The 226,523-nt window shown below is 45.0% G+C and overlaps 1 protein-coding gene, 2 long non-coding RNA genes and 2 pseudogenes across 6 annotated transcripts; 3 read left to right on the forward strand and 2 right to left on the reverse strand.

Annotated features, from left to right (window-relative positions):
• The first annotated feature begins 16,762 nt into the window (after window positions 1-16,762).
• On the forward strand, window positions 16,763-19,774 carry LOC125109089 (uncharacterized). Its single transcript, XR_007130108.1, has 3 exons — window positions 16,763-16,851; window positions 18,911-18,982; window positions 19,475-19,774. It is a non-coding gene; the product is annotated as an uncharacterized LOC125109089 (long non-coding RNA).
• Window positions 19,775-35,944: 16,170 nt separating this feature from the next.
• Window positions 35,945-141,064, forward strand: TGFA (transforming growth factor alpha). Its single transcript, XM_047746945.1, has 6 exons — window positions 35,945-36,755; window positions 73,599-73,652; window positions 123,422-123,539; window positions 134,516-134,665; window positions 137,503-137,612; window positions 139,501-141,064. Exons 1-6 carry the CDS (start codon window positions 35,945-35,947, stop codon window positions 139,506-139,508), a joined length of 1,251 nt encoding a protein of 416 aa, XP_047602901.1. The 3' UTR covers window positions 139,509-141,064.
• On the reverse strand, window positions 107,558-114,550 carry LOC125108802 (uncharacterized). 4 transcript variants are annotated; one of them, XR_007130017.1, is made up of 5 exons: window positions 114,482-114,550; window positions 114,094-114,162; window positions 112,317-112,450; window positions 111,529-111,786; window positions 107,558-109,610 (listed from the first exon to the last, which is right to left on the reverse strand). It is a non-coding gene; the product is annotated as an uncharacterized LOC125108802 (long non-coding RNA). The 4 variants fall into 4 exon arrangements; XR_007130016.1 differs by having other exon boundaries at window positions 111,529-111,917; XR_007130018.1 differs by lacking the exon at window positions 114,094-114,162 and having other exon boundaries at window positions 111,529-111,917.
• Window positions 141,065-155,085: 14,021 nt separating the features above from the next.
• LOC125109808 (ARL14 effector protein-like) lies at window positions 155,086-174,374 on the reverse strand (annotated as a pseudogene).
• Window positions 174,375-198,186: 23,812 nt separating this feature from the next.
• On the forward strand, window positions 198,187-198,970 carry LOC125109809 (U1 small nuclear ribonucleoprotein C-like; annotated as a pseudogene).
• The last annotated feature ends 27,553 nt before the right edge of the window (window positions 198,971-226,523 follow it).

Consider the following 226,523-nt stretch of genomic DNA (forward strand, 5'->3'; position numbering starts at 1 on the left):
TTCAGACTGTCCATTGGGATTGAGCATCCTGGAGCAGTAAGTCAATTTGATAACATATCTTTTTTCTGACTCTCCTTCTTTTCCTGATTCATTTCCTTATACTTCCCTCACTCCTATCCCAATCCCAGGTCTACACTCCCAGATGAACAATCATGTTTGAGCCTTGGTCTCAGGCTCTGCTTTTTTTTTTTCTTTTCCAATTTGCTTTTGATTTCATTTTCTGTTTGAAAATTTTAGTTTTTACTTAGCATATTTAATTCACTTACATTTAGTGTAATTATTAATACATTTGCATTTATATCAACTTAATATGTACATATTTATTCTTTTTAAAGATTTTATATTTTTTAGAGAAACTCTAGGTTTGCAATAAAATTGAGAGAAAGGCACAGAGATTCCCTGTATACCCCTACCCCCAGGTATACCTAGCATTCGTCTATTATTCGTGTCACTCACTAGAGTGTACATTCATTACAATTGATGCCCCTATATTGACACATTGTGATCACCTAAAGCCCTTTGTTCACCTTGGGGTTCATTCTACGGGTTTGGACAAATGTATATAATAATGTGATCCCATCCTTATAACATCATACAGAGTGTTTTCACTACCTTGAATATGTTCTGTGCTCCATCTATTCATCCCTCTCTTATCCACCCTCCCAACTTCTGACAACCACTTATCTTTTTATAGTCTCCATAGTTTTGCCTTTCCAGAATTTCTTAAAGTTGGAGTCATAAAATATGTAGCCTTTTCCAGTTGGTTTCTTTCACTTAGTAATATGCATTTAAGTTTTCTCTGTCTTTTCATGGCTTGGTAGCTCATTCTTTTTTAGCACTGAATATTCCATTGTCTGGATGTTCATTCACCTGCTGAGGGGCTTCTTGGTTGCTTCCAAGTTTTGGCAATTATGAATTAAGCTGCTATAAACGTCTGTGTGCAGGTTGTTGTGTGGACATAGGTTTTCAGAACCTCTAGGTAAATACTAAGGAGTGTGATTGCTGGATCATATGGTAAGACTATGTTTAGTTTTATAAGACACTGCCAAACTGTCTTTTACAGTTGCTGTGCTGCTTTGCATTCTCACCAGCAATATCTTAGAGTTTCTGTTGCTTCACATCCTTGCCAGCATTTGGGGTGGTCTGTGTTCCAGATATTGGTCATTCTACTAGATGTACTAGTATCTCATTGCTGTTTTGATTTTCATTTCCCTGAAGACATGCAATGTGGAGCATCTTGCCATATGCTTACTTGCCATCAGTATATCTTCTTGGAGGTGTCTGTTAAGGTCTTTGTCCCATTTTTAAAACTCGGGTTGTTATCTTATTCTTAAGTGTTAAGGGTTCTTTGTATATTTTAGATAACATTTCCTTATCAGATGTATGTTTTGCAAATACCTTCCCCAAGTTTGTGGTTTATCTTCTCATTCTCTCGGCATTGTCTTTAGCAGCACAGAAGTTTTTGATTTTAATAAAATCCCTTTTATCAACTGTTTATTTCAAGGACCAGGCCTTTGGTGTTATATCTAGAAGGTCCTCACCTGATCCAAGGTCAACCAGGTTTTCTTCCATCATCTTCTAAGAGTTTTATAGTTTTGAATTTTATGTGTAGGCCTATGATCCATTTTGAGTTAATTTTTGTGAAGGGTATAAGTTCTGTGTCTCAGGGGGTGTGGTTTGCATGTGGATGTTCAGTTGTTCCAGCACCAATTGTTGAAGACACTATCTTTGTTCCATTGTATTGCTTTTCCTTTTTTGTCAAAGATCAGTTGACTCTATTTATGGAAATCCATTTCTGGGCTCTCTATTCTATTCTCTTGGATTGCTGTAGCTGAATATTGGGTGGTGTCAGTCCTCCCACTTTGTTCTTCAATATTGTATTGGCTATCCTGGGTCTTTTACCTCTCCATAAAATTTTAGAATCAGTTTGTCAAAATCCACAAAATAACTTGCTGGGATTTTGATTGGGATTGCCTTGAATTTATAGATGAATTTTGGATGAACTAACCTCTTAACAATATTGAGTCTTCATACCTATGAACATGGAATATCTCTTCATTTATCTAGTTATTCTTTGATTTCATTCATCAGAGTTTTGTAGTTTTCCTCATGTAGATCATGTATGTATTTTGTTAGATTTATACCAAACCATTTAATCGGGGGGGGGTGCCAATGTAAATGGCATTGTGTTTTAAATTTCACATCCCACAATTCATTACTAATATCTAGGAATGTTATTGACTTTTATATATTTATTATGTTTGTGTTTTATACACTTGTATCATGCAACCTGGCTATCATCACTTATTAGTTCCAGGAGGGTTTTTTTTTTATCAATTCTTTTTGGATTTTCTATGTACAGAGTCATGTTATCTGTGAACAAAGATAATTTTTCTTCTTCCTTCCTAATATGTATACCTTTCATCTTATTTTGACTGTTGCATTAGCACGGACTTCCAGATGATGTTGAAAGGAGAAGTAAGAAGGGACATCCTTGTCTTTTTTTAATATATAAAAATTTTATTTTTTTATTTATTTGAGAGAGAGAGAGAGCACAAGCTGGGGGAGAGGCAGAGGGAGAGAGAAGCAGGCTTCCCGCTTAGCAGGGAGCCTGATGCAGGGTTCGATCCCAAGACCCCAAGATCATGACCTGAGTCAAAGGTAGATGCTTAACCAACTGAGACACCCAGCTGCCCCGGGACATCCTTGTCTTATATCCAGTCCTCGTAGGAAAGGTTACAAACTCCTAATACACATTGACATAAAAATTACTAAGTCTCTCACTTATGGTTGACAGATGAAAAGTGAAGTGTTGGGTTTTGAGGAGCAGTGCTTGAATTATGAGAGGCAATTGCAAGTATAAGGATTTTGAAGTTGTTTAATTTTTGTTAATTTCATTGAAAGTCTTGAAAAAAGAAATGATAGAATCAGGAGGGTCAATTCTCAGCACACAAAGCATGCTGTATAAGGCAGACTGCTTCTATAGAAGGCTTTAGTGAGACCCCCTCCCTCCCCCCCAATTCCAGCAGCTCTGGGACACACCATGTTAAAAACCTGGCCCAGGATCTAATTGTAAAGCTATCAGAATAGAAAAGGAAACAATACATATCCATAATAGGTGTCACATGTTAGAGTCAGGTCCTGATACGAAAAAGAATGAATTTGTGAGACAAGGCACAAGGACATTTAGATGTATGACTCTAATGATTTAAAACACCCAGATTCCCTTGAATTGTCTGCACCAGGAGAATAGCTGTCTCCCCCTTATCAAGGAGAGTAATTTCCCCTTGCCTGGAGACTCTGCAAAGACTTCAGCTGAAGCAGGTACCTTGCAATGTCGACCCTCATCACTCCTAATTATCCACAGGCTGATGACCTGCCTGTGACCAGCCTGAGGTTATAAATACGGTTCGTGCTCTGGGACAAATTATAGGACCTAACTCATAGGGTATTGGCAGGAACCAGGAAGCACATCTGGGTGTAGGCTTTGAAGATTTGAGATGTGGGGATGTAAAAATATAAGGCTGCATAGGGAGAATACATTGAGGAGGGACATTCATCAGTGAATGTAATGTTCCGAAAGGGGAGACTCAAACAGTCTGGTAGAGTTATGTTAAGCCTTTAAGAAAAAAATATTGAAGGAAAAAGGTTTTTTGTTTTTTGTTTTTTTTTAACTGCTCTAGAGAGGGATGCCTGGGTGGCTCAGTAGGTTAAACATCTGCCTTTGACTCAGGTTATGATCCCTGGGTCCTGAGATGGAGCCCCATGTAGGGCTCCCTGCTCAGCAGGGAGTCTGCTTCTCCCTCACCCTTTGCCCCCCTTCCCCCACTCATTCTCTCTCTCAAATCATAAGTAAAATCTTAAAAAATAAATGAATAAATTGCTCCAAGGAATACAAAGCTATAAAGGCTTTCTGATATAGAAACTAAACTCAACTTCTAAAATAAAGCTAACATAGCCCTAAAAGCAAAAGTGATAATAAAGAATACAAACCAATTTCCATTATCAGTACAAGGGGGGAGATTCTTAAATAAAATATTAGCAAATCTTCTTGAACAGTATATTTTTGAAAATATACCACACAGCATCCAGATAAGTGTTTATTCCAGAGTCCAGGGGAACAATCAGAAAGAGAATATATTGGGGCACCTGGGTGGCTCAGTGGGTTAAGCTGCTGCCTTCGGCTCAGGTCATGATCTCAGGGTCCTGGGATCGAGTCCCACATTGGGCTCTCTGCTCAGCAGGGAGCCTGCTTCCCTCTCTCTCTCTCTGCCTGCCTCTCCGTCTACTTGTGATCTCTCTCTGTCAAATAAATAAATAAAATCTTTAAAAAAAAAAGAGAGAAAGAGAATACATTCAGAAGGAGGTGTGTTCTTATGTGATGGTACTGTACCAAACTCTGTCCGCAGGATTCGTCTGTCATCTTTTGGAATAAATTCTTGTTCTGCTTTCTATGAAAGAATATTTGAACTGATAGGAGAGTGCTTAGATATGTTTTAAAACATATATTAAAAAGTCAATGGTTTTACTATGTATCAGTAATGACTAGCTCAAAATATCCATTGGAAAGAAAAGTTCCCAATGACCACAGTTACAGGAACTATAAAATATCTAAAAATAAATTTCATGTGAAATAAACAGCAAATAATTTACACTTAGACAATACAATATACAACTAAACAAAACATTACAATAAATAACATTAATTGAGCTAGCCATGGAACACCAAAGCTTGATAGAAAAAAAAGATTGAGGGAAAACATTAAAAAGTCCAGAAACAGACAAAAATATACATAGCACTCTAGTCTATGGTAAAGGTGATCCTTCAAACCAATTAAATAAAGGATAAAATTTTCAATAATTCGCAAAATGGCTAACCATTTATAAAAATATGAAGTTCCTACCTCACACAATAAATCAGTATCACAACCATAGATTAAAGATGTAAATGTAAAAAATGAAATTATAAAAACCCTTAAGGAAAATAAAGAAATAGTTATATAGATTTTGGCGTGGGGAAGTACTTTCTAAGACAGAAATTATGAAAGAACTAGATCACTAAATTTTGGCAACATAAAAAAATAAAAAAATTCTTAAGATTAACAAGCAAAAAACAATTTGGGGGAAATATTTGCAATTTGTAAAGGAAGCAAAGATTCAATATCCGTAATATATGTAATGCTTTTATAAATTAATAGGAAAATGATAAATGGTGAGAAAGAAAAATGAAAAAAAAAAAAAACAGGAGCATGAAATTCACAAAAGAAGACCAAAAAATGATACATGAAAAAAATGGTCAGGAACAATAATGACCAGGAGGTGTGGGGCGCCTGGGTGGCTCAGTCGGTTAAGCATCTGAATCTTGATTTTGGCTCAGGTCACGATCTCAGGGTCGTGAGATCAAGCCCTGCAGTAGGCTCTGTGCTCAGTGCTCAATCCACTTGATATTTTCTCCCTCTCCTGCCCCTACCCCTGCTTGTGTGCATGCGCACATGCTCTCTCTCTCAAAAAAATAAATAAATAAAAATAAATCTTTTTTAAAATGGCCAGGAAATTCAAATTTTAAAAAATGATATATTGTTGTATACCTACCAATTTGATAAATACTGAATAATGAAAATAATAACTACAATTACAGAAGATGTAGGAAATGAGTCTCCTGCTAGTTTGAGTATAATATGGAACAAAGTCTTTGAAGGAGAATTTGGAAATGGATATCAAAACTCCAAATAATGTTTATATATTTTTGAACCAGAAATTCAACATCTGGTGTCCATTCAAAAGCATTTATATTAAAAATATGCTCTTTGACCTCAAAAAAAGGCTTTGACCTCAAAAATCTCATTGCCAATAGCAAAAGCAATAGAAGCAATCTAAATCTACAACAATACAGAATAGATTAAATTTATTAATATACTGTTGTATGCAATCCTATGCAAGAATTAAGAATAATGTTTTACAGCCATCCTTGGTGACCTGGAAAGACTGAAATATATCATTAAATCAGAAATCAGTTTACTAAGCATGTGTACCACATTTTTGTTTTTATAAAATAAAATATAACAAGATACACGTCAGTAGTGGTTAACACTGGCTTATGGGATTCCCATTTAATTTATATGACCTTTCGTGACTCTCTGCCTTTTCTAATAGGCAACATAGCACTTTCATAATTTTTAAAGAAAACCATAAAGCCTGTAGTAAACAAACATAAGAACATAAGAACGATTACAAGGTCATACCCCAGATGTGGCTTGTTAGCTGCCCAGGACAAAAGTGGCAATAGGAAATTGAAAATGGAGATATTATTCTTGCATTAATTACTATTATTATGGAGGCACAATTGCAGTCTGTCGGTTGCCGAGTTCCTGTTATTACCTGAGTCTAAGTCTTCAGGGAGTCTCTGTGTCCTTCTGGTCTCTTTCATCAGCAAATCTCAGAGCGGTACACAAACATCCCCTTCCTGGTGAATGAAACATGTGGCAAAGACCATCCTGGCTTCTAGATGGACAAACGGAGCCCTGGAGGGGAAAGGGGGTTTTCTCATCACAACAGTGGAACCCCTGAGCCTCCCAGCTGGAAATTCCCCTAGGAGGCCTCTGTCACCCCAGTGCACTGCAAGTCTTGGTCCCCTTCCTCGGCAGAGTGCTGTGCCTGAAGCCAGGCCCAGGGAGCGCACCACCTCACAAAAAATGTTCTTTCTTTTATTGGCCTTGCTAACAGTCTGAAGGCCTTTCCTGATATCAAGGCAAAATCTGCATCCTTGGAATTTTCTTTTCTTTCCTTTTTTTTTTTTTTTTTTTTTTTTTTTTTTTTTTTTTTTGCATCCCCAGAATTTTCACCCACTCACTGTCTTGGTCAGAGAAAACAGGTTTTCTCGAGTTGTTCTATGTGGCTTTGGGCTTTGCTGGGCTTCCCAGCCATTGTCCATCCTGCAGGAGAAATTACTCTTGGCATCTCTAATAGCTTTCTGTGCTCTGCCTTTTTTTTTTTTTTTTAAATTTAACAGCTTTTGTGTTAAAAATTCACATGCTGTAATAGAGCAATTCAGTGACTTTGGGTAAATTTACCCAGTTTTACAACTATTACCACACTCTAATTTTAGAACATTCCCATCACCCCAAAAAGAAATCCTTATACCCCTTGGCTCGCTGCCCTGTGCTCTCCCCTGCCTATCTGTCCCTAGGTTTCTATTCACACAGGGACCTACAGCTAGGGCATTTCTTGATTATATTTGAGACTAGCATTTGCCTCCATAGCTTTTTTTTTTTTTTTTTTAAAACTATTTACCACAGTGTTCCCTATTTTTTTCAGGCCCCATTCTAAGGAATGCGAGCTAACCCAGGTTTAGAAACTGCAGAGGGCTTAAGGTTAAAAAAAAAAAAAAAAAAAGTGCTCTCGCGATGCCTAGATGCTACTGTGCTAGGCCATCTCCACCAACCCGCTTGGCAGGCATCTTTTGAGGAAGATGGCCAGCGCGCTCCTGATTGAGCACCGGGTGTGATGTAGTTCGGCTGAGCGTGCATCATCAACGCCCAGGAGAGGACAGGACCCACGGTCCACCTTTGAACGGTGCAGATACGATGGTTCGCAGAGCGCTTGCTTCACACTGACCTTGCAGTGGCCGGCACCGAGGATTCGAGAGTGATGTTAGTCCTCTGCGGCACCGACCTGGGAGGGTGCTGGACCTCCCAACTGGAAGCCCTTTATACAGCAACTGGAGGCCAAGAAAAGCCTCCCCACGTCCGGATCCTCGGTGTTTGGGGATGCCGTGGAGGCGGGGAGACTTTTGTGAAGATGCAACTGTCCATGTGGGTCCTGCAATGGAGATGCGTGCCCCGTTGCTGAGTGCGTAAGACAAAGCAAGGAGCCGCGGAAGGAATGACTCGGCCCCGAGGAGTTCTTTCCACATTGACTCTAACCAGGAATGGAAGTCTTCAACTGTGAACATACGTCTGTAGCGTATGTTCCAGCCATATGTTCCGAATTAATTCTGTCGTGCCCCCACCCCCACTTTCATGTTAATATCATCAAGCTAATCCCTTAATCAGCTCCCCACTCCGGTCTGCCCCCGCAAACAGTTTCGGGTCATGTTTCCTAATCCTCCTTCTTCAAGGGAGCCTGCAGCCATTATGTTTAAACTAAACCGAGATGTTCAAGGTCTCTTTCCCTCCCAGCTTGGAGAAATGTCCCTCCCAACTACCGACACCCAACCTATTTCTCCGAAAATGCTTCACTCCCTGAAGTCTCAAATCACTATTTCAGGGGATGTAGTGGAGTTGAGTGGTGAGGAAAACCTCTAAAAAGTGGAAATAAAGCCCCGGAAAGGAGTTAAATTTCCCTGGGGTTTACATCTGAATCTAAAGTTTCACGAGCCTCTCCGGCCAGCTCTAGCCATCCTCTTCCACCTAAGAGAAGAGAAAAAAAAATTTTAAACGTTTGTGAAGTTCACAGTCTAGAGGCCTAGGCTCACTAAAAGCCTAGGACCTAATCCCAGGATTACAGAACATTTCCCCTCCCCCAACACTTCATGACCACATTACGAAAGGCAGGTCTTTTTACCTGGTACATTGTGTCCTGCTATCAAGAAAAAATTACAAGGCATAACAAAAGGCACAAAAACACTATTTGAAGTGATAGAGCAAACATCAGAACCGGACTGGGAGGGATGTTGGAATTATCAGGCCAACAATTTAAAACAAATAAGATTAACATGCTAAGAACTCCAGTGGTTAAAGTAGACAGCATTCAAGAACTTAAGAATAATGTAAGCAAGAAGGTGGAAATCTTCCAAAAGAACCAAAAAGCAAAAAGAAAACTAGAAATAAAACACTGTATCGAAATGAGGACTGCCTTTGATAGGCTTAGGGGTGAGCCCTGGATACAGCTAAGGAGAGAATCTCGGAGCTGGGGACTATATCAATAGAATCCTTCAAACCTGAGAAGCAAAGGGAAGAAAGGCTGAAGAAACAGAGCAAAACACCCAAGAACATGGCTCCATCACAGAAGGTGTAACATACATGTCATGAGACCAGAAGGAGAAGACAGAGAGAAAGGAACAGAAGGAATATTTGAAACAATAATGACAGATTTTTCTCCCCAAATTGATGGCAGATTCAGAAAGCTTGGAGAACACCAAGTAAAATAAATGCCAAAAAGATTATACCTGGGAATATCATTTACAAATTACAGGAAAAGTGAAGATAAAGAAAAAATCATGGAAGAAGCTAGAGGTAAAAACCAAATCATCTTCTGTCTCTTCAGAAACCATGCAAGTGAAAAAAAAGTGAAGTGAAATATTCAAAGTGTTGCAGAATTCTGTACCGCGTGAGATTATCCCTCAGACATGAAGGAGAAATAAAGACTTTCTCAGACAAACAAAACTTGAGGGAATTTTTTGTCAGTAGACTTGCTTTGCAGTAAATGTTAAAAGAAGTTCTTTAGGGAGAAGGAAAAGAGTAAGTCAGAAACTCAGACCTCCATAAAGAAAGGAAGAGCTTCAAAGAAGAATTAAGTGAAGGTAAAAAGAATAAAACATAAGGATTCGAGGAAGATGAGTAGGTTGGTCAGCCATCTATGATTTGCAAAAGATACATCGAGTGTGGTTCTGTTTTCTAAGAGAAGCCAACTAGTGGGAAAGCAATTCGTTGCAGAGTTCAGTGTTTGGAAAATGTAAACAGTGAGAGGGAGGAGCAGGGAAAGGGGAAAAGAAGAGATAGAGGGAAAGAGGTTGGATCCCTGCTTAATGAAAACAGTTAGAAAATCCCCTTAGGGGGGCACCTGGGTGGCTCAGTGGGTTGAAGCCTCTGGTTTCAGCTCAGGTCATAATCTCAGGGTCCTGGGATAGAGTCCCACATCGGGTTCTCTGCTCAGCGGGGAGCCTGCTTCCCTCTCTCTCTCTGCCTGCCTCTCTGCCTACTTGTGATCTCTGTCAAATAAATAAATAAAATCTTTTTTTAAAAATTTTTAAGTAAACTTTTAATTTTAGAATAGTTTGTTTTACACAAGAATTGTACAGAGAGTCCAGAAAGTTCCATGTGTCCCTCACCCATTTTCTCCAACTATTGCCATCATAACATTGCTATAGTACATTTATCACAACAAAGAAACCAACATTGGTACATACTATTAACTAATTCCAGATACTATTTGGATTTTACCAGTTTTTCCATTTTTCCTTTTTTTGTTCCAGGATCCCACCTGGGACACCACATTACATCCAGTTGTCATGTCTCCTTAGGCTCCTTAGTCTCCTCTTGACTGCGATAATTTTCTAGTCTTTCCTTATTTTTCATGAGGTTGTGAGAAATCCTGGCCTGGCATTTTGTGGAATACCCCTCAATTCAGGATTTTCTGATGTTTTTTTCTCCTGGTAGGTTTGGGTTGTTGGATTTTTAGGAAGAATACTATAGAGTTGAAGTACCCTTCTCATCACTCTTATCAGGGGCTCATGCTAGCAACCTGACTTAACACTGATGGGTTCACCGTGACCACCTGGCCAAGATAGTGTTCCTCCAGTACTCCATTGTTAAATTACTTTTTTTCTTCTTCTTTCCATACACTGTTTGGAAGCAAGTCAGTAGGTGTGTCCTATATTCAAGTCGTGGGGTAGGGCATGGGATTAAGTTGTATCTCTTGAAAGGAGTGGTATTTACACAAATTATTTGGGATTCTTCAGAAAGGAAGATTGATTTATTCTCCCACATTTATTTATTTAGTCAGGCAGTCATTTTGTATGACTCTCAAACTTCCGGTTATAATCCAGTACTATGTTGTTTACTTTGTTGCTCAAATTGTTTTAACTTTGGCCATTGGCAGCTCTTTCCGGTTGGGTTTTGTTCCTGTGACATGCCTCTAATTTTTTTTAATTTTTTATAAACATATAATATATTTTTATCCCCAGGGGTACAGGTCTGTGAATCGCCAGGTTTACACACTTCACAGCACTCACCATAGCACATAGCACATAGAAGATACATCAAGTGTGGTTCTGCTTTCTAAGAGAAGCCAACTAGTGAGAAAGCAATTTGTTGCAGAGTTCAGTGTTTGGAAAATGTGAACAGTGAGAGAGAGGAGCAGGGAAAGGGGAAAAGAAGAGATAGAGGGAAAGAGGTTGGATCCCTGCTTAATGAAAACAGTTAGAAAATCCCCTTAGTGGGGGCGCCTGGGTGGCTCAGTGGGTTGAAGCCTCTGCTTTCAGCTCAGGTCATGATCTCAGGATCCTGGGATAGAGTCCCACATCGGGCTCTCTGCTCAGCAGGGAGCCTGCTTCCCTCTCTCTCTCTGCCTGCCTCTCTGCCTACTTGTGATCTCTGTCTGTCAAATAAATAAATAAAATCTTAAAAAAAAAAAGTCCCCTTAGGTGCCCCCATGTAACCGCTTATTATCATTTAGAGTCTTGCCACATTGTCTACAGGACAGTATAGCCCACCTTTAGAAAATCAAACCACTGGAGAACCTGGGTGTTGCAGTTGGTTGGGCGTCCAACTATTGGTTTCTGCTCAGGTCGTGATCTCAGGGTCCTGATCTCAGCATCATGAGATCAAGCCCCACGTCAGGCTCAGCATGGAGTCTGCTTGGGTCCTCCCATTTGTGCTCTCTCTCAAATAAATAATAAAATCTTTTTTTAAAAAATCTAACTATTTATGACTTCCCAGGGTTTCCAATACCTGGCTTGTTGCTCTGCTTTCCAAAGACAAATCTAAAGACGCACATAAACTCGGGAAGTTTTTAAGAAGCTGCAGCTCTGTCTTCTGATTTGGAGGCTTCAGATTCTCCTCTTCACCAAGAATTCTGCATCCGGCATTGCTGAATTGGCTTTGATTACAGGAAGGGACATTGTGAGGCTCAGTCTTCCCCTTGGATGGCTAGGCTTCATTTTAGAGATAAAACTATGCCGCAGGTTTTAAATATTGGCTTAAAGTTTGGCAGAAAACGTATTATTCTATAGGCTGGCTAAGAAGGGGAAATATATATATATATTTACAAGCATATATACAGTAAGCATATATATATTTACAAATATATATATACTATGCATATACTTTCTTTTGTTGGCATAGAAACAGAGATGGATAGTAAGAAATTTGTGTTCAAGTGTGACATGAGGATAAAGATCAACCTTATGGAGTTGAAGTAGACCCTTTAAGCAGGAGAATGGGTGACCTTGAGAGGGACCCCATCACGGGACTCACTGGATGGACATTCCCTGGTCCCCGCCGATGAATAAATGAATAAAATATTCAAAAGAAAGTACTAAACGTGTATTCAGAGACCATTTATAACAGGAAAGAACACACTGAAGCTCTTATAGAGTAGACTAATTCAATCCATGGTCTACTAGCAACAAAACCAATGGGCTATGCATATTGAGAATTGTGGTTGAAAGACGACCAGAGAGGGAGACAAACCAGACAAACCATGAGACTCTTAATCTCAGGAAACAAACTGAGGGTTGCTGGAGGGGAGGGGGTTGGAGGGATGGGTGGCTGGGCAATGGACATTGGGGAGGGCATGTGTAATGGTGAGCACTGTGAATGGTGTAAGACTGATGAATCACAGACCTGTACCCCTGAAACAAATAATACATTATATGTTAATAAAAGAAAAGAAAAAAGAATTGTGATTGAAAGTGACAGGATATAAAGGAGAAATAAGAACTGTCAATGAGGGGGCGCCTGGGTGGCTCAGTGAGTTAAGCCTCTGCCTTTAGCTCAGGTCATGATCTTGGGGTCCTGGGATCGAGCCCTGCATCGGGCTCTCTGCTCAACAGGAGCCTGCTTCCTCCTCTCTCTCTGCCTGCCTCTGCCTACTTGTGATCTCTGTCTGTCAAATAAATACAAATAAATAAATAAAATCTTAAAAAAAAAAAAAGAACTGTCAATGAGGACACCTGGGTGGCTCCATCAGTTAGGCTCTAAACTCTTGATTTCAGCTTGGGTCACAATCTCAGAGTTATGAGATCTGCCCAGATCAGGTTCATCAGGTTCTGCACTCAGAGGGGAGTTGGCTTGGGATTCTCTCCTTCTCTCTCTGCCCCACTTGTGCTCGCTCTCCCTTTTTCTCTCTCAAAAAAGAAGGAACTCCCAATGAATATATTAAGAAATGATCAACCTCACTAATATATGAAGAAATGCAAATTAAGAGTTGTCAAAGGTGAAAAAAATAGTGAAAAAGTTGTTTGCAGAGTGCTGATGACAATATGGAAAGTGATTATTCATGTTTCAGGTGGAAACACAACCTCCGTGGTGGCCAAATCATCATTTGGGTCATCCTTAATTATAAGCCACAGTCATACTCAGGAAATCCTAGCATTGCCCTTGGTACCCAAACCAGGCTTCCAAAGCCAGAGATGGCAAGGCTGAGACTGGAGAACACCCACAGACGTACCCATTCTGACCACCACAGGCTACTGGAGGTCCTCTAACCTTGACCTTGACCATCATGTTTTTTTCTTAAAAGGGAAGAAGTCTGAGAAAGGGAAAGAAATGTTTTAAAATAGACTAATAATACTATTTTTCCCAATTTGTTTATTTGATGAGCCCAGGTCTTATAACAAGGGTCTGTAGCCCCTATGGGTGACTTCCCAGAGGATATTTTTTAAGCTCAGATCTATTGCTCTGACCTAATTCACCAACATCACATTAGTTAAAAACTGGATACTGTTATTTTTCTAGATCACATTTCAATGTGCTACAGAGCAGTAGAGCAATTCCTGTGAAAGTTGAGGTTAACACAATTGTGGTCTGAAGCATGGGTGGAGACCCAGATGGATACAATCTGTTATTTACAGCTGCGTGATTGAAACGAAACCACCAAATCCTGAAAGCTTTAATTACGGAAATGGTAATTTGCCTTTTCCTGCTTGTTTTCAGTATAAGTAGGACAAAATCTCAGCTAATAAGCAGACCTCTTGTTTCATGAAGGTTTAAAATTCATACCTTCGGACAGACTGGTATATTCAGCTACTTATTTAACATCTTAGATATCGGCTCTTAAGCTTAGCTTGTCCAAAACTGACATTCGCCCCAAGAATCATGTTCTAGTTCCTGAGCAACTAGAACAATGCCTGGTACATAATTGTCATTGTCTTCTGCATGTCAGCAAATGGCTTTTCCAAACTCCCAGTTGCCCAGGCCAAAAATCTCTTTCTCTCACATGTTCCCCAGCTAATCTTGTCATTCCTCTCTATCATCAATATTTTTCCAAAATTCAAGCCCTTCTCACCAATTTGATGGGTATCACCCTGTTCCAAGGAAACTTCTTATACCTGCAGTATTGCAAGAGCCTTCTGCCTGATTTTCCTGTGTGTACTTCTGCACCCTCCTTGTTCTCAACCTCACAGCCAAAGTAACCAGGTGATGGGCATGAAGAAGGACACGTGTTGGGATGAGCACTGGGTGTTATACGAAAATGATGATTCATTGAACACTACAACAAAAACTTAGGATGTACTATATGCTGCCTAACTGAACATAATAATAATTTAAAAAGGGATCCTTTTCAAATATCAATCAGGTCATGTCACCCCTCTGCCTAACACCCCCAGCGGCTCCCATCAACTCATGTAAACAATGAGCAAAGTCCTTAAAATGGCCCACAGGGACCTATACACCCTGCCCCACAATCAGTTACATCTCTACTCCTCCCACTGCTTCCCTTTGCCTTCCTGTTGCTCCCCATAAAGGGTAACATCCTCTTGCATCAGGGCCTTTGCACTTACTTTCCCTTACCCCAGACCACTCTATCCCAAATGTCTGCAAATCTTACTCCCTCACCTCCTCTGGACCTTTGCTCATCTCTTAGTGAAATCTTCCCTGACTACACTTTTTAAAAGGGCTACTCACCCCCGCCCCCTTGTGCTCTCTTGTTCCTCTCTGTTTCATTTTAGCTCCATAGTACTTGTCACCCTCGCATATTTTCTATTTTATTAGTTTATCATGTATTTGCCCAATAGAATGTGAGCTACATGAGGCCAGAATTTTATGCAGGTTTTTTCTGGTGCTGTGTAGTGAACAACAGAAGAGTGTCTGGTGTATAAGTACTTGACACTGATGAACAAATAAATGAGTGCTAGAGATTTGTCATGTCCACGGAAGGAGGTGAGTTCAGGAGCCTCCTAGGTTGCCATCTTGGACTGGAACTTCCAGGAAAAACCTCCTTGACATGTGTCTTAGCAATGATTTTTTGGATATTACACCAGAATCATAGGCAACAAAAGCAAATAAAGAAGTGGGACAATATGAAAAACAAAACAAAACAAAAAACTCTGCACTGCAAAGGAAATCATTAGTAAAATGAAAAGACAACCTAAAGAATGGGAGAAAATATTTGCAACTGCATCTCTGATAAGGGGTTAATATCCAAAATACATAATGAACCCTTCAACTCAATAACAAAGAAGACAAATAATCAGATTTTTAAAATGGGCAATGGATCTGAATGGGCATTTCTCCAAAAAAGACACAAATGGTCCACAGGCACATAAAAAGGGGCTCAGCATCCCTGATCATCGGAGAAATGGACATCAAAACTATAATGACCTAACACCTTGCTCCTGCCAGGATGCCTTTTATTAATTTAAAAAAAAATGCTAAATATTTGTGAGGTTGTGGGAAATTGCAAAGTGGTACACAGCCGTTCTGGAATACAACATAGAGGTCCCTCAAAGAATTAAAAATAGAGCTGCCGTATGATGCGGCAATCTCACTTCTGGGAATAGAAATCACGACCTTGAGGGGGATCTCTGCCCTCCCGTGTTCCCTGCCGCAGCATTCAGAATTGCTAAAGTATGGAAACAGCCTGAAGTCTAGTGACAGATAGATAGGAAAGAAAATGTGGGAGATTCATACTGCTGTGGACGGAGTGTGCCCAGCCCACCACAAATTCATAGATTGAAATCCTAACCCCCAAGATGATGGCATCAGGACGTGCAGCCTTCTGGACATGAGCCCCCTTTTCCCTTCCGCCATGTGAGGACACAGTGAAAATAGACCAACTATGCATCAGGAAATGGATCCTAACCAGACACTGGGTCTGTCAGTACCTTGATCACAGACTTCCCAGTCTCCACAATGTGGAAAATAAATTTCTGTCATTTATAAACTCGCCGTCTCTGCTATTTTGTTATACCCGCCTAAGCGGACTAAGACACAGGCAGTGGAATATTACTCCGCCATAAAAAGAAGGAAAGCCTGCCTTTTGTGACAGCGTGGATAGACCTGGAAGACACTGAGTGAAATGAGCCGGACACAGAAAGATGAGCACGGTATGACTTCACTTACATGGGCAATAGGAAAACTCGTAGCAGCAGGGAGTAGAATGGCGATTTCCAGGGGCTTGGGGGAAGTCATAGTCCGAGAGCCCAAAGCTTCCCTTATGCAAGATAAATAAGAGATTAACTACACATCATTGTACCTATGATAACGATAATATATTTTATACTTGAAATTTGCTAAAAAAGTAGGTCTTCTATTAAGTGTTCTTACCACATACACACATCATCATCATCAATCACCATCACCATCACCATAAAGGACATGGGAGAAAACCTTAGGAGATGGTGGACATGTCTGTGGCCCTGATGATGACGATGGTCTTATGGTTTGTACTTATGCCCAAACTCAAGCTGTATACTTTAAATATGCACAGCTTTTTATGTGTCAATCATACCTCAATAAAATGTTTTTTTTTTAAATGTAGGACATAAAACAATTATTTTATTATTTCCTTTTACTCCTGGGGGCCAGGAACGCAGGAAGGACTTAGCTCTATGCTTCTGGGATTCCATGCAGTTGTAGTTGGATATGAGCTCAGACACCTGGGACCCGGAGCCACAGGGGAGCTGAGCAGGTAGTCACCCAGTCTTTGCTTCACATAATCAAAGGGCCTCTCTGTGTGATATCTTGACATAGGCTAGTTTGGGCCTCACAGCAGGGCACTCCTTGCCGCTGGAATGCTTACATGGCAACTGAAATCTGAAAGAGTAAGTATCCCAATAATCCAGGTCGAAGTTGCATTGCCACTTCTGATCTGCTTAGAGAGTCGTGCAGCCTACAAACCCATCTAGAGTCAAAGAAAGAGAAATTAGACTCCATGTACTCATGGGGCAGTAGCAAAGTCACACTGTAGGAGACTGTGTAAGATTTGCTTTGGGATTTTGCTTTGGAGAGAACTGATATCTAAACACTATTGTGTGTTTTGACCTGTGAACGTGGTATATTTCTCCATTAATTTTGGTCTTTAATTAATTAATTTATTTATTTATTTTTACTTTTCAGTATTTTGTAGTTTTCAGTGGAGAGATCTTGGACATCTTCTGTTACACTTATTTCTATCTAAGTGTTTGATAATTATGCTATTGTGCATATTAATTTTACTTCACTTTTGCAAGTGGGAGATGGTGTGGGAAAGGGCAGATGGAGAGGGAGAGAGGGAATCTTAAGCAGGCTCCACACTTAGGCTGAAGTCCAACACGGGACTTGACCTCATGACAATGAGATCATGACCTGAGCCAAAATCAAGAGTCTGACACTTAACCAACTGAACCACCCAGGCACCCAATTTTACTTCATTTTTTAAAAAATTTTACTTTATTTTTTCAGGGTTCCAAGGTTCATTTTAAATTATGTATTGTTAGTACCTAGAAATAAACTGATTTTTATATTAACTGATTTTTATATTGATCTTATATTCTGCATTCTTGTTGAAAGTCACTTATTAATTCTAATTGTACATTATATTGAATGTTATACATATGTAATCATGCCATCTACAAATAAATTTTGCTTTTTTCCAAGCTGTACACTCCACCCTTGCCCTCTAGACTTCAGGGACTATGTTGAATAGAAATGGTGACAGTGGACATCCCTGCCATGTTTTCAATTTCACAGGGAAAACATTTATTTCACCATTAGTTATAATAGAAGCTATAAGTTTTCTGAGATGCACTTTAACCAGATTAAAAACGTTCTCTTCTATTCTCAGTTTGCTGAGAATTTTATCATTAATCCATGTTCAATTTTACCAAGTTGTTTTTCTTCATCTGTCAAAACAATCATTTTTTTCTCTTTTCTGTTAATACATGTAATTCATGTAATTACATTGTTTTTTGCAATGCTAAATCAAACTTACATTCCTAGAATAAATCCCAATTTGTCATGATGTAATGTCTTTTAAAAATGCATTTTCTGGGTTCTGTATGCTAAAATTTTATTTAGAAGTTTTTATCTCTTTTTAAGAGAGTTGCTGTCCTGTAACTGATGTAATTATGAATAGTCCCCCACTTCCACTCTAAATAGGATAAACTAAAGTGATCACCCTAATAAATTCGACATCTTCTTGGATTTTATTGAAGTTGTAATCTTCCTGAAATTTTCTTCTGGTTCTACCAGAGATTGTTTCCAAGAATCTTCAGAATTCTATCTACTTTTCCTTAATCTGTAGGATTCTTTACGTATGCCCCATTTTCAGGTATAAACAGTTGGATTTTTTTTTCTCTCTCATGTTGAACCAAGACGGGCTTTCTGGACTCCATGTTGGTCATCAGTGAGCCCAAGTGTGTTGCCCTTGGCCACACACTCAGTACACTGTGCGATGAGCATCTCCTTTTCAGACTTGGAGTACAAGCTTCTGTGCACAGTGTCCAGACCCAATTTCAGCTTCTAGCAGGCAAGCAGCTAACACGGTTCCTTTCTCCTGAGGTAGCACCTTCCTCCACCCAACTCTCTATTCCTCTGGCCCAAGGAGTCATCTGCAAACTCACAGTGGATGGTGTATACTGCTATTAGTGATCTTCCTGCCCCACCCCTGCCCGTAGTGCTTCACTTGTAAATATTGCACCTCCCAGGATATAATACAAAATTGCTGTTTCTCCTTCCTCCCACCCCTCCCCCACACACTTCCTGACCAGTTACTTCCTGGGAGGAGCTACTTCCAAATATATGTGGTATCAGCATCTCAGAAAGCAGCCCTTCCATGGCACGTGAGTATCCACCTCATGTACTACTTGGTGTAGACTTTGGATCTCTGTGTCTCTAACAAAAAGTAGGGCAATTGGTTTCCTATCGACCTCTATTGCATGAGATTCTACCTGGATAGGTTTATACTGATCCAATGTCTTCCACTTTAGAATTAATAGAAATTCTTCCTAAATCTAGTTAAGCCATTGATTGGGTCCAAGTTTCTAGTATTTTTTTGAGTTCTTGCCTTCCTCTTTGTTTTCATAAACGTCACTAAAAAAATAAAAAAGTTGAGAGAGACTCATACACTGCTAGCTAAATGACATTTAAAGCTAGAAGTCATTTCTTTGTGGCTACCTATTTTTATATGTGTGTCATCAGGGAGAGAAGCAAGTTTCCAGGAATCTGTGAAATAAGACTGTTTGGTTTTGGTTGGCATGAATGGCGTGAAGAAATAGAGTCCAGACCTCAGAGAATGTTGTTATCATGTCACGTTTCCTGAGCTGTTTTTACAGGAACGGATTTTGTCTATACACATCAGATGTCGCTGCACTGATTACAGCATGAAGAGACCCCCCTTTCCTACCTCTCCTTTCCCAGGAGATACTTTTCTAACCACTGGACCATGGCCTTTCCCATCAGTTGAAACCTCATAGAATGGAGACCTCCACGCAGTATGTTTTCTGCAAAGTGAAAACTCCACTGTCTGTTGCTTGCTTCTCAAGTCTCCTTCTTGGGTTTATCCTTTTATAGACATCTGATCATGTGATAGAAAGCTGGAAGAACATAAGAGAAAGGGGTAGTCTGGCAGGACCCATCAGAGGTAGAAGGTGAGCCCTTGATAAACATACCGAATGCAAAGGGGCTGAGGCCCACTCTTAGTAAAATTGTCTTTATTCTTCTTACCTTAAAAAAAAATACCCAAACTCCAAAAAACCTCTTTTCAATATTTGTCATTTTAGACTTGCAGGGCTGAATGTAGACTTCTCAAAATCATGTTGGGTGGTGGAAACTTTATGATTTTGCCTTGGTAGAACTTTCCAATAAGAGTGTTTGTTATTATCAGAAGAGCAAGGAATTTTTCAAAGATTAATTCATTTTTCCGTGGAGTGAATATTTGTTGAGAGTCAACCACATTGCAGACTGTGCTAGGTATGTAAGTTTCCAACAGGGGAAGGGAGACATAAAACTGACAGTTTTGGAAGTCTTTATGTAATTATAATTATAATATGAGTATAATGGTTATGAATTTAGATAAAAGACCCCTTTACTTTTCCAAAGTCAGATTAAATATTGCTTAGGGTTCCTCTTGCCCGGGTTGATAAAGTTCACTCTGGTGAGTCCCGCTACCCTAGAGTGGATGCCATCCAGGAAAACGGGGTGGGGCCCCACTGCTCAGGCTGGATGGCTTCCCCTTTGGCTGCCCCTTATCCTGATTCATGTATCCCTGCAGCGGCAGCTCATTCTTCTGGAGGTTCCACTCTACCTAAGCGTGACCATGAAAGCCCACTGAGAGACCCATGTTGACAGACTTAGTGCCTCCAGCCCCAATTCCTCATGGTTCCAATGCCCACTTTGGCTCCCACTCACATCCGGGATGGCCATGGCCTCCACAATCTTCTGGAGATGCTTCTACTTAACAACCTAGGACACTTGCAAGCCCAAGAGAACATAGTTGAGGGGGAGGGGTTAGCACAGAAGGGCATCCATTTCTGCACTCTGGGGTCAGATAAAACACCCTGGGATGGGAACAAAGGAAATGTCAAGGGTGCCCTTGAGAAGCCTTCAGGGTATTATCAGAGTTCATGGGTGGCCCTGACCGTGTCTGAGGAATCAGAGGAGGTTGCCTGGAGGAAATGGCATTTAGGCTGAGCCAGGAAAGGGAGTAGGAGTGAACTAGGAAAGTTTTAGACTCAGTAGTTGGGAAGGGTGTGTGTGTGGGTGGGTGGGTGTGTGTGAGAAAGAGAGAGAGAGAGAGTGTGTGTGCGTGTTCTGAGAATATAGTTAAGGGTAAGAAGTTAATTATTGAATTTGAAGGATGACTTTTTGATCGTGATCATAGCTTGGTGAGTAGGACTAGTTCAACTAACCCTCATGTTTAGATATTTCTTACCTTCCTGGGACTTTTGGAGACATTCCCGAGGAAACCGGTGGTGGTTCTTACTTCCCAGCTGAGTTGTGCAAGAGGCAAGGAATTCAGAGATGTCTCCCAGATTTTAGGTTGTTCAGAATGCTCTACAGAGGTAAATCATTAGACATGCTCCAGACTTTTCTTTGTTCTGGCTTTGATTTCTTTCAAATCATTCACCACCACCATACATGTGAGAACGTGTTCGGTGGTAAGATTTCTGTGTGTGAAGCTCCGCGCAGGTAGAACCCCTCCCAGAGGGAGGCATGCTCCTCATTCCTCATGCCCTTAGTCACTTGTTTCTTGAGTAGCTTCTTTGGCTCTCATGTTTTAAAGGTTTTTTGTTGTTTTGTTTTTTTTTAATTGTTCCTCTCTCTCTCTCTTTTTTTTCTTTTTACAAGTTTTTAAAAATAAAAAATGGGGAAAGCCAGCTTTCTTTTTCAGAATCAAAATGTAAAACAAATGGAAAAATTGTGGCATTTAACCTTTCCCAGGTCGAGCCCCCACAAATAATGCAGCCAAGTCACATTTTCTTTCTTCTTTTTTCCTTTTTTCTAGTTTACACTCTGTCTTCTCTAACCGGATGCCAAGTTTTCTCTTCCTTCCCAGTTTTGCCAATCCCATTGTTATCTAAAAAGAAAAAAAGAAAAAGCTTTTCTAAAAAGAAAAAGCTTCCTCTGTCACCCAGAAAACCGTAGGGTGGACGAAGTGAGCTATGAGAGTCAAACACAATTCGTGCGGGTCACATGGTCCTCACGTGAATCTGGTTGCTAACATTTCTATTATTTTGTGACAGTGATGCCCAACTGATATCTGTGGAAAATGGGGGAATTCCTTTCTTTTTCACGCAGGTGTTACATAAAAGGGCAGTCTCATCAGCTGAAATGGCAGGGAAAATCCAAAGAGGCCAAGAAAGTTCTGAGATCTGAAAAATTGATGTCATAAGAGGACATTGTCTTTAATTCCTCTTTGCTGAGGGACCTGGGGCTGGTCACGCCCTCTCCTGGAGAGATGGCCTTCTCAGAGAGAAGCAGTGACTTCCGTTTAGCTGATGGTAAGTGTCACAGAGGGACAAATGTTTCGTGAGCCCACTCTATGCCACGTCCTGGACTTGGAGTTCAGGGGCCAGAGCTCAGAAGCTTGCCGTGTCCCTCCCTGGCTGTGTGACCCTAGACGAATCACTTGGGTCTCTCTGGGTCTCACAAGGCTGTATCAGTAGCTTCACCATTTGATTTTGAGGTAAAGATCAAATGAGATAATGATTCAGAAGTTCTTTGTAAGCAGTGCCACGAGAGAGAAGTGTTGGTTATCTACGTCGGTGTGATCCAACAGCAATATCATAGAACCTGTCCTTCCTAGGAGGTCCCGTCCAGGGGAATTCCAAGGTCTCATCCAACTGGAGAAGCAGGTCACTTGGCAGATCCCTGTCTGGCATGGGAAGCCTGTGATAGCCAGCAGGCCAGATCTTAGTGATACTTAAGTCAAGGATCAGGCAAGAGCACCGTAGGCAGCCATGCTCGCTTAGCTCGGGATGCCGTTTCAAGACACAGAGAAAAGTGGGGTCACCAGCAGGCACCCGCTTCCGCTGAGCTGTTTACTACTCTATCTGCAAACATGTGCCATGAAGTTTATATGAATGCTCACAAGAAAAAAGATATCAAAAACCAGAAGTCCAATTATATGAGAGTAAGAAATAAAATGACAGCCTAGAGAATCTTTTAGACCAGGATTGAGGTCCAAGGGTGGTGGTTGTCATTGTAGTTAATGAAGAATGATGTACACACTAAAAGAGGGGGAAAACGAAGTGTATCCCATCTGGACAAAGGCCAACTCAATGTAGATTAAAATGAATAAGTAAAATGTTAACACACTGTCCTAAAATTCAGGACGAAATCTCAAACCTTACTTGTTAGGATTAAATAAACCATCATTAGAATGCTTAGTTTCTCATGTTGCTGGTGAACAGAGAGAGACGGCGAGGGATGGTGGAGTGAGGGGAAGGAGGGAAAGGAGAGGCCGGCAGGAGGGTGGAGAGCTGGGCAGATAAGGGGCAGGCCAAGGCAGCAGGAAAACAAGCTGAAATAGGGGAGAGGGGAGAGGAAAGAGAAAGTTCTGGAGTTAGGCAGGAGACAGAGAAACTGTACTTGTCACTTTCCAGGTGGACCTCCAGATAACTTATTACTGACTTTGGCTTTCTGGTTATTTCTCAGAGCAGTCACCTCTGTTCTAGAAATAGCTCAGCTACCTATTTTAAGAAGAAATGCTTGTTTCCATTGGAACTCTGAAAAGCGTGTGATATGTGACGGAATGGCCTTAAGTATTAGGAGTTTTCTTTGTGTGATCTTAGTTAGGTCTTAAAGTCCATTATATCTTAGCTATATCTTAAATTCCTTATGTTATGCCTTACAAATCTTAGTTATATCTTAAAGTTTGCTTACCTTTCTTCCATGTCCCTGCTGGGGGCCAGTCACAACTCAGTAGCTAACGAGGAGTAGATTGTGCGTCTCACCGGATATCTAGCTCTTCCCCTGCTTCCAGTCAGGGCCTCAGGGGCTGATCTCTGACGAGCTTCCCCAGGAGAGCTGATTGAGGAAGTCTCTGGATCTGGAATGTGACAAGCAGCTGTCCCTTCAGATATTTGCCTCTGATGTTGGTAACCGGGCAAAGGAGGGTCACATGGATATCAGTTAGTGTCTCACCTTTCCTCTTCCCATACTGTTCATTTGCACACCACACACATCATGGTGGTATCACCTCTCATTGCAGGTGGCCCCTCTCCATCTCACGCCTCTGGAAGAGGACTCTGAGGGCAGGGTCGCATGTGGGGTGTGCAGAAGCCCCTCGGCTTGGGTTCTCATCCACCCCCCTTGACTATTACAGATATGATGGGAGTTACTCGAAACCAAGCCGACATCAGGCAGAACGCCACTGTCCCTTCAGGCTGGGCTCTGCTGGGGCTCCGAGGACTCTCTGTGCTGAGTATTATGATTATCCTTATCGGACAGGCAAGAAAATTGACAAGTAGAGAAGTCCAGAAAGTTGTCCCGTTAGTGCTGGAGCTGGGATCTGAACCTAGATCCTGCGAACGTCCATGAAATTTGGACTCTGTCACCGTGGCCTTCGAGAGCCCATTCCCTGTAGTCTCAGACAGTCTTTTGATGTAAAACCACCTCGGCTTTTATGATGGAAATACTCCTTTGCCTGGTAAAACTTCCATCTTTGGTAGGTCTAATTATCTAAGAGATGGGGATTTGAATGAGTATCTGAAAGGAAAAGAGTGTTCCAGCATGTGGGAGGTTAGGCAGAAGGAAGGGAAGACAAGGCGTGGCCGTGAATATGTGGGTGCTTCCAGCCTAGAATGGGCTTCTTGCAAAAGGTCAAAGGTCATCTGTGCCAGCCAACCGAGGTACTGGGAATGCCCCATTTCCTGGGAAATGAATGGACAATTCAGGGGCCTAGTCAGTCACTGATACTTCTTAGCTTTTAAGCCATAAATCTAAAACAAACAAGGGAAGCTCTTTAAGACTCCCTCAGCAATCTAGTCTGATTGATTTTTATTCAGGGAAGATGCCAAAAATCCCCAATCCACTACAATTTGTTTTTTTGTAAGAAACTGAAAAGAAGGAAAACTCAAATGTTTTTGCTGTCCTTCACTTGAACGTTTCTAATCCAAAGTAAACAGGGGACCTCTGTCCTTTGTGTCGGACGGTGGCAGACACAGAGCCCTTGTTCGGGGAGCAAGCGCGGTATGGGCCCATCACAGACCCAGCGCACACTGAGGCCTGTGTCCCCGAGGGAGAGATGGGGCCCCGTGCCTGCGGCTGCTAGTGCAGCAGCGCAAACAGTTGGTGTTCAGACTTCTCTCTCCCAACCCGGTGATCATCTTTTACTGTGACAAGAAAAGAGAGACCCTCTCATGGCTCTTTCTCCGTCACCCTGAATCCCACCAAACTGCCCTCACGGCCTTTCTCACGGAAGGAAATCAGTTTGCTCATTGTGGGATGTTTAAGTCAGTACGGAGAAGAACAGACAAAGAATCACTCCCTTTAACCACCAGCCCTAAGGCTTAGGCATGTAGTGTCTCAAGAGCCTCTATCTGTTTTTCTATGCACTTGTATTAACATGCTTACAGGAAGGGGTGGCATTCGGAGCATACTGGATATTAGTTAGGGATGTATTGTAAAGAGTCCCCCAAAACATGGCAATTGGATTAAAGAATTAAATGTAGAAGGTGGTGGAACAAATGTAGATGCATATTTATTTCAGCTCTTGTTAACTCGGGGTCCATGTGTAAGCTTCAGAGAGTCCATAAACACATATAATAATATGCAGTTTGGCATATGAATGTAGGTAGACGTGGGTGTGAATATAGTTATAAACAAGGCTGTATGGGAAGTGTGGGGAAGATGCTTCGTAGTTTCCATCAGACTCTCTGACGTCTATGTGACCCCCAAACCAAGGATTTATATTAACCTGGTTTGGGAGAAAATTCCTAATATAGGAGACTGCCTACCACACAAAGGGTGGGAGTGTTAATGTGTTAAACTTTTCTGTAGGGCAGTCTGGGTACCCTCGTGTGAGTGTGTGTGTGTGTGTGTGTGTGTGTTTTAAAATACACATAGCATATTATGAACCTAAAATAATGCAAAGCAGTGTAAATTGGGGGACAGAGATAGACCAATTAGTAATACAGAATATAAAGCCTGGGGTGGGCGGGGCCAAGAATAGAATGTTTCTGTGCAATGGTGAAGGAATTAGTGCAAACCAGTACAGAAAGAATGGGGAAAGTTAATGAGTACCCAAAACCTTAAGGTTCTTCACCACCAAATCAGACTGTATGGAGAATGTTAATTAATATCCTTGTTTGCTTCCTGCCTGCTAATAGGAATGCTTCTCAAGTTTTCAAATGAAGGATTTTATCCATGCCTATTTGGCACAGATATTCTTTATGCTCATGAAGTAGCCTATTTCTAGTTAACTAAGAACTTCTCCCACAACTATAATTATATTTTATCTTTGATTTTAAAATGTGAAAAATGTGTAATTGTATGTGGGATGTACATTAACTAGATTAACTGTGATCATTTTGGATTGTATACAAGTATTGCAGCATTATATATTATATATGAATATATAATATATTAAAATTAATATATGTCCATTATATCTCAATTTAAAATGTAATTAATTATTTACATTGATAAAATATTACCTGAATTACCAGAACAAATGCTACTTGGTCATAATAAATTGTTTTTGTTTTTAGGTAGGCTCCAAGCCCAACCTGGAGCCCAACACAGGGCTTGAGCTCACAACCCTGAGATCAAGAACCAGATGCTTAACTGACTGAGCCACCCAGGCGCTCTGGTCATGGCAAATTGTTGTAAGTAATGTTTTGGATTTGACTTGTTCGCATTTTATTTACCTTTTCTCATCTGTGCTCTCAAGTCAGATCTGTCTTTACTTTGTTGCCTTTTTTGTTTACTTTTACTACTTTTGTTAGTCTGAGGTATCAGGGTTTGGAAGTTTGGAAGACCGACTGGGGGGGATGCCTGGGTCGTGCAGTCGGTTAAGTGACCGGCTCTTGGTTTCAGTTCAGGTCCTGATATCAGGGTCTTTAAATCAAGTCCCATGTCAGGCTCTGCAATCAGCATGGAGTCAGGTTAAGATTGTCTCTCCCTCTCCCTTGGCCCCTGTCCCCATTTCTCTCTAAAATAAATAAATAAATTTTGGCAGCGGGGAGGAAAGAAAGAAAGGGGCACCTGGGTGGATTAGTCTTTAAGTGTCTGCTTTCAGCTCAGATCATGATCCCACGGTCCTGGGTTTGAGTGCCACATTGGGCTCCCTGCTCAGTGAGGAGCCTGCTTCTCCCTCTCTGCCACTCCCCCTGCTTGTGTTCCCTCTCTTGCTCTCTCCCTCTTAAATAAATAAATAAATAAAATCTTGAAAGAAAGAGAGAGGAAGAGAGGAAGGAAGGAACGGAGGGAGGGAGGGAGAAAGGAAGGAAGGAAGGAGGAAAGAAATAAAGACTAAATTGGGACACTTTCCATCCTCTTTTATGTTCTGGACCATTTTAAACAACAAGGACATTAAATTCCTTGAGGGCTAAAAGAAATATACTTTATAAATGGAACAGGCACCATTCATCGAGTAATTATTTAACAACTTTTCCCTTTCTTCCCTGATTATTAGTCTTTTCAAGTTTCTACTTCTTCTTAAGCCAATTTGGCATGTATATCTTCCTAGAAAAGTGACTCGTTTAAATGAGATCTTTCAAATTCATTGAGTTATACTCTATTCTTATAATTAAGAAATCTTTTCTGCATATGTTTTATCCCATTTCTAATTCCCAACTCTTCATGACTAGTCTTAACATGCGTTTACTGTTTTTCTCAAAAATGCTTTTGCATTTTGATTTTTGTTTTTCCTAATTTATTAATTTGTGCCTTAATTGTGACCCTGTATTCCTGCCTTCCTTAGGTTTTTCTTTTTTAAATTTCTATTTTAGTTAATTTGTTACTTCATTTAGTTTATTTCTTAATAGTAAAAGAAAATTTGTGGCTATAAATTTTTCTTTGCATAGCTTTGCCTGAATCCCAAACGTTTTGATTTTCTTTCATCACTTACTTTGTAACATAATTTTAATTTTCTCTTGGATCCAAGAGCAGTTTAGGAAAAAATTTCATTTCCAAGTGATTGTATGTAAAATGTCCTTTTGTTATTAACTTCTACTTTAACTGTATTACAGTTAATGATTGTAGTCTAAACAGTTTTTTCTTCTTGGAATTTATTAAGGTTTCATTTGAGGGTGAGCACACAATCAATTCTTAAATATCTTTGAAGAATAGTTGAAATCTTGAATAGGAAATCTTGATCTGTATACAGTAAATTAAATTTTTGGATAAAGTACTCAAATTCATCATGACCTCACCTCGTTTTTACCCTTTTGAGGTGTCACGGACAGAAAGAAATGTTCACGTTTCATAATGCGTATCCGTTATCTACGGCTGCATAAAAAAGCATCCCAACATTTATGGTTGAAAACAATGACATTTTATTATTTCTCCCGATTCTGTGAGTTGGCTGGTTTCCCTCTTATAGCTGAATTCAGATGGTGGACCAGATGGGGTTAGGTTAAGGAATGGTGGCTTGTTTCTCCATATGCTTTCCCATCCTCCAGTAGACTAGCTTGCCTGTCTTCTACCCACAATGGCAGAAAAATTCCAGGAAAGCAAACCCTAATGCACCAGCATTTTATTTTTTTTTTTTAAGTTTTATTTATTTATTTATTTATTTGAGAGAGAGAGAGAGAGAGAGCATGAGCGAGGAGAAGGTCAGAGGGAGAAGCAGACTCCTCGTGGAGCTGGGAGCCCGATGCGGGACTCGATCCCAGGACTCCAGGATCATGACCTGAGCTGAAGGCAGTCGCTTAACCAACTGAGCCACCCAGGCTCCCTGCACCAGCATTTTAAAATCTCTGCTTGTACCATCCTCTTTACTAAAGTCGCACTGAACCAAGCTAGACACATGGCCAAACCTGGGTTTGGTATGGAAGGGGACTACCCAAGGCCATGAGTAACGGGAAATGTGCTTCAGTGGGGGCCATTAATATCACAGTCTGCCACACACATGAATTGTAATTTGTCTTTGTAGTTCTCCTTATATTTCTAGTAGTGTTGATCAAAATAATTCTGTTTAGAGACTCCTATTTTTATTTTTTTGGCTGCAAATTTTCATTTTCTTATAATATTACCTCATTGGATTTCTTTTGGTTTGCATTTACCGGACAATTGTTTTTGCTTTTCACATCACTGTTGAGTAGGTTTCTTAAAAGCCTGTAGCTGGATTTTGTCTTTTAAAAGGTGAGTACAGGGGTGCCTGGGTGGCTCGGTGGGTTAAAGCCTCTGCCTTCAGCTCAGGTCATGATCCCAGGGTCCTGGGATCGAGCCCCCCCATTGGGATCTCTGCTCAGCAGGGAGCCTGCTTCCACCTCTCTCTCTGCCTGCCTCTCTGCCTACTTGTGATCTCTGCCTGTCAAATAAATACATAAAATCTTTAAAAAAAATAAAAGGTGTGTTAAAACTGTTAGTGTTTAATGGGAACACAGACACATGTATGCTTCCTTCTATCATCTGATCATATATAAGCTTTCTGGTTTTCACATTTCTTGCTAACTCAATCTTTCTCTCTCTCTCTCTCTCTCTCTCTCTCTACCTCTTCTCCCGTTTTTCCTCTAGAAGTTTGGATGCTATTTTTATTCTATTACTAGTTACCTTTAATTTTTTAATGAATCTATGTATCTATCAAAGAAGAATTTTACAGTAGCTCTTCAATGAAAGAGGACAAAATAAGCACATTTTTATTCCCTTCTCCTATGCCACCCTGTCCTCCCAGTTTCTATAATAACCTGGCCTTTAGATTTAGATGATTATTATGACTTAATCCCAACTCCTAACCAATGCATATATGTTTTCTTTCAAGAATTATCTTTGTGGGTGGTACAGTTGGTTGAGCCTCGAGTCTCGCTTTTGGCTTAGGTCACGATCTCAGGATTGTGAGATCGAGCCCCACAACTGGTTCAGCACAGAGTCTGCTTGAGACTCTCTATGCCCCCCCCCAATAAATAAATAAATATTTTTAAAAGAATTATTTTCAATAGTTTTATTAAATTTCCAACCATAACTTCAACTTCACATATCAGACTCCATTACAGTGGCTCGGACATTAAGGGCATTTAACTATATAGCACAAGAAGGAGGGATGTGGGAGACAGGTCCAGGTTGGTCCAGCAGCCCTTACATGTCAAGATGCTGTGTGTGCATCTCTCAGATTCTCTTGACCTTCTCCTTGTGGTCACAAGATGGATGTCATACTCCAGATACTTCATCTCTAAACAACCGTCTTCAAGGCAAGAAGAGAGGTCACTTCACTGCCTTTTTTTTTTAAGGTTTTTTTTTTTTTTAAGATTTTATTTATTTGACAGAGATCACAAGCAGGCAGAGAGGCAGGCAGAGAGAGAGGAGCAAGCAGGCTCCCTGCTGAGCAGAGAGCCCGATGCGGGGCTCGATCCCAGGAACCTGAAATCATGACCTGAGCCGAAGGCAGAGGCTTTAGCCCACTGAGCCACCCAGGCGCCCCCTCATTGCCTTTCTTTATCAGGAAGCAATTCTCCCCCAAGAAGACTGACAGGAGACTTTCCCTGACATTTCTTTTTTTTGGGGGGGCGGTTCTCCTACCCCCGAGAAAAGGAGCAGAGAGAGAAGGAGAGAGAATCTTGAGCAGGCTCCACACCTACCACAGAGCCTGATGTGGGGCTTGATCTCATGACCGAGATCATGACCTGAGCCAAAATCAAGAGTCAGGCACTTACCCAACTGAGCCATGCAGGCGCCTCATCTCTGACATATTACTGGTCAGAACTTGATCACATACCCAGCCCTAGGCCAGACATCAACAATGGACGGTGATTTGTCTTGCTTCATCCTCTGTGTCTGGGCATGTTGTCAATCACACAAAATTGGGATTCTGTTAGTAGGAAGAGAAGGAAAATGGGCATCCTCCTGGTATCCAACAGTGTGTGGCACAATGTATTAAAAATCAGGCATTAGGCTCATTCACTGCCATGTTTTTTATACTATTTCTTGTGCATTATTGAGTTTATTTGCTTTGCTGGAACACTTTCTGTGGAATCTTTTTTTTTTCCCCCTCAGTTGGGTGGCATCTGAATGGTTTATGTTTTTAGAGCTGCTTGTCTAAGATATCTTGGTAAGAAACAGAAATTTTTGTCACAGTCACTTCCTCCCCAAAATCCCATGCATATTGCTTTGTTGTCTTTGGCATTTATATAGCAAACAAAAGATTTTTTTTTTCTGAGGTAAGCTGAATTCTTCTGAGTGGCTTCACAAAGCAGAGAACACTTTACTTGTCCATTGTTGAATCCCTAGTGCCTAACTCAGTGCCTGGAACATAACAGGCTTGTCATGGAATGAATGGATGGAAGAAAACAATTAAGAGCCAGTTGTCTTTGGAGACTTTCAAAAGAGCAGTTTTGCCGTCATATTAAAGAGTTTCTTTCCCCTGGCATGTAACCACATCAAGCTAGCTGGGAGCCACTTTGGCTGGCCTCACCACTGCTCCCATGGCAATGTTCTTATCTGTGCCAGGCATCAAATCTGAAGCCCCTCAGTGGGCCCCCTGCCCTGGGTGCACCCCCATACCTGGGCCCTTTCTGGGTGCTTCAAGAAGAAGGAGATGGCCCCTTCCAACTTTCCTGGGATTAATTTTGCCCACACTCTTTGTCACAGCCAACTTTGGGAGCATTACTGGGCTCTGGTGGGAGTCTCTCCCAAGAGAGGGAATTCTTGTCTATGAAGGAATTGAAGGTTGTCAAACCCTTCTCTCAAACGGGTTTCACCTGCATTAAGTCTCATAGAAATTCCTTGAAGTGTCTGGTATGTGGGTGTATCCTTGTTCAGTTTTGAACAATGACAGATTTCCCCCATCATTGTTTTCCTTTGGCTGTTTCAATGGGAGTTGGGAAGAAAGGCAGGATGAGAAGTTCAATTTGAGGGTTTAAATGTCACAGAATGGCAGTCTTTCCTTGCACCTGTCGTAGGCTCTTTAGACAAAGTCCCCTCCACCTTACAGGCCTATGGGAGGTATATGCCCCTCCTATCATCACTAAGCACTCCCATCCAGGGTTCGAGAACAGGTTCTCCTCTATCAGCTCTAAGCTTCCTTGCTGGGCACCCTATGAAAAAGATTTTTAATATTTTGACTTTGTCTTTCTCAGTCTCAAATCTTCTCTCTCATATCTCTTCTGTCCTTTTCCTCTGAGCTTGGGGGGAATTTCTTGAGTTTATCAGGCAGATTGAGCCATCATTGAAAAATACATCACTTAGTCTCCTTTGTACGACTCTCCCTTGGATTCCTCCTTCCTCAGTTCCTTCTGTTTTCTTTTCCCTGTCTCCCTATTGCCTCTCTGGATCATCTCCACCCCATTTCCTCCAAAATTGTTTTACTTGCCTAAGGATTTCTAGGCGTATGATTTCGGACTTTCTCCTCCACACTCCTAAGAATTCTGGGGACCATCTTCTCAGAAAGGTATGGCTGCTGGGGGGACAGCAGCAAAGGCAAGATTCAAGGCATAGCTCTTCTGCCTCCAAGCGTGCTTGATGGGATAGTTTGACATCAGCTGAGCTGAATCCTCTGGGTACATCTACTGCTTCCTGGTCATCTAGGCAGTTCACAGGCTACATGAGAAAATGATGTCTTTAGTCACAGCCAGCCGGTAACTCCCAGTCTTAGATACCGACCAGTGCCTCGATGTCTTGGCCCTGCATGTACCACCCATGGAAGCATCAACCTCCAGGCTTCACTAGTGGGCATTAGAGCCATGCTGTGATATTCCTTGGGGAGGAAAGAGTCAAGCTTAGTACGCAATTTCAGTGTGCATTCCAAAGGTAGAGAGCTGGGGGGTGGGTGGGAAACATTAAGCAGAAGGTCAAACCACTCTTTGGACAACATTGGCCATGAAAATCACCCAGGTAGCTGAGGGACAAAGCCAATGCATGTCATAGCTTCATAATCCGCCCATTGTGTTGATGAAAACTGTAAAAATGGATTCAGCACAAGGTTTCCTATTTTTCTTTCGACTAAAGGTAAGGAATATATTAATAGCTGAGGTTGTAGACGGGCCTGATACTTGGACAATACCTTACATTGGCTTAGATTTCTGTTCCTAAATCCCTTGACACAGTAAAATTTCCTCACTCTGTCTAAAGAGTTCTCCAGAGTTCTTTATAAAAACTCTCTCTCTCTCTCTCTCTCTCTCTCTCTCACACACACACACACACACACACACACGCGCGCGCGACATCTGACCTTTGCCATCCTATTGGGCCAGGCACCCTTTTCTGGTTCCCCTCTGAGCACCCCATCTGCTGCTGCCACCAAGGAAGGTCCCAGAGCCATGTGAAGCCAACTCTGGTCATTGCTCCGGAAGCTTGTCTGCAGGGACTGCCGTCCCGTCAGTGCTGCGGCCCAGAGCTGTACTCCCTCCCTAAGAATGCCGGGGCCATTTACTCACTAATATCGTGGGCGATTGCCAAGCTCAACAGTAAGCTCAGCTGGCTTGAATCATTCAGGGAAGACTCTGGTGTTTGTGGGCCCACAATCTCTTCCCAGATGAATCAGGAAAGAGGGGGAGGCTGATTACAGTGAAGAAGGGGACTCTTTAAACATATGCTCTGTAATAAGTATGTAGAAGAAAGGAAAGGGAAAACTGACAGTGGGATTTTACCAGCCGCTGAGTAGAGCACAACACAGTTCTCTTGTTTGCATAGGGAGGAGAGACTGTCATTGGCTTAGGACAGAGGGGACGGTCCTTGAGCTCAAGGCCAGCTGAAGCAAGTGTGTGCAAAGGCAGCCCAGGCGTATTCCTAGAGGGAAGGCCACATATTCATCAGGCAGTACGTGGACACAGAATCAGGACCTTCGGCGGCCTGGCGAGACAGCTGCCATGCCTACAGGAGAAGAATGTTAGAACGTCACACGGCTCAGAGAGCGACTTATTCCATACTGCTAAAATACAAAAACATCACACCATCTTTTAGGAAAAAATGATTTCTTGACTTTAAATCACATCCTCCCCATTGCTCTTACATCACAGGTTGAAAAACCAAATTCAGAACTCCTGAGGAAACTGTGAAGCTAACCCCGTAGGAAGGCACACTCACACATGCACACGCACAGTAGACAAGAGCAAAAGAAGTGGTGCGGAAATGATAAACTATGGATCATGCTAGGAAATTGAGAGAGGGGCAAGGGGTGTCCACTGAGAGACTTTCCCTCAACAATGGCTGTAAGTTTTGATAACAAATACGGTGCTAAGCCTGCAGATAGGTTCCTATATCTAGTCCTCACGTCGACCCAGTGAGTTAGGTATTATCCTTATTAAAAATGTGGAAACTGGGGCGCCTGGGTGGCTCAGTGGGTTGGGCCGCTGCCTTCGGCTCGGGTCATGATCCCAGGTCCTGGGTTTGAGTCCCGCATCGGGCTTTCTGCTCGGCGGGGAGCCTGCTTCCTCCTCTCTCTCTGCCTGCCTCTCTGCCTACTTGTGATTTCTCTCTGTCAAATAAATAAAATCTTTAAAAAAAAAATAAAAAAAAATGTGGAAACTGAGGCAGCTTGGCAGAGAAGCCAACAGATGAGCCTGGGAACCAGCTCATTTTGCTTTCAGATTTGGGCTTTGCCACTTGCAAGCTTTGTGACTCTGGGTATTTACTAAATTCTCTCGGTCTCAATTATTTTCAAATAAAGGGAAGATGGACTCTATCTCATAAGGTTGTTGTGAGGATTGGATGAGACATGGAAGATGGCAAGGCAGAATATTCACGTTTTAGGATACTAGGTTTCCTCCCAGCTCTATAAATAAATGTTCAGAAATGATCTCAATTCAGTCTACAGAAAAATGTTTAAATGCTTTGTAAGAAAATGCTGATTATCTGTTTGACATGAATGAGTTGGAAGGTTTATAAAACCGTAGATGTGGATCTTGAACATGTTGGCGGAGAATTAAGAATTTCAAAGCATTAGATGTACTTTGATTGGAGTACTCTTTAGTTTACAAGATATCGAATTATCTCTTGATTAAAAAGATTTTACAGTCCTGAAGGGGACAAGCTCATTGGTTTGATTCCGCTGCTACTTCCCCCCACCCACAACTCTGTGTGTGTGCAGCAGGCAGAGAAGGGAAGACTGCTGAATCTGACTCTTGCCAGCCTGAGCAGCTAGCTCTCCACCATTGTGAACTTGATGAGTGCCTCCCGGCAACAAGAGGATGGGTCCATTTTCCAGTCCTAGCTGGAGGTCCTAAATAATGGGAGAAGGGCACTGAAAACTGATTTCTTCCCTATTGTGACCAAGGCAGGCCAGTCTAGGAAGGAGATTAAAGGGCCACCAGAACAGGTCAATACCAGCCTGAAGGAGGTGGGCACTGAAGGGAGTCGGGGACCACTTACTAAAGAGAGTATGTGTGTTTACTGTGTGCAGCCATGGTGTGGACACAGGAAAAGATGTACTCCAGAACTTACCACACAGCCCTCACTGCAGATGATTAAGGGTTGAAAGAACAGCAAAGTATCCTCTGACAAATGTATTGAAAGGAATGGTTTCCCAAAGTAAATTTAGGGTGTTTTCAAAATCCCTTTCTACACTGGTGTTTCCTGCCAAATGCTGAGGCCAACGGCCTGATGCCTCCTTTTCCAAACTAGGCCCCTCAGCTCCTATGAAACAAACTTAACAAAAGTCAACCCTGAAAGTCTGAGTTGTAGGCCAAGAAAACAGCAAGAGATTTCCCCCAACCTCGACTGCCCAGCCACCCACCCAAGGAAAGTGGGTCTAACCTAAGCAGCCAGGCGGGAGGGGTCAATAGAAAAGATTTAGTCCCTCAGCTTGGGACATCTGGAAAATAAGATGGGTTACTGCTTCTTGGGGGCATACTGTCCTCTAAGAACCATCCTCAGGGGACTTTGGGATGGTCCCCAAGAAACCTATGGGTCTTCCATTCTCCACCCAGAAGATCTTCCCTCCGTGCCCTCCACTTGCCCAAATTCCAGCACCAGGGGCCAGCTCCAAGCCACAAATCCTTAAAGAGCCACCCAGGTGGCTCCAGCCCATACATCCCTCTCTCTGGCCCCCTTGCAGCACGCTACCCAGTTCTTGGCCCCAGCTGCCTGTGGCGGGGTGCGGGGGGGTGGACTGGGGTGGTACTGATGGTGGATAACCAGGTACCCTTAGAGACCCATCATCATTATTCATCCCAGGCCGGATATATGAAAGCCCAGGGATCTTAACAATGTGCCCTGGAGGCCGGCATTCCTATCATCGAGATTTCTCTATCGGGATAAGGGTGCGGGTAGGAAACCTAGCTGAACAAATTCTCTTGATTCTGGAGAGCCCTCTCCTGGGGCCAAGTCCTGGCAGGCAGCGGGCGAAGCTCGCCGGTCCCGTTCCGGGCTGCGTCCTCAGTCCCCGGCCGGGAGAGCCCCCCGCAGCCGCCGTCCGCGCAGGTGCCGGACGCCCGCGCGGCTCCGCTCCCCCGCGCAGAGCCTGGAAGCGACCACCGCGCCCGCACTCTCGAGCTGCGCGGCGGCCGCACGGCGCGGCTAGTCTGAGGGTGGTGGCTGAAGTCGGGCGCTTCCTGCCTTCCCGGCCGCCCGGGTGCCAGGCTCGCGCGGCGGGGCTCCGAGATTCCCCCGCTCGCCCCGCCCCGCCCGCCGCCGCCCGCGCCCTGCACGGTGCGCGCAGCGTCCCCGCCCCCAGCCCCACGCCCCCACCCACTGTGGCCGTAGGGGGGCACCCCCACCGGGGCGGGAGGGTGGTCCGCGGTGGCCCGGTCGCCGAGTGGCGGAGAGGTGACGGTAACCGCCTTCCCATTTCCGCCCGGCCGGCCGCTCAGCGGAGTGAGTGCGGCAGAGAACGCTCGGTCCTGCCTCCGCCCGCCCGCGCCGGGGGCTGGCCTTGCCTCGCCGGCGCCTTTTTCCCCCGCAGCGCGGCGCCGCTTCGCCACTCGGGCACCGCAGGTAGGGGCAGGAGGCTGGAGCGCCTGCTGCCCGCCGCCCGTAAGATGGTCCCCTCGGCTGGACAGCTCTCCTTGTTCGCGCTGGGTACGTACGCTGCCTGCCGCGCGCCCCGAGCCACCTGCCCTCGGCGACACCCCGCTTTCCCCTGGCCCCTCCATTGCTCTTTTCCCGGGGGTTTTGTGCGCCCGCCTAGGAGAGTCGAGGGAGGCTCCTGCTTTTCAAGGGTTGGAGGCTGGGGGGTAAGGGGAGTCACGAGGGCTTCCTAGGGATTTGGGGAGCCCCTTCCGAAGGGGGGGACCGTGGAGCGCCCAGGCTTTCCCCGGGGAGTGGCCGCCCGGGCCGTGCGTGAGAACGCCGGCCGGGGAAGGGGAAGCGGTGTGTGAACGGGCTTGAACTTTAATCCGCCGCGGCTGTGTGTTCTTCCACTTGCTCACACCTACCTGCATACCTGGCTGTATCCCACCAAGCCCGTCTACGCGGACGGCGGTGAGCGTAGACGCGATGGGAGCGGCCGGCGTCAGCCCCTACGGCGGGACCCTGCCCGCTTCCCTGTCGTACCCCCTGCCTAGCCCTGAGCCCCAGTGACGGGCAGATGGTCACAATCAGCAGAGGCGCCCTCAATCATCTAACTTGAGGAGCTCTCGAGCTTTGGGGTAGGTTTTGGATTTTTGTGCGGATTAATTGTTCTTTTAATTAACTTCCCTGGGAGAAGTGGTTGAAGTGTCAGCCGAGGGCAGGAGCGAAACCCTAGACGGAGCGTTGCCAGTTTCCTTTGAGTTTGTTCTTGGAAGGGAACGAGAGATGGGGGAAGGGAGGGGAAGTTTAACCCGGCAAACCTGGGTCTTGTCTGTGGAGCCCTTGAGTTTTTCCGCGGTGAAGTTCACAGGTCTGCGTGTAAGTGGTGAAGGGTGCAGCGCCGTGCGCTGGCCGGCCGGCTCTCGCCCCTCGCGGCGCCCGGCCTCTGCGGTGTTGAGACAGCCGGTTAACAGCCCAGGTGTCCGGGTTTATTGGTGCAGCTCCCTGAAATGAATTGCTCAGTCGGTATCCTTTGAGTTTAACCCTGTAAAGCAAGTAGATCCTACCTGGAGAATTTATTGGAGCCTGAGAAGAGCTGTGGAACCCTCCCAACCCACCTGCACCCCTAATGCCCAGCCCCACAGCCTCAACCAGTTTCAGGGGGCTTGCAGAGCCGCCTGTAATCCTGCGCCTGAAACGCTGAGAAAGAGAAAACGGGGGTGGGGGGTGCAGTGGCAGTAGTGGAACCCAGTGCTCTGGGCTGTACCCTCCCTCACCTGAAACTCACCAACAGGTGGCATGATTCTGGGCGGCTCCCCCCCTCTCCCCCCGTTTTCCCAAAACCCTTTTAGGTTTTTTGTATTGATGGTTGTTCTGATTTTAGATTTTTTTTTTTTTGAAGCAACAAAACGTGACCAATACATCAGAAGCCTTCCGTCTGTGGGTGCCTCTGCGATGTGTTTTGCAAATTCTGGCAGTAATGGTCATAATAGCTAATGCTCTCTGAGCACTTATTCCATGCTCGGAACTGTTCTAAATGCTTTATATGATTTCATTAACTTTTCACACCAACCTGACGAAGAAGGTATTATCTTCATTTTACAGAGGAGGAAAAGGAAGCACACAGGCCCACCATTAGTAAGTAGTTGGGTCAGGATTATTAGAGTGTGGAAGGATTGAGGGTTTGAAATGTCACCTGTCGTCACCATAGTCTCCTTTCCCGATTTGGGGACTTTTCTTGAAGGAGAGATTATATGGAATACCCAAGAACTTGTTAAATTGGGTTTTTTGGTGGACTCCGAGGATCTCAAGGTGGCCTTAGGTCATTAGCTGAAAATTAGAGATGGGAAATGATGAAGGTGTGCAAATTTGAGAACACCTTTGAAAGTTGCCCTGCCCCCCCATACTGCGCTTGCCCATGAAGACTGCAAGCATTCATCATGTTATTTTTCCTTTTTGCCCAAGAGTTGAACCTGATCTTTGCTTCCTTCCTTGAGAAAAAGATGTATAAACCTAAAAAGATTGATCAGTGTGTAAAAAAGCTGCTCATACAATTCCAAAATAGAAGCAGTTGAAAAAAGAAAAAAGAGGAAAAGGCAGGATACCCGGTTTTTGTTCTGTATTTCTTAAAAAAAAAAAAAAAAAAAGGCCGTTCGTTCTGATCATTGACTACAACTTCTGCCTCCCACCTCATTTTCTGCTAGATTACTAAACAGCACTCATCAGTGCCACATGCATCTTTAATTTGCACATTTCCTCCAGGGCTGCTTCCCTCTCTAATTTTTCTTAAATTAGTTGAAGGCAGTTCTAGACAAATCAGCAAATCGAGAAAACCAAGATCTCTCCCCTCCCCAGCTTTTGTAGGGACAGTCTGAAAAGGAGTGGGTTGTTTGTAGTCTCAGCTGATGCTCCTGATTACTTGAACCTGAGCGTTGATTGATGTTTTGGCAGAGAGCAGGCGGAGACTGTTGCTTAAAAGGCAACATTGGAAACGTCATCCAGGTTCCTGTGGTGGCTGCCCTCCATGTTGGACTTCCGTCACTGGCCAGGCACACCTCACAGGAGCTTGGCACCTCCAGTCCCACATCCTCCTTTGTGAGCAGGGAGCAAGATGTGTGCTCTTGGGCAAGTTACTTAGCTTTTCTGTGCCTTGTTTTCCTCATCTGTAAAACGTTGCTGTGAATAGGGTGGTTAAATATATTTAATGAACATAGAATGGTGCCTGTCTTGTAGTAGGAGTTGAAAAAATCTTAGGGCCATTATTCATCACCATTGTCATTGTAAATTTGAACCCCATAGAGTTCCAGATGTCCTAGCAGGTTGTATCCATTCTGTAGCTGGGAGCTTTCAGCTCTCCACCCTTCCTAAGCCAGGAAATACCACCTAACCTAGAAACCTACTTAATGATTTTAGTGAGTCTCATTGGGCAGATACCAGTTCAAGCAAGTTTAGAATTTGGGGGGCGGGGACGTCATGAATTTTTAAATTTTTGATGCAAAACATTTGTCTTTCCTCCTTACTGTTCAGTGGTCAGTTTATTGAAGTCACCACTAAGTTTCAGTTTTCTCGGTGGGAATAATAAAACTACCTACCTCACAGGTTGTTATGAGAATCAGATGAGATAGTAAATACAAAAGCTTTTTATAAACTATACAAATAATGAATGACACAGAAAATGAAATTGATTTTATAATCCAGAAATAAACATTATTATGTTTATGGCAGCTCCCAGAAGTAGGACTGGGTGTAGCTTAAAAAATGGTCCTAGGACACTCAAGTGTCATTAAGGATGGGTAGAGATGAAGCCCCTTTCCCTGTGGATTTGGGGCCGAGGGACCAGTAGGGGGCAGGAGCTAAGACAATCTTCTTCTCCCTTACATGGAAATTATGTCTTTCAGAGTAGACCGCATAGGTTTGCCCAGGACACATGTTTTCCTTATTGGGCAGCCATAATTAGGGAAAGTTCACTTAGAACATAGGCTGTTAAGGTGTATATGGAAGCCTTAGAGGCTAAGTTTCCCATATTTGCTTTTCCAAAACTTGGTTTCCTAGGATAAAGAGATCTTTCTGTAAATATTCAATGTCCCCTGCAAAGGGGACCTTTCTTACAGGAGTAAATGATGCTTCCTGTTTCTATGGTAACATAGGAAAACTAGCTGACTTTTCCATTAGACCTATCTCTAAGGGCCTTTTGAAAATGTGTTTGAACAAAGTCCTACTCTTCGGGCTGCCCACCGAAAGGGATGGGCAGTGGGAAGTAGAACGTGGGTCAGCCAAGATAGGACGAGCCTGACACGCCAAACCGAGCATCTTGTGCTTGGTTTCACATGTAAAAACCACTGTAGTACCTTCCACAGCAGTGCCTTAGAACCACGGCCACCTGGAAGGCTTGGTACACCAGGTTGTCCTGCAGGAGGTGGGAGGGTTTGTGTGTCTGATAGGTGTCTAGGTGTCGCTTATGCCGCTGGTGGGGAGGGAAGAGAGGGACACTTGGAGGACCATCGCTCTTCAGCCAGTTGATGTTCGGACAGCTTCTGGCTTAGCCAACTGTGTTTCATCTAGTCTGTCCTGACATTTCTGAATGCTGCTGTGGGTTTATGAGCCATTATTTAAAAGTGCTTCTGCAGCCGTCTTGTTGACCAGAGCAGAGCAAGAACTCTTGCTGAGATCTCTTAATTGTCATTAAGTGTTCTTGACCTTTGGCCCTGGAAAACGTGACGGTCCTTTGTTATTAGACTTAAGTAGACCAACGCTAAGTATGTCACACTTTCTTTTGGGGGGGGTTGCCAAAAATTGACTGCTGTTTTGCTGCCATTTCAACAATTTTTAATGACCTCAATTTAAAGTATGAATTGAATTCTGTGCTAAAGGCTAACCTGGTTAAGATTGCATCTAGGGGCACCTGGATGGCTCAGTCGGTTAAAGGTCCGACTCCTGATTTGGGTGGGCTCAGGTGGTGATCCTTGGGGTCGTGAGATGGCGCCTCCATTGGGCTCTGTGCTCAGGGCAGAGCCGGCTTGAGATTCTCCCTCTCCCTCTACCCCTTTTCCCACTCACTCTCTCTTGCTCTCTAAATAAATAAAATATTTTTTTATTGCATCTAAATAGAGAATTCGAGTACTTTTACAGTGACTTCTGGTTTTGTTATGCTTTTTTTTTCTCCTTGTGAAATGTCAAGTATAAAAATTTTTCATGAAAATCAGGAAAGCCTAAAATCCAGGCTTCCAGAACCATCTCTTAGGAGCTCTTCAAGTACAAGGCACAGTCCTTTTAGATGAGCTCTAAAAATCTGGATAGTCTTGGGGCACCTAGTTGGCTCAGTTGGTTAAGCGACAGACTCTTGATTTTGGCTCAGGTCATGAGCTCAAGGTCCTGGGATCGAGCCCCACATAAAGATCCGGCTCTTTGCTCAGTAGGGGGGTCTGCTTTAAATAATTTCCCTCTGCCCCTCCCTTCCCACTCCCCACTCACCCGTGCTCACACTCTCTCTCATAAATAAATCTTTAAAGATATATATCTGGGTAGTCTTTTCACACATTATGAATTGGGTGTACTGAATATGACTTGAATATGGAAGTTTGTTGAAATAGAATTTTATGTCTTTACTAGTGCCTTTTGTGTTTTCCCCTTAAGTCAGAGGAAACACAATTTCGCATGGAGTCTTACCCCAGTCCAGGGAATTCTGTGCTCAGCATTTTTGCTTTTAATTTTTTTTTGTTGGGGGGGGGTCTCCTTCCCTACCTTGAAAAGCTTTCAGTTTCCCCCACCTTAGTGTTTATATTTCTCAAGTATTTGTAGAGAGATGGTTAAGGACTTCCTCAAGAAGGGATGTACATATAAACTACTTTTTTGTAACAAGCTTGTGTGATGCCTTGCCTTCTTTGGCTTTAATCTTTGAATATGTTAGCTTTTCTGGCTGGGAACCTTAGCAGTAGAGTTCGGGTCCCTCCAAGTCCTGCTTTGGATTGATATTGCTTGGTGCTTGTCCTCTCTACTAGGAGGAGGGTACCTTAGAGACAGAGATCCTAGGTCTTCGCCTCTGCCCTTGGCCTATTCAGAGAACAGGTAGAGCCTCAGAGGAGACCACTAAGCACTTGATGACCCCCTTGGGGTATCTGGTCCTGGATTCTCCCAACTGTAGACTCAGTTGGCAAACGTTTGGCCACATAGTTAACATTCATACTGGAAAAATCTTCATTGTGATAATCAAGGGTTGCAGGTAAATTCTAACAACACAGATGCAACTAGTCTTCAGAATAATTTTTTTAAATAGATTATGATTTAGTGTTTTTAATGATCACAAAAATATTTTTTTTCCTCTAGACCATTTGGAAAATTCTAGAAAGCATAAGAGAAAAAGTGTTGCGATGACCTATAGTTCTACCACCCAACGATAACCATGATTAACATTTTGTCATACAGCCTGTGGATGAATGTATAGGTAGATATTCTTTGAAAGCAGCTGTGATTTCTGATGGACTCACACCATTTAACTTATTCATTTTTGCAACTTGACAACTTTCATAATAAACATTTTTATGTTATTAAACATTCATTCTTAGTGTCATTACATCATTCTTAGTGGCTGACAAGTAATCTCTTGACTGTATTTACTACAACCCATTTTGAAACCCTTTTGGCCATATAAATTTTTCCCATTTTTCATCGTTATGAAGCATCCACACACTTTGTTGGGAATGTAAGTTGATACACCTTTTTGGGAAGTCTGTATGGCAGTAGCTATCCGTTTTAAGTGTGGGCATAACTTGGGTCATTAGTTCCACTGCTTGATATAGATCCTACCTAAATACTTGCCTGAATGTGCAAAGAAAAAATGTAAAGGATGGTGATTGTTGATTTTGTTTGGAACAGTAACAAGTTGCCAGTACCTACTGTTGTAATTATTTAAGGAGATTCCTTAAATAAGTTATATATAACAATACATTGGTTTACTATGTATCTATTTAAAAGAATAAAGGTTTCATGATATCTTATATTTAGAAAGGCATAAAACCATATGTATTATATAGTGCCTTGGTTTGAATCTGTTAACTTTTTTGTAACAAGCCTATATTAAATTTATAATGCCTGAAGTCAAGGAAGATAAACGGTTCAACAGACACTTTTGTGCATAAGTGTTTGGCACATCTTTATGATAAATTCCTAGCAATTGGCCTTTTCTCCCACAAGCAGTATATGAATGCCATTTTCTTGATTCTTCCCTAACACTCGAAGTTAGTTTTAAGACTTTGCCAAGTTGATTGGGGGGAAAAAAAGACCTCAGCATAATCTTCGTATTTAACATTTGTCAGGATGATTCGATGTGTTTGTTGGCCGTGTCCTCTTCTTTGCATCTTAACTTTTGTAATTTTTTTTTCTGATTATTCTTTTCTTAGAGCTTTATCAGACTTTATATAGAAAGGATATTAATATTTGGCAAGTATTTCCCTCCATTTGTTGTAAGTCTTCTACTGTTTTGTTTATGGTGTGTTTGACCTCCTGCACATTTTTATTTTTATGTAGCAGAAACTAGAAAAATCTTTCCCCACAAGTTTTCTACCTTCACTTATGCAGTTAGGACAGCCTTCCCCAGCCTAAGATAGGGCAAATACTTATTTTTTTTTTCTCCCAGTCTCCTGTATCATGTTGCACTATTCTACCCAGAACTTTTCTTGTGTATGGTGCGAGGTACAACTCACATTTCATTTAAAAATAAAAAGATGGTTTAATAGTTTCAATTGCTGTTTACGGAATAAACTGTTCTGTCTGTTGGGGCGTGAAATTCCATTTTTATCACATGCTAAATTCTTATCAGTAATTGAGACTGTAGAATTTTATTTTGGTTCTATTATTTTGTATTTTTGTGCTTATTGTGCATTTGTTCACTCATGTATCCTGCAAATATTTATTGAGCACTTACTCTGTGCAGAGTCTGCTTCTAGATGCCGGGGAATCAGCCAAGAATAAGACACAGAGCTTGTGTTTTAACGAATTCTACATTTCCCACTGCTCTCTATCCTAACTGGTTGGTGCTAGCATTTAAAGCTTTTTTAAATATACCTTTATTTTGTAACGGTTTTTGTTAATTCTAGTAGTCCTTCAGTTTATTCTCTTAGGTGCGCAGGTCCGTGACCATGAAATCTTGAATAATGATAGCTCTGCCTCCTTCCTTTTAATGTCTTTATCTTTTATTACATCTTCTTACCACTGACTAGAACTTCAGGAACATTTTTAAAAGGTGGTAGATATCCTTGTATTTTTCTTGACTTACTGATAGGGTTTGTAGCATTTAACAGTTAAGTAGGGGGATGACTTGGTTATATATACACGTGAGAATGTCTTTATATCTACATATCTACAAAGATGTATATATGTGTATCTACACACATGAACTATCATGTTAATAAAAGGTACTAGTCTTCATAACTTACTAAAGGATTTGGCATTTTTGCTTTGTTTTTTTTAACGCAGGGAAGATAATACAAGTTGTGGGTTTTGTTTTTTTCCAAATGTTTTGAGGACTTTGATCAAGTCAATGATGTTAATGCCATCCTTAAATTCCCGGAATGAACCCTTCATGGCTCTGTGGTATTATTCTCTGGGCACACTGCTAGATTGGATCCCTTCTGAAGTGTTTGAGGCCTTGGTTTCTTTTTTAGGATTTGATATCAGCATCATGTCTCCTTCATACAATACCTTTTAAAAGCTTCCATCTGTTTCATGCTCTTGAGTAGCTGAATATCATGGAATTAAGTGGCTCTGTGAAGGCTTGAAAGAAATTGCTAGTGGTCAGTTTAATTAAGTTCTCCTCCTCTTGAGTTTTGGTAATTTTTTGGTAATTATTTTCCTCACAATCTATTCATTTCAGATTTTGAAATTTTTAGCATGGATTTTATAAATAATCTTTCAACCTAAAGGCTTTTTGGTTTGGGGGGGTTAGTTTGTTTGTTTTGGTTTGGGTTTTTTTTACGCATCTGTGGCCCCAGTTCATGTGACTTTACCAAACAGGGAAGTGAGTAAGCACCTAGGCCCCCAAAATAAAATACATTTTTATCACATGCTAAATTCTTATAAGTTTGGGGGAAGTTTTGAGTCTTATAAGTTTTGGGGGAAAACAACAACAAACCCTTCTTTTTAATCTTAAGTCAAATTCAAATGAATTTGAATTTTAATAGTGTTCCCAGGAGCCCAGGGAAATTTCACCCATTTATTTGCCTAACTGTGTGTGCCAAAGCTGCCACAGTAATGCCATTTCTGGTTTGGGTGATGCACGGCATTGTAATTTCTAGCAAAGGCTACTGACTAACTTCCTGTTGGTTCCTTAAGCTTTAAGAAGTTTAAAAACCTCCGAATACACTATTGAGTCCATTAGATGTGACAAGAGCGTTCAAAGCAAGACAACCAGCGCTCCTGTGGGAGATTTTTGCTGTTGTTGGCTCATTTGCTTTGGGGTGATTTTTTTTTGTTTTGTTTTTAAGATCAGAACTTGGAGGTGGAAATATTGGATTCTTACAAAGAGACCGTATCTTCAGCTTGAGTTCTTTAGGGCCTTTGATCTGAGTCTGAATGAGGTCAGTAAACAATTCTCCTGGGCACATAAAGGATAGATGCGCCTTTACTGCTCTTTCGTCCTCTCTCGCCGGGTCAGAGGCGTTCACCGGGTAATTGCTGTACTTCCAAGACGTGCAGATTAACTGGCTAAATGGTACACGTCATGTGATACACAAGCAGCCGAAGCTGATAAATGAGAGGTTTGCAATCACGCACTCTGTTCCCCTCCCTCTGCCAGGCCTTGGGACCCAGCAGGGCAAAAACAAATGGAACATAACTTTTCACCGTGGAAAGAAGCAGCATAAGGCCTGTCACTGTTATGGTGGCAGGGGCGAGGAGGGACTGGCCTCTAAGCTGTGGAGGGGCCGAACCTGCTCACCTTCTAGGTCAGAGCTCAGCTGGCAACTCCGGGCTTGAACACTTCGCGCCTTGGAACAGTGTCTGGGTTATTTTGCATTGGAGGAGCGTACCATCAGGCTGGTTTATATGCTGTACACACTCCCTGCCAGTACATTTAAACAATGACAGATGTTTTATGCACATAGCAGACCTTGGGTGTTATAATTAGTGTTTAGGGGATGAATCATAGGCCCCTGAACTGGAATGAAAGCAAGCTTGGGGTCCAAGCATTGTTTAGGGAGGTGAGGTGAACTCCTCAGGCGCCCAGATGGGGAACCCTTCTGGATCTGGACTCCCTCTAAACCACAGCAGCCACTCCCCTGCCATGCACAGAAATCCCCAAACCAAACACACTTCTGGGGCAGACCACTTAGGGTTCACAGAACACAGGCACGTGCTGGTCCCCCACCTCCCCTCGTGGGCCATGCTAGAGACACGCCTTCTCTGCCAGCCTTGGTTAAATCCCACTCACTCCTTTTCCAAAGTCAAATCAAAATCAGAATTTACGAACAGAAGAATAGAAAAGCACCCCCAAGTTTGACTCCCAGAGACTTCACCTTACTAAGTGTAACTAGCAAGTATCCAACCAGGTCTCTTTCTCTGTATGAATATAGATATTCTTTTTTTTTTTTAGTAATTTTTTAATTTTTTATAAATATATAATGTATCATTAGCCCCAGGGGTACAGGTCTGTGAATCGCCAGGTTTGCACACTTCACAGCACTCACCATAGCACATACCTTCCCTAATGTCCATAATCCCACCACCCCCTCCCTACATCCCTCCCCCCAGCAACCCTTAGTTTGTTTTGTGAGATTAAGAGTCTCTTATGGTTTGTCTCCCTCCCAACCCCAACTTGTTTCATTTATTCTTTTCCTACCCCCAAACCCCCCCACATTGCATCTCCACTTCCTCATATCAGGGAGATAATATGATAGTTGCCTTTCTCTGATTGACTTATTTTGCTAAGCATGATACCCTCTAGTTCCATCCATGTCATCGCAAATGGCAGGATTTCATTTCTTTTGATGGCTGCATAAAATATTCCATTGTATATATATACCACATCTTCTTTATCCATTCATCTGTTGATGGACGTCTAGGTTCTTTCCATAGTTTGGCTATTGTGAACATTGCTGCTATAAACATTTGGGTGCACATGGCCCTTTGGACGAGGACCACTACGTTTGTATCTTTAGGGTAAATACCCAGTAGTGCAATTGCTGGGTCGTAGGGTAGCTCTATTTTCAACTTTTTGAGGAACCTCCATGCTGTTTTCCAGAGTGGTTGCACCAGCTTGCATTCCCACCAACAGTGTAGGAGGGTTCCCCTTTCTCCACATCCTCGCCAGCATCTGTCATGTCCTGACTTGTTGATTTTAGCCATTCTGACTGGTGTGAGGTGGTATCTCATTGTGGTTTTGATTTGTATTCCCCTGATGCCAAGTGATGTTGAGCACTTTTTCATGTGTCTGTTGGCCATCTGGATGTCTTCTTTGCAGAAATGTCTGTTCATGTCCTCTGCCCATTTCTTGATTGGATAATTTGTTCTTTGGGTGTTGAGTTTGATAAGCTCTTTATAGATTTTGAATACTAGTCCTTTATCTGATATGTCATTTGCAAAGGATATAGATATTCTTATACCCACCTTTTCCCTTCAAATAAAAAGGCGTTTTGTTTTTTTTTTTAAGATTTATTTATTTATTTGACAGAGATTACAAGTAGGCAGAGAGGCAGGCAGAGAGAGGAAGGGAAGCAGGCTCCCCATTGAGCAGAGAGCCTAACGGAGCTCGATCCCAGGACCCTGGGATCATGTCCTAAGTCGAAGCAGAGGCTTTAGCCCACTGAGCCACCCAGGCGTCCCAAGGCATTTGGTATTTTTAAATCTGCTTTTTACTTACTGTCTATAGGGAAAATATTTCTGTGGCAGAAATACAAATATATTAACCTATCTTTTTTTCTTTTTGATAAGTATAACACATTTCACCGTACAACTCTGCCATTGTTTATATACCTGTCCTTTATGGATAGAGATGTAGATTGTCCCAAACTTGAATATTGAAACCTGTACTGAAAATTCTTGCAGCTAAATCATTACAAATATCTTTTAATTATCTTCTACAGCCAAATCCTCAGAAATGGGCTAGTAGGTCAAGTGGTCCACATTTTTCAGCTCTTAATATGTTTTGATAATCTGCCCTCCAGAAAAGCTGTACAGATTTACAGTCCTGTCCCCTATATGTTGGCAAACTTGCCTATGATTAGTATTATAATCTTTTAGATTCTGTACATTGTGTTGACCAAATGGTATCTCATTGTTTTAATTTGTATTTGGTTAAAACCAAAATTTGGCACATTGAATGCTTTTTCATGTTTGAGTATTTGAATTTATTTTTTTTGTGAATTAAACCATGTTTGGGGTACGTTAGTTTTTTAAAGTTTTGTAAACGGTTTCTATGAAGATATAGTGAAAATATTTCCTTCCTTTTGCTGGTTAAATTTAGATGTCTTGTGTTTGGGCTTATAGAAGTATCATTTTTTTTTTTTAACTTTCAACGACTTAACATCTGTTCATTTTTCCTTTATGATTTCTATTTGGAATAGGAAGGGAGTTGCTGTGTCTCTTTGATAATCTTATTTCCCCTTCTATTTTTTTTAAAAGGGTTTTATTTATTTATTTGACAGAGAGATCACAAATAGGCAGAGAGGCAGGCAGAGAGATGGGGGGAAGCACTGAGCAGACAGCCTGATGCGGGGCTCGATCCCAGGACCCCAAGGTCATGACCTGAGACGAAGGCAGAGGCTTAACCCACTGAGCCACCCAGGCACCCTTCCCTTTCTACTTTTATGTTGTTACTTTTCCAAGTTGAATTTCAATTCTTGGGGAATGTATTTTGGTGTAAGATGTGAGGTAAGACTCTAACTTGCCTTTTTGCTAAATATGGGTCCAGTAGCTCCATGCTTGTTTGTTGAACAGTTTATTCTCTAATCACCAATAGCAAATCCTACTTTTGTCACTTGATACAACTTAAGGGTCCTTCAGTCTACCTGTGGAGGTTTTGTTCTGCTCCATTCATTTGAGGCTCATCCCATAGCGAACCATTCTTCTGAGCTGGGAAGCATCATTGCCCCAGGAAGTGGACACAGAAAACATTGAAACTGGGAAAGGAGACACTGGATTACAGTGGATGTCCCTTCATGTTCACATCTCCCTTTCATGACAAGACTTCTACTTCTGTCCCACTTAGAGTGTATTGGAAGAAAAACCTGGGTGGTAGTAGAGAGGATACTTACTGTGTTTGAATCCCAAGGAGAAAGGATGACGACCTCATTCCTCAGCTTGGCTGAAGACTGATGGACATTGGGTCTCACTGTCCTGAAAGGCATGGCGTGTGCTTGCTTCTGCAGCACATATACTGAAAGGCATGGCGAACCTGCCTGTGTGCTCCTATTGTTTCTGGAACTTTGTGCTTTTCATGAATTGGGGGTCATGAGGCAGGCCTGCAGTCCTCTCCATATGATGTTCTGGTTAACCAAAACTGTGTATTTGCATGTCTCCTTTTCAAATGGGAGTACTGTGGGATACGCAGTGATATGCTCAGAGCCTGGCGTATATGGGTGCATCTCCCTGGAATAAGGAATAATTAAAGAATCAAAAAGGAATTTAACTGGCAAGTCATGATATTATTTTATATATTAAAACAAATTCAGCTCTACTAGTTGATAAAATGCAAGATGGAAATAACAAAACTAATTTTTAGGATAGAATGATAAGTTGTGATGCTTTTCTTCCCTTTGGAATGTTTCAGAGTGTGCCCCAGACTCTAGAGGAATAGGTATGAGTTTCCTTCTCTTTGCCATTTGGGGGGGGTCCTAGTGAAAAAGTTTGAGGAGCACTGTCTCATGGGGAGGACTGATTTTCAGATACTTAAAGTAGGAAAAACAGTAACTAAAACTAATACCTTCATTAGTCTTCTGCTTGTTTTAGGTTTAATTTGCTTTTCTATGTTTTCCCAAGATGAAAACTTGGATTATTAGATGGAAATTTAGCTTTTTCTTCTTTTCTAATCTATTCATTCAACGATGTTAGCTTCTCTGTAAGTGCTGCCTTTTCCGCATCCCACAAATATTGATGAGTTGTATCACTGTTTTTATTTAGTTCAGAATGTTTTTTAACTGCCCTTGAGATCTCTTCTTTGACCCATGTGTTCTTTGGAAGCGTATTGTTTAATCCAGTATTTGGGGGATTTTCCAGCTGTATTTCTGCTAATCTATCTCAAGTTTATCTCCATTCTGGTCTGAGAGCAGATGCTGTATGATTTCTAGTCTTCTGTATTTTATGGTCCAGAATATGGTGTATCTTGGTGAATTTCATGTGAGCTTGAGAAGATAGTGTATTCTGTTGTTGGATGCAGTCTGTCTGTAGACGTCAATGACCTCAGGTTGCTTGATGGTACTGTTGAGTTTAACCACGTGCTTACTGATTTTCTGCTGGTGAATCTGTCCATTTCTGATAGGGGAGCATTGAAGTCTCTGACTATAATAGTGGATTCTTCTGTTTCTTCTTGTATCCTATAGCCTGACGTTCTGTTGTCAGGCACGTACTCATTAGCGTTAAGTCCCTTCACCATTCTTTAATGATTTAGAAGCTATTTCTGGGTCTCTCGGTGCCCGAAGGTCATTGCTAGGTCAAAGGGTCAACTCTTTAGCCCTGCGTGGTACCTGATGCAAAACTTCGCATTTTACCTGTGAATGAGGGGTTCACCGAATGGGGTTTTCTTCCTGACTGGGGTAGCAGAACTCTGATCTATTTTAACTTATCTAATGCAGAGAAAAGAATCTCTAGCAGTCATTAGTCCATGTTCCTGGACTAGTGCTCTGTTAGGATCAAGATAGTGGGATCTTCTTTGACAGAGGCCATCATTTCAAGTACGTTCTAATTTTGAATCCTCTGTAGGCTGTTGAAGTTTTTGGCAAATGGACCGGTTATGCCGGTGAACCACTTGGAAGTTAGAGATTTACACTTAGGAAAACAGCATCAACTCACTTTGTAATGTTTCTTTTCTTGTGAAGTGCCTCTTTCCTCTACTGCGGAAGAGAGGGAAAAATAAAACAAAACCGTCCTTTCAACTAAACTGGATTTTTTGGATTTCAGATAAAAGACTGGCCATTTTTCTTTTAACAGTAATGACAGAGGCGTTTGGAGTATCTCAGCTGTCATCCCATGTAGAATATATCCAAGTGATCAAACAGTAGTTGTGATTTTTGTGAATCAAGCCTAGTGTAACGTCCGGTTCTTAATTCACCCAAACTGGCTACTTCAGTCATTTAAGGCTATGCTATAGAGCCAATGGGATGAATTACCAAAAGAAGATCTATCAGGTTGAAATGAGGGATGCTATTTACTTATTCATTTGTTTTAGGTGATTTCTTTTCTACATGGATTGTTCATTACAGCGAGCACTTCATGTGTGTGAGATCTTCTGCTGGGTTTGGTGATAATAATGCAAAGAGGGCCATGCCCTAGCTTTTGCCCCCAGTCCCTGAATTCTTGGCAGAAGCAGACACTGTTTTTATTTTGTTTTGTTTTTTTACAATATAACACAAGGTACACGGTGGGTACCTTGCACTTAAGACCAGGGTTTTGGGCAGGGCATGACCTGAGGAGATGATGGCCATCACTTAAAACAGCGCATGGTAGGTGGTAATTTCTTTAAGAGTTTTATGTGTCCTACAAATCCCTTTAGCCCATCTAGCAGCTCTATGAGATAGGGTGATTATCCCCATTCTACAGATGGAGAAACTGAAGCACAAAAATGTTGACTTGTCCATGCTCCCACAGCCAGCAAGTAGCAGAGCAAGGATTCGAACCCAGGTGCCTTGCCTGCTGATCTAGTCATCCCGCTACTCCATGTCATTCACGGAAGCCTGTGGGTGCTGAGGTGCCTAGCTTCGTTCACGTGCGAAAGTGCCATATTGTAGCAGACTGTAGGCCAAGTGTAATTGGACTTTTCAAACAGCCACTCCCTTAAGGTTTTTCACCATAGTGAGAGTAATTGCCATACAGGTAATTGTCATGTTAGCCAACAAGAAATGTTGCCACTTCCCACTGCTGGGAAATAGAAACAAATGTGGCCCAGGTCTTTTTTTTTTCCTCTCCTTCAGGTCGGGAGTTAGCTGTTCGAGAGACAGATAATCACCTGAGGCATGCTACTTGCCCTATTTCGTTGTAATAAATTGCCCTATTTCTAGTAATAAATTCACTCATGGAGGCTGGTATGCATTTATGTCAAGCATTTTTTTCTTTTTTTTAATTTTATTTTATTTAAATTCAATTAGCATAGAGTATATCATTGGTTTCAGGGGTAGAATTCAGTTATTCATCACTAGCATATAACCCCCAGTGCTCATTCCATCAGGCACCTTCCTTAATGCCCATCACCCAGTTACCCCTCCCCCCCACCTACCATACATTGTTTAAAAGGTATTTGTTTTAAAGGGTAATTTCTTCCATTTATGTGGCAGCCTTTCCTCCAGTGAGTGACATGCCTGTAAGTCACATGCACATGAGCTCTAGCCCCTGAGGCTTCTGCTCGACTCCTGGCTTCTCCTCCTTACCTCCCTCCTACGCCCCACCAGTTGACATGTCCCCCAAATAATAGCGGAAGTTGGCAGAGTCTTTACCACTTTTGCTTTAACACCTTTAGTTCTTCACAGCCCCACTAAAGATAGAATCTGTGTTAGCACGTTTGCTGGTAGCTGGCTTCCTTTAACACCCTTCACCCTTAACCTGAGCCATGACATGGACCCACAAAACACACAGACATTTCCATTGACTTGCTAGAGCAGCAGGTCAGAACAGAAATGGGCTTTCCTGCTTCACTTGTATGTGGGAACTTCCTTCATTTGACTGGCAGCATTTTTTTAATGGCCTTTGCACCTCCAAATAGTTTAGTACCTGGATCCTCAGGTGTGAGCGGGGCCGTAGTGGGGACATTTTACTGAGGTTTATTAAAGGTGGCGATTTTTTCCATTAGGTAAAGGAGTCATACCCTTTGTCCCATAGTCCACAAGTACCCTCTTCCCCTTTATGAAAGTTCGTGTTAGGCTCAATTTTACCAAAGACCTACATCAGTGCCTTTTTTTGCTAACCAAAGGAAATCTAGAAAGAGAAATCGTAGGAGTGAAAATAGCTTCCAGCATCCGTTTTGCAGTGAGCTTTCATAGAGGCATCCTGCACCCAAGGTAGCAAGAGTGGCCCCACTAAGCTCGTTCCCCCCAACTACACTCAGCGTCTGCACCTCCAGCCACCATGCGTTTGAACTGTGTGAGCATCCGTGCTTGATCTGTCTGTGCATCTGTTAGCAAGAGGTGTCCTATCGAAGTTGAGAGGCAACGTGGGGTTCTGGGGGGTAGGGAAGGAAAAAATGAAACAAGATGGGATGGGGAGGGAGACAAATCATAAGAGACTCTTAATCTCACAAAACAAACTGAGGGTTGCGGGGGGGGGGGGGGAGAGGGTGGTTGGGTTATGGACATTGGGGAGGGTATGTGCTATGGTGAGCGCTGTGAAGTGTGTAAACCTGGCGATTCATAGACCTGTGCCCCTGGGGCTAAAAATACATTATGTTTATTAAAAAATTAAAAAATTAATTTAAAAAATCAGTGTCTTATTTAAAGGACCTTACTTGATAATCCTTTTCTAGAACACTCTCTCCCTAACTTGTAACTCCAGAGCATTCCCATCTCTAGTTGGCTTACAGACGATGGCCTTCCCTGAAGTAGCTTCCCTGGCCCCTCTAGAAAAAGGTTGAGTTGGTCATTTCTGTACAAGCCCATCCTGCTGGCCTGTCGGCGGAGGGAAAGCTGATGTTTTAGGCAGCCAGGAAACTCAACTATCGCCTGAGATTCAAACACCCAGATAACACCTCCTCATAAAAATTCTGTTGTTCTCCGAGCAGAAGGCCCCCTTGTATTTTCCGCGGGCCTGTTCCTCGCTGCCCTGGAGGCTCCCTTCAACTTCACTTGCGGCCCCTCCTCTCCAGCGACCCACTATCTAGCATTTCTTCCTCTAACTGATGCTCTTGCGTTGTGACATTCAGCAGGAGAAAAAGAAAGAAAGAAAGGTTTAACCTTTTGGAGCAGAACAGTGCATTCTGGGTTCAGATTACCTCATCCTTTCAGCTTGACCCTGAGACCCCAAGGAACCCCAGGAGCAGGGAGCTGCTGAGCTCCTGATAACTGGGACAAGACGGTGGAGGAATAGCCCACTGTTGTCCAGCAGAGAAAAGGAAATACACTTGCTTAATCATTCGTCCGCGTGCTTCACTTACTGATCAGGGAACAACCCTGTGCAGCTGCTTTCTCTTCCCCTGTGGGCAGTGGGGAGAGGGCTCCGCTCCAGGGGGCGACTGTTCCCGGGCCAAGCACGGAGCCGCTCTGTCTGGGAGCCATGACCGTACAGCCGGACAGCCAAGTCAAGCTCCCGGCCTGGAGAAGTGAACCGCGGGGCCGGGGTCATCCCACAAAATGGGATGATAAGGGTCTTCCCTGGAATACGCCTCATTAAATGAGCAGGTGCCAGCTGCCCTCGCAAATGGGGAAGAGGGTTGGGTGCAACATGGTAAGACCTTCCTGGGCCTGTGGTCTTCCTCCCCGTGGCTGGCCATGGATCCGCCAAGATACCCTCTGGGGGCCGTGATGTCATCTGACTCCACTGTGAGCGGAGAAGTGGGCGAAGGGCCTCACTGTTTGGCCTTAAAGATAAAGTCATTAACTTTTGTGTAAAAGCTTGCTTAGGCACCCAATGAGGTCATTAGAAAGCATTAAAAGACGTCTGAATTGTTCTAAACCACCTACCCGTGCACGTTCTTGGTTTTCCCCCACTTGAGCCTCCTTAGAAAGGGCTTCGTTGTTTGTACCTGGGCTGTTGATCACCTGGCGAGCTATCTTCAGAGGCTCCCTGGGCAGAAACTTTCTGAAAATCTAGGGCTTTGTTTACATAGAAACCTTCCATTTTAGGATATAGATAAATTGGTATGAACAGCTACTGATATTATCAGGTACTACCTTCCTTATGCTGGGGGAGAAGAATCTACTTTCATTTTGTGGTCCTAACACTGGGGTGTCTCCGGGTGACCTCTTGCTCTGTTGACTGTGAGCCTGTGTATGTGTGTGGGGGGCGGGGTTCATCTAAGAATTTCTGTTCCTACTTTTTGACTTTTTCTTTCCCCTTTCCCTTATTCTCAATTTCTGCAGTGCCTTGCATGATACCTGACATTTAACAGTTGACAGATACATTTTTATTGATGATGAATAATTTACTCCCAGAGTCTCTCTCTTCTCTCTCCTTTTCCTTCTTACCCTTTGCTCCCAAAATAGCATTGACATAGCAGATAGGAACGCTGACTTCTGCCTTCCTTAGAGGGAAGGACTCCTTTCCCAAGGTTATGTGGCCTGTCCTAGCGCTCCAGCCCCACACCCAACTCACCATTACACCCGCATCAGCGGGGCTGACCGTCTCTGTGTCTCTCTTACAGGCACTGGGAGGCGGGGGGGATATGAAGGACAGCAGTGAGCGAGGTTATGCTTGCACAGGGCGGGACGTTTAGGACAGAGAAACCCAGAGCAGAGAATAATCTCTTGGTCTGTAGATTTGCAGCTTGTGTGCTCTGGTCCCAGGTGAGTTCACTGGTTTTGTTCCTTGTGGGCCCTTCTCTCTCAAGCCTGGAATGCTTTAGTCCAGCCTGCAGGCAGGAGTGGGAAGGACAGGTGGTAAGCAGGGTCAGATACTGTGCAAGCTTCTGCAAAGCCTTGAGCCCAGCTGTCATCACCCAGAGGCTAGCTTCTCCTGGATGTTGGATGTGGGTCTCACACGTGAGCCTGCGGTTACATTGGACAGAGATTCCTGGGACCTGCCTGGGAATAACCAGGGGTAGAAACTTCATTCCAGTTTGTAGCATTCTGGGGGATCTCAGGGATTCTGGGCAGACTCTGCAAGGGAACTGTCAGTGAAAGCTCTATAGAAAAGTCTGAGAACATCAGGATCAAGAGAAAATTGGCTTGAGCCTGCTAGTGGGTTTCTCTAAGCCTGTGTTCTTGTTTGTTTGTTCATTTCTTCTTTTAATTTTTTGAGGGAGATGAGGTCCTCCATCTGAGGTGGGAAGGAAAGATTTTTGCAGACATTGATGTTTGAACTGGGCCTTGAAGGTTGACCATGGCCTAGGAAGGTGAAGAGAAAGTGGAGGATTAGTAGAGGCAGAGACAGGGTGAGGAGTGGGGGACCCTGCAGGAACTACACCAAAGCACACCTCCCAAGTTCAGTGAGTCTTGTTTCTGTTTTGTCATATACCTGACCACTTCTTGAGGCCTCCCCTGCCACCTCTCTCACCTTTTACCGGGACTCCTGCGGGGGTCTCATCCTGCTCCTCCAATTTCCAGTCTTGCCTCCATAAGGCTTCTTCCCTTCTCAGTCTCCTCGGTGATTGTCATAACACCTACATCAGGTGCCACTGTTCCTCTGCTCAAAACCTGCCTGTGCTGCCCAGCTTGAAAGGAAATCCAGACTCCCAGCTCTCCCCATGAGAGACCTCTGCCCTGGCATTTCCCCAGCCTTGTTTCCCTTCACCGTCCTACTCCAGCCTTCTTGATCTTCCTTGAACACGCTACAATGACTCCTACCTCAGTACCTTTGCACTTGCTGTTGTTTCAGCTCTGGATGCTCCTTCCTCAGTAGATATTTGCAGGACTGGTTCCCTCATTTTATTCAAGTCCCCTCATTTATTCAAGTCAGATGTCACCAGTTCAGACGATGACAACTCTGTTTATCTGCACGCACACACCTCCATGATGAAGAAAACGCTCCAGTGTCTGAATGATTTTTTTGGAGAACTGTCACCATAGAATAGTTCTAATGGTGTTGCCTTATACCAGAATGAAAGAACCTAGATTTTATAAAGTCCTATGAAGTGCTCCCGCTCAAATAGGAGTTCAAGTATTGTTCTTTGTGGTTCACGCTCCCTGACCGTCTCTGGAACTATCTGACAAGTTTGGCTTGAAAAGCAACTAAATTCATTCAGTGAGTGTTGTTGAGAGTGATCTCTGTCAGGCACTGTCCTTGGCACTGAGAATAGAGCCAACTGAAAAACCCCATCTCCCCCGCCCCACGTGGTCCCAAGGAGACCGAAAATAAACATGCAATAAAATGTCAGGTTATGACCATGTAGGGGCTGGGGAATAAGCCACTTGCTTCATTACCTTGTGTGTGGGTCTTCACAGAAGGATGATGTTGGACAGTTAAAAGGCCCCCGCCCTCTCTCGTTCCTTTCCTGCCTAATCATAAAAAAGGGCAGGAAGAGGGGGATGGAAGGCTTCTCTGTAACTGAACCTTCATTTTGGTATGACGAATGCTGTGCTTGACACACGCTTGGGAACCCACTCTTAGATGAAGCAAGAGGGTCAAGGAATTGAGTTGGATCAAACCACCCTTCTAGAAACTGCTCCCTCGGTCTCAGAGCCAACAGCCAGTTGACAACAGACTGAAAATTGTATTCATAACTTGTCCTCAGCTGAGTGATAGCATGTCTACAATGTGTTATCTATTTTATACTAAAAATCGCCAAAGCAAGGCCAGTTGCCCTGAAACCAAGATACTGGATTTCCGCGGTTATTTCGAAGGCCTCTGATTCCTGACTGTCCCTACCAGCCTCTCCCTGGAAGAGCCCTACCCCTCCCGCCCCTCCTCTGTCTCTGGCCTGTTTCTACAAGGAACATAATTCTCCTCTGTTTTCTCTCATCCGTCACACTCTCAGTTTGAGAGTGAGACTCAGGGTGTGCGGCAGCCCAGACCAGTCCGTGACCAGAGCTGCTCATTGCCTCTCCCTGGGAGCCACTATCAGGAAAGGTTTATCGAGCACACCCGTACAACACACTTCACGACGTAAGAGACCTAATTGTACTTCTTGTCCTCTGAGCTTTCAGCCAGCTGGAATTCATAGTGATGAATTCAAAGCCACACTTCAGCCAAGCTGACGGACAGGGAGGGAGGCTCAGATCCGGGGCCTCCATGGAAGGCTGAGCAGTGTCTACTCCACATTTCCAGAAAAGTCCAATTCAAGCTGCTTATGCCATGACCTTCCTAGGGTGACATTTGACTTGAACTTAGGGAAGCAGTGTGATGGGACAGTTTGGAACATAGAGTAAAATAATTCAGCTTCCTACTGTGGTAATTGTCTACAGCTGTTTTTTTAAATAGACTTTTTTTTGTAGTTTCAGGTTTAATAGAAAAATTGAGTATAAAGTACAGAGAATTCCCATATACTTCCTCACCCCTCCCCACATAATTTCCCCTACTATTAACGTCTTGCCTGTGTGGTACATTTGCTGCAGTTGATGAGCCAATATTAGTACATTATTATTAACCAAAGTTAATTTTTTTAAATAAAACAAATGAACAAGCAAATAGAATCAGACCCGTAAATATGGAGAACAAACCAATGGCTATCAGGGGAGGAGGCAGGGGAGATGGGGATGGACAAAGTGGGTGAAGGGGAGCGGGAGGTGCAGGCTTCCAGTCAGGGAATGACTAAGTCATGGGACGGAAGGCACAGCGGAGGGTAAATGCCATCAATGGTGTTGTAATAGCGCTGCGTGGTGATGGATGGGAGCTTACGTGTGGTAAGCAGAGCACAGCCTCCGGAGAAGCTGAATCACTGTGTTGTCCACCTGAAACTCACGTAACGTCATGTGCCACCCATACGCAAAAAAAAAATAATAAATCAGGGGAATAGCATCAAAAAGTAGCTGTAAGCTCAAAGATAGCAGCTATAGTGTTAATTAAAAATCATAAATATGATGGCCAACAGTTGGGAAAATGCTTAAGAAAGTAGGGTACCACCGCAGGGCAGACCCTTGGGTTCCAGGGTATGGACAGTACTTGCGGGGGTTGCGGGGGATCAAGATCTAAGCCTACAAGAAAATATTCAGAGGGAGAAACCCCAAACTGCTAATAAAAGTGGTATTCTCCTCCCCAAAACAATGTTGATGCTCTTTTCAACTAAATTTAAAGTCCCTAGTTCACACTAGAGCTGATTCCTGTGTTGTACATTCTCGGAGTTTTGACAAACGTATCGTGACCTGGGTCCCCCCCACCGTCCAACACACACACAGTAAGTTGTACTGCTGGAAGCCCCCTGTCTTCCCCTACTTCTCTCCGCCTCCCTCTCTTAAACCACTGGCAGCTGCCATAATTTTACCTTTTCTAAAATGTCCTGTAGTTGGACTCCTACAGTTTAAAACCTCTTTTGCTTGGCTTATTTGACTTAATACCATGCATTTAATATTCCCCTGTCTGGATATACCCCAGTTTATCCATTCATCTACGGAAGGACCTCCTGGTGACTTTAAAGTTTGGGCAATTGGGACGCCTGGGTGGCTCAGTTGGTTGGACGACTGCTTTCGGCTCAGTTCATGATCCCGGAGTCCCGGGATTGAGTCCCGCATCGGGCTCCCAGCTCCATGGGGAGTCTGCTTCTCCCTCTGACCTTCTCGCTCATGCTCTCTCTTACTGTCTCTCTCTCAAATAAATAAATAAAATCTTTTAAAAAAAAGTTTGGGCAATTATGAGGAAAGCCACTATAAACCTGTGTGCGCAGGTTTTTCTGTGGACTTGGGTTTTCAGTCACTTGGGTAAACACCAGGAAGCTCTGCTGCTGGACCGTATGGTTACATGATGTTTTATTTTGCCACAAACCATGCAGCTGTCCCCCAGAGGAGCTGTACCGTCTCACCAGCTGGTTTTGCTTCCTAGACCACCTTCATCTAGAGAAGTCTGATTTTTTTTTTTTTTTTTTTTTTTTTTTTTTTTTTTTTTTTTTTTGGTCTAGGCAATGCTTTGGAAATACACCAAATATTAAGCAAGACCCCCTTCTCACTGCACTCCTGTTTGGGACTGAAATGTACAGACTGCCACCCATGTCGTTCTGACGTTCTCCTGTTCTTGCCCGAGCTAAACCACCCTAGCAGAAAATGTCATCTTTTCCCTGTTCCCTCTTCCCTTTTGCTTCTCCTCTCCACCCTTTTCCCCCTCCAGAGGTTCAAAAGAGTAAACAGGGAAAGGGTCAGAGGCAGGTTGGTGTGAGAGATCCCATTTCCTGAGAGAAGGGCTACTATGTCTTCCCAGGTTTTTGGTCTTCCTTTAAATTGCATTAAGTTGACACAACTAAAAGGTACATGATGTTGTCTACCCCAAAACTGAGGGGACAGGCATGCCCTCTTCCTTACTGGTTTGTCTTCGCAGCAGAGCAGACTTTGCCCATATGACTAAGTGCTTTTGGGGCATTCATTGAACGGCGGTGCTCCCTGTGGCCAAAAGAATCTTCATTGGTAGAGGGAAATTTGTTGGGGGCCCTAAAATTAGGCAGTGGGCCAAGAGACGAGAACATATCCTTCCTCCTATCAGTTCCTCCCCCTAGGGCTTCTGGGAGTCTCTTTGGAACCCCATGACTATACAACACTGGGAGTGGGCTCTCTTTGTGCTTGGTCAATCTCATTACTTTATAGGTAAGGTTCATATTGTGCAACCCAAGCGCTCTGGGTTAATACAGAGAGACAGATGAACAGAGGAATAGAGGGAACCGCGAAGGGGGAAGAGAGCATCCCAGTTAAAGCAGGCAATCAGCAGAAGCCCTCCCCACCCCGCCATGAGCTTCCCAAAGACCATAAGTCTCTAATGAGTGCCACCATCCATTCATGAGACTTCTGGCTTACTCCATTTCCCCCAAGTTTGGAGGTACTTCTGCGCATGTGCAGTTGGAGGCTGAATGCCCTGTGCTTGAAGGGACTATCCTGGTGGGTGCAGGACTTCTCAACGGGGTGTACTATGAGCCTCTTACGCAAGACAAAATCCTGTGCATTACAACAAATTAGTGTCCCTGCTCTTACTGCCTAAATACCAGGAGTGCCCCCCAGTCATTGTGACCATCAGAAGCCACCCCCACTAGTTTTCAGACTCTCCCTAGGGAGCACTGCCAGCAATGAGAGCCCCAGGGTAAGCGTGCCCTGCCCAGGGATCTCCCAGTGCAAGGCTGGCAGTCTAGCGCCTCTTGCCCTCCTCTTGTCTGGATCCTTCTCAGCAGCTGGCACCTGCACTTGTCCCCAAGAAACTTTCTTACCCACTCTCTCCTCTTCTCCTCCTGGCCCTCACCTCCAGGGCCTAAGGAAAAGCACTTAACATTTTCCCAGTCAGCAGTGGGATGGGGGGTGAGAAATGTAGGGTTACAAGAACTTCAGTGTGTTTTCCCCTTAACTCTTAAAACTCTGTAGTTCCAGGAATCTGTTTCCTCTGTTTGGCCCCTGCTTCTCGATCAGTGGCCCTCATCTGATCAAGTGAGTTCTCCAAAGGGGCATTCTGTGGCCAGCCTTGAGAACATAGCACACGATGGAAGCCTGATGGTGGTGATTAGCATTGGTGCGGGGCTGTCTGTCCCCTCTGTCCATCACCCCCTTCCCAGGCTGATGCTACATCGATCTGAAATTCTTCCAAGTCACGCTGCTGTTTATCTTGGCCCAAGCGCTGCAATGCCTTTCGCAGAGTGTTTCTGAGGGTGTCCGAGTAGAGCAGTGGGAAGGGATGAGTCTGTCCCCACCAAGCCATTCACATGGAGGAAATGGGGCAGAGTTCAAGGATTGCGTATTTTTTATCTCCTCCCGGCGCCCAGCCTGCTTCCAAGCCACTTGCTGTGAGTGGTGTGTACTGATGGCCGTGACATAGCTGAGGGATTGGCTGGACTTTGTTGGGACTGCTGAGAGGCTAACTCTGCCAGTCGAAGGTCCAGCCTGAGCCACTGCTGACCCTGGGCCTGGCGGGTGGCCCTGGTGGGGCTGCAAGGCCAGGAGAAACTGAGCCATGGCCATGGGCCTCAGGGGAGGAGGCGGGGGGCGGATTATAAGGTCCCCGGGGGGCTCTTCCAGAGCCGGCATTTGATTTCTGAATTTCCTGGGAGCCAGGTCTCAGCTCATCTGTCCCCGTGCCGAGGGACCTAAACCCTGCAGGTAGGACCACTGCATCTACCACTTTGTCCTGGCCTGGTCTCTAGCCCATTCCCCTACTCCTTCTCTCCTCTGGGACTCTGAGAGTGTTCACTGTCGCCCTTTCCACGGACGCTCTGATGCCTCTGATCGGTGTCAGCTGGCTGGCATCAGGTTTCGGGGTGCCTCAGCCTGGCACAGCGGCTTGCCACCTCAGAGCTCGGCCCTGGTCGAGCCTGTTGGTGATTCAGCAGCCAGGGATCTCCAGCAGGCTTGAGGGCTCCATGATCCTCCCCTGCTGCCCCGCAGTTCCTGCATGGGGCCCCTCCGGCAGCCAGCACGGGAGCAGGCCTGCTGGAAAAGGAAGTTTGACTCAGTACCCAGCCCTTGGCACAGGCCTTTGCTAAGGTTTAAACTCTGTCCAAGAGATGACTGCTTCCTCCCCACAAAAAAGGGCATAGCATCGATCTGTGGGGGGTGGGAGAGGGCATAGGGCCATTCCTGCCCAGGGGAGACACTTGGTGCATCCTGGCTAGCCCATTTTTTGGTAAAGATATGTTGTCCCTGAATGTGATTTGCTTCAGCGGAGCGAGTCCTCTAAACCACCAAATCAGTGATGGCATTGTTCTAGAAGGTTCTGAGGGGGGAGGGGTGTTAGAAGAGGAAAGTGTCTGCATGGCAATGTGAGGTGTGACATCACCCACCAGATCTCAGAAACGAAGGTATCCCAATGGGCAGCCTCCACATCCAGCTGAGAGGGTCTCTCTGGCTTTTTATTTAGTCCTTTATATTTTTGGCACACCTTTCCTGAAGTCCAAGCACACATCACCCTTTGCCGTCGCATTCCTTCTCTCATGCCTGTGCAGGAGGCCTCAGTCCTAGGCATTAATAGAGATCTCGACTGCAAAGAGCTTAAAGCATTTTGTAAATATTCTCATTTGGCCCTTGAAGGTAGGGGAAGAAAGACCAAAATCATTCGTTCTTCTAAACCAGAGACAGTGGGAAATGAGGTCCTGGCCAAGAGAGGGAGAGCAAGAGGGCTGGCCCATGTGCGTGAGTACAGTGGGACCTGCAGAGCCCCCTACCCCCCAGTGCTGAAGGGGCCTACCCTGTCCAGGGCCGAAAGGAGAGGCATGCTTGCTGGAGAGGTCTAAAGGGTGCTGTGGAGGATGTAAGGGTCTAGTGGGCCCAGAAAGCTGGGTAGAAGGGGCTGGGACAGCAGGAAAGAATGAGGAAATTTAGGACACCTGAACCAGATAGACGCATTTGGGTGGAACAAAGGGCTTGAATAGAGATCATGAGAGATGCTTGTGGAAGGTGGGTAAGTGTGTTTGCTTCCGTTGTGTCTCCTCCTATAGATTGTAAACTCCTTTGGCAAGTCCTGCCTTGGCCTGAAGAGCCCCTGGGCGTGTAGCGCTCAGCAAACAGTCCTTGGGCTGGCCCTCCTGCTGCTCCAAGCCATTCACTCCGCTCTGGGCCCCTCTTGACTCTGTCTCTTCCTCCTTGGGGTCACCAGGTGCAGGTCTTCCTGTTTTCTCATAAAGTTTTCGGGGAAAGCCTACAAAAGAGTTAAGCATATGAACATAACCCCCTCTGGAGTCTGTCAGCAGGTGCCCAAACAAGTCAGGGTCATCTCAGCCTGCAGGTTCTGGAGACTCGCTCCAGGCTCCGGAGAAGGATGGCACTGCCCATTCCTCTTTTCTACGGAGGCCAGTTCACGTCATTATCGAAAGAGAAGACACAGGGGCACCTGGGTGGCTCAGTCGTTAAGCCTCTGCCTTTGGCTCAGGTCATGATCCCAGGGTCCTGGGATTAGCCCCACATCGGGCTCCCTGCTCAGTGGGGAGCCTACTTCTTCTCCCTCTGCCTGCCTCTCCCCCTGCTTGCGCTCTCTCTGTGTGTCAAATAGATACATAAGATTTAAGAAAAGAAGAAAAAGAAGTAGAAGACACATTTTAACTACCCTCCCCCCCAGCAGAATGATGGTGCCTCAGATGTTTATCATGGCGTTTAGTGTGAATTGTTGCCAAGAGTGGGAAGGATTGCTTCTCATAGGAAGGATCTGTTGCAGGCCCTGTAAGAAAGACAAGGAACTTTTAGTCCTTTTCTAGGTCTGCAGCCCCTGGAACGGTGCCTGCCATGTAGTGGTACTCAGCAAGTACTTCCTTTTTTTTTTTTTTTTTTTAAAGAATTTATTTATTTATTTGACAGAGAAATAGCAAGAGAGGGAACACAAGCCAGGGAAGAGGGAGGGGGAGAAGCAGGCTTCCTGCCGAGCAGGGAGCCTGATGTGGGGCTCGATCCTGGTGTCCTGGGATCATGACCTGAGCCGAAGGCAGACACTTAACACCTAAGCCACCCAGGTGCCCCCAGTAAGTACTTCTTGAATGAATGCATATGTGCATGCCAGGTTTCAAGAGTTGTTCATCTTGGCTGAAACCAGAATGAGAACCAAGATGTAGAGTTGTGTCTCTGGAGGGTCTACTGTAGAAGGGAGGAAGGAATTCTGAGGATCAGTTGGTTTTCCCATTCCCCGTCCACACACCCTCAACACTCACCCCTCCACTCTGTTTTCAAGCTGGTGACCTCTTAGAGGAACTCAACTCAGCATATGTGAGTCAAAGACCTATCTAGGTGTGAGACATGGTGCCCGGTGAGGGGTAGAGATGAGCGGTGCGTGGTTCCTGGCCACAGCAGAGAGGGAGACCGAGAAGATGGGAAAACTTCCAAACTGCAAGGCAGAATCAGATAAGGTCTGCTCTGAAGAAGAAATGATTATTTCTGGCATTTGGGTGGGGCTTTGAGAGGCAAATCTGACCTCCAAGGGCAAGGAAGAGGAAAGGGCGTGCCAGCCTGAGTGATCAGCCGAACATTCCCGGCAGCTCTAGGTGGGATCTCCATGTATTGCGTGTTTATTACATGCCACTGTGTGTACCCCATGTTTTCCATGGTGCCCTCCCCCCATTTAATCTTCATCACAATCCTGTGCAGGAAAGAGATATCTTTTTAGCTCTTTTTACAGCAAAGAAACCTAAGGCTCAGGCAGTTAAGCATTACAGAGCCAGAAGGGCTGGAATCTGGACCCTGGTAGCACGAGCCCATGGCCCCGAGCCAAGTGAGGGCAGGTTGGACACAGGGAAAAGGGAACCATGACAGGCAGCTGGAATCTGTGGGTCCGGCGGGAATAGCAGGTGGAAATGGGGTTTGGGACCAGGTTCTGCATGTTGCTTCTCTGCTCAGGACTTCAGACTGGGTTCTGTGAGCAGGAAGCCTGTGGGGAGTTTAGAGTAAAGAAGTGCTGTGGTCCAGCAAGTGTTTCAGGAAACTCACTCTGGCAGCAGGAGCAAAGGTTAAAAAAAAAAAAAAAACCCCTGTTGGCAGGCAAACCAGTCAGACGGCTATTGTGATAGCCCAGGAGAGATGATGAGGCCTGAACTGGGGCATTGGCAGTAGGGATGCGGGGATGGATGAGATAGACAATGTGGAGGCAGACTGGGGAGGAGGCCTGGGCTTGGATATGGGGTAAAAGGGAGGGAGGGGTAGCCGATGGCTGTGGGTTCCTCAGCCCCGCCTAGAAGCCAGGAGGAGGTGGAACAGGTCAGGGATGAGCCGAATTTATTTTTGAACACGTGGGTTGAGGTGCAGGCTACTGGAGAGTGGTCAGGGTGCCGGAGGCTTAGGAAGCAGGGTGTGGAAACCTGTGATTGGCATGACGCTTGGGCACCCCATCCTCATCTGCCTTTGCTGGCGTATGGAAGACTGTATTTTTCTCTGACTCTGTGTACTCCATTTTATTTTATTTAATACTTGCAGAAGCCCTGTGGGGGTCGTCCTCCATATTTGTGAATGAGGACGCTGAGGCTCTGCAAGGTTAGCTTAACACACCCAAGGCCTCGCAGGGAAGGATAGCAGAGCTGGGATTGGAACCCAGTTCTGAGGGCAGGGCTCCCTTCTGCTCTGCCGTAACAGACCCTGAGTCAGAATTAGAGAACGGTCAACCCTGCGGCTGAGACACCCTTCCGCTCATCTCTTCCTCCCTGATCCTGAAGGTTCTCCCTGAATACGCTGGCTTTTTCCCATGCACAGATATATTGAGATGGATATGGAAACTACCCATGAGCATTCAGCCAACACTGGCTTATTTTCCATGATGTCATAGTCCTGAGGTGTTGCTTAGACTCATCAAGCTGGACTTTGCCACTTAGGGCCACCCCGAGGGTCATCAGGAGGGAAAGCTGAGAGTCCCAAGCTAACTGACCCAAGCTCATTCCCTCGTGGACTGTGAGCTTGGAGTATATTTTCAAGATTGTGTTGAAAATGTAGAGATAGAAAGTGCTTGATTAGGATTAGAAATAGGGTCTCACCCATCTTCTGATATTTGATATAAACGCCCTGGAAAATTGAAGGACAAAATTACCATAAACTAAGCTTGCTCGCTGAGACAAGCACACAAAAGGTTATACTTGGTCTGGTCCTTCTTTGAGGCAGGGACCCACCTACAGCATGTTGGAATGAAGCCATTGTGTCCCCCTTCTCTGGCTGGATGGTTGGGGGAGATGTACAGTCCAGTATCTTCATAGATGCCTGGAATTTATGCACTGGCAGACATTTTGGCCCAACTCTGTCCTTTAAAGAGCCTAAGATTGAGAGAGGGGAAGTGCTTTGCTAAGGGTGACCCTGTTCATAGGGGACCATCATCTCTGGGCTCCCTGTTACCTGTGTTCCCCATGCCGCAGTGCATACCTGGCTTCTCCACAGGGGAGAGGAGGCGGCGGCAGACTTTTCTAGCATGCCTGTGTTCTTTGTACCTCACAGGTGAAGCAGAAGCCAAGTGAGGACAACTGGACCTGGTGACAGGAACTTGCGGTATAGGTCACTTATAAGCTAGGGGACCTTGGGCAGGTTACTTATCTCCTGCATCTCTACTTTCTCACTCCAAAATTCGAGCACCACAGTATCTACTTCCCAGCACTTGGTGTGACTCTCGAGGGAGACTGCAGGGCCCGTAGTCAGCTCTCAGGCCAGTGTTGCAGCTCTGACTCGTAGCAACACCGTCAGCCGCGGGGGTCATCCTGGGACAGAATTCCGGACAGACAGACAGAATTCCAGGAGAGCTCACAAGACCAACCAGACTCCAGTGGTTTTCCTGCCACCATCTGCCACTGGCGTGGAAATGTCTTCCTGCTTAACTTGTCCCATGTGACAGCTCTGTTGGGACCAGGGGGTCAGGACCTTAGCCTGTGTGGGTTTGTAACTAAAAGTTGTCCTCTCCCTGCTCGACTGGTCTCTTTGCTGTGCATGGCCACCTCCCACCTGCCACATGACACTAACACTTTGAGATAGTCTCTCTGGAAGGCTCTCTCCTTGGGTAGCAGGGTCCGGCCTGTGTTTTTAAAAGGGGTGTTCCAGATGCTGGGTTGGTGGAAGAAAGAGCCCTCTGTCCCATAAGCCCATCTGCTCAGGGTGATTCATTCCCATGTCACATATTTCTGAACTCTCCCTGCTATCCCCAGAGTATCCCTAATCCTGTCTGGCCAGTTCTTCCACAAATTCCTCTGCGGCTTTGCCTGCCACCCTCTGAAGCAAGTGTCCCTGATGTCTCTGTAAGCAGGGGCCAATGTGAATTGTCACCTCTTCCTTGGAGAGAAACCATCGACTCTCTGAAGGCCACTCTCCCTACACGGGAGTGATGGGGGTTGCATGTGTCTGCCTCCAGCCACAACATTTATGGGTACGCTCGCCAGGGGCAAGCTCTTCTCCTGGTCCTACCACACTTGCTCCTTGTCCGTCCCTGCAGTGTTCTCCTTCTCTCTTCCTAACCAGTTCTGACCCTGAAATCAGCCAGCATTGTCCTGTGGATCAAAACCTCTTGCATTTAAAAATACTGATAAAGCCCTACAATATTACAGGTTTTGCTATGCACTTAAAATCCTGCCATGCTGGGGTGCCTGGGTGGCTCAGTGGGTTAAGCCTCTGCCTTCAGCTCAGGTCATGATCTCAGGGTCCTGGGATCGAGCCCCACATTGGGCTCTCTGCTCAGCAGGGAGCCTGCTTCCACCTCTCTCTCTCTCTCTCTCTGTCTGCCTCTCTGCCTACTTGTGATCGCTGCCTGTCAAATAAACAAATAAAATCTTTAAAAAAAAAAATCCTGTCATGCTTACAGGTAAACCTTAAATGTTGGGATGCTGCTCATAAGGGAAGAGGCCTTAGAAGTCATACCAGCAGGCCCTGGGTCCTATGTGACCTGCTCACATGTGTTTTTGTGCCCACACAATTGCTCTGTGTGGGTCCCCTGCAGACCTCAGGCCCAACAGCAGGATTCTCCCTCTCTCGGTCCCACCCACCACTTCCTGAGCTCCTGGCTATGTCCCCGATGACCTTCCAGCCTTGAGTACAGCAGGAGAGGAAAGGCAGAGTGGGGGGGGGGGGGGTTCGGAATCCTGGCTGCCCTCCTTCTAGCACCCATACTCTCTTCTGCCCCTCTCTGCCCCTCTCCCCTGCCTGCATTGTTTCTTCATCCTTAGGCCTCTTTTCAGCACCTCCTTTAAATCCAGGGTATCCTTGATCGAGAAGGGTCTACAGCACTCTGTTGCCCTCCCCTCCTCATCTCCCTGATACCGCAACCTCTGCTTCCCTCTTTGACTCAGGCAGCCTGACTTATGAGATCTTAACATGGAGGAAATGTGCAACTCTTTTTTTTTTTATTTTTTATTTTTTATAAACATATAATATATTTTTATCCCCAGGGGTACAGGTCTGTGAATCGCCAGGTTTACACACTTCACAGCACTCATCATAGCACATACCCTCCCCAATGTCCATAACCCCACCCCCTTCTCCCAACCCCCCTTCCCCCAGCAACCCTCAGTTTGTTTTGTGAGATTAAGAGTCACTTATGAGTTGTCTCCCTCCCAATCCCATCTTGTTTCATTTATTCTTCTCCTACCCCCTTAACCCCCCATGTTGCATCTCCTCTCCCTCATATCAGGGAGATCATATGAGAGTTGTCTTTCTCCGATTGACTTATTTCGCTAAGCATGATACCCTCTAGTTCCATCCACATCATCGCAAATGGCAAGATTTCATTTCTTTTGATGGCTGCATAGTATTCCATTGTGTATATATACCACATTTTCTTTATCCATTCATCTGTGGATGGACATCTAGGTTCTTTCCATAGTTTGGCTATTGTGGGCATTGTTGCTATAAACATTGGGGTGCACATGCCCCTTTGGATCACTACGTTTGTATCTTTAGGGTAAATACCCAGTAGTGCGATTGCTGGGTCATAGGGTAGTTCTATTTTCAACATTTTGAGGAACCTCCATGCTGTTTTCCAGAGTGGTTGCACCAGCTTGCATTCCCACCAGCAGTGTAGGAGGGTTCCCCTTTCTCCGCATCCTCGCCAGCATCTGTCGAAATGTGCAACTCGATTTCTAGGGAGAACGGCTGATCCAAACAGTGGACTGGGTCAGAGCCGGGAAGTAAACACTAGCTGTCATAGATGCCAGAGCAAGGCAAGGTGAATGCCGCCAGGATTCCCAGGGAGCTGAGCATGCTTCCCCCAAATCTGGACACTAGAGCTGAGTGTCCACAGGGGGGGAGGTCACCAGGCTGATGGGTGGGAGAGGATAGAGGGTGTCCCAATCCCATGCATGAGTGAGGGGCTGCACTGAGGGACCAGGGGAGGGGGGTTTGCTGCTCTCTGGCCCAGGGGAGATAAGGGCCCAATACCTTTCAGTAGCAGTTAGGACTGCCCCACCAGTGGACTGGTTTCATGCTGGCTTTGGTCTGTGAACTCACCAGATAAATAGATCAGCCTCTTTATTGATGTTTTTTTCTGTTGGAAACTTTAAGTTCCAAGCAGCTGAATTAGAAGCACTACAACCCCTGCCCCACCCCCATCCCCGCCAAGGGCCCGTCTGGGTTTCCACTCTTCTCTGTGTTGGGGATCAGCTTTCATAGCTTTTTCCCCCCCTCACTACTAACCCTTTTTTCCTTTTTGAAGTCCATGAACCAGGGATTCCCGTCTTTAGAGCTATTTAAGCAGAAATGTCCTGGCAAGAGCAGCACAGAAGGGATTCCTGCCCCAGAAGGAGGTCATGGGGGTGGGGGGGGGGATGGTGGCCAGCGAAGAGAGCCTGTGCCTGCAGCCTCCAGGCCCCCATCTGAACTGTGTGTGGTCTTCCTGGGGCCACTGCAGGCGGCAGCCGGACCATCCCCACACAGGTGCCCCAGGGAAGGATTTCCTGTTTTGGATGAGCCTCCAAGCCTACTAGGGCCACAGGTTTCTAGAAGGCCCTCATACGGCTTTTCCAAGCACAGCCGTGGGGCTGGCAGTCTGGGCACCTAGCTATACGCAGATGAGGCAGCTGGGGGTCTGGATTGCTCACACTCTAGCTCCTCAGCAGACGTGGCTCCTAGTAGGGGGAGTTGGAGGCAGCAAGAAAGCCCCAACAAGCAACGCACACCTGCAGACCAGAGAGATGAGGCCTTGAGGCTAGGCTTCTGAATCTGTCTGTTGCTCAGACTTATTTGGAGGTTGTAGCTGGTGAGACACACCTGCCAGTGTCTCGTGACAGACTGTAGTTAGAGGACCGTGAGTGGTGTGATGATGAAACGCTGTCCTGGGCATGGACTTCGCACAGCCTTGAGCTTGAACTTGACTGCAGGCGCTCAGGCAAATTCTTCACCTCTGGAAGCCTCCTGTTTCCTTGCTTGTGAAACCACGTGTTTCCAGAAGCTGGACCCAAAGGCCGGGAAGCAGGAGCTGCCATATCATGGGTAATCAAGTCTGATGAACGCACAAACCTGGGCGCCGGGCTCGAAACTGGTACCTATCCAGTAAGGGGCACCCCCACATGGTGGGGATGGGGGGCAGTGAAAGAGGTCTGACCCCTGTCTTTTGACCTGGGACCCTCAGGAAAGCAGAGGCCTCTCCTCTCATCTACAGAATTTGTGCCTGAACCAAGACTGCAGGGCACTGGGTTGTTTAATTTTACGGGTGTAGAAAGGAACTATTCTCCATATGTTCAAAAAACCCAGTGACTTTCATCTGTGGAACGTGGTGATTTTGCAAACTCCGATGAGTTCCCAGAACACCTTCTTGAGCTCGGCCGCTGATGGCTTTATGGGTGAGGAAGAGAGCAGGCAAGGTAACCTGCCCCACAGCTCGGGGTGGGGGTGGAGCGGTGACCCCTCCCTGGACACTGGAGAGTGAGCGTCCCTCTCTGCCCTGTCCTGGCTGCAGTTGGACGGTATCTGCTTTCTTGTCCTGGCTTCGCTCAAGCAGCGGTTGATGCGGTGGCCAGGAACTGTATGGGCTCTGCTTTCGCTGACTGACAGGATATGGGGCCCAGGCGGGAGGGGGCAAGATAAGTCATTGGTTCGGGGACAGTTTGTGACAGGCCGGCAGCGCTTCCTCAGAGTTATGCAAAGAATCACCGTGTTCTTTATGTTACTACTGGTCACTGGCTGACTTGGGCCTAGAGTGCTTGGTGGCAGTCCCAGCAAAGTCAGGTCATGGCCGGTCCCCAGTGGGCAATGTGGACCTGGCTCTGGCAGGAGTCCTCACTTAGACGCTTGATGTGTGGATTCCAGACTTGGCTGTTTAAATATGGCCAGAGGAGGACACCTGGATGGCTCAGTTGGTTAAGCGACTGCGTTTGGCTCAGGTCATGATCCTGGAGTTCTGGGATAAGTCCCACATTAGGCTCCCTACTCAGCAGGGAGTCTGCTTCTCCCTCTGACCCTCTCCCTTCTATGTTCTCTCTCTCTCACTCTCTTTCTCAAGTAAATAAATATTTAAAAAGATAAAATAAATATGACCAGAAGAATCCCAAGAGCCATGCTTCCAAAATGATCAGCAAGAAGGAATTACATGGAGAAAGGCATTCAATTTTACTTACCTGCTTTTTCTCCTCGCCCCCTGCCCCTACTCTAGCCCCAGTATCTGGTTCCTGGGCTGTGTAAGGGTTTGGGAAATCCATGCCAGACCTCCAGGAAAAGTGGGCCACTGTTTTGTGATGTTTCTTATCTCAAAAGCCAAAAGGAAAGCCCTGAGCGTGATTGTTCTACCTGTGCCTAGTTAAGTTTCTCCCCCGAGAAGAATCAAGGCCTTCTGTGTCTGCACTTGAGAGGAAAGGGGAAGGGGCCCTCATGCAAGAGTGGGTGCTGGTGGAGCAGTACCAGCACCCACCTCTGCCTCTTTCCTGTGCTGACTTGATTCAGCTCTCTTCCAGGCTAACCTATAGGTGGCTCGGCCTGTGTGTGGCCACCGGGGTGTCTTTCTACATTTCAGTTTTAGGAAGTCATTTTAATTTAGTGCATGCTGATTGTGTAAATCCCAAGAGGTTCCTTCTTTATTGGAACTTTGCTGCTCTTTCCAAAAACCTCCAGTACTGTAATGGGAGGGCACAGAAAGTCCTCTGCTGGTAGGGGCATCTTCGTGGGCGTGCAGCCTGTGTCTTCTGACGGAGTCCCTATGCTCACATGCTGTGCAGTTGCAGTCTTGAAATTCCTAATGGTTTTTACCCTTGAATTTGTGTTTCAAAAGTGAAGTCCAGTGGGACAGTAGAGAGTGTCCTGGGGACTTGGAGCCTTGGCTCCCATAATCCTACTGACTGCCACCTCCCTGCCTCCCCTGAGTGGGTTCTCACCCCTGCCACATTCTGCCCCTGGAAGAGCCCAGACACAAGAAAAGTTGGTGTTAGCTCCATAGCCTGTTTGGTGAGAGACTAGACAGGGACAAGGCTGTCCCCTGCCCCTGTCCCTAGATACCCGATGCATCCAGACACAGACCTTGTAATACCCTTGGGGGTCAGTTGTTCGCCTCGGTTGGAGTCCCTGGGAAGAAGAAAGTCCTGTCCAGATGGCCCTGCCCTGGCTGGGTCACAACACATCATCCAGCTGCTGGTGGGAAGGGAAACCAGCTGTGGGGGTTTACCTGTGCATGTACACACTTGTCCCTGGGCGCCCTGGGCACTTGTGAGGTTCGGAGCTCAGCCTGCCAGGATCCTTACACCTGAAAGAGAGAGAGATGATGGACACAGCGAAACCACCCTCATGACACGCACAGCAGCCTGAATTACTTAATGCTACCGAACTGTACATGTAAAAATGGTGGACAACAGTAGATCTTATGTGTGTTTCATTGCAATAAGAAAGAACTACACAGTGTTTAAAAAAAAAACACTAGAACAGGTAGAGACCATGGAAGGAAGGAAAAAAAAAATATATTGAGTACCTTTAATGGCACACTTTTTTTTGCTGCTTTTTGAATAGGGGTCCAACATTTTCCTTTTGCAGTGAGCCCCCCAAGTTATGTGGCCAGGCCTGCCTTTTGGCCACTCTGTAGAACTGTCTGGTCTTTTCTTTTCAAGGGCCCAGCCCTCAAGTGCTGAAAGCCTCTTACCTTTCCTCTCTTCTCCCCACGCAGGTCTCCTGTTGGCTGTGTGCCAGGCCCTGGAGAACAGCACGTCTGCCCTGAGTGGTGAGTCCTGTCCCCTCTGGGGGATGGTGCGGGAGTACTGGATGGGAACAGACCTGGCTGGCAGGTGGAGCCTGCCCTCCAAGCTTCCTGTGGGCTCCTGCCCTTTCTGCTCTCGCAGGGCTGTCCCCTGCCCCCTTGGTGCCCTTCACACCAGGAGCCCGGTTGCACTCCTCAGGGGTCTTCGTTGCAGGAGCCGGGGTGCAGGGGACTTTCCCCTCCCCTAAGGCTTGCCATCTCCCAGCTCTGTTCAGATAGTCCTTGTGGGCAGGGGTGCTGGAGAGCTCCAGACCAGCCCGAGTGTTCAAGCTCACTTAGTAGTGGATCTATAGAGGAGCCCAGATTCCTAAAGCCTGTGTCTGCTTCTGCTTGGTGATCTTTGTTTTGTTATTTTATGTCGTCTTTTTTGACATTTAGTAATATTTCCCTTATTTGGAAGATCCTAGATCAACATATTGGGAGGTTTGGGAAATGCAGAAGGCAGACGTCTCCTGGTCAGAGTACTGCGGAAGCATCTACTTTCAAGCTCTTAGCTTTGTCCAGATGTGCTCCTATTTTTACACAGTTAGTCGTTGTGAGGAAACGATGTTGATTCTTGCTTTTTAAACTCAAGTTTTCAAGTTGTACATTTCTCCATGTTGCTGAAAGGTCTTGAAATTTATCCTTTTAAAATGTCATGTCTGGGGCACCCAGATGGCTCAGTCAGTCAAGAATCCTTCTCTTGGTTTTAGATCAGGTCGGGATCTCAGGGTTGTGAGATCAAGTCCCACTTCGGGCTCCACACTCAATGGGGAGTCTGCTCCAGATTCTCTCCCCCTCTCTCTCTGCCCTTCCCCCCAACCCCTGCTAAGCTTGGGTATGCTCACTTGCTCACGCTCACGGCCACAAATAAATAAATAAATCTTTTTAAAAAGGTCATGGATGTTCCACTAAAATGGACGTATGTAATTCAATTAAGCGTTCTCCACTGGATATTTATGTTGCCTACAGTTTTAGATTATGATGCTACCTCTTCGTGCCTAGAAGCTTTTCCCTTCCTTCGGATTCTCTCCTCAGGATATGTCTCTGGAAGCATGAATAAATATATTTATGATTCTTGTAACAAATTGCCAAATAGCTCTTCAAATGCAGTGAGCTAACTCTCATGCCAAAAGGTCATGAGTCTGCCAGTTTCACTATTCCCTTTTTATTCTGGGCGTGTGTTCCCATCTGTTTCTGTGGCGGACCCCTGCTGTATCTCCCTAGTTCTTTCAGGCAGGAAGATGTGTATGGCGAGGAGGCGTGTGGTTCTCACATATTCATAAACCCTCTAACCCTCTAACCAACCACACAGCGTCCCTGGTACTTTGCTCTTCTCCTCTTCCACACCTTTCACTCCAAACCCACTGGAGGGGATGTGGCTGCTCCTGCCAGCACTTCTGTGGCCCCCACGCTCTCCCCCTTGGAGCGGTTATCCTTGATGCTGTTGGACCCTGAAGGTATCCAAGCCACCTGGTGGCCCATGATGCCACAGATGGAAATAACTCCCTTCCTCCGTGTTATGCTCTGCTTAAGGGTGTGCCTGTCCCAGAGCACCGCTGCTGGGGTGCTTGGGCTCTGCCAGAGCTGCCGCTTGTTAATTACCTCCCCTGTCACAAAGGGCTCAGATGTAAATATACTAGGGGTAAAGTGGGGGCATTGGATCGTGACCCCACCACGCTGGTCCCAGAATTGTCGCGTCTCCCTTCCTAGGATGCGTTTGTCCCCAGGTGCATCCTTAGCCCCTCCCAGTCCTCACTGGAGGCAAAGGGCCAGGTTCTCTGCTGAGTCACTTGCAGGTGGTAAGTTGCAGTGAGACCAGATGCTGGCACCGCCATCCAGTGAGGGCCGATGCTGATGCGGCCAGGTGCCCTGGTCACTCTAACCTCTTCCCAAACTCCGTCCATTCATACAGACAAGAAAGGCCTCGGGGGGGTGTCCTCCCTGAGTATCTTTTGTCAGGTGTGGCTCCTGCCAGGGCCCTTTGGGGTTTCCCAGTCTCTCCTGAGCAAACATGGGAAGACCTGCTGTATTCATCCCAGAATGACTGTCCTTGCTGCGCTAGTGACCAGCTTGTGTTCCATCTTTCTGGACTTACTTCTATGAGAATATCTCTGACATCAACAAGTACGTGATGTTTGTTCTTCCTCTTTATGATAGACCCTCCCAAAACTCATCATGCCCTCCTGCATTGCACGTTACCCTGTAACAGGCTGAGGGCTGCTCTGTGGCCCAGCGTGGCAGGTGAGGGCAGGGGCAATGCCATGATATCAAGCGTCCGGGGGACCTTGAGATCCTAGAGCTGATTAGAGGTCTGTGGAGAAGGAAGTGGGCTGTCTGGCTGGCCTCTATTTGATAGGTCACTTAGCTATGGGACTTGGGCCCTAGAGAAGTTGATGGAATATCTCTCTCCCATTTTTACGTACTTTCTACCCTGCCCTATTGGATCCAGACAGGAGTCCAGAGAGGGCTGGGCGAGGAGGCGGGCCCACGTGGCAATGATGGTGTCAGAGCCACCTCTCCAGGCGCTAGGGCTTTGCGCCTGAATCAGGCTTGTTTGCCTAACTTCCTCTTCCTCTAGGGTGACCTTCCTCCTCCTCAAAGACTCCTTGGGCCCTGGGAGGCCTTGACCACCCCCACTCTGTCCCTGCCAGACATAACTGAGATCCTGCTGTGGGTGCAGTTCAAACTGGGGACCAGCCCACCAGACACTCATGACCCCCAAATATTGCGTATTGAACTCCTGCCTAGTTCAGTAAGTGAAACTATTTGCTACTGTGGACTAATGGGAATCTTCATACACAGAAGAGAAATAATAGTGAAATCAATCCCCATATAGCCATCACCCGGCTTCGGCAGTTAGCATCATCTGCCATTCTTCTTTCCTCTATTCTCAAACCATTTTGATTTTTCTCCCTTTGCTGGGATATTTTAAAGCAAAGTCCATTTCTCTTGAATGTTACTTATAGCTCACGGGTAAGGACTTTAAAAAACAAAACCATAGTCACACCAACAGAAGTAACAATAATCCTTTCTTGTTAGATCTTAAATTTGGAGGGTAGATGATGCTGCATTCACTGTTTTGTTGTACTTCACTTAATTTGCATTTCCTTTAGCGTTTTCATCTTTTGCTTTCTACTTACATTTCCTTTTGGGTGAACACTGTTTTTGTTAAGTGTGCTCCTTTGTAGATGGGGTGACTGACGTGCACATCTGAGTCCCTCCTAACCCCTTATTCTCTGGATGAGGGGGGGCTCCCTCACTAAATCCCAGAACTGTCCATTTAGGTATAAAGTTGGGTTGTTATAGGGGTGTCTAGGTGGCTCAGTTGGTTAAAGCCTCTGCCTTCAGCTCAGGTCATAATCCCAGGGGCCTGGGATCAAGTCCCACATCAGGCTTCCTGTTCAGCAGAAATCCTGCTTCTCCCTCTGTCTTTCCCCCTGCTCATGCTCCCTCTCTCTCTCTTTCTATCAAATAAATAAATAAAATCTTTAAAGAAAAAAAAAAGATGGGTTGTTGTAGGACAGAAGCTATACAAGGTTTTATCCATGACATGAATATGCAAGTCTTTTCACTCTAAAGGTTGACAGGAATGAGAAACAGTAATGGATATAAGAAGGTTTTGATACATTCTTAAATTCTAGTACTAGAGCACAGGCACACTCAGGATTCAGCTCTAATGTTTTGATGGAGTATTACGGAGAGAAAATTGTAAATTCTGTGTACCAGTCAAGGGTGGCATAGGAACTTGAGGGAACATGAGGCTGATTCCATGTGGTTTTCTTGTGCTTTTGGGAAAAAAAAAAATTCCATGATCTTATTACTTGAAAGTTGCCTTTGGCCTTTCTTGTTGAGGTTTCATTGTTTTCTTCCAGTCTTTCCCTCTCTCAGAGCTCCAAATATGAAGGGTAAGTTATGCCAGAGCCATAGGAAACTGGCATATTGTCGTCAGTAAATGCTTTTCAGAGATCCACTTTGAGTGGGACACTGGAAAGATACATGCCTTAGGCTGGAGGTCAGGAATCTGGGGATTGGGCCCAGCTGGTCTGTTTTTGCCGAGCCCCTGGGCAAGTTGTCCATCTGTCTCCTGTTTGGATCTGAGTTTCCTCATCTGTTGGACTAGAATCAGGAAGAGCCTATGAGGTTTTTCACATGACCACTCTGATAAATTGGTAGAGATTGCTTGGTAGGCTTTGTTGAGAAGGGTTATAAGGCTGCCTGCAGGCTCTTAGGATATATGGCCATGACCCATGGGTGATGCCTGCCATGGACCCTATGTAGGGAAGCACTAGTGTGATGGCCATGTATTTCATTCTCCTGGAATCAGATGCTTTTTTACACTTAGGTTCTAAAATTCTAGTTCCTGGACTTCTTTCAAGACACGTCTCCAAAGGCAAGGGAAACAAAAGCAAAAATGAACTTTTGGGACTTCATCAAGATAAAAAGCTTCTGCACAGCAAAGGAAACAGTCAACAAAACAAAGAGGCAACCCACAGGACGGGAGAAGATCTTTTCAAATGACACTGTAGACAGAGGGCTCACATCCAAGATCTATAAAGAACTCCTCAAACTCATCACTCAAAAAAACAGATAATCAAGTCCAAAAACTGGACAGAAGACATGAGCAGGCACTTCTCCAAAGAAGACATACAAACGGCTAACAGACACATGCAAAAGTGTTCATCATCATTAGCCATCAGGGAAATTCAAATCAAAATTACCTTATACCAGGTAGAATGGCAAAAATTGACAAGGCAAGAAACAACAAATATTAGAGAAGTTGTGGAGAAAGGGGAACACTCTTACACTGTTGGTGGGAATGCAAGTTGGTGCAGCCACTTTGGAAAACAGTGTGGAAGTTCCTCAAAAAATTAAAAATAGAGCTACCCTATGACCCAGCAATTGTACTACTGGGTATTTACCCCAAAGATACAGATGTAGGGAAAAGAAGGGCCATATGCACCCAAGTGTTCATAGCAGCAATGTCTACAATAGCCAAAATGTGGAAAGAGTTGAGGCGCCCTTCAACAGACGAATGGATAAAGAAGATGTGGTCCATATACACAATGGAATATTACTCAGCCATCAGAAGGAATGAATACCCAACTTTTGCATCAACATGGATGGGACTGGAAGGGATTATGCTAAGTGAGATAAGTCAAGCAGAGAAAGTCAATTATCATATGGTTTCGCTTATTTGTGGAACATAAGGAATAAAATGGAAGACATTAGGAGAAGGGAAAAATGAAGGGGAAGAAATTGGAGTGGGAGAAGAACCATGAGAGACTGTGGACTCTGGGAAACAAAGTGAGGGTTTCAGAGGGGAGGGGCATGGGGGGATGGGTGAGCCTGGTGATGGGTATTAAGGAGGGCACGGATCTCATGGAACACTGGGTGTTACACACAAACAATGAACTATGGAACACTACATCAAAAACGAATGACGTACTGTACGGTGACTAACACGACACAATAAAAAAAATTCTAGCTGCTAGGACTGTATAAAGAAACAGTCCTTCTCCATCCTGGTGCTCAGAAAGCCCACCACACAGATAAAAAGGTAGCTCGGGAGCTCATAATATGAGCCTCATGATGACCTAAGGCCGCCTCAGCCGACTGCTTGCTGGATGATTTGGGAAATAATTGCTGTGGGAGTCAAGTCAATAGTCTGGGGGTTAAGACAGAAAATTTTTATCTGGTTGGTTGTTAGTTTGTAAAACACGCAGAGAAACCTAGCTGGAGGCAGAAGGAGGGTGGCAGCACGTACAGATTAGAACATCTGTCACACCCTCCCAAGGAAGGAGTTATGACCTATCTTCAAAAGTCGCCTTTTAATGCCCCTTAAAAGGGACAGAACGCAGCCGGTTAAGTTGTTGGGTGGCTCCTTGCTTAACCCTCTGAAATGTTGTGCATTTCCCAGGCCACCCATCTGGTTCTCATGTTTTCATGAGGCTCACTGTAATGGCCGAGGGGTGTGGCGAGGCCCTTGCTCAGACACCTGGCAGCGGGCTCTGGGCTTCCCCCTGCCATCTGCCTCGCTGCATCTGCACGCCTCTTGAAACCCCTGAACTTCTCCTTCCTCTAGCCCGTGTCTGCCACCACCCAGCCGGAACCGGGGAGTGTTTGTGAGTGTCTGGGAGACTTTGCATCGGCGGCGGTGAAAGAACGTGGCGATGATGTTACGTGGTGGTGGTGTTCATGAGGAGGGTCACTCGCTGGCTTGGGGAGATGGTGGTCAGATCTGGGTGAGGACATTGGGCTTAACTATATAGAGAGGGTGAGCTCTGGCTCACCAGAGGGAGCACAGAGGGAGGGAATTCAGATCCCAGGGAGAAGTCTTTGAAGGCGTAACTTGTTTGGGAAACAGGTAGAACGTGGGTCAGCCAGCAAGTAAGAGATCTGTTTATTGCTCATCTCACCTAACAAAAGCTTTTCAGAACTGCAAACTGCTTCCCCGTTCCATTGTCTGGAGTTTTCCCACGTGGAGCTGAAGTCATTCTAAAATTAGAAGGCTCACGTGCTCTACGCAAGTACACGGTTCACTGTTCCAAATCTGTGTCGGTAGTGCAGGAGATGTGAGAATGTCCTGGTCCGGGAGGAAAGCGCATACACCTGTGTGTGCCAGGACTTGTTTGTTTCCGACGATGTTTGGAGGAACGCGGGGCCTCCAGAGAGAATGAGGGGACTCTTTGCTTTCCTCTTGTCATCCACTTCCTCACTTCACCTTCTACTTTTTTGCAAAGAAAGCTACGCTGGATGAGAGGGAAGGTTGCTCAGGGTAGCAGACAGGCCACAGGCTGTGGAATCCATGGTTATAATTCTGACTCACTTAGCTGTCTGACCTTGCTAGAGCTCTTCAACCCTCCTGAACCTCAGTTCCCCATCAATAAAATTAAGGAGTGGAATTAAGCAGCATCTTTTGAAACTGTGAGTCACAAAATCACTCTAGTGGGTCCAAGCCAACATTTTGTAAAAATGAGATTGGATAGCTTAGGACAGAGAATTTCAGCGTACAATTTACGAAGGAAGGTCAAGGCATGATTCATGATATTCTTGTTTTAGTTATCAGTGGACTCCTGCCAAGTGGCATTCTGCATCATTTACTTGTATGATCTGTACCCGTATTGCACCCTCTGTAATTTCCAGGTCTGATTTCTTCAGTGTAAGAGCTTACAGTGCCATAAATCTTTCTAGACCTATACACTCCCCCCACCCTCCATATACCTAATTTCTTACAGTTGTCTTGTTCACTGCTAATTTAAAGTAGTTCTTTGAATCTATTCCCCTTTAACAAGTCTTTCCAAAACAGTCAACTTATAATAGAAACAACAACTTGGGCACAGATATTTCATTAGTTTATGTAATATGTAATTACATTACGTAAATACGTGAGCAAGTACTACCAACACAAACAGGTTTGGGAACAAAACACATATGTCCTCCTGGTAAATAGACAGCTTAACTGGTCCAAACAGTAATGGGCTTGTAAACCAGAGTAGCCAACTAACTAACTTCTTGCATGCTGAGGGCACTGGCATTGATGTTTGTAGGAGAGGATGGGACTGGGCAAATGAGGCGTGTGGTTTAGGTTGAGCCCAGTTAAGAGACCACGTGCCATCTTTGAACGAAGCAAGGCCAGTGACGCAACTTGTGGATTTTTAACAAATCAAGGCTATTAGAAGCCTTACTGTTTTCCTGCTTTTTAGTTTTGGACATTTATTTAACACACACATTTATTAAATACACAGTTCACACAATCTATAGTCAGGTACAGAGCAGGATCAGGGGCATTACACTGGACGGCCATTGCAAAATGAGCCCCGTGTACGCTGACTTTCGTGCTGGGGTCATTATTCAGGAGAACGGTTCTCTTGTAGAAATCCAGTATCTGTTGGGTGAAACCTGCATCCACAGGGTTTAGACAGGGCCAAGAGAGGCTCATTTAGTGTCTCACGCCTGGAAAGATGAGTTCATTCTTACAGGAAACAATATTGAACTTGTATCAAATTCACTGTTTTGATTCAGCAAGCCATAACTGTTAAAAACAAAGATAGCAGAAAATTTCTGGATGGTGTCTGTGTTTCTGAAAAAGGAACCGTTCAGCAGGCCAGTGAATAAGATCTCGGTTATCCAGCTACAGAAACAGCAAGGTGCCTGATGATTCTTCAGACTTAGGATACTTCAAAGATGCAGTAAAAAGCCGTATATTTATTTGAGGAGGAAAAAATTGCATCTTGCTCCGTTTGGCCCAGGGTGCTGGGCTGGTTTTCCATGCGATTGGTCATTCTTCTGACTCTGCCAAGCCCCCCACGTTGCAAGAACAGAACCCGACTGCACATCAGCGTAGGTAAGAGGAGGTTGATTTTTTTAAGGAATTGGGCCTCACGGGATCCCTGGAAATGCTGCACAGACTGGCCCTGAGGCTGACAGGAGCCAGAGGGACTGGCGGGGGTCTCAGCTGCAGCCGTTTGTGTACCCTGTACCTACCACGAAGACAGTTCTGTACCAACTCATTCCATCTCTGTGCCTCGTCCCTCCGAGTCTCTAGAGAGAATCCAATCAGTCTGTCTTCCTAGGCCAACTGGTTACCCAGCTGCGGTGGTAAGGCTGGGAGGGGGATTATCTCTGGCAAATGGGAATATAGGGGATTTTCATTTCCTTCATACTTTCCTTTGTTTCTGCCATATCAGCAATAAGCATATTTTAATAATCAGGAAAAAAGGGGTGGGGGCTCTCTTTTTCAAAGGAAGTAAAAGGCAGTCACTGGTGTCTGCCCACAGGTCCGTCGGCCAGCATGGGTTGAACACAGGCACAGGCACTCCTGTCTTGTCCGGCGACTGTGGCGGTCCCCGAGGCTCAGGTGGCTGCTGTTCCTGGAACATCGGGACCTGCCCTCCTGCCCTGCTTGAGGGCTGCCTGGTCCCTGCAGCTTGAAGCCCACACCTTGCTCCCCTGCACTCAGGCCCTCCAGGGACCTTGCTGTCTGGAGAAATGGGTCCCAATCCAGCAATCCCCAGTTCACCTCCCAGCTCTGGGGATGCTTCTCCAGACTCTAATAGCCCTTTGTCTCTAGATCTGGATCTACTTTGCAGAAACCCAAAGTGCCCAACACCTCTGGGTTTCCACAGAGAAGCTGGGCCTTTCTGGGCTGTGGGACTGGTCTCTAGAATGTGAGTATTTTGAACTAGACAGGCTAAGTTCAAATTCCACCCCTGCCACTTAACTAGCTGTGAGACCTCAAGTAAACTACTTAACCTGTCCGTACCTCAGCTTCCCTACTTATAACACAAGAATCTAGTAGTACCTGCTTGTGGGGTTCTTCTGAGGATGAAGAGCTTCTGCACAGAGCACTTGGAGCTGTGTGCGTATACAGTAGGCGCTCCAAGTGCGAATGCTACTGCCTTGCTTACTAGGTTATCAGTGATATCATAGAGCGAAGCAAGACCTCTGTCTTCATGCTGCTTTGTCACCTCCGTTCTGTCCTGAGGCCATGTCAGTTGCAGAAGGGCCATCCTGAGGACTGCGGAGACTCAGGTTCCTGGGCCCCGCACTGGCCTGGCCCCGAAATCTGCACTTGTAGTCCTCTGCCACCTGTGCCAAGGCCCACGGGGAAGAAGCCGATTGCGCAGGACCCTGTGGGCTACGACACCCTCTCCTGAGGGCAAGGACACGTCCCTTCCCCGGAACGCTTGTCCCTCCTCAGCTAGACAGTGCTGGTTCTGAGAGTACGGGCTGCATTCCTGTTCCAGAACTGACTTTCTGGATTTTTGGTGTGTTGTGTTGTTTTTTTTTTTTCCTGAAGATTTTATTTATTTATTTGACAGAGATCACAAGTAGGCAGAGCGGCAGGCAGAGAGAGAGCGGGAAGCAGGCTCCTCACTGAGCAGAGAGCCTGACGCAGGGCCCAATCCCAGAACCCCGAGATCACAACCTGAGCCGAAGGCAGAGGCCCAACCCACTGAGCCACCCAGGTGCCCCTGGTGTGTTTTTTTTTTTTAATTTAAATTCAGTTAACATACAGTACATCATTATACAGTATATACATACAGTACATCATTAGTTCTTGATGTAGAGTTCGATAATTCATCAGTTGTATATAACACCCAGTGCTCAGCACATCACATGTCCTGCTTCATGCCCATCATTCCCTGGAGAGCTTGCGAAACAGAACAACAACAACAACAACAACAACAAAAAAAACCCTTAGAACTCAGATCATCACCTCAAAAGATCCTCGTTCTCATTAGCTTTGCTGGCGTGAAATTATGACCATGGCAGCTTGGGGTAAGGCGTCAGCTTTGCTTACTGAGGGCCCAAGCCCAAACCTCCAGCTTCGGAGTTTGGAAACCTCCCGGAGAGTCCGGTTATTTTCTATGGGAGGGCCCTCTCAATCTGCCAGTCCGGCCTGGCTCACACGTCCTCCTGAGCAGGCTCCATGGCCGTTTGGTTTGCAGGTCCCTCTGCATCCCTCTTCTTAGCTTCCTGACTTGAAAGTTTTGGCCCTACTCCTCTAACTGAATGTGGGGTGGGAGGTGATTTCTCACACCTGGACACTTTTTTCCACTAGGCTGCATGAATTAAAATGTTCCCTAAATACCAAAGCATGCTAGTGCTAAGCAAGGGGAAAACCGGGTAAGATTAAACAGAACACAGGCCCCGGTTCTGCTCGCACGGTCGCACCATGTAGCCCGGGGTTCAGAAGGAGGACATTTTTCTTCCCAGCTGTCACTTGGCAGCCTGGCTGGGAATCTCTTTTCTGGGCCTTTTTCCATCCTGACGACTTTGAGGGGCTTGGGATACAATGAACATCTCTGCTCACCTTACACCATAGGGCTCAGAAGGCATTCTTGGAGCCTTGAAAGTGGAAGATGTTAGATCTGACTGTGAAATCTTGCTGGTGTTCTGAAGCATGACAAGTGGAAACAATCGTGACTCACGCAACAAACACTCCAGGGGAGGCTCTCCCATTAGAGAAACACAGCCCGCCACAGTGAAAGGCTCTAGAAAGGCTCTAGGTGCACATCTAACCAAACTATAACCATATTGCATTTGTCACTGCAGACAATTTCCCAGGGATTTAACTCCAGCTCAGTACTTCCCAACCTTTTCCAGAATAGAGACCCAGTTTGACCATCAAAAGGCTGTGATACACCACAGAGAGCTATCATCTCATACCTGTAAGAATGGCTACTATCAAAAGACTAGAAATAAGACGTGCTGGTGAGGATGTGGAGAAAAGAAACTGCTGGTGGGAATGCAGACTGGTGCAGCCACTGTGGAAAACAGTAGGGAGGGTCCTCAAACAAACACAGCACTACCCTATGATCCAGCAGTTCCGCTTCTGTGTATTAACCTGGGGAAAGTGGAAACACTAATTCGAAAAGCTGGATGCACCTTTGTGTTCATTGCATTGTTACAAGAGCAGTGTTACAAGTGTAGCCAAGATATGGAAACAACCAAAGCGTCCATTGATGGAAGAATGGATAAAGGAGTGTGCATATGTGTGTGTGTACACACATAATGAAATACTACATAGCCATAAAAAAGAATGAACTCTTGCCATATGCAACCACATGGAGGGACCTTGAGGGTATTATGCTAAGTGAAAGAAGTCAGAGAAGGACAGTACTGTATGATTTGCTTATCTCTGGAATCTAAAAAACAAATGAATAAATGAAACTCTTAGGTGCAGAGAAGCAGATTGGTGGTGGCCCGAGGGGAGGGTATAGGCAAAATGGGAGAAGGGATTCAGAAGGTACAAACTTTCAGCCCTACATAAGTCACAGGGATGCAATGTACACATGGGGAATAGGAGCCATAACACTGTATTTCATTTTATGTGACTGTGTGGTGACAGGACACTAGACTTGCGTGGTGAGTGTTTCACGGTGTACACAAATATTTTGTCAGACAGGTGCTTCCTAAAGGAATCTTTGCAAAGATTTCTCTGAAATGACTGTTACTCGTCTTATGAAATGCAGAGAATTAAACCTGTAGACCCCTAGATCACAAAGGCCACGTGGCTGAAAACCCAGTCCTCCCCATCTTACGTGCAGTGTTCCCCATTTGCTAGCTGCCTAGGGTGTGTCTCCAGTGGGGGTGGTTTCTAGGTTAGAAATACATTATTCTCTGATCATGTGCTTCCCTTGATGTCAGCTTCTCATTGGCAGGTGAGAGAGTTACGCCTTTTTCATCCACTTCAGTTTGGCTTGACAGAAAGGGGCTTAAAAATGAAGGTCAAAGGAAACTTGGGTGGCTCAGTCTGTTACGTGTCTCCTTCAGCTCAGGTCATGGTCCTGGGATTGAGCCCCGCATCAGGCTCCTTGCTCAGTGGGGAGTCTGCTTCTCCCTCTCGCTCTGCCTGCTGTACCCCCTGCTTGTGTGTGCGCACGCTCTCTCTCTCAAATAAATTCAGTCTTTAAAAATGAGTATCAGATGGATCTGATTGCACGCTAATGGCAGTACGATCTAGAGCCAGCCAGCCAGGTTCAAGCCTGAACTGTGCCCCTTGGCCACTGTGAGCTCGGGCGAGTTCCTTAACCGCTCTTTGCCTCTGTTTCCCCACCTATAAGGTGGAGACAACCATCAAGCCTACCTCAGAGGGTCGTGATGAGGATTCAAGGAGGTGACGTGTGTAAAGCATTGGCGCTATGCCAGGAGTATCAGAAGTATCTGTTACCTAAATCTTTTTGTTTAGATTGACAGAGTGAGAAAGCAGTAAAGTCACGTGAGAAATGGTATCTGCAGTACCAAGATGGCCTAAGCCAGTTGATGGCAGGGACGTGATTAAAGTTTGAGGGACAGGACTTCCACCACGGCAGGGTCAGCCTCCTACTCAGTGCTCAGGGGCGTGCCCTTGACACTGAGTGGGTCAGGAAGCACCACCCTGCCGCCGGGAAGGGGTGTTATGAAACCTGCCTCCCCAGTAGATGCCCAGAAATGCAGCTTCGCTTTCAGAACCGCAGCACTCAGTGCGGAGGGAGTGGTCTACGCCTCTGGTGACAGGCGAGTGCGGACGGCGTGCTCTGCTCTGAGCTGGGAGATCAAGGAGGAGGAGCAGGGGGAAATGGGAGAGAGCCACCCCGCAGAAAGGCTGGAGGCTCGCCAAGGCAACCCAAGGACAAAAAAGGAAGGTCGAGAAGCCAAGACGGCTTCCTGTGTGAAGGGCTCAGCCCAGGTCACAGGACCCCAGAAGTGAACACGGTGTGGTCACTTGCTTGCGGAATTCACATTCTCACTTGCCACAGGGCAGCCCTTGGATGGTGTTGTTTGAAGGGCTAACCGTCTGCTCTCACTTCACCGGCAGGGTTCAGGGAGAAGCTGATGATCACATGTGGGGACTATTTATAGTGATTTATATGAGAACAGCGCACTCCTAATTCCCCTTTTACTCGAAATGATTTAAGAATCTTAAGTGGGAGCGCAGGTTCGAGATGCATAAAGAGAGGGAAATAATTAGACAGTTAGTCTGAGAGTGTTCCTAATTGAAGAGCCAGAGCTGTTGGGATTCAGCCGCTCTTAGGATTAACGATCCAGGTGAAAACATGGAAGAAAAGCGTATCTTTTCAAAAAAGAAAAAAATAGTTCTCTGGTACTCTTGAGAAAGGGGATATCACGCTGAAGGGATCTTTGGCCCAATTTGCGTTGAGTCCATCTTTCTGTGAGTATTCTTATGTTAGGAATATTTTTATATCCTGGTGATTGAATTTGAGGACTGACTGCAGAGGGCTATGCTGGGCAGCAGGGACAGGACACGGGACAGTCCCTGCCCGCAGGGCCCTTAAGTGTGGGGGTGAGCAATAGACTTGCAAAGGGTTACTTGAATTAAATGACTGCCCCCCGCCCCTAGAGTTGTAAATAGAGCAGTGTCAGGAAAGGCCAAGCATGAGCTGTGCTCTGCCTGAAGGAACTGAAGAAGGCGCCCTGGAGGGCATCTCTCATCTGAGCTCTACTGCCTGCAAGGTCTTCCCATTCTGGAACCGTTTCAGCAATGACAGGTGCTTAAGGATGTGTGTTTAGAAGATCCTGACTGGTTCAGAATCCAGGATCTCATGTCTGTGAACCATGGAAGAGTATGGCCTCCAGACCATTCATTTTTCAACAAGTTAGACTTAATATTTTTTTTTTAAGATTTTATTTTGAAAGAAACAGTAGAGCGCGCGCATGCGAGAGAGAGAGAGAGAGAATAAGCAGTGGGGAGGAGCAAAGGGGGCGGGGGAAGCAGATCCCCCACTGAGCAGGGAGCCCCACACTGGGCTTGACTCAGGACCCCTGGGATCCTGACCTGAGCCGAAGGCAGACATTTAACAGACTGAGCACCCAGGTGCCCCAAATTTAATATTGGTTAGGGATTCTGAAATGTGGTGAAACATCTAGACCTTCTATTAGCCACGTACACCTCGGTGTTGGCCTCCCTGAAAGGACCAAGGGCACTTGTGATTAGGACAGAGCAGAGGTTGCACCCGACAACCTGTTTCCACTTTGCTTGATGGAGGGAGCTCCTCTGAGCAGGTCTTGCTCCCTGCTGGTCACTCCTCTAGTTAAAATGATTAAACCTGGTAAAGAGTGTTGGGACCGCAGAGCTGTCCAAATACTTCCTCTTGTAAAAAGTCTTCAGAGGTGTCTTTTTGGCATTATTACCACAGATTGGCTTACTTTGTTGAACTTAGCTTAAGTAGTACAATTTGCAAGTAAGTAGAATCCCCTGAACCAGGATGTGGTTTCGGGAGAGGGCTGGGACAATGACAATATTTTTAAATATCACTGTATTTTTGTTGGTGTTCAAAGGCTTATATAGTTAAAAAAAAAAAAATCTGGCTCAAGGAGGATACTGAGTTCATGTTTTCTTTTTAGGTGAATGAGTGCCCAATGCTCAGTGTATCCTCCTTGAAACAAGTGTCTTTTTTTTTTTTTTTTTAAGTAAGCTCCACACCCAGTGTGGGGCTTGAACTCATGGCCCCGAGACCAAGAGTGGCATCCTCCATTACTGAGCCAGCCAGGTGCCCCAGAAAAGTAGGTCTTTCGTAGCCTCTGGCAGCTGCCTAGAACAACATCTTTCAGTACTTCCGCCACGAGTGACTGGAGCCCTTGCCATGCAGCTAGTCCAAATTGAGGTGTCACAAATATCAAAGACACACCAGACTTGGAAGACCACCTAGTCATTCTTCTTTTTAAGAACTCTTATTAGTGTTTATATTGGTGGTTTATTGAAATGACACTATCTTCACCCTACTGGGTTAAATGTTCAAATCAATCTCACTCCCCCGCCCCCCAAGGTGGCTTCCAGAAAAGTGTAGAATCACCTATTTGACTCGGATTTATTTCTGCTGGACAACACAGCTCTAGAGCTGTGTGGCACCTTGGTTCCCTCTCACTTCACTTCCCTCCATCCTGGAGCTTTCCCTGAATGCCAGCCCCTTGGGCCCTCCCTCTGTCTCATCCCAGTATTTTGCTGCAGCTCAGCCAGCTGTCTGATGCTTTCTGGTAGAGCTGTACCTGGGAAAACGCTCTGCCTGGGCAGTGTCAACCCATCCTTGAAGATGGAAGCCACAGTCTCCCTTTTCAGAAAGCTGCCCTGCCTATCTGTAGGCAGGATTAATTTATTCCTCTTCTGTCTCCATCCCTTTGTTTTTTAAAATCTTTCGTATTTCCCCCTGCTGCCTTCTCTTATGGTAAGCTCCTTGAGGACAGGGAAGCTCTGTCTTCTTCATCTGTTTATAAGGTAAACACTCAGTGCCTAACACAGGTCGGTGCACAGCAAAAGTTGAATGAATAATGAATGAATCCTCTCTCTCTGAGCTCACCAATCTCTGTATAAAGACGTGAAACAGGGCACCTGAGTGGCTCAGTTGGTTAAGCATCTGATTCTTGATTTCAGCTTAGGTCATGATCAGGGTCATGAGATGGAGCTCCAAGTTGGGCTCCATGCTCAGCAGGGAGTCTGTTCAAGAGTCTCTCTTCCTCTGCTCCTCCCCATACACACTCTCTCTCCCTTTCTCTCTCTAAAAATAAATCATTAAAACAAAAAAAGACATGAAACACATAGACACACAAAAGACATGAAACACATAAAGTTAACACAGCATTGGGCATACTTCTAGAAGTGGAGGCCATGGGCTGCCAGCATGAGAATCACTTAGGTGCTTATGAAAATTAATAACCCCAGACTTCACTCCAGATTGACACGTTCAGTCAGGAAATGTTAGGTTGTGCTGCAGTGGCAAATGTCATTGCCTTAATAGCAAAAGTTTAATTCTCATTCAAAGTCCACTGTGGGCCCAGGGTCACTCTCCAGGGAAACTGATGTTTCAGATTAGGTGTTTGTATCAGTGAGGGGGATGTAAGGTCTAGTGCCCATTGTTGATGCTCTTACCCAGATATGTGTCACTTTTCAGTGTTCACATTTCATTGCCTGAAGCACTTGTATGGCCATTCTAAACTTCCAGGGGGTGAGGAAGACCAAGATTTCTGTGTGTCTTCAAGTAGAGGTATGTGTATATTGCTGCAAAAGTTTAATGAGCATCTCAAAGGTGAGGTCCAGGAAGCTACATTTTTACCTCCCTTGGTAATCCCTATTCATGCTATAATTTGAAGACCTTTGAGAAGGACGGGAGTCCTCAACCTTACCTGCTCATGGGAATTACCTGGAGAATTGTAAAAATATTGATGCCCTGGCCCTACTCCCCAGAGATCCTAATTCACAGGTGCTGGGGGTGGGAGAGTCCAAGCATCAGTATTTTTTCAGTCTTCCTAGGGGATTCTAGTATGCATCCAGGGTGGAAAGCCACAGGTGTAAGAAAAAGAGTAGGGGCCTTTGAATCCTAACTGTGTTACTGATGGAGAGATCCTCAGTTTGCGTTATCTGTTAATAGTATTGAAGATCAAACAAGTGTGAAAATCTTTGTCAACTATAGTATTGAACAAATATTGGATATTATTATACACTGGGGTGTGTACATTTATATAAGCAGGATTTGTACACATGCCATTTACTATACACACACACACACACACACACACACAGCCAGGAGAAGAAGGAAAGTATCCTCCACACTTCTGCATTTGCCTCCTCCTACAGTCAGTGAATAGTTGGTCCCGTCTGCCAATCTTAGTGACAAAGATGAGAAAAGCAAGGAAAAAAATTCCTTCCCTGCCTCTGTTTTCCTCTCCCTGGCTTGTTACAAGCCCTTAGCCCTTAGGTTAGGGCTTTAGTTCCATCATAGCCTTTCCCAGGCCTCTTCCGTTTGCTCTCCTTTTTGATCTGAGACTTATAATCTGCTACAGCCCTATTTCCAACCTCTTCCTATAGCTCATTCCCCACTGACACCCCAATCCCATGCCAGGACAGAGAGCGAGCACACTGGCCCTGGGGGAGCCCCTTTCCTGCTCTCTGATGAGTTCAGCAGCATAGGAAATCCATATCCTCAGGAATTGGGTCTCCAGGGTATTGTCCTGGAGGATCACTGGGGCTGGCAGATTCAACAGCGCTCAGTGAAGTCAGTCCACTTTTGTGAGTAGGTGTAGCATTCTCACCTACTCTTTGTAGTATCTTGTTTCCTGTAGTTTCATACTCAGTGTTACATTAGATCCTGAGATCCAACCAACTGGTTTACAGCTTCTTGAAATGCTGCTGCTCCGTAACCTGGAAGTTGTCACAAAAGTCTCTTTTCTTTAGTCATAAAAATACCACATTGGCTCTCTTCCATTGACACAGCTAAGAGTTAATGCCAAAATAAGCTATTTTTCATTATTTGTCCTCTCAGATCCAACAGTTTTCAAGGCAGAACAATGCAAGAGTTCCTTGCAGGAAATAAATGCAATGGTGCTTATAAAAATACAGATTTGTGCATTTGATATGAATTGTGGGCTTATAAAGGGATCGAAAGAATCCCTTGGCCTACACAGCTATGATATAGATCCTTTGAAATGATTCTTCATGGTATGACTAATGCCACAGAGGTCCTTGGCTGTGAAGACTGTGTGTCCAACATTAGACTATACGCCACCCCAGCCTATCCAAAATCTGGAGCTCACTTCCTACCTACCCGCTGGCCTGAGCCTTCTCCCCACCATGGGCTCTTCAGAAGTCGGCAGGACCGGAATGCAATAGGCCCAAAGGGAAAGTTGCCCAAGGAGCTTAGCACCCCATTGGCAGGGACGCCCAGTGCAGCTTTTCTGTATGTCCAGTTCCCACATAGGAAGTGCAGTTCATGGTTGGTTGGTTGTTTTTTTTTTTTTTTCATTGATTCGTGCATGGCATTGGGTCCAGAAGCAATATTGGAGACTCACTGAATTTAACAGAAAGCTGAGCCACCTTAAAAGGAGGCTTTGTGGTATATTTTCTTGCAAATAAGATAGTGAACGTGTATTTGAGTTTCTGGTCTAAATGGCAACCCAATGCAGTATCTCCCATATCACCATCAGTTATAAGAACAGCAGCAGTAGAAGCAATGGGCTTTCAGAACAAGGCCCAGGCGCATCTTGCCCTGAAAGGCCCTGCCGCACACTGCTCCTGCCTCCCTCTCCAGCCACAGCTCACAGGTCTGTCCTCCCTCGCTCTGCTCCCACTCTCCGGCCTCTTCTCTTTCTCTGTCTCTAGGCTCAGCACTTGCTGTTCCTTCTGCCTGGGATGCTCTTTGCCCCTTTTCCCCTCTACCAGACTCCTCTGTGTCCTCCGGACCTCAGATCTGCTTCCCCTTCTCAGAGAATTCTTGCTGATTGATGACCTCCAACAGCAGCTCTCGGCCACACCTCTGTCCGTGTCCTTCATAGTGCTCACTGCTGTCTGTCATGATTTCGTGATTCCATTTGTTTGTTTACTCACTATTTGCCTACCTTCCCCAGTAGACCTAAGTTCCTTGAAGGCAGTGGCCTTATCTATCTGGTTCATTCATGTATCCCCAGTGCCCAGCACTGTACTTGGCACGCAGGAGGCACTTGATATTTGAGTGAGTGAGGGAATGAGTACCAAGCACGGCCCAGTGCTTTCCATCAAGTTTTTGTAACATTCACTATTGATAAATGAAGGAGCTATGGCCTAGAGGGTGTTGGTGGCTTGTCCAAGGTCAGAATTAGTAAAAAGAGCTGTGATTTTTTTTTATCTCCATCCACCTGCCTTACAAGAGTGTGTGCCAGAGTCGGGTCTGAGGTTACGGTTCAATCATAAATTTTTGCCTTATTTTGGACCTTGGTAGATTTTTTTTTTTTAAGATCTTATTTATTTGACAGAGATCGCAAATAGGCAGAGAAGTAGGCAGAGAGGAGGAAGCAGGCTCCCTGCTAAGCAGAGAGCCCAATTCAGGTCTCCATCCCAGGACCCTGGGATCATGATCTGAGCTGAAGGCAGAGGCTTTAACCCACCAAGCCACACAGGTGCCCCTGAACCTTGGTAGATTTTAGTAAGGAATATTTTGTGCTTATTCTTGTGGCTCAAAACTTTTTATCCACAACCTAGGAAAAGGGGTCATTTCCCACCATTTTGTGCAGAAGAACTTGCTAGTAATAAGGAAATACTCCGATGGAAGCATATTTTGGAGAGAGTTATAGACCTCTCCTTGAGTGTGGAGGTTTTAGACGATCCTTATTTTAGAAGTATGGCATGTCTTCAAGTCTAATTTTTTGGAAAACAATAAAAATAATTATGGCAGCAAACAGAGAGCGAGGCCAGGCTCCAGACAACACTATTGACACTCTGGTAGTAATACATCCCCAGCGGTGGGAGCTTGGGAGGTTTACACGCGTGGGTGTGGAGGCAGCTTGGCCATGTTGCTAACATCTGCATAGCCGTCAGACTTTTTAGACTAGAGGACTGACAAAGGGTGCTCAGCAAACTCTGGTTGGAAAGGAAATACATCGCTGCCTTTGCAAACTATGTAATTACATACCTGGGAAACACAAACTACCAGAATGCCTATTAGAAATATTTGGAGTATTTGTAGGGTCCAAATAAGAAAATAAGCAATCAGTGGTTTTCCTATAAACTATTAGTAACCAATTAAAAATATACAGGGGAAGAGCGCCTTTAAAATAGTGGTGAGATACAGGGGTGCCTGGGCGGTTCAGTCGGTTAACTGGCCGGCTCTTGATTTCGGCTCAGGTCATGATCTCAGGGTCCTGGGATTGAGCCCCACATCATCAGGCTCTGAGCCTAGCAAGGAGTCTGCTTGAGATTCTCCCTTCCTCTCCCTCTGCCCCTCCCCCACTCAAGTTCCTGCTCACTCTCACTCTCTCCGTCTAAAATAAATAAATCTTTTGAAAAGGTAGTTGTGAGATGGGGATTGTGTAGGATTAGACTTAAAAAGATGGTCAGGATCTATTTGAAGAATAGCACAAAACTTGCCCTTTTTGATAATTTGACTAAATGAAGATCAGTGGCTCTATAGAAAGGTGTAATATTATAAAATTGCCCGTTCTTCCCATTATTACTTTAGAAACTTAAGTGAGTTCTAGTCTTTTGGAATAAGTAAGAGGGAATTTGACAAAGGTTTCTAAAGTTTACTTGAATAAATTAGACATAAGAAATTGTTGCTTTGAAAGGTAGGAGGATTTGTACTATCAAATATTAAGACATAATATAAGACTGCTCTAATTAAAACTTTGAGACACCAGCACAAGAATAGACCGATTCAAGCTGGCATGGAAAGCTCCTGAAGAAAGCCAATTACACAAAACAGTTTGATGTGCTACAGAATGGCATTTCCTATCCCTAGGGAAACAAGGAGAAGACCTCACAAATGATTCTGGGGTCAGAGGCTAAACATTGAAAAAGAAATTAAGTTAAATAGGGAACCCTAATGATATCCTAAAATAAGTTCTAGTTTATTGAAATATCTTTTAGTGGAAGTGTAAAATTTCTCTAAAAAAAAAAAAACATAGATAAATATTTATATAACTTATTCTTTAAAAAGGGAACTAATCAAAACATTGAGAACTGAAACCAGGGACACCTGGGTGGCTCAGTTGGTAAGCGGCTGCCTTCAGCTCAGGTCACGTTCCCAGTGTCCTGGGATCACGTCCCACATCAGGCTCCTTTCTTGGCAGGGAGCCTACTTCCCCCTCTGCCTCTGCTGCTACTCTGCCTGCCTGTGCTCGCTCGCTCGCTCTCTCTCTCTCTCTCTCTCTGACAAATAAATAAATAAAATCTTTAAAAAAAGAAGAAGAAAAGAAAAGAAAACTAAAACCATAAAAGAAAATAGGTACTTAAAATTACAATCACCCCCCCCCAAAAAAAACCACTATAGAGAAAACCCATAGGCAATATTTGCCAGTATTTGAATCCTAAAGAGGAGTCCTTTTTTTCATAAGAAAGTGCTCTTACAAACCCATAACAAAACTTTTAACACACCAATAGGAGAACAAGCAAATTATCTGAATAGTTAAGTTACAAATGTGACCAACAGACATTGAAAAACATGTCTAGCCTCATTAGTCATCAAAGAAATGCAAATTAATGTGACATACCATTTTCATTAATCAAATTAGCAAAGATAAAAATAAGTGTTGGTGAACAAAGTAGATAAGGTTAGAGACTTGTATTGTTGGGTGTATAAATTGTTACAAATTGTATGAGAGCCATTTGGTAGTAAGCTTTAAAATGCCCTGCTTACCTGTTGACCCAGAAATACCACTTCTAAGAATTTATCCTAAGGAAATGAGCATGGGTAGATTTGGGTCATGTCTTAGCTCCAATGGTGTTCATTGCAGCAAGATATTAAGCAGGAAAACTCCAAGCATTGAGATGGTAAGAGGAGCTGAGGAAGGTTTAGAATTGCTTTGAAGCGGATGGACAGGCCCTGTGACCATATTACTGGACCACACCAAACATTTAGTACTCAGGTCACTGGCTGAGGGTCAGATGAGGCATACATGTAAAGTAAATGGCAGCGATGCATTTGATAGTCTTATTCTTTGGAGGTTTTTTTTTTTCTTTCCATATTTATGGATTTTTTCAAGTTTGTATCTTTCAAGTTGCTGTGAATTTGGGGCCAGATTTACAGTTTTACTATTGAACATCTGCTTAGGTTTGCATAGTACTAGTAGACGTGGTCATTTCCTCAATCTCTAACTTGTGTTGACTCTCTGAATGTACCTGTACAAACAGGACACCAGCTTCTTCTTCCTGCTGCTCTACCCAGTTTTACATTTTAGAAGGGCCGGCAAATTTGCAAGTATTCTTCTATGGACAGCAGATGACTGGGCAAACACAAAGTATTCTTTTCGTTTGGTGTGGTAGAAGGAATAACAATCCCCCAAAGATGTCCACATCCTGAGCCCCAGAATTTGTGACCATTACTTTACTTTACATGACAAAAGTTACTTTGCAGATTGATTAGGGTAAAAGACTTCGAAATGGAGAGGTTATCCCAGATTATCCAGGTAAATCTATTGTAATCAAAGGGCCCTTAAAAGAGAGGAGGAGAAAGATCTGAATCAGAGTGGGAAGGAAGATACAGAAATGGAAATCGGAAATCAGAGTCAAAGAACTCTGGCTAACCCTAGAAGCAGGAAAAGGCAAGGAAACGCATTCTCCCCAGAAATCTGTAGACAGAATCAGCCCTTGATGACACCTTGATTTTGGCCCATTCAGACTCCTGCCCTCCAAAACTGTAAAAAGGTATGTTTGTGTTCTTTTTAAGTTGCTTAATTTGTGGTACTTTGTTACAGCAACAAGGGAAAACTCATACATTTAGAAAAGATGGAAAGATCAAATTTATACTTGAGCTAGAGTTATACATCAGTTGGTCCCTGGTGAGAAGTTCCAAGACCTGGATTTGAGTCACAGCCTCTCTTGATCTCGTTTTCTTCATCCCAGAAGTTGGTTTCTTGCTGCAAAGTGCCGTTCCTCCTTGAGCATTTGTTTATCACCATTAGCTACATGGCTGTTATGACACTGATAAGTATGGCTGTGGCTGGTGAGTAGGTTTTAGTTTATTTGTTTTGGAAGCTGACAACACTGTTGTTAGCATTTTCCTTTTTGGGGTGTGCGCCTGGGTGTGTGGCATGTTCTTGTGTGGAGGATCCTGGAATATTGCAGTGAGCCGTGGAGGACACACACACAGGTTAGAAGTCCTTAGATCCACACAAAAGCATAGCAAAGTGAACCTGACATTTAGCACACAGGCCTCACAGGGTCTCCCACGATGATCCGAGACCCTCCTGAAGGATCTTCTGGAAGATCCCTCCTACTCAGACCCCTCCAAATGGTTGCAAAGTTTTACACACAGAGAATGAGAAATTTGAGGGGATAGTGGCACAGCAGGGCCCCGTATTAGAACGGGCCAGGTGTCCATCCCTTGCCCAGAAGACCCACAAGAGCCTCCCAGGAGAAGGAGTGGGCCTGGTTCAGTCTTCTCTGCTCACGCACCATCTGCCTTCTAGCCCACGGAAGGTGCCCATTTAGCGCTGCCGGAAAAAACTTGGAAACGTTAGCGGTGAGAATTATCACTTGATACCACAGAGTGTATGTATGTTTAATTATTTGGTATGTGGGCATTTGGGGGTTTTCTTACATATATTCTTTCCTCATTAGCACAGGAACCATAATCAGCACCCATTACTGTTTGAGTTGGAATATATGAAAGGTAAATCTCTACATGCCCTTTTCAAACTGGTGTTTGTGCCGACAAGGGATCAGGACTACGTTTAAAAATAAGAATGAATTAATCGTATCACCATTGGGAACAAACTGTAGAATTCAGCATTCACACTGAAAGTAAAGCTGTTTCTATTGGGGAATGACATGAAAGGCACCATTGTGTTGCGGCGCACACTTGAAGCACGGTTGGTGATTGAGAAACACGCAGGAGGGGGGTCGTAGTTATAACTTGTTATCCCAACGTGTAGCAAGGTTGTGAAATGGAACTGGGGTTTTGAAGTGAAACATGGGAATATGGAAAACCCCTTCTTCACACAGATGCAGTTCAGTAATCAAAAAGGATATCAAGGAACATCAACGTGAACAAGTCAGCCTAGCACAGTGAAAAATTGGGGGTGGGAATCCCCGACTTGATTAACCAGACAGGCTTGGGTCCATGGCTCTGTTACCAACCAGCAGCGTGACCTTGGGCTAATCACTTAACCTCTTGAGCCTGTCTCCTTGTCTGTAAGACAGGAAAGGTAATACCTGCTTGTCGGTAGTGGTGAGAGATAGGGGTTGATGGCTGTCACCAGCAGCTACTCATCTTGTCCGTACCTGACCCCAAGAGATGCACAAGCCAGATGAGAAGATCCCAGGGCCATGCTCCACTGACCAGGACCAAAGACAGAACTCATTAACTCCTACTCCAGAATCCTCTCCACTGGGCCCCACCTTGGCCAGGTGTGGAGAAGGACGGGCACGTCTGAGTACCTGCCAGGGCCATGGTAGGCTGTGGAAGGCTCTGGTCAGTATGAGACATACTCTATGGCTCTTGTTCCCCTTCTCAATCCTTTACTGTGTTGAGGCCAAGATTCTATCGACAAGTCTTCCCTCCTTTCCTTTAATCTTTCTTTGTATCTCTGTTCTTCTTGATATCATGGTTTTTCTCTTTTACAGTGAGTTTTCTTACACAGGTGATAGAACCCACTCGGTTAACATCTAGTGACAAGAAAAGTGTAGAGTGGCAGGTCTCACTTGTAAGACACTGGAGATGTACCTTTGTGCAACTCATTTCCCGAGCTTTGCGAACTCTTAACCCACACCATGTGGACTGGTGCCCCGGGAGTTCCCAAGGGATGAGGGTGGGAACCCGACAGAGTCATGGTATTCGCCACATGGCAGGGAAGCTGTATGAGAGACTTCCCTTAGGGGGGTCAGAGGACAGGAGAGAGAGACATTCACTCATCAGAGCAGAGCCCTTCCGAGAAGGAAGGTGACGCCAGCAGTCTTGTGCACAAGACCCTGTTATGCTGCTATTTCCAGAAAGGCCGGGCTGGCAGGGGACAGGGTGACAGGGAGACTTTCCACAGCATACACTTGTGTTCCCCCTGAATTTTCATGGAGATAAAGAGAATTAATGTCTTAAAAGCCACATGTTCACATAGACCAGTTCAGAATCCAGGGAGATGCATGGGAGCATAGGTGGGCTTTGGTGGAGGGCCCTGGGGCAGAGCGGAGCTCCTTTGCACATGTGGGGTGGTGTGACTTCTGGATCATGCCAAGCTGGAAGGTTTGGTTTGAATCTGTATGATTGTTGTCCCCTGCAGCCTATGGAACTGAAAGGCACTGGGCCTGGCCCACCTCCTGACACCTCACCATTGCCTCCCTCAACGTGGGGCTGTCCTGGGCGACTCCATTCCAACGCCATTCCTGACACCACACCCCTGGGAGCCCAACAGCCCACGAGAAGCACCATGCCGCAGCCCAGGTCCTGGCCCTCAGCCCGGCTCTCAGAGAACCTCCTGAGTTTGCGGCGGGGCCGTGGGAGTGAACAGCGCCTCCTGTAGGAGTTCAGTGAAAGCTGGGTGGGTGGGTGGGTGGGTGGGTGGATGGACCTATGAACTCTGCAATGCTCCTGGGCTGGGAATACTAAATAATGACAGTTTTCCCGATGCCGGGCTCCACTGCATATAGTCGGGTCACACGTAAAACCTGACATGACTGAGGAGACCCAAGCCAAGAGTCCCTTGATATTTTCTCAAGTGACTTTAATGAACAACTCAGTTGAAAGGAAGGCGCTCACTGGTACGAGGACGCGTCTGCACATGGTCCCGTGGGCTTGCTCCGTCACCAGATCATCATGCGACATGCAGGGAGGCCCAGAAACCTCTGCTTGGCTTCGGGGCCGACGTCCTGCCTCGTGGCTGGAACGTTAGGGCAGATGTCTTTTCATAGCTCACCCATGAGTTTAAAGCAAAATAAGGCAGGAAGTCAGTGAGAGACCGATTCATACCCCCTTGATTATTTACTCAACATGATGCTGAAAGACATTTGTGTTTTTTGGAAGTCCTGTCCCCTGGCAGTGAAATAAAACCTCCTTTTTAGGCTAGAAAGATTGATGTCCAACTACATTAAAGGAGTATGTGAGTAAAAGGAAACTCTGTATTCTGCGAGGAACACAAGAACTTCCACTGTACTTATGTAACCCTAAAGCAAAGCGCATTATCAGACCTGAAATGTGCAATGCAGAAATCACATCATTCCAGGAAGAGTAAAGCACAGAAATATCCCCCCCCCCCGCTTGCCATGGTTTGAATGTGTCATATGAGGAGTTGCTGGTGTTGTGGGTTTTTTTTTTAATTAGTCACAAGATGGGAAGAAGATAAGAGAGAGGAAGTGCTATCTTTCAAATTCACTGGAGTATGATTCAATCTTGTTTTACTTCTCTTCTTAAAGACATTTACCTGTGCTGTGTGGTAGAGACACATCAAATCAGTGGTGACGTGTTCAGTTTTTTCTCAATGAATTTCCTTAGTTGTTTGCAAAGCTTTCTGTGGATTTCCATCTCATAGTCCAAGGAGGAATTTCTTAATTTTTTTCTTTGAATCTGTTTATATGTGTACCAGACCAGGGGTTCTCAAATTTTGCTGCATATTCGAGTCACCTGGGGAGTCTTGTAAAAATCCCATTGTTTCAGCTGTACCCCAGAATAATTAAATTGTAATCTCTGGGGGTGGATCTAAACATGGGTACTTTTCCAAGGTGGTTCCCATGTGTAGCCAAGATTGAGAAAGGGGGAGTGGGGGGCGGTCTGGTTAAAATGCAGATTCTGATTCAGCAGTTCTGGGGTGGGGCCTGAGATTCTGCATTTCTAACAAGTTCCTCGGGCAGGGCCAACACTGCTGGTGCGTGGGCCACACTGAGCAGCAAGGTCCTACACTGTAGAGCTTGCAGCTAGACACCAGATTGTAGACACAGTGATTATAAAAGGCTGCACGGGTTCTCACTTGTCCCTTGACTGCTCACTCCTGCTTTGTAAACAAACAGCAAAGCCACCCAAGTTCTTTCTCTTCCTTTTCCTGCAAGTTTTCCCCCCTGCCCTTTTTGGTTATTTGCAAACCCCAAAGGAGAAGCCCCTCTTCCTCAGACATGGCCTGATGCTTTTCTTGTGCTAGAGGACATCAGCCATCCTCAAGATGATGAGTGGGGTCCCTCACCCTGGACTGGGTGGCCGGGTGCTGCAGGCTCCAGGGTGGCAACCTATGTTCTCTGCTCTGGCGGCTCGCCCAGTTGTGGGAACATTCCCCGGGCAGCCCAGGGAGCCCTGGTCCTGGGCTTCGTCTCGTGGGGAGCTGAGATTTTAGTAAACACTGCGTGGGAAGAGGAATGAAATGGCAGAGAATGAGGTTAAGGAATGGGTGTGTGAAACGCCAGGTTGAGCGAGGCCAGGGTGCCTGGGAGCAGCATTCCAACGCCCACCTGTCCCACAGCTGGTGGGAGAAGGCGCTCATCTGCCAAGGGAGGCGGGCAGTGCGGAGCACCGTGGCGCTTGTGCCCCGAGGGCTGACAGCCCGGCCACTCCAGGCCAGCTCTGCACGCATGGGTCTGGGGGTGGGATAAAGGGGCTGCTCCTGCCCGAGCCTCCCAGTCCAGGCAATCCACGACAGGTCTCTGTGCCCCGTCCTGTCTCCTGGGCCAGGAAAGCCCATCTTGCTCTGTCTCCCCAGGCTCTCTCAACTCCTGCAAAGGTCAGATTCAAGGCCGAGACCCCTAAGTTAATGTACCTGGATTCTGTGACCATCTTTGGACCAAGGAAATGTCAGGACTGGGCTGCACTTTCTGCACTGGGCACTTTCTGTGGGGAGTGGGCAGATGCGGTGGAGCTGCCTCCCAAGACTGAGCTCAGAGAAACAGACTGACGAACACTGGCTCGAACTCTGTCCCCCTCCATTGTTCCTCTCTGGTCAGGAGTCTGCCGTGGTCCCTCTCTCCCGTGTGTTCGATCTAATCTGCCTCACCCTACCCCCTACCCACCCCCCCAACTCCTACTGCCTTCGTCCTGGACCTGCGCACATGCGCTTCGCATCAGGGCTCCGGCTTCCTGCTTCCTGTATCTGCTGTGCCTCGCAAGCTCCCCCATCTAAGCTCATCTCCTCCAGCAAGCTTTCTCAGATTAAACTAGCTGCAAACAAATACCCCTCTATTCTTGGTGTGCCTCTAAGCATACCACTAATAACAGCCATCCTGTTTTAATTTCTAAGAGACTCCATCCTCTTCCAAAGGTTCTCCCATCCACAATCTCACTTTTGGTGGAATCATAACTTTAACACGAAGGGAACCTTGCCTATACAGGGAAACCCATTTCACAGAGGAGGAAACTGAGACTTAGGGAAGGGAACGATTGGGCCAAAGTCCCTCGGAGTGGGTGTCCTAGCCACCTCTGGGGCTCAGGCTGCCGATGTGGAGTGTTTTGCATTGTCTGTCTTACAGCAGCCAGTGCACACAACGATGGCAGTAGGCAGGGTGGCTGGGGGCCTTAGCAGATCCTTTCAGGGACACTTAGCGCTAAGCTGAGGGTATTACATAGAAATTTTGTGGATTGTGTGCTGGAGCTCCATGGAACCTTCCCGCAGGATGCACAAAGGAGATTTGAGTAAACGGACAAGGCTAGCATTTGTGATTAAGAAATCTTCCTGTTTGTATGAACCAGTCATCTCTAAGCCCATTTAAAATGTCTGTCTCCAAAAGATTTGGCTATGGGAGAGGGGACTTTTAAATGATCCAAATTTCATCAGGAAAAAAGTAAACCCGGGATTATCTGTTTTTAAAAAATGAGGGCTGGGGCAGAGACGAATGACAAATTTGTACCGCCAGCTAGTCAACCATGTTACAACATCACAATAAAGAAAACAGTTTGGTCCCCATGCAGAAATAGCCAGAATCTCACTGGAACCAAATAGACCACAAAAGGAGTACTTGGTGTATGATTAAGATAACATTTCAGATCAGTAGGGAAGTGAGGAAATGTATAAGTGGTATTGGGAAAATTAGTTGGATATTCAGAAAATAATAAAGTATACACTATACACTAAAATTATAGATGGTTTAGAATAAATGTAAACAATAAAATAGAAGAGTAGATAAATATCTTTGTAATCTTAAGGGAGGGCCTCTAGTCATAACGCAAGGTGACTTCTGCATAAATAAAATGAAGACACAACCACAAGTTATTTGCAGTATCTATAACAGGACACCAAGTTATTATTTTAAAGACCTCTTACAAATAAACAGGAGAGGACGTATCAGTAGGAAAATGAGCAAAAGGTATAAACAACTAATTAACTGGAGTTGAAATACAAATGCCAATAATCATATGAAAAAACAATGGGCATCATAGGTAATCAAGAAAATGCAATATGAGACTCCCATCTCCTGCATGACCTCGGTCAAGAGGGAAATGGAAGATAGTATCTAGTGTTGGGAAGGGTACGAAGAACCATTCGTCTCCCCCTAAGGGGAGTATAAGTTGTTAAAAATGTCCTGGAATGCAGCTTGACATTCTGAGAAGTCTTAGAAATAAATATTCCTTTGTCACGCCAATTCTGTACCCTAGAAAACCATCACAGATGTACATGAACAAATATCTATGTAGAAGGATATTCAGTTCTGCATTATCTATAAAACTGAGACATTGGGAAGCTATCACAGCGTCCAGTGAGAAGAGAGTGGCTGAAGAAAATGGATCAGTGGAAAACTTCAGCCATTGAAGGTTACCTGGCAGTGGGCACCAGAATACTTTCCTGAGTTAGGGAAATGTTAATGGTAGCACCATTTTATTCCCTCTTGGGGACAGAGTGAGAACACAGAATAAAGAAAAGACAAAGGTTATCCTTCAAAGTACTAATAGTGATTATCTATGTGAAATGGGCTTACAGCTGACGTAGGTTTTATCTTTCTTTGTGCTTTGCAGCTGTCTCAAGTTTTCTACCGTGAACACACGTGGCTTTGTCAATTTCAAAAGTACTAAAACAAGGAGGGGAAAGGAGCTGCAATAAGAATCTAGGTGTGAGGGGCGCCTGGGTGGCTCAGTCATGAAGCATCTGCCCTTGGCTCAGGTCATGATCCCAGGGTCCTGGGATTGAGCCCCACATCGGGCAACTTGCTTCTCCCTCTCCCACTCCCCCTGCTTGTGTTCCCTCTCTCACTGTGTCTCTCTCTGTCAAATAAATAAAATCTTAAAAAAAAAAAAATCCAGGTGGGATTTACAGATGTTTTTGAGAGACCACTGAGGTGCTTGTGATTGGGGTCTGATATGGGAAGAATGCACCCTAGAGGGAGGTACCCAAACAAAGGTCAAAGGAGGTGACATATCGTGCCCTTGTTCCCTGGGTCCTTTTCATAAGGATTGGTGTGGAGTAGATGTGTATGTTCATTGTTTTACCATCTAGGTCTACAGAGGGCATTTTTGCTATGTTGTCTGGAGGCAAAATATAGACTTTGCTCATTTTGATGAAATATCTCACAGGTTGGGCACATGCAGAAAAGATCCACTTCAGTGGGCAGTAGAAAGCAATGGCCTACTGACTTGGCAGGCTAGGAAAAATATATTCAGGACGCATGAATTAAGAGACTTGCTCTGTGAGCTTCTGCCTTTCAAATACCATCACCTCAAGACGTGGGAGAGTCGAAGATCCAAAGAGTCCTCAATTCCACGAGGAGACAATATGGTTGGGAATTGTGATTTCCTATTAAAGGGTGTGGTGTTGGCCCTGATGCAGCTAATTAGCAGGTATCTGGTTTTTCTTGACCATCTGACACATGATGTGGAAAGGCCAACACAGCCACCAAAGTGGTCCTGCTGCTGATATAAACATTGTATAGAACTATGACCATAGCCTATAAAGGTTCCATGAGGAGATGGACTATAGCACGTAAAGACAGGGAAAAAATACATGTTTGGCCAAAGAGCCACCCCACCTGATCTGTATGTCCCTAAACAGAAAAATCGGAGGAGAGAGAAAGACCCAAAACTGTAAAACCAGATGCTATGGGGGAGTGGGGGTAGCTGGTGTAGTTTGAAAATTAAGTCACACTCAGCCCTTTGAATTGATTGTCAATTTTCAGACACAATATGGAATCTACTTTTAAATTTCACAAGACATTAAAGGGGCTCATGAAGTTATGTTTATCAGCTTCGGGAGACCCTGAGTTAAAAAAGAACAGTAGTGATGTAGAACACAGCATTACCATAAACAGTACTTAAGATTTCTGGAAACTGTAGACTTCAAGCTCACTTTGGAGGCAGCTGATAGATTAAACTTGAAATTTTAATCCCCCTATGTCTTGTGGGCTTCTTGGGGAAATGTTTTTTGAAAATGAAAATCAGGGGCACCTGGGTGGCTCAGTGGGTTAAGCCTCTGCCTTCTGCTCAGGTCATGATCTCAGGGTCCTGGGATCGAGCCCCACATTGGGCTCTCTGCCCGGCAGGGAGCCTGCTTCCTCCTCTGTGTCTCTGCCTGCCTCTCTGCCTACTTGTGGTCTCTGTCAGTCAAATAAATAAATAAATAAATAAATAAAATCTTAAAAAAAAAAAAAAAAAGAAAATGAAAATCAGTGGATGACTCCAGTGAGTTGAGGAGGTGATTCCAAGATCCTATAGGTCAGAGACTTGGTGGGAAAGGAACAGTGGAATCAATCATTTGGAAGACTGTGCCTGGTTCTGGAGCATACCAACTGGGGTTCTTCAGTTGCTGCAATCAGGTCTAACTTGAATAAAAACAACCTTGTTGGAAGGCTGTTGGAAACCCACAAAAATCAGAAAAAAGCTGGAGAATCATAATTAGAAATGCACAAAACCAAGGTGGCTCCAGAGGGCCAGGAACTGGGAACTATAGAACCTATCTCCAAACAAAGGTGGGGCTCAGCACACCACAGCTACATGCACGAACTCCACTTGCGTTAATCTCTTTGTCTCCTCAAGATTCAAATTCTAGAGAGAGACCACATAAGGGAGGGTAGGTCATCCAATTGCAGCCTTAAACCTGTATAAAGCCATGATGGAAGAGATAATTCCCCCAAAGAAAATCTGTGCCATTAGGAAGTAGGAAAATATTTGTCAGGCAGCCCCAAACTGTTGGGCACACACTCAACAGAGACATGTATGTTTGAGTCAAGATTAATCCGTCAAGATTAAAAGGAGGGAAATCAAAAGTAGTATCATCATGTATCAATTCTGTGGATGATTTATCCAAGTAATTAATACTGGCTGGATGCTGATTCCAAAATAGTCATAAGGAGAGAATGTGGTTTGACAACAAACTGCAGATTGGTACATTTTCTGGAAATTTCAGTGTGCCACAAATCGAACACCTGAAAAATTCTTTACATGCCTGTTGGTTGTGGTGTTACTCGAAATACAGAGAAGACAATAGGGATACCTGCTTCTTTGAATTTGAATGCATCTTGGCCAGAAAGGATAGCAGGTTGATGTCCATGTCCTGTTAAAGTTTGTAACCACGAAAGAAGGAAACCCTGGGCATAGTTCAACTTCAGGATAGCAGAGTCTACAAAACTTCAGAAAAAAGCCAGATGCAACCCCATGTTTAGAATTCTAAAAAGGAATATGGCCTGGAGAGTTTTGGAAGGTTTGTAATGGTTCCAAGTTTATAGTCAGAGGGTGCATGAGAAAGTCAAGGAGTCCACATTTAAAGACCCATGTGCATCTGGGGTTCTCTGATGTAGTCCTCTGGTGCACCACTTAATAAGCTGTGCAGAGAAGATCAGAAGAAAGACATGTCCCAAGAGGTATGACAAAGAACGGGGACTGAATGACACTTTGTTGAGTGAACGAGGATGTTGGTGCTTCCTGGGTGGCAGGTGTTACTGTGGGTGCGGGCAGGTGTTTATGAGAATGTCAGGGGAACTGAAGGGGAAAAGAACCTGAGGATTGCACGCCCGGCTGTTGGCCACACACAAATAAGGGTATTTTAAAGTTCTCTTTGGATACTGACAGGCAAAAAAGGGAGGAATAAGTCTGTTCTTTGGGACGGGTAGCATAAGGTTAGTGCAAAACCAGGAAAAGACTACTGCTAACTATAATTTGTTTTCATCTTTTCTGTCAAGGAGAAGGATCTTTAAACTAGAGAAGATGAAAGTAAAGAGGAAAAAAAAAGAATGAGCAAGGATCTTGGTAAAAGACCACCTAATGCTATAAATGAATAAATTTTCAAGGTACAGATGAAGTACCCCTCAGTATACTGAGGAAAGTTGTAGCAAAGATCATACCAGCCCTGATGGTGATTTTTAAGAGATGGTAGCAACTGTGAAAACTGCTCAGAACTTAGAAAAAGGCAAATAGGTTTCTGACATTAAGTGAAAACACCTGAATAGTCTTTCGACTATAGATGATAAAACTTGATGATTCCTGGAAGAAAACTCTAGACCAAATTATTCCAGCAGACAGAGAATGAATACTTGGGCTCCTGAATGAACCCACCAAAAAGCAGAGCAGCCTAACCAACTTTCTTTTCAAGCATCATAGGACTGAAAAACGAAATGCTGCTGCTGAGGTCATGCTGTCAAGAAAATACAATCTGATTTCAGCAAGGCACATGACAAGATCAAAGTATTCAGTAGGACAGAATGGAGAAGTGGGAGTCAGAAGGGTGGCTTGTCAGCGAGGTGGAACAATGACAGGGACCTCGTTACGTGAGTGGATCCCCAGGTATATCATACCTGGGTTCACTCTGGAGCTTTTAGGAAGGGTAGGAAGTTTTGAGCCAGAACAGCCCCAGAAAATGTTCCCTGATATACTCATAATGATCTGGGATGTCTTGGGTGAGTCAACAGGATTCATCTCCCACTCCTGGTGAGAATTTAAGGCAAATTTATCACATTTAGAAATGATGGGTAGCCCACAAGGTTAGCTGGCGTTGTATGATAGAATAAAAAACAAAGGAGGAAAAAGTATTTTGCTAGAATGTTGGATCAAAGCCAGTCAACCACGTGAAATTGAACAGTGACACGTTTAACACTATTAGGTTGAGAATGATTTAATTGGGGGTAAAAAGAGTTATTTAATTAGGAGGGATAGGAGGCCAAGTTTGACAGCAGATTCTGTGGAAAAAAAGCTAGAGGCCTTAGTTGACCACAAGTTTATATAACCTGATAGCATTCCAGGGCTGCTGGCAAAATTGATGGAGAATTAAGTTATGTTAGTATAGAAAGGAGGTCATGGGATATGGTATTCCTACTGTACTCTGTTCCCCATAGCCCAGAGCTGTAGAGCATGGGCTCTGGGGTCACTCTGCCTGTTTTTAGATTTCCTCTCAGCGTCTTGGAGCTCCATGCCTTTGGACAAGGCCCTACATTTCTCTATACCTGTATTCCCCACCTATAAAATGGGTAGAATAATAGGACTATAAGTCACAGAGTTCTTCTAAGAATGAATCTAAATGGTCCATGTAAAACTCTTAGCACAGAGGCCAACCCCTAAAGCATTTGGTAAATGTTTTTGTTATTGGTGTTATTATCGTCATGATTACTCTGTAGTGGACTATTTTAAGATGGGTACCAAAAGTCAGAATCCATTCTGAGGTAAAGTGTTTACAGATTTTTTCGCCTGAAGAGAAGCTATAGGAACATAGAGTGTACATTAATCTATTGGTGTATAACAAATTACTCCAAAATTTAGCAGCCTGTATCGATAAACCTGTATCACACACAGGTTCTGAGAATCAGGAATTCAGAAACAGCTTAGCTGGAGGTTCTGATTCAGGGTCTTTCCTAACACTGGGGCTTCGCTGTCATCTGGAAGCTTGACTGAAAGCCAGATAATAGCTCATCCACGTAACTTTTGGCAGGAGGCCTCATTTTCTTGCCACAGGGACCTTCTTTGAGCGTCCTGATGACCTGGCAACCAGCTTCCCCCAGAGCAAGCCAGGAGAGAGAAGACAAGTGAGTGAGCATGTGCGAGAAAGAAGTTACAGTACCTTTTGTGACCTAACCTCTGAAGTCACACACCCCGAGACAGTGTGGGAGGGGACATCACAAGGCCATGGATACCAGGAGTTGGGGATCCCAGCAGCCATCTGGGAGGCTGGCCGTCACAGGGAGTTGAGCACCACAAAGACTCAGATTTGGTGGCTAAATGTTGATAAATGAAAGACCTGTTGTTTAGAGGAGGGATACTTACTCAGTATGGCTCCCAAGGACAGAATTCAAACCAACAGGCAGAGATATCTTTAGGGCTTACTCATATTCTTTTACTTTTGATGGAAAAGAAACGTTTTGTTGAAGTATAAGGTCTTTGTTCCCGAACCAGTATGGCTTGGAGAAACTATTGAGAAAATGACCTTGGTGTTTCTGGAATCATCGAGTGTTTCTTCTTTTAGGAACAAAGTGCAAACATGGTTGGTTTATACTTAGCCTGTGGGGTTTAAACCAGGAATTCCCAACTTTTTATGAGGCCAAGACTTTAGATTACAGAAGGGGCAGGAACATTGGCACGGAGTTTTTCTCACTGGGAATCTGGCAGACCTTGAAGAGAGGGATTGGGATGCTGCTCTGAGGGATACCGGCCAGGTAAGGCTCGGGCATCCAGCAGGAGAAACCAGTCTACTCTTTGAGCATGCGACAGTTCCTGCTGCCACTTTGCTGGGGATTCCCATAGGGAGAACGGACAATGCGCTCATTTTTTAAATAGCCCCCAGGAGAAACTTTTTAAGAAACTTTTGAACTTTTTTGGTAAGGGTGGCGAGGTACTGTTATATTGAAGTGAGTGATCACTGGAACATGAAACTATCAGTACTAGAAGCTCTGAAGAACTTCTGTCACCGGATGTACAGATGGGCCCCGTTCTGCCCCAATGCAACACCCACTCTTCCAGGAGGTGAGGGAACTGTCATGAGCAAAATCACACAACAGCCCAACCTTGGAAGGCCAAGGCCTGGGGATAAGGGCAGGCTGTATGGCCGTGGGGTTGGGGGAGGTCAGCCTGGATCTTACTGATGCCTCAAGAAAGGACACCAGTCAGGGCCGCAGCGCGTGATGAACTCAGTCAGCTCGCGTTTCTGGTCTGGCTTGGATGCCTGGCAAACAAGGGAAGAAAACAGTAAGAATCCTTCTTGCCCAAAGATGAAAGCCCCTGTTGTGCTTGCTCGGTCTCCTGCTTCTACCCAACAGACCCCTCAGAACTTTGAAGCAAATACATTTCAACTTCCCTTTTTCCACCTTTATTTGGACCTAAAACATTGAGCAGGACCACATAGTCTTTGATGCAACCAACCTTAACTCCTGATCATACTCAACAGTGTAGATTTGTATCTGTAGAGATGACAGTGAAAGAAACTACCAGCCCCATGAAAAGATTCATTATATGAGAAAAACCTTCTTGAGTTCCAGTGACTTCTGCACTCCTAACAGATGGGAGAAGATGTCGGGTAATCTCTAATTTGTGTCTCTAAGACTAAAGTTGGCACAATCTAAGAGAATAACAATTCCAAAAGAAGAAAAGAAAGCAAACTAGGGTTGACATAATCATCAAAGGAATAACTAAAGAGAACTTTCTTAAGCCAAAAAAGACTTGTTCTTAATGTCAAAACTATTAACGTTCAATGTAATTTAACAATTTTCATTACTAAAACAATGAAATGGTAGGAGACTTATGAAGTCTACATTTTGTGACTCAAGTTGCCATTCATTTGCAAAGCCGCAAGCCTGTATGAGAACACAGAAAAAGGTTCTTAGACACATCGTATTTCATCATGTGGACACACCCCTCGGTGGCCACCTCAAAAAGTGTTTGAAGATCCTCTCTGGCTAGATAAACAGCTATATCAAGATAAAAAGCCCCAAAATGGAAAAGACAGAAAAACAAGTGATAATGTGCATCCAAGTAACTTGTCAAGATAGTTATACCAAATGCAAAATTAACTATTAAAGTAGAAGTTACATATAAAAATAATATAGGGATATAAAGGGGCACCTGGGTGGCTCAGTGGGTTAAAGCCTCTGCCTTCGGCTCAGGTCATGATCCTGGGATCCAGGGTCCTGGGATTGAGCCCCACATCGGGCTCTCTGCTCAGCAGGGAGCCTGCTTCCCCCTCTCTCTCTGCCTGCCTCTCTGCCTACTTGTGATCTCTGTCTGTCAAATAAATAAATCTTTAAAAAATATATATATAGGGATATAAAATCAAGTTATAATAATTGGCAACTGGGGACAAGAGGAAGGAGGTAGGAAAAGTACACTGAATGTCTTAGGTAATGAAACATCAGATTTCACCCTTAAATTAATAATTAGAGTAAATAAGTTAAAAATTTTTAAATGTAAGGACCATCATCAGTAGATTGAGAAGAGAATACATCTATTCTAAATCATTACAAGAGAAAAGAAGTCAAAGAAACAGTCCCATATGCAAAGGACAAAACAAGGAAAATTACTAGAAATAATCACTTGTAAAATGTTACATAAAAATAGTGGTTATTCCTCTGTGATAAGACAGCAAGTAATTTTCTTAGGATTTTTGTGTTTTCTAAAATGTCTACAATGAACTTGTATTACTTTTTAAATAACCTATAAAAACTCTTGGTGGGGTTGTTATAAAAGTTGTTTCAGGGATGCCTGGGTGGCTCAGTTGGTTAAGCGGCTGCCTTTGGCTCAGGTCAGGATCCCAGCATCCTAGGATCAAGTCCCACATCGGGCTCTTTGCTCGGCAGGGAGCCTGCTTCTCCCTCTGTCTACCACTCTGTCCGCCTGTGCTTGCATGCTCTCTCTCTAACAAATAAATAATTTTTTAAGTTGTTTTATATAGGACACAATGCCAGTAACACTAAAGGGTGGATAAAAAGCCCCCAGTGATGATGAGATTTTATCAAGATATTCTGGGTCAGGTGGTCATGTATTTTTTTCCAGTTGTATTGATTTAAGATTTTGCATGATATGGCAATTTGGAGAAATTGGAGGACATTCACCTTCTGTCTGACAAAGACTGAAGTTGTAGTACTTACGGTGCTAGCCTGCCATGGTGATTTTCATCTAAAGCACTTTGATATCCCAGGAAATTGACATCAGCTGTGTCATTTCAGTCCAAACAGCTGGGTCCTGCCTGATGTTGACTGTGGCATCCCTGCCTTCTATTTTGTGGTGGTCTCAGACTTAAGATGCAACCTTTGCTCCATCCATGCTTTGTTCAGTTAAAAATGCTGATCTCATAAACATCCAGAGCCAGAATGGGTCACTCCTGGTCCCCAAAAGACCATCACCACCTGTGGAGGTTTGCGAGAGTCGTCCTGACCCCTCTAGGCTGGAGAATGGACAGGACATACATTCAGCTGAGGAGCAAGCAATGCCAAGTGGAGGCTTCCAAGCAGGGCCAGACTGACTTCAGATTCTGAGTCTAAGACATGTTGATATTTGAGTGAGGTTCCCAGAAGGGAGCAATGGGAGAAAGGGAGAAAGGATATGATTTTTTTTAAAGATTTTATTTGTTTATTTGACAGAGAGAGAGATCACAAGTAGGCAGAGAGGCAGGCAGAGAGAGAGAGGAGGAAGCAGGCCCCCCGCCAAGCAGAGAGCCCGATATGGGGCTCGATCCCAGGACCCTGGGATCATGACCTGAGCCGAAGGCAGAGGCTTTAACCCACTGAGCCACCCAGGCGCCCCAGGATATGATTTATTAAGAGGATTTCTCCCTCATCAGAAACCCCCCAGACCCTATGCAAGCTTCAGGCTGGGCGTGAGAATACTGCTCCTGCTATAACAGATAAGCCCTGAGTGCTGTTTCTTTCCCCCTTACGTCAAAGTCTGTGCAGGTGTTCCCCGCCTTGCAGACTTCTTTCCATGCCGTTAGTCAAGGTCCCAGGCTATTTCCATCTTGTGGTTCCTCCCTCCTCCATGCCCTAGGAAGAACTCTCTCCATTTCACCATGAGCTAGGGAAAGAAAAAGAGAGATCTCAGAGGTTTTTATGGACCAAACCTGGGAGGAGCACACATCACTTCTGCTCACAAACTTTGGCCACCATCTGGTCACATGGCCATACCTGCCTACAAGAGAGAGCCTGGGAAATGCAGTCTCTGCCCAGCAGGGAAAGCAACATGGTTTTGGGAAAATTCATGGGTGTCTCTACTCCATATATTTTTCTTTCTTCCATTCCCTGCTTCCTTCATAGAATGGTTTCACTGCCGTTGGCCTTTCAAGTGAAAAACAACAAAGATAGAGGTATATGGGTTGGAAATGTAGTGGAATCACGTAGGCCATGTTCTTTCGGGGGTTTGTTGTTTATGGTAGGGGTATTTAAGGTTTCTCTGCCTAGAGGCCAAGACTGAGCTCAACCTTTACTAGACATCCTGCATCTAAGTATCCTCCATATTTTCTAAATATTTATTTTGTGTCTCCTTCCACGTTATCCCCTTTTAATGATAAAACATGAGACAGTGGGGCACCTTGGTAGCTCAGAGGGTTAAGTCTCTGCCTGCTTCTCTGCTTACTTGTGATCTCTGTCAAGCAAATAAATAAAATCTTTAAAAAAAATGAGACAGTAACATGATTTATCTTACTCAGATTCAAATCTAGGTTCCTTTTTTTTTTCTTTTTTAAAGATTTTATTTATTTATTTGACAGACAGAGATCACAAGTAGGCAGAGAGGCAGGCAGAGAGAGAAGGGAAAGCAGGCTCCCCACTGAGCAGAAAGCCCGATGTGGGGCTCGATCCCAGGATCCTGAGATCATGACCTGAGCTGAAGGCAGAGTCTTAAACCACTGAGCCACCCAGGCTCCCCTCAAATCTAGGTTCCTTAAGGCCATTCTCCTATAGAACAACACTCCTGGGGGCATCTGGGGGGCTCAGTAGGTTGGGCATCTGCCTTTGGCTCAGGTCATGATCCTGAAGTGCTGGGATCAAGCCCCACCTCAGGCTCCCTGCTCAGTGGTGAATCTGCTTCTCCCTCCTCCCACTACTCCTCCCCGCTTGTGCATTCTCCCTCTCTCTCACTCACTCTCTCAAAATCTTAAAAAAAAAAAAAAACCCTGAGAGCAAAGCAGTAAAAAAATATAAGTTGTTTATATTTTAATTATCTTTATAGTGTTGTGGGTAGGGTTTTCATTTCTTTTAAGATTTCACTTATTTGACAGAGAATGAGAGAGCACAAGCAGGGGGAGCAGCAGGCAGAGAGAGAAGCAGGCTCCCCACTGAGTAAGGAGCCCAATGCAGGGTTCCATTCCAGGACTCTGGGATCATGACCTGAGCCGAAGACAGACACTTAACTGACTATGCCACCCAGATGCCCCACAGGGCTTTGATTTTAAATGTTTATTTTCAAACTCAAATGTTTATTTCATAAAATTTGGAAAATTATAAAAGAAAAAAATGATTGCCATAAATCCCACCCCTCTCTTAAAATCTAGGTGTCTTCACCCTGGAATATAATCTTGAAGGGCTTTTATCTAAGAGAAATCACAAGTCATTGCTATAACACCCAGAGAAAATAAAGAAGAGTCACATTTTTGTCATGGGACAAATTCCCAGCCACAAATTCACATCTGTGTTTTTAAGGCTGTTGAGCTTTGCCTTTACCTCTGGATGCCTCAATTTCCTCACTTGAAATGAAGAGTATCCTTCATCCGCCCAGACTACATCTGTAGACTGTAAATGAAAAAGACATCTATCAAAGGTTCTGAGGGAATAGAATGTTCTAGAAAGACAATCATCCCAGTAGTGCTTACATGTACTCAGTGTGGAAGGTTTGAAGGGATTACGGTTCAAAGACTCAACAAGAGGAAGCATTTTTTTCCTAAGGGTGGATTGAGGGTTTCTTGCCAACCACTTTACCTAACAATTTTGATATTAATAAAGAGGAGAACAGAGACACACACACAGATGGTAAAGCCAGGTAGCCCTGGGCTCCAACGGGGCTGTTCCTTCAACAAAGCCAAAACAGAATTCCCCATCCAGCAGAACTCACCAGAGCTGTTCACGTTTTGTTTCAAAGCCGGCTGATGAGAGCCAAACATAGATATCCCTGTTTGCTTTGTAAATGGAAATTTGAAATGAAGTTTCAGATGCTGGTTGACACCCAAGAGGATGTAATTAGAATAAGGGGCTTTCTGGTTTGAAGATACAAAAAAAAAAATGATCTGTCTCTTTGAAATCAAATTATTAAATAGTAAGAGAGAGGGGAGGTTTGGTTTTTAGTCTTCAAAGCAAAACCAGGACCTGCAATTTTCTTAATTGGTTTTTGTTTAAAATTACTAAGGCCAAGGTAGGGAGAGAAGGAGCAAGGTGGGGGCTGGAGAAACGGGGTCGTAAAGCAGAAGGCGGAAGAGGAGCTCAGTGGGAGAGAGAATCTTCTGGGTCCGATGTATCCCCTTCTAGTCCCATCTTTTTTTAACCCATATGGATCTAGAATGCAGTGTGGGGACCCCTTGGGCATCTCACACATGCCTCTTCCTTCCTCATGCCCTTTGGGGGAGGAGGTAGTGTTACTGGTGGAGCTGAATGCAAGTCAGAGGCCAAGTTGAAATATGTGTGCTGGACATCGCTAGAGGAGGATGCAGACACTGGTTTTAGCCTGTAGTTCACATGACTACACTGAGATTGTATTTTAGATTCCTGAAGCCTCTTTGCTAATTAAAACCATTTTGCCTTGGGACTCTTAGCTCTTTTACTTCTAAAATGGTCCCAAGGATTGCATGTTTCATGGTAATTCCTGATTTGTTTATTCTTCAAATGGAAGAGTTGTCTTAACTGCAGAAGGTACTCTTAAGGATTTCTTAACCCTCACCTTACTCATAGTCTCTCTCTTTCTCTCTCTCTTACACACACACACACACACCCTCTGAAGTGACAATGTGGTGTGCATTAGAAAGAGCAAGAGCTTTAGAGAGAGCCAACGCTGAGTTCTGCCATTCACTCCGCCATTCCCTAACCTGGCAGCACTGAACAAGCCTCGAACCCCTCGGCTTCATTTTCCTCATGATAAGATTGGGGTAGCAATGACTTACAGCCCAGGATTTTTGTGAGGATTAAATGGAACTCTCTGGGATACAGTGCTGGGCAATAGTACTTGCTGTTGGTAGACAATTCATTAATAGTGGCTGGTATTAATAAGTCATCACCATCATTAGCATCATCATAGTCTAACCTCAGAAAATCCACACTGGGTTAAAAGCTCTAAGCCCAGGTCCTTTAGGTAGGATGTGAACCTAGCGAAGTACTTCTGTGTTCATGTTGTCTATTCTCTTCTCCCTGTTGGACTAGGGAAAGGTGAGGCCTTCGGAATAAGCACAAACAGGATAAACCCCACTGGGGTCACATACCATCATGACTTTTGCTCTGAATGTGTATCTATTTTCCCACCACACACATACACACACACACACACACACACATTGTGTTCTTAAAACCCAGCATCTTTGTGGGAAAGTGGAAAATACGTTGTCCGGCTTCTTTATTCACACCTTTTCATGAATTCAGAAGTTCCATCACATCTGATGCTCCCCTTGGGTTTTACCCGAAGAGAGCCATGATCAGAGGGAATTGAATTAGGTTAAATGTTCCTTTAGGGATTCGACCCCCCATCACAAACACACACACACACACACACACGCACGCACGCGCACACACACACCATCTTGTTTAAAGCTACAAAAACAATTCAAGAGTCCATTTTAACTTGGCTCTGAGCCGGAAGCCCCTGGTCTTTGGGGGCCTGGGCACCACACAGCCGAGAGGCTGGGGCTGTGGTGGGAGTGTATCTTGTGAAGGGCTCAGTACCATCCGGTGAGTCAGCCCCCAGCCCACTTCCAGCTGCTCCTCAGTTAACCGTCCATGCCGTCCATGGACGTATAGAAATCTCTTCTGCATCCCTGCTTCTCAGCCGCTGCTCCCTTGTGGAAATAAGTTCCATATGTGGTGTTTCCCGGTTCTCCCTGAAATAAAGTAGTGCTTCCTCTTGTTTCTCCTAAGAGCGCCCCTTCCTGATTACTGGAAGCAGCCTAACAAGTGAAGCATTCTTCCTCTCTGCCCCGTGATTTGTCGACTTAGATTGGGCGCCTTCCCAGCGTTCTTCGTGGACTCGAATAGTATCCACGTTTTCTACAGCTCTGCATTCTCTTAAAATCAGAAAGAAGGGAGAAAAATTTATAATTCTAGTATTTTCTAAGACTTGCTAACTGTATGTCCATTGGCAGGGTTACCTAAACTAAACAGGGACTACTAATACTTACCCCACAGAGTGGCTGGACATTTAATGAGATGATGTGGTACCCATGTCCTTAAGTGGAGTTGGAGGGGTGGGTAGGGTCTAAAAGCCAGTTTAAGGAGGCCCAATGGGGTCAAAACGAGACAGTGTTGGAAAAGCTCACTGAAGAATTATTAAATCTGTGTTCGGGGCTTGTGTTATAGGGAAAATATGTATCTTTTACGTATAGGAGTTCCTCTCAGGAAGCTGAGAATCTTGGGGGTGGGATGATAGTCACAAAAATGGCCCTGCCTTCCCTCCCCCCACACACACACACCCCTCCTCAGGAGGAGGGAGGAACCCCAGCACTAGTGAAAGTGACCTTTTCCCTTCATTGCCTAACTAAAAGAAATGTCCCTTCTCTCTCAAGTGTTGGTACTCGGAAGCCAAACTCTTTCCAAATTGCTTTGTTATTTTTCAAGTATTTGTTGTTCTTGGTTTTACTAGTGAACGAGTTGGGTGATAACACTGATCTCTACACACCCATCTCCAGAAGAACAAAACTGATCCCCAACCTGGTCAGGAGCCCCAGGGAGTAAAGTGTGTTCTCCTCCTCCTGGAAATGTGGCAGGGATTACTTTTCCATGCTCTGCTGATTTCCTCTGCTGGCTTCAAAGTTGCCCACCCCCCTGTTCGGCCCACTCACACAACCTTAGGAAATGCCCACGCTCATTAATCTATCTTCATGGGCCATTCCTCTCTGTGGTAGAGGTCACCAGTGTCATCCCCCCCCCAATACGGACAGTGCTCTTTGTCCTCAGGATCACTTACAAATCTTCTACGAGTTCTTACTCTCACCCCTCAAACCTGCCAGGGCCAGAGTCTCTGCTCACCCCTCCGTATGTGGAGATGCATCTGTGTCCCACACCCCTGACTTCTCAAAACCCTGGCTTACCATTTCTTCCCCCTGCATGCCCGTCTTTGAGCCGGCCTTTCCTTCCCGCACAGGCTAATTCCGTCAGTTCCCGCATTGCCTCACATGTGCTTGGACTGCCAACCCTGTCAGATGGGCCTGAGGGTGGCCCACACCAAGCCACCTCCATCCCAGAACTGAGCCTGACACTGGAGCAGGATGGAGGCCCCCGGCCCCAGGGAGCATCAGAGTGTGGGTCTCCCTGCGTGCCCTCCCCCGGCTTCACCAGGGGCCGCTTGCTCGCTCCCGTCTTCATTAAAGTCATCTACTGCTTTTTCTCCTAGACATTCCAGAAGCATTAGTTGGTTTTGCCATTGTAGTGTCTGAAGAGAAACTATTTAGTCCCAGGTCAGAAACCTTGGCTGAAAGTTCCGGCTAAAAAGCCAGGAGTCGTTATTAAATTGTCACAAAGTTAGCCATGATATTTGAGGAAGTGATGAAATGGCTGTAAATGATGTAAGCTTTGCAACGGGCAAACGTGTCCGCAACTTCTGACATCTGGAGAAGAGAGCGAGGGGCCGCTGCTACGGCCGGCTCCCCTGACCCGCCCAGAAAGTCCCAATTAGGGCCGCTCTGCAAAGGGGCAATGGCCCTTGGTGGTGTGAATGCTGCTCCTCAGGGAACTGTCCAGATGGCTGCCTCCCTGGCCCTCCTGAGCTGGAGAGACCCCTCCTGTGATTGAATCCCCGGTTTTCATGTCCCGTGATTACAATCCCAGACCCTTTTCCCACAAGTGGAGCTGGGCTCTGTTAGTGGGTCTGTGGTCTCTGGGCAAAGCTTTCACAGCTTCCCTGGAGACCGTGGTGTCTGCAAGATGTCCGTTTGCTTAACAGTGTCGGAGAGGCCTCTTGTAAATTTCAGAGCAACAGAAACTGAGCGGCTTTGAAACTCCAGCTATGGATGGGCTCGGTATGAGGTCTGTTCCAAAAATGGGAGCATTTGGTTTTCCAATCAGCCCTGAAGACTAATCAGACTTGGGTCGGGGCCTGGAGGAGACAAATTCAGGGTCCAGAGCCCTGGGGAGGGTAGCCAGCTGTCTGTCCCCTCTGCCTGGACTTCTGCCGGGCCCTCCTTGGAGTTACCTGTTGACCTTCACTGCTGCCTTTTCCTACATGAGAGGATTTTTCCCATTTTAAGTAGCTAGGCCTTTCCTTTCTCTGCTTGATATTTCCTTGAGTTTTCAAGAAAAGACAGACAAATTGTGAGGGGGAGAGGACGAGAGAGCAGAGGAAGGTAGACAAAGAGTAGGAAGAGAGAGAGATAAGGAGGAAGGGAAAAGGAGAGACTTGTCCTCTGGGACAGTGCTGGGAATTCCAGGGTTGTCCTGTAAAGCTCATTTTGATTTAAGTTACTGAGCAAATCCTCCACGTGGCGTGACTGCCTGGCCTGCCCGCATCAGAGATGATACTCGAACAGCACAGGGACATAGCAGACATACAGGAGGTAGGAATCCCTCCTCTCCCCCTCCTGACCTTTCCCAGACTCCCCTTCTTCCAGAACCTTGCAAAAGCTTCTTATCTGTCTGGGCTGACCATGCTGAAGTGCTGGAGTTTTCCGTGCTGATTCTGGTGGTGTCTGAGGCATACATCTTTAAAAGCCTTAGAACCAGAACAGTCACTGCCCCACACCTGTGGCCTGCTTCCCACTTGGCACGGGACTTCTGGGCACCCTAGCTGGCCAGCACAGCAGCTCCAGGGGCCAGCGTGCCCATGGCCTCCTCTCAGTCTGTGGCTGGCTTGCCCTGAGGTGGCACAGGGTAAGCACCGGGCCACGGGGTGGCTCCCTCCTGGGACCGTGGTCTAGTTCCCTCCTTCCCCTCCATTTCTCAAGAGCAGATCACGTCCCCCAAAGCTGCCAAGTGTGCCGCTGAAAACAGGACCTGACCTGCACACTGCACACCTGGAACTTCCTGGGGTCAGGGGTCAGGGTGTCACCCTGCACCGATTCTTAAATGCTTGCTTTTAAGATGTTTGTGATTGTATCAAGGGGTGGGGGGAAATGCAAGTAACAGAGGAAGTAGTATGTTCACATGAGTGCACGTGTGCAGTATGTAGAGAAGTCTCTCTGTGGGGTACTTTTACTTTTTATACTCCACGGTGCTTTTGTTTAATCTTACACTGATATTTACAAAAGGTTTCTACAGCGAAGGATCACTTTTGTGGTCAGGAAAAAGGTTTTAAAAATAAACAGGGTTTTTGTGCTTATGATGGTCGACTGGCATCGAGCTCCCTTGGCACCTCGGTGCCTTGGGCTGCATCAGGCAATGGGGATTATGGAGCCTGAGTTCTACATCAGGTACCCATGCTCATCCTGGTCTCGGACGTGCGTGAACTGCTGTTGCCGTGACCATGGCAGGGCTTGCTGGCTTCCTAGCGAGCTGGGTGACACACAGAGGGTTACACTGGCGGATGCCTCGGCTTCGTCACCAGGAAATCGAGAAGGATATTGTCCACTGTAACACATGAGGTGCTCTTCAGAAGCAGACCCAGAAGAAGAGTTGCTCTGTGGCCATAGACCTGAGCCACGCTGAGACTGCCCCATGTGTGCAGAACGAGCGCATTTCCATCTAACAAGCCCCGTGCATCCTTGCGTTGGCAGCGCTGGGAGGCGTAGGGCTCCGTTCGCCGCTTGGCTTCAGCACATAGTCTGACTGTCCCTTGTGTGTCTTCATATGTGAGCCAGACACCCAACCTCTTTGCTCTTTCCCCCTCCTTATTCTTCTTTCCCTGCTCTCCCCTTCCCTTTCCCACTGCCTGTCTCTGTCTCCCTCTCTTCCTCTCTCCCCACTCCATTCTCCTTCTCTGCCTCTGTCTCTCTCACTTGACTTTCCCATTTGTAGCCCCTTTTGATGAGACCAATTTTTTTTTTCCTAATGCTGAAATTCACCTTTGAAATGTTGGCAAAACATATAATGCTATATCCAGGTCATTCAACTGTCCTTTCCTGGATAATGTAGGCAAAACCACTTATGTGTGTGTTTTTTTTTTATTTTAATTTATTTTATTTTATTTTATTTTTTTATAAACATATATTTTTATCCCCAGGGATACAGGTCTGTGAATCGCCAGGTTTACACTCTTCACAGCACTCACCATAGCACATACCCTCCCCAATGTCCATAACCCCACCCCCACAACCCCCCTCCCCCCATCAACCCTCAGTTTGTTTTGTGAGATTAAGAGTCACTTATGGTTTGTCTCCCTCCCCATCCCATCTTGTTTCATTTACTCTTCTCCTACCCCCTTAACCCCCCATGTTGCTTCTTCTCTCCCTCATATCAGGGAGATCATATGATAGTTGTCTTTCTCCGATTGACTTATTTCGCTAAGCATGATACCCTCTAGTTCCATCCATGTTGTCGCAAATGGCAAGATTTTCATTTCTTTTGATGGCTGCATAGTATTCCATTGTGTATATATACCACATCTTCTTTATCCATTCATCTGTTGATGGACATCTAGGTTCTTTCCATAGTTTGGCTATTGTAGACATTGCTGCTATAAACATTCGGGTGCACATGCCCCTTCGGATCACTACTTTTGTATCTTTAGGGTAAATACCCAGTAGTGCAATTGCTGGGTCATAGGGTGGTTCTATTTTCAACATTTTGGAGGAACCTCCATGCTGTTTTCCAGAGTGGTTGCACTAGCTTGCATTCCTACCAACAGTGTAGGAGGGTTCCCCTTTGATGAAACCAATTTTTATAAAGACTCTTTGAGTCACTTGTGAGACGAGGCAAAATAGCCATAAATACAGGCTAACTGAGAACATGGCATTGAGTCTACGCCTTACCGATCCGTCTTGGAGAGTAGTGTTCCCAAAGAACAGACCCCGAGTTTTCTTCCAGGGTGTATCTGGTGACCTGACACTTGACCACAAAGAATGTCAGCAGATTGCAGGCCTTGGGGTCACTTGGGTTTTGAAGACCTGGCAGAGGACCAGCTCCAAAAAGGGTCCCTTTGAAGACCCCTGTTGTTTGGCTTTTTTCTAAGAGGTCTTTTTTCTCTAAACAATGTGTCTTGTGTGTAATACAAGCCTGGGTCTTCACATCAGTGCACATCAGAATCACCTGGACAGCCCAGGTATGCCACATCAATTCTATCTCAATAAACCTGACTTCTTTCTAAAATTTAAAAAAAAAAAATCACCTGGAAATCTTATCACACAGATTCTTGGGCGCCATCCCAATGATCCTAATTCAGTAGGTCCAAGGGCAGGGCCTGTGAACTTGGCTTTCTGATCAGCTCCAGGGGTGTAAAGTTGCTGGCCCACAGACATTTGAGGAGCCCAACTCTGAACCCTGACCAGGGACTCTCACTAGCCACCTGGAGGAAGTTGTCTAAGTGGCCTTTTGTGGAGCTTATCAAAAGCCTTTTTCAGGTCTAAATCAAATTAGATCCACTAGTCTCCAGCCCATCGTCTCTCTGTATTTGCTCCTCAACAAGGTAATGAACACAGAGAAGCCAGTTAGGTGAACTGCAGCAGACCCGTCCTGCCCCAGCGTCTAAGTGTCCACGGTCAGCAAGCAAACAAGCCCATTCCTCAACCACCCAGGCCTGGGACTCGCAGGCCCACTGTTCCCCACTGAGGCTGTTGGACCGCATGTCCCATAGGCTGCCACTGGACAGGGATTTCTCAAAGAGCAAGAGCTCTAAGAACATTTTTTCCAAAAAAATAAGTAAGTGGGAAAGACCCACTCCCCAAAACACAAGCATCAGAGAACCTTTTGAAAAAGCATGGGAACTACATCTGTCATGCCATCTTGAAATAACTGCCTACAGGGTCTCAAGTGTTATTTGGACGAAACAAGGCTGTTGGAGTCCATTACAATAAATTCAGAGTGATGCCCTGTGGCCTGGTCAGGTCTGTTTATGTGTTGTTCCATACGGTGCTCCTGGTGGCTGTTTTTATTCCTGTGTGAAAGCCAAGGAATAAAAACCCAGAGAGGTTTGGTGACACCTCCAGGCTCTTGTGAGTGGTGGGAGCCAGGGCTGTGAGCAGGACCCATCTCTTTCCCTGCTGCCCTTCCTGCCCGCTCCCGGCTTTCCCAGCATACTGTGTGCTGCTCCCAGATGGACTTCTGGGCTTTAAGTCCTCTTCATGGCAGGATCACATCTCATCCCCTGCCCCAGAGAGCCTCTTGCTACCATTTTTAGGTATAGCTTTCCCAGACTTCTTTGTATCTGAATTTTTGTTTATTTCAGTAGAATTATATGATACAGAACAAATGGGAAATGTACCAGTTTCACTGACAATAACGTATCATGAGCATCTCTCTGTGTCATTAACTGTTCTTCCTCAGCGTCAATTTAATGGTCATTTAGTACTCCTCTGTAACTACCTTCTGGTTTCTTGGCTTTAAAACAGAGTTTTGTGAAGGCTCTCTTAAAAGAATGATCACTGTCACTTTGCAAAAGTAAAATGAGTTCGCGTGGAGAATAGGCTTTAAATGTTCTGGTAGCTAACATCGCCCCAGTATCTCTGAATTACACTGAATCTTTTGGAGAGATGGTTTTGTTTCCGACCAAGGTAAATACATAACACAGCCCTGCTGGGAAGCATGTGATGCAGGTGTCTCCGGTCCTGAACTGGCCATTAGAAAGTGAGGGCATGCTGAGGACGACAGGCAGGGAGGGACCAGAAATCCCAAGTAGGAGGGCACCCCTGCTCCTCAGTCGGTGAGGGACTGCATATGTGTCTTGCTAAGCCATTGGTCTGAGCCAAATGTCTTCTCTCTCTCTCTCCCGCAGAACCGCCTGTGGCTGCAGCTGTGGTGTCCCACTTTAATGACTGCCCAGATTCCCACAGTCAGTTCTGCTTCCATGGAACCTGCAGGTTTTTGGTGCAGGAAGACAAGCCAGCATGCGTGTAAGTGTTCCCTGGTGTCCTGAGATTCTGGGCTGGGGGCACCCCAGCAATCAATTACAAGAACATTTACCTTCACGAGACATGCCTGAGACCCCGGAAGCTGGACGTGGAGGATCAGAGCAGCAGGCTGAGGGACACCTGCTTCACACCCAGCTGGTGAAGAATCCAGGTTCCAGGGCCCCAGCCCAAACCCACTGAGGCAGAACCCCTGAGGGTTGGAGCCTGGGGGTCCGCATTTTTCACAAGCACCTCGGGTCACTCCTGGGTTATTGCAAAGTCTGTAAAGTTCTGGATCCAAGTTTAATTCACTCATTAGAATTCCTAGAGGGCAAGGTGTTGGGTTGGATCCCTCTGAGTAGGCAGTGTCTCCAGGAAGAGGTCTCTGCCCTCCAGCATCTTTACAGCACAGCTAATAAGCTGGAAGTGCATGCAAACAGTTAGTATACATAAGCCGTAACAGAACAAAAAACAGCTTGGAAATCAAGATGTGCACCAGCGCGTGGTGGTTTCCACGCCAGGCCGAGCGCAAGCCCCCTGGGGCTGCTGCTTAATGTAGAGCCGAGCCCCGCCCCACCCCACTGAATCATCATCTCCAGGAATGGGACCCAGGAGTCACATTACCTAAGAGCCACTAGGGAGTGCCATGGTCAGCCAGCCTGGGAAAGAAAGGCACTTGAGGAAAGCTTCCCAGAGCAGATGTTAGGGTATGCCTAGTGGGGAGAACAGAGAGGTTATTCCAGGCCTGGAACACTGGGGGGCCTGCTATTATGGACTACCTGTTATGTCTACAGCAGGAGGAGACAAGTTTGGAGACAAATTGGAGGCCAGAGCTTATTGGAAGTGGGCCTTTATTCTCTAGGCAGTGAGAGGCACGTTCGTTTGGGGAAGGGAAGTTTTAAGAAAAGGAATCTGTCTGTAATTGAATACTCTGAAGTGGCCCCATACACCACTTTGGTGCTATTGACATTCAGGGCTGGGTGGTCCTTTGCTGGGCAGGAGGATGTTAGCGGCAACCCTGGCCTCCACCCACCAGGTGCCAGGAGAATGAGCACCTTACAGTGGTGACCATCAGAATGTCTCCAGATTGCCAAACGTCCCCTGTGGGGGTGGGAAGAAACAAAATCCGCCCTCCACCCCCAACTGAAACCACCCATCTGTACGAAGTTGTCATTTCTATAGGTCACGACTGGTGGAAAGGTAGCAATTCCATACAGTCCAACTTAATAGTACCAGTAAGTGATACTAAAATGTTAATAAAAGCCGGCATTTATTGAATTTTGTTCCCTTCACGCTGGACACCGTCCCAGGCATGATCTGTGTGCTAACTCAGGTAATCCTCCCCACAACCCCACGAGTTAGGCACAGGCCCCAGGTTGCAGGGCAGAGCTTATGGTCAAACGTCCACGGTCTAGCTCCTGAAGCTGAGTGCTTACCCGTGATGCTAAGGGTGTCAGATGCATTAGCCCCGAGAGTTACTGCGGCTCTGGAGAGTCTGTGCAGATAAAGCGGGGGGGCAGGGTTTTCCTCTTCCCACGTGGTGCAAGCCTCACCTGGTGAAGCAGGCTGTCTCCCTTCCTCCTTGCAGGAGGACTGCCTGAGGCCCCCAGGTCAAGTCTACAGAACTTGAGCCCTCCCTACCCTGTAAAAGCGGAAGGCTTCTGAAAGCCAGTGGGGCAGAGACGGGGGTAGGGGAGAGGGGGAGCAGAGGTGCTGGTGTTTTCTTGTTCTCTTCACTGGGGATCCCAAGCCCTGCTCTTGGCCCAGGGGGCTAATCGTCCATCACACTTACACACCATTGCATTTGGAAAATCAGGATGACTGACTGTCTCTCCCCCCATTCACATTATAAATATTGCTATTAATAATAAGCTTTCCATAAAAGCTATAGCTAGGTGCCAGGCTTGGCTCCCAGCACTCTCTCCATATATGGTAACTCATTGAGTCCTCACAACTCCCTTCACCAGTGGGAATTCTTGTTCTTGTTGCACAAATGAGAAAACTGAGTCGGCTCACAGAAGCAATTTGCCGAGTCCCCGAGCTAGTAAATGGCAGAGTTTAGAATTCAGTCTGATTGACTCAAACTCCCAGACTTGTGTGCTCAGCTGCTGCCCCAGAGGGCATTCTGTTTTGGTCTAAAAAGTTCATCTCTGCTAAAAAAGAAACAACAGATCCAAAATGAAGTCACTTGTGCTAAGCCCATATCACCAAACCAAATCGTAGTATCTGACCCAATTGCAGTTTCAGCCTGCCCCAGAAACGTGCTTAGTCCATCCGTCTGGAATTTCCCTGGTCAGCTCTAGTGATTGATAGACCCCTTCTGTCCCCCAAAGAAAGATGAAGTCATTTACTCTTTCCCTGTCTCTGCCCCCTTCTGCTTACACAAGTCTCCCATCTTATACAGCTCCTTGGAACTCCTTTCCACTGACTAGATGGGATACAGTCTGATTCATAAATCACTGAATAAAACCAATTTGATCTTAAAATTTACTTAGTTGAATATTGCTTTTTAACATCTCAAATCACTAAGCTCTTTCGTTTGCAAGAAAGGTGTTGGCATCTTCCCCATGTAAAGAGAAACATCGAAGTCATTCCCAAGCTCTTTGCCCCGACCACACTCTTAAGGTCCTTTCCGTGGGCCGACTGCGGGATCTCCCAGAGACAGCTGGGCCATCCTTGTTTGGAGAAGCTGACCATTTGTGGGGATACATAGCCATGCAAGCAATTACCACCTCATTACCTCAGTTTCCCCACCGGATCTTGGCAGCCCAGGGGGTTCAGCCCACAGATGTGTTTTACGGGTCAGTGGATGATGATCTGCGTTGTTCTTTGGTAGTTTTAATTAGTTGTCAGCATTTTAGAAGCTGTGTTTCACTCTCCATGTGAATGTCCAGCCCGATGGAATAAACAGAAAGATGGTAGCATCAGGTCAGGCCTGAACTCCCAAGTGTGCCATTTGGCTGGAATACAGGTGTGCCAGCCCCACCATCCCCCAGACAGGGCTTGCCCTCTCTGGTCCTCATTCCCCCCTCTCCCCACTGCTCCCCAATGCCAAGCAGATGTCAGCCCCTGACTGTCCTGTTGCTGCTTCTGCTCGCCTCAATCATGCCAGCCCACTTTGCTCACTCCTGCCGTGTGAGCTCTTAAGCTCCATGAGGACAGGACCACGCCTTATACCCTTTGTAATTCCAGTACCTAGAAGAATGGCATAGTTAATTAATTCCCCACTAGACCAGAAACTGTGATCTGTGCAGAGAAAGCAGAACATTCTGTTCCCACTCGTATGAACTGCCCCAGCTTTGGGTTTGCTGACACAGACATTCTGGTCAATAAAACCAACATACCTTGAGGGAAGGCCATATATGTCACGGCCTTATAAAGAAAACCCACAGCAACCCAAACTGAGAGTCTAAAAAGAGGGTGCTCTTTCTAAAACACTGTCTCGTGTAAGCTTTGTTTTTTATAAGAACAATAGTCTTTAGGTTTCCAGAGAACCTAAATGACATCTCACACTAAAATATGAGGTAGAGAAAAAAAGTTAAAACAAATAACTGGTCAGAAGTAGCCAAAAGTAGTGAACAAAATCCTCAAACACATGTTTCAGTTGAACCCTGGCTGGTATTTTATGTCTTCCTTTAATAAATCCCCGCTAGCGCCCAACTACCTCAGGAAACAAATAGGAAAAGGATTTCCAGAGACATTAAAGCCATAGAAAGGCAAGGTTAGGACTTGCACACCATTTTCCCTTGAGGCAGATTCAGCGTGCTATTGGTCTGCTGCCGGCAGAAGCCTTCAAACAAAGGAAAACAGTTGAAGGAAGACACCCAGGTGACATTTTTTAAAAGTTCCAGTGTCCCCAGCCAGTGGCAACCAGTTTGAAGTTTCTCACCTGTCCAAAACGCTCTTCAGTGACTAAACTCCCTGACTTGACTTTCCCACAGCGAAGTGTGAAAACAAATTGCTGAGCCAAGGAAAACACTTCACATGGCCCTGGCCATAGTACATTCTAGTGGGATCTGAACAGAGTCAGACATCTGAAGAGACTGTCATCAGTCCAGAAGCAGGCCGCGATGTGACTGAGGTTGTACCCCCAAGAGCTTAAGACAGGGAGCAGTTTGGGGCTCGAGCCATTTTCTGTAGATCTTCTGTCATCCCAACAGCTGGCAGATGATGGGGTGTAGGGGTTAAATTATGACCTTGGGGCACCAGGCTGACCCAGTTGGTAGAGCATGTAACTCTAGACCTCGGGGTCATGAGGTCAAACCCCACGTTGGACATAGAGCTCACTTTATTTTTTTAAAAGATTTTTTTTGTGGGGCGCCTGAGTGGCTCAGTGGGTTAAGCCTCTGCCTTCAGCCCAGGTCATGATCTCAGGGTCCTGGAATCAAGCCCTGTATCAGGCTCTCTGCTCAGCGGGGAGCCTGCTTCCTCCTCTCTCTCTGCCTGCCTCTCTGCCTACTTGTGATCTCTCTCTCAAAAAAAAAAAAATAAAAAAAAATAAAAAAAATAAATAAAAGATTTTTTTTGTTTGTTTGTTAGAGAGCACAAGTAGGAGACGTGGCAGACCGAGGGAGAAGCAGGCTCCCCGCCGAGCAGAGAGCCCGATGTGGGACTCGATCTCAGGACCCTGGGATCATGACCTGAGCTGAAGGCAGATCTTAACTAAGCCACCCAGGTGTCCATAGAGCTTACTTTAAAAAAAAAAAAAAGCAGCAGCAGCTATGACATTCTTCCATGCATAAGTCTGGAGAACATACATAACCTCATTCCCTCTCTCCCCACACAGGAAGCAGACACTGAGTGTCCTACCCCCAGGCAGGATAACACAGCAGTGAATGGATTTGGAGGCCAGACTGGAGTCTCTCATACAAGTGGCTTAGCCCCATAAATGGGGATATTAATATTTCACAGGATAGTTATGAGGACCCAGTGACCATAAGCTTGCAAAGCTGTTGCTGTCCAAGATGAGAGCCACTGGACACACAGGGCTATTTTAATTAATTCACTTCATTATAATTTAGTTTCAGGGCCTCACCTGCCACAGTTCAAATACTCGGCCGCTCCAGGTGGCTGGTGGCTACAGTATGGGACAGCGCAGATATAGACTGTTTCCATCATCGTAATAGTTCTATTAGATAGCAGCAGAGAACATTCAAGCCCAGTTCCCCAGAGCAGGAGGGCTCAGTTACCAGACACTGTGACCATTGCCATGGCTGGAGGATGTTGTAAGGTCCTGCCAAAAGGAACAGTGGAAGTCGGGAAGACCGCCAAACCCATGGCTGTCCATGAGACTACAAGATCAGAGCTGCAGAGTGGAAGCCTGTTCCCCATCCAGCCCCCTCCTCCCCAGCCCTGGAAGTGGAGAGGTTATAGGGCTTGGTGAATCTACTTCTTAAGAGGCCGACAGCGGGTAAGCCCAGTATAGGTGTCCTTGGACTCAGTTTCCCCACTCCCACCACAGCCCTGTGGAATTTCTCCATGGCAAAGATAGGTTCATGTAAATATATTTCTAAAACTATGGTCCTGGGTCCTTAATCAATTCAGTCCTCGGCCCTCATATTGAAGACCATGTCTTGGGACCTGTGCCAAAAGACTTGGCTAAAAGAGGACTAGCCGCCTGCCAGAGAATACATCATTGTTTATAAAGACAACGTCTCTCAAGAGCCTTAAAACTGCTCCCATCCTTTTATTTACATTTTTAACACTTACACAGCATTTGAGTCAGACACTTCACAAGATATTAACTCAGTTCTCATAACAACTCTGTGAAGTAAGTTTTACTGTCATTTTTTAAAAGATTTTATTTGTTTATTTAACAGACAGAGATCACAGGTAGGCAGAGAGGCTGGCAGAGAGAGAGGAGGAAGCAGGCTACCCACCGAGCAGAGAGCCTGATGCGGGGCTCAATCCCAGGACCCTGAGATCATGACCTGAGCTGAAGGCAGACACCCAATGACTGAGCCACCCAGGCGCCCCATACCTGGTAGTTTTCCAATGACATAGTAACATGGGGAGGAGATGTGAAATGAAATATTGATGCAAAATTGTAAAAAAAAAGTTGTGTATATATATATATATAGATCTATATACACACACACAACAATATATATATATGTTATATATATATATGTTAAAAACTAGATAGAAATAGTTTAAAGAGAAACATGTCTGTTTGCCATTTGGGGAGGTAGAGTTGGCAACCATGTGCAATTTGCTTAGAAACATTCCTTTTTCAGTTAGAGAAGTTTTTAAAGGACACTTAAGAGCATAGCCCTATATGCATGATCATATTTCTTGAAAATTGGAAAAGGGCCCTGTGAACCAGGTGAAACAGGGACTTAAGGGAAAAACCGGAACAAGTCTATGGGACTGGAGGGCCCATAAGCCCTCGGCAGAGGGGAGAGAAAGGCACATTGTGGGTCATTTCATTCTTCCTGTACAGAGTGGCCTCCAGCCACAGTTTGCTCCTATGAAAAGCCCCAGAGCAATCTGGACTGAGTGACAAAAATGGAAAAGCCTCGGGGATCCACCTGCCTGGAGTACACGGCCTTCATCTCCAGCCATGACGGCTCGGGTGGCCACTCAGCTGGCCTCCTTTTGCCTTCTGTGCTACGCTCTTTCTTCCTTGTACGCTTCTTTCTTTTTGGTTCTTATTTGGGAGAAATGGCCTGAATGGGATTCCAGAGCCTCATTTCAGAACCCTGAAGACAAAACAGCATTCCAGGACCTTCGTGTTTGGTAAAACCCACTGCAGAAAGATGAAGGTGGTCAAACAATGTAAGAACATGTTCAGTCTTAACCCATTTTCCATTCCCTCTTTGTGATAAAACAACTGGGATTTTGTTCAGATTCCTTTCTGAAACAGGGGTGTGGCATCTCCCATTCCCTCCACCCCCCACCCCCCACCTCCCCCCACCAGAGCGCACAGGCCCCCCCCCACCCCCGCCTGACAGAAGGGGAACCATTTTATAGCCACCGGCCTGAGGAAATGCCCAGAGGGAGGGAGGGAGCGAAGGAAGGAGAAGGAGAATGGAGGTTTCAAATTGTTGGTTCTTAATTCTGTGCACTTAAACCATGGTTCTACCTCAGTGGTTCTCAGGCCTGGATGCACATTAGAATCACCTGGGGGCCCAGACCAACTAGATGAGCATCTCTGGGGGTGGGCCCTGGGTCCTGGCATTTTCTATATCTTCCTGGGCGATTCCACTATGCAGTCAGGTGGGAACCAGGGCCTAGCTGAGGTAAAAGAGAGAACAGCAGCTGAGTCAGGCCTGATTCATTTGCAACCAGGCGAGGTGACTCTTCCCCTCCTTATGGGACTTGTACCTAATATAATCGGCATAATGAAGTCTAGTATCAGTAGAAGCTTGGAAAGTTTTTGTTTGTTTCAAGAAAAGTTATGTCACCAAACTTTTTCTTTTTCCCCACCTTATAAAAAAGCAACTGGGAATCCTCTCCATTGTTACAGATGATTGGGGAGAAGAAGGGGCCTCCCTCCACCCCTAGGCCCAAAACTCTAAATTGTGGCTCTCGACTTTGGCTGCCCAGTGGAATCATCTGGGAGCTTTAGAAACACTCATAACAGGCCTTACTCCCACAGATAGTAACGTAGTTGGTCTAGGGTATGGTCTGGACCTCAGGATTTTTTCAAGCTCCCCAAGCAATTCCAGTGGACAGCCAAAGTGGATGTCACTAGGAAAACTTTCATGGTGGCTCTCAACTCTGGCTTCATCAGAATTCCTTTTGGCCTTTTCTTCAAAACACCCGTTTGCCAAGAGATTTTGATCTTGGGTAAGGCCCAAGTATATGGATCAAGGGTTATTCTGCCTCCTAGCTGCACCTGGGCTGCTTGGGGCAAAGATCCACTATTCTCAGTGCTCACCAAGGCCATGACCTGGAGTCTCGCCTGCTAGGCAGCAACCGTGTGCCTCGCTGGGCAAATTTTTGTTCATGAGCACATTGGGCTCCCTGATTCAGGGAGACTGAGATGTGAGTTTTTACAGCTGTGACACTGGGCGACAGAGACATTCTTGTTGACATGAAGACTTTCCCACCGGGCTAGGACCCCTGCCAATTTTGAGGCCACACTGGTCGTAAAGTGCCCAGCACACAAACGGGGAATGTTCCTCTGGAAGGAAGCATATGGAAAGTCAGCAGAAGGTGGTGACCCAGCCCAGAGGGTTTTCTTTCTTACTGAGTTAAGATGGCACTGTTTGGGGGAACCGTGGAGACTTGCCACGCCTACAGCAAGGATACCTCTTTACGGGGCAGTGAGCAATCCGACTTTCTTCTTGCAGCGAGGTTTGTGAGCTTGTCATGAAATCACTACCCCAGAGTGTCTTCCACACCGATCTGCATTACCCTAGAAAGGTAGCCTTCCTGGTTGAGATCGTTAGTTTTTAAACCCAGAAGCCCCCAGGCCCCCATTTCCTCATCTGTAAAGAAGGTAAACAGCCACCCTAGCTCACATGTGCCTGTGATTGTTGGAATTAAAAGAGATCAATTCATATACGAGTTTGGGAATAAATGGTATGTGCTATAATTAGAACTTGGATGCCACTCTTTTGTTTAAATAGAATTTCTTGGAATCCCCAGTGTTGATGGGTTAAGTCCATAAGATTCACAGAACCAAGTGCCTGGGGAGATGTTAGAACCCTCCTCTCCCAGGGCCTGCAGGTCAGGATAGGAACGCTTCAGAAATGGGAGTGCTTACCCTTCTATAGCCTAGACCTTTCACAAACAAGCACATGGACCCTCACCGCACTGCCCAGGGAGGAAGCAGCCCGGACACTGGGCTATGCAAGAACCCAGACTCTGGGCTGAGCAGACCTGAGTGTGAATTTCTCCTTTCCCTAGCAGGGCGGCACAGGTCAATGACTTGATTTTACTGGGCAAGGATTAAAAGGCAGAACGTATGTCAAATGTACAGTAACCCTTAACAGAAAAGCAAGGGCCTGAATTCAAACTAAAAAATACCTTTAAGTAAAGCATATAACAAGCGGGCTATGGGTTAAAAAGCCCCAGTGAAAGCCTCCCACTAAGCAGTGCTGAAGACAAGCCTGTGCGCTCTGGAATCCCAGGTGAAACCTTAAGCAACAATTTTTTTTTTTTTAAGATTTTATTTATTTGTCAGAGAGAGAGAGCGCGGGCGAGCACAGGCAGACAGAGCGGCAGGCAGAGGCAGAGGGAGAAGCAGGCTTCCTGCCAAGCTAGGAGCCCGATGTGGGACTCGATCCCAGGACACTGGGATCATGACCTGAGTCGAAGGCAGCTGCTTAACCAACTGAGCCACCCAGGAGTCCCTTAAGCAACAATTTTTGCAGCATCTCCTGTGTGTCTTAAATCTTAAACTATACTGTACCTGTTCCTTTCACATTAAAATGATTAATTTTTTTTAAGATCTTATTTATTTATTTATTTATTTGACAGAGATCACAAGCAGAGGCAGGCAGAGAGTGAGTGAGGAGGAAGCAGGCTCCCTGCTGAGCAGAGAGCCCAATGTGGGGCTCGATCCCAGGCCCCCGGGATCATGACCTGAGCCAAAGGCAGAGGCTTTAACCCACTGAACCACTCAGGAGCCCCTAAAATGATTAAATTTTTGTTAACATTGAGTGAAACCTATGCTCCAGAAAAATACACTGTGTTTATCCCGGGGCCCCAAGTTATCCCCCAAGTTATCCCTCTGGCATCTGGGGTCTGGCGGCCCAGGAGCGCAGGCTTAGGGCAACCACAAATGTAATGGCCCTGACACAGGAGCAGGCAACAGGGACCCTTAATCCCCTTTCCTTTCTCCTTGTTCTTCAAAGGCCTTTTAATCTAAATGTGAAGGTGACAGACTAGCTATTTCATCAAAAGGTAGACTCCTTAAAAAAAAAAAAAGTTTATCTAATCATTGCCGTGTCTTGGGGGAAAAAACAAGAACTTTAAATCTAGTGTGTGATGTTTGGTGCAAGGCTGCTCTTGGGGAAGTCCCTGTGGGAAGAGAGCTTCCCCACTTGAGAAGACAGTGGTGATCAAACATTTTCTTTACAATCACAAATTCATCCGGGCAGTGGGCCCTGTGCATAAGCGAAGTGTCTTCTGTTGCGCAAAATCATATGCTTGGAGGGGGGAGAATGCCTGCTTCAGAAAATGACCATCCCTTCCTTATGGCTGGAACCAGTCCTGGGGAACATCCTACAAGAACCACTTGTGGCGGCCCAGGATGGTGGGGGGAGGAGGGGTCTGTGAGTAGCATCAGCCTTCTGAGGGAAGAGGCTGTTAAGTGAAAGAGATTTTGGATATTAGTAATACCAGTAATATCACTTTGGTATAGGCAGTGACCTTCACAGGCCACAGGGCACGTTCAAGGGCATGACCTCTTTTGTGCCCTTACCGATCTCCAGTGGAACGAGGCCAAGTGTCACTGGAAATGAGAAGCTGACTGGTGGCTTCCCAGGTCCTGCATTTACCAGAAGGTGGCACCGGCCCCTACCTCAGGAGGAACACTGTGTGCTGCGTCCCTCCCCCGAGTAAATGCTCGTATAGCTAATTAAATTGGATGAAGGTGATCAAAAAGCAGACCACAGCCTGTGTCTGTTTTGGTGTGTTTTCTTTCTCTTATCATCTAATTCTGAATACATACACTTAGTTTAAAATAACCTGGGTTTTTATGAACTGCCAAAATGAACTTGGTGTCCTAAACACATGTGCTGCCTTCTTTGTCCCCAGCATCTGACCTAGTGCATTACAGTGAGGTGCTTCCTCACATCAGCAAGCTGATTAGTGGCCCCTTGTCCTCCTACCAAGAGGTGCCCACATGGGGAAGGAGGAGTGAGTTTTCAGACACCTTGGCCTTGAGTTGCAGAGGCTGGAGGGGCCCCTTGGGACTTTCCCTACAGCTTTGGGACCCTCTGGCCCAGCCTTCCCTGGGGGCGGGGGAAGGTTGGGGGAACGAGAGCACTGTCAGAAGAACAAGCTGACATTCCTTTCTTCCACAGCTGCCATTCTGGGTATGTGGGTGCGCGGTGTGAGCATGCTGACCTCCTGGCCGTGGTGGCCGCCAGCCAGAAGAAGCAGGCCATCACCGCCTTGGTGGTGGTCTCCATCGTGGCCCTGGCTGTCCTCATCATCGCATGTGTGCTGATACAGTAAGTGTTTGTCACCCCTAAAGTCCGGGCTTCCTCCCCGAGCCATCAGTCCCATGGCCAGACGACAAGGCCACCTGGGCATGGTTTATTGCTGTGGTGTCTGCCTGGTGTCAGCAGAGCCGAGAGGAATTTCGGTCATGGCCACCTGCGGTCAAGGGCACCCATCCTGGGAGGGTCCCCAGTGGGGGCTCTGTATGCTGTTGGAAGCCAGGGGGGAAGCAAAGGTTCATCTGCTCTCTGCCCGCTGTTGGGTTTGGAGCCTCCAGAGTGACGATGGGGATGTGCGGGCATTCCAGAGCGAACTAGAAGTGACTCCCAGTTTCCTGTGGCAAGCGGCAGAGGTGTTTCCTCTCTGCCAAAGGCATTTTGCAAATCCCAGGGCCATGTCGGAGGTCTTGGTTGCTCTTTGGACAGGTTGATGGCAGCCCTTCCCCCTTCTCCACTCCTGTGCCCTTTCTCGTCTTTCAAAACTCATCTTGCATCTTCCAGAAAGCCTTCCTGAGCCCTAGCCCAAGGGAGACCCTTTTCTTGGGCTTATTTGCTTGCCCGTATCTCCCGACTGGACTGCTCCACAGACAAAGACTTCCCTAGTGCTACAGTCACAGCATCTGGGCAGATGTGGTCCCTGGAAATGTCTAGAGACCTCTAATTCACAGAGCAGGCCCTCTGAGAATGTATACAGAGTCGGTGATGCGTAAGGCATTCCCAGAAGAGCTAAAGGCTCCCAGTCAGCTTGGTGTAGATTCACTCAGGATGGAGACGGGGGGGGGGATGGGCCATTCTGGTGAGGGCTGGAGGAAGCCGCTGTGTGTTAATGAAGGAGGCCAGACGGGAGCCCTCTGAGGCCGTCTGCAGTTTGGACAAATAATTAGGAGTCTCTGTCCTGTTTGGTTATTGGTTTGCCACTGTTGAGGCAACATACACACCTCTGGCTCTGGTGACAAACTGATGTCCCATAGAGCCCCACCCTGTTGACGGGAGCCGGACTAGCCAGCATTAAAGGGTGAGGGATGAGGTTGAACTGAGCCAGCCTTTCCTTCCTCTTCAAGCCGAACGTGCTCCACTCCCACCTGTCTTGGAAAAGGTGGTGGACGAGCAGCCCTGATTCTGGCTGGAACATAGCCCAGGTTCTGCCGTGCACGAGGTCAGTTTTATGGTCGTCAGGTTGTATGTGCTCACCTGTCATGTCCACTGTCCTCTATTTCTGTGGCCAGGAGGGTCCCAGAGCCTCAGGGTGCCTCTGTGAGCTTCTCCAGAGGGATTTAAAAGCGAATCTTGATGCCTGGATGGCCTCTCTCATTCCCAGGGAGGCAGCCAATCTCACCTCCCCTCTTTTTTTTTTTTTTTTAAAGATTTTATTTATTTATTTGACAGACAGAGACCACAAGTAGACAGAGAGGCAGGCAGAGAGAGAAGAGGAAGCAGGCTCCCCACTGAGTAGAGAGCCCAACATGGGGCTCAATCCCAGGATCCTGAGATCATGACCTGAGCTGAAGGCAGAGGCTTTAACCCACTGGGCCACCCAGGTGCCCCTCACTCCCCTCTGTCTTTTCCCAGCCCATCCTTGCTAGAGACCAGTCCAGAATCCCTGAGCCAGACACTAAGCCCTTACCCCAGCCAGGCCGCTGGGTGCCTGTGCCTGGGGCCCTCCTGAGTTGGAGAGTTGGTTGGAACCAGCTTATCCTGTGCCAGAGGTACTTGGAGGCCTTGGTCACACTGCCCTGGAATGCTCCTTGCTAGGAAGTGGCTGGGATAAGCCCACTCCTAGCCGACTGCAAAAGACAACCTCTAGTGATGGATGGATCTGGAATCGGGTCCTCTAGATCCCTCCAGATCTGGGACTCTGCAGCTCCGCAGGGCGCCATGCAGAGGCAGACTGCTCTGGCCACCAGGGACAGAAGTGTGTTGGGTAGGAAGGTCTCAGTCTCCTTCTTGGCTCTGCTGCCCAAAGGTTCGGGGGCCCTGGCGGCCTTCCCAGGATAGTGCCCAGAGAGAGGGGCTGGGGATCATGAAATGCCACCAGGCCCCAAGGGGGCAACACAGCAACAGGTTGGTTTTCTCTTTTGTTTCTGGGCCCATGTCCATGAGGAGACCCTGCCCAGCCCCAGGGAAGATGCACGGATTAGGCACAGGTCAAGGTTAGAATGAGGAGAAACAAAGTCCTCCGTGATATCCCATGCAAAAGAGCTCTAAGTGTCTCTGCATCATCAGTGTCTTCCTCAGTGCTTTCTTCTGCCCTTCTTTTGGGTTCCCTGGTTCTCTCTCCGTGCGAACTCTGCACGCTGTTCATTCCCGTGCACAGAGTGGGGCAGGAGCACTCAGAACCCTGGGGCTCCAGGGCTCCGGGTAACACACGTTCACCAAGAGGTTGGGTTTGCCACAGCTAGAGAATGGTAGTCCACGAAAAGATTCAAAGCTGTGGCGATTTGCAACTCATTCTTTCATTCTTCCCACGGGTCTGTTCAGCCCATCCTCGTTCCTTGCTTTGCTGCTGGCAAGGACCTGAGGGATGCTTCCCCCCACACACACCCTCACAGCCCCGCCAGCCCGAAGTGGCTGCCTTGTCCCAATGTTGACCACCCTTCTGAGGGCTTTCCCACCTGCTACATTGCCCCGAGAGCCAGGAGCAGAGCTGTGCTCGAAGAGCCGGTCCTTGAGGGCCGAACAGGTGCTGCAGGGTGCTCAGCCCCTGGCTATGTGCAGCTGGCCCTCTGGAGGCCCCAGTGGGAAGGTTGCTGCAGAGCCCAGAGCCACCCAGCGGGCTCTTCCCACGACCGCTGCACCAGCTGGGCCCGCCTGCCCCAGGCTCCTGCCCAGCCCGTGTTCTCTGTCCGCAGCTGCTGCCAGGTCCGAAAACACTGTGAGTGGTGCCAGGCTCTCATCTGCCGGCATGAGAAGCCCAGCGCCCTGCTGAAGGGAAGGACTGCTTGCTGCCACTCCGAAACAGGTAAGGGGCTGTCGCAACGAGGGGGCCTCTCTCCCTTGGGAGACACGAGTGGATGGAGAGGAGACCACCACCTTCTCCAGGGCAGGGCAGACGTTCTTAGAGGGTGATGCAGGAAGAGGGAGAAAAGGAAGAGGATGTTCATCCACCCCAAGTCAGGTTGAGTTTATCCTAAGGTACGTTTCACTCTTTTATCTTCATTGGTCTGTGTGGCCTCTGACAAGTTGGTTGGCCTCTCTGAGCCTCTGTTTTCTTATTTAAAAGTTGTGCAAATTGGATGAGTGCTGATGTAAAGGACTGAGCAGAGCGTATCACAAACTGTAGACACAACTGATGTTCGCTCTCTTTCCCTTGAGCAAGTCCCTTCCCCTTTCCCATCGGTGAAATGAGGGATTTGGCCTACAGCTCTCAGACCACTCTTTAGCTCTGGGCTCTTGTGATCTTTAAGCTTACCATTGCTTCGTGAGTATTTTCACTGACATCCACGAATAATACTGGGCATCTGGAAATGGGACCAAACCTGCTTCTCAGGAGTCCTCACCTGGGCATAACCAGCCTGGGGCTCATGGAGGCAAATGGCTCCTTTATCGAGACAAGCCCTGGAGAGTCACACATCAACAAGATTTTCTGAAATGCTCTTGTGACCAGTCAAGCCCATCAAAAACCTGAAGTTCCTTTTCGGGAAGTAGTGGGACAGGAGACCGTCACCGCAGGCTAATACCAAGGGTGACCTTCTCTAGTCAGCAGCTGCCATTCCAGAAGCTCACAGTTGCAGAGAGTAGGAAAAAGGCGGCTGGGAAGCTAGAGCACTGACATGTCCATTAAACCTCTTGGCGATCTGCCCTGGCAGGCATTGAAGGCCCAGGAGCACTTTATTTGTTCTTCAGGAGCCATAGTAATCGTGCATGAGCAGTTCTGGTCAGCTAGGAGGCCCACAGCTCTGAAGGATGCTAATCCATTCATCCTTCTAACGGCCTTAAGAGGAGGAGGATTTGTGAGTGGTGCAGGTACACTGAGTCTGCCGAAGGTCTGCTTGGGTCCAACCATCAGTCCACGAGGGAGCTAGGATGAGAACCAGGGCCTCTGAAGGCCCCTGCACCCCTCTCTCCTGCTGCCTCTAAGGACCATCCACTGAGCTAAGGAAGATTTTAGATTGTTGTTTGGCACCAATAGAAAAACAGTTTAAATCTTTTCAGAAAATTTATAGTAGATTTTGTGCCATTTGTGCTCACCTCAGGAGAGCTATTTAAGGTAGAGGAAGTTTCTTATTAATGTTCCTTCTCTGCCCGCATTTGGGAGGACATTAGCTTTGAGCCGCAGAGGGGTCTGGCCTTCCAGAGACGGCCACTGAGACTGAAGGCTGCTCCCGGAGATGACGTGTACCTCTCCAGCTCCCCAGGAGCCACGGGAGGGAAAAGGGCAGGAGGATGTCCAGGCTGAGCTGGACTCTAGAGCTGCCCCCCGTGAGCCATAGAGAATGCCTCAGAGCCCCGCCCATTGAGGAACAAATGGGTCCAATCTTAGACGGCCTGAAGGGAAGCCCTTCTGCCACCAGAGTCCTGGACCAGCTCACGAGCTGCCCGCCAGGCCACCCCTTCCAGGGGAGCTGTCCCCACGCTGGGCGGACTCGCCTCACAGCATGCTGTATCCCCATTCTCTGCTACCGTGACTCGCTTCACATTCAGTCAGCCTTGCCTTTGGCCCCAGAAGCACAGTTTCAGAAGCTGCTGCCCCTGAGGTTGAACCAGAGGAATCTGGGCTTGGGCCTGTCTGCCCAAGAGAACCTGGTGACCTTGGCTGATGCACTTCCAAGTTTCTGCCCCGAGCTTGTTTTCCTAGCACAGCTGGGGGGCTGGCCCGCAGCACTTAACTTGTTTCTCCTTCCTTCCAGTGGTCTGAAGAGCCCAGAGGGAGTTTGGCCTGATAGACTGTGGCAGCCTGAGGGAGAAAGGACTTCTTCAGGACCAGCTGGCTTCCTACTCTGCCAGCAATCACCTGTGCAGCCTTTTTGTCTTTTGTGGGCCTTCCTTCACAACTCTGTCAAGAACTCTGTCTGCTTGGGGTTATTTGGTGTGACCTAGAGAAGAAATCAGTGGATCACGGTTTCAAGACTGGTCAAAAAAGAATTGCAAAGGGGTGGACTTCCTGTTGACCTCATAAAGTGTGTGCGTCTGCCGGCCTCGGAGCCCAGAGACGTGTTGTCGTCTTCTGCCAGTCACCAAGGCCAGGCTGTGTTTCTTTTCCATGGGCCCATGTCCCCACAATAGTATCCATCCTCCCCAACCCCAGAGATTGCTGTCGTTGAGTTTTTTCTCATCCGTTTATTGGAGAAGAAGGTGGAAAAAGGGTAACTATTGGTTACGGGAAGATGTCAAATGTGAGAGGAGCCGTGTATGTCCTCTGCCCACGAGCCCCTCAGCCAAGCCTGACATCTTCCACAGACACACAACGCCGAGGACCTTCCCAAGTCGTTGGCAGCCTCGGAGATCATTTCTTATTTATGAGATGGATGATGGTTTCATTTTTAATCTCTTAAATCGGTATAAAAAGCATAAAACCTTTTCAGACTTCTACACGAATGATGTATGTAATGCTGGCTGAAAAGTTAGCTGACTGATTACAACCATCTGGCCCCTTTGCGACAGCTAAGGCTTGGGAAGAGCCCCCCGGGGGTGCAGAGTTGGAAACAGAGGAGGAGTTGCTGATGAGAGCAAAGACTGGGGCTCACAGGTCTTGCATTTAAGACACAAAGCAAGGAAAGACCCTCAGATACATTCCAGTAGAAAAGCTAGCCAGTCCAGCAGCAAAGATTTGTAGCTTTGTGGGGAGAGAGGAAGAGAGTGCCTGTGTGTGCATCTCCTCAGGACGAACACAGGACTACCCAGCTCCACGATTAGACAGATTAACTACATAGTGTTCCCTCCATATGTTTAGAAATAGAGCACAAGTGGAGAGCCACGGGCCTTCCGGGCCACATCCACAAAAAGGGGGCTGGTCATTTACTTTCCATGTTGTTGTTCGGTTGATTTGTGGATTTATTTTTAAAAGGAGAAATTTAACCTTCCTATTTATTTTCTAGCATTAGGAGAAATGTCCCCGTGATTTTTTTTTTCTCTTTTCCATTCAGGATGCTGGTTTTATTAACAAAAACTCTAACAAGTCACCTCTACAGGGTGGGTCTTGCTTTCCCCTTAGAGAAGGAGAAATGTTTTCATGGGCTTCTGGGTATGTTCCGACCCACTGGGCTTGCCTATGGGAAACACTGGTTCCCTCCAGGTAAACAGCAGAGAGCTCAGCCCTAGAAATTTTTGTTAAAAACTGTAAACAGAATAACAGTGAAATAGTACGTGAAGTCCTTATGAAAGGGAACTCTTTATTCACTAATATTTGAAAAATGAAAAATCTCTACCTATTAGTGTGTCTGGCCTCACCCGTCACGAAAGAGACCTTTAAAATATATCAAGTTGGCTTAAAATTTCTACCAGATTATTTTGTCCTCCCCTATTCTTCTTCCCCAATCTGTCCATTTCGATGAATTTACTTGTTACAACTGAGACCATTATGTGACGCGTGTCTTAGCTCTGGCACTCGGATTGGATGATGGAATGAAGCAGTGAAAGCAGAAACAGGCTCTGCTTGCCTGCTGGCCCGCTAATGAGGCATTTGACGCAGCTTCCAGGCTTAAGCTTCCTTTCTCCCGCCTGTCCTCCAGCCGCGGGTAGGCACATGGAGGCCCACTTATAGCATCTTGCTCAGAGACCTGTCCACTGACATGGGTTTGCAGACACCCCAATTTTCACTCCTTTCTCTCACCAGACCCTCCAGAAAGTCTGAGAGCCTGGCGAGAGAGACAAGTGGCATAGTGTGTCTTTAACTTCAGGTCACATTCTGACTCTAGGACAATCTTTCCTTGGTCTTTTAGAGACTCTTTGAGGTCTGATTGCCTTTAGAGAATAGGAACCCATGTGAGATGTTTTGTGGGGCTTTCGTCACTGGAGGGAGGGCAGGACCCATGTTTGGTCTCCAGGAGTCCAAGAGCCTTTGCGGAGGTGTGAGAAGAGAGGGATGAGAGCCTTCTGGGTTCCCTGCAGGGACTTCACCTCAGTGTCTGTGAAGGCTCTGGTCCTCGGCGCCCCTTTCCTTGCGCCCATGCAATCACTCCATGAACTGTGTGGGGAACGAGCAGCGTGCCTCCCTGTGCATGGCTCCCGAGGCAGTTCTCGGCAAACCAGCAGGTCTGAAAAGAGAAACAGAGGCTGGGTGAAGGCAGGCCTGGATGGACCTTTGTCCGTGCTCAGGAGAGGAGAACCTTGCTTCTTTGTGGTTTCTCTTTAAAAATCAGATGACCAGCAAGCATTGGATTCCTGGGCCATTTCTTGGTATTGGTACATTTTGAGCTAGCTGTAAAAATGTCCCCTTTTGAGGTTAAAAATGCATCTTCAAATCCATCTTTATGGGTTCCCTGTGTTTCCTTGGCCTCGAGAAAGCTGATGATATGACTAGGGATTCCTTCCTGAGGCCTTTCCTGGTCTGCAGCCGCACGCCTGGGAGTAGGAAGCAAAGCAGCTTCTGGTGTCCATCTCAGGAGAAGCGAAACACCCCCATTAAAAAAAAGAAGAGGGGGTGCTTGCAAATATTTTATGGAGCCTCGATTCTCCCACTGCTCTGCAGTCTGTGATGTGTCTAAGCATACCGGCCAGAAACCTTTTCTTCTAGATGCAAAGATAGACAGCAGTCCACACTGATCTGGAAGATGGTTCCGACACACCTGAAATCAAGCAAAATCCGAGCTTGGCCGTTGTGTTCCCACAGAGGAGGTGGGCACAGCATCCCAGAGTCTATTTTCCTAAGAAGCGAGGAGGTGGGACTGACACCTCAGCCACCCATGCATCGGGGACGTAGGAGGAGGTGTGGTTCTAGAGCTTTCTGGGAATCTGTGCTCTGCAGGTGGAGAATAAGGTGCCTCTTCAGCCCCATCTTCCAGGGCCGGGTTGTCTCACCGCGCCTGGAGTCGCTTCTCCAGGCAATATCGGCAGAAACGGATCGACAAGGTTCCAGCACTACTCAGGAGACCCTGCCTGCCCTGTAGGGTCTGGGCTTTGGTTTCTCTCAACCTGCTTGGCCAAGGAAGGGGGAGGATTCAAAAGCTCAGCACCCAAGGGGACATCACCGAAGGAAGACAAACCCATACGTTTGTTCTCAGTGTGGGAACATGAGACCTTTCCTCTCCAGCCTCTGATTTTACCAGGCTCTCGGAAAGATCTAGTGGTGAACAACACACAGTACTGAAAAGCAGCCCCTCTTCCTAGGGTAGTAACTTACTGAAGTATTCAACTTTCCATTATCTTTATGATAACAAACCTGAGGCTTTTTTTTTTTTTTTTTAGAACTTGTTACTCTGACTTCTGTATATGTTGCACTGAAAAGGTTAATATTTAATGTTTTAATTTATTTTGTGTGATAAGTTAATTTTGATTTCTGTAATGTGTTAATGTGATTAGCAGTTCTTTTCCTTAATATCAGAATTATACTTATTTAAAGAGTAGTGAGCAATATAAAATGTGGTTCTGTTTTTTTCAATCATGTGCATTATTGTCCAGTTGTACCGTACCTTGTTTGGAAGGATGAAGGAATGAACTCTTTTTTTTTCCCCCCTAAATCAAGACTGGAGCTTTTCTTTCATGAGAGTAGCATGTTACTGAAAAGCAAATTAAGAATTTTCTCCACGCATATGAGTGATGAGGAAAAATTAGATGCTCTTTCGCAAAATGTGGGAATCCTCAAATTCACCAGAGTTGATCCCTGCTCACTTGAAGAAACCAAACCCTCCACAAAGATCCCAATACATTAGCCTTTCATCCGCTAGGTGTCTGACAATATGCTAAATGATGCAGATGAAAATATAAAACAGACAGTCCCCACCCCTGAAGGAACTGAGATCTGGCTGAGAGACTGACATGCAAAAACTAATTCTGGAACAGTTGCAGACAACACGCAAAGGAAGCCTGAATTATAAGGTAGAGAGCATGTGTGCATAGCTGTGGTTCTCCAGGTGTGCTCCCCAGACCAGCAGCCCCGTCTCAGGAATGCAAATCTTCAGGCCCCTCCCCCAGACTATTAAACTCCAGAGGTGTCCTACGCCCCCTCCACCTTCTAGGTGCTTCCAATACATGCTCTAGTCAGAGAACCACTGTAATCTAGGACTCAGCAAAAGACACGTTAGTGGAGGGGGCGGAGACGCAGCTTTTAGGAAAAGCTTTATAGAGGCTTTGCAGAGGAAGTGAAACACTGCAGCTTGCCCCTTAAGTGTTCAGAGTTAATGGACATCAGGATGTATAAGGCCTGCATTTATTTGGAATTTCTCAGCTTAGCCTAGTGGAAGAGAAACAACAGACCTGTCCACACCCACCCCATCCCACCCCACCCTCAGTCATTCACCCCGCTCCCTGCTGCCCAGTTTCTCACTGTAGGGAACTTTCTACAGCTGTCAGCCCAGTTCTTACAAGCCTCGCTGCCCTTGAATCCCCATGGCTAAGCCCCCTGCCCTTCTAACCCATGTGCAGACCTCACATGTGCAACCTAGGAGGAGCTCATGCAGATGCAGCAGAGAGCAAAATAGTGGCAGGACAGCATGAGCTCTTGGTCCCCAGGGATGCTCAGCTTCCAGAGCAGGGCAAGCCCGTAGAACATGTTGTCCAAGCTCCAGAGGGCTTGGCATCTACCTGACCTGCAGGAAGATGAAAACCTAGGCAATTCCTTGTCCCAAGTGCACTGGCCTGGCAGCTGTCCCCCAGCAGAGCCTTTACCCACCTCTTGGGAGAAGGAGGGAGAGACCTGCTCCCCATACTTGGTGTTCCCTCCTGCCCCTTGACCCTATTCCTTCTCCAGGGACCTCTCCAGGCCTTGTTTCTAACCCATGGGATTTTTTTCTTGTCCTGCTCCTTCTCCTCCCTGAGTTCCAAGCCCTCCTACCAGGCCCCCCTCTGCCAGAGCCAGTATCAGGTGGCCGCTTCTGGATCTAGCCAGGTGCCTGGGGTTTTGCGGGCAGGACACTCCCTAGGAAAAAACGCCGATGAACTTTGAGTCAAGCCAGACCAATCTCCCCTCATTTATCCAGGCAACTTGTGGTTGCCAGCTTGATTCCATGATCTGGACAGACGGGGCTCGACTTGTTGGATGTTGTTGGCCCAAATTTCACACCCCAGTTCTACCTGGTCCCTGCATTGCCCTGCCTCCTGCCTCTCCCCATTTTGGGGGTGTGTGTGACCTCACCTTGCCTCCTGCCAACTCTGAGCTCTTTACCCAGCAGCCCCCCAGAATTCCAGCACCAGCGTTCCCTCCTCCATCTTCTAAAACTCCTTTTCCACATTTGCTCTCTGCACTTGCTACTTGGGCAGGCCCTGAGGTTTCTGTCCCAGCCTTCCACCTTCAAAAATAGACAGCAATGTGTCTGTGGACACGCAACTGGGGCTAGCCACGCCTTTTCCACCAAGCCAGTGTCTCCCACCCTAGATTAGTCAAACTGTAGAATCCGTCGTCGGGGTGGCACTTGGCATCTGTTCAAAATCTCTCCTGGAGATTCTGATCCAATCCCTACTGCCTTCTAAACACACTACGCCCCAGGGAGCAGACAGCACAGGCGAGGTCTGATGTCTGGAGCTGCCAGTGCCTGGTCCCTACCCGGGGCATCCCCCAGCCCCTGCCCCCAGCCATGCGTCCATATCCCATATATCCAGAAGGTGGGAGCCCCTGGGAAGCATGGCCCCTTGGACCTCCTTTCAGTCAGGATCATCTAGGGCAGAGAAGTAAGAAAACTCCCCCTATGGAAACTGGAGCCTGTAAGGAGCACCATGCGACTAGCACTTGCCCAAGTGGGCAATGGCTTTTCAGGAACCAAATTTTGCAACTGAGAATGAAAACATGGTGACATTTATGCCGGAAGGGAAACAGGAAAGAGAGAAGGGAAAAGCAAAAAAATTTTTTAAAAAGGGGGTGGGGAGCCTCTCTCCAGGGACATTTACTCCAATGGAAGCTTCAGGCCCTGATGGACAGCTGTACAGGTGCCTTGGGACCACAGGCTGCCCTGTGCCATGAAGTCCTCCGGTGCAAGTCCCCGTCCTGCAGGGGAGCCCCTCCCAGGAGGTCAGGGGAGTGGAGTTGAGAGCAGGACAAAGGAACAGCTCCACTACCTGGAGCTGGGCTGCCCTGCATGTTCCAGAAAGGGAATCCTCAGATCTGGAAATGTGACCTCCCCTAAGGGCTGTGCTGGGAGGAGCCAGCGTCATTTAAACCCTGCCCCATCAGAAGAGAGGAAGTGGCATGACTCTCCCACCTGTCTTTGGTCTCAAAGGAAACCCCTGCAACAGAGCGAACCAGAGTGCAAGGGTACCAGACCCCTGTGGTGGAAGGAGGCCCTGGGAGCAAAGACCCGGGTTGGTTGCAGGCCTGCTGCTTGCTGGCTGTGAGACCCTGGGGTGTTCCTGTGCCCCCAGTGCCCATCTGTCTGGCTCCTGCCTCTCTAGCTGAGGGAGTTGTTGAGATGAAGTTTACCCGTTCCCACTTGCTCAGCCCAATTTTTGGAATAAAAAAAAAAAAATCTAGTGTGATCCTAAATGCCACTAATATATCGTCCAGTTCAAAGGGGACTCTGCTCTCTGATCCTCTGCCGACCTTCAGTTCAAGGTAGAAGAAGGCACGGGGAGAGGGACACATCATGAGAAATATTTCCAGAGACCCACTGGCAAATGGGGCCCCAATTATAGTGTCGTGCTCCCTGTTTGCGACCTTTAGACATGGTGAAGGACCCAGAGGAGTGAGGAACCTGCCCTTGGACATAGGATGTTATGCAGTGTGGCTTCAAGAAGCAGAGCCAGAGGCAAAAGTGTTGATTTCTGCTCAGTAGAGGGTCTTTTTTCCAGAGCCGCCTCCTAGGCTAAGGGACTCTCTGACAACCAAAACCATTGAGGAGAGACCAGGTGACCGCCAGTGCACAGCAGGTCCCCTGGTGGACTAGACCTTGTGCTGCAAAACCTCTGGGGTTCAGTACCCCTCCAGCACTCTAACCACAGAGTCCTGTCCAAGGGTCTGTGGGCTACAAGCACTCCAAGGATCCACTTCCTTTAGTCTTCTTCTGGAAGAATCTGTGAGCCCAGACTTGAGCCTCCATCCTGCCCTTGTCCTGCTGTGGGTCCTGTGGCTTTCCAGGGCTTCCTGGTAATGGAGGGCCATCTCGGGCCCTGCCCAACCCATTCCACCCACCTGCTGGTGTTTGAGCCTGTGGCTTCACCATCCTTAGGAGGGGCCCCATAGAGGGGCCACAGCCCAAATGAGTCTCAGGAGAGGGCCTTTCCTGGCTCTCTATCCCTAAATGACTAGGTGTGCTGCTGACTTGCCCTCTCAGATCCACAGTCCACCCCGTGCCCCTGTGTACAGCCCACCCCGGGCCCCTCTCACCCCATGGTCTCCGGTCTGGCCACTGAGTGGCCCCAGGGGAGAGCTGAGATGTTTCATCCCCACTCACCCCTTGCTGCACAGGATTCACACCCCAGGGCTGGGCCCTGAGCACACACTTCATTTACACCACTACCTCCCCTCGTCCCTTCTGCGCAGGGGCTGATGATGGCTCTCCACGGACACTCTGCCAGTCTTTCCCCCTGCTCGCTCTTTAATTTCCAAGAATGCTTAACCAGAGGCAAGAATTTCAAATGCTTCCAGGAGTGATGCTGGGACTGCTTGGTGGCAGCATGAACGGCAGAGTCGGGGATCTGGGGTGGGAGGCGGCCCTTGTGAAGAGCAGGAGGGCCCAGAGCTCTGCAGAAGGGAACGCCACGCCTCCCCTCCAGCTCCTGGACATCCAGCGCGGTGGCCAGGTTTTCTTTTTCTTTTTCTTTTTCTTTTTTTTCCATAAAACAGCTCCACTTCTAAATGTGGTTCAAATGTCTAAACCACGCTGTGGCCCCACCAAAATCTGTCCGCAGGTCACCATCCGTCCGCAGCCTCCCCTCCCAAGCTGCCTGCTTGTCCCGGACTCTGCCCAGCTTTTTCCGGCTTCTCTGCCGGCACGGTTCTCCTTGCTGGAAATGCCTGTTTTCTGCTTCTCTGTCGGAGCACGCTTCTGTTCCTTCTAGAACAGAAGGCTCACACCTCACCTTCTCTCTGAGACCTGCCCAGAGGCCCCATACAGATGTCTGAGACATGGAAGGTAATGCAGTAACAATTTGGGTAACAAAATCATAAGCTATATTGATGGACCCAGGTGTGCTTCCTGAAGCCCAGGATTGATGTCATATGGGATTGCTGGGTCCTGCTGGGCAGGTGACTAAATGAAGGCACTTGGCGTTGACTGGTATAGTCAGACGCCTCACAGGTCAAAAGGTCCTTGTGACCCTTCCTGCTTCCCTCTCTACCCTGCGAAGCTTTGCTTCTTGACAAAAATGCATTACATGTTCTGACCAGTGGTTTACCATGAACTTTGTCACAGCCCTGGTGGGTTTGACAGGAATATTTTGTTTTCCTCTTTTTCCTTCCACAGCTTTATTAGGGTATAATTAACATATAATATTATGTAAGTTTAAGGTGTATGGTGTGATAATTTGATACACGTATTTATTGCAAAATGATTACCACAATGAAGTTAGTTAATACCTCCATCCCCTCACATAATGACCATTCTGTGTGTGTGTAGTAAGAACATTGAAGATCTCATCCATGAGTAACTTTCCAGTATACGATACCCTACTGTTAACTATAGTCACCATGTTGTCTATCAGACCCCCAGGACTTACTCCCCTTATAACTGGATGTTTGTACCTTTTGACCAACATATCCCCATCTCCGCCACCGCTGCTCTTTGCAACCACCACTCCACTCTCTGTTGCTCTGAGTTCAGCTTTTTTAGATTTCATATAGAAGAGAAATCGTATAATATTTACCTTTCCCTGTCTGACTTATTTCACTTAGCATAATTCTCTCAAGGCCCATCCACATTGTCTCAAATGTCTTTGGGCAACTTACCTGATAAGAGATAATCTGGCTCATTTGCCTACACAAAAATCAGTTTTCTAGTAACGAAAGTGATAATCTGAAGTTAACTCTGATTTGAGGAGGTGAAGACTGAATTCTGCGAATGAGCCCTCATCATGGAAGTTGTGAGAATGACATTACTCAGTTGTCTTTCTTAATTAACACTGATGGTGTAGATGAAGAACTATGAGGAGTTTTTAAGATCTGGCACTCTAAGACGTCGGAGCGCCAGAGCTCTATAAGTCTTCCTGTGATAGTCGCCCTCATTATTTTTTTTGTAACTGTGTGAACACTGTGTCTCTGTTTCAAAGTATCACAGTTGTTAACAGATACCTTTCATTATGAAAACTAAGTATCACCACCAGGTAAAAGATTCAAAACTAAATTCCGCCATCACATCATTAGAAGGAAAGTAAGACCTATCTTTGAATTCTTGGTACAGAAGGAAATAAAATTGGAATTCATGTTCTACAAAAAAGGGAGTGAGGCACTATGAGAAAACAAAAATGTATAATTTTAAAATTTTCTTCTATTCAGTTCATATAACTCAAAACCCAAAAAACATATACCCCAATTTTAAAAATGGGCACAAGACAAAAAGAACAGAGATTTCTCCCAAGAAGACATACAGATGGCTAACAGACACATGAAAGATACTCAACATCACTCACCGTCAGGGAAATGCAAATCAAAACCACAATGATATATAACCTCACACCTGTCAGAATGGCTAAAATCAAAAATACAAGAAACAACAGCGCTGGTGAGGATGGGGAGGGAAAGGAACCCTCCTGCACTGTTGGTGGGAATGCAAACTGGTGCAGCCACTCTGGAAAACAATCTGGAGGTTCCTCAAAAGTTTGAAACTAGAACTACCACGTGATCCAGTAATTCTACTACTGGGTATTTACCCAAAGAATACGAAAATGCTAATTTGAAAAGATATATGTGCCCCTGTGTTTATTGCAGCATTATTTACAGTAGCCAAATTATGGTAGCAACCCAAATGTCCCTTGATTGATGAATGGATAAAGAAGAGGCAGTCCACATATACAATGGAATAGTACTGAGCCATAAAAAGGAAGGAAATCTTGACATTTGCAACAACATGGATGGAGCTAGAGTGTATTATGCTAAGCAAAATAAGTCAGTCAGAGAAAGACAAATACCACATAATTGCACTTATATGTGGAATTTAAGAAACAAAACAAATGAATAAAGAAAAAGAGGCAAACCCAAAAACAGACTCTTAACTCTATAGAGAACAAACCGATGGTCGTCAGAGGAGTGGTGAGGGGATGGTTGAAATAGATGATGGAGATTAAGGAGTGTACTTATGATGAGCACTGAGTAATGTATGGAATTGTTGAATCACTATATTGTACACCTGGAATTAATATAACACTGTATGTTAACCAAACTGGAATTTAAAAAAAAAAAAAAAACCTTTGAAAAAGTGTAAAAAAAATAGTCTATTTATAAAAATTATTATATAATAAAATTTGTTTTGTGTGTCTAAAATTTTTTTCTTCTATTCAGTTCTGTATTTAAAACATAATTGCTAATACCACATATATTTATGCCGCATTAGATGCTTCTCAGTTCAATAAAAATAAAATTTGATGATATTTAAGGCAGATTGGGGTGTCTGGGTGGCTTAGTTGGTTGGGTGACCAACTCTGAATTTCTGCTCAGGTCATGATGTCAGGGTCGTGAGGTCCAGCCCCAGGTCAGGTTCCGTGCCTGAAACAGAATCTGCTTGAGATTCTCTCTCTCTGTCTCCCTCTCCCTCTACCCCTCCCCCTGCTCAGGCTCTTGTGCACAGAAGCAGGCACGTGTGCTCTCTCCCTCTTTCTCTCTCCCTCTCTCTCTCATAAATAAATAAATAAATCTTTAAAAAAAGTATTTAAGACAGATTCTTTTCTTCTTCAGGCTTGTTTCATTCAAATGTGTTTCTCCCCTCACTCCTGCAGGCATTTTTAATTCCTTTTTCCTATGCTTGTGTAGAAATATGCAAACATTTACATACGGAGATCTTTTCCACAAATGATTTACTATAAATATTAACTATCTAATTTGCCATTTTTACATAATAATTCATCATGAACATCCCTCAAGTTCAATAGACTTCCTTTTAAATCATTCTTTCTAATGGTTATATAACAATTTATTCTATGGATATACTACACTTTATTTAGCCATCTGGCTACTGATAGACATTCCATTTGTTCTCAGTTCTTTGCTTCTAAAAACAATGTTATACATAAATTATACATAAATCTCTACATACTGGTACTTTCATTTCTCTAGGATGGAGTCACATACAGAAATGGCTGAGTCAAAAGGAATGTATGCATCCAGTTATAGGCATATGTGGCGATCGGTAATGGAAACTAACAGAGGCTTAAACAAACAAGGGTTTGTTTTTCTCACATAACAAACGTCTGGAGGTAAGTAATAATGGATATTGGTTAAAGAACCCAAGCCCTCATATGTTTTTTCTGTTCTGCTATCCTTTTTTTTTAATTAAAGATTTTATTTATTTATTTGACAGAGAGATCACAAATAGGCAGAGAGGCAGGCAGAGAGAGAGGAGGAAGCAGGCTCCCTGCTGAGCAGAGAGCCCGACTCGAGTCTCGATTCCAAGACCCTGGGATCATGACCCGAGCGAGCTGAAGGCAGAGGCTTAACCTACCAAGCCACCCAGGTGCCCCTCTGTTCTGCTATCCTAACCATCTTAGCATTTTGTTCTCACATTTGCTTCCTCGTGGTTACAAAGTGGCTGCCAAACTCCAGGCATCAGGCATGTTTATATTCAAGGTAAAGGGGGAAAGGTAGCAACACTCACATTTGTATTTTATATAAGTAAAGCAAACCAAAAGCCTTTCCAGAGATTTATCAGCAGTCTTTCCTTTACATTTTCTTGACCAGAAGTGAGTTACATGACTACTGCTAGACTGGGAAATTAAGTAACTGGGGAAAAAAAAAAAACAATATTGTCCTGGTGGTTTAAATCAATTACAATTTATCATCTTGCTTCTATAAACAAAATTATGATTCTATTGGAAAGGAAGAAAAAAGCTGTGGCTATTGGGTAGGCAACTAACAGTGTCTACCATAGTGTATAATTTATTTTAATAAATATTTCCAGGACAGTTTCCAAATAAATTGTAATAATTCACACTTCTTTCACAGAGTGAGTGTTCATTTTCTGCATCCTTATCAACCCCATATATGAAAACTTTTTGCACTTTTACTGGTCTGATATATGAAAAAGTATATCAATGATGTTTTAATTTACATTTTCCTGACAATAAGATTGAGCATCTTGTCATATGATAATTGGTCATTTGGATTTCCTCATCTCTGAATTATTGTTCAACTCTTTATTTATTTTTAATTGGCTTTTCTTTTCCTTATAGCCCGTACAATTTTTTTTAAAGATTTTATTTATTTATTTGAGAGAGAATGAGTGAGAGAGAACATGAGAGAGGAGAAGGTCAGAGGGAGAAGCAGACTCCCCAAGGAGCTGGGAGCCCGATGCGGGACTTGATCCTGGAAGTCCGGGATCATGACCCGAGCTGAAGGCAGTCGCTCAACCAGCTGAGCCACCCAGGCACCCCACAATTTTTTTGTGTGATATTAACTATTTTTCTGTCATTTGTGTTACAAATACTTACCCAAAATATTTATTGTCTTAAATTTATTTATGGTGTCTTTTGCCATGTTTAAAAAACTGTTATATATGTAGTCGATTTTGTCTACTTTTTTCTTAATTGGTTCTGGATTTCCTGTCTTTTTTAAAAATATTTCCAAACTTTAATATTTCCAAAACTCAGCTTTTTTATGAAGTACTCTAAATTAGATATACTTTTCTCTGTTAACATTTTGCATGCTCACAAAAAGTCTGGTCTCCTAAATAGGCACAATGAACAAATACAATATTGATTTATAAATATTTATACAATATTAAATATTAATATTTAATATTATTTGTATAACATTTATACAATATAATATTTATACAATATTAAATTTTCTTTTTTTGAGGGAAAGTAGGGAGAAGAAGTATTTTAGTACTTAGATATGTCAATTATTACCAAAGTAGTTTAACACACAACCGCTTAGTTTTATCAAAATTAATTTTCCCTAAAATCACTGTCAATGTCATCAATATTTAACCATATTATTCTCTTTTTGTATTTTATAATTAAAGAGAGAGAAAGAGGGAGGGAGAGAAACTACTGTCTAACTAACTCAAATAAAAAGCTTAGACTGATCTGAGAAGGTGCCCCATTCCACATGGGGACATACAAGTCAGTAAGCAATTAATATACTTATGTTTATTATTAACAGGCTATTCAGGTATAGAACAAACACAAAACCAGTATTACTTGCATCTCAATGTGAAACATACAGAGGATAAAATAGAATGCATAGGAGAGAGAGTTATAATAAAAGTTTTGTTCTAATAAAAGTTCCTATTTAAGATGTGTATTTTCTTGTAAAAAATTTTTTAACTTTATGGAAATTCAGAGTACTTTTGTTTGATATTTTAGTGCATTATTTCATTAAATGTGGGCTTTGAACACACACAGAACAAAATTAATTTTCCCTTAAGTAGGCTCTGTCCCCAGGTGCAGACAGTCCTTGCCTTGTACAGTAATGTCGGTCCATTAAAAAAAAAAAAAAAGGATAAGGAAGATGTGGTCCATATACACTATGGAGTATTATGCCTCCATCAGAAAGGATGAATACCCAACTTTTGTAGCAACATGGACGGGACTGGAAGAGATTATGCTGAGTGAAATAAGTCAAGCAGAGAGAGTCAATTACCATATGGTTTCACTTATTTGTGGAGCATAACAAATAGCATGGAGGACATGGGGAGTTAGGAGAAGGGAGTTGGGGGAAATTGGAAGGGGAGGTGAACAATGAGAGACTATGGACTCTGAAAAACAATCTGAAGGGTTTGAAGAGGTGGGGGGGTGGGAGGTTGGGGGAACCAGGTGGTGGGTATTGTAGAGGGCACGGATTGCATGGAGCACTGGGTGTGGTTCAAAAACAATGAATACTGTTATGCTGAAAATAAATTTAAAAAATGATTTAAAAAACTGAAAAAAAATGGTCATTCAAAGTAATCTTAATAATTGATGGGGAAAAGTATTGTTCTGTGACCTTTAAAATCTGTCAAAATATTAAAAACTTTTACTGTCAGTTTTAAGTGTAAAATAAAATGAAAAATTGTAAAAAGCACTAGTACACTGTAATTTAAAACATTAAAAACATGGAGAATTTGTGTTATTTCATTGCAAACAACTAATCAAGAGTAGTTGGAACAGTACTTGCCTTTTCTGTTACTTTATGACACTGAGTAAGCATCTTTTCTATACGATTGCAAATTGTCCTACTCTTTTTACGTTTGGACCCGCTTCTGCCGTTTTATCAGCTGCACCTTCAATATTGTAAAATCACTCTGCAATTTCCTTTACCATGAATTTTTTTTACCATCATTTCCTTTGGGCCATGTTCATCCTTTTCATCACACCCATTTCCCCATTTACGTTAGGGGTGCCTTCAGAAGGTTCCTCTAGCGGCATATTTTGGCTCAGCAGCAGTGTCAACCTTCTCACCATTGATTTTTTCTACAACTCCATTTACGTTCAAGTCTCACTTCAAGTATTAATATTTTTTCATTTCTTCTCTACACTTTCATCTTTGTTGGCCAGTTCTTTTGGGGATCCATTTTTGTAAAATGTCACATGGGTAGGACGGAGACAACATACCCATGCTTTGCGGTCTATGAATGCACTGAGCGACGGATGTGCAGTAACGAATCATTAGCAGAATTTGAGAGAAGTACCATGATTGGTCACTGATCGTGAAGCAACTCTGTTACATAATGATATGTGGACCCAACATCTAGCAGGGGTGTTTGTAGTTCGGGTAGCAACTCGCAGTGTATACAATGGTAGCTGACACTTGAACTGTGCTCAACTAGGGCGGCCTTTACCTACTTGTTGATATTGACAGACTGCTGAATAATAGCCCATTAAAGTTACGTCAAGTAACGAATCTTAAAACACTTAAATGCAACATTAGTACACACAGAGTGCTTGCGGAGATGGGTTTCAATTTTTCATTATTCGGCAGTCAGCTTTAAAATGTACCTTAGGATGACAGTTTTAGAAATACAGAAAGGACCTTTGGGGCACCTGGGTGACTCTGTCGGTTGGGCGTCCGACTTTTGGTTTCAGCTCAGGTAGTGATCTTGAAGTGGTGGGATGGAGCCCTGCATTGGGCTTACAGTCAGTGGGGAGTCTGCATGAGATTTTCTCCCTCTCCCTTTGCCCCTCTCCTCGCTATCTCTCTCTCTCTAAGATAAATAAATAAAATCTTTTTTAAAAGAAATAGAGAAGATATCTTTAAAGATCCCATAATTTGATACCAGAAATTATCCAACAGTATGGATGATTTCTCCTCCTTCGGTTTCACTTTGCTCCTATAGTCTCTTGAGGTCTCAGCAGCACTGAGAACCCCATTTGGCTAGAAGCCCAGGCAGGACAAGCATAGAAACATCCTGAACAGTCTTCATTGAGGCAGTCTCCGAGTCCATTCCACTGAAAATGAGGAGACCCTGGCAATCGCAGGCCTTGCTCTTCTCTGGTGTCACTTACCAGTCAGAACCAGTTGTTGCCTTTTTTAGTGAGCCTACTTTTTTTCTCTTTTTCCAGCTTCTGGAGCAAATTCAGTTTGCTTTCATGGGTTTGAAAATTGTAATGACCACAAAGCTTTAGCAATTCTTCCAGCTGAATCAGGTTTTCTTCTCTGCGATTCTTAGAATCAACATCCATACTGTCATTGATTATCTATGTACATGTTGGACAAACTTTCCAGCCAAGTACAAGCTGTCTTCCAAATTTTGCACTCAGAAAAGGGTCATCATCTAAGTCAATTACACACAAAATTTGTTGGCTGTTTTCTTGTGTAGGTTGAATGAGTCACAAAGACGACTTTTGCAAATCCTCACATCTGCCAGCGTACTGGGTTTCCTGTCTTGCTCAGGAAAGTCTTCCTTTTCTCATTTAAGCTTAGAGCCTGAAAACGTATTATAAGACAGTGATAAAGCAATATAAGCAATGTAAGTTAAACATTTGCTCTACTTTGCAGTTAATTCCTATGAACATGCTTTCATGGTCAGGTAACTAGGCATGTGATTAAGTCCGGGTCCCACCACTCTGGACTTTGGGCAGATTACTCAGCTTCCCTGGGTCTCAGTTTCCTCATTATTAGGTTTAATACCCAATGCAGGTATTATAACTGGAAACTTGTGCCTCTTAATCCCCTTCACCTATTTTTGCACAAATTTCCAGTCATAAGTAAGTGACAGAGATGAAAAGTAGAGCATAGGGGACACAGTTAATAATATTGTAACAATGGTGTAGGGAGACAGATGGTAGCTACACTTACCTTGGTGAGGATTGCATAAGCCACAGAATGCTCCAGTCACTGTGTGTGCTCCGGAAACTAATTTAACATTGTATGTCAACATAATTCAACAATAAATTTTTTTAATTTAAAAATTTTAATTAAAAATCTCAGAACAATTTTTTAAGATGTATCTATTTGAGAGAGAGAAAGAGGAAAAATGTGAGGGATGGAAAGAGAGAGAGAGGAGGAGAGAAGCAGAGTCCCTGCTGAGCACAGAGCCCGATGCAGGGCTCGATCTCACTACCCTAAGATTATGACCTGAGCCAAAATCAAGAGTCAGGCACTTAACCTCCTGGTGCCACCCAGGACCCCCAGAACAATTTTTTTTAAAGAGGGTATTCATTGTACCTAACTCAGGAAGTTTTTGTGAGACTTAAATGTATAAGTTAATGCATAAAAGCTCTTAGCCGGAAGACCAGCATATAGCAAATACTCAATAAATAGCTATTGTATCAATTATTATTAGCAATACAAACAGACTACATTCCACGTGTTTGTTTTGCTGGTTTGACCCTCATTGATCCCTGGGAATCGTGCTCCGTACACACAAAGCAAAATCTCACTCAACACAGGTGTGGTGTGAATGCTCTCCAAGACCAGTTCCCACTACCATGTCAAGTGTCTGCTCAGGGAACACAGTAGAGAGGAGGGGAGCCAAGTGTTCACAGGGGAGCTGGGCCAGCCGGGTTTCATCATGCCAGCTGCCTGGGAAATGCATTCAGACATGTGCCCCGTGCCTCAGCAGTCATTGCACAAGACACCAGGAACACACCCTCGGGGAGACACACGTAGTCACAAAGCAGGTATAGTGTGTCTGCCAGGACCCGCCACCCCTAAAACAGAGGGCAGTGAGAGGTGACAGACACAAAGATGACACTCAGAGGGCATGTGACAATCTCATTCCTGAGGGACTCTGGCAGGCCCTCTTCCCTCAGCCCCCTCCCCTCCAGCGAGCCCCAGGGACACCTGCCCCAGGGGAGACAGCTGGGGGGTGACGCGCCTCGCAGTACTGACTAACTGTCAGAAATTGCTGCTCAGCCAGCACTTGGAATCGTCCTTCCAGGACTGGACATGGATTTGCCTGTAGCCTTTCTTCCACTCCAAACTCTGCCATCTGAGAGTGCTGTTAGCAGAGAAAATGTAAAAGCTTCTCACCCACTGTGGAGCCCAGGAGCACGTGTGGCTTATAATCACGTGGTTTAAGTCATTAACTGTCCCTAAAGGGATTCACACTAAGGGCATGATTTAAATTTGATTTTAGTTCCACTTAAAGATCTTCGATGACTGGCTCAGCCTTGCTCCCCTCCCAGCCTAGACTTCTCTCTCTGCCAGTTTGTAGCCCTCCCTACATGCCAACCACGGCTCAAGCACGGCCCGCAGACCTTCTTCTACCACTGTAGACAGCAGGTGACATTTCATTGAGCGAATGGAGCAACCAGCCAAGACTCGGGAAGGAGTTTTATTCTTACAGGATTTGAATGTGTAAAGTTACATGAGCCATTGCCCCCACGCTGCACTGAGATACCGCCTTTCAAAAATAAGTTTGCAGAGAGAATGTAATGATAAAGGGGAAATGATCATAATCTAACATCAGGAAAGATGACTATACGGTGGGGGGGAAAGACCATAAGGAAAGATGTTTAAAATTAGTGCTTTTTCTGTAGTTAAGTTTATACCTAGATATTTTATTGGTTTTGGTGCAACAATTGTAAATGGGATTTTGTTTTGTGTTTTAGAGAGAGAGAAAGAATGCATACGTTGAGGTGGGGAGCTAGGGGCAGAGGGAGAGAGAGAATCTCAGGCAGACTCTGCACTGAGTACAGAGCCCAACATGGGGCTTGATCCTATGACCCTGAGAGCATGACCTGAGCCAAAATCAAGAGCCCAACACGCCTTTTTTTTTTTGATTCATTTTTTTAAGATTTTATGCATTTATTTGAGAGCGAGAGAGAGTGCACGGGAGAGAGCACAAGCAGGGGCAGCAGCAGAGGGAGAGGGAGAAGCAGGCTCCCGGCTAAGCAAAGAGCACGATGTGGGTCTCGATCCCAGGCCCCTGGGACCATGATCTGAGCTGAAGGCAGACAAACTGAGCCACCCAGGCACCGCCAGGTTTTCTTAATTTCACCCACTTTCTTAATTTTTACATGGCAGGATTATGACTCATTTTCTTCTTTATGCTTTTCTGCATTTTCTGTAGTGTTCTTTTTTATCTCATTTGTCCATTTCTCACCTAGATCAGAATTCAGCTTCTGGGGGCGCCTGGGTGGCTCAGTAGGTTGAAGCCTCTGCCTTTGGCTCGGGTCATGGTCTCAGGGTCCTGGGATCAAGCCCCACATCGGGCTCTCTCCTCAGCAGGGAGCCTGCTTCCTCCTCTCTCTCTGCCTGCCTCTCTGCCTACTTCTAATCTCTGTCTATCAAATAAATAAATAAAATCTTTAAAAAAAGAAGAAGAATTCAGCTTCTGTCCCTCAAAAGCCCCTGCTCCTGACTCCATCTCCCTGAATCTTCACCCCACCCCACCCTCACTCCTAACCCCAAATGTCTCTATCTCCTGACTCTTCTTCCTATTATGTGTTCCTATAGGGCATACAGGCAGGAAACAATGGGAATTTTTTTTTAAATCATGTTCCCAGCTTCCCTTGAGAAATCAGAAGACCTATCAGTCTGCTCCAGGATTCCCATGTGGCAACGACCCCTCGGTGCCACCTACAGTCATTCCGTTTCCAGTTCACATTCCCAGTACAGCCTCTTGCCCTACAATCGGAAGCTGAGTATTAGGTGGTTTATTTTTCAATAGAACTATTTTTCTTTTTGCATTCCCATAAGAAAAAAGAGCAGTCAACCAAGAGGTCCATCTGCTTCAGGGAAAAATTCTAGAGAGCACCCTTCTTCGTTAAATGAAGGCTATTCCTACATGTTTATTATGCAAACGTGGGTCTGTTTCATTCATTTACATCACCTTCCTGACCTCTGACCTAGGTGATGGTCAAGATGCCTTCCCCCAGCTTGGGTGTTCATGATTTCTGGACTTGCTGGCGCTCTCTGGCTTAAGAATGAAAGAGAAGCTCCCTGACCCACGCACCAGCTCCTGACCCTCATCTTCTCCCTCCAGCCAGTCTGCAGGCTCAACCTTGGAGAAATCAGAGAAACAAATGGCACCTCTTGTGACCCCATTGAAGCAAGTCAGGAAGGAGCCATTCCCCCTGCCCTGGGCTACATCCCACCTGCACCATACTTTGGGCTCCTAATAACTAAATACCCAACTACAAGTGACCTAAATGAAGTCAGAAACAACCTCGCTGGGCATAGAGGTGAACAAATCACACCACCACAGCAAGAAGGAATGGGGACTGACTGGTAGGTGGATGACTCATGGAATTTTCCACATTACCTGCGCACACTCCAAGGCCCACCTCAAGTTCATCTGCCTGTGAAACCCCACCCCGGAAAGTCCCCCAACTCCTTTGAACCAAGATGGTTGATAGCCTGGATGTCTTCTTTGTAACTAATAACTCACAGCCTTGTGGCATTTCTTGAATGTGTTTGGCACAGGGACAAGTCAATTCTCACAGAACATCATATGAATGAATGAATGAATGAATGAATAAACGAATGATTAAATGGATAGGAGGGGGATAGGACAGGAGGAAGCTGGCAGACTGATGCATTCACTCAGGAAAGGAAGAAAGGCCTTAGATTAAACCAGGGATAAAAAAGATGAAGAAGATCACAGATCTTAGAGATTTGATAGGATCTAGCCACTGGGGAGACATGGGGGTGAGGGGTTGGAAGAAGCCGACAGTGCCTAGGTTTTCTACTTGGACTCGAAGTCTGTTCATAGGAGAGGGAAGTCAGGGGCCCCCACAAGCCTTGACAGCACCTGCCTCTTAATGCATTGTTCACTCCTGCTTTGGGCACAAGAGGATGCTCTCTCAGGAGTAAGAGTCCAGTAATGAGATCAGAGTCAAGATTGTGGCAGTGAAACAGAAACAGAGGACACACACAAGAAGGGCTGATGTTTGGGTTATAACATCACTGGAAACTCCCTGAATGCAAACCACTTGCTCAGGTCCTGTGGAGAGAGGGGACCTCTCAGCTGCTGGGCTGGGCAGCTGTCTTATTAACTCTGGTGCCAGAGTCAACATCCAGGCAAAGGACACAGCTCCATAAATGAGCCCTGAAAAGTACAGAGGCCACAGGCCACTGGCAAGGATGGAGGAACAGTTCCGAACAGTACAGTACAAAGAGCCCAAACTTTTCATTAAATGAAATCAGGCTGACCTGACCACTGTATTTTATATTTCTCTAGCTTTAAAAAAGAAAGAAAGAAAGAAAGAAAGAAAGAAAGAAAGAAAGAAAGAAAGAAAGAAAGAAAGAGAAAAAAGGAACCCAGAGGTCCTGGGAAGATCACACACCACGATTTGAAATGTAGGGGAGAACAGCATCAAAATCATCTCCCATTGAGTTGAAATGTCTCTGAGAATAGGAATGGAGACAAGGACTGGCCCTTATAATGAGAAAGAACCTCCTTAAACTGAAGAAAGCCCACCTGTGGAAATTCAGGTTGGCCCACGTTCTGGCAGAAAGGGTACATGTTACACATCAGCCACCCTTCTCAAAGACTCACCGCTCAGAAATTTAAGGCTTTTCTCCTTCTCACTGCCCCTTCAGGCGTCTTCTCTGGCCTAAACAATCTCTGTTCATTTTGTTCTTCTAAACTCCCTCATCTAATCAGGTTTGCTCATTTCTGTGGCTTGTTTCCTGTTTCTCTTTTTTTTTTTAACTGAATTTTATTTTTATTGAAGTACAAGTAACATCCAGTGGCAGATTCGTTTCAGGTGTACAACATGATTCAACAGCTCTGTGTGTGTGTTAGGACTCACCGCAGTAAGGATAGTCCCCGTGTGTCACCAAACAGCATTACAGTGTTATCCACGGGGTTTCCTATGCTGGACTTTTCATCGCTGTGACTTCTTTATTATGTAACTGGAATTTTGTGCCTCTTAATCCCTTTTATCTATTTCACCCTCCTCCCCACCCCCAGCTCCCCTCTGACAACCACCAGTTTCCTTTAAGATTCGGGTTTTTTTGTCTCTTTTTTTCCTTGTTTGTTTTGTTTCTTAAATTCCACGTGTGAGTGAAATCGCATGGTATTTGTCTTTCTCTGACTTATTTCACTTAACATTATACCTTCCAGATCCATCCATGATGTCACAAACAGCAATATCTCATTATTTTTATGGCTGAGTAATATTCCTCTGGGTGTGTGTGTGTGTGTGTGTGTGTGTGTGTGTGTGTACATATACCGCTTCTTCTTTATCCATTCATCTCTGATGGACGCGAGTTGCTTCCACATCTTGGCTGTTGTAAATAATGCTGCAATGAACATAGGGATGCAGATATCTTTTCAAATTAGTGTTTTCATTTTCGCTAGGCAAATACCTAGTAGTGGAATCGCTGGGTCATATGGTAATTCTATTTTCAATTTTTTGAGGAACCGCCATACCGTTTGCACTGTGGTTGCTCCAATTTGTATTCCCGCCAACAGTGAATGAGGATTCCTTTTTCTCCACATCCTCACCAATGCTTATTTCTTGTCTTTGTGACATTAGCCATTCTGACAGGTGTGAGGTTGTCTCTCGTGGTAGTTTGGGTTTGCATCTCCCTGATGATGAGAGATGCTGAGCATCGTTCATGTGCATGTTGGCCATTCGGTAGGTCTTCTTTGGCAAAATGTCCGTTCATGTCTTCCACCCATTTTTTAGTCGGACTATTTGGGGGTGTTTTTGGTGTGGCGTATTTGTCTCCTGTTTCTCTTCTTCCACCTCCAAAATACTTCAGCAAGATGTCAGGAGCCCAAGCCATACCCAATGCAGTGAAGAAATTGCCATGCATTTTTCTGCCATTCTGAATTCCCTTTCACTGAAAAACAGGCAAAGGATATAAGCAGGCATGTTACAGAAAAAGAAATATAACTGGCCAATAACATATGCCCAACTTTACTAATAGAGACATGCAGATAAAAGTAACAATACGGGAGGGTTCAGTCAGGAAGCATCAGACTCTTGATTTCAGCTCAGGTCTTGATCTCAGGGTCCAGTTCAAGACCTGCTTGGGCTCCACGCTGGGTGTAAAACTTACTTTAAAAAAAAAGAAATAAAATAACAATATAGCATTTTTCACCTAACAATAAGAAAAGATAAAAATCATACTGAATATTTGATGTTGATGAAGGATTCTTCAACTTCTATTGGTAGAAATATAATTTAGAATAGTCAAGTAATATCTGAAGACACGTAATCACTCTCAGCCATCTATTCCACTTTTGGGAATTTACCCTTCATCCTTGGTAGCACAAATGTGTAAAGATAGTTGAAAAGAGCTGTACTATTGTTTGTAGTAGGAAAGAAATGGAAACAATCGAAACATTCAGTAATAGAGACTAGTTAAATAAATAATGGTACAGACATACAATGGAAGTCTATGCAGCCCTTAAAAAGAATGATCTAGGGATGCCTGTGTGGCTCAGTTGGTTAAGCGTCTGCCTTTGGCTCATGTCATGATCCCTGGGTCCTGGAATCAAGCCCCACATCGGGGTCCCTGCTCGGTGAAGAGCCTGCTTTTCCCTCTCCCTCTGCCTTCTGCTCACCATGCTTATGCACTCTCTCTCTGTCAAATAAATGAATAAAATCTTTAAAAATAAATAACTAAAAAGAATGGTATAGATCCTAATGTTCGGAGTTGGAACAATGTCTAGGATGTTTTGTTAAATGAAAATGAACAAATTTCAGAAGTCTAAGTAAGTAGGTTCATTTTTTTTTAACATTGACCATTAATTTTTTTTTATTTCTTTTCAGTGTAACAGTATTCATTGTTTTTGCACCACACCCAGTGCTCCATGCAATACGTGCCCTCCCTAATACCCACCACCGTGTTCCCCCAACCTCCCACCCACCGCCCCTTCAAGACCCTCAGATTGTTTTTCAGAGTCCATAGTCTCTCATGGTTCACCTCCCCTTCCAATTTCCCTCAACTCCCTTCTCCTCTCCATCTCCCCATGTCCTCCATGTTATTTGTTATGCTCCACAAATAAGTGAAACCATATGATAATTGACTCTCTCTGCTTGACTTATTTCACTCAGCATAATCTCTTCCAGTCCCGTCCATGTTGCTACAAAAGTTGGGTATTCATCCTTTCTGATGGAGGCATGATACTCCATAGTGTATATGGACCACATCTTCCTTATCCATTCGTCCGTTGAAGGGCATCTTGGTTCTTTCCACAGTTTGGCAACCGTGGCCATTGCTGCTATAAACATTGGGGTACAGATGGCCCTTCTTTTCACTACATCTGTGTCTTTGGGGTAAATACCCAGTAGTGCAATTGCAGGTTCATTTTTAATAACTGTGTTTATATACATGCAGAGCTATAGGGATATGCATAGGAAAAATAAAAACACTATAAAACAGTGATTCTTAAAATGAGGTCCCTGTACCAGCAGCACCAGCATCATTAGGAAATTTATTAGAAACACAAATTCTCAGGCCCCACCCAGACCAGCTGAATGAGAATTTCTAGGGGTGAGGCCCAGCAATCTGGTTTACAAGCCCTCCAGGTTATCATGCTCCCTAAACTCTGAGAATCGCAATCTAGTGAGAGCATTTATCTGGAGGTAGAAAGAGAAGAGACCTAGCTGACAGGGGAAGTTCTACTTGTTTATCATTTCTGTGTTGTTGAAAAAATTAATCACATTAATAAAGAATGCTTTTCTAAGATGTACACATCTTAGGAGGTTTTGCTAACTTACCAGTTGAATCGACCTCGCACTCTCTTGAAGAATATCCAGCGTGTAAGAATTCAGATTTGTGAAGCCAATAACGTAGGGAAATACTTCCAATACTGAATGGTTTCTGACATCACTGGAGTCAAGTGAAACACACGCGTGGGGAGTTGAACTTGGCTGTGTTGTGGGAGCTCAGGCTCTCTGAGCTTCGGTGGTCTCCTCTGTCGCCGCAGATGACAACAGCCACCTTGTCCCCTCACAGGTCATGGGGAAAAGATGACACGTGGAAAGCACACTACTAATGGTCATATCTTTAGCGCTGAGGCACCTTAAAACACCAAAGTGTTCTCAGCAACTTGATCAACTCATTCCATTTTTCAGAAACATCATCACTGTATACAGCTGTCCCAAAATGACCCTCCCAGTAGCAAGACTCTGCCAGGGAACCTTGGCACGGGCCTGACGAGGTCACTTTTACTAGTGAAATGTGAGAAACCCTGATGAGCCAGGGAAGAGGTACAAATGATTTCTTCCCACCCATTCCCAAGCCCTCCGCCCAGGCGCCTCAAGCCTGTTTTGTGTTGTGTCTCTTTTATGGGCTGTGAAAGGCCTCCCTGGCTTTCTCACCTGCCTGTCCTCAGACAACAAAGCAGGCTTTTCTGTTCGCACAAAGTGCTTCTTGCTCTTTTGATGCATGAGAAAACGTGGAGCAGAAGAACAATAATGTGCTACTTCTTTTTGCTCCAATAAAAAAAAAAAGTTATGACACAGAAGCCTGGGGCCAAAGCAGGCTCACTGTTGTGTGTTTTGACAAAGAAATCTTTTCTGGAAGCACAGTCCAAGGGCAGATGGCAGTTAAGTGAGTCCATGCAGCATAGATCATGGGGTTGGGAGGCTCCTGTCCTGGCATTAGGACTTTGGTCTCTGGACCCAGCTAGGTGCTTAGAGTAGCAGGCAGGACCCTGGCCTTCCCAGCCCCAGGGAAGAGAATAGCAGAGGGCAGCTTGCAGGTGCACAGAATTGGAGGTCCTGGGTCTGGCCCCCCACTCCCAGCCCTGTCCCGCCAGCCCTTCCAGGGTCTCTGACTACAGGGAAGATGTTGGGACAAACACAGGTGGATTCTCAGTTTTCCCCCACTGAGACACTGACATGATGGGTTTTGGGAAGAGTCCAAGAATCAGCCTTTTTTTTTTTTTTTTTTTCTTTTAACTGCTCTGGGTGTTTCTGACAGGCAGCCAAATTTAAGAACATGTTTTAGAGCCATCTAAAACATTTTCCCTTCTGTGAAACTCTGACTGTCCTAGGCAAAACTGGTCTCACCACCCACCTTGGCCTTCTCCATTCTTCATGCAGGCCCCCTCTAAGGGAGACTGTACCAACATGAAGCTGATTACTCCCTTACACATCTCTCTCACCTGCTAAAATGAGCAGGGGTCAGGTCAGCATGGTCCGACTCCAAGCTTTGCCCCTTGTGAGGATTATTTTGAAATCCCTAAATACGGTCATGTTCATTGCAGTTTGTCTCAATATGCTAGAAATGAACAAATGAAAACCTGAGGATGCCACCATCAGCCTTCAGGGTGGTTGTAACCCCCATTCTGCCCTCAAGGTGCCTCACATGTCGGGCATAAAGGGGCTAGTTCCCATTAAATACAAGTGTTCTTAATCTCTTTCCTACTTTTTAGACTAGAAAATAAATATAAATGGAAGTTCTAGTATGTTCTTCCTGCTCCCCAATGGGTCCTCCTTAGGGATCTCACACCCTGCTTTGGAGAGCTTTAGTTTAAAACACATCATGGATGCCTCACATATAGTAGGTGCTTAGTTAATGCAAATTCTCTTCCCTGGGGGGAACATGCTTGGCAAAAGACACTTGGGATATCATCCAGTCCTTACCTCTCTGGTGAATCTTGGAAGTTTATCTCTGTAGGGAGGGGACTCAGGGAAGAGCAGTGAAGGGGCCCAAGTGAGGGGGGCACTTGAGGACTCTTGAGTCTAGCTTGTGTGAGGCCAGACCCTGACAGCAAGGCATGAGAGTCACTGAGTCACTCTCCTGGGGTCCTCACCAAGGCCATGAGCAGAAATAGCTCACCCAGATAGTCTTGAATGCAGACCCTCCAGAAAAGAAGGGAAACTGAGAAGGGAGCCCAGGTGCCCAACCAGGCAGTCTGGCCTGCCGAACAGCTGTCTTTGGCTGACACATCGGTCCCCGCAGACAGGAGCCTCTCTCAGACTCCCAGCAATACACAACATCCCTGACTCAAAAACGCAGTTCTCCTCTTTCCTAAGTGTCATCTTAACTACAAAGTAGATGGACACATTGCAGCCAAAGCCACCAGCTTCCACATCCCTAGGTGTGACCATGAATATTACATGTCTTGCCTGCTGCTTGTGGGACCTGGACAAACACCACAGGCCTCTTCCTCCTCCTTCATCTTCCTCCCTAGGTAGGGGTTGGAAACAGACCTCGTGGCTCCTCTGAGGGGCAGCCTGACAAGGAGTCTCTGTGCCCACACAGGAACAGCTCTGTGTGGCTAGCCGCCGGCCTGTGGCCTTTGATAAAGCCACACAGGGAAAAGCTCTCTCAGGCAACAGGCCTGGCGAACGGAGCATTTACTGGCCCTTAGCAGTCCTGTGATGGCAAGTCATGGCCCCTCCCTCCAGCCCACTTCAGAAACACAACTTAAATAACGGCTTTCATGTAAAGTTCTGAAGTGAGCCAAGGTTTGGGAAGCTCTGGGCTTTTAAGATGTGGCTTTCCTCCTGCTTTGAATGGTCTCCTTTGACTAACCCTAAACCAAGCTATCAATCAACAAAAATTTATTGAGCACTTACTATATTTCATTTCACTGCAACAAAACTTTTTTAAACGTGCTCTCATGTACCCAGCTATAAGCAAACTTCAAATAAAGAAAGACAAGGCAGAAAATAGAGGCACGGTCCTGGGGATGTCATAGACAGCATGGTGACTGTAGTTAACAGTAATGTAGTGTGCGTTTGAAAGCTGCTGAGAGAGTAGATCTTAAAAGCTTTCCTCACAAGAAGGAAAAATGTGCAATTGCGTGTGGTGACGGTGTTCACTGAGCTTATTCCAATAATCATCTCACGAGACACATATGTCAAATCATTACATTGTACACCTAAGACTTAAACTAAATTGACGTATGGTATATGTCAACTTGATCTCAATTTTTAAAATGAAAATTTTAATAAAATAAATGTTTTAGAAGAAAAGAGAGGCATGGGACTCCAGAGCTCAGAGAGACTATAGCTTAACTTTTGTTTTAGATGACAAAACAAGGACGCCTGGGTGGCTCTGTCAGTGAAGCATCTGACACTTGATTTTGGCTCAGGTCATGATCTCAGGGTTGTGAGATCAAACCCCGAGTCGGGCGCCCTGCTCAGAGGGGAGTCTGCTTCTCTCCCTCTGCCTCTGCCCCTCCCCCCACTCACCTGTGCTCACTCACACACACTCTCTCTCTCTCTCCCCCTTAAATAAATAAATAAATCTTTTTTAAAAATGACAAAACAGAGGCACAAATAGTTCACTAACATGCTCAAAGGCTTCCAGCTGGTCCCAGCTAATAAACTGCATTAGAAGGTGAATCATGGACCTCTAGAGCGGGGAGGGACATCTTATATGTTTTATGCAGTCAGGCTCCAACTGCAATTTGCTGATTCCTAGATCCTTCCTCAAGAAATGCTGACGTAGGCGGTCTGGGAAAGGCCCAGAGATCTGCATTTCTAACAGCCCCTCCACAAAGGCACCCTCCCCACACCTGTAGCTCATTTGGATGTGGACAGCACTCTTTGAGACACACTGGTCTAGTCCAAATTTCCAGGAAATGCAAATTGCCATTAGGAAATACACACTTGCTGAGAGGCCGGCATACTCCACTGCTGGATGGCTCTCAGCATTCAAGAATGTTCCCTCCTATTACAGTGTTTCAAGGGGGGGCCTTCAGGTCCCATAAAGACACATGCTCAGGTGACTCTAGGTGATAAGATCACGTGCAGAAGGAAGAAGGGAGAACTTCCAAGACTGGACTGGGGACAGGACTGTAGGAGTCCCCCGTGGGGAACTGAAACAAGAGCCAATTGTCCTCAGGTGCAAGAAGTGTTCCCAGGGACCCGGCAGGTGGTCTGCCCTCAGAAGTGGGCATTGGTTCTTCCCAAGAGAGAAACTTTGGGTTAACTTGTCAGCCATGATGACGATGCATGTAATTTGTAAATAAGGATGCATTTACTAGAAGGATGCTGAAAATATTTTACTGATACAGATGAACAATTTTTAAAATTTTCGAGCAACAATGAAGGAAACGAATCCCTCTTTCACACGATACTTCTTAGTATTTGAAGACAATAGGCTGTCCTTCCTAAGTCATCTTTTTTTCTGAAGATGCATCTCCAGTTACTTCAGTGAGATCGGGCTAACCCTTCACCAGCCCTGGCTATGTTTGCTGTTTGCCATGAGCTGATACTTGCCTCAAGAACCAGGGCCATTCACCTCTATCACAGGTTCTTAAAGAAGCTCTGCCCGGGAACATGCCAGGAATGATCATTCTCTTTAATTCAAGTATTCATTCAAAATAGGTTTATTGAGTACCTTCTATGGGCAGTCACTGCTTAAGTACTGAAAAGAAGAAAGAAAAATTTCCTGCTGTCTCCCATGAGCTCACATTCCAGTAGAGGAAACAGGCAAAAAACAACAAGTATATAATATAATGTTGTATACAATGTAAGTGCTCTGAGAAAAAAAAAAAATAAAGCAGGATCCGGGACTAAAAGGTCATGGGGATGGGCGGCCATCTTAGATCAGATAGTCAACGAAGGTCTCACTTGAAAATTAATTCTTAAGATCTGAATGCAGTGAGGGAGAGATATGACACTATATGAGGCAAGTGTATTACACATAGAAAAACAGCCCATGCAAAGACCCTAAGGAAGGAACTAGCTTGGTTTTGAAGAGAACAATGAGGCCAGTTGGTTAGAGGGCTGAAAGGGAAGGAAAGGAGAACAGATGGACTGCTCAAAGACACCAATAATGCTTAATGCGAGCAATAGCAGAGAGAGAGACAGTGAACCAGCCTCTAAAATCCTAGTGAAGAATGGGGAATGACTGAAGGTGGGTCAGGGACTTTAAGAAAGAACAACGGCCTGTGAGTAGAGTCTGATGGCATATGCTTCACCGAAACTGCAGGGTTTGGGGGTAGGAAGAGGGAGAAACTGCCTGGCAGTGGCATGAGGAACAAGAGGGATCCCTACTCAGCCTCAGCGTCCTGGTTGGCCTCAAGAAACATGAGTGAAAAACACTGTCCTCGGGAGATAGTCAGGTTTTCCTGAAGCAAGGTCAAGTTCCATTCAAAGCACAGGTTGAAATCACAAGCAGCTTTTCTGGTGACAGACCAAGAGTTCTAGAAGGCCTACTAGAAGGACTGGGGGCGGAGAGAAGGAGGAGATTGGTCAGATTGGGAATATACAAAGCCACCTTGCAGAGGTAGGTTTCCTGGGTGGTGATGCCCTGGGAGTCTCAGATTTCTGGTGGGGCCTTCATATGCTTGAGGGAAGGTGAATCTCCATCTCGAGACTGGTCTCTCAGACATTGTAGTAGTGAAACGGGATTCCTGTGGGGAGGGTGATCTTTCCACTTACCAGGAACACACCACTCTGTCAGCCTCCCTCAAATCACCTTATTCAATAATGCTCTTGCCCCAAGCTCTAGGTGGTCTCCTGGGGAGATGGACTGAAGTGTATGCAGATATGAGCCTCCAGCTGTGAGCCTAAGGCCCTGTCTTAAAACCAAATGGAAGCTGTCTCCCGGGCTGCTATTCCCAAGGCCCACACTTAAACTCAATCCTTTCCAGAGAGAAAGCGAGGGCTCAGAGGAAAGGTCGGAGTCAAACCAATCCACCTCAGGCTGTCCCAGCTTCCCCGGCTGGCAGAAGCTGCTGGAGCATCTTCTCACACAGGCCCCACAAGAGAAGAACAAGCTTCCTCTCTCCATAGAGAAGCCAGGCTTCAGCAAGAAGGTCTTGTGAGTTCTTTGCCCTGTGGCGGGAGGTGGGGGGGATGGGGGCGGGGGAAGCCGAGGTAGGGGAGGGCATCTTGGGCATGCCCTAGAGTAGGAAAGAACTGCCTTTGGCTTGTGTACTTAAAGCCCTGAAGTGAAATGCAGTGTCCCAGTGCACAGGACATGGATTATGTCATAGCTGCACTGCCACTGTCTGTTCAGCCCAAGATCATGAGCTGTGTGTATCTCTGTGGCCAAGCTTAACGGTGTAAGAAGTAGCCCGTCTTGGGCGCCTGGGTGGCTCAATCAGTTAAGTAGCTGCCTTCATCTCAGGGCATGATTCTGGGGTTCTGGGATCGAGCCCCATGTCAGGCTCCCAGCTCAGTGGGGAGTCTGCTTCTCCCTCTTCCTCTGCCTCTACCCCCCTGCTCATGCTCACACACTCTCTCTCTCAAATAAATAAATAAAATTTAAAGAAGAAGAAGAAGCAGAAGAAGATGAAGAAGAAGAAGTATAGTAGTAGTAGTAGTAGTAGTAGTAGTAGTAGTAGTAGTAGTATCCCCTCTTGATTTTTAATAACTTGGTTTCTGATTCCATGCCCCCTTCCCAACAGCATGACAGAAAATGTAACTTGGTTATCTTTGGTGTGTTCTCAGTGTGTTATGTCAGAGTTCCAGGATTCCAGCGCCACGGTATCACTGGGATAGGAGTGGAGGGACCCATTGGTCATCAGCTGTCTGTCCCCACAGGTTCCCCTGCAAGGCTCACTGCCTCCTGTTCCCATGGCTCTCTGGATCCAGGGACTCCTGCTGAGACTGTGCCACAACAAGGGTAAGTGATCCTTCTTTGAGGATCCACGTGCATGGACTCTGGCCCTTCTCTGGAGTCCAGCTGGTCTCTACCTCTTCCACTCCCATCAGTATGGAAAAATCTCTTGCTTGGGGGAAGATACCAATCTTCCATGACTCTGCCCTGAATTACCCTCCTCCCTCTGAGCTCCTCAAATTGAGTTCTCCGAAAAGACTAGGCTTTCTGAAAACTACTTGCTTAAGTGCAGAAATGGGGAAGGGGAATACACAGGGTAAAAATAATCAGTGTCTAAAAATGTTATCCAGCTGCTATCCACTACATTATACAACTCACGTTCAACCTGATGTCATCACAATCCTTCATGTATTTTTCAAGTGTACCGCCGTGAAGTTATCCCCCACATCGTACTGATTGTTTCTTAATACGCTGTGTGACTTAACCTCTCATCCTCTTGAACTGCCCCCTGTTAATTTCAGTCAATTATTATCAGGATGGAGTTCAGGTTTGATTCTGTGACCTGACATAAGTACATGTGTAGTACATAAACCATCATTCTGTTCTTCTGCCTCCATCCAACATACGGGTTTTTCACATTTCATTGTTGTGGAAATCTAGAGATCATCTTACTATCAATGTCAATAGAAACTTAACCAGCTACCACGTAGAGAAATAAATTAGAATGCTGCTGTTATTTGCCATGCATATGGGAAATTACCCAATGCTTAGAAGTATTTGTTCACGTGAATCTTACTTCAGTTGAACATTTGCATTTTTAGTTTCATTCTCTCTTTTAACTTAGGTCTGTATCCCTAACTACCAATCAAAATACCTTTGAAAAACAACCACATCACAAAATCTTTGTCATATAGGACTTTTCCTGCCACCTTTAAAGCAGCTCGGTTAAATAGTTCCTCAGAATAGACTAGAAGGCCCGAAGCTAGGAGAGATTGGGGTGATCAGGTCATACCTGTTGGGAAGAATTACCCAGGAGATGTTGAATATCCACCAATCGAAAGATATCGTTAACTTCCAATAATTTTAAGTCAGTGATCGGGAGGGAGACAAACCATAAGTGACTCTTAATCTCACAAAACAAACTGAGGGTGGTTGGGTTATGGGCATTGGGGAAGGTATGTGCTATGGTGAGTGCTGTGAAGTGTGTAAATCTGGTGATTCACAGACCTGTACCCCTAGGGCTAATAATACATTATATGTTAATTTAAAAATTTGTTTAATTTAAAAAAATTAAATCAGTGAAACTGAGAGTTTAATTAAATGAGGCAGCTTAATAGGCAGGTCTTCTCTGCTGCCCCCCACACTTATCTTCTTCAACCTCAAGATCCAAGATCTCTGTAGTGAACAACCAGCACCACAACCACCTCCAGGGTACATAGTGCTCAGCCTTAGACAATTATGGTGGCCTCCATCCCCCAACAGAGACTGGTTTCAGATGGGGCAGGTGACCCCACTCTTGCAATGAAAAGGGGGAAAAAAAAAAGCATGATTCTTCTCAGAAAATTCCTCCTTCCTAAGAAAAAGACTGAGAGACAGCCCCTTTCAGTCTGGACCTTGTTGAGTCTGAAGGCACCATTGGACATATTTCACCCGCCCTTGCCAGCAGCCTGAAGGGGGAGCCTTGATGACATTGTTGGGGGGCTGAATCAACAAGCCCTGGAGGGTGTTTGACCTCAGAACTTCCAAATAGTAAGATAATAGATTTCCTGATTGCTTACGCAGGGGAGCGCGGAGTGGGAGGGAGCCTGCCACTGGGATTACGGTCCACGGAGGAAAGAGACTTCAAAGAATCATTAAATTTGGAATGTAATGTACTATTTTGTTTGGGTTTTCAAAAAATCTGTTGCCAAATTAATTATGTGGCATCAATTCCTTTAAAATAATTTGTAAGTTTGTTTTTTTTAAAGATTTTATTTATTTATTTGACAGAGAGAGAGAGAGAGACAGTGAGAGAGGGAACACAAGCAGGGGTAGACGGAGAGGGAGAAGCAGGCTTCCCGCTGAGCAGGGAGCCCAATTCCGGGCTTGATCCCAGAACCTTGGGATCATGACCTGAGCGGAAGGCAGATGCTTAATGACTGAGCCAACCAGGTGCCCCGTAAGTTTGTTTTGATACCAGTTGAAATGCACATGGAATTTTCTTGAAACTTGACCTCATGATTTGGAAGTTCAGCGGGAAGATAACAGAGATAAAATAACAAAGAAATATTTGAAAATCCAATTCATTTAGTATTCACCTTATCAGATATTAAAATAGGCTACAAAAGTAAAAGATCGAACACCATGTGGTATGGTAGAGAAACAGACCAGCCAATCAGCCATGCAGGATAGAAAGTCCAGAAACAGGCCCAAGAACATACAAAAATTAGTCATGTGATTGTAAATCATCTCAAGTAAATGGTATGAGGCACTATAAACCTTCGGAGGAAGAGAGAAGAACTATACCCATACCTTCTACCATATGTCAACATAAATCACAGGCAAAGATTTAGATGTAGAAAATGAATTTATGAAATAAAAAGTAAAGGTACTTTATCTTGGTGAACAGTGAAGCTTTATTAACATGATACCAAGGCAAAGACCACAAGAAGAAAAAGACCAATTAAATATGACTAACATCTAAAATATTTAAATGCACCTGAGTGGCTCAGTGGGTTAAGCATCTGACTCTTGATTTCTGCTCAGATCATAATCTCTGGGATGCAGAATCAAGCCCCATACTGGGTTCCAGATTTTCTCCCTTTCTCTCCCCCTCTACTCCTGCCTCCTGCAACTCGTGTTCTCTCTCTCTCTCTCAAATAAATAATAAAATCTTTAAAATATTTAAAAATCTCAGGTGCCTGGGTGGCTCAGTCAGTTGAGCATCCAATTCTGTTACAGCTTCAGTCGTGATCTTGCAGTTGTGGGATCAAGCCCCACATAGGGCTCTGTGCTCAGTGCGGAGTTGGCTTCTGATTCTCTCCCCCTCTCCCTCTCACTCGATCTCTCTCTCTCAAATAAGTAAATAAAATCTTCTAAAAAAATAAAATATTTAGGGGTGCATGGGTGGCTCAGATGGCTAAGCGTCTGCCTTCGGTTCGGGTCATGATCCTGGAGTCCTGGGATCGAATCCCACTGAGCAGGGAGCCCGCTTCTCCCTCGGCCTCTGTCTTGCTCTCTCTCTGTCTCTCCTGAATAAATAAATAAAACCTTTTAAATAAATAAATAAAATATTTAAAAATCTCTTCATAGGGGAAAACACCCTTAACTAAAATTAAAAGTTACATAACAGACCAGAGAAAATATTTTCAATATATATGGCAATATATATGCATATATATATATATGCATGTATATATATATGCATATTTTTTTCAGTATATATGGCAATATATATGGTCCCTCTATAAAATGTTTAGACCAACCAATAAGAAAAAACTAGAAGGGGAGAAAAAATGTCATCAACAAAAGGAAAACATGCCAATGGTCAATAAACAACAAACATTCCACTTCATAAATAATGAGAGAGACGCACTCTAGAGCCATAAGCAGGATGGATATGCAGCTGGTGTTGCTGCTAGAGCTGTACTCTCTATTGGCGCAGCAAAATACCTCCAGACTGGTTAATGAGGAGCTGCTGCCCAGAGCCGCCATGTTCCCCCACCCCACTGGCTGCCCTGACACCCTGTTTCACACCCCCGTGGTTACCTAACTAAAGGGTAGATGTGGGACCTCCAGGTCCCTGCACCGTGCCATGGCTGACATCTGCTCGCTGATATCCCACCTCTGCTTCTGACATATTGCATAATGAAATTTGTAAATATATAATAGTAATAGCAGCAGTTATACCGGATGTTGGTTGGAGTGTGGGGAAATGAGCATTCCCCTACTCCACCTGAGGAAATGTAATTTGGCACAACCTTTTCAGAGGGTAATTTGGCACCAGAATAAAAGTCATAAAAATAGCTATTTCCTTTGACTCGGCAATTCCACTTCTAAGAATTTTCCTGAGGAAATAGTGTAGGGCGTATATGAAAATGTAACTGTAAAGTGAAGACCAACCCAAATGAAGATTAATCTCCAAAAATTGAAGAAATATATGTTAATATGACCGGGAGACACGGATTTTCCACCATCAAATTGTTGATTTTAGGCAGAAAGCCACCCATGGTGTGAGAGTGGGGAGCACAGATCCTCTTACATGAGCTGCTAATAGAAATGGAAATGGACACAACTTGCCTGAAGAGAGTAAGATGTTGTTTTAAATGCGTATTCAGCCATTCCTGTTCTAGAAAGTTATCCTGAGGAAAACAGGATGAATGCAGCAGAAATTTCCCCGATGAAGTTTTTAATCAGAGTGCTTCTAATAATAATAATTTAAAAAGTGTTTCTCATAAATGAAAGCTGGATACTACATTGAAAGAGAATTCGTTGAAAAAATTGTAACACATGCCTATTATGGCATTTTATGAAGTCATTAAAATTATGAGAGATAAGAATACTTAATGACATAGACAAAATGTGGCAGTTGAGGGCGCCTGGATGGCTCAGAGGGTTAAGCCTCTACCTTCGGCTTAGGTCATGATCTCAGGTTCTTGGGATCGAGCCCCACATCGGGCTCTCTGCTAAGCGGGGAGCCTGCTTCCCCCTCTCTCTCTGCCAGTCTCTCTGCCTACTTGTGATCTCTGTCAATAAATCAATTTTTTAAAAAATGTGGCAGTTGTTTTACTAAATGAAAAAACAGCTTACAAAGTAAAATGTACTGTACAATCTTACTTTCATACAATGAATATTTACATGTATACAGATTTTTTAAATGAGATCATCATGTAAAGGACTTAGAATAATAACTGGCCTGTGGTAAGAATTCAATGAATTCAACAAATGGTAGCCATTATTTTTTAATCCTCACATTCACCCTACAAGGGAGATAGGATTACTACACCCATTTTACAGATGCAGAAACAGAGGGGTGAAGAGATTAAGTCCTTGCTCAGAGTCACACAGCTTGCAAGTGGTGGAGAATTAACCTAGGTGATGTACTGAGAAGAATGACCAGAATATATTAAGTGCCTCATTATTTTATAAATATTATTGGAATCCTATTTTTAAAAAAACACTACATATATAACTGGGTATTATCTTTTTGTGGGAATTTATGAAAAAAAATTTTTTGGGGGGTTGTTCTTTCTTTGATTCTTTTTTTTTTTTTATTTTTTTTTTATTTTATAAACATGTATTTTTATCCCCAGGGGTACAGGTCTGCGAATCGCCAGGTTTACACACTTCACAGCACTCACCATAGCACATACCCTTCGCAATGTCCATAATCCTACCCCCCCCCCCCCCCCCCCTCCCCCCATCAACCCTCAGTTTGTTTTGTGAGATTAAGAGTCACTTATGGTTTCTCTTCCTCCCAATCCCATCTTGTTTCATTTATTCTTCTCCTACCCCCTCAACCCCCCATGTTGCATCTCCTCTCCCTCATATCAGGGAGATCATATGATAGTTGTCTTTCTCCGATTGACTTATTTCGCTAAGCATGATACCCTCTAGTTCCATCCACGTCGTCGCAAATGGCAAGATTTCATTTCTTTTGATGGCTGCATAGTATTCCATTGTGTATATATACCACATCTTCTTTATCCATTCGTCTGTTGATGGACATCTAGGTTCTTTCCATAGTTTGGCTATTGGAGACATTGCTGCTATAAACATTCGGGTGCACGTGCCCCTTCGGATCACTACGTTTGTATCTTTAGGGTAAATACCCAGCAGTGCATTGCTGGGTCATAGGGTAGTTCTATTTTCAACATTTTGGAGGAACCTCCATGCTGTTTTCCAGAGTGGTTGCACCAGCTTGCAGTCCCACCAACAGTGTAGGAGGGTTCCCCTTTCTCCGCATCCTCGCCAGCATCTGTCATTTCCTGACTTGTTAATTTTAGCCATTCTGACTGGTGTGAGGTGATATCTCACTGTGGTTTTGATTTGTATTTCCCTGATGCCGAGTGATGTGGAGCACTTTTTCATGTGACTGTTGGCCATCTGGATGTCTTCTTTGCAGAAATGTCTGTTCATGTCCTCTGCCCATTTCTTGATTGGATTATTTGTTCTTTGGGTGTTGAGTTTGCTAAGTTCTTTATAGATTTTGGACACTAGCCCTTTATCTGATATGTCATTTGCAAATATCTTCTCCCATTCTGTCAGTTGTCTTTTGTTTTGTTCACTGTTTCCTTTGCTGTGCAAAAGCTTTTGATCTTGATAAAATCCCAATAGTTCATTTTTGCCCTTGCTTCCCTTGCCTTTGGTGATGTTCCTAGGAAGATGTTGCTGCGGCTGACGTCGAAGAGGTTGCTGCCTGTGTTCTCCTCAAGGATTTTGATGGATTCCTTTCTCACATTGAGATCCTTCATCCATTTTGAGTCTATTTTCGTGTGTGGTGTAAGGAAATGATCCAATTTCATTTTTCTGCATGTGGCTGTCCAATTTTCCCAACACCATTTATTGAAGAGGCTGTCTTTTTTCCATTGGACATTCTTTCCTGCTTTGTCGAAGATGAGTTGACCATAGAGTTAAGGGTTTATTTCTGGGCTCTCTATTCTGTTCCATTGATCTATGTGTCTGTTTTTGTGCCAGTACCATGCTGTCTTGATGATGACAGCTTTGTAATAGAGCTTGAAGTCCGGAATTGTGATGCCACCAACTTGGCTTTCTTTTTCAATATTGCTTTGGCTATTCGAGGTCTTTTCTGGTTCCATATAAATTTTAGGATTATTTGTTCCATTTCTTTGAAAAAAATGGATGGTACTTTGATAGGAATTGCATTAAATGTGTAGATTGCTTTAGGTAGCATAGACATTTTCACAATATTTATTCTTCCAATCCAGGAGCATGGAACATTTTTCCATTTCTTTGTGTCTTCCTCAATTTCTTTCATGAGTACTTTATAGTTTTCTGTGTATAGATTCTTAGTCTCTTTGGTTAGGTTTATTCCTAGGTATCTTATAGATTTGGGTGCAATTGTAAATGGGATTGACTCCTTAATTTCTCTTTCTTCTGTCTTGTTGTTGGTGTAGAGAAATGCAACTGATTTCTGTGCATTGATTTTATATCCTGACACTTTACTTAATTCCTGTACAAGTTCTAGCAGTTTTGGAGTGGAGTCTTTTGGGTTTTCCACATATAGTATCATATCATCTGTGAAGAGTGATAGTTTGACTTCTTCTTTGCCAATTTGGATGCCTTTAATTTCCTTTTGTTGTCTGATTGCTGAGGCTAGGACTTCTAGTACTATGTTGAATAGCAGTGGTGATAACGGACATCCCTGCCATGTTCCTGACCTTAGCGGAAAAGCTTTCAGTTTTTCTCCATTGAGAATGATATTTGCGGTGGGTTTTTCATAGATGGCTTTGATAATATTGAGGTATGTGCCCTCTATCCCTACACTTTGAAGAGTTTTGATCAGGAAGGGATGCTGTACTTTGTCAAATGCTTTTTCAGCATCTATGGAGAGTATCATATGGTTCTTGTTCTTTCTTTTATTAATGTGTTGTATCACATTGATTGATTTGCGGATGTTGAACCAACCTTGCAGCCCTGGAATAAATCCCACTTGGTGATGGTGAATAATCCTTTTAATGTACTGTTGAATCCTACTGGCTAGTATTTTGGCGAGAATTTTTGCATCTGTGTTCATCAAGGATATTGGTCTGTAGTTCTCTTTTTTGATGGGATCCTTGTCTGGTTTTGGGATCAAGGTGATGCTGGCCTCATAAAATGAGTTTGGAAGTTTTCCTTCTATTTCTATTTTTTGGAACAGTTTCAGGAGAATAGGAATTAGTTCTTCTTTAAATGTTTGGTAGAATTCCCCCGGGAAGCCGTCTGGCCCTGGGCTTTTGTTTGTTTGGAGATTTTTGATGACTGTTTCAATCTCCTTACTGGTTATGGGTCTGTTCAGGCTTTCTATTTCTTCCTGGTTCAGTTGTGGTAGTTTATATGTCTCTAGGAATGCATCCATTTCTTCCAGATTGTCAAATTTGTTGGCGTAGAGTTGCTCATAGTATGTTCTTATAATTCTCTGTATTTCTTTGGTGTTCGTTGTGATCTCTCCTCTTTCATTCATGATTTTATTTATTTGGGTCCTTTCTCTCTTCTTTTTGATAAGTCTGGCCAGGGGTTTATCGATCTTATTAATTCTTTCAAAGAACCAGCTCCTAGTTTCATTGATTTGTTCTATTGTTTTTTTGGTTTCTATTTCATTGATTTCTGCTCTGATCTTTATGATTTCTCTTCTCCTGCTGGGTTTAGGGTTTCTTTCTTGTTCTTTCTCCAGCTCCTTTAGGTGTAGGGTTAGGTTGTGTACCTGAGACCTTTCTTGTTTCTTGAGAAAGGCTTGTACCGCTATATATTTTCCTCTCAGGGCTGCCTTTGTTGTGTCCCACAGATTCTGAACCGTTGTGTTTTCATTATCATTTGTTTCCATGAATTTTTTCAATTCTTCTTTAATTTCCTGGTTGACCCATTCATTCTTTAGAAGGATGCTGTTTAGTCTCCATGTATTTGGGTTCTTTCCAAATTTCCTCTTGTGATTGAGTTCTAGCTTCAGAGCATTGTGGTCTGAAAATATGCAGGGAATGATTCCAATCTTTTGATACCGGTTGAGACCTGATTTAGGACCGAGAATGTGATCTATTCTGGAGAATGTTCCATGTGCACTAGAGAAGAATGTGTATTCTGTTGCTTTGGGATGAAATGTTCTGAATATATCTGTGATGTCCATCTGGTCCAGTGTGTCGTTTAAGGCCTTTATTTCCTTGTTGATCTTTTGCTTGGATGATCTGTCCATTTCAGTGAGGGGAGTGTTAAAGTCCCCTACTATTACTGTATTATTGTCGGTGTGTTTCTTTGATTTTGTTATTAATTGGTTTATATAGTTGGCTGCTCCCACGTTAGGGGCATAGATATTTAAAATTGTTAGATCTTCTTGTTGGACAGTTCCTTTGAGTATGATATAGTGTCCTTCCTCATCTCTTATTATAGTCTTTGGCTTAAAATCTAATTGATCTGATATAAGGATTGCCACTCCTGCTTTCTTCTGATGTCCATTAGCATGGTAAATTCTTTTCCACCCCCTCACTTTAAACCTGGAGGTGTCTTCGGGTTTAAGATGAGTTTCTTGTAGGCAACATATAGATGGGTTTTGGTTTTTTATCCATTCTGATACCCGGTGTCTTTTGATTGGGGCATTTAGCCCATTAACATTCAGGGTAAGTATTGAGAGATATGAATTTAGTGCCATTGTATTGCCTGTAAGGTGACTGTTATTGTATACTGTCTCTGTTTCTTTCTGATCTACTACTTTGAGGGTCTCTCTTTGCTTAGAGGACCCCTTTCAATATTTCCTGTAGAGCTGGTTTGGTATTTGCAAATTCTTTCAGTTTTTGTTTGTCCTGGAAGCTTTTCATCTCTCCTTCTATTTTCAATGATAGCCTAGCTGGATATAGTATTCTTGGCTGCATGTTTTTCTCATTTAGTACTCTGAATATATCATGCCAGCTCTTTCTGGCCTGCCAGGTCTCTGTGGATAAGTCTGCTGCCAATCTAATATTTTTACCATTGTACGTTACAGACTTCTTTTCCCGGGCTGCTTTCAGGATCTTCTCTTTGTCACTAAGACTTGTAAATTTTACTATTAGGTGACGGGGTGTGGACCTATTCTTATTGATTTTGAGGGGGGTTCTCTGCACCTCCTGGATTTTGATGCTTGTTCCCTTTGCCATATTGGGGAAATTCTCTCCAATAATTCTCTCCAACATACCTTCTGCTCCCCTCTCTGTTTCCTCTTCTTCTGGAATCCCAATTATTCTAATGTTGTTTCATCTTATGGTGTCACTTATCTCTCGAATTCTCCCCTCGTGGTCCAGTAGCTGTTTGTCCCTCTTTTGCTCAACTTCTTTATTCTCTGTCATTTGGTCTTCTATATCGCTAATTCTTTCTTCTGCCTCATTTATCCTAGCAGTGAGAGCCTCCATTTTTGATTGCACCTCATTAATAGCTTTTTTGATTTCAACTTGGTTAGATTTTAGTTCTTTTATTTCTCCAGAAAGGGCTTTTATATCTCCTGAGAGCGTTTCTCTAATATCTTCCTTGCCTTTTTCGAGCCCGGCTAAAACTTTGAGAATCGTCATTCTGAACTCTAGATCTGACATATTACCAATGTCTGTATTGATTAGGTCCCTAGCCTTTGGTACTGCCTCTTGTTCTTTTTTTTGTTGTGAATTTTTTCGCCTTGTCATTTTGTCCAGATAAGAGTATATGAAGGAGCAAGTAAAACACTAAAAGGGTGGCAACAACCCCAGGAAAATGTGCTTTAGCCAAATCAGAAGAGATCCCAAATCGTGAGGGGGGAGAAAGGGGATAAAAAGAGGTTCATAAAGAAAAAAAAAAAGAAGAAAGAAAAAAGAAGCAATTAAAAAAAGAAAACCAATAAAGAAAAAATATAAAAAGAAAAAAATATATATATATATTAGATAAACTAGTTAAAAAACGTTAAAAAAGAAAATGGTAAAAGTTAAAAAAATTTAGCACAAGAAGAAAAAAAAATTGAAAAAGAAAAACAAATTAAATTAACTGCAAGGCTAAAGAATCATGGGGAGAAAGCCATGAGTTCCGTGCTTTGCTTCCTCCTCCTCTGGAATTCCGCTGCTCTCCTTGGTATTGAAACTGCGCTCCTTGGTAGGTGAACTTGGTCCTGGCTGGGTTTCTTGTTGATCTTCTGGGGGAGGGGCCTGTTGTAGTGATTCTCAAGCGTCTTTGCCCCAGGCGGAGTTGCACTGCCCTTACCCAGAGCCGGTCTGAGTAATCCGCTCGGGTTTGCTTTCGGGAGCTTTTGTTCCCTGAGCACTTTCCGTAGAGTTCCGGAGGGCGGGAATGAAGATGGTGGCCTCCCGGTCTCCAGCCCGGAGGAGCCGAGAGCCCGGGGCCCCACTCCTCAGTGCGCCCTCAGAGAACAGCGCCCAATTACTCCCGTCACCCTGGCCTCTGGCCGCACTCCGAGCTCACCGAGCCTGCGACCGGTTCAAGGTAACCCCGAGCTGAAAGTCATTCCTCGGCTCTGTCTCTGTAGCCGGCTCTCCCGTTCTAATACCTGTAAGCTCTGCGACACTCAGACATCCCCGATCCTTCTGTGACCCTGCGGGACCTGAGGCCGCGCTGACCCCGTGTGGGCTTCACCCCGGTTAAGCCTCTGGAGCAATGTCCCTCAGCGGAACAGACTTTTAAAAGTCCTGCTTTGTGCTCCGTTGCTCTGCCGCTTGCCGGGAGCAGGCCCCTCCCCCCGCGGTCTATTTTCCCGTCGCTTTGGATTCACTTCTCCGCCAGTCCTACCTTTCAGAAAGTGGTTGATTTTCTGTTTCTAGAGTTGCTGTTCTTCTCTTCGATCTCCTGTTGGATTTGTAGGTGTTTGCAATCTTTAGATGATCTCCCGCTACCTGAAGTAGTCTCAGCCTGCTACTTCTCCGACATCTTGACTCCTCCCCATAAGTGACTCTTAATCTCACAAAACAAAATGAGGGCTGATGGGGGGCGGGGAGGGAGAAAGGGGTGGCGTTAGGGACATTGGGGAGGGTATGTGCTATGGTAAGTGCTGTGAAGTGTGTAAACCTGGCGATTCACAGACCTGTACCCCTGGGGATAAAAATACATTATATGTTTATAAAGAAATAAAAATAAATAAAAAATAAAAAAATAAAAGAAATGGAGTCGTATTCCCTGCCCTTGAACTTGGGCAGATCTTTGAACTCCTTGAGCAATAGAATGGGGTGGATTGATGCTACATAACCTTGGAGGCTAGGTCGTAAAAGTCACCATGATTTCCATCTGGCTCGCTCTCTCTCCCCAGACCTATACCTTGGAGTCTTGAGCCGACGTGTAAGAAGTCCCGTTACCCTGACGCTGCCCTACTGGAGAGACCAGATAGAGAGACCATAAGGACAGAGAAGTTAGAGGAACCTCAGATCCTTGAATCTTCCCAGCAGCAACCACCAGGCCTGTGAGTGGGCATGCAAGCGATGTTTCAAATGATTCTAGCCCCAGGCTTAAAGGTCCCCGACCGAGGTGAGTCAGCCCCACTGTGCCCAGAGTTCCTGACTCTCAAAATCTGTGATGGTAATAAATGGTAGTTTACATCACTAAGTTTTGGACTAATTTGTTAGGCAGCCAAAGCAATGGGAATGCAACCGTATCTCAAACTGTAAGGTAGAACCTGCTGTTACCAAGGTGACTGCAAATATCCAACTGATCCATTGTGTGTTGCTTTTATCAGTCCTTCTCTGAGAGTCATGGGATTCTCAGAAGATGCTGCATTCACCAACAAATCCTTAGGTACCAGCCTGGGTCAGTTCATAGTCTATATGCTCTTCAGCTGAAATGGGCTTGGGGTCCCCTCATTATTATTATATGTCACTAAGACTTCAAGTAAAATAAACTGCAGATAGCTTTCCTGCCAGAGATGCTGGAAGAGGGCAACCCTTTTGGAGAGTGACTTCTATATAAAAAGTTGTTTTGCTAGATAATAATTGGATTGCATGCCTTGTAAGTGGTTCCCTTAATCAGTCAGCTAGGGACCCACTATGTGCCCAGTATTGGATGCTGGGGAGAATGTATCATTGCAGACCTCTCTATGAGTTTTAATGTTTTCAGCTGTAAGAAATAGAAAACCCTATTTAAAAAGACTTCAAACAATAGGAAAATTTAGCTTACACGACAAGGAGTCCAGCACAGGGAAGCTCCAGGGCTGATTCATTCAGTGGCACAACAATGTCATCGGAGATCCAGGTTGCTTCCACCTTTCTGCTCTATCATCCTTGGTGGGGGGGTCCTACTCAGACCAACCCCCCTCATGGTCCCAAAATAGCTGCCAGAGTTCCGGGCATCAACATGCAGGTATCAACAGGCATCCAAGACAACGACCAGAAGGAGAAAAGAGACTATTTCTTTGGTATCTATTTCTTGACTTAGGCTACTTCTGGTTTACCCTGTGGAGCTGGACATGGGGCCCCTGTGAAGACATGGAATGTGGACAGGAAGAAGTAGGACATAGGCATCACCCAACGGTATCTGCTGCAAACACTAAATCTGGTTGGGGAAAATAGGATTAACCAATGAGACAACGAGACTCTAGTTACTCTCTCTCACACACAGCACTTAAAACTTCTCTCTTGTTGCTTCCTCCTTCCTGTGAGGATTCCATAAGGAAGAGTGTCTGTTCAAAGTTCTTGCTACAATGTCCTCAGCTCTTTGGAGAAAATGCATGACTCAAAGAGCTAAAAACCTAAGCCTTATCTTTTCTAAAGATCACCTGCTTGAATACACTTGAGCTCTTATTCAGGATGAAATGCATAGGTAGATAAAATAGGATTCCTCTCTTGACTGACACTCCTAACAGGAAGAGCTGGTTTGCTGATCATTACCAATGGAGACATGGGAAAGCCCAGAGAGTCAAAGGGGGGAAAGAAGAAAGTGGGAAGGCATATTGCCATTTATCAAGCTGGGAAGAATGGCTGCCTCTCATCTCTCAGAGCAGAGAACTAGAAGGCTAAATCCAGGCCACCACTTTTTTGCATATAGGTGCACACACTAAGAATGGTTTTTACATTTTTTTAATGGCTGAAAAAGAAAAAACAAAAGAAGACTATTTCATGACATGCGAAAGTTGTACGAAATGCAAATTCCAGTGTCCATAAATGAAGTTTTATGGAACACAGCTGTGCTCACGCATTTATATATTGCATATGGCTGTTTTCCCACTACAATAGCAAAATTAAGTAGCTGTGACTCAGACCAAATGGCCCCTGAAACCTAACATATTTACTGTCTGGCCCTTGGCATGAAAAGTGTCCTGACCCCTGTCCTGGAGGAAAAGTCCTGATGGGGCCTCCAAGCACCAGAGGTGCGGGGAGGGGCGGGGGTTAGAGCACCATGCCTAAAACCTCCAGAGCAGCCAGCCCTCTGTCCCTTTGCACACAAGGCTCTTCCTTCCCCTCTGAGCAAGAAAGGAACATTCCATCTAATCCATTTAGAACAGGTTCTCAGACTGGCTGCACATTGGAATCACCTCAGAGCTTTTTAAAAATACCCATGACAGTCCCAAACCAGACCAGCTAAAGCAAAATCTCCGGGATGGGCCCAGGAGAGCTTTTTAAAAATACCCATGACAGTCCCAAACCAGACCAGCTAAAGCAAAATCTCCGGGATGGGCCTAGGTATCTGTGTCTTTCAAAAGCTCCCAGTTGATCGCAAAGTGTGGTCAAGTTTGAGAACCACCACTAGAGACTTGTTTGCCAAAATCAGGCCTGGTCTCTGGAGCTTTCTCCAAGCACACACCATCACCACCCTTAGGCAGGTATTTGGGGAACAGCACAGGAGCTCCACACGATGGTGAAGCCAGGCAGGAAGACATGGCGAAGCAAGCTGTGGTTAACCCATTTTTCCAGGTGCCCAGTCAAGTGACTTTACCTCTGTGCCAGTGCGTTCTACGGGTTTCCTGGCTGAGGAGCCCTTGCCACCAGAGATCTCCTCATGTAACAGAGTAAACACAGCGTCTCACCCTGACTGCCACTCACTCACTTACTTTCCTCCACCTCAGAGGGGACAAATGAGAGCCTGGTCTCTGCCTCACCCAGGGACAGTATGAATGAATATCCTTCTCATGACACCAGAGACCTGCCTTCTTCTTGGCATGGAGTTGAAGCTGAACCACATGCCTTCTTTCCTTCGTTCCCTCACTCAACAGATATGATACTGAGCACCAAAACTTACCATACACTGAGAATTTTTAAAATATAACGATGAAGAAGCACCCCAAAGGATCGCACAGACGAGGGGAAGACACAGCCAAATTAATCCAAAGTAGGAAATGTTGGAGAAGAACCAGTTTTAGGAGGAGTCCTCAGTTCTGTTCTAGAAGGGTAACATTTGCGATGGCTTATGGATATCATGGTGAAGACGTCTCGTGTGTGTTTATATATTCAAATCGAGTTCAATGAAGAAGAAGTCAAAGCTGAAGATATTAATTAGGGAGTCACCAGCATGTTGGTGACACTGGATAAGAGACAGATGAGACCAAGGGAACAGGGAAGAGGTTCCCAGAAGTTTTAAAAGCAAACCAGAAGAGGGCACATCAGGGAACCTAAACACCGTGGCTGTTTCCAGGAAGAGGAAGGAAGTAATCCTGTTGAATGCTGATAAACAGTCTGGTAAGAGGACGACAAAAGAGCACAGAGGTTACCGGTGACCCAGACAGAGCTGTTTCAGTGGAACACTGAGAAGAAGAATCCAGACAGGGGTGGCCTGAAGGGTGAATGTGAGGTGACCGAGTGAAGGCTTGGAGTGTAGACAGCTCTCTAGAAGGTTTTCACAGACAGGGACCAAAGAATTGGCATGGCAGGAGGATGAGGGTCAAAAGTGAACATATTCTGTTTTGTGTTAAGGTGGGAGATACTACGGCATGTTTATACGTGGGGAAATGGATCCAGGAGAGAGAAGACGGATGTGTGAAAGAAGGTGAATTAATCACGGGAGTGAAGTTGCTGAGAAGGGGAGGAATTCTGGGCAGATTTCCCTCCGTGATGAGAAGAAGACAGAGAATGTGAATACAGGCATGGAGAGGCTGGCAGATTGGATGGCAGAAAGATGTTGGGGTTTCTGTCCAAATCCTTCAGCTCTCTTTGAATTGGGGGTAAGATTCATCAGCAGTGGCAGGCAGGGGAAGACAGGAGTTTTAAGAAAGGAGAAGAGAGGGGTGCCTGGGTGGCTCAGTGGGTTAAGCCTCTGCCTTCGGCTCAGGTCATGGTCCCAGGGTCCTGGGATCGAGCCCCATATCAGGGTCTCTGCTCCGTGGGGAGCCTGCTTCCTCCTCTCCCTCTGCCTACTTGTGAGCATTGTCTGTCAAATAAATAAAATCTTTAAAAAAAAAAAAAAGGAGAAGAGAGTATAAAATGGGCACTTGGATGAATCTCAAAGCAACCTCACTAGGGAAACATAATGGGGTAGCTAGGCTGTGGTGAATGCTTATTTAAGGTAAGGGGTCGTGACATTTAAATGGGAAAAAAAAATAGCCTCATTGTGTGATTTTCCCCAACTAAGGTCAGCTGCAACAACGTGAATAGTTGGGTTCAACTATATCTCTGATTATGCCAAGAAAATGTAACAGGGAAAAGGGGGAGTGGTTACAATCAAGCACTGATTCCAGAGTGGACAAGAAAGGGAGTGAGGCCAAAGGGTGAGAGGAATGACAGCGGTGTAGGGGCAGGGGATGGGTGGCCGGAGGGGATCAGGGAATTCTTCAGTGTAGGTGCCAAGGAAGCAGAAGAAGACCAGATCATTCTCAGAGGAGGGAATCCTTGAAACCAAATTTTAGAGATAAGAGAAGTTGCTGGCGACAGTGACCTAGGGTGTAACCAAGAGAGTAGAAGGCTGAGCTGGGTTGCAGAAAGAGATTTTTGGAGGGTCAGGTCAAGAAACAAAGAAAGCAGGGTATTGGATGGATCATGCTAATAGATGCATTACCTTATCGTACCCCCAAGACAACTCTTGAATAATCCCACTTGACAGATGAGGAGACAGCCCCAGAGATATGCAGCAGTTTGACCAATGTAACATGACTGTTGTAACATGACTAATAACTTCCAGAAAACTTGGGCTCCCTTGACCTCTAGTTCAGGGCCTGCTCAGCTTCCTGTGTCATTGATCCAAAGTGCAGGAGAGCCAACTCCTTAATTTTCACTTTGGATGAAAATCCAACTTTAAAGGTTTGGCAGGTATTACTTTTCCTGACTCCCAGGCATTTGGCAATGGTTGGTATATGTTTCCAGAGATACTTTCTGTATGGAGGATTAAAAAGGGAACATATTTCTGTTTTACTCAGAAACATGTAATCCCGAGAACTCGACACATTTTTTTTAAACTTCCATATAACAGAGATCTGTGCAAATGGGAGAGACAGGAAAGTACTGAGTTGGTTGAAAACATGAATTTTATTGCAAAGGGACCTTTTAGGATGTAAGACCTATTAACATAATTCCAGGAGGAGAGAAGAAGGATTTTCCAAGGCTCCCCCACACTGAGTGGAGCTTTGTATTTCAGAGGACCTGGGGGCCCTTATGTCTCCCAAGTGAGAAGCTTTGCCCTCGAGTCCTAAGTGTGCATAGGTAGGCACAGTGGAATCAGCCTTGGTGGTCTTGAAAGCCACATTCAAGTCTTTGTTCTGTCAAAGCCTCTAACATATGCGTCTGGAGGAAACCATGTTCCCATAGCCCTTATTACTATCAGAAATGACCTTGTCAATTGCTTACATGTAGGTACATCTATGTATGTGCCATGGGGTCAAGGACATTGACAACTGCTAGATCCCCAGCTCTTACAACAGTCTCTAGCATGCAGCAGCAGATCAGTAAATATTCTTTGCATTGATATATTTAGTTTCCAACTCAGATCTATTATGTTAGCCACCGGCAAGACAAAGCGTCCTGTACTCTCATAGATCATGGGGCAGGGAAAGCCAGGTAGTCAGTCTCAGTCAGCTGCCCGGTGGTCAAAAGTTATTGCCATGTGGTCATAGAAGAGGTCAAGGGTATCTGTCCTATTTATATCTCTTCCCAGTGTCTTGGACATTTATTTGTTTGTTTTTAATTTTTTTTAAGCAGGCTTCATGCCCAGTGTGGAGCCCCTGACGGGCTTGAACTCATGGCCCTGAGATCAAGACCTGAGCTGAGATCAAGAGTCAGACACTTAACCGACTGAGCCACCCAGGTGACCCTATTTGTTTGTTTTTAATAACGAGTATTATAATGAACTTCCTTGCCAAATGGCCCATCTCACTGAATACACCAAATAGCTTTCCTATCCAAATCTTCTATAAGTAATAATCACTACCACTGGCTATCTTTTACCAGTTGTATCACCGTGTGCCACGCATATATTACTCAATGAGTTCTTAAACAACTTTTAGACCTGTTATTTAGATAGGATTATTGTCCCTGTTTTACTGATGAAGAAACTGAGGCTTGGAGAAGGTAAGGAACTTGGTCTAGGGCATATAGCTCTTAAGCAAGGGACGCAAGATATGAGTCAAGTGAATCCAAAGCCCATGATCTTAACCACCACAATATACTGCCTCCCACAAGGTAATAAAATCAGTGAATTGTCTGTTTTTTCCTCTTATATCAAAACTTCACAAGAAAGGACATCTAGCCCAAATTCTATCAGACCCAGATCGTTCAGTTATTTACTGGCAAGCAACAAAATGACCTTTCTGAGTTGCTTGGGCCACAAAGGTCATCTCTCTGTGGTGTGCTATCACAGTCAGACCAGAGCTAAAGGGGTAACCGGCCATGCCAACCCTTAACTGCCAAAGAATAATGCAGATTGAAGCAGCATAGTAGAAGGAAATTGTGTTTCCTGTCTACTTATGGTCTTCTCTCTATGTGAGTCTGCCATCCCCCTCTCTCACTTGCCTTGAGAGGAGATGGGGATATGAGAATTAATTTATAGGAATGTTCCTGCCCTCCAGGAAAGTACCATTTCCGAGGCCCCTGAAACAATGATACTAATCACCTTAAACCCTCATTAGGTCATATATCCATTCCTCCACCTAGGAAAGACCAAAGCCCACCCCAATTCTTCTTGATGATATTTTAAATAACAAAGTAACCTGTTACCAATGGCTCCTGGCCTGCTCCAAGAAAGTAGTTGACCTGTCAGGGTGAAAAAGAAAATCTGTTCTCTCGTGGTAGTTTTGTGTTTTCCTATAAGAGCTTGGAGGGAGCCCTTGCCTCATCCAGCATCTCCCTCTTCCCTGGAGCCCTCAGACCTTCCCGGGTAAACCATCCCATTAACTCCCACCACCATGCCATCCCTGTTCCACAGGATGGAAATGGACCCGGAACTCTATCTAAAAGGGGTCAGAGTCCAGACTGATTTAGAAAGGATGGAAGTCTCCCAGTGCCCATTTTTTAGAAAAGATTTTTTTTTAAGATTTTATTTATTTATTTGACAGAGATCACAAGTAGGCAGAGAGGCAGGCAGAGAGAGAGAGAGAGAGGAGGAAGCAGACTCCCCACCGAGCAGAGATCCCTATGCGGGGCTCGATCCCAGGACACCAGGATCATGACCTGAGCCGAAGGCAGAGGCTTTAACCCACTGAGCCACCCAGGTGCCCCTAGAAAAGATTTTTGCAAATTCCACCCTCTCAGAAGGCCCAGCCCACCCCATTTTTTAGTGGCCAACTCAGAGAAAGCCATGCAGTAGCCCTTAGCTTTCCATCACAGCTGATAGTCCAAAATCAATTTTTCATCTGTTCCATTGGCGATGCACTCCATTTTGGGTGCCAAGAAAGTGGTACTTTAGCTGAGGGGGTTTGGGCGGAAGGGAAAAGATACATAACTGCAGCTGTGCTGAGTCATGACATCAGGGTCTGGAAATCGAAGAAGGTAGGGGATGGAGAAAGGGGAGGGGTGTTTGCTTGGAAACCATCTCGCACAGTCCAAATTAAACAGGCTATTCCTTCAAATCCACTTTCCATCACTGGCCCTTCTCTTTACTAATTTTTACCTCTCCTAAGATCCCTCTCTCTTAACCCAACATCTCACTTCCATCAGTCTCAGGGATTCTTCTGATCCTCCAGGGCTTGAAATGCCCATATGAACTGGTATCACGCATATGAACTGGTCTCATTCCGAAAATGCCAAGAACAGATCAAGGCTCACATTTTCTCTTCCCTAAAATTGCAGCCATCTCCAGTTTCTCTCCTTTCTCACCAGTCCTGGAACTTATGACTCAGTTCTCCATTTGAGCACTCGAGCCTCTATTCAGCCCAACGGGGACAATAGCTATTTCCTCTCGACTATTCTCAGATTGTTTCATGTACATATCTTATCTTCCTGGGAAAATCGTAAGCTCCCTGGAGTCCAGGACTGGGTGGTGTAGTCCTTCTGTATGTGATACTGTGTATTCTTACGGTTCTGAATACATCAGGAAGTACTTAAATTTGTGAAGCTGCATTGAGCTAAACAGAATTAAAAAGGGGCACACAGCAAAACATGAAGCCACTGGGCACTCATTGGGAAAATGGTTAGCGGCCTCCAATTTCAGGTGAACAAATCCTAGGATGGGCTCCAGGAGTGCACCAGAATGACACATGAGCCCATACCCAGTACAGTGGGTAAGCTGACAAAGCGTTCAAGGCTGGATTGAGTGGCTGCAAATGGAATGGGAAAAGGAGAAAGATCCATACTCTGTTTGGACCCAGACTCAACACCCAACCATAGGCTGAGCCATACTGCCAAAAGATCAAGGCTTCCCGGGAATTGGTGCCAGCTTCACGGGACTGGCTGCTCATCAATTCATTTTTGCATGATTTTACATCTCTGTGATCACCCACAAATGGAACATTTAACCTCAACCACCGCCTATGTTGAAACAAAAAGTAATTCATTAACTTGTCTCATTGAACAAAGGAAGTCAGAGGAAGCACTGGGAATTTAACTGACAGCTCTAGAATTTCAGGTCTACTCCCAGAATTGGAACTATGCTTCCTGGTTTTCTCACTAGCACCTGTGACCTCTGAGAGGTTGGCCTCTTTCTTGCTGTTGGACTGCCTTACAGATATTAGCAAGAAGGAACAGCCTAGCTACTTTACGAATGGGAAAAATTCAGCAACGTGAGAAAAGACAGAGCTCACTAGAGTGTCCAGTGAGAGGTTAATTGCAGACTTGGGAGTATCTGTCAGAGCTGGGGAGGGGCTTCAGGGAGCTCCCGTCCCACCACTGGTTTTAAAGGCCAGGAGTCTGAGGACCAGGAGCTTTTGTGACCTCCCCAAGATCACACAGCTTGATAACAGTGTTCTTGGCTTCAGTCTCTTAACTTCTGATCCCAGGTTTTCCCAGCACACCAGGAGGAAAAGAATGCAAAGAATAAAAAAGTGGGGTAAAACTCTGTCTTAAAATTTGATAGGCATTGAGGTGCCTGGGTGGCTCATTCAGTTAAGTGTCAGACTCTTGGTTTCAGCTCAGGTCATGATCTTTGGGTCATGAGATTGAGCCCCTAGTTGGGCTCCGTGCTCAGGGCAGAGTCTCCCTGTCTGTCCCTCTCCCTCCGTCTCTGTTCCTCCCCCTGCTCCTGCTCTCTGTCTCTCTTTCTCTCTCAAATAAATAAATTAAATCTCTTTTTTAAAAAAATTTTGGGGGCACCTATGTGGCTCAGTGGGTTAAAGCCTCTGCCTTCGGCTTGGGTCATGATCCCAGGGTCCTGGGATCGAGCCCCGAATCGGGCCCTCTGCTCAGCGGGGAGCCTGCTTCCTCCTCTCTCTCTCTCTGCCTGCTTCTCTGTGATCTCCATCTGTCAAATAAATAAATAAAATCTTGGGACGCCTGGGTGGCTCAGTTGGTTGGACGACTGCTTTCAGCTCAGGTCATGATCCTGGAGTCCCGGGATCGAGTCCTACGTCGGGCTCCCAGCTCCGCAGGGAGTCTGCTTCTCTCTCTGACCTTCTCCTCACTCATGCTCTCTCTCACTGTCTCTCTCTCAAATAAATAAATAAAATCTTTTAAAAAATAAATAAATAAATAAATAAAATCTTTAAAAAAATTTTTTTGATGGATGAGACAAGATTTCAGTTATATGTGGAATCTAAAAAAAAAAAAACAAATGAACAAGCAATAACAAAGAAAAAAATAATTTTTTTTTTAAAGACAGAGACAGCATGAGTGGCAGATGAGGGGCAGAGGGAGAAGGAGAGAAAAAAACCCAAGTAGGCTCCATGCCCAGCTCAGAGCCTGTCGTGGGACTCGATCTCATGACCCTGAGACCATGACCTGAGTCCAAATCAAGAGTCGGACATTTAACCTAATGAGCCACCCAGGTGCCCCCCAAAAAACACAAATACAGAGAACAGATGGTTGCCAGAGGGGAGGTAGATGGGGGTGAAGTAAAGGGGAGTAGGAGGCATAAACTTCTAGTTATAAAATAAATAAATCACAGAGATGAAAAGAATAACATTTAGGGAATATAGTCAGTAATATTGTAATAATGTTGTTTTGTGACAGATGGTGAGTACATATATCGTGGTGAGATTTGAGTAATTTATAGAATTGTCGAATCACTATGTTGTACACCTAAAACTAATATAACATTGTATGTTGATTGTACTTCAATAATTAAGGGGGGAAAAAACTGATGGGCAGGAAGGACAACGTCCTTTGAAAGCTCACTGAGAACTACAAAAGAGAAGTCCCGCAGAACACCTAGAATTGGTTGAGAAACTCATAGTTACTAGAAAAATGAGGAGCACCAGACCCAGTGTATTCGTTTCCTAGGGCTGCTGTAACCAATACCACAGACTAGGTGTCTTAAACAACAGAAATTTGTTTCCTCACAGTTCTAGAGGCTAGAATTCTGAGACTGCCCTCTATTTGGGACACCATTTACAAATGAGCCTGTCTACCTACAAACGTGCAGGTCTCTCTAAGATGAAACTTTGGTTTCTTGATGACCCAAAACCAAATAGCCCTTTGGCCCACATGTGTCAGAAAGAGTGGATAACACTGGACACAAAGCAAAATGCCAAAAGACACCCAAACCCTTCGTATTCATGCTCCCTGGTAGTTTCAGTGCTTTCCTTCACAGGTCGGAGGGGCAGGCCAGTCATAGGGGATACCCCCAGATTAGGTAAGGTGACTGCCCCGCCCAGAGCCTGCTGGCCCCTTGGCTTCTCATTGATGATTCAGCCCCAGTCCCTGGGGCTTTTTATGGGCCCGGCACAAAGCACTGCCCTCATGGAAAGCGCTCCATGTTCAGGGAATAGCAAATTGTTCCTCATGCCTGACACTTCAGATGTGTTTTGCTTTGTAGAACATGAATTTTTCCTCTCAGTGTCCAGCTCCACGTGAATTCTCAGGAAGACTGGTTAACCAGGTGTGTGCTCTTTAGGAACTGGAAAACTAGAAAATCCAGAGTCCGTGTGGGGGAAACAAATCATGCAGATGGAGAATGCTGTCTTCTCGTTTGTTAGTTCTTAGCAGAGGCACAACAAAAAAGTGAGTGAATGAGTGAACCTCACTGGTTTGTCCCACACCTCCCAGGAATGTCCATCGGGCCTTCATTCCCCTGCAGCCAGATTCCCAAGGGCCACCCCACAGGCTGCCCAGGAAAGTGCGGGACATGAACCCACCCTGTATCTTGAATGTGTGTTTTTTTCTGCTGGAAATAATTCATATCAACATTAGTTTAAAGAGAAGGGTTTGGGGTGCCTAGGTGGCTCAGTCGGTTGAGCATCTGACCCCTGATTACATCTCAGGTCATGATCTCAGGGTTGTGAGATCGAGCCCTGCATCTGGCTTCATGCATGTCAGGAGTCTGCTTATCCCTCTCCTCTGTTCTTCCCCCGCATTCACGTGCGCTCTCTTTCTCTCAAATAAACTTACAAATAATAGGAAAAAAACAACAGAAAGTGTTAGTCCCCCCCATATAATCACAATACCAGTTTACACCAAAATAAAGAGAATCAAAAGAGTTCCAGTATGTTAATGCAATTAGACGTCCCCATGACGCTCATGGCTTTCCTAGCAACAGAATGTTAATTATTCTGCAAGAAGAGGACAAGGCAGATAAGCACTCATTTGTGGTGACAATATAGTTTGTTTCTTTATTCACTAGGGAAAGGCTGCCACCAGCCAAACCCTGATGTCATTATCTTAATCAGGGAAAAAGTCCAGCCCTGACATACCACAGCCTTAAGGAAAGAGCAGGGCAGGATGAAATCAACCCATCTATGAGGATAACAAGTCAAAAAAGAGATCTGGGTGTAAGAGAGGTTTAAATGTGGCCTCCAGAGACTGGATGAGTTGGGAAGTCCCAGCCCTGTCACTGGCTGGAGGCAGGTGACGAGAACCTTCTACCAGGCCCCCACCTCCTGCTGTGCCCAATGCCAGCCCAAACCCGCAGGGTATACCGATGAGGTAGACAGCACAGCCCTGCCCTCCCCTTGTGGAAATGACAGTCCTTCTGGGAAGAGGAAATTAATGCCCTTAGAACCCTCAGGAAAGCAATCCAGACCAGGTGTGGGGTAGTGCTGGGTAGAGTCTCCAACCACACAGAAAAGGGAGGGATGGGAGACCTGTGTTAGCCAGAAAAGGTTCTCAAAGGAGAAGGACTTAAACTGGTGCTTAGGGAGACAAATGAAGGAAAGAATCTGGAATGGGGGGAAATGGGGAGAAAGAGATTTCTTTATAAAATGGAATTACATCTGAAGAGTTAGTGGGAGGGGTTTTGGGGGTTTTTTTTCCCCCCTTTAACAAAACCTTTTATTGTCTTTTACCTCCTTTTTTTTTAATTTTTTTTATTTTTTTATAAACATATAATGTATTATTAGCCCCAGGGGTACAGGTCTATGAATCGCCAGGTTTACACACTTCACAGCACTCACCATAGCACATACCCTACCTGATGTCCATAACCACACCCCCCTCTCTCGACCCCCCTCCCCCCAGCAACCCTCAGTTTGTTTTTTGAGATTAAGAGTCACTTATGGTTTGTCTCCCTCCCAATCCCATCTTGTTTCATTTATTCTTTTCCTACCCCCCCAAACCCCTAGTGGGAGGTTTCTATGTAATGGCTAATTAAATATGGAAAACTCTTGAAAGCCTGTTCTCTCTTTCTTTCTCTCTCTCTCTCTCTCCCTTCCTCCCTCTCCCTATCTGTTCATGTGCATTTTGTCCAGTTATGAAACCAGAGGACATCATTCTGAAATCAGCACTTTCAGGAGAGTAGAGACAGACCTCTGAGGTGGCTCAGAGTCATTCAAAAATTATCATGAACAAGTAAGGGTTACTCTCCACAAACCCCCATAGGCAGGGAGATCAGGTGGAGTGGGTTGTGAGTCATTCTTCCTCACACCAGAAACCAGGCTCCCTGGTGGGGTAGGACACAGCCCTGACTTCTCCAGAGCCACTAACAGAGACTTTCAGGCGTGTTGGATGAGCTAGTTCATCCTGCCTTCTTCTCAAGACCGCTGGGACTTACTGTAAAGGGCACAGCTCAGGAAGGGAACACCTCATCAAATCTGGGAATTCAAGAAAGAGGCATCAAAGCCAGAATTCACTGCACACTTCACCCATCTTCCACAGAATTCTTTCCGTAAGCATCTCAGAGGTTCAAAACATAGGTCCCGGATGTTTGGCCACATGGTTAGGCCTCATACATCATCGACTTGTTTCACAGGCAAAGACACTTGATCACTTGATCACTGAGGAGTCGAGTGCTCTACCCAAAGTCAGGGAGCTAATGCCTATCAGACTGGAGCCCCAGGCTTCCTGCTTTGAGTCAGGACTCCTTCAACTGTACTTGGTAATATTAGTAGAAGTAGGTATCTGCAAACTCTTTCTTTTTTTTTTTTTTTAAGATTTTATTTATTTGACAGACAGAGATCACAAGTAGGCAGAGAGGCAGGCAGAGAGAGAGGAGGAAGCAGGCTCCCTGCCGGGCAGACAGCCCAATGTGGGGCTCAATCCCAGGACTCTGGGATCATGACCCGAGCTGAAGGCAGAGGCTTTAACCCACTGAGCCACCCAGGTGCCCCTGCAAACTCTTTCTATAAAGGACCAGAAACTATTTTAAGCTTTGCAGCCAGTGCAACTACTCAACTTTGCCTTTATAGCTTGAAAGGAGTCATAGACAATGTGTGAAAACATGGATGGGGCACCAATGAAACTTTATTTATAATAATAGGAGGCTGATTGGATTTGGTCCACTATCATCAGTTTGCTGATCTCTGAACAAGAGTATTGATTTTTATCAATCCCTTACAGTGCTCCAGAGCCTATGCCGAGCACTTTGCAGGAATTCTCTCAATAAATTCTCAACAGTCCTATGCAATTAGTGTCATTCCCATAGTTCCACCGATGTGAAAAGTGAGGCTCAGAATGACAATAACTGGCTGAAAGCCCAGAAACTGTAACTGGCAGAACTGAAAGGCTATCTTGGGTCTTAACCTCAGAGTCTTAACTAATCATCAATAGATGAAAGTACCTCCCAGGTGCATTAAAAACTTTGGTTTCCGATGCTGAATAAACTCCTTTGAAGATTGTTCCCGTCTAGAGATACTGAGAGAGTGATTAACCATTCCAGTTTGCCTGGGACTGAGAGGTTTCCCAGGATGCAGGACTTTTCGTGGTAAAACTGAGATACCCTCAAGTAAACCAACATGGTTGGTCACCTAACATCAGGCGTTTTGATGGTACATTTGTGGCCTATTCAACTGAAGAAAGTAAACATTCGTGGCTACCTGAGGCAGGATTTGAACTGAGGCCCTTTGCCTCAAAGTAGAGCAGAATGCAAGAGAACAAAGTCATATGACAGACCAAGGGAAGAGGGTTTCTCGGAAGAGAAGGATAACAGGATGAGTAATTTTTCTCAAGAAGCCATGAGGAAGTCCTAGTTATGATTCCTGGTTGGCCTCAACCATTCTTCCTATTTCTCCTTCCTTAGACTTACTCATTCCTCCAGGGTCCTTAGAGGACTCGCACCGAGAGTCTACACACTCCTATTTGCACACTAATCAAATAGGGAGGGAGAAGTCACTGGAGAAGTGGTCCTGGTGGAGGGCCAGTTGGGGCTTTGTGTATCCGAAACACACTTGTGTCCCTTGCCTACTTTTCAAGATGTCCCCATCCAGTCTGCTTCCACTGAGAATCTTTTTCCCTTTCCCCTTTCCTGTGCTCCCATATCACTCTGTACATCCCTTCCATAAATTGTAAATTATACACTCTCCTGAGTGTACAATTATCAGTTTGGCCTGTCTTTCTCCCTGATTTTTGAGATAGATGTTTGAGCTAAGTGTTGGCCACTCCTGTTCAGCACTATATCTTAGATACCTAGAAAATATGTCAAAAAGAAGGTCTCAGTAAGTCTGCACTGAAAAGGAAACATTTAGCCCAAAAGGGGAAGAATGAGAAGAACATTCCCATTAGACTTTTAGGGCACCATGAATGTTCCATATATGTTTTATTTTGTTTTCAATAAATGGATACAAACGATCACCAAGTAGGATGCTGAGCATACAGTGGGAACACTTTCAAGGTCCTCCCCAGAGACTGGTCTGGTACATTTTAGTCTTTCCAAACTCTTAAGACCATTCCTTAGGACAAAGAGTAAGAAAAAGAAATAAAAAGTGTCCAGACTAAAAAGAAGTAAAACTATCTCTAGTCACAAATGATGTGATCTTGGATATTAAAAAATCTTAAGAAATCCACTAAAAAATAGTATTAGAACTATTAAACTAGGTCAGCAAGACTGCAGGATACAAAATCAAAATGCAAAAAATCAATTGTATTTCTACCCACTTGCAATGAATAATCCGAAAGCCAAATTAAGAAAACAAATCAGGGACAGAATAGCCAATGGCCTGCAGAGCAACATGCCTAGGTTTCATTGTGACTACTGCAACATGTACTTCACCCATGACTCTCCATCTGTGAGAAAGATAAGCTGTAGTAGTAGGAAACACAAAAAGAATGTGAAAGACTGCTATCAGAAATGCATGGAAGAGGGGCGCCTGGGTGGCTCAGTGGGTTAAGCCGCTGCCTTGGGCTCAGGTCATGATCTCAGGGTCCTGGGATGGAGCCCCGCATCGGGCTCTCTGCTCGGCAGGGAGCCTGCTTCCTCCTCTCTCTCTGCTTGTCTCTCTGCCTGCTTGTGATCTCTCTCTGTCAAATAAATGAATAAAAAATTCTTAAAAAAAAAAAAAAAGAAATGCATGGAAGAGCAGGCTCAGAGCCTGATCAATAAAACAACCACTGCACTTCAGCAAGGATAGATACCTCCTACGGCATTCTTTGTTCCTCCTCCTCCAGGGACAATGATCCCACCTCCCCGCCAGTCTCCAGATCCTCATTGCCTTGGTATGATGCCATCGTCCCATATGGAGGGCCCTCCCATGATGCCAGTGATGGGCCCTCCTCCTCCTGGGATGATGCCACTGGGACCTGCTCCTGGAATGAGGCCACCTATGGACGGTCACATACCAATGATGCCTGCACCCCTAGTGGATGAGACTTCTTGCTTGTCCCATGATGGTGCCCAATCAGCCAGGAATGATGACCAGACAGATAAAGAGAGAGGGAACTTCTTTATATCCTTTTTATATTACTTGTTGTACTTCACTAGGAGATCATGGTCCTGTGACTCTGGGTGTTTTCTAACAAGATAACCAGGAAGACTTGCTTCCCCTTCTTATCAAAGAGAGAATAGTTTTTGCAGGGGAGTAGTGGGACCAAAAAAAAAAAAAAGCAATTTTCATTTCTATTGTGAAATGTGAAATTAAAATTATCATCTGTTTTAGTTAACAAAAAAAAAAACAAATTTAAAAAATGAAAGTGCATTCACAATAGTATCAAAAAGAATAAAATATTTAGGAATAAACTTAATAAAATAAATGCAAAATTTATACTCTATTCTAAAAACTACAAAATAGTCTTTTTCTTTAAAGATTTTTATTTATTTATTTATTTGAGAGAGAGACAGTGAGAAAGAGCATGAGAGGGGAGAAGGTCAGAGGGAGAAGCAGACTCCCCATGGAGCTGGAAGCCCAATGCCGGACTCGATCCCAGGACTCCGAGATCATGACCTAAGCCGAAGGCAGTTGCTTAACCAACTGAGCCACCCAGGTACCCCAAAAACTACAAAATAGTCTTGAAAGAAATTAAAGAATCTAAATGAATGGAAAAACATCCATGTTCATGGATCAGTAGACTTAACATTGGTAGGATGGCAAAACTCCCCAAACTGATCTACAAATTCAACAAAAAACCTATCAGCATTCAGCTAACTTCTGTATAGAAATGGATCAGTTAAGTGTAAAATTCATATGGAGTTGTAAGGGGCCAAAATAGTCAAAACAATCCTGAAAAAGAATAAAGTAAGGTTCACACTTCCCAATTTCAATATTTACTACAAAACAACAGTAAGCAAGACAGTGTGTTACGGCACAAAGATAGACATATAAACCAATGGAGTAAAAATAAGAGTCCATAAATAAACCCATACACATACGGTCAAAAAGAACAACAAGGGTGCCCAAAGCATTGGATGGGGAAGAACACTCTTCAACAAATGACGCTGGACAGCCACTTGCAAAAGAACAAAGTGGGAGCCTTATCCCATACCATATGCAAAAATTAGCTCAAAACTGGTCATTAAGGAAATGCAAATCAAAATTACAATGAGATACCATTTCATAACCATAAGGAGATCTACTACAACACTTTTTTTAAATAATAACAAGTTTTTGTGAGGATGTGGAGAACTTGAAATTCTTTTGCATTGCTGGTGAGGATATAAAATGATAGAGCCAATGTGGAAAATAGTTTGGTGGTTCCTACCTAGGAACTAGGTAGAGTCTTCCTAGAGATAAACCTAGAATTAGCATGTGACCCAGCAGTTCCACTCCTGGGTATATACTCAAGAGAACTGAAGACGTATATCCACGTGGAAACTTTGACATGGATGTTTAGAGCAGAATTTATAATCACCAAAGGGTAGAAATGACCCGAATGTCCATAAACTGATGAATGTGTAAACGAAAAGCAACAGAGTCATACAATGGAATAATATTCAACCATAAAAAGGAATGAAATGTTGGCAAATGCTACAACATGGATGAAACTTGAAAACATTATGCCAAGTGAAAGCCAGTCATCAAAGACCATATATTATAGGATTCCATTCATATGAAAGTCCAGAATGGGGAAATCTATAGCAGCAGAAAGTACAAGGTTGTTTAGGCCTGAGGTAGGGCGGGAAGCTGGGGGTGGGAGGGTTGCTGAAGGGCACAGGGTTTCTTTTTGAAGCGATAAATGTTCTCAAATGGACTTTGGTGATGGTTGCACAATTCTGTGTGTATCCTAAGACCAGTGAATTGGACACCTTAAATGGGTAAATTGTATGGTATGGGAATTATATCTCTTTCAAGCCATTTTTTTTTTTTAAATGAAACTCTGTTCCTGCCCCTCACTTCCATACACCCACACAAAGCCATGCTGTCTCCAGATCTATGCCTGGAACTTTTTAAAAGTGGGTCAGCTCATTCCCTGACTTTAGGAAACTGATCTTATTTGAGACTTCTGGGCCCTTTTGACAGTTTGAGATAATTGGCTATTTACGCACAAGGGCAAAGGAGTGCTTGGATAATTACTAAAGCCACAGTCCCGAATCACAGGAGTTTGGAGTTTGGAAAAACACATCAACCAACCCAACAGCAGGTTTCCATGAAAGGAGGCCTCAGCTCCTGATAACTCTCAAGTATGTTCCTAGCTCACTCCACCCTTCTCCAGCTCCTCCTTTCCCCTTTTAGCAAATTTCCCTCTCCCTCTCCACTTCTGCCACCCCGACAAACTCTTGACTGAGGAAAAGCAAGAACATTCCTGCCATCCCCTTTCCAACCGAACTCAACCGCCTCCAGCCCCCAGCTCACAGGCTCACTCGGAAAGGCCAACTGAACTCTCTGATCTGAGTTAAAAGCTTTGTGTTGTGTGAGCTACAAGCTGGGGGTGGGGGGTGCCTTTTTCCTCTAGCTTGGATTACCTAGTTTCCAAGTGGGCCAACTCTGGGAGAAACCCTCCCAATCAATGCCTTCAGTTGAGATCTAAATGTCCATGCCTCTTACTCCAGAGGAATAAGAAACAGACCAGAGGAAAAATATGTTGCAACACAATTATTACATTATTTCTTTATAACCAAGGTCTCCAGGTGGGGGAGGGGGGGTGGGGAATGAAAGGTTTTCAGACTTAATGAATAAATGCCTTGTAGTCCACTTGGCTTTTCTTTAAAGAACTCTGGAAACATCACAAATGTTCTCTCAGTCCTCTATATGCCACCCCCTCATCAAGGAGGAAGCAGGAGAAATAAAACCCACTTCACAGACCCAGAAATGAAGGCAGTAAGTATCCTGACAACTTTACTGATCCCCAAACACGTTCTTAGGCTACAACTTTCACCCTCAAACCTATTCTCCACCTTTCTTCATATGTTCCTCCTAGATTCCCACTACTTGCTTTTCCAGGCCAAACACCCTTCTTCCGTGAGGTCCCTACCAAAAGGCATGCTGATCCTTGCCTTTCTGGAACATGCAAACTGAATTCACTAATTATAGAGCTATATTGTATTGCATGCTCTAGTCTTTTTCATAGGGATGGAGTGCCCTAGCAGAGTGGTGCCCTACCAGAGATTAAATTTGGGGTAGGGGGGATTGTTTGTTTGTTTCTTCATTTTCTTTTTCATAAAGGGAGATTTCTCTGCTTCTTCAAGGCATTGGCCATGAGGAGGTAAATGAGCCTAGAAAATTTTTATAGAAAAGAAACAAATATATAATATTTTTAAGGCATGAAAAAGGAAGAACATCTGTTGAAAGAAAACAAACTGAACTGAAACCCAATTGAATGGAAATGGAAAGAAATAACCAATATAGTGTTGGGATGGTTGGTTGGTTATTTATAAAATAAATCAACTTAGATCCATACCTTACACCATATATCAAAATCAATTCCAGAATGATCAAAAAGCTAAATGAAAAAAAATCAAATCAGAGCTGGTGTGATGGTTAGTTTCACGTGTCTACTTGACTGGGGCACAGGATGTCCAGATATTTGGTCAAACATCATTCTGGTTGTTTCCGTGAGGATGTTTTTCAATGAGATTTGCGTTTAAATTGATGGATTGAGTAAAGCAGATTGCCCTTCATAACGTGTCTGAGCCCCAGAAAATGACTTCTTAAATGTTCCGGTATCAAGAAAGGAAAATGAGGGACGCCTGGATGGCTCAGCTGGTTAAACACCTGCCTTCAGCTGAGGTCATGATTCCAGGGTCCTGGGATCAGTCCTGTTTGGGGCTCCCAGTTCAGCAAGGAGCCTGCTTCTCCCTCTCCTTCTGCCTGCTGCTTCCCCTGCTTGTGCTCTCTCTTTGTCAAATAAATAAATAAAATATTTTTTTTTAAAAAAGGTGGGGAGGAGAGAAGAAGAAAGAAAGGAAAGGAAAATGAGGCTCATTTTGATCATAGGATAAAGTACTAAAAGCCTCAGAGCCCCTCCATGATTTGACCCTGCAAATCCCACCACCTCACTCCGGGGTTCCTAACAGACTCCAGCACTAGTCAGGCGGAGCTCCTCTCAGCTCATCCCAGTGCCAAGCTCTCCCCTGTCTCCCCACCTTCATCAGTACTTCTCTGTCCCTGGAACCATCTCTCCACCCCCAGCCCCTAATTGTTCAAAACGGACCAGAAGTAAAGACCCACAGCTACTTCTGTGGTAGAATGCAGAGAAAGTTTAAGCAGTGGTTCTTCGAAAACAGAACTTTGTCTGACTTCTACACATCTTTCAGCTCCCGGCCACTGTGAAGCTTTCTCTGTCCTCTCTCCCTTACCCCTCAGAGCACCTTCTTTGAGGTATCACCCAGCAACTTCTCCTCACGCAAGGAAAGGAGCTCCTCCTACTGCACCTGGAGTTTTCTGGAGGAAGCTGCCTAGGCTCCTGTCTTCCTCTCAGTTATGAATACCATGTGAGAGCCATGGAGGACGGTGGGGAAAGGCTGGGTCAGATGGAAGGAACCACCTTACAGACGCTCAGTAGCTATTTGTAAATTCATTCCAGCATTTCCCCATTGTCGGTATCTGTGTAGTTCTTTTCATTCCCCCTTTGAACCAATTGCAGCATCTTTCTGGGTCTTTCTGGGTCCCTCATTCATTCACGATTGAAATAAACCCTCTGACGTGCTCATTTTACCTTTATAAGAGAGTCATAATTTTCCCTCTGAAAATTATCCAATAACTACCTACAAGACAGAATGTCAGTCAGCCATTAAAAATTATGTTTACAGAGTTCTTGTTTGGCTTGAATGATAAGAAAGCTGTTTAAGAAACAATGTCAGGGGAAGAGAACAGGATACAAGAGTGAAAAATACAATGTGATTCAACTACATCAAAAATGTAAAGGAGGGGCACCTGGGTGGCTCAGTGGGTTAAGCCGCTGCCTTCGGCTCAGGTCATGATCCCAGGTCCTGGGTTCAAGCTCCGCATCGGGCTTTCTGCTCAGCGGGGAGCCTGCTTCCTCCTCTCTCTCTGCCTGCCTCTCTGCCTGCTTGTGATTTCTCTCTGTCAAATAAATAAATAAAATCTTTAAAAAAAAATGTAAAGGAAATCAAATGCAAAGAAATAAGACAAGATAGAAATGGGAATTGCCAGTAGTCAATACTTAAGTACTAGGAGCCGGGGGGGGGGGGGGGTGGCGGGGGGTGTTCCTGCTTCTTTATCTTTTCTGCACTGGGCATATTTTTATGGTGAACATGAACTGCTTTTAAAATTAATCACACGCGTGCACACACACGGTCCTTGAAGAGGAAAAAATAAAACATGTTCTGTACTCAAAGCAAGACCTGAGAAACTGAGAAACAGGTAGAGCCGGGATTAGGAAACAAACAGCACCTGCAAGACAGTAATGACCCAGTGCTCCGCAGGGGGGATAGAACTGGCCCTTGGCCAAGAACCTGAAGGGCCTCTTGCATTTCATGGGTATTTTTTATTTTCCTTTTTTACAATGGAAGTATGCATGGCTCCGTGTTTGCTCCTAAGAAAACAACTTCTAGACTAATCAGTGTAAAATAAATAAAGATTTAAATTTAAATTATATGTATGGCCTGGAAAAACACCTACCCAGCCTTTAATCTCCACCAAGATGCTCATTAGGCAGGTTAGTGAATGCTTATTACCTGTCCCTCTCAGAGATAGTACCAGGGCCTTTCTTCTTCTTCTTTTTTTTTTTTTTTTTACATGGGGAGACCTACCAGAACCACATTCTGGACCCTTTCAGAATTACATAAACCAGAAAACATTCCAAAACTTCAAGCTTCACAGATGTCCGTCACTGGTGCAAAAAGACACCTGCACGTAAAGATGGAAGCTTCGTGCTCAAGTAAGGCAATGCATTTGTTGATACCCATTTTTATATCTTCCTTTATGATAACAGTATCTGTGTAGGTTTGTCAGGAGCTTTTCTTAGGCCAAAGCTCAGCTCCCTCCCGCTTCCCCACTTACTCTAGGTCCGGTTGGCTCACAGTTGTCACCACAGTAGAGAGAAGGAGAGAAGGCAGTAGTAATGGTGAGCCTGTGGAGTTCACTGGTAGCTCAAGCCCTCCATTCGCCCCCAAGTCCCCTGCCTCTGGGAAGGGAGAGGTGGGTCAGCAATGAAATCCAGTGTCATCCATGTGCAGACAATGAAAGTACTCCCTCCTCACTCTTGCCTGAGTAAAAGTTAATTCACAGAGCGATGGCGAGGACTCAAGGAGGGGAGTGCTTATGTAAGGAGGCTTGGAGAGCAAGGGATTTGCAAGAATGGAGAGCAGAGGGCACTGCACCCTGGTTGCTGAGGGAAAGCATTCATCCTGGCCACTTCTCATTTGGGGCTACCCTTAGGATATTCATGTTTATTATTTGTACCACCTGCTATGGACTAAACTGTGTCCCCCCCAAAATTCATATGTTGAAACCCTCACCCCCAGTGTGACTATATGTGGAGATGGGGCCTTTAGGAGATAATGCAGATTGAATGAGGTCATATGAGTGGGGACCTGATTCTACAGGATTGGTGTTCTTGTAGGAAAAGACACTGGAGAACACACTTCCTCTCTCCTTGTAGTACTCAGAGAGAAGACCTTGTGAGAACAAAGCAGCCATCCCCAGCTAGGAAGAGAGGCCTCATCAGAAACCTACCGTGTGGGGTGCCTGAGTGGCTCAGTGGGTTAAGCCTCTGCCTTTGGTTCAGGTCATGATCTCGGGGTCCTGGGATCAAGCCCCACAGCGGGCTCTCTGCTCAGTGGGGAGCCTGCTTCCCCCTCTCTCTCTGCCTGTCTCTCTGACTACTTGCGATCTCTGTCTCTGTCTCTCTCTCTCTCTCTGTGTCTCTCTCTCTGCACCAAATAAATAAAATCTTTTTTTTTAAGATTTTATTTATTTATTTGACAGACAGAGATCACAAGTAGTCAGAGAGGCAGGCAGAGAGAGACAGGGGAAAGCAGGCTCCCTGCCGAGCCGAGAACCCGATGCGGGGCTCGATCCCAGGATCCTGGGATCATGACCTGAGCTGAAGGCAGAGGCTTTAACCCACTGAGCCACCCAGGCGCCCCTAAATAAAATCTTAAAAAAAAAAAAAAAAAAAAAGAAACACACCGTGCTAGACCGTGGTCTTGGAATTCTCAACCACCAGAGCAGGGGGAGATTTAATTTCTGTTGCTGAAGTCACAACCTCTGTGGCATTTTGTTATGGCACCCAGAGTAGACTAAGACCACCACCAGCTCTCATGTACTTAAAGAGTCGGCAACTTTTTCTTTAAAAATTGTACAGCTATCCTTATTTCATTTAAAAACATTATATGGGTCCCTTAAAGAGAAAGAGTTTTGAATTATTTTATTTTATAAAATCAAATAAACTAAGACACTTTACTGAGCACTTACTATGTGCCAGATACATTATGCCAAGCTCTGGAGATGTAAAGATAAAACAGACACAGCCTTTGGCCCAGGGGACTTAACCATCTGGTGCTGGGATGACCTGTTTCCTTAAATAGGAGCTAATGCTTAAGCTGGGTTCTAGGCTGACCCAGCCAAAGTCTGGGGAGCTATGGCTCAGCGAAGTGAGCCTTGATTCAGAACAGTTTGGGAACTCAGTTCCTGAGAATTAAGCTTCTAACAAAGTCACGGCTATACTGTGAGCCTCCATTGGCAGGTTTGGGAGATGTGGAGCCCAGGAACAGAGGAGAAGGCAATCTGTGGCCATCAAAGATTTAGAAAAACCTTTCTGCTTCTTACACATTCATTGGCCCTGTGCAGTTGAGCAGGCCCACCCACACCAAACCCCACAACCTCTCACCCACGCAGCACCTTTCCCAGGTTTCCTCCCTTCAGCCCACCTCAAGAAACCAGCTATGCCCGGAAGCACACACCTTGGGGATTTTTAAACCTAGTTTGCATTTCAAGATGATATTAAGCTGCCTTCCTCTATTTACTTTATATTTACCTCTTCCACTGGCTAGCACCAAGCTGTTGAAGCCCTCTGGACAATAAGCCTCTTCTCCTGGAAACAAGAAGGGTTATTGGTCTAGCCTAAAAGAGTGGTCCTTCTTGTAGCTTCCCGGAGAAGTGCCACCCAGGATTGGCTCCGGCGCTTCTTTCTGCCCCCTCCTTGGGCTGAGGGGACTGTAGGGTGGGATCAAGCAGCCTCCGAGGAAGCCGGGGATGGGACCCCGGGGCCCCTGTAGCTAGAACTGGAAGAACTCGGTCATGTTTGTGGAGGGAAGACCGTTGCCCTGGTCTCTACCACTTTGAACTGAAAATAAAGTAAATGATAAAATTATTGTAATGTAATTCTAGAATGTCCGTTTCCCAAGCTGTGAGTTTTTCAAGGGTAGCAAGCAGGTCTTATCCATCTTTGAATCTCCGAGGACTTTTGAGTGCCCTGGACAATGATTGTAGGAAGTCAGGAAGGAAAGATGGAAGGAAAGGAGGACGGAAAGATTCAGTAAGGCAAGAACCTTCCATTACCTTCACTTCTATCCATATCTCTAAATAATTTTAAGTTATGAAAGGTTAGGAATTAAGACATTCTATCTGAACCTGACTACACAATGCTCTAGGACATACATGCAAAGTAACTTGGCTAAAGCATAGACTATTTGCGGGTGCCTGGGTGGCTCAGTCAGTTAAGCGTCTAACTCTTGATTTCAGCTCAGGTCATAACCTCAGAGTTGTGAGATGGAGCCCCATGTTGGGCTCCGTGCTCAGAGGGGAGTCTGCTTGTCCCTCTCCCTCTATTCCTCCCTCCACCCCCGCTTGCTTGCTCTCTCTCCTCTCAAATGAGTAAATAAATAAAATCTTTAAAGTGCTGAATATTTGTACTCTTTCCCCAGGGGTGCTCAAGGCAAGGTTGTAGAACTGAACAGGGAGATTCAGAGAGAGACCTCAAAGCTGTCAGTTCCCACCACTGTTAGTTTACTCCTGGGAATCAGACTGACAGGAAAAGAGCGGTGAAGTTGGCTTTGTTTCATTAAACAGGTTGCTCCATCCAGAGAGACTATTTCACAGAAAATAATCTAATTACGTTTTCAATGAACCTTCTATGACCTATTCAAGCAGCTCAATTTGCCTTCTCTCTTGGGAAGATATTGTATACGAAAACAGTTCTATCAGGTTGTAATGCTCTATAAACATGTCAGCTAATAGGGGCTCCTGGGTGGTTCAGTGGGTTAATCCTCTGTCTTCGGCTCAGGTCATGATCCCAGGGTCCTGGGATCAAGCCCCACATCTGGCTCCCTGAGCAGGGAGCCTGCTTCCCCTTCTCTCTCTGCCTGCTTGTGACCTTTCTCACTCTCTCTGTGTCAAATAAATTTTAAAAATTCAGCTAATAGGGACGCCTGGGTGGCTCAGTTGGTTAAGCAGCTGCCTTCGGCTCGGGTCATGATCCCGGTATCCTGGGATTGAGTCCCACATCGGGCTCCTTGCTTGGCAGGGAGCCTGCTTCTCCCTCTGCCTCTGCCTGCCACTCTATCTGCCTGTGCTCACTCTCGCTCCTCTCTCTCTGACAAATAAATAAATAAAATCTTTAAAAAAAATTCAGCTAATAAATTTTTCCTTTTATTTCCTTTTTTGTGTATTTTTTATTTTTTCTTTTACATTGTAGACAAGGCTAGAGTCCATGTGAAGTATAGAATAGTAGTTTTAAGTAACTATCTTTTTTTTAAAGATTTTATTCATTATTTGACAGAGAGAGAGAGCACAACCAAGGGGAACAGCAGGCAGAGGGAGAAGCAAGCTCCCCACTGAGCAGGGAGCCTGACATGAGACTCGGTCCCAGGACCCTGGGATCATGATCTGAGCCAAAGGCAGATGCTTAACTGACTGAGCCACCCAGGCACCCTTAAGTACCTATCTTTGAAATCACACAGATCTTGGGTTCAAATCCCAACTCTTAATCATCATGTGAACCTAGGCGACTTAATTTCTAGGCTTTAATGTCTTCTTCTGTAAAATGACCTCAGAAGTGGTGGTGAGCCTCAGATAGAACACATGTTCTGAGTCCTCCCAGCAGAACACCTGGCCCAGAGTAACTACTCAAAAGTATCAGCTACCTTTTATAATAAATAACATAGGATGCCTGAGTGGCTCAGTCGGTTAAGCATCTGCCTTTGGCTCAGGTCATGATCCCAGAGTCTTGGGATCAAGTCCCACATCAGGCTCCCTGCTCAGTGGGGAGCCTGCTCTCCCTCTGCCTGCTGCTCCCCCTGCTTGTGCTCTCTTTCTCTCTCTTTGACAAATAAATACATAAAATCTTTTTTTAAAAACAGTAACTATTAGCTGATACTTACCTACTTATTACATGCAGGGAAGTGAAACTCTCTTGAGGAAAATAAGATGTCTGATCCTTTCACCCAAACAAGCTGGGGTGTGGGGTGGTAAACAAAGTTGCAGCTTTGGGACCCCACCCCTCAGGGAATCCACTGCCAGGCAGCCTCTCCAGGAGACTCAGCAACCCAAAGACACTGGACAGAGAGGAAGAGACTCAGTGTGAGACGGCTGAAGGGATGCCATGGGAAGCAGATGAACTCTCAAAACTTCCAAGTGGAAAGTGGAAGAAGGATATTAAGGAAATCTGAGACGAAAGAAGGAAGGACAAAGCTTTGTTTTACTGGGTGCTACAGTCCTCATGTTACCTATGGCCAGGAATCCATAAAGTCACCACAAGGGCCCAGCTTGCTTCTGCATCTTTCTCCAACGCAGTGTTGTCGTGGTCCATGTTTAACATCCAGTTTGGATGGGATGCCTTTGGTGTAGAAAGTTTACTAGTATAAGGGATGTCCAGGTCATCATTTAGAAGAATAGTAAAATAGACAGTACTCTTGATTGTAAATACCATAGATCCAACTCATCAATAAGCCAAAGGCTTTCACTGATTTTTGCCAACCTCTTCTATGGCTAGACATCCTAAGGTTGCAATTGGCAAATGAACGTGGTTTGGACATGAATGTGGGTTGGTATTTTATTTACAGTAACAAGTGACTTGGTCGTGATAATACTGGAAGAATATTTCCTCACTTTTGTGCTGTTTCCAGTATGACAGCTACAGATATGATACACTCGTAAATACAAACTTCATTATTAATATTTTCTCCATCCCTTTAAGTTCCAGAGCCCTTGTACTTGTATCTTCACTGAGAATGTGCTTTCCTCAGACATCCATATGGTTGGCTCCCTCACTTCCTTTACATCTTTATTCAAAAGTCACTTTTTTGGGGCCCCTGGGTGGCTCAGTCAGTTAAGCATCTGCCTTTGGCTCAGGTCATGATCCTAGGGTCCTGGGATCGAGTCCCGACTCTGGCTCCCTGCTTAGTGGGAGGCTGCTTCTCCCTCTCCCTCTCCCTCTGCCCTGCTCATGCTTTCTCTCACTCTCCCTCTCTCTCAAATAAATAAAATCTTTTTTTAAAAAAAGTCACTTTTTTAATATGGCCTTCACTGCCCACCCTCCTAAGATTGCAACACCCACACTCATGCCCACACATTCGGTCCTCCTCCTATGTGGTATTGTTCTTCTTAGCATGGATCCCAGCATGGATCCCTTTCTAACATTCTGTGTATTTCACCTGCATCTATTTCTTACTCTTTCTCTCTTACTATAAGCTCCACGAGCATAAGGATTTTTGTCTGTTTCACTCGCTGTTGAATCCCCAGTGCCTTGAACGGTGCCTGGTACATAACAGGTCTCAGTAAATGTTTGCCGAGCAAATGAAGGAATGTATGAGCTCCCACATCTAATCAATCTAATGAATCATCCGGCCCACTGGTTTTACCTGATACTCGCATTTCTATCCACCCTCTGGTCTCTCTCTCAGTGCCCCCACACTCCTCCAGCAGCCTACACATGGAGATGCACCATGGATACCCCTCTCCAGGAAAGGACCTGTCTGGCTATCTGCTCACATATTAGCTGCAGAGAGCCACCAGCCTATGGCAGCCCAAACCCTGAAGATGATCAAGACACAGGTATAAACTCCTGGCCTCTCTGTGCTGATGAAGGACATACCTGTCAGACCCAATACTACGCAGAGCTTCCAGTAGGGCTGGCCCTGGCTTTGTCATGCCTCTAGAGAGGAGGAAAACTTTTCCCTTCTTCCCTTCTAAGGTCTTTGGCTGGTCTAACAATCAAATTGACATAAGACAGATTAACAGAAGAAAAAAGAAATTTAATTTCCTATGTACAGGAACCCCAAAGATATGAGGCTCAAAGACAGTTGAGCAGTTGAGGATTATATGCTATCCTGAGCTAAGGAGAAGAGGGTGGGGGTCTGGAACTTCAGAGCGGTGCAAGACAATTCACAGGACGATAGGAAGAACAAATGTTTGGTAAATAAATGTTTGCCATACCAGGCAGATAAGTCTTTCTGATATAAAAAGTTACCTCTGGTATTAGGTCTCTTCCTGGTACAGGCCCCCCTCTATCTAAATTCCTTTAGGCAGTTAAGGGAGAGGTTAAAAAAATTTTTTTTTAAATTAAAAAATAACCCTTCCTGAGCCTGCTGGGCCTTGATAACCTTCAGCTCAAAACATCCATATGCCACAGTGGTGCATTTTGGGTCACATATTTCACTCCCCATCACCTGCCTTGCAAGCTGGCTTCTCTCTGCCCATTCCCACTTTCTCTCCACCTTTCCATAGCAAAGAATATATGTCCTGCCCACCCAACTCCATCTCAGAGTTTGCTCCTGGGAACACAAAAGGCAACAAGCAACTACTTACTATCTCTCCCCAGCGTTCATCCATTCATTTCCTCTCTGGTCTCCCCAGTATTAGTCTTTCCCTCCAACCTATCTCCCCAGCGCAGCCAAAGGGATCTTTCCTAAACCAAACTCAACCCCATGCTTAAAAGCTTCGGTAGTTTCCTGTTGCTCTCAGCACACAGAAACAAAACACTTGACATAAGCCAGAGGGCCTCGTGTGGCCCGGCCCCTGCCGGCCTTGTCAGCCTTGCGACCCACCACTGCCCTAGCAGTTGGCGCTCCAGCCAGAGAAGCCATTCTCGGATGTACCCCAGCACTTCCCACTTCCGGGTTCCCCTGCCCAGACCAAGGGTTGTCAACTCTGACTGCACATTAAATCTCCCAGGGATTTTTGCCTTTCTTTAAACGTCAACACCCAGGCCACATGCAAGACCCAGCAAATCAGAGTCTCTGGAAGTGGCATCCGGGCATCAGTTTTTTTCAAACCTCCCAGATGATTCCAAAAAGCAGCCAAGCTTGAGAACCACTGGCATACAACCTTGCTGCTCAAAGGCTGTCCCAGTTCCCTGTAGAAGGTGAGTTCCATTAGCCGGAACCAGTTCCACTCTGTCCATTACTATGTGCCCAGCACCAAAAGAGATGCCTGACCCATAGTAAGTCTTTAGTAAATATTTGTTAAATCTTGGGGCACCTGGGTGGCTCAGTCAGTCAAGTGTCTACCTCCGGTTCGGGTCATAATCTCAGGATCCTGGGATTGAGACCCATGTCAGCCTCCCCGCTCAGCGGGAGTCTGCTTCTCTGTCTTTTTCTGCCCCTCCCCCTGCTCATGTTCTCTCTCTCTCTCTCTCAGGCTCTCTCTCTCAAATAAATAAATAAAATCTTTTTTAAAAAACTGGGTAAAAGAGGAAAGAGATGAAGTCTAGAACAGTGGAGGATCAAGGGTGTTTAGTGACCAAAAAAAGATGCAACACAGAAAACACTAGTAGATGTTAGACACACTGGGCAACTCCTTCTCAGTAGATTTATTGATCTCAGAATTTGATTCTCAGACACACACACACACACACACACACACACCCTCTTGCACTGATAGAGTTCAGCATCCTCATCGCTCAGGATAGAAAGTTCTGGTTTTAGTAAAACCTCAGTCCAACCTCAGAAACTTCCTGTGCTGAGACAGGGAAGACCCTGTGTCATAGTGAAGAACTCTAATGGGGAGTGCCACTGGTCTCAGGCACAGATGGAGGACAGAGCTCCCCAGCCTGGAGTCTCCAGCTCCTTGGATGTCAGCAAAGTGGTTGATACAGGAAGTGAGCCAAATGGGTCCCCTAGGCCATCAGTGGTGGCCTTGCAAAGATGATAAGGGGGCTCCAAATGCGCTTCCCTTCTCCAATGAGGATTATTTATATTGATTATTAGTTTTGAAAAGCAGAGGGGTTGGAAGCATAGTCCTCTATATTAACCAGGGCTTCCCAAAACCATGTCCAATGATCAGTTCATCTCACTCAAACTTTTAGGGAAGAGGCTGGAATCTCACAGCATAGTGGCCACTGACTTCACCTCCCCCTTCCCAATCACCCTCAGTTTCAAGATTCATTCATGATTCATTCACTTACTCAACAAATATTTGCTCAGTGTCTATTATGCAAACTACAGTAAACCCTGGCGGTACAGTGGTGAAATAAAGGATATTCCCCATTGTCTCAGAACTCAGTCTAAGGGAGATGGTTTTCAGACATTACTGAGAAGAGTCATCAACCACATCATTCATGTATATATATTCATTACTATTTATATATATATATATATGTATATATACACATATATATATAATTTTGGTTTGTTTTTATTTATATAGCTGTGATCATATTGCCACATATACAAATATGCTTTTACACTTACTACTATTATATATTATAATATGCATATCCTTTATTATTTTAAATTTTAAAAATTTAATGAATTTAAATGAATTTAAAATTTAATGTATGTCACTTTTATGACATAATTTGCATACAATGGACATTTTGTTTAGCCATCCCCTGAGTACAAGATATTGTGTCCATTTCAATTTATCAATATTATATGTAACACTTGTAAAATACCTTTGTGCATAAAACTTCACTTAAATTTCCAAATTTGGGTTTGGGGGTCAAAGAAAGAGGTAGAAAAAAAGGGAACAGTTTGGGGGAGCTCATGTTATTCTTACCTCTGCTTACATACTTTAGAACACAGTATAATTCCTCAGATTTTAGAAGACCACACCTTTGTAGGAGACATATTCCACTCCCTGACCTGCCTCTGGAGTTTCTGGAAGAATTGCCACACCTAAGGGGTGCCTGGGTGGCTGGCTCAGTTGGGTAAGCATCTACCTTCAGCTCAGGTCACTATCCCAGGATCCTGGGATCAAGCCCCACATCAGAGTCCCTGCTCAGTGGGGAGCCTGCTTCTCCCTCTCCCTCTGCCCCTCCCCCGCCACTTGTGCCTGCACCCGTGTTCTCTCTTGAATGAATGAATGAATGAATGAATGAATGAATAAGAATTGCCACACCCATAGACCCTGGAAGGGGCACCTCTGTCCTCCACGTCAGGCAGACAAGTTTGATTGGATCAGGTTTGAACACATGACTCCAAATCAACCAGTCCATTGGCTAGAAACCAATCATATTTTTATTCTCATAAAAATTGAACTAGGAGACCCAGACATCATAGGCAATAGATGGTAGGTAGTTAAGGAGAAAAGACATTAAATCAAAGTGAGGATGGCCAGCCTAAGTCACATACAGATAAATGAGCAGAAGCACTTGGTCAGAATGAAAAGGGTGAAAAAAAAAAAGAAAAGAAAAAAGAGAGAAAGAGAGAGGGAGGGAGGGATGGAGAGAAAGAGGAAGGAAGAAAGGAAGGAAAAGAGAGAAGGAAAGAAAGAGAGGAAGAAAAGAGGGAGATGTGCCTAGGAAAATAGAGAGGATGGGAGAGAGAGTGAACTTTCTGCCAGTTTTCCAGTTATCCTATCCCAGCTCGATTTTCCACCTTGTGTTCTGGAAGATACCCCTGCTTTCCTCCTCCACCCCCAAATAAATCCTGTTTATCACTTGATCTATCTTGAGTAGGTCTCTGTTCTTTTCAACCAAAAGATCATTGATTAAGCAAACAATGTCAGTACTTCTTGCAGTCCGAGAGTATCAGAACTGGAAAGGGTCATCGCACAATGAACAAAGCCCTCCTCTGCCCAGCAGTAGTCATGAGGACTGTGGGATTGACTCAGTGTCCAGCTCCAGGAGCGGTCCGGAAGCCAGTCAGGGGAATCCCACCTACCTTCCGGCAGTTGTAGGTTCTCCTGTCTCCTAACACTGGTGGGCTCAGAAATGGGCATTTGACTTCAGGTGGCCCAATCAGAACCAGAGTCCTCTTCTATGTGCTCGGGCCTGCTTTAATAACAACCAGAAGGAGGAGGAAGAGTAAGAGAAGAAGAGAATTCCTTTCAGTATTACAAAAGCAACAATGTTTCCTGAGGAAAAAATTAAATGCAGGAAAGGATGAAGAAATAAATAAAAAAATAGCCTCACTGGTAATCAGGGAAATGCCAAAAAAAAAAAACAATGAGACATCACTTTTCATTCATCAGACTGGCAATTTTTTCCTTATGGTCAAGTGCTGACAAAGTTGGAGGAAATGGATGCCTTAATACTGTAATGGGCATATCAATGATTCCAATCCCCATGGAGGGCAAGTGGCCAGTACCCATTGAAACTGAAAATCTGGGCGCCTGGGTGGCTCAGTGGGTTAAGCCGCTGCCTTCGGCTCGGGTCATGATCTCAGGATCCTGGGATCGAGTCCCGCGTCGGGCTCTCTGCTCAGCAGGGAGCCTGCTTCCCTCTATCTCTCTCTCTCTCTCTCTCTCAATCCCTCTCTCTCTCTGCCTACCTCTCTGTCTACTTGTGATCTCTCTCGGTCAAATAAATAAATAAATAAATCTTTAAAAAAAAAAAAAGAAACTGAAAATCTTAGGACCCACTGTTCTTCTACATCTGCCTTGAGGAGACCGTTGTACCTGTGCCCAAGGATTTGTGTTTAAGGATGTTGACCGAAGCATTGTTTGCAAAAGTGAAAAACTGGAAACGACGTACACGTCCATGAAAAGGGGAATAGTTAAATCAATACAGTAAAGCCATACTATTGACTAGCATGCTGTAATTAAGAAAGAAGCAAATCAATGTGCCATAATACCCAGGACATGTTGTTGAGTGAGAAATGCAAGTTGAGGAAAGAACTGTGCAGGCCGATATCACTTAGGTTTTTGGTTTTTTAAACATTTTATTATTTGACAGAGAGAGAGAGAGAGAGTGGGAGGGGCAGAAGGAGAAGCAGACTCCCCACCCAGCAGGGAGACCGATGCGGATCTCCGATCCCAGGACCTGGGATCATGACCTGAGCCGAAAGCAGACGCTTGACAGACTGAGCCACCCAGGGGTCCCTGTCTCTTAGGTTTTTAAATAAGCCTCACACAAATCGATCCGATTCTCATCTGTGTGTTTCTATATATGTGTGCGAATGCAGAGAAAAAGAAAAAATCCCAAAAGGAACAATAGCCAAAGGGGACTTCCTTTCCTCCTACTGTAAAGTAGTAATTTTGTTCAAGAATGTAGTAACATGTTAATTGTGTGATTTTACATTAATAAAATTAAGGTTTTAAAAATATATGTGCATATACATAGACACAAAAGAAAATCTGGAAAACACACAATGAACAAAGACGCAAACAAACTCATGTCTAATCCCACTTTAACTGCTAACCCTCTGGAGCCCTTTTGGAAAGCGTCAGGGATCCTCTCAGGGCCACTCAAAGCATGCCCAGCAGGCCATCAGCTGCCCTTCTGCCCACAAGGGAGTCCGGCACCCTTCAATCCAGACCTCCTAATCCAAATAGCACCCTAGACTCTGCAAAGGTCACAGAGCCCACCCACCATTTGTGATTCAAATACATAACACTGAACAGAATTCTGAATTTTCTCATGACTACTTCAGTGCTTTTTTGAAAGCGGTGTATATCAGGATCTCTCCAAATCAAGGCTCCCCCGCCTTTCTTTGTTTGGGTATATGTTTTGTCGTTCTTTGCACTGTCATGGGGTTTTTGTGTCCCTGCTTCTTGGTGTCCTAAACCCCCATACGGTGGGCCCATTGACTCACCCCACACTGCTTCTCTCCCCAGCCCCAAGAAGGCTGTTTGCAAAGACACACCCAGGTTGCCTGCCCCCACCCCGCCCCACGTCTAGCCCTCCTACCTCAGTCCTGCCATTGTGTCCCAGGCAAGTTGCAGAACAATGAATTCTTAGCAAATGATGATGTCGCCCTGTCTCCACGTTCTGAGCCAACCCCAGTTATGCCTGGCATCCGGGAGTCAGCGTTTTGTAGGCTTCTGTGACATTTGAGAACTCACATCCCACTTCTTCCAGCATTTGGAGAAGAAAAGGAAGGACAGAGGGCTGCTCTTGTCACCACCAATGAGCTCATCCTTCTCAGAGAGGCAATAAGAAAGCTTAATTTCACCCTATGAATCAGGAAGCTTGAACTCGGGGAAAAGGCACGCATTCCCCAGCTGCCTGACCCACCCAGCTGACCTTTCTATAAAAAGGAGCACTAGACTGAGGCCTCGACCCTAGAGTGAGGTAAATGATTAAACAAAGAAAGACAGTTTTTAGTGAAACAAACCCTTCATGCCATCCACCTGAATCGTTTGATTTCTGGGCTCCCTCCAAACATCCTTCTTTGGCCTGTGTGGCTCAAGTCACAGATCCCTGGGAACACTTCCAAATTTCAACGCTGGGGGCAGTCTAACCACGTGCAAGTCACCAACCCTCAGGTGCTGTCAGTGTTTCAGTCTACAGCTTTGTGATTCTAGAGGAAACTGCCCCTGGGCATCACCATCTCAAAATTGTGGCTTTCCAACAAACTGCTACAGAAATGGTGCCATGGGATTGGGTTTGACCCCTCGTTGATATTTACTCCAGACCGAAACCACTGAGCCCGGATCCCCAGTCTTACAGAACCAGGCCCGCTTCTCCATCCTACCACAGGCTCCCCAGAACACAGAAGTCTTGGTGGTATAAGCCATCGGGTCTTTCAAACTCAGCTCACCATTACAAGCCTTCAGGTCAGCTGTCCTCCAGATCGTTTAACTATGGGACCAGTCTGCCCCTGATCTCTTTCTAAATTATTGCTTTGCATTTATTCAAGCATATCTTGGACTTCCCTTTTACTTTGCTCCGTGGGAATTTTGAAGGCTTTGGCATCAGTACCCACAGATTCTTCTCTCTCCCTTGGCCAGCAGCCATGGCCCTCCCCTTTCTGCAAGGTATCTGACTCATCTTTTGAGCCTCCAGTCTTTCCTGAGTCAGTCCTGAAGATTATGCACTGATTCAGGTGCTGAGTTTGATCTGGGCTGAGCGCAATAGCCTCTTTGCAGCTTTATAATAAATGGTCAGTGTTGTTGTAAAACATGGCATTGGTACACACTAATTCTGAGTCATCCTTTGGTTCTTTTGTAGACTGGTGGGCATTTTTCTAGATCTCCTCTTTTATGGTACTAAAATCATTACTATTTGTGATTTTTAGAGTATTCAGAAATCTCAGGGAATGGGAAGAAGATTCTTGGGTTCTTTGCAATTGATTCCACTGATTTAAAGCTTCTGCAAGGAAAGGCGAAACTATGGAGACAATGAAAGGATCAGGGGTTGCCCGGGGTGAAGGAGGGGGCAGAGATGAACAAGCAGAGCACGGAGAATTTTCAGGGCAATGCAAATACTCTGTATGATAATATAAGGACAGATATACATCATTGTACATTTGTCCAAGCCCATCAAATGTCCAACCCCGAGAGTGAACCTGAATGTCAACTCTGGACTTTGGATGATAATGATGAGTCAAGGTAGACTCATCCTTGGCAAAAAATGTACTACTCTGGTGAGTGGTGTTGATAATGGGGGAGCTACGCTTGAGTGAGTGCAGAGATATGTGGGAAATCTCTACATTCCCCTCAATTGTGATGTAAACCTAAAACTCTATGGAAAAAAAAAAAACTAAAACTGCACTAAAAATATGTTTAAAAAATTAAATCTTAAAAAAAAGAGGGGCGCCTGGGTGGCTCAGTGGGTTGGGCCTCTGCCTTCGGCTCAGGTCATGATCTCAGGGTCCTGGGATGAAGCCCCACATCGGGCTCTCTGCTCAGCAGGGATCCTGCTTTCCCCTCTCTCTCTGCCTGCCTCTCTGCCTACTGATCTCTCTCTATCACATAAATAAATAAAATCTTAAAAAAAAAACTTAAAAAAAAAGAAAAGTTCTGGAAGGAATGTCTGTTGTCCTTCTTGCTTAGCTAAAGGGATGTCTGTCATCCTTCCAGGAGGCTGCTCAGAAATACCCAAATTTCTTTAAGAGCCTGACCTCAGAGGTATTCAGCTTCATTCTCTGCAAGGTCTTCGCTTTGCTTCTTTTAATCCCCCTTTACTCTTCTTTGATTCCCTCTGCCAGTTTTCCTTCATCCAGGACCTGCTTTTCTCCTTTCTTTCTCTTTTCCTTTTTCTGTCCTTGTTTGTCATGAATGTTTTTGTCCCCAAAGAGGCTTAAGTTATGTCACAGCCTTTATACTAGATTAGAATAGACCCTAAGTCCAGTAACAAGTATCCTCATGAGAAGAGGAGAGAACACCAGAGACACACAGAAAAGAAGGTCATGTGAAGGTGGAGGCAGACATTGGAGGGCTGCAGCTGTGAGCCAAGGATACCAAGGATGGTCAGCAGCTACCAGAAGGTGGGAGAGAGATATGGGACAGATTCTTCCTTGGGAATTCCAGCAGGAAACAACCCTAGCATCACCTTGATTTCTGACTTCTAGCCTCTCCATAAAAGAATAAATTTCTGTTGTTTTAAGCTCCCCAAAAAATCAAAGTCAGCAGTGATTAATTATGGTAATGGTTGGGGCGTCTGGATGGCTCAGTGGGTTAAAGCCTCTGCCTTCGGCTCAGGTCATGATCCCAGGGTTCTGGAATCGAGCCCCGAATTCTGGCTCTCTGCTCAGCGGGGAGCCTGCTTCCTTCTCTCTCTGCCTGCCTCTTTGCCTACTTGTGATCTCTGTCTGTCAAATAAATAAATAAAATATCTTTTAAAAAGTATGGTAATGGTTACTAAACTCTGTGAGCATACTAAAAAACATTGAAATGTATACTTCAAATGGGTGAATTATATGGTATGTGAATTATATCTCAATAAAGCTGGTTTGTTGTTGTTGTTTGTTTTGGGGGAACTTTTTTGCCAGTGGCCTCATTTTGTTCCCACTTTCAGGACCAGCTTCAGAGGCTTCTACACACATTCGTCATAGACTCATGGTCCTTGGGCTTCTTGCCTACGTGGATCTCGGTCTGGGGGCCTTCCCACCACACCCACCCACCCCACCAGGGCCAGGCAGATGAGAAAGAGAGAGAAAGAGGAGGAGGAAACTGTCCAAACAAAGGGAAAGTATAGAAAATAATATAGTATACACCTACTGAGGAACATTTAGGTTGTTCTCACTTCTCCCGCCCACCCCAAGGGGTGTGGCCATTCTTGTGCACTAGTGAGAGTTTCTCTAGGGGATAGACAAGAGTGGAAATGCTAGGTTGTAAGGCATATATATATTTAACTCCCCTAGACATTGATGAAGTATTCTTCAAAGCAGTTGAATTCACTTACATTCCTACCAGCAATATGTAAGAGTTCCCATTTACCCCTATACTCACCAGCCCTATCTATCTACTATAGATCAGACTTTTTTTTTTTTTTCAGTATGTTGAATATAAAATGTTATCTTCTTTCAGGGGTGCCTGGCTGACTCAGTCAAGTAGAGCATGTAAATCTTGATCTTAGGATCATGAGTTCAAGCCCCACGCTGGGGATGGAGCCTACTTTAAAAAAAATTTTTTTTTTAATAAAATAAAATGCTAGCTTATTCTAGCGGGTATTTCTCTGATTACCAGTGGAGTTGAGCATCTGTCTGTAAGTTTACGAATATTCAGGTTCTTTCTCTATGAGTCACCCATTGATATCCATTGCCAATTTTCTGCTGGGTTATTTGCCTTTTACTTACTGATTTGCAAATCTATATATATCCTGGGTACTAAATATTTGTCAGTTATATGCATTGCCAACATCTTCATTCAGTCTATAGTTTGTCTTCTTAACTTTGATTATGAAACATTGTAGTATTTGCCAGGTTTTAATCTTAATATGGTCAGATTGGCTCATGAGAGTTCTGGGATTTATTTGAGAAGTCTGTCTCTACTCTACAAAATATTCTTCAGTGTTTCTTTTTGAAGTTTTACACTTTCCTACATTTGGTCTTTAATCTATATGGGATTTTCATTGTATGTGCTAGGAGAGAAGGATTTAATTTTATTTTTCTCTATGGAAAGCCATCATAGAGTCTCAGTGTATTTATTGAATAGTCCATTATTCCTTATAATTCATAATGCTTCACCATTAAATTCAAGGTCCCATATGCAAATGGGGACCTCAAAAAATCATCCCTCTACAAAACTTGCAATTGTAATTTTTTTTTAAAGATTTTATTTATTTGACAGAGAGAGATCACAAGTGGGCAGAGAGGCAAGCAGAGAGAGAGAGAGAGAGAGAGGAGGAAGCAGGCTCCCCACAGAGCAGAGAACCCGATGTGGGACTCGATCCCAGGACCCTGAGATCATGACCTGAGCCGAAGGCAGAGGCTTAACCGCTGAGCCACCCAGGTGCCCCTGTAATTTTTTTTTAAAAGAGAGAGAGCATTGTAATTTTTTTTTAAGAGAGAGAGGGCACCTGGGTGGCTCAGTGGGTTAAGCTTCTGCCTTCGGCTCGGGTCATGATCTCAGGGTCCTGGGATCCAGCCCCGAATCAGGCACTCTGCTCAGAAGGGAGCCTGCTTCCCCCTCCCCTTCTGCCTGCCTCTCTGCCTACTGGTGATCTCTTCCTCTCTGTCAAATAAAAAATAAAATCTTTTAAAAAATTATAAAAAAAAGAGAGAGAGCATATATGCACACATGCAAGCAATGGCAGCGAGAGAAGGGAGAGGAGTGTCAGAGGGAAAAGGAGAGAGAGAATCTTAAGTCCAAAATCTGCAGGGCAAGCCAGCTAGAAATTCCAGCAGGAGTTAATGTCACAGTCTTGAGTCCTAAGGCAGCCTAAGAACATAATTTCTTCCTCCACTGGGGACCTCAGTCTTCTTTCTTTTTTTTCCCCCTTTTCTTTCTTTCTTTCTTTTTTTTTTAAAGATTTTTATTTATTTATATGAGAAAGAGAGAGTGTAAGAGAGAGCATGAGAGAGGAGAAGGTCAGAGGGAGGAGCAGACTCCCTGTGGAGCTGGGAGCCTGATGCGGAACTCTGTCCCGGGACTCCAAGATCATGACCTGAGCCGAAGGCAGTGGCTTAACCAACTGAGCCACCCAGGTCCCCATTTTTCTTTCTTTTCTTTTCTTTCTTTTTTTTTTTAAGCAAGCTCTACACCAAATGTGGGGCTTGAACCCATGACCCTGAGATTAGGAGTTGCATGCTATGCCAACTGAACCACGCAGGCATCCCCTCAGTCTCTTCTCTTAAGGTCTTCAACTGATTCTGTGAGGCCCACTCAGATTATGGAAAGTAAGCTGCTTTACTCAAAGTCTACCAGTTTAAATGTTACTCTCATCTTAAAAATACCTTGATGGCAATAGCTAGACTGTTGTTTGACCAAACAACTGGGTACCATAGTCTAGCCAAGTTGACACATAAAATTAACCATTCTGCTTTCTGTATTTTTAGGTCTTTTATGCTCTCCACAAAGATTTTGCAAATCTGCTTAGGCCTTTTTCCTGGACTTATAGTTTTTGTTACTGTTGGAAATAGCATAAATATTTTTTGAAACTTGAAGCATAGCTTTCATATGATAAAGCGCACACACCATAAATGTACAACTTGATGAATTTTCACAAACTTAATACATACATATGGCTAGCAAACAGAAAACACAGAACTGTATCCGCATCCTAGAAGCCCCCATGTGTCCTCTCCCAGGAGCTATCCACCCTCTCCCCAAGAGTAACCACTATTCTGACTTCTTTTTTTTTTTTCAATTCAAGTGTAATTAACATAGTATTCGTTTCAGGTATACAATATGATTCAATAATTCTATACATTACTCAATGTTCATCACTACAATGATACTCTTAATCCCTACAATGGTACTCTTAATCCCCTTCACCCGTTTCACCCATCCACCTACCTTCCTCCGCTCTGGCAACCATCAGTGTGTTCTCTATATTTAAGAGTCTGGTTTTTTTGTGTCTTTTTTATTTTTTTCATTTTTTAAGAAGATTTTATTTATTTGACTGTGAGAGAGAGAGAGAGAGACCACAAGTAGACAGAGAGAGTGGGGGAAGCAAGCCCCCCACTGAGCAGAGCCCAATGCGGGGCTCGATCCCAGGATCCTGAGATCATGACCTGAGTCGAAGGCAGAGGCTTAACCCACTAAGCCACCCAGGTGCCCCAAATTTGTTCATTTTTTTCATGTAAACTCTATGCCCAGCATTGGGCTTGAACTCACCACCTCAAGATCATGAGTCACATACTCTACCAACTGAGTCACCCAGCACCCCTGTTTTGTTTTTTAAGTTCCAAATATGAATGAAATCATATAGTGTTTATCTCTCTTTGACTTATTTCACTTAACATTATACCCTCTAGATCTTTCCATGTTGTTACAAATGGCAAAATGTATTCTTTTTTTATGGCTGAGTCATATATATATATATATATATAGAGAGAGAGAGAGAGAGAGAGAGAGAAGATGTGGTATATATACCACAACTTCTTTATCCATTGATCTATCAGTGGTCCAGTGTGCTGACTTCTAACACCACAATTAGTTTTACCTGGTTTGGGGCTTTATCTAAGTTATATAATATATGCTTTTTTGTAACTGGTATCTTTATCTTAACATTATGTCCTATCGTGATTCTTGTTCCGAAGGAGTTTGTGCCCTCAGAACAGAGTGGAACACCTATTCATCACCTTCTCATTCCAGAACGTATCCTTGGGCTTCTTGAGGAAGACCCTATAAAGACAAGGTTTTAGGGTTTGGAGGTGGGGGGAATAAGGGGCAACGGGGGTAATAAGGTGGCTGCATAATTGTTTACAAAACCTTATTCTTCCACTCTCATGTTCCTAGGAACCCCAGGGAAGGACCTCAGGGAAGGAATTCTTGGAAAACCCAATAACATCTGAGGGACCCTCCAGGACTCCTAAAGCTGATGTTTATAAAACTAAGACTAGGGCACCAAGGACTCAAAAGAAGAGTCTGAACTTAAAAGCAGGGGCACACCCAGCTGCATGAATGAGGAGAGTGTAGTGAAGAGATGAGTTACAATGTGAACAGGTGTGGGAGTGCTGGCAACACTGACTCCATCTTGGGCCCTCCATCTTGTTCATGTCCACACAATGACCTCCCCCAGCGTTACATGTACACGCACTGTGGAGGTTAATGTAGGCCCTGACCAGAACATGGGAAGGCTTGTTCTGATCTTCCCTAAATTATGCAGAAGGCTTCACTTTAGATAACCAGTAGAGATGACTGGTACACAGAGGGCCCCACTTTAGATAACTACCCCATGACCTCACCATCATGCCTCTTGCTCTATAAAAGCTGAGGATTAAAGCCCGGGCTAGGTAGAGAGTAGCTACGTACCATCTGAATTGCTCATCCCATTTCCCCCGTCAGTAAGATACCCTGAATAAAACTCTGTCAATGGTATGGAGGGGACTTGCTTCACCTTTCAGTCTTAAAGTGTCTTCTCAGCCTGAAGGATACTTTACTGAGGCTCTTCCACATTTTTTTTTTTTTTGAGATTTTATTTCTTTATTTGACAGAGAGAGAGAGACAGTGAGAGAGGGAACACAAGCAGGGGAAGCGGGAGAGGGAGAAGCAGGCTTCCTGCTGAGCAGGGAGCCCGATGCAGGGCTTGATCCCAGGACCCTGGGGATCATGACCTGAGCCAAAGGCAGACACTTAACCACTGAGCCACCCAGGTGCCCCGCACCTCCACCTTCTATAAGAAGAAAGGAAAACAACAATCCTGTGCTGAACCCTACAACTAGCAATCGGGGGAGCTGTTACTGTCTGTAGACCTGGTGGGGAAACAGAAGGAGTGGGTGCTGGAACCCAGGGAGACCCGCTGTCCAATGGGAGCCATGGCCTGCAGCAGAGAGAGGCAGCCCTGGCCAGCCCATGGCCCAGCCAGTCCCATTAAACATTTAGCACCCTACTTCTTTTTTTTTTTTAATAAACATATATTTTTATCCCCAGGGGTACAGGTCTGTGAATCGCCAGGTTTACACACTTCACAGCACTCACCATAACACTTACCCTTCCCAATGTCCATAACCCCACCCCCCTTCTCCCAACCCCCTTCCCCCCAGCAACCCTCAGTTTGTTTTTGTGAGATTAAGAGTCACTTATGGTTTGTCTCCCTCCCAATCCCATCTTGTTTCATTTATTCTTCTCCTACCCCCTTAACCCCCCATGTTGCATCCCCACTTCCTCATATCAGGGAGATCATATGACAGTTGTCTTTCTCCGATTGACTTATTTCGCTAAGCATGATAACCTCTAGTTCCATCCACGTCGTCACAAATGGAAAGATTTCATTTCTTTTGATGGCTGCATATATATATACCACATCTTCTTTATCCATTCATCTGTTGACGGACATCTAGGTTCTTTTCATAGTTTGGCTATTGTAACCACAATGAGATATCACCTCACACCAGTCAGAATGGCTAAAATTAACAAGTCAGGAAATGACAGATGCTGGCGAGGATGCGGAGAAAGGGGAACCCTCCTACACTGTTGGTGGGAATGCAAGCTGGTGCAACCACTCTGGAAAACAGCATGGAGGTTCCTCAAAATGTTGAAAATAGAACTACCCTATGACCCAGCAATTGCACTACTGGGTATTTACCCTAAAGATACAAACGTAGTGATCCGAAGGGGCACGTGCACCCGAATGTTTATAGCAGCAATGTCTACATTAACACCCTACTTCTTAAAGCGGAGGTCCACTGACTAGGATAAACAAAGTAAAAATCACTATGTGGCCCTCTATTTCTTTCCCCCATCCCTTGGCCCTTGGGTTGCCTAAGTACTTCTTATATCCAGGGCAACCTGCAGACTCGTGTTCATCCACCCACAGAGCTGTTTTGGTCATTTGTATGGAGCAAGGCAAGGAAGAGCTGGACTGGGTCTGACCTTGGCATTCCTGGATCGGATTAGAAAGGCCACCAAAATCTCCCCAGTTGTCCCAACTCCAGCATCTCCTGCCTGGTGAGTGATATAGGTAAGGTGAGCATAGAGGGCTTTGTACTGTGATCAAGGTAAATGCAGGAGGGACAAGGAAACGCAGAACCAAACCGTCAGGACGGCTATCTAGCCTCCAGGCAGTGCGGGTGGCACAGTGGCAGAAAGTGGCAAGGAAGCCCTCCCTTCACATATGATCTACTGTGCATGGCTCACCTGAGTCCCCTCCCAGGCCTGCCTTTGAGCTGGCTCCACCCCCACTCCAGACCCTGCCTGGTCCCTTCCCACCCAGCAGGGAGCCCTCTCTCTGCAGCTGCAGCCACACTGGCCTCTGGTCCTTCCCCCAGCTCTCCCCAGTTCAAGTGGCAGAATCAGACACCATCTCCCCACCTCCCTTTTTGTGTTACTCACCAGAGTGGAAGTACCCAGAAATCTCTGTTTTAAAAAATTGCTAATCATTATGGGATAAGAGGGGATGTTTAAAAAGGATAAAATATGTATATGTTACAAATATTCTAAAGTTTTACCATGTTCTTGCAGTCCTGGTGCTGAGATGGGAACCCCTCACTGACTTTCAGATGGTAAATGAAAAAGAATAAAAA

This window comes from Lutra lutra, chromosome 9 (assembly GCF_902655055.1).
Source record: "Lutra lutra chromosome 9, mLutLut1.2, whole genome shotgun sequence".
Taxonomy (NCBI): domain Eukaryota; kingdom Metazoa; phylum Chordata; class Mammalia; order Carnivora; family Mustelidae; genus Lutra; species Lutra lutra.

Coding starts and splice junctions, on each gene's coding strand:
- TGFA (XM_047746945.1), top strand. CDS start 35,945: ATGTGCCCTGGAGGCCGGCATTCCTATCATCGAGATTTCTCTATCGGG. Junction 36,756..73,598: donor GCTCTCCTTGTTCGCGCTGG/GTACGTACGCTG, acceptor CTCCCCACGCAG/GTCTCCTGTTGGCTGTGTGC. Junction 123,540..134,515: donor GAAGACAAGCCAGCATGCGT/GTAAGTGTTCCC, acceptor TTTCTTCCACAG/CTGCCATTCTGGGTATGTGG.